Source organism: Scardinius erythrophthalmus, assembly GCF_964197995.2.
Source record: "Scardinius erythrophthalmus genome assembly, chromosome: 19".
Classification (NCBI taxonomy): domain Eukaryota; kingdom Metazoa; phylum Chordata; class Actinopteri; order Cypriniformes; family Leuciscidae; genus Scardinius; species Scardinius erythrophthalmus.
The window spans coordinates 35,320,385-35,589,169 of record NC_138239.1 but is presented as its reverse complement, the minus strand read 5'-3'; the positions used below and the strand labels follow the sequence as shown (position 1 = coordinate 35,589,169).

The 268,785-nt window shown below is 39.7% G+C and overlaps 5 protein-coding genes across 10 annotated transcripts; 3 read left to right on the top strand and 2 right to left on the bottom strand.

Moving 5' to 3' along the window:
- Positions 1–4,101: 4,101 nt before the first annotated feature.
- Positions 4,102–7,761, top strand: LOC308679977 (E3 SUMO-protein ligase ZBED1-like; the record flags this gene model as incomplete). The annotated part of the gene is made up of 2 exons (XM_081347851.1): positions 4,102–5,002; positions 6,731–7,761. 2 exons carry the CDS (start codon positions 4,102–4,104, stop codon positions 7,759–7,761), a joined length of 1,932 nt encoding a protein of 643 aa, XP_081203977.1.
- A 20,971-nt stretch (positions 7,762–28,732) lies between these two features.
- psen1 (presenilin 1) lies at positions 28,733–50,040 on the bottom strand. Of its 4 annotated transcripts, none has more exons than XM_081394513.1 (11): positions 49,947–50,040; positions 49,164–49,251; positions 44,646–44,902; positions 38,690–38,831; positions 38,536–38,603; positions 37,380–37,600; positions 35,728–35,826; positions 35,520–35,606; positions 34,251–34,418; positions 31,668–31,786; positions 28,733–29,992 (listed from the first exon to the last, which is right to left on the bottom strand). In XM_081394513.1, the coding sequence occupies exons 2-11, from the start codon at positions 49,200–49,202 to the stop codon at positions 29,837–29,839; spliced, it is 1,356 nt and encodes a 451-aa protein (XP_081250639.1). In that variant the 5' UTR covers positions 49,203–49,251; positions 49,947–50,040; the 3' UTR covers positions 28,733–29,836. The 4 variants fall into 4 exon arrangements, with proteins under 4 accessions (XP_081250639.1, XP_081250641.1, XP_081250640.1 ...); XM_081394515.1 differs by having other exon boundaries at positions 28,981–29,992; positions 49,164–49,244; XM_081394514.1 differs by having other exon boundaries at positions 28,981–29,992; positions 49,416–49,985.
- A 554-nt stretch (positions 50,041–50,594) lies between these two features.
- adi1 (acireductone dioxygenase 1) lies at positions 50,595–53,372 on the top strand. Its single transcript, XM_081347803.1, has 4 exons — positions 50,595–50,743; positions 51,417–51,536; positions 51,631–51,810; positions 51,884–53,372. The coding sequence occupies exons 1-4, from the start codon at positions 50,627–50,629 to the stop codon at positions 51,998–52,000; spliced, it is 534 nt and encodes a 177-aa protein (XP_081203929.1). The 5' UTR covers positions 50,595–50,626; the 3' UTR covers positions 52,001–53,372.
- A 9,863-nt stretch (positions 53,373–63,235) lies between these two features.
- trappc12 (trafficking protein particle complex subunit 12) lies at positions 63,236–104,529 on the bottom strand. Of its 3 annotated transcripts, none has more exons than XM_081394520.1 (13): positions 104,467–104,529; positions 102,879–103,141; positions 100,884–102,028; positions 93,792–93,908; positions 80,270–80,383; positions 78,033–78,171; positions 76,676–76,788; positions 76,493–76,565; positions 71,636–71,709; positions 68,206–68,304; positions 66,803–66,906; positions 65,956–66,043; positions 63,236–63,760 (listed from the first exon to the last, which is right to left on the bottom strand). In XM_081394520.1, the coding sequence occupies exons 3-13, from the start codon at positions 102,006–102,008 to the stop codon at positions 63,518–63,520; spliced, it is 2,289 nt and encodes a 762-aa protein (XP_081250646.1). In that variant the 5' UTR covers positions 102,009–102,028; positions 102,879–103,141; positions 104,467–104,529; the 3' UTR covers positions 63,236–63,517. The 3 variants fall into 3 exon arrangements, with proteins under 3 accessions (XP_081250646.1, XP_081250647.1, XP_081250648.1); XM_081394521.1 differs by having other exon boundaries at positions 102,879–103,367; positions 104,467–104,525; XM_081394522.1 differs by lacking the exon at positions 102,879–103,141 and having other exon boundaries at positions 104,467–104,508.
- Positions 104,530–104,613: 84 nt separating this feature from the next.
- eipr1 (EARP complex and GARP complex interacting protein 1) lies at positions 104,614–155,935 on the top strand. Its single transcript, XM_081347796.1, has 10 exons — positions 104,614–104,823; positions 105,500–105,583; positions 110,015–110,147; positions 119,648–119,804; positions 130,515–130,614; positions 140,067–140,203; positions 148,976–149,143; positions 152,059–152,226; positions 154,140–154,319; positions 154,826–155,935. Exons 1-9 carry the CDS (start codon positions 104,782–104,784, stop codon positions 154,312–154,314), a joined length of 1,164 nt encoding a protein of 387 aa, XP_081203922.1. The 5' UTR covers positions 104,614–104,781; the 3' UTR covers positions 154,315–154,319; positions 154,826–155,935.
- Positions 155,936–268,785: the final 112,850 nt, after the last annotated feature.

Below are 268,785 nucleotides of genomic sequence, written 5' to 3'. Positions count from 1 at the left end.
TCTCAGTGACGGCAGGGTGTCGTCGGACGTGGACAGGGAAGTCCGAAATTATTTTAATCATTCTATATGATCTATTATGTGTGTTGTGTTTAGCCCTTGGTGATTATTGCCTTCATGAACTGTATGTTGATTGCCTGTGCTGGTTATTCTATCTAGGCATGTGATTGGAGTTTCTAATTAAGTGTGCTTTGTCTGAGATATCACTATAGTTTGCTGTGAATTTGGAATGAGTACTTGGTTCCCTAACAAAATGTGTGTTCACGGTTTAATGAAATGAGATGACCAGTATATGTAATCAGGATATTTGAGTGAGCGAATGCCATACGGCTGCTATTGTTACTAATAAAAAGTGTATTCCTTTTGTAATCCCTGTTTTGGAGTGTGTTTGGTGTGCTCCCCCCGGACCAGACCGGGTTAGAAATTAAAGGTGGTGGCAGTATAGGTCTCAAGCCGCAAGAAGGCTTGCCAGTGGCCCCTAGTGGTGGCCAAAAATCATTACACTGGTAGCAGCGGTGGGATAGAATTGTAAAATACCCATAATTTTTTTTTTTTTTTTTTTTTTTTTTTTTGGGGGTGTTGGCGAGGAACCATATTTGGTAACTTAATCGCGCATTCAAACTGAGTCTCCCCTGCCTGTTTGCGTTGTCATATGAGCGCATAGATTTCTCCTAGCCAATCAGCGAAGATCAGGCTACGTCACTGATAGTCACATGATGGCATCTGACCAATCAGAAGTTGCGCGGAGCATTTCAAACTTCAGTGTCGTTCCGGATATTGGAAAGTGAGGTTATGCGCTACTACCTACTCCCACATCAGCGCTAATAACTTCAAAACAAAAAATTGTGAGTTGATGAAACTCACACATTCTATGGTTGAATAGTTGTGCAACATGTTGAGAGGTGTTGTTTGCATAGATTTCTTGAAAGTATTGACTTTTGTGGCATGAAAAATGGTGAGACCATATTTGATCATACGCCCTGTTCAGGTAAGATTAGCGAATGTCCATATTTAGACATACGCCCTATGCGTATAGAAAAGCCGTACTAGGGTATTTTTTCTACAAATAATGCATTATAACCACAGTCTATGATTATAACGTAGGACAATAGTATTTACTAGTGCATTGGATGTTGTCACAGGTTTGAATAACATTATAAAGTGATCCAGTGGGAAACGTAACACATTTATAGACATTTTATATTGCCATAGATATTGAAATATGTGTGGTTTTGGTCAGTTTTATGACCTTTATAACAGTTTTTAATACTTATAATGATATTTTGCACTTCTTATTATATATTTACCCTTTATGTGTAAGTTTTATGCCCTTGAAACAGTTTTTATCATAGTTAAATGCCATGTATTGGTGTTTTTTTTTTACTGTGAGACTTATTCCTGCTAAAATAAGTGCTACCACCAGTACTTGACCATACCAAAGATCAGTAGTACAGATCTTTTATAAATGTATACATTTATTTATAACATTTATAAATGCACAAATGTGCATTCATAAAATATGAATCATATTAGATGTTCTTAGGAGCACAAACCATAAATGAATACCCTATTCATTAATTTAATGAATGTTCCTAATAATAATTTAATTCAAAATGTTCCTAATAATAATTTAAAATGTTACTAAATAAATATTTTTATGTTTGTAACAAGTTTGTGTTTTTATTATATTTTTATATATACACTTTTTAAGGGAAAAACATTACCCTAGACTGGCGAGGAACCATATATGGTAACTTCATTGCCCTTGATTTCCAACCTAAAAAAATATATTTTTTAAAAAACTCACAAATGTTTAGAAGTCTTATAATATCCTCCAATAACACTCTATGGTTGAAATTTAGAATTTCCAAGTATTTCAATGAGTGCCCTATAAAGGGTTAAATTATTAAAATGGAGCACACTGAAAATGCACATTCTAGTCAGGAATTGTCTGCTGAAACAGCTATGGGTAGGACTGCTTCTGTTAGTAGTATAGTGAACCGTCCTGTGTTCATGCCAGAGACATTTACAGGTAATGGGCGTGATTGGTCTGATTGGTCCCAGCAATTTGAAATGGCTGCAGAGGTGAATAATTGGAACAGGGATTTAAAATTGAAGTTCATGTCACTTTTGTTGTCTGGCAGAGCAAGAGATGTGTTCTGTGGTTTGACCCTAGAAGATCGTAGTAGTTATGCTAAACTTAAAGAAGCGTTGAGTAAGTGTTTTGATCCTTGCGAAAGTGAGGATTGGAATCGTGCAAGTTTGTCAGCTAGGCGACGATTACCAGGGGAAAGTGCACGTGAGTTTGGTAACGCTTTGAGGCGATTAGTAGCCAAATCCTATCCAGTGGCTAACTGTGATACTCAAGATTTACTAGCACGTGAGCATTTTATTGCACATGTTGGAACCGGTGATCTACGAATACAGCTCCGTAGTGCTAGACCAGTTACATTAAAAGTATGTTGTTGGGAGTGCGGTTGTGATCGCCATTTGAGAAGAGAGTGTCCTTATGTACAGGGAAAATAGAGGGGGCGAGTAAAGAAGGTCAAATGCTCGCCCCCCCTCCCTGATTATACCACTGGCCTGCAAATTAGTGTTTCTTGTAGTGAACAGGGTGTTGGGGTGTTTTTATCAGCTAAAGTGGGAGGGGTAGCCTGTGAGTTGTTGTTAGATACCGGGGCTCAGGTGTCGGTAGTGTCTAAAGAATTCTGGCAAAAAGCAACAAATGGGGGCTCTGAATTAGTGCCATTTTCAGGGAAGGTGTCTGTAGCTGATGGGGGACAAATGAATATTGTGGGAAAATGGTCAACGGTGTGCCAGATAGAGGCGTTGGCTTTGGCCACAGACTTCTTAGTAGCTGATATACCTTTACAGGAGATCATTTTGGGCACCGACTTCTTGAGGAAGTTTGGTGCAGTAATTGACTTAAATGCACAGTGTTGTAACTTAATGGGGAAGAGCCTACCGCTACAATTGGGTAATGTGAACAACAAGACCAGGACTGTATCAGTGAGGCAGGATGTGATTGTGCCCCCAAGAACTGAGGTTATAATTCCGGGTAGTGTTGAAGGAGTGGGGCTAGAGTGTATGGAAGGAATGCTGGAACCTTCGGATAGATTAGTTACTGAAGTTCTGGTGGCCCGGGTGTTATGTAGGGTGGAAAAGGGAGTGCTGCCACTAAGGGTAATTAATGTGACAAGTGAGGAACTTGTATTAAGGAAAGGGATGACTATTGGGACTTTGTGTACCGATGTTCAGACGGGGGATAGTGCAGTCAATTCTCTAAGTTCAATGAAAGATGCAGTAGAGCAGCCATGGACAGCCGAAGTGCTGTTGCAAAATCTGGGGTTAAATAATAGAGGCCTGGAACCCCTACAGTTACAAGCTGTGCAAGAATTATTGAGTGACTATTTTTCTGTTTTTAGTAAAGGTGACACGGATTTAGGACGGACCCATAGGACTCTCCATCAAATTGACACAGGGGATGCAAAGCCCATTAAATTGGCTCCTCGTCGGGTACCACTTCATTTGCAGCAAGAGGTGGCAGATCATGTGAAGCAGATGCAGGAAAGTGGTATCATACGACCCTCCTGTAGTCCTTGGGCTGCTCCTGTTGTGCCGGTGAGAAAGAAAGATGGCACATTGAGGTTTTGTGTCGATTATCGTAAGTTAAATGATGTCACTAGAAAAGATGCATATCCCCTTCCACGTATTGACGACGCATTAGATAGCTTAACCCATGCACAGTGGTTTTCTACTTTAGACTTAGCTAGCGGTTACTGGCAGGTCGAAGTGGACCCTATTGATCGCCCTAAAACAGCCTTCATAACAAGACAGGGGCTCTTTGAATTTAATGTTCTTCCGTTTGGGCTGTCTAATAGTCCAAGTACATTTCAAAGGCTTATGGACTTGATTCTGGCAGATTTGCAGTGGTCCGTGTTAGGGCTGGGCGATATGACGAAATATATCGTCTGGACGATAGAAAATGTCTATCGTTTTATATAAGGCTCTATCGTTTACGCCACGATAAGGCGTTTACGGCAGAATTTTACGTCAAGATGCACCTCACGCTCACGGCATGCACGCTGCAATACATAAACAAACATGGAGGAAGACGGTAGTAGACGCGGTTCAGACCAGGGTAATTCGCAACAAGATGACCAGCCAACCCAAACCGAGGAGCTTGTACCTAAAAGAGGGGCGACTTCTGTTGCATGGACGTGGTTTGGCTATAAGAAGACCGACGTGGACCAGACAACAGTTGTTTGTAAAGTTTGCCGGCTCCCAGTGCCAACAACGGACTCCAACACTACTAATTTATTTTATCACCTGCGCAAGAACCACGAAAAAGAATACAGAGAGAGTCAACGAGCAAAAGCTGCAAAAGCAGTGTCGAGTGGTGACGTAAGCGCTCAAAACAAACTCCAGACACAGACACTGCAACAGGCTTTTACCCGTGGCACACCATATAGCCATAGCTCGCGCAGATGGAAGGAGATAACTTCTGCTGTTGCCAAGCATATCTGCAAAGATATGGTTCCAATCTACACGGTCGAGAAACGCGGGTTTTGTGAGTTGGTGCAAAAACTCGATCCGAGATACGAAATGCCCAGCCGTAAACACATTACTAAAGTTGTGTTACCTGATTTATATGATGCATGTCGGGCCAAAGTGGAGGCAGAGATTCACAAGGGGATGTTCTACGCTGCAACTACAGATATGTGGTCGAGCCGAACAACACATCCATATATGAGCCTGACGACACACTTTATCAACCAAGATTGGAACCTCTGCAGCCGCTGTTTACAGACAAGTTATTTCCCGGAAGACCACACTGGAGAAATGCTAGACAAAGGACTCAGAGAATCTCTTCAATTGTGGGGACTGCAAGAGGATCACCTTGTCTGTGTCACCACAGACAATGCCACCAACAACATCCTTGCCCTTCAGCTAAATGAAATGACACGCCTACAGTGTTTTGGCCACCGTCTTCATCTAGCTATAGGTGAGTGCTTAATCTCTAAATCGATATAAAAATAATACAAATATATTTCAGTACACAGTCAGTAATACCTGTCCTGAAGGCACCCCAACAATGCACATTTTCTTTGTCTCCCTAATCAAACACACCTGATTCAACTCATCAGCTCATTAACCCTTGTAATAATGAGCTGATGGAAGTGTCAAATCAGGAGTGTTTGATTAGGGAGACAAAGAAAATGTGCATTGTTGGGGTGCCTTCAGGAAAGGTTTGGGAACCACTGCCTTATAGCAATTTTTCTTAAAAGGTTCTTCCCTTCATTTTAAGCTAGAGGTTACTATCAGCAACAGAACTTGTCTAAAAATGTAATAAATCGTTCACAAATAAAGTATTCAATTAGGTTTATTACCCCAACATGTGTTTTGTTTTTTAAAATCAACAGAAATATAGTAAAAAAAACAAAACATATATAGCATAAGTCGCACTGGACTAAGTTGCATTTTTTTAGAAATGTATTTCACAAAAAAAAAAGTTACAGACAGTTCTCCGCTACGGACGTGAGCGCTCTAAAGCGGCACTAAAATAATGTTTTAAAACTTTCACTGAGACCTCAAACTGAAAGCACAAAGCCTGTCTTTAAATTTAATTTCGTTTTGTATTAATTGTATCTTAATTTTATTCGATGTTTCATCAACAAATTGTCTGGATTTAAGAAGTAGGCTAAATATAGGCTATTAAAATAGATAATCAGGACACGGAGGCGCTGGCGAACCTGGAGCTTAGTCTCATAATGAACCGAAACTCAGCGTAGGCCTATAGCCTATTGCCTCACAGACCTGAGACGTATAGATAGCTTAAAATTTCTACTTTTAAGCAGAACAATTCAAAACGAAAGAAAGCAGACTGCGCTGCTTATGCAATTCGTATGAAATGTGCATTTCTCTCTGACGCTGCGAAGATCGCGAGTCGTCAACTTCATCTGTCTAGCTGAAAGACACTGAAATAAAAATAAAAAAACTGTTTTATTAGTAAACAATTAAAATGTCTCCTGCTATATGTTACATATTGCCTGTTCGCTGTTCCTTAAAAACACTGACAGTGTTTTATTTTTTTTAATTTTTTTTTCAGTTGCGGACAAATTCTTTCGACACACACACAATTACATAACACTCTGCGCTTATGTTTTAAAAAGATAATTTAACATATAAATACCAATTTTTAAATAGCCCACTTAAAGTGTTTATTACAAATAAATGACTAAATGCTAAAAAATGTATACATTTTAATGAACAAACATATGCGTTGCATTTACAATTCTGTGAAAACACTTCCCGCGGCCCTGTAATATAGTGTCCTACTCTGCCACTCCTCATGCAGCTGTTTCTATAGGAAAATGCTGTGTCACTCGCACGAGTGCGCCCAAATATTTTTCACGTTTGCACGCCGAAATATTTACTTGCATGTGCGAGTGAAATGGGCGCACTGTAGAGCCCTGCATAACTGTAATAACTATAGGAAGATGAAATCAAAGTTATGTAATAAAAATGTCATAATCATAAGATACAATGTCTTTTTATGTGATAGAATTGCACGGTTTTAAAAAATTGTAACTGTGAGATGAAAATCCACATTATGCAATATATAAATAATTTATAAAATGTAATTAACTAATACATTTTACTAGTCCTGTACACTGTCATTTTAAAAAGTACACAATCATACATTTAGCCTACCTCTCCTTTATATACACAGAGAGGAGTGTGAAACTAAGGGAGGTGGAACGAGCAGTCGGCATCTGCAAGAAGATTGTGGCTGCCTTCTCCAATTCATGGAAAAGAAGGGAGTTGGCCAAGGCTCAAGCAGATCAAAATCCACCCTTGCCGCCTCATCAGCTAATCACAGAAACCCCTACGAGGTGGGGCTCTATGCAAGCAATGGTTGAAAGGGTGATCGAGCAGGAGAAAGCTCTCTCTCAAGTTCTCCGTGCCGACAAAAAAACACGTCACCTGGTCCCAACTTGGCAGGATATGGACGTTCTGGAATCCATGAACAAGGCACTGAGTCCTCTCAAAGAGTTTACAGATGCCTTGTCTGGGGAGCTTTACCCAAGTGTTTCCTACTTGAAACCCGTCCTCCATCTGTTCAACAACCAGATACTCAAGCTTCAGGATGGCGACACTGAGCTCACCACGACTATAAAAGAGGGCATACTAAAATACTTAAATGAAAAGTATGATGACCAGACAACCCAGGACCTCCTTGACATTGCTTCTCTTGTCGACCCTCGATTCAAAACGACATACATCAAACAAGAGAGGGTGGATTACATCAAAACAAGAGCTGCTGCAGAGCTACAGAAGCTGGTGGCTGAACAAACAGAGGCAGTCCCTCTATCAGCTCCATCAGTCACTGCCGTAGGTCAGGATGAGCAAGAGGAGGTTCCTGCTAAGAAGAAAAAGAAGAGTTTGAGCAGTTACTTTAAAACATCAGCAAAGCCAAGCCAAGTGGCTCCACTTTCAAGCAGAGAGTCAATTGAAAAGGAGCTAAGCCTCTATCTCCTAATGGAAGCAGGTCCAGACACAGAACCACTGGAATGGTGGAAGAGAAATGAGGTACATTTTCCCCTAGTGGCCAAGCTTGCAAGGAAATATTTATGTATCCCTGCCACAAGTTCCCCATCAGAGCGTGCTTTCAGTGCAAGTGGGAACATTGTGTCATGCCAGAGGTCAGCACTGAAACCAGCAAGAGTTGACCAGCTTGTATTCCTCGCACTCAACCTGTAGAAGCCTTAGATTTGGCTAATCTTTATGTTCTCAACTTCTCATAATTCATATCCATGATCCTACTTGAAGTTCTTTGGTTTACCTCTTAAATATTCTACTCATTGTGCAGCTACACTTTAAACTTAAAGGCTCCGTGTGTAGTATTTTGTAACCAACATTTATTTTAGGGGCTAGGACTGTAGGCCTGTATTATTTTTGTTTGCTGTTACCATTCAAAGTTGAAAGTTTTTTTTTTTCACTTGTTGGATTTTGCAAAATTATATTGAGGCTGATTTTGTTGCTGCATTTTAAACTTAAAAGGCTCCGTGTGTAGTATTTTATAACCAACATTTATTTTTAGGGGGGCTATGACAGCAGGCCTGTATTACTTTTGTTTGCTGCTACCATTCAAACTTGAAAGGTTTTTTTCACTTGTTGGATTTTGTAAAAAATATATTGAGGCTGATTTTGTGGCTGCACTTTAAACTTTGAAGTTTACGTTTGGTATTTTGCCCTGCACCATGCTCTTTAAACCTCAGAGGTTTTCAGTTTGTTACTTGTTTTATATCCAATAGGAATAGACAGGCCATTATCAATATTTGTGGTTGTTTTCTATTGCCTGCTCTAGAGAACAAAGAATACTACTTGGAAACATCTTAACATCTACATGATGCTACAAGAGAAGTCTGGGTGGTGTTACTGTTAAAAGTTGGCTGCTGCTATGTGTTGAAATATTTGAATGGCAGGTGTTAACATTACCAACAGTCTTGCTTGAAAAAAAAGTTCTAAATAAAATAAATATTTAGTCCCTACTACCTTTATTTGTTTTGTATATCATTTCAAACTGCATTTCCACATTACAATTTTATATAGACTATTCATGAACTGAATTAACAGAAAAATTGCTATATCGTTATGTATATCGTTATCGGGATATCAAATGAGCTATATCGGGATATGAAATTTTGGCCATATCGCCCAGCCCTAGTCCGTGTGTTTAGTGTACCTAGACGATATTATAGTTTTTGGGAAGAATTTTGGGGAACATCTTCAGCGGTTGGGTCAAGTGTTGTCCCAATTGCAGGCTGCCAATCTCAAAGTAAAACCATCTAAGTGTAATCTGTTTGCCACCAAAGTACAGTACCTTGGTCATGTTATTTCGGCTGAGGGGGTTATGGCTGATCCCAGCAAAGTGGAAGCTGTACAATCGTGGCCAACCCCTAAAAATCAGACTGAGGTACGAAGCTTTTTGGGCTTAGCCTCATATTATAGACGATTCGTGAAGGGCTTTGCTGAGTTGGCTAGACCGTTACATCGGCTAACAGAAAAGGGGAGGCGTTTTCAGTGGGATGATTGCTGTCAGACTGCTTTTGAGAAGTTGAAATTGTGCCTTACTACTGCTCCGGTTTTAGCCTATCCAGACCCCCAGCGCTCATTCATCCTGGATACAGATGCCAGTGATTCGGGGATTGGGGCTGTTTTGTCACAGGAAGTTGATGGGTTGGAGCGAGTGGTGGCGTATGCTAGTAGGACTTTGAGTAAACAAGAACGTAAATACGCCACCACAAAGAAGGAACTGCTTAGTGTGGTTACTTTTACCAAGTATTTCAAACATTTCCTTTTAGGGAAAGAGTTTTTGTTGCGAACGGACCACAATTCTCTTCGTTGGTTGCATAATTTTCAGGGTTTGGAAGGCCAGTTGGCCCGTTGGTTGGAACAATTGGCTGTCTTCCAATATAAAATTGTTCATCGACCAGGTAAAGACCACATTAATGCTGATGCGCTATCAAGATTACCATCTTATTCTGGAGAGGGTGTGGCTAGCTCTGTTAGTTATGTAGAGGTAAAATCTTCACCTCAGGGTGGTGCTTTGGAACAGGGAGAGTTCTCGAATCAAGAAATTAGGGGGGTGGAAGAAGGAGAGAATGATTTGACACGAGCTCAGCATAGGGACCCAGAGTTGAGTTTGATGTTAACATTGAAGACTCAGAAAGGTAATCGACAAGCAGTTATGAAGACCTACCCTTCCCTTAAGAAGTATGCCTTGGTCTGGGAGCAGATAGAGGTTAAGGGGCAGAGGTTGGTGAGGGTGTTGCCTTCAAAAATTGGTCTGAGGGCAAAAACTCAAGTTATTATTCCACAGTCTATGGTGCCAGACATTTTGAGGTTGCTGCATAATATAACCACGGGAGGCCATTTAGGAGTGCAAAAGCTACAAGAAAAGGTGAGGGGTCGTTTTTATTGGCCAGGATGGTATAAGGATGTGAAACGATGGTGTCAAGAATGTCCTGAATGTGCGGTTCATAAGGAAAACGGTCCGGTTCCCCGGGCCCCGCTTATTCCTTCTGTAACATCTCGTCCTTATGAACGAGTTGCACTTGATATATTAGGGCCCCTCCCTGAGACCCTCCTTAAAAACAAATATGTGTTGGTTGTGGGGGATTATTTTTCAAAGTGGACAGAAGCGTACCCACTCCCAAACCAGGAAACAAAGACCGTAGCCAGAGTACTTGTAGAAGAGTGGGTGTGTCGTTATGGAACCCCTAGAAGCCTGCATTCCGACCAAGGTCGAAATTTCGAATCAAATTTGTTTGGGGAATTGTGTCGGTTACTGGGCATTAATAAGACAAGGACATCTCCATATCAGCCGCAGTCAGACGGAATGATTGAGAGGTTTAATCGTACATTGCTGTCCATGTTGTCCTTTTATGTTGAGGATAATCAGCAGAATTGGGATGTCCTTTTGCCTTATGTAATGATGGCTTATAGAAGTAGTGTTCATTCTAGTACTGGCTTTACCCCATATAAAGTTTTATTTGGGCAGGAGATGGTTTTGCCTATTGATGTCATGATGGACGTAGATGGACAAGAGCGATTTGCAACTGTGAATGAGTATGTGAAGGGGGTAGCTGAAAGCCTTGCAACTGTAGTTGGGGCAGTGAAAAATCATCAGGCTAGAGCCTCGGAACATCAAAAGTTGCACTTTGACTTTAAAGCCAGGTTTCAGTATTATTCAGAGGGTGAGTTGGTGTGGCTAAAGAATAAGGCCAGGAAGAAGGGGGTGAGCCCAAAATTGCAGAAACGGTTTAAGGGCCCATATAAGGTGTTGGAAAAGGTATCTGAAGTGTTGTATCGGATACAACCGGAGGCAGGAGGTATAGGGTAAACGTACCTATTAAGCTCAAGTACCCATTAAGCACACTACCATCTTGGAGCTCAGATTATAAAAAGAAACAGCAATGTATTATCCTATTTGATGTATTAACCAATTGATGTGTTTGTTACTATATACCTCCTGTAATTTTAAACCAATCAGACCATTGCACACTGAGATATGTGTGTCCATGTGTTCACACTGTCTGGCGGCTATTTTCAAAGCTGTCTGAAAACTTTCACCAGAAGAGGAGCCCCTCAAATGTGCATTTTTTTATATGTTTAAGCCTTTATTTTGAAGAAGTACATCATCTTATTGCAAAATTAAGAGATTAATGTTTAGACTTTTGCATATTATAACCTGGAACCTGGATGTGGGAAATAATTACAGTTAGATCTAAAAGATAGTTTTAGCAACATAGCCCAGATGCTACGAACATAGCTAGCTTACTAGCTGTATAAGATTGTGTGCTACATTAATATATTACTTCACAGGAATTAATGGCTTGTACTTTTAAATCCATAATATTATAATTTTACATTTTATTGATAGTCTGTGGTTTTAAACTGCTGTAATTTTTAAAGAATTCATATTATTGTTAGGTGAGCTTAAAGGGTGCACTACTATGACAATCACACAGCTTCAGTGTGACATCAATTAGAAAAAGCATAATTTCATAGATATTGTCTATAATAGTTGTTCATATTAAAATTGGTATAAACTTAATACATTACCTAGATTATTAATTTAGCTAAATATTTTCCTTTAAATTTTAATTTAATATTTATTAATTAAAAAATGTTTTTGCTCCAATTAAGCACAGTGTGTGCTCCCTTTAAGCTCACCCACATTAAACGTCTATGTAGATACTTAATAATCAGAATTTAAATATTAACTGATGGTTGTCACTATGTTAATCTTCAAAAAAATGATTAATAAACTTATTTTCACAGTCTTAAGATGACAAAAGCTAGACGAAACTATAGTGTATGCCCAAAGATGAAAGAGGCATGTCATACAAAGAAGGAGCCATCAGAAACCTGTCGTATCTGTCCAAGAAGTTTGGAGTAGACAGGAAAGCTCTGACCCAGAGAGTTAAAGGGATACTCCACTTTTTTTGGAAATAGGCTCATTTTACAACTCCCCCAGAGTTAAACAGTTGAGTTTTGCCGTTTTCGAATCCATTCAGCCTATCTCCGGGTCTGGCGGTACCACTTTTAGCATAGCTTAGCATAATGAATTGAACCGGACAAGACCATTAGCATCTCTCTCAAAAAAATGACCAAAGAGTTTCGATATTTTTGCTATTTAAAACTCGACTCTTCTGTAGTTACATCGTGTACTAAGACCGACGGAAAATGAAAAGGTGCGATTTTGAGAGTATAGTTCCTAGCCATATCAGCCTAGAAAATTGAAACTTTACATTTTCCGTCTGTCTTATTACACAATGTAACTACAGAAGAGTCGAGTTTTAAATAGGAAAAATATCGAAACTCTTTGGTCATTTTTTTGAGAGAGATGCTAATGGTCTTGTCCGGTTCAATTCATTATGCTAAGCTATGCTAAAAGTGGTACCGCCAGACCCGGAGATCGGCTGAATGGATTCGAAAACGGTAAAACTCAACTGTTTAACTCTGGGGGAGTTGTAAAATGAGCCTATTTCCAAAAAAAGTGGAGTATCCCTTTAAGGAGCACATTGGTTTGTTTTGTTATTTGATTTTTCAATATGGGTTACACATAGCTGAACGTGGACTAGTCTAGATGTTGCAATGAGTTTGAATGACACGTCACTATGAATAGGATAGGCTACCTGATCAAATTGAATGCCTTGTTGCTTGATTTTAGTGTTCTGTTTTTTTGTGATTGACTCTGTACCTTCAAATAAAACTTTTTTCAATTATTCCTTAAAAAGGTTGTTTAAAATAAACAAGAATTTTTAATAAAACTTGTTGTGAGCTTATTGGGAACAGGGGTGTGCTTAAAGGGTACAAAACGTAGCCATTAAGCACAGCCAGACTTTTTATATTTAATGATGTACATCTTAATTGAAATACTTTTGTCATTTAAAATAAAATGAAATATTATAGTGTGAGAGATTAATATTTTATTTTAAAATAACTTCTTGTACTAAAACCAATATCTTGTGCACTAAAAATGTCTCAATGTAGATTTTGGTGAGCTTAATAGGTACGTTTACCCTAGATCATGTGGTGCATTTTAATCAGCTGAAACCTTATGTCCCTTCTATGGTTGCAGAGTCTGGGGGTGGCTATACAAAAGCCAAAGCTGACCAGGAGATTACATCTGCCCAGACTACGGGGAGGAAGGAAAGGGGTCCAGGCTTTGGGTCTACTTGGGTGTTTCGACGATCACGGCCACCTGATGTTCCTGTTGCTGTGGGGGACGTCCATTCATCTGCTTCTTCTGGTGTCGAGGACGGGTTTCAGTTGGCGATTTCACCTGCTGCTGGAGTACCTGCTTCACCTGGGCTGTCGGCTGCTATCGGGGGATCTCAAGCATCGCAGCTTTTTATTGAGGCTGAGCTGCCCTCGGCTTTGGCAGAAGCTCCAGTGGTGGACAGTGGTTGCCCCCCTGTGTCTCCGGCTACAGTGAGAGAGCCTCCCTTACCTGCTGGATCTACGGTTGCTGAGGGGGCTAGCAGGAGTGATCGGTTTGCGGCTGGGGGGAAATTGTCCACACCAACTATATTTATTACAGAGGGGGGCCGTCCCCTACGAATAAGAAAACCCCCTGTGTGGTTCAAGGATTATGATGGAGCTGTTTAGGGACTCGAGGACGAGTCCCAGTTTTCAAGAGGGGAAGTAGTGTAATGATTATGATTCGATGGATGGTGCGTGACGTCATTGTTACGGACAAACACGGAAGGATTTATGGTTTCTGGAACACCTGTGGACGATGAACGATAATTGGGGACTTTTAAAATGGGGGTTGTCGGACACTGAAGAGGGAAAGAGACTGATAAACTGTGTTTTTAACCTGCTGGGTTCACAAAGGGGATCTGTGGCGTTCGTGGTTGGCTAGCACCACCGGCGTGAAGAAAACCGGGGTCCCACTTATTGGCCTGGAGGTAGACAGTTGGGGGGAAAAAGAGAAAGATAGGGAAGTAAGTGTAGGTGGACCTGGCTGGTTTGAAGAGACCTTCCTACCATTAATGTGGCGAGGAAGGTTGAGTCCTCTCAGTGACGGCAGGGTGTCGTCGGACGTGGACAGGGAAGTCCGAAATTATTTTAATCATTCTATATGATCTATTATGTGTGTTGTGTTTAGCCCTTGGTGATTATTGCCTTCATGAACTGTATGTTGATTGCCTGTGCTGGTTATTCTATCTAGGCATGTGATTGGAGTTTCTAATTAAGTGTGCTTTGTCTGAGATATCACTATAGTTTGCTGTGAATTTGGAATGAGTACTTGGTTCCCTAACAAAATGTGTGTTCACGGTTTAATGAAATGAGATGACCAGTATATGTAATCAGGATATTTGAGTGAGCGAATGCCATACGGCTGCTATTGTTACTAATAAAAAGTGTATTCCTTTTGTAATCCCTGTTTTGGAGTGTGTTTGGTGTGCTCCCCCCGGACCAGACCGGGTTAGAAATTAAAGGTGGTGGCAGTATAGGTCTCAAGCCGCAAGAAGGCTTGCCAGTGGCCCCTAGTGGTGGCCAAAAATCATTACAGTATTATTGTAATTATAGAACAAAATTGGTTGACTGTATACTCGAGCTACAAGCACCAAACTCAGATCTTATGTGCTTCTAATTTAATAAAAAAAGTAGCTGCAAACGTTTTACAAAACACATATTGATCTGTGATCCAATGAAGTGAGCAATACTTCACGTTGTAGGCTACTACTACCAAATTATATGTAATAGCTAATTAATTGAACTTACACTGGAAAGTTTTCCTTTATATTGCACATCAATAATAGGCTACTTTCCTAAATTTACAACTCATCTTTACTTTTACAATTAGCTTGCAACAACATTTAACAAATATTTTGAGGGCATTTATGTTTTGCTGACTTATGATAAATGTCATGTCATGATTTATCATCATAATTTATTAGTCTGAATTAATTTTTATTAATGCAAAACTATTTTGCCATAACATATTTTGTTTTTAGATTTAAAGTGCCCCATTATGTTTGTCCGAATATTCACTTTCATGCAGTGTGTAATAGCTGTTTGTGAAACCTTATACAAAGTTAAATAAATATTATGCACAATAAATAAAGTTATTGTCTCCCAAATCGACAATGAACTGCCAACAAGAGTCGTTTTTCATTCGAATCCTGCTTTACGGTTTTTACGTCATCACCAGAAAATAAATTTGCATAATGCCCGCCTATGTTGTACATTGTCCGCCCGCGAACAATTTGACACGCCCACAAACACATGACTGCTTCTCAAATCTCGAACTTCAACCTATTTTTTACAGTCTATGACTTCAACGCAGGATTCGCAAAACGCTTGCTCTGAGATGGGTCGACCCAGTACCCAGTTTATTTGGACCAGCTTGCTGCTCAGAATCACAACATGCAAGTATGAATAATTACTGATGTATATTGTCTACCGGCTAACCTGCTAGCTCATAGCCTACTACTGTCTTACTGAAATACTAGTAAGAACGACAGACGATCTGTATTAATCAGATCGTCTGTCGTTCTAGCACATAGGTTTGTTTATGGACATACACTTGTTTAATGCTGATGGTGAGGAGTTGGGCTTGGGCGTCGTGACGTCATACTTGGCGTGGCGGCCATGTTGATGGCCTCGCAAATGTAAACCTACAGCAAGTCGAACGAGGAGAAGCAGAGTTGGGAGAAAGAAAAAAGATGTTAAAATCCCGAAAAGGATGTGGAATTTACGGGGATACGTTAAATAGGAAAACCAGGGACCAGTATGTGGACAAATTTTCCTGTAAAATATCACGTATTTTAATAACTTACTATCATAACATTAATGTTAGCCCTTCCATCGGACCTGTCAGTCTCTGTACTGTTGTCCTGTTGCTACCCCCTTGCCCTTCCAGAAAAACAGATGTTTTCAAAGCATCGTTTTGCTTACTTGAAGGCAACCTTAGCGTGATATTGGCCTTTTTTTAGATAACAGCATGGTTGTTGTGAGAGCACGATTTCACGCCAATCTGTAAGCAAAGTCACATTAGACCTAGAGGGATAGCAACAGAAAGATGAATGTTGAAATTGTAATTTTTCGGGATATTTTATAGGTAAATACTAAAACGGGAAGACAGCGGTAAAAGAGCTCAAATACGAGAGAAACCTGGAAAAAACGGGAGGGTTGACAGCTACTAACTACACTTTTTTTTGCCGATTTTGTCCACATACTGGTCCCTTGCTTCCCTATTTAACGCATCCCTGTAAATTCCACGTCCTTTTCGGGATTTTAACATCTTTTTTCTTTCTCCCAACTCTGCTTCTCCTCGTTGACTTGCTGTATGTTTACATTCGCGAGGCCATCAACATGGCCGCCACGCCAAGTATGACGTCACGACGCCCAAGCCCTATTGAAACGTCTCATAATGTACATCAAACTGAGTAGCGTATCACTGACAAAAATCATGCTCGAGTCGTTCTTGCGATGGAGGTTTGGGTTGAATAGTTCTTCCAATGTTTCATCATCGGTCTCGAGTTCGGATGGATATGGTAAAATATACGTCATCGTAACTGTCTTTACAGTGTGTCCAATCACTGAGGAGTAAGGAAGACTCTGGATGGAGCTGAAGTTCAGTTATGGTAATGGGAGTTAGCCTCCGACACATGCGCTGTAAGCGGTTGACCAATCACCACAGACTAGGTCATCTGACCAATCAGAGCAGAGTAGCTCGTGAAATGGAGGCATTTAGAGAGACTGATTCATCAGAGGAGTCATTTGATAATCATTCAACAATGTGGTGATCAATAAGTATTATGAGAAAATTAAAGTGATTTTTGACCTTTGATGCATTTGAACCTGTTGTAGGACACCTCTAGAACAAAATCAGGAGCCTTTAAAATAGCATAATAGGGGCACTTTAATGGCGGATGTCACTCCATTACAGCGTGTAAGTGCCTGTTGGTCCTCTTGGTCCCCAAACCCGTTCATTCAGACAGTATTCAAACCAGTACTGTTAAGGTGTACTCCCCGCTGGCCCCGAACTCACATTGCACTTAACCTTCCGTGCCGGAGCACGCTTACGTCATTTACAATGTGACTTTTTATTTTGAAGAAAACAGGAAGAAAAGCGCTTTTGCTAATAGACTGTCTAAAATATTTATCATTTATGCCACACAGCAGTTTTCACTGCATGTGCTGCATGTATCAGAAGATTGTTACGGAGGCCGCTGACGTTGATGGAGGAATTTGCAGCTTTACTCGCAAACTACAATTCCTATTCATCAATAAGATGAGAACCAGACCCGTTATAAACCTGAATACACTCGAATTAATGGAAAAGTGTAGTATCCAAGTAGTAATAGAAGATGTTTGCTGTGGTAATGATGACAGTAGCGCACACAAAAGTAGTAACTGTTCCTGGACCGGCGTGGTTAGCGATCACACTACATGTGTAACACGTCCAGGCCAAACTGAACCATGCTCTGGTCCACCTCTTCCAAGCGGGCCAGAGACGGTTAAATGTACTGCGCCCGGGCACGGTACGGACTACGGAGTGATCACACTAGTCAAACGAACCAGAATTTGGGGGTCAAACGTGCTTGGGCACGGTTCAGATCGCCTAGTGTGAGTACACCCTAAGACTTTTTCAGTGTCTCTTTCTGTAGTCACATTATTATTTCAGTAGGTGGCGACAAATTACTTTCTTTATGAGTGAGTCATTGAATCATTCACTCATGCTATTCATTAAAAAACACTGCAGCTAGGAATCTAGACGCACCCTAGCGGCAGTAAATTTTATTTTGAAGCCAGTGTCGTCTAGCCACTCTCCGTTGGCTTGCGAGCTGGAAAAAACAATCTCTAGTCAGGCCAATCACGGTGGGCGGTGGGCGGGCTTAAAGAGGCTACATGCGATTTTCTGAAATTTAAACTGACACCTGTGGCCAAAAAATGTAACTGCTCTTCCTTTCTGCTCGCTCTCGTAAGTGCACACTTCACAAGTCATCCGCTGCAAAGAAGTCAACATTATGTTTACCGAGGTAAGAACAGTCAAATACATATATTGTTTGAGAAACTAAGTTTGTTTGCTGACTAGCGATGGTGGCAGAGTGATCTGAAACGTTTAACATAAACACGCTTGACGCTTAATCTATCAACTAGTTCCGCTGGTGGGAAAACGCTCTGGTTGGTTGTAGCGCTGTCCTATTGTGTGCAGAGGGAATTTGAAAGACAACCGTTTATCCCGCCCCTCGGACTGAGCAAATGGTGTGTTCCCAGACCCAACATCTTGATGTGGGTCTGGCTTTTTAGGCTAGCTTTTGTGTGTTGCTCAAAGAGGACTGTGTTTTCATCCTGTTTTTGCAGTTTGAAGTCCACATGAAATCAAGATTGACCCTATTTACTCTGTTGTTAGTGCATTACTAATCTTGTGGTGAACAGAATCTGTGCAGATTAATCATCCTGTCTGTCTGACACAACATTTTATGCAATTTAAGAAGATGATTCAAAATGATTAAATACAACCTCCTCTCTTGTTTTCATTTTTGTTATACAGTTTTTAACACTTAAGAACAATTTAAAGTGGTTTTGGCTAGATATTTGTGGTTTTGAGTAAAAATAAAATCCCAGATGCTCTTGTTAAATATGATCAATATTCTAGTCTAGTTTTCAGTAATAGTTTAAACTATTTTATAACTTCCAATAATGGATATTTAACAAATAAACAATAGTTCTGAGGCACTCAAAAGGAATATAAGTTTAAAAAGCCTTTATTTAAACTTGGCTATTCATTAAAAAACATGCCAACATGTTTCGGCCTCTGTGGCCTTCTTCAGGGCAAATTCAAAATGGCAGTCCGTTGACTGCATACTATATATCTGCATGTGGTCACATGACCTAGAAGCACAGGTGCTCATCTGCACGTATCACCTGACTGCAAACAATTACAAGTCACATTTTCACATCAGAATAGTTTAAAATATCAATAGATACATAAAGCAAACGATTACTTTATATAAGACAAGTTACAGAAAAAAAGTCACTTTGTGAAAAAGATTTAGTTTCATTTCATGCTCTTATCAATATGTGCAGTCTCAGATATTAAACGATTTTACACTTTCTACATCAAGATACAATTTGAAATATCAATATAGATAGATATAGCAAAACATTGACATATGTATATAATCTGTTACAAAAAAGGAGAAAAATCTAATTCCAAGTTTAGACCAGGGTATTGATTAGCTTTTAAAGTATAAATCCAAAAGGATTCTCTTTGTAAAAGTTTTTTCAGTCTATCTCCCCCTCTTGGTGATGTTTTAACATGTTCTATCCCAAAGATTTTTAGAGTATCGCTACTTCCATGGTTCGCCTCTTTGTAATGTAGAGCCATAGGGTATTGATGGTTGCTTGTTCTTATCGCATATTTGTGTTCTGCTAATCTTTCTTTAAGCTTACGTTTGGTTCTCCCAATATAAAAACAGCCACAAGGACATTCAAGTCTATAGACGGCGAACGATGTATTGCAATTAATAAATGAGTGTATACTGTATTCACGATTTGATGTCACATCTGTAAAAATATTGGTCTTGACCATATTGTTACAATGATTACAGTTTCCACACTTATAGTTACCTCTTTTTATGCCTAGCCAGGTCTTATTCTGTACAAGAGGCATATAGCTTTTCACAAGACTATCTTTTAGAGTAGGAGCTCGTTTAAAGGTGATAGTAGGTACCTCCGGCAATACATCTCTCAAAACGGTATCACTTTTTATTATGTCCCAATTCTTCTTGATTATTTGCTTTATCTTATTGGCTTGACTACTGTATTGTGTAACAAAATAAACTTGATTTTGCTCTTGTTGACGCCTCTGTTTCTGAACCAACAGCTGTTCTCTATTAATTTCTTTAACTCTATTATAGGCTATGTCTAAGGTCTTGTGTTTATATCCTCTTTTCTTAAACCTTTGAACCATGTCTTGAGCATTTTTATCAAAAACATCTTCAGAATCACATATGCGTTTAATCCTTTGAAATTGGCCAAAAGGGATATTCTCTATTAACCAAGGTGGATGGTAGCTTTCTGCCCTCAGTATGGTATTCCGATCAGTGGGTTTTCTAAACACGGACGTGTGCAATTCACCATTGCAGGGCCGGCGCTCCGCACACGCACATCACGCACTGCGCGTAGGGCACCAAGTGCTTGGGGGGCACCAAAAAATCTGGGTCGTGAAAAAAAAAGAAGCGTTTTTTTTTTTTTTTTTTTTTTTGGTGGTGATTTTCGTTTTTTTGCAGAATCTGTTAGTTTTACAAGCCTCTGTATGTTTGAGATAGCAGTATTGGTATATTTAAAAGCGTACATTTTGATTTTGAAATCGGCTTGTTTTTCGGAGATTCTAGCACGCAGTAGGGGCGTGTCATTGTCGGTGTGTATTTCCACTGAATAAGCCGGCGTGGCTACTTATTATGCAGCGCTCTGGCCGGCTCTATCTGATTTCAAAATTCAATGACGATGGACGCAAATAACATTACGATGTCCAGCAATCGATTTAAATAGTAGGTTACATGGGGTTTAATTTGTCGTTTAATGAGATACAACAATAACGTGTATCTCAATGGTCCAGTGGTAGAGCTTTCGCCAGCCGTGTTAGAGGGTGTGGGTTCAAATCCGCTCTTGTATAGGTTTTTTTTTCTCGTATAGTTTTTTTTTCTCTCATCAAAACGATTAGGCTATATTCGCAAGTTGTTTTCACTCGACGCGCGCTTCAATCCGTTGCGTTGCGATTGAAGCGCGCGTCGAGTGAAAACAGTGCGGTGTGTGCGCGAGCCACGCGAGAAAACTCTGTATCCATAGTGCCACTGATCGCGGCGGCAACGAGCACTTGATTTAAAAAAACACATTTCAGCGCTAGTATCTTATTTAAAAAACGAACGAAATGAATGCTCTGTCAGTTAACTGGAGATTTATTTATTTGTAGAATTGGTCCATTCGTGTCGCGAGGGGGAGGGAGGGGGGGTACCACCAAGCATTTGTGCCTAGGGCACCCAAATGGCTAGCACCGGCCCTGCACCATTGTCATCTTTTGATATCTCCAGATCTAGGAAATGGATATTTGATAATGAGAACTCTAGACTCAGCTTCAAGTTAGGATTAGTGTTATTAAGATACGCATGAAACTGTAGCAGCTCTTGCTGTGACCCAGACCATATAAGAAGAACATCGTCGATATATCTACCCCACCATACAATCTTATTAGCATACTCATTTCGACTTGAATAGACAAATGTTTCTTTGACAAATATCCATAGACAAATGGATATTTAACCTTTGTTTAAACAAAGATGAAGGTGATCTAATAATTAATTTGAATTATTCTGTGAAATCAGGACTTTAAAGAAATACATTTGTCCGCTGAGGTAAAATAAGTAGCTGCGCCCTCTAGCTTCAAGAGCTGGTATTGACAGGATTTACCTTCATCATCTCATTTACACTGATGACAAACAGCTGAGGCACTGAGGCCGATAAGCACCAGCAAATCATCCATACACCATGCTTTAAAGTTAAAGGTGCTGTCTGTAAGAATGACAGCTAGTGGTGGAAATAGGTACTGCAGTCCAAAAAAAGTTTGTTTGCTCGTTTCCAAGGCTACGATACGCTGTGTTTCCTGGCAACTGGGATCCCTGCTAAAAACTATTGGTGAACCTGGAGTGGGCGGAGTCACACAGACCAAAACTAAAACCGACTGACAACACGGAACGTGTAAAATAATAAGTAAAATAACTGGCTGTAGAAGTGCAAACATATTATGGTATTTTTATGCTTTAGTAGAGTAAAAGTTACATACAGCACCTTTAACATGTTCCTTTGGGTTTTCCATGGTCTCATTACGGCTCATGAGGATTAGTGATATTTATTCTTTCACAATCTTTGGTGTGCCTTATTATAATTTTAGAGATGATCCTCTGATAAAGGTCGGGGTGTAATAACTTTTTATCCACTAGGAAACTACATTTCTGTCAATTTATACACATAGTCTGTTTTGTTTTTTTCAATGTAATGTTTTTAATCAGAGGACCTTTTTAAGTTTTATTGAAATGACAATTATACATGAACACACTAAACTTTAAACAGTGCTGAACATTTGAAATGTAAATAGGCTACATGTTTTCATGCAATGATATTTTTCACAACACTGCATAAACCAGCATATGCAGAGAATCAGCAGAGAAGCACTCTAGCATTAGAAATAATAACATACTGTGCATCACAACACTGGTCATAACATGGGAAGGTTTCTGTTCAACTGATTATCAATGACATTCTGGGTGGTATGCAAGTGTTTTCCCACAATGCTCTGCACGTCTCTACACTTTAGTGTAATTACTTCATCGGGATGGTACAGAGAGATTGGTGGTTTCAAAATAATTTCTGTATGGGCATATTAAGGTATGGGTCTTTGAAAATTAATGATCCAAAAGTGATATGATGAAATGATACACATTTTAATCTAAAATTATGATTCATTACAATATTTTACAAATTGCTGAATCAAATTAAAAAGGCATGTTTTTTGTGAAACCACAGTGCCACAGTAATTCAAGATGAAGTCGTTCAAAGCCATTTTGAAAATCCATGCAGATGGAAAAGCTTGATTTGGTCCTCTTTTAAAAAAAAAAACTATTACCTGGAATGGGATATTTTGGGATTTAATCTTCACAACTATACAGGGAACCAATTCCCATGTTGGCGCAATTTATAATGTAACCATTGCCCTTTAGGGCCAGAAAGAGTGTTTTTCCATGATGGCTTCAAAACCACTGACCTCGCACGCACAGTCTCCAGCAGGATTCAGCGAGTTCACATTCGGTTAGATAATCCTTTGTAGTCTGACCATGTGTTCAGGGTGATTTTACTTTGATAAATGACAGGGGTTCACTTAACAAAACGCTTCATCATTGTCACAGTTCCACAAATATCTTCACATCTAAAATACTGGCATCTAAGTAATCTAGTACCAAGGCTTCATTTTGACCCATGTCCCTTTTTCAACCATAATAACCTGCAGTTTTGTCCATCTTTAATTACATCAACGCCAAACATTTACAGGGTGAACAAGTACATTTAAATCAACATCAGTATTGGCATATTGGACATTGATTCACTCGTTGGTCTAAAACACCCCGGCAGACGACAATCATTACAAACGCATTTTCCACGTCCATGTAGTTTTCATCACTTTTTTGTAACAGGTCTCTGTAATTAACCATATTCCCAATAACAAACTACTAAACGGGTCACCAGTTCGATTTTCGTCCTTCAGAGTTGTCGGCTGAGCTTCTGGGCTTGCCTCTCCTTCGCGTCAAAAGCATACTTGGTGTCCTGCAACTGCTCGATGACTTCTTTGGCCTCCTTCATGTCCTGGGCCAGCTGGCTGTACTTCTCGGTGAGCTCCTGGTTCTCCCGGCGTAGCTCCACCACTAGCTGGCTCAGCTCCTCGCTCTGCCGGCCACAGTGCAGCTTCAGTTGCTCCATCTCCACGAGCGTAACCTCCATGCGCTTCACCAGGGCTTCCAGTTTTTCCTTCGACATGGTTGTGAGTAGAAGTTACAGAGTAGCAAATAAAGAGTGGCTGTGTCCTTGGTGCCTGCGGTGTGACTTGGTCCCAGCTAATCACTTATGGCCTAATCCCTCAGCGCTGGCTTGTTTTGTGTGCCATAGGACACTCCCTCACACTTCTGGTAATCCCCTTAGAGGAGCTATCCTTAGCCACATCTCCTGTAGTCTTGGTGGTGTAGGTGCTCCAGACTCACCTCCAGAGATTAGAGTGCCTTACAGCCTTGCATGGCCTCAAGTAAGCCATCTTAATTCATTACTAAGAAGTGAATGGACATACTGTCAAAAAAGTGATCACATTTAGCTCTGTTTCCTCACACTGGAATACATACATTTCTTTTAAAAGACCAAACTGAATTGAACCACCTACAAGTTATACAAGTTAAGGTATTCTGGGTGATTGCTTATTGGCCCAACTCAAAAGAGTCCATCCCCATATCTCTGTGATGTTCTGACATCTCATTTTATATTTTCAGATGCTTGCAGTGATTTACATTTCATTCGAAGTATACCGTACATCTTATCAGGTTCATGCATTCCCTGGGAATCAAGCCCACTATCTTAGGCTACATTTACACATCAACGATATGCTTAAAGCAACACTAAGGAACATTTTTTACCTTAAAATAATGTTTCCAAAATCATATCAGTGGTTCATCAAGCCGTAACAGGGTGAAAGGCACTTCTGGATTCGCTTTGCAGACCTATATCTGCTATAACCACACTATGCAAATTTGCCAAACCAGGTCGTGTTTCTGTAGTTCAAATGAGACATGAGAAAACTACAAATTTGACTTGCTTTACGTCAAGCGTTACAGCGTTATTTAGGTTTTCTTTGTTTCTGATGTCGCAATACATCATACTTTCATGAAATCATGCAACATACTGTACCTTGTCTGTGGACATTGTTCATTCCAAAGCCGGTGCTGGATAAACAGCGAGTGTGTGTGCGACGGTAGCTGCGGGCGGCGAAATTATTTAAGACAGCGGTAATGGACAATTCCGCTTCCAAACTGTAGGGCGACCGAAGAGGAAAAGTTCCTTAGTGTTGCTTTAAAGCAGAGAAGTTTTTCCTTTGAGTTTTCGGCGTATAGACGACAACATTGTTAAAACAATCGCCATTTACACGGATCAGCGAAAACGGCTAAAAACGCTGTATTCTGCTGCCAGGCCAGTAGATGACGATGAAACACTATAGACTGAACACGTAATAGAGATTCACGTTTTTGTCGTTTACACGGAGACCGTTTTCAAAAACTTGCACTTTGAAACCCGTTTTCAGAACTTTGTGTTTTCAGGCACCCAAAACGCTGTTGTCGTGTAAATGTGCGGCCAAAACACATGCAAAGTTTTACGTTTTTAGTTGAAAACGGTGTCGTATAAACAGCCCCTTACTCTTGCAAGAACCATGCCCCAACAGCCCCAACTCTACTGTAAGGTTCCTCAAATCCGACCCTGGAGGGAAATTGTCCTCTAAACAAATACTCCTGAGCAAGCTAATCAAAGTCCTAAGAGATACTAGAACATACAGGTAGATGAGTTTGCAGAGTTTATCTCTAGTCCCAATTAAACCTACATGATCCAGCTAATCAAGCGGTGCGTCCCAATTCACATACTATCCGTCCTAAATAGTTTTTGGAAATAGAATTAGTATGTCCCAAATCGTAGTATGTTGAAATGAGTATTAAAGATTCCCGGATGGTCTACTGTTTCCGGTCAGAATCCGAAGTGCAGATCCTTGCACACTATAATGGCTAATATTGCCCACAACCCATCGCGCGCTGGACGAGGATTCTACAAACTTCAAACACAAGTAAAAAGTGTTAAAAAAACTACAGACATGGAGGATGTTGTGTAGAGGTTTAGATAAAAGGGTTTGAGTGATTAATTATCAGTGTCTAACCTGACGAAAATTAATTTATTCAATGTTGTCCACATTATATTTCATCTGCAGCAGCATTGTGAACTTTTGTGAAGATACGTTTAACCATTAACTTTTAAATGCATCATTATATTCAAATTGCAAACACATGAGGAGAGTCTCCGCATTATAGATCCACGACTGGCAGATCAACGTGCTTCAACATTTCTCTCTGAAAAGGTAGGAAATTAAATTATATTGAATGGAGGATTTTAACTGTGACGATGATTGACAGGGCAGTTTACAGTGACAGGATGCACACAACAGAGCTGTCTGTTAAAGATGACGAAGTATTATGTCCCAAAGCTTGCCTACTCTTCTGCTACACACTCAATAGCATGTACTTTTTCTTCACAAAAAGAGTACATACTTTTAGGGCGTAGTATAAGTAGTCAAATTGGGATGCAGCAAAGGTCTTCAGGATCACTAGAAACTTCAAGGGAGATGTGTTGGAGCTAAACTCTGCAGGAAAGTGGCCCTCCAGGAGCAGGATTGGACACCCTGACCAATAGGAATATGTTTGGTTTAGGTCAGGGCCCTTCAGCTCCAACCCTGGAGGGCCAGCGTCCTTCTGAGTTTAGCTCTAACCCCAACCAAACACACCCAAACCAGCTAATCAAGAGCCCTGCTTATAGCTGCTATTAAGATGCGTTTTGGTCGATCGGATCACAATTGGACGAGGCTAAATACAGGTGTATTGGTGAGCTTGTCCACAGGTGAGCTTGTCCACTTTCAAGAACGCATTAGACCGGATTGCTTTCGTAGTGTAAACGCTCATGTGGTCGAATGTGTTCGAACAGCCAATAAAGACCGCCTGCTCTCCGCCTACTGACCTAACACGTAAACATTATGGGACTTACACACATTATCTAGCCAGACAAGATTTAAACTTTGTTCAGCAGGAGATCCAAGTTTGGTTTGAAGACGAAAATCTGCCAAGCACAATGAGTCTCATTCACTAAGCATGCGTACACACAAATTTGTGCATGAAATGTGCGTACGAATGATTTTAAGAACAAATCACGACTCACAAAAATGTTTTGCAATAAATTTATTCAAAATGTACAAAAAAAATTAGGAACAACTGAAACCACACGAATGCAAAAAGCAGTTAGCCTACTCTGTATGGCCTTATAATCGTGTTAAGAAGTTATATTTCATCCTAACACGACTATAATTATACTGAAGTATGTTGAATTATTGCATATATAAAATTATATAATAGAGTATTAAATAATACAATTTAATTTTCAAGACATTCCATCATATAGTACAGTTAAAGAGTAAGAAAAGCTGCGTTATAGCTTCAGCTGTGAGGTTTCTCTGAATAACTGATGCTAATGTCTGTAATCTGGGTCTGTATAAAAGATGTTTATTGGGAGAACTGGAGAGAATTGCACACTTTGCATTTCTCGAGGATAGAAAAAGACTGAATAAAAAGATTTGACTAGAAATCTGAGGTATATTTTTACAGACTGCTGAAAGCTATAGAGCAGAGAAGCAAATGGATCGCTGCAATTCATAGAAACAACTGGATCCAGGCAGAGAAAGGTGGATTTGCAGCCTTTCAAAATGCTAAATGTAGGGGTAAAATCATACCCTATAGATTGTAATGCTATATATTGTATTGTGCAATTATTAGTGAATGAGACCCAATGTTCTCTCATCATTCCTGATTTCTAAAACACGCTCTGATCTTGCGTCTGTCAGAGCAGAAACTAAAACTACTGCCCTGTGTGTTTTTCCATTGTCTCCGGTCACATTCATGAATTGCGTGAGCTTATTTTGTCCATTAGATCTAAAAATCTGAAAAAGCCCATACATTTACCCTCCCATAGACCCTGCCCTCGAAGAAATCAGGACAGAAGTGGTTGAAAGTGGATTAAAACACCAGGTGTAAATGGGAATGTGTCTCACTCGTCTACTTGAGATCCAATTGACCAAAACACATCTTAATACCAGGAGTAAACAGGGCCAAGATGTTGAGAACTAGCAAATTACAGACAGGTGGGTCAAACTGAGATTGGTACCCAAGTCTGACAGGCATTGGCCCTCCAGGACTGGATCTGAAGAGCTGAGCGCCTTCATTCCATGCAAATCAGCCATTTTATCGTCCACCAGGGAACACTCGCAAAGTCCGACAGCAGTTTGAGGCATCACATATGTTTTTAAGCAAAAACACATGGCGAGTTGTGCAATGGCATGAGCAATAGCGTTAGTGACCCTGGATGACGAAACCAGTCACGAGTCGCACAGGTATATTTGTGGCATTAGCCAACACAACAATACATTGTATGGGTCAAAATTATCATATTTTTCTTTTTGGCCAAAAATCATTAGGATATTCAGTAAAGATCATGTTCAATGAAGATATTTTGTAAATTTCCTACCGTAAATATATAAAACATTTATTTTTGTGAGTGAATGCAGCACAATCGCCAACATAAATGAACAACTTTAAAGGAGATTTTCTCAATGTTTAGATTTTTTGCACCCTCAGATTCCAGATATTCAAATAGTCGTATATTGGCCAAATATTATCCTATCCTAACATATCATACATCAATAGAAAGCTTATTTATTCAGCTTTCAGAAGATTGACCCATGGTTTGTGGTCCAGGGTAACATTAGTGATGCGTCATTACCCATTGTGTTTTTGCAAAATAATCTCTGTTGATTAGATGAACAAAAGAACTGTAGACTTCAGGTGGGACGTGAAGGCTCAGCTTGACGCTAATTGCCAAGGTCCAATCACAAAGGAGAGTGGCCATCCCAGCATGCCAGGCCAAGCGGTTCCCATGGAAACTACTGCTACCTCCAGGGTTTCAGGTAACATGCCAGTTCCAGAGGGTCAGGGAGCCGGTGAAGGGGGCGACGGTCCTATAATATTCAGGAAATTCTGAAACGTTCCCACCATTTCAGGCCCTTCGGCATCAGTGAGACTGAACAATAGGTCAAAAACAATGAGCCCCCACAGTGATCCACAATCACTTGAGATTAGGGGATAGTCAGTCACACGCACGACGTCCTCAGCATTGGAGAGTTCAGATTAACCTTACTTAACCTTACAGAATTACTACAGGTAAACTAATCTGTTAGGTAATATTGAAGTCTTTCATATAGCGTTGTACTGAATTGATGGCAACAAATTAACACAAGAATGGTTGTAAAAATGTTTCACAAATATGTTATATAGAGCAAACCTCTTCTAAAAGCAGTATGTACACAACTGAATGCTCATTGGTCAACAATTGGCGATGTGAGTGCATTGCAGGAATACTACATTTTCTTTTTGTGGCCTTGCCAAACGTGATGTGAGTAATTAGATCACAAAACGGTTTGGACCCCCAATGTACATGATATTTACTGTATACTCGTGTGTAATCAGGGCTGAAGATAAAAAAAAAATAAACTAATTTCTAAAACTCTTTTAATAGAATATAATACAGAAGACTGAAATTTGCTCAAAGGAGCAACCCCTTTATTTGTGAATCTTTCAAATTAGTTACAAAATCTTTCCTTAAAATGACAAGGTGTGGGTAGTATGAAAGTAAAAGTAACGCATAAATCATTTTGCAGGTGAATAAAAAAAAGAAGACAACAAAAAATTGAACAAACAAAACAGCTCCTGACATCTTGTCCAAACACGAAGGAAATTTAAAAGAGAAAGTTTATACATTCCAAAATTATGCTCCCATACTTTCCAGGAGAGCAAAACAGTAGCTTGGATGAGCACTTGATTTAATGCTAGAGTAAACCAGAACATGTGATGTTGTCTGAAATGGTCAAATGGACACTGTTGGTGATAAGAAAACACAAGGCATCAATCTTAAACTCAAAGTACCTACCTGTGTGCAAACAGTCATATCATTCAGAGGGCTCTGGGTTAATGTTCGCTAAATCAGAGCAGGAGTTAACATAATGCCTAGAGAGTGAATCCAAGATCTGGTGGACAAAGCAAGCTCTGGTCCCATTCCACACAACAGAGTCGATCCAACTCCAAATGAAGTCATCCACTAATGGTAATGCATTCATACATGTAAGATGACTTTAGATGGTCTCTGTGTTTTCTCCAAACAAATAAAGATGTTACCAAAGCAAATATCAGTCACTGGAGAGGCACTGCAATTAATAAAGAGTCATTCAATGCCAAAAACAGCGAATCCAGTCGTGTCCAGAGGAAGAGGAAAGGTGTGCTAGTCTACAGGGTTCACGCTCCCTGAAAGAGGGTTCTGGGAATACGCTGTAGAGTGGAGTGTGTGAGACGTGACCTCTCTAGATGTAGAACTGATGAACGGCCAGCTGATCCATGAAGGGCCGCACGAGGTTATCGGTGGCAAAGTAAAACACCAGGCCGAAGGTTATGGAGATGGGGAGAGCTGGGAGGGCCTTTTTGAAGATCGCCAGGAGGAGAAGAGTTAGGCATAAACCCTGAGAAGAATAAAAATAAAATAAATCAGACTATTGTAAAGAGCTAACAAATTGTGCATTTTTTATTGCAAAAGTAATTAAATTATTTGTATTCTTGATTAAAAAATACTCTAACATCATTTGCTTGGAGATGACCTGTGCTTTAAGTTGTCTAATGCTATTACACTGATAAACTTAATATGAAATGAAATGCACTTTCTTCTCGGTCCGACTGCAAACGAGCTCTGGGGCGTGAGGTGTGAAAGCCATCCGACCCAACGGACCAATGAGCCAAATGATATTATAATTCATATCGGGAAATGTGCTAAATAAATAGCAGTAGTGTCTGATTCTGTGAGCACCTCTTCATCTCAAAATGTTGTGTAATGGCGCTTCTCCGTGCGAGAATGCTGTCCCGATGAAGCCTTGATTCCTGCTCTAGCTGCATTATAACATTCCTGTTATACGTAATGCATTATAACCCCTTTTTTATTCACAAAAACATTTGTATTCTAGTGTTATTACTATTAATAAGTTATCATTATTATGATTCGTGCTCTAGCTGCATTATAACATTTGTGTTTGTGTGTGTCTTAACACTATTAACCACTAGACCAGTGGTTCCTAACCTTTTTTACTCCAAGGCCTCGCCAAATCAATACAGCAACCCCCTCCCCAGTTTTTTATTCACAAAAACATGTGACCCTGGACCACAAAACCAGTCACATGGGTAATTTTTTTTAAATTGAGATTTATACACCAATGGAAATCTTATTTATTCAGCTTTCAGATGATGTATGGTGTGTTTTGATAGGACAATATTTGGCCGAGATATTTGAAAATCTGGAATCTGAGGGTGCAAAAAAATCTAAACATTGAGAAAATCTCCTTTAAAGTTGTCCATTTATGTTGGCGATTGTGCTGCATTCACTCACAAAAATAAATGTTTTATATATTTACGGTAGGAAATTTACAAAATATCTTCATGGAATAAGTCCATACATACCCTTCTCGTCTCTGTGCGTGCCGTAACTCTGTAACGCACCCACCGCTAGCCTAGCTTAGCACAAAGACTGGAGGTAAACGGCTCCAGCTAGCATACTGCATTCGTTTAATGTTTACGTGTCTCGACAGTTACATATAAAGCCACGATAAGCTTATGGGGCGAACTTGTCAATCATCTTGATGGATGACGCAGAGGAATTTAGCATTTTGAAAGGCTGTAAATCCACCTTTCTCTGCCTGGATCCAGTCGTTTCTATGAATTGCAGCGATCCATTTGCTTCTCTGCTCTATAGCTTTCGGCAGTCTGTAAAAATATACCTCAGATTTCTAGTCAAATCTTTTTATTCAGTCTTTTTTCTATCCTCGAGAAATGCCACGTGTGCAATTCTCACCAATAAGAGGACAGTTGACCTCGCATGTGACTTGCGGGAACACATTTTGGTGCGCTCTGAAAGGTTGCCTTGTGAAAGCGAACCGAACCAAGGAGAAAATGCAACATTGTAACAAAATCGCTCTTTTTCCAGAACAAAACAAACGCCCTTATATGCCAAAACAAACCGAACTAAGGGGAAAATGAGCCAGGTTACAAAACAAGCCAGGTGTGAGACCGTGGCTTAGGTGTACTAATACATTTTGGGAGAGTAGTACCTGAAAAAAGCCTTATTCAGAGAGTTTTCTGTGGGATACTTACGATGAGAATGGCCACAAAGCAGGCTAGAGTCGTGTTCCAGTCTCCGCTGGCTGTAGCTGACGCTTTACCCACCAGCATACTGTAAAATATGAAATCTCCCAACCCCAGCTTCACACCCCCTGAAACACACACGTGCACAAAAGCAGTCAGGGTTTTGTTTGCAGTTATCAATATTATGCAACTTCAAAAACCACATTTTCAAAAAACATCCAAAATAATAGCCAACATAATTTAAACAATTAGTTAATTTTTCCCACATCACATGTAGGCACAGATACATAGTAAACATATATACTTCAGAGAGCAGGGCCTTGATTCTCTAATCCTATTTTGCAGCGTTTCCCATTAAATACCTAGATTCTGTTGGACTGACACAGTCTTATTTGTCCCTCCAGTTTCATAATGAACTGAAAATATTTTTAATTTCTCATTATAACATAAGATCACTAACGTTGTATTTTGAGCCATCACTTTGGCAAAGAGTCTGTCAATCAAACTAAAATCCAAAGCACAATATGGCCTAGTGCGCTTATCAAATCAAAAGGCTAATATTTAATTAAATAAGTAAATAGTTGCGTTTCAAAGCAAAGTGCAAAGTTTACTTTCGTGATCCAGCGTTTTCAGGGTCACGTAAAGGCCGAGTGTGGGTCTCTGCACTTTGGAGAAACACACTAACCAGGCATTGCTCATTTTACTCACAGTACACAGTAAGCATGACATAAATATGACTCGGGCACGGGGCTCTCAGCGCTGTTAAAATAAGAGTCCCGCTTATGACTAAATGTAATCGGCTGATGCGGATAATTAAAACACAGAATATTGACAGGCCATTATTTTAAACCAGTGTTCACTAGATCATTAGTGCTAGAAATGTACATAAAACAGCTGTGGCCCAACTCACACCAGGTATTAACATGCATCTCAGAATTTATGACTATATCCATCACTTGCTAATATAAGCGTGTCACGGCATGTTGAATCAGAACTATATTTGAATGTCATCACAGGACTAGGTGTGTGTGATACTGACAAAAATGATATCTCGATATTTTCATGTTTTGCTGAGTGTGTTGTTGTGTTTTGACTGGTTTAGGTCTGTTGTTGACAGCCGACTCCTGAAGCTTTTCATTTTCAACATATTCTGTGCAGTGAGTGGTGAGTGTACAGTTGGGACAGAAATAAACTAATTAATTAAGGGCAAATATTTGCCAACTTTATTGTTTTTCAGGGGCATTTTTAACTTTATAAGGGCATTTTTTTCTAACCTTATTATATGTATGCAATATCTTTGATGTCTTACGTTTAATAAATAAATTCCACTGGGATAATAAGACACTGTAGAATGTTACAAATAAAACCTAATGAGTATCAAGAAAAAGCATTTTTGCACTGCAGAAGCTGCTTCTAAATCAGCATTTAGATGTATTTCACTGCAAGTACAAATGCATAAACAATGCTATTAAAATAAATTAATGATTGAACTATATATAAAAAAAAAAATTATACTTTAAATTTGAATCTTAAACTGCAGATTAGTCTATGAGACAAATGAGTCAATCATTGAGTCATTCATTCAACTGATTCATTCAAGCATCTGATTAGTGACGGGTCATTCATGAACATTCATCGCGTCGAGTCTTTCGTTCATTTACGTTTCCTGTAAATTATCTTTGGCTGTATTATAATGATTTCTTAATTCAGAATATGATCACGATTAAATAGGTGGATGTGTTTGGGGAATTTGGCTGTTAAAAGTATAACATTTAAAGCCAGCTAAATGAAGAAAATGACACATTTTGACGAACGAGATCGAACGAGAGAGTCAGTAAAATGATCCGAACTTCCCATCACTACAGCAGATTAATTTAGGAACAAAGCAAGTCATCTTTATGAATGAATCTTTGAATGACTGATTCATTCAAAAACAGAAAATATTATGTCAAAAATTTAACAATATTAACTCCTTGTTTATTGAACTGTTGTATAAAGTCACTATCACATTTGCAGTCGTGCTGATATTCGGGAAAATATTGGTTAAAATTAAAATTAATGTCAAATTCTTACATTTAATAAATAAATTCCACTGGGATAATAAGACACTATAGAATGTCACAAATAAAATCAAATGAGTATCAAGAAAAAGGATTTTTGCACTGCAGAAGCTGCTTCTAAAACAGCATTTAGATGTATTTACACTGCAATTACAAATGCACAAATAATGCTATTAGTTTAATGTGTTGAAATCATTTAAAATTTTGAAATTAAAAATGAAATGATACTTTAAATATGAATATAAATCCCCCAATAGGTCGCAAATGAGTCAATCATAGAGTCATTCACTCAACCGAACAACAAATCAAGTCAGTCATCTTTATGAATGAACCTTTGAATGACTGATTCATTCAAAAACAGACAATACTGTGTGTAATATGTAACAATATTAACTCCTTGTTTCACAGCTGCAGTCGTGCTGATATTGGGGAAACCCTCACAATTGCTCGTGTGATATTGGTTAACTATATCATATGGAAATATCGCACTTCTCCCGGGATGTTTTGAGCTGATGGTGATGCTGATACTCACTCTCTTCGTCGTCTTCGGCGGGAGGTCGTGCGGAGGGCATCTCCTGGATCTCTCGTCTGGTCTCCTCTGTGGTCTCCATCGGGCCGAGCTGGTGCTGCTGATGATCCACCCACGCTGGCGTGAAACCCCCATCATCCTCCGGCTGAGCGGTGGGCGCCACTGCGACTGCTGGAGACAGAGACACGCCAGGTCATACTGACAGTGCTTTACAGCAGCGTTTAAGAGCTTAACCGAATAAAACCAATGAGAATGCAGCCAGAAATGCTCATGTGAGCAGCCTTTATTAACAATATCAGGAAGTAGGATTACTAATGACCAACAGCTAGAATGATTTCTGAAGGATCATGTGACACTGAAGTCTGGAGTAATGATGCTGAAAGTTCAGCTTTACATCATAGGAATAAATTACATTTTAAATTATATCACAAAAAGGTTATTTTAAATTGTAATATTTCAAAATATTACTGTAATACGCATGTGTTTACAGGTTTGTGCAGAGATAACTTTTTCCAATAGTTTTTCAAGACTTGCACCTATTTCAGGGTTTGCGTTCTCGAGCCACAGGCACTGTTCTCGTGCGGTTGAGCGGACCGGAGCGCGTTAAGGGTTTCCTGTTAGAACGGTGTCGTGTAAGCAGTTAATAACTAATGATCTTCGCAACGGAAGTGAATCAATCAAAACTAACTTTAGCTGGATAATAACTTTATTCTAGAGCTGCTGTGAAGCCAAACAATCTCTGTTACTGTAACCTCCTATTATCACTGTAAAGCTGTTTTGAAACTATCTATATTGTTAAAGCGCTGTATAAATGAAGATGACTTGACTTCCTCTGTTTACCACTTTCCTCTGACGTTCATCAGCGCTGCCCTGATTACAGCCAAGGCTTTCTCAGGAACTCTGGATCATGTCATCTGGCAGGAGAGGAACGGCGTCTCAGACCATGTTTAGAGTCAAGCCAACGAGAGCACCTCGAAAACGACACTTAACTGGCCTGAGATCAGAAAACCAAAAGCCAAAGCTATCTCCGTTACTTTAAGTTCCTTTTATCACTGTAAAGCTGCTTTCAAACAATCCATATTGTTAAAAGCGCGGTATAAATGAAGGGGACTTGACTTGACTAGTGTATATATTACTGGTCAGAGTTTCTCCTCACCAATGTAAAACATAGATCTGAAATGAACATTTCTTCTGTGAAGGAATCGGCTTCATGCACATTATCACCTGCGGTATGAATATAAGAGTGTGTGTGATTCTGCAGCAAACACTCACCCTGGTTCTCCTGCTGAGGAACTGGATGGCTGGCATTATTCCCGGTCTCTGCAACGTCCGCCATATTAAACAGCCACACCATGGTCGCTGACAGATCAAAGGAGCACACATGTAAATGCGACAGGAACAACTAAATACTAAACGTCAGGAACGACTGAAACACTGAAAAGGCTGAGAAGACAGAAGTGCTGAGAGGTGTTTTACTTACAGGAGTAGATGAGCGCTGGGAAAATGGGTTCATTCCTCTCTTGAGCCGTTTCTACGAGGATACGCAGAGGTCCTTTTGGGCACAACACTGCCAACAGATCTACAGAAGTGCAGGAAGACATACATCACTGCATTAGTTCACACAACAGCATAAAATATCATTTTGATTTATGATTAAAATAATCAATATTCAAATTTGGCAGTAATAACGGCACACACTCAAGCTCTTAGGATCTCGAAGTTCATTTTGAGTTAGACATGAACAGTTCAGAGAACCGGATCATTGAGTCAGTGAGTTGTTGACTCGAGAACAGCTGCAATCAGATCAGTCCAATTTGCAAATGAAACATTCAGAGTGATTTACGAACCAATTCAACAAAAAGTACGATATTATGTTTGGAATGTATAGAAGCAAGTTTACCAAAATAAAAATAATCCAATAAAGTACAGACACAAAAGTACAAAATACTGTATATTAGAGATGCACCGATATGAAAATTTTGTCCGATACCGATAACTCTTTATATTTGAATGCGGGTGACCAATATATTGGGCGATAAATCTAAATCCAAATTTTTCTATAATTTTTAAGAGCAAAATATATAACAATTTTATATCATTTCTGAGAGCTGGTTACAAAAACAAAAGTCTCACCATTAAAATCCATGTCTCAAGCACGCAATTTTAACGTTGTCATTATAATTTTATGTAGCCTATATGACAGATTTGTGCTGCATATGTTGCACTTTACTATATTTTCCTCAAAAAAAGAGAAAGAAAGTGATTTCAATCATATTTCAAGCAATTCAAAACCATCATGTTGAACAGTGCGCATCTGAAGTGTCTCAGCTGAAGGAAATAATACATTATTTATCGGATTTAATATATTGGCCAATCGGGCCGATAGCGATAAACATCAAAAATTAACATATATCAGCCGATACTGATATGATGGCCGATATATCGTGCATCCCTACAGTATATGAGTAAGGAATGAGGTACGAGAGGCTGTGCTGTATCGTGAATAAGTCACGGCTGAAGGGCGCTGTTAGGCACGACACGAAGCGGAGTGATTGGATCTTTCATGAAGTATAATCACTACAAGCCTTCCTTCCGCTGGAAAAAATAGTCCCTGACCGTAAACAGCAACAGAAGTTACATACATTATTTCTCCATTAGATGGCGTCAAAAACTGTCTTTATGAGTGAGTCTGTCAGTAGTGAAGACTTTTACATTGAAAGGACTCAAACTTGTGAACACAAAAAAGCAAGACCCAACTGACACGACTAGGGCTCGGGGAAACCCCCTAACTGTTAAAAGGACAAGATATCGCAGCGGACAGATTTTTTTATTATGCATGTAGGACTGACCTGAAAGAAAATGCTATGTCTACTGTCAATGCAGGAACACTCACCTACTCGATCTCTCACACACATTACTCTACTCTAGCTTCAATGAACTAAGCTATCAGTTAGATCACACGTGTTTACGTTGCTAAGAGTGGTTGCTAGGGGTGTTGTGTAGTGATATATATAACTGGTGGGTGAAGCGGTTTTATCCTGAATAAAACCCAGCTATTGACCAATCAGAATCAAGGATTTGGAACTAGCCGTTTTATAACTGTAAATATGAACCAGATGAACTTTCACTGACCGTAGACGGATATGGCAGCGAGGATGAGCCAGGCGGTCCACTCGGGGAGGTACTTGATGAAGACCAGGGCCATGAGGGCGCTGATCATGATCAGATACGCCTGCTGGAGCCGCAGAGGACCCTTCCAGTGGATGCAGATCATTCCCACCACACCGAAGTTCCAGATGATCAACGCCACCGTGAAGTAGTCCATGGCCACGTTGTACGTCTTGAACACTTCCCTGGTGTGAAGAAACACAGGGCATCTGACATCATACCATAAGATGAGCATCAGACACGGTCATTGGTAACTACTGTATTTTACACTGCCCGGCCAAAAAAAAGCCACAACATTTTAAAATATAATTGCGACTTTTTATCTCACAATTGCGAGTTTACATCTTCACAATCCTGACATCTTTTCTCAGAATTGTGAGATATAAAATCGCAATGGCGAGTTATAAAGTCCAATAAAATAAGACTGACTTTTTTTATATATCTCTCAATTCTTACTTTATAACACACAATTGCGACTTTATATCATGCGATTTTGAGATCAAAAGTCAGAATTGCAAGATGAAAAGCTTTTTAATTTTTTCTTCTGTGATGGACACAAGCTTCTAATCCATACAAATGCTTAAGAGTTTATGACTGCATCATTATTGAAGTGATTATTATGTTTCTAGCATGTTTTATGTTTGGTAACAGTTCTTCTAATGCTAATTGATGGAGTGTGTAGCTTTTCATTTCTTAAACCATCATGTAGGAAACACATCATGGCCATATTCCAGGATGACAATGTCAAGATTCATCAGGCTCAAACTGTAAAGTAATGGTTGTGAGGAGCATGAAGAATCATTTTCACTCATGAATTGGCACCTCTGAGTCCAGACCTTAAATTCATTGAAAGTCTTTGGGATGTGCTGGACTTTACAGAGTCTTGACTCTTGCATTGACAATACAAGATCTTGACCAAAAACGTATGCACCTCTTGATGGAAATGACGTCACAACATTTGGTGTGGTTGTTTAAGAAATGTAAAGCTAAACACTCCATCAATTAGGGTTAGAAGAACTGTTCCTAAACATATAACGTGCTAGAAACAAAATAATCACTTCAATAATAGCTTTCTCCCCGTTATTCACAGCCCAACGCTAGGACAAGAAACGGATCTCACCCCAAATAGATGAAGGAGAAAAAGAAGAGGAGGAGAAGGTTGGAGAAGAACAGCCAGGCTTGAATCACCTGCAAAAAACCCCAAAAACAAGTCATGAACCTGCAGCATGAGTGCACAAATCATGAGTGTGACACTAACACCAGCGTGAACAGACCTTGTAGCATCTGTACTTGTAGAGCATCACCAGCACAAGTGTCATGACCACGATCACACTGATCATGATGGTGGCGTTCAGCATGGAGTTCAGCGCGCGCTGACCCACCGTCTCCGTGTCCTCGCGAAACGGGGTGTAGATCCTGCGAACACACACACACACGTCATTCTCAAAACGGTCTATTGCCTGACACACTTCATTCTAAAGTAACTTTATATAAATAGAGGGAAACATTTCAACTATGAGAGATAATAGTGCTCTTTCATTTGAACACAGACGGGCGGCCTCCCGGATTAAGACATGATCAGGCCTTAATCTAGAATAGTTAATCATGGCATTCTGAAATACAGATTAAGTGCAGATTACTAACACCTGGACTATGAAGCCCTGAACTAAAATAAACAAGACTCGTTTAAAACCGAGTGTGCTAATCTGAATTAGCACGGCTAAAGTTGCCTATTAAACATGGAGTGAACCAAGAAAAGCTTAAACTTGAGAAACAAATCGAAGGAAAACAATGGCAGGAGAAAAAAAAGACTCCAATCAAAAACTTGAATTAAATGGAAATGAACACACCATCTACAAGGAAAACACAACTTAAGAATCATCAGCTTCATTTGGTGAAATCTGTGGGTTGACATTACAGTAGACAATACAGTTGTTGTGGATAAAATATAAAAAAAACATCAAAAATAAATGAACCCCAGCTGCGGACTCCCGATGAGAGACGTTTAAGAGCTGCTAATAAATATACTGAGCACTTCTTAGATGAATTCCTGAGAGCTTCGGAGAACATAACAGATGATGACCATGATTTCCAGGAGGAAGACCAGCGACTTCAGGACTAAACTGTCCTGGCTTACATTAACCCTTCCAAGAAGCAGGTTTAACTTCAGATTAATGTTGTGTTTTAAACACACACACACACACACACACACACACACACACACACACACACACACACACACACGTATGTACATTGCCGTTAAAAAGTTTGGCATCGGAAATATCTTTTTTATGTCTCTTCTGCTCACCAAGGCATTTATTTAATCACAAATACAGTAAAGCTGCTTTTATTCAACATTTATTATTATTATTATTATTATATCAATGTTGAAAACAGTAGTTTAGGTTTTTTAAGGATTCTGAAAGTTGAATAGAATCTTATAAAGATCAGCATATATGAAATAGAAAGTTTTTGTAACATGATAAATGTCTTTACTGTCACTTTTGATCAATTTAATTCATCCTTGCTGAATAAAAGTATTAATTTCTAACAAAAAAACCCTCTTACTGACCCCAAACCCTCAGAGTTCTAGTGTGTGTTGGGTTCTCTCTCAGACAGCGATGAGGGGTCAGTGGGACATTAGCGCAGTCTAGAGGACAGTCACTGTAACGGCATCACTGGACACTGACCAGCTTCAGACGATTCTTCTCTCATAAACCACTGAGGCACAGATGATTTAAACTACAGACGGTAAAATACGGCATGTGGTTTATTGCTACAAAATGATGCCAGAACAACTCGATCATTTCAGACAATCAGTCGAATTGAGAAACGAATGAACGAATGGTGTTTGCCTTGTAAAAAAGCTCTATTGTTCTCTTGCCTCAACATATGTCTCAGGCCCTCCTTCCATGCACATATATGGGAGTGTTTTTCACACATTTTATCATCAGCCAGACACAAATCTTAAGCCTGATCAACATAAAAATCTGCATGATTTTAAAATTTGAAGCTGGGATGAATAATGCACAGATATTTACCGTCTTTCACATTTGCTAAGACACATTACTTGTTGAAACGTTCACTTGTTTTCTCAAAACATTAAAAAAATCCAAATTTTAAAACTAAACTCACAAAACCTCTGAATCTTCTGGCAAAGTCAAACAATCGCATCAAAATAATTTCACCTGTGCTCAAAATCAAACAATGCTTTCAGATTCAGATCATACACACACACACACACACACACACACACACACACACACACACACACACACACACACGAGTCAATATTATAAACACTACAGATCATTCATTAGACACTACATCCAAAAATGGAGAACACAATCCAGAACATTACAGAAAAAAAATTATATTCTACACACTACACAGTAAACATTTTTTGCAATTGCATAAAGTATAGTAATTGCAACTGAGTAAGGTGAATATATTATACACTGTATGCACTGCAAGTACAGTATTGTACTGAATATTGAATAGCAGGCCTATTGAATGTCTGTATTATCTGGAAGCTTGTTTCCGCCACAGAATAAAAAAGGTAATTGCGACTTTTTATCCCACAATTCTGACTTTTTATCTCAGAATTGCGTAATATAAAGTCGCAATTGCGAGTTATAAAGTCAGAATTGTGTTATAAAGTCAGAATTATGAGATATAAACTCGCAATTCTGACTTTATAACATGCAATTGCGAGTTATTAAGTCAGTATTGTGGGATATAAACTCGCAAATCTGAGGAAAATAGTCACAATTATCTTTTAAAATGTTTTATTCTGTGGCAGAAACAAAGCTTCCATCGTAAATACTGCAAAAGACAAAAATGTCAAACAAAACTCTACATGAAAGCATGTTACAGTACACTCAAATACTGTAAGTAATGCAACTACAAAACCAAGGTCAATGAGAGATTTTATTCTGCTTCTCTGGCCTGAGGACTTTGTCCACATCACAGGCAATGTTGTCTCTCAGTCGACGGGAAAACCCTTCTCGCCTCGACAACACCTTCCTCATCCTCATCCTCTCCCTGTCAGATTGTTTCCATCTATTGTTTGTATCATCTTTCAGGGTCACATGTACACTGAATTGGCTCATATTTCATACAGCTGGTTTGATCACACCATTAAAAATAACCGTGAACAATTTTGAGTCATTGTGTGTAAACGATGACAACTGTGTTTCAGTTGTGTTTAACTCTCGCCTCTTGTGATCAGTGTTTTGCGACACAAATGAATCTCAGTGTAAAATGTGTTTTAATGAATGAGAATGTGTTCAGAGATTTGCAAACAGTGTCTTAACTGACTAAACTTTGCAGAAATAGTGATTTATTCGACATACTGGTTTGCCTATTGAGAATTTGGTTCAGAGAATGGAGTTTAGTGTCTTAGCAATTGTGAAAAACTGTAATATGGTGTTATGGGTTTGTTCAATTAAATCATTAATTCAACACTAACTTTAAGCTGAAGTGATAGTGATGTTTGTGATATTCAGAGCAGGGCTGTGATCATTCCTGCATTAAAGGGATAGTTCACCTAAAAATGAAAATTAGCCCATGATTTACTCACCCTGAAGTCATCCTAGGAATATATGACTTTCTTCTTTCAGACGAACACAATCTGAGTTATATTAAAAAATGTTCTGGCTCTTCCAAGCTTTATAATGGGAGTGAATGGGTTTTTGTTTTTGGAAGTCCATTAAAGGAGAACTCCGGTCAATTTTAACATTGAGCTCATTTTTTTGTAAATTTTGAGTGCTGTCAATACAGAGAACAACGACAAAAATAGGTGTTGCCTACACCGTGTTATCCTCTTTTTAAAATTTGCACCCTGTTGACTTGTTGACCGGAGTTGTCCTTTAAAGTGCATCTATCATGATTAAAGTGCTCGCCACAAGTGCTCTCCAGGGGTTAATAAAGGCCTTCTGAAGGGAAGCGATGCGTTTGTGTAAGAAAAATATCCATATTTAAAACTTTATCGACTAAAATAACTAGATTCCGGCAGACGGCCGTACGCATCGACTTACGCCAAAAGAGTAGCGCAATAAGCAAATATGAAATGACATTCACTTTAATTCATGCATGAACTTTTGAAACAACTGTTAACTCTTAACATGAACTTGACACACAACGTAATGACGAACGCGGTTGACCAGCCCTGTGTGTTTGAATTGATGTCAATTACCGCCATTACGTTGTGCGTCAAGTTCAAGTTAAGAACAGTTGTTTCAAAAGTTCATGCGTGAATTAAAGTGAATGTCATTTCATATTTGCTTATTGCGCTCGTTTGCGCCCTCATGTAGACATAGGAGACAATACAGTTAGGCCTGTCGCGATAGTCGATAAATCGCACGATAAAAAAAATGAGCTCGATAATTTTTTTCTCGATAACAGAGAAGTGCCTGTTATGGAATGTATCACTATTTATGCCTAATGACTAAAGCCTAATGTTTAATATTTTTTGAAGTGCAATTTTGTTTACATCCATTTTATTTATTAACATTTATTTTGTTAACAGACACTAAGAGTCCATTGCTTTTTGTCATCTTGTTTTTGGTTGTTTTGTTAATTTTTTTTTGGATATTTAAAATGTTTTCCGTTTTCAATGTTTAATATTCTTTAGAAATAAAAGTTTATAGATCGTTGAAAATGTGTACCTGCATTATTATGCCATTATAATTATATTAGATGAAAATGGTCTCAGAACGACAATATTATCGTTTATCGCAATAATTTCTTGGACAATTTATCGTCCAGCAAAATTTGTTATCGTGACAGGCCTAAATACAGTACTTTTTTCCTCTGACTTTAAAGGTGCCCTAGAATGTGAAATTCAATTTATCTTGGCATAGTTAAATAACAAGAGTTCAGTACATGGACATGACATACAGTGAGTCTCAAACACCATAGTTTTCTCTTTCTTATTTAAATCTCGTTTTTGAAAAACACCCCTGAAAAACAAGCGAATCTCCACATAACACCAACTGTGACGCAACAGTTGGGATCATTAATATGTACGCCTCTAAATATTTGCATAAGCCAGCCCATGCTCAGTGCCAGGCGAAACTGCACAGCCGAATCATCGGAAGTTCTGCAGGTGAAGAAACAAGCGAGGATCATAGAGAAAATGGCAGATCTATCTATAATCTATCTATAATCGGATACCGCTACAGTTTAATTCGAAGTTGTTAGTTGCTCTGCCCGTTTCACCACGGACTGTTTTTCTAACCTGGAACAATATCAAGCAGCCAGGCTTCTCTCGGCGTCTCAAACGGACGAAGGGGGCAATTTCAACTAACGTTATATTCCCGCAAGCGGTAAGTAGTGATTTTATTAACGATAATTTACACTGTGTTATCTAGATCCAGCGCGATATTGTTTTTTCCTCGAGAGACATCGTGGCTTGCAGACGAGCGAACGAAGCATGGCAGTTGTTCAGTGTTTGGATGTAACTACAAATGAACACAAAAATATTTGTTTAGCTCCTTCATCCGAGCCTCTGGAGAACCAGTGGGTTATGTGAATTTCTGATGTGTAATTGTTCAAGTCCAGAGAGATAATCTTTCTCTCAAAGTCGTTCAACACTGTTTATGCATCAGTAAATCGCGTTGCAGTGATAAGATCTTCATTCACGCGATCGACAGGCTGTCATCTGCTCAATGCTGGAATAGATCTAAATACTTAAAAAACTTATCATGATTCGTTAATCCCGATAGCTGTAATAGTAAAAACGTATAATCGTTGTAATAGTAAATGTTTTCCAGATAGCTCTACATGTAATGCCAGATATTTCATATGCAAGCATGTCAGCCAATCACAGCAGTGGGCGTTTACACTGAAGTCTCACAGCAGACACGCCCCTTCAAACAGAGTGTCCAGATCAGGGTATGAAATCAGGCTAGGAAATATGCCTTTTATTTCTAAATTATAACAAATTTTGATCTAATAAACATACTAACATTATAAGGGCACCCCAGGAAACATTATAAAATAATAAAATAATCCATTCTACGGCACCTTTAAGTATTGTCTTTAGAATTAGAATATAATTTGAATTTTGATAATATTCAAGAAGCTTTTGAGCCATTTTGACAGCCCTACAACAAATATGGGGAAAACATTCAAGCATGAAAACCTATTTTAGTGGAGCCCAAAAACAAAATCAAGCCTTTGTTAAAGTGCGTAATAGGAAGACTGGATTCCAGTGATGATACTCACAGCTGCTGTCCGTCCTTTTGCGTGTAGAAACTGACCGATTTGATGGTGGCCACAACCACCACCATACACAGCGTGACGGGAATGAACAGCATGATCACATGTTTAGCCCCATATTTGAGAGTCAGCTCCTCGTCCTCGTCCTCCTCGGCGTCGGTGAGCACCTGTGGGGGTCGAGCGCTGGGCGGCTGTCCATTCATCTCCACCTCGTTCCTGCCGGGAGTCTCCGTGTGCCGGACGATCTCCACTCCGTCATTAGACTACAGAGAGAGAGAGAAAGAAAGCAGAACGAGAGTGAATGAAAGGCTGTGCTTTACTCTACTGTTCAAAAGTTTAGGGTCTGTCCAATTTAAGAATGTTTTTAAAATAAGTCTCTTCTGCTTACCAAGACTGCATTTACATATCAAAATTACAGTAAAACAGTAAAATTGTGAAATATAATTACAATGAAAAATGACCATATATCTACCATATAACATTTACTTCTCCAATCCCATAATTAATACATAAGCAACTAATAGATAACAGTGTTTAAAATAGTCATCTAACATAAACGTTTGTAAATATATGATTGATGATGATGACTAGAGATTGCATTGTGTCAATGAATGTCCTCATAAAGATTGATGTACAAGAATGTGTGTGTGTGTGTACGTACATACATACATAACCAGTCAAAAGTTTGGAAACATTACTATTTTTAAAGTTTTTGAAAGAAGTCTCTTCTGCTCACCAAGGCTTCATTTATTTGATCAAAAATACAGTAAGAACAGCAATATCGTAGTATATTACAATTTAAAATAGTGGTTTTCTATTTTAATATACTGTAAAATGTAATTTATTCCTGTGATTAAAGCTGAATTTTCAGCATCATTACTCCAGTCTTCAGTGTCACATGATCCTTCAGAAATCACTCTAATGATGATGATTTGCTTCTCAAGAGACATTTATTATTATTCTCAATGTTGAAAACAGCTTTTGCTCTTCATATTTTTGTGGAAACATGATACATTTTTCTCAGGACTTCAAATGAACAGCATTTTTTTTTATTAAAATATTTTGTGTTATAAATGTCTTTACGTGGCGCGTGACGGTATCAGATTATCTGATCACGATAATTGCTGACGTGGACCTCTTTTGATAACTTATTACAACAAGAACTCTGAACCTTCAAATACAATAAAATAATACACAAGAATGTATACAGTAAACAAACGCTTCAAACAGATTAAAGTGCAAAAGAACAACTATCGAAGACAATAATTAAGTGTTTTAGTGTAAACAAATTAAAAAATAAATAGCCTATTATGTGTAAGTATGTGTTGCTGTGATGAATATGAAGATCTGAATGGCTGTTTGTTTCTGGTTTCCACTAGTAAGTGCCTCCAGCAAACCTCTTTCAGAGATGTAATGCCATGAACCTGAGGAAACGGACATTAACATCAAGAAAACCAACAACGTGTGTTATCTGATGAATCTGCGAGAGGGATTTCAACACGCGTGTCCAAGTTCAGCCTCATCCCGGCAGTGACGAGGAAACGAAAACATTGAAAAAGTGCCAGATTCCTCCAGCTGTGAAGACAGAGTCATATACGTGTCGCCTGAAGCTACAAACAGTGATAAATACCTCAAGCCCTCATAGCTTTATCTGACATGGGTGCGGTTCGCTCTTACACAACCTCCCTGAACACACCTCTTCTGATCTGCTCCACACACCAGTGTCATCATGGGAAATGATGATCCAAACTTTTCTCTACTATAAATAACACCCTTAAACCACTAACCTCTCACTCTGAAGCCACAGAGGAGCAATCATTGTGTCACTTTATTCAGAGAAAAAGTCGAGATTATCCACTCTCTCCTATCTAGCTCCCGACTGTTGATCCACACCGTTCTGTTGTTTATCTCACAGCGAGAGATTGAGGACATCATCGTCAGCTTGTGCCCTGGACCCTTTTCCCACAGCATTGCTGAACTCGAACCTCAGTGTCATAAGTCACATGATCACTGAGGTCCTCCAGCTACACTGAAAACTGCTGTCATCAGAACACTTCCCAGAAAACCCACGCTGGACCCAGAAGTTATTGCCAACTACAGGCCCGTCTCCAACCTTCCTTTTCTTTCCGAAGTGCTGGGAAAGGTAGTTGCTCCATTTAAAACAAAACCATTTGTAGTCTGGTTTTGGCTCTGGCCACAGACACCGCTCTGTCCCGTTGAGGACAGCAGACGCTTGCTCCTCATCTCGTCTCCTCCTTCTGGACTGCAGCGTTCGACACTGCGGATCATGACATTCTCCTCCATCGACTACATTCCACTACAGACCTTATTCACAGCAGCGCCATCTTTGATTTGAGGCTGTGAGGGACAGACATGCATCTCTTCAGTGGGCTGTACTGTTATTTAATGTGTTCTGCTCATGAAACACTGGGAAAATATCTAATTTCAGTTGACAAAAAACTCCCGACGATATAAGCTGTGGAAAACTGTAAGTAATCTAGGAGCTTTATCCAGCTTTTTACAGCGGATGCCACTGAAAACACGGCAAGTCTATAATCCCTCACAACCTCACTTCATACCTGTCGTGGCGCTGCTCTGAATAAGGTCTATTGGTTTATTCAAAATTCTCGATCTTTTACATCATTCAACATCCTTCAACAACCTGGGTGTTAAAATGGATGATTACAGCCAAGGCTTTCTCAGGAGCTCTGGATCATGTCATCTGGCAGGAGAGGAACGGCGTCTCAGACCATGTTTAGAGTCAAGCCAACGAGAGCACCTCGAAAACGACACTTAACTGGCCTGAGATCAGAAAACCAAAAGCCAAAGCTATCTCCGTTACTTTAAGTTCCTATTAGCACTGTAAAGCTGCTTTCAAACAATCAAAATGAGTACAAGGACTCTCTCCTCACACACAAGTGTACAGTACCAGTCAAAAGTTTGGAAACGTTACTATTTTTAATATTTTTGAAAGAAGTCTCTTATGCTCATCAAGCCTGCAGTTAAAAAAATAAAATAACATAATAATAATAATATTATGAAATATTATTACAATTTTCATCAGCAAGTACTCCAGTCTTTGGTGTCTTATGATCCTTCAGAAATCATTCTAATATGCTGATTTGATACTCAGTTATTATCAATGATGGAAACAGTTGTGCTGTTTAATATATTTTTTTGGAATACTTTTTTCAGGATTCATTGATGAGTAAAACATTAACAGCATTTATTCATAAAAACAGCATTTATTCAAAATAAAAACATTTCTAACAATATAAATCGTTACCATCACCTTTTATCAATTTAACGCATCCTTGTTAAATTAAAGTACTAATTTCTAAAAAAAAAAAAAAATATTGTTCCAAAACTTTTGAACGGTAGTGTATATTGTTACAAAAGATTTCTATTCTAAATAAATACAGTTCTTTTTAACTTTTTATTCATCAAATAATCCTGAAAAAAGTATCTCAGGTTATAAAAAAAAATATTAAGCAGCACAACTGTTTCCAACATTGATCATAAATCAGCATATTAGAATGATTTCTGAAGGATCATAAGAAAATTCAGCTTTGCATCACAAAAATAAATTACATTTTAAAGTATATTAAAAAAGAGAACCATTATTTTAAATTGTAATAATATTTCATAATATTACTGTTTTGTTTTTTACTGCAGGCTTGGTGAGCATAAGAGACTTCTTTCAAAAACATTAAAAATAGTAACGTTTCCAAACTTTTGACTGGTACTGTATGTATGATGACGCCCCCCCTTACCCTATATATATTATTATTCCTGTGATCAAAGCTGAATGTTCAGCATCATTACTCCAGTCTTCAGTGTCACATGATCCATTAGAAAACATTCTAATATGATGATTATTATCAATGTTGAAAACTGTTGTACTGCTTAATGTTTATTATAACCTTTGATACTTTTTCCAGGACTCTTTGATGAATCAAAAGTTAAAAAGAACAGCATTTATTCAAAATAGAAATCTTTTCTAACACTATAAATGTCTTTACACATCCTTGCTGAATAAAAGTATTAATTTCTTTAAAAAAGAGAAAAGAAAAACTATGGCTGACCCCAAACTTCTGAACGGTAAGTGTATATATTGTTAGAAAATATTGTTTTAAATAATTGCTGTTCTTTTTAATCAAAGAATCCTAAAATAGGCATCACAGGTTATAAAAAATATTAAACTGTTTCCAACATTGATAATAATCATCATATTATAATGATTTCTGAAGGATCATGTGACACTGAAGACTGGAGTAATGATGCTGGAAATTCAGCTTTGATCACAGGAATAAATTACATTTTAATGTATATTAAAATAGAAACCCGTTATTTTAAATTGTAATAATATTTAACAATATTACTGTTTTTACAAAAAACATCAAAATGTTTCCAAACTTTTGACCGGTACTCCACATACACACACTTTTATGTTAGAAGCTATAAATCGATTTGGCAGCACTAGTTTAAAACAATCACAATATAAGCCTCACAAATCAGACTTACCACATTATTGACCGCATTATTATCCACATGATCGGCCATCGATGCTGTGAAGAGACCCAGGGATCATAGAAACACCAGGACCTGTGGACTGAGAACACAATAACAGCTTCAGAAACTTTATGACTGAGGCGAATACACATCTCAGACTGATTACCTTACTGAGTTTAAGCCTAATAACTTTCATTATAGTACATAATATCAAGATATAATCTCTTTTCAGAAAAGCACTGTGGTTGCACCAGGGAAACTTACAGTAATGATATCAGATGGCAATATTATTGTACTTTAATATAAATACAACGACTAAGTTACCATCTTCTCAGAAGGTGTGGTATTTACATAACTCTCCAGTGGTAACGTGAAAGAACTTCAAAGAACACCATGGTAATACTTTAGTGTATCCTGAACCCATGGTTTTCCCCTGGTATTAGATTTAACCACACACAGCAGAAGAGCTTCCTCAAATCTGATTCTGCGAAACCGCTTCCTTTTCCACTTCAAATCGAGTAAAACCGATTTTTCTTTTTTTATTTCCGGTGAAGAACTTTTGAACTAAATAAACGAGCAACGCTTTATTTCATTATAGCTTCAGGCTAGTTAGCGCATCTCATAGCCGTCTGATTGTCTACTGTAACTCTAGATACATTACACGAATTAGGTGTAACGTTAAGTAAAAACTTCACAACCAAAAGGAGACAGCCATATAGTCGTACGCCAGTTTATGTAAAATTAAGAAACGGAACTGTTCAAATAATATAATTTCTAGATGAATGCCTGACCAACCTGGAGTCTGAATTCACAATGTTAAAAGCCCAATACTGTGAAGCGCGACACGGTCAGACAGAGGCGCAGCAAAGGTCAAAACAGTTCGTTTTTCAAAATAAAGGTCGCGTTCAACGAGATAAAATTATTGGTTTCCGACACGCTATTAAAATTCCTGGTAGGGTCACGCAAGTGTGACTTTTTTCCTCATAATTTCAAGATATAAACTCGCAATTGTGATAAAAAGTCAGAAATTCTGACTTTCAGAATTGTGAGTTTATATAACACAATTCTGAAAAAAATCTCAAAATTTTGAGATGAAAAGTCGCTATTACCTTTTTTATTCAGTGGTGGAAACTTAAGGAATTTTAACTATTATTATTTTTATTTATTTAATTGGTTTTTGTTTTAAAGGATTTTTCAAAGTCCCAGCTGGAATATCTGGTACCCTGGTTGGTAATCACTGATATAGCTTGAAATTAAAATATAAAGGAACATATACACAAGCAATATATGTGCATATATATATATATATATATATATATATATATATATATATATATATATATATATATATATATATATATATATATATATATATATATATATTATCATAAGTCACTTTTATTTTGAAAACCACAAATTCCTTTCAGTGCTTTGCATTCTGGGCTCCCGCATGTGGATTAATAAACTTGAGTGTGATGGAGGCATGGTACATGGATGAGTCCAGTGAGGACCAGAGACTCCCTCACAGACTGAGCCCGAACCAGCCCGTGACCCGCGAGCAGCTCCAGCACATCGGAGTTTATTACTGGAAGGTTCGGTCAGGAATCACTCAAGATTAATGTTGCACACATCACGTGATACCAGCAGAAACTCTGCGCTTTATGACGAACGCAAAACAGAACCATTTAGTTGTAGATTTTATTTGACTTGACATTTTTCATTGTCCATGAATGTTGCAGTACAAGTACATTTCTGAAATAAAACGACTGCAATAACTGACATGATCCATTATTATAATATGGGATGGCATTCAAGTACATTAAGGCGCTTTTTAGAATATTTTATTGTTTTGATGACTGTTATATAACATAATTTAGTTTTACTGCACTAACCCTTTACAATAAGTATCTTGGTACTAGCAAATATACCCTGGTATTCTTTTTCAGTTTCCATAGTATATATACAATATTACAATTTTACAAAATATTAAAATATTACAAAATTACAAAACAATATATATAAAAACTTATTTCATTTATATATAAAATTTTATTTCAGCTAGTTTCCAAGGCAAATTTTCTCAATTTCACATTTCAGTTTAAGTTGAAGTGCTAAAATAACTAATAATTAAAAATGTATAAAAAAATACTAAAGTGAAAAGAGAAAATATAAAAATTAAATGCTAAATCAAAATATTAACAATAACTATAATAGTATGTCAAGCATACTAAAATAACAAGATTTAATGGTTCTGCTCTTTTTCAGTTAAATGCAGATATTTATGAAAATGACCCAGAACTGCAGAAGATCCGTGAGGAAAGAGGTTATTCCTATATGGATATTATAACCATTCACCCGGATAAACTTCCTGATTATGGGAACAAAGTAGGTTATGCATATCCTCATTGATTTGGTATAAAATGAGAATAATTTCCAGCATGTACTGAAATGCCTCTGTGAATCTGATTCCTGCCTTCAGGTGAAGATGTTTTATGAAGAGCACCTCCATCTTGACGACGAGATCCGCTATATTCTGGACGGGTCGTCTTACTTTGATGTGAGGGACAAAGATGACCGCTGGATCCGATTGGCCGTGTCTAAAGGTGACCTCATCACGTTACCGGCGGGGATCTACCACAGATTCACCGTTGACGAAACCGTACGTGTCTTCATGATTCACTAAAGTATTTGCTTCCAGTCGCTGTTATCAGATGCAACGTTTTTCTCCTCAGAACTACACTAAAGCCATGCGTCTGTTCATCGGCGAGCCTGTCTGGAAGGCCTATAACCGTCCGGCTGATGACTTTGACATCCGGAAGACCTACGTCGACTCCCTGAGATCCTCCTGAGACGCCACATCTGATTGGTTTAGAGTTAGCGAAGGACCGAATTACAGGATTGCTGACGTGATCTTTATCAGAACGAAACTCTGTAGTGCCTTTAACAAACACTCTTGACAGGGGTTGCAATCATGAGTCGTAGATCTTACGTGTCATTGCTGATGATAAACACATAATACAGTATCATTTAGTAATTTTATAGTGATGACGATGAATTGTAGAGTTTAAAACTCACGTTTTGTTGCATTAATTCATTACTTTCTGTTAAAAGATGTTGTGTCTTCATGTTTCATGTTTCCATCCAAAGTTCAACTTATGCAAATTCAACTTTCAATGTGCAAAAACTGTTATACAACAAAATCATCACTTCCTGATAAACTAGTGCAAAATATCACTGAGAAAAATGGTTGAAAAAAAAAAAGGCGTTGGCGCTTCCATCGTGTTTTTTATGCGACATCCCGAATGCGCATAAACATAGGTGGATGGAAACATGATTTGCGTCATAAAATTTGAACACATTATTATATGGTAATACTGCGATGCAAAAACACTGCACAGAACAGAGTCATTATACCGAAGACAACATTATAAAAAGTAAATAAATAATTCTTGATGTTGGGTATATGAGAATGCTGTCTGTATATTTATATGCTTGCCGTTTGTTTTGTTATTCATATCGCAACACTAAATGAGAATCAATATAGAAATATTATGCTAAAAAATATTTTAAAAGAGATTTTTCTAAATTTTTCTAATTTTAATTGGAAACTATATTTAATCATGACTGGCATGTTGACAAATAGGTTTTCAATATTATTGGGGTCTATAGACGTTACTTGAACATTTACTGATCTATACACATTTCACAGATTTTATTATACATGAATTATATACAACAGTACATCACAGTTCAACATTATTAATTCAAACTGATTGACTAGGGTAGAAATTTAACTAGTAAATATCGCCACACTTCATCAGTTGATTGATTACATTAAAACAACTTTTGTTTTGCATGTTTTCTGAAATGCAGTGATTTAAATATGCAAATGAGACATTATCTAATTAAATGTCCACTCATTTGCATACACCTCCAGAACAGAAATCTGAACATCGGATAAAGCCGGATTTAAAAATGTTGTTTCATTTGGTTGACGTAGTTTTTGAATATCTCTTTTTATCACTCCATAAATCAGAAAACACTGTTATTGCAAACAATAAATGATGTATAAATCAGGCGAATGATATATGAACAAACCTCTCAGTAAAAGCCTTCAGAATATATAGATAGGAATGTAAAGTTTGGTGTACGTAAAGTGGAGATTTCTGGTTCAGTGAATGAGAAAAAAAAAAGATTCAATAAATAATATTTCCACGAGTCAAATAGCCTAAAATCTCAAACCTGACCAAAGCATGATTTGTTTTTATGTATTGTTGTGAGTAGTGTCTTGCATGAATATCTCTTATCCTGTGCGCTCAACCGTAGAATCACAGTTTTATTTATAAAGCACACAGAGCCGCCTTAACAATAGGTTACTGTTCGTAACCCCGGTTCTCTGAAACATCGAGTGGAGAGATCCACCTATGGGAAGGGCATCCGCACCTGATCTCTGCAGAAGCATCCAATTGCACCAAGTCTGACCTAACAGACAGAAGCGCGTGACCAATGCCCGCCCGGTAAGGGACCCGCCCCTTACCAAGCGTATAAAACCCTAGCACGCGCTATCTTACCTCAGTGAGCATATTCGCTTCTCGTGCAGCAAGCGGGGCAAGCTTGGTGGATCTCTCCACTCGATGTTTCAGAGAACCGGGGTTACGAACAGTAACCTATTGTTCTCTTTCATCATCTCGTTTCGAGATCCACCTATGGGAGATATAGACAACTCCCCGATTGCCCAATACACTACAGTGAGGCCCTGAAAGCCAGAGGACGGTCACCTGGAAGGCGGTGCATGACACGTCACAAGGTTAAACAGACACATAGCAACAAGAATAACGTGGTAACATGCATTCGTGAACAAACCTGCCCCCACTCATAATGGTGAATACCTGGTGCCAGGTGCAGGTTAGAACATGCTTAGTGACATCAAAGTGCTGGGCCAGGCACTTTGGGGGGAGGGGGGGGGGGGGCACGAAGAGCACGAAGCTACAAAGAGCCTACCCCCAGAACAGAATGAGCTACCGGAGTTCTCGTAACATCGAGCCGGTAGTATCTGACAAACGTATGGGGAGAAGCCCAGCTTGCAGCGGCACATATGTCCTGCAAAGAGACTCCCCTAAACAAAGCCCAAGAGGCAGCCATGCCCCTAGTGGAGTGAGCTCTGATACCCTCTGGAGGCTGCACTCCCTTAGACTCATATGCCAACGATATAGCTTCCACGAGCCAATGAGAAAGGCGTTGTTTAGAAATGGGGTTCCCTGAGTAAGGGGGGGCCCAAGAGATGAAAAGCTGGTCGCTCTTTCTAAACGAGCTGGTCCTGTCCAAGTACGCCCGCAGGGCACGTACAGGGCACAACGCGTTCAACCTCTGCTCCTCCGTGGAAGAGAAAGGAGCTGGGTGAAACGCGGAAAGCTCAATCACCTCACATGTAAACGCCGAGGAGCATTTTGGCATAAAGGCCGGGTTAGGCCTGAGAAAAACCTTATCTCCACTGAAAGAGAATTTAGTGCACGAGGGATGAACAGAGAGTGCATGCAGATCACTAACACGCTTGGCAGATGCCAGTGCCAGGATCAGAGCTGTCTTTAAAGACAATGTCTTAAGGGAAATGCTTTCCAGGGGCTCAAACGGCTGATGAGCCATCGCATCCAGCACCATGGAGAGGTCCCACTCAGGAACTACTCTCCTGGGTACCGGAAGAGCGCGGCGTGCGCCCTTCATAAACCTACGAATAAGGGGGTGTTGCCCCACCGTAGTGCTGTCAAATCCCACATGACATGCAGCGATAGCCGCTAAATAGACCTTAATCGTGGAAAAGGATCTTCCCTTATCCATAAGATCCTGTAAAAAGCATAAAATGTCAGTGGTAGAGCACAGATATGAAGTTAACTGTCGCCCTTCACACCACTCTTCGAACCCCCGCCACTTACAGTCGTACAGGGACCGTGTCGAAGATGCCCTGGCCCCCTGAATAGTGGCCACCACACGTGGGGGAAGCCCCAACGCGTTTAAGTTGGCCCTCTCACGGGCCAGGCCCAGAGGGCCACCCTCTCTGGGTGCGGGTGGTAAATTTCCCCGTTCGCCTGGGATAGCAGATCCGTGCGAAGTGGGAGGGGCCACGGTTGGGCATACAGCAGAGGGATAATCTCTGAGAGCCACGGTGCCTTGGGCCACCTGGGAGCTATCAGAATCATGGTCAAGCTCTGCTCCCTCACCCTGGCCAGAGACGGCGTTATGAGGCAAAGGGGAGGAAATGCATAGAGCAGCACGTGCGGCCACGGATGTGCCAGTGCGTCCACGCCGAGTGGGGCGTCCTCGTCCCGTAGCGAGAAGAACATAGGACAATGGGCATTTTCGTGCGAGGCGAAGAGATCTACGGTTGCCTGGCCGAACCTCCTCCACAGTAGATCCACTATCTGAGGATGGAGGCGCCAGTCCCCGTAGAGAGGGTTTCCGCTTGACAAGAGATCTGCGCCCCTGTTCAGTATGCCCGGGACATGTGTTGCCCGTAACGACAGAAAGTGCCGCCTGCTCCATACTAACAGCTTGAGAGCGAGGGCATGCAGCTTGGAGGAGCGCATCCCCCCCTGGCGGTTGATATATGCTACGGCTGTCGTGTTGTCGCAGCGCACCAGCACATGTTGGCCCTGCAAGCGGGGCAGAAAGTAATTCAGAGCTTTCCACACCGTGAGGAGCTCTAAATAATTTATATGGGCTGAGTGAAGTGTGCTTGGCCACACACCATTCACTGTTCTGCCCTCTTGCGTGGCTCCCCATCCTGTTAAGGATGCATCTGTCGTCACTACTTTCCGCAGCATAATCGCCCCGAGAGGGGTCCCATGCGGGTAAAACTCTGCATTCCTCCAGTGGCGCAGCGCTGCTGTGCACATGCGCGTCACTTTGACAGAGCGGCGGAGATCGCGTAAAGGGCTGAGGTGAAGGGACAAAACCCACTTCATAAATGCCCTCATTCTCAGCAGGCCCAAAGGCAGGACATGAATAGCCGCCGCCATAAGACCCTGTAACCTGAGGCATGCGCGATAATGCACTCTCGCTCCTTCCCTGAATTGTGTGAGGCAATTCATTAAGGAGAGAACGCGCTCTTGTGACAGACGCGCGCGCATCGTCCCCGAATTCAGCTCCAGCCCCAGAAAAATAACTCTCTGCGCGGGAGTGAAATTGCTCTTGCTCACATTCACTCTGAAGCCGAGCGCTGTGATGTGCGCAAGTACACGGGCAGTGTTTTGCATGACGATCTCTCTCGAATCGGCTATGATAAGCCAATCGTCTATGTAAGTCAGGATTTTGAGCCCCGCTATTCTCAACGGGGCTAACCCTGCCTCCACACACAGACAAAATGTTCTCGGGCTGAGAGCTAGGCCAAACGGAAGCACTGTGAACTCGTAACATATGCCTTGAAAGGCGAAACGAAGAAACTTCCTGTGTGAAGGATAAATGCTTATGTGGAAGAAAGCATCCTTCAGATCGATCGATGTGAACCAATCGTTGTGTTTTATTGCACGAGAGAGAACGTTGTGGGTTAACATTCTGAAATTGTATTTCCTTAAATGTTTGTTCAACACTCTGAGATCCAGAATAGGACGAAGAGAGCCGTCTTTCTTTGGGATCAGGAAATAACGGGAGTAAAAACCCTGATGACACTGATGCGGAGGCACTACACGCACCGCCCCTTTCTCGAGAAGAGAAGTTATCTCGTCTCTCAGAATGTGCGCGGAGCTCTCTTCTGTGTGAGAAAAGATAACCCCGTCGAAACGCGGAGGTTTCCTGGCAAACTGAAGCCTGTACCCCTTCATTATAGTGCGCATCACCCACTCTGGGGGCGACACAGACTGCCAGGCTGTCACGTGTGACATGAGGGAGCCCACACTCACCAGAGAATTGCTTAGGGCTGGCAATACAACCGGATTGTCCATTTGTGATACAATGGCGCCATCTAGTGGACAACCTAGGGGCGACATGTAGGGATTTTGAGGAACAACAGCACTGGGCAGAGCTTTCGCTCCCAGAGTTAGATAATTCTGTTGTTTTTTATTTTTTATTTTTGAAACACACACGGGGATAACCTTTATTGAATGTGTGAGAGGTTGATTGTGCAAACTGTGAAGAGACTGTGGTAGAGCACTTTTCAACAGTGTTAGGGCACTTTTTGACAGTGAATTTCCCCCTAGTTCTGCTCCTGGAAGCTGGGAGGGGAAATTTTGTATGGACCGCACCTGAACTTGTGACAAGTCCGTGTTGAACTGAGGTTGGGCACCTGAACGAGGGAAAAGGGGCCCTCGAGTTGAGAACTTCCTCTTTTTGGGTAAAGGGGGGGAAAAACTCAAACCTGTGTCCACTGGGCTGGCCGCCCGAAAACCTGGACAGAGAAGCCCCTGGGGCTGCGCATCAGGTATGCCTCTTCCTCTTCCCGTCCGACGGGGTAGAGTTATTGGGCTTTTTCGCTACGGCAGCAGCGAAAGACGCCTTACCCCAGGGCTTAGGAGGATGGTTGGGCTGCTGGCTGGGCTGCTGGCTGGGTGGCCTGTTGCGAGCCTTGGGTCTGGCCTGGTACGGTCGTACGGTGGCCGGGGCCTGAGGGGGCCGTGCGGGGGGCTGAAGCGGGGTGGCCTTTCTAGGCAGGCACAGTTTAAATGCCTCATCCTCCTTTTTCTTGTCATCGCACCGCTGTTGCATAAGGGCAACAGCAGGGCCGAAAAGAGCCTGGCCTGGTTCCACCGGCGCTCCTGCTATGCGGCGTTTCTCGCTGTCGGGCAGACCAGAGAGATTGAGCCAGAGGGCGCGTTCCCCCACGACGGATAAGGCCATAGAACGTCCGCCGGCTTGGACGGCCTGGCGGGCGTTGCGAAGGACCAGATCATTGACGGTGACGATCTCCTTCCACAGCGTCGGAGATTGCACGCCTTTCTCCAGGTGCGAGCTCATATCCTCCAGCAGCTCCGCCTGGTAGGCAGAGAGGAGGGAGGAAACATTGAGAGCCCGAACCGCGAGGGCCGAGGCCTTGTACGAGGCCTGGAAGACAGAAGCTGAGAAGCGGTCCATCTTACTGGGGAGAGCTGGCCTAGGGGGGGCCAGTAATCCTCCCTGCGAGGGGTTAAGGTGTCTGGCAATCGAGGGTTCGATGGTGGGAGGATCGCCCATACCACACGTTGCCATGTCCTTCACCTCTAGACCCGCTAAGCCGTGCTTAAGATCCAGCGGGTCTTTCCAGTAGTGGCGCATGTGCTTAGCGCACGCGGGGAGGACCGGCATGAGCTGCTTCCTAGGACCGGGAGGGGGCCCCAGGAGCTTGCCGTCATACACGTCCCTCTCTTGGTCAGTGGCATTCTGGGGGGCCGGCCACTCGATGCCGAGACGAGCGGCCGCTCGCTCACACACCTCGAGAAGGACCGCGTGCGGCAGTGTAGCCGAGCCGCTAACCGGGGCAGCTTGGGCGGACGGGGTGGTTACCTCGTCGTCCGAGCCCTCAAGTATAGCGGGGTCCTCGTCCTCGCCTGAGCCGGGCGGCTCATAGTCGAGCGAGGAAGCACCGGGAAGAAATTCCTCGAGTAAACACTCAGACTGGTCGGCCCAGCTGAGAGAAGGCAAGCTCTGGGAGGCCCCCGGAGCTGCAGCTTTTTCACCTACTCCCACATCAGAATCGTACTGATCATCCGCGCTTTGGGTGGACGCAACCTTAAGTCGGCGTCGGAGAAGCTTCCTAGGCAGGGCGAGGCAATGGCTGCAGTTTTCCGGAAGTGAAAGCGCCTCTTCAGCGTGCTTAAATCCAGTGCAAACCACGCAAAAGGGATGGGTGTCCCTCGCGGCGATGAGTGAACCGCAGGCGGCAGGACATGCGCGCGACTGCGGATCAGACGGGTTAGCAGGCCCGGAGGCCATACTAGCAGCTTGTTTGTGATCCATGGGAGAGGTGAAAGCTAAGACACAGGCGGGCAGCCTGAGCGAATCCAGGTAGCGAGCGTGGGTGGCTTGCCAGAAAACCAGAAAACAATCGCAACTGAACGTAACCGATTGACAATCACGCCAGGCGGAGGCTGATCAAAAAGATATATCCTCCTGTTGACTGTAGTGAAGTCAGCGAAACACGTTGAGCAGCGAAGCAAAGAGGTCGCGAGAAGCGAATAACAACTGAGGTAAGATAGCGCGTGCTAGGGTTTTATACGCTTGGTAAGGGGCGGGTCCCTTACCGGGCATTGGTCACGCGCTTCTGTCTGTTAGGTCAGACTTGGTGCAATTGGATGCTTCTGCAGAGGTCAGGTGCGGATGCCCTTCCCATAGGTGGATCTCGAAACGAGATGATGAAAGAGAACCTAATGTTAGGCCCCAGGGCTGAGAGGTTTTGTAGGCCCCCCATCCCCTCGATTTATAGAGTCTCATTTTAAAAAAGTGTAATATCTAGGTCATCTACATCACATAATGCATTAGTTTCTTTCGAGACCTACAACAGTGAGTTTTTTTTTTTTTTTAATATTGTTTTCAATTTTAATATTGTTATTAACATATCACTGAGCAAATAAACACAAGAAACTTTATTTAACAACCACACACAGCAACTAAATTTCAACTTTATGCAAATGAGAAGCGATTTTCGCGAGCGACAACCAATAGGGAAGAAGCCTTAAGTGGAGCTCAGCTCCCGTCACCGTCTCGAGTGCAGGAGAGTCAGAAGAGTTCGAGGGCGATTTCACTGTTTTATATGATTTGACAGTAACTAACCACAAACAGGGATATAATAAAATGATGCATGGAAAAGAAACTGTCGACAGTCAGTGAGTTTATTCTGGATTTAGTGCGTAAATCATTTTGTTTACAAATGAGATGCTTTGCAGTTGTTATATTGCCTACATGTTAAAGATTTTATTTTGGATGTGTTCATTGTGATTATATTGGCCGGGTTTATAAAAGTTTATAAAATTGAAAGGATCGCTTGGTGCATTTGGAAACAAAGCTTGTCTATTTCTAAATGTAATCGCGTGCATCGCCGATGATTATAGGCTACTGTGTGTTGAAAAAAACGTCGATTAAACACACTCGCAACAGACACCCCAAAGCGGAGACGTTAGTGGCACTGAGCGGACACGAACCGCAACGCCTCATTCGCGCCGCGGGACCTCTAGACGCGCGTAAACGCGTCTTTGCATAGACTTAAAGGTCCCGTTCTATGCCCCTTTTCACAATATGTAAAATAAGTCTCTGATGTCCCCAGAGTGTGTATGTGAAGTTTGAGCTCAAAATACCCAACAGATCATTTTTTACAGCATGTTTAAATCACTGATCTATATAATGTCATTCTATATAGATCAGTGGTTTAAATTGACATTTTTTGGGGCTCAGAAAAACGAGCCGTTTCAGTGTGTCCCCTTTAAATGCAAATGAGGTGCTGCTGGACGACCCAGGGGGCGGAGCTTCATGAGCTCGCGCTCAGTCTGTCAGGAAAAATTCATCTCACGGAATGATGATAATATCAGAAACTCTCAGTAACGGCGTTCATTTCGAGTCGGACAATAATGCCTACAGAGTCAGATTGCTGTATAGAGATGAAACAGGTATGGTTTAGTAGTTTAATTACGGTTATTATAACGTATTTGTCATCTGCTTGTAGGCTATGTATCCATTATTTATTAATAGCCTACACTGTAAAAAATGATTTTATGTCAAAGTAAATAAAACAGGAAAAATCATGTATCTTTTGCTAAGAATCATTTTGTAAAAATGAAAACTTTAGTATATTAAGTAAATCCTAATTATATACTCATTTTTTACTTGTAAATATTAGACATCCAACAGACAAGTGAAATTGACTTCTGACTCTCTGGCATATTTACATGCATTAATTAAGTACTTGAAGCAAATTAAAAAAAATCAAGTAAAATTTAGTCCTTGAAGAAAGGAATCTGCGCATGCGCGGAAAGAAGAAAACACGCGATGATTGAGGGATTTCCAATCTCCACTCCAACGGCTCTCGACAGGTAAGCAACAGTAAAAAACTGCATTATATTACGGATTTATAATGATTTCTTGATTAATTCAACGATTGTCTTGTCATCACTTCATTCTATACATTTGAAAAGTTTAGTGTTCTTAAGTTTAGAGATGTGCTCCAGAAAAAAAATCACGGAGACGGAGAGGCAGAGGCAGAAAGCACCCTGTTTATTTTCTTTCTTTTACAAAAGCACAATGTTTTATTTCGATTGAAAGTGGAAAAAGTAGACATGTAACAGTTTATTTTTTCATATTTCTTAAGTCTGTAATCTTGATAACCAAAAATGACGGAGTATTTTAAGTTTTGCTGCTATGTGGAAAAAAATCGAGCAAAACGCGCGGACGCTTTTGCCGACTCGAGGGTTAATGACGAGGTAGCTTTGTAAGACATTAGCCATATTTTTTTCTCAGTTTTAAACTTTACGTTTTACACGATTTATCAGTAATTACGCCTAAAAACCATGAATATGTCACTTAAATCATGATCTTTTTGTTTAATATTTGTTATTTTGTGTGCAATTTTTTTTTATAGATGACAAATATTGGCCACGAATTAACAATAGGCCTAAGTGAGAAGGTTCTCGTTCCCTCATCGTGCACAATATAATTCATTCCCTCATTCATTTGCTAAATCGTGCATACTATCTATTAAATGGTCCATGCTTTTACTAAATCGTGACCACGATGTAAATGACAATAATTCGTACTTCCAAATTCCTAATTCGTATCCTTGATATCTGCATGCTGTGTGTCACATGTTAGCATTAATGTGTGTAAATGACTATGAGAGTAAGGTCATGCAGGATATTTTTAATGATTTAGTATAAATGAAATGAATAATGTGAATGCAAATTAATTAACTGTTAATTTAAAAGTATTTGCTGTTTACTGATTATTGTTTTTCTCTCTCTCTTTTCTTAATTTCAGGATATTTCTCAAATGCATTCAGCCCTTTGTGCCTCCGTTGCTGTAAACCGGTTGAGAGGGACAAAGAGAGAGACCGAACACACTGAATTGTTATTATTGTCATTATAGGTTTCTGTATATGCTTATTTCTTAATAAATTACTCTTAACTGCACATTGTCACAGTATTATTTCGTCACATTATAAGAGTAACATTTAATTTAATTTAAAATAATTACCAGCACTGCATAAAACAAGTAAAATGTATTTAAAATATCAAGTGGTTTTACTTAATTATATTAATTATATCAGATTTGTGAGTAAAAATTACTCAATATAATTTAACAGGCCAAGTTATATGTACTTATTCACTTTGTGAATTTTACTCGGCTTAGTTAAGTAGATTTACTTAATTTCCATCAATGTGAAATTTACTTGAAAAACATTCGTGCAAAAACTTGCCTTATAAAAATTGAGTAAATTCTACTTATTGTTTTTCTCAGTGTACAAGTCTGCTGTCTGAATGATGATCAAACATATACTGATGAGTTTAATAAAGTTTATTGTACATCACACAAAAGATGAAGCGTCAGTTTTACTTCAGAAAATCACTGTAAGAGCTGAGTAAACACAGTAGGCTAAGTTATAAGAAGTGCGCAAGTAGCCAGTAGAGTTGAGGGAGCATTCCTGTGGGCGGAGGTTAGTCAAGAAACGGTTCTGGTGATGTCACTAATGCAGGATGTAGAGGGGTGTAGTCCAATCGAGCCGTTTTTTGTAGTCAACCTCTGTTAAATAAAATATCTCGCTTGGCATTGAACTTTGAGCTTTATAATTTTACAGATATTATTTATGCTCTAACAGCAACATTACACACTAACTAAAGTTTGAAACATGGAATCGCATGCAACGGGACCTTTAACATTAAAATCACTCGCGCCAGACGCTCTTTTCGCGTTTGGTGTGAACGCACCATAACAATAACATTAGAGCGACAGCACTACAAACGTCCACAAGCGACTAGCGACATACAACGACAAAATCTGACAAGTTAAAACAATATGACCTTTTCAGCTCATCATAAACCTGAACATGGGAGGCCCCTGAACTTGGGAGGCCCCTGGGCTTCAGCCCAGGTAAGCCCGTGCATTAAGGCGGCCTTGAAAGCACATCTCAACATCAGAACAGGTTTTCATACATTTATTCACAAGATTTCATTTTCTCATTTTCAGAAATACACAGTACAGTTGTAATTAGCTTACACTCGTTGAACACAATCATTTAATGTGCTCAAAAGCATTTCTCTTGATTCCTGAAACAGGGGTAAAAGTGTGTAACCCTTTTTTTTCTGTCCTGTGCGGAGCAAAATATCGACATCTCAAGTTAACTTTGGTCCTGTCTGTCCACCGTAAGACTTGTAAAAGCTTTATTTTCCACGCCGGCGCGCGAGTGCTGCGTTTGGTCCTCACACGAGCTTGAGGCACTGGGTGTTGAAGCTGTCTCCTTCCCGACAGGCCGTGGCCTCCAGCAGAGCCTGCTTCTTCTGCGTGCTGCGGGACGACTCCAGCTCGTACATGGTGGTGAGGTTGAACAGCACGCTCTCGTGCAGGTATAGCGCGGGGTCCTTGTGCACCAGGCTCTCCAGCTGGCCCAGGGACTCCTTCAGCCGGCCCAGATACAGGAGACACACCGCTGCATTGTTGTTCGCCTGAGGAAAGAAAGCTCAAGTTGTTAGAACTGGCACACGTCCGATGTTCATCAGCTGCTGTTTTTCTAGCGGTAAAGTCCCCATGAGATCAAAAATGACAGTGCTTGTTTTTTTTATGGAATATTACAGTATGATTTATCTGTGCACTCATTTTTAAATTAAGAATAACTATATATGAAGAGTTCAGATGCAAAAGCCTCTAAGTGCCATCTGAAATTTTCTTCTAGAACAGGGGTCGGGAACCTTTTTTGACCAAAGAGCCATTTTTTTTCATTTTTGGATAATGCATTTTTCCAAAAGAGCCACAGTAGGAAAAAAAAATGCCTATATATATATATATATATATATATATTATTAATTATTAATATATAATTATTATTAATTAATATTAATTATTAATATTATTAACAAATATTCAGCAAACAATAAATAAGTTGGAATATGGAATTAATTCTGCAGGGATTTCACTGTGAGGTTGAGTACCAAGTGATGAGCATATACCATTTTGTGTGCGTGTGAGAGAGAATGAATGCACACAGTACTATCTGCTGTGTTTACGTGAATACTCGACTTAGCATTTTGATATATTTCTGTGTTTATTTGGCCGTTTAGGCGCGCAACCGAAGACAAAGGCTGCTTGTCCGTGTTGCGCTCGGAGCGCGCGCACAGTATCCTGTCAGTTCTCTTTCGCGACTTATCGCGCTTTTAATATTTCTTTTCAATATAAAGCACATCCTGTTCTTTTCTTTCTCATTCATTCATGTTTTGTTTTTAATAACTTTAAACAGAATCGTCAACTGAAATCTGCGCGGATTATCAAAAATACGACACATTTATAGGACATAAAGGGTCTCTGCGGCAAAAGTGAAAGTAGCCTAAGTTACCAGCGGGTGAAATGTCTCTATGCGCAGCAAAGCACCCGTTTCAATAAAATGTTATATTAAAGTTTATAAAGTCTACTTTTACATTTTTTGCTGCTGTTCTAGAATGGTTTTCGCCAGCTTGAATCCAGTGCAGGAGCTGTAGGTTACCACAGAAACGTAAGCGGTTAGTTGATTGCTGTGGTGACTCGTGACACTCGCGAACAGCACTGAACACGCACTTTTGCCGGTACAACTTTAATATTATTATTATCATAAACTTTTCATTAACTTCAGTAGGCTGTACTACAACAAGGGAATTGTAATTGGTTGCTTTTTCTGCAGAGAGCCGATCTCTGTTGATGTGTTTTAATTGTTTTTCATCGATGGTTTGTTGGTAAAGGGTTAGAGACCTCGCGAGCCACATGATTTTTGCCAAAGAGCCAGATGTGGCTCGCGAGCCATAGGTTCCCGACCTCTGTTGTAGAATGATCATTTTTTATCAAGCTCGTATATTTAAGTTCAGTAATTTCACTTTAATGGCAATGAAAATTACCTATTAATTGTCATTTAAGTGAAATTACTGAACTTAAATATACGAGCTTTATAAAAATGATCATTCTAGGAGAAAATTTCAGATGGCACTTAGAGGCTTTTGCATCTGAACTCTTCATATATATATATTGATGGCATGTCCATTTTCTTTGGGGATGAGTAGAGTCCATCAAAACCAGTAGCACCTCAATGCAGTACACAAGATCCAAGGGGAGGAGTCGGATCTTATATAAGGGGTGGAGATTGGTAGGTTTAGGGGTGGAGATGGGTAGGTTTAGGGGTGGGTTTAGGGATCAGGGGGTGGAGATTGGTAGGTTTAGGTATGTAAGGTGGGAGGAGTTGGATTTTATCCGACTCCTCCCCCCGGATTTTATGCTCTGCAGTGAGGACCATCTCATCAAAACAGCCAATTCTTGTTCTTTATGGAATATTGCAGCATTTACTATGATTTATTAAATGCACATCTTTTTTTAATTCATGTGCCTGGTAATCTTGAATCAGAATATCTTTCCCTCCCTCTTGCAGCATCTCTTCTCTTCTCTGATGACGAGGGCGGGGCAACCTGTCACTCACATGAGATCAGCCAATAGCAAACCACAACCATCCAATCAATTCCCCACAGACAAAATCAAGCCCCGCCCACATTTGTTCTTGTTCCAGAAGCCGTTTCACTCGGATATACGGGACACTAGGGAAGAATCGACGAGCGCAACACCCGTTTCACGCCGACTTTATGCATCACTTGGTCATCAGTGTTCTGGAAAGAGGACGAGCACTCACCACTGGGTTCTTGGGATCAAGCTTCAAAACACTGGAGAAACACACGTGTGCGTCTGCGTAGTTATTCTGGCTCAGATAAACAAAAGCCCTGTTGACAACATCACATTCACGTTAAACAGAAGCACAGACTCTACACTACCGTTTAAGTACTACACTAAAAGTTTGGAGTAATTATGATTTTAATTTTATTTTTGTTGAAAGAAGTCTCTTTTGCTCACCAAGGCTGCACTTATTTGAATGTACTGCAGAAAAAACAATAATACTGTGAAATATTATTACCATTTAAAATATTTTCGCCATCATTACTCCAGTCTTCAATGTCACATGATTCATATTTTTGTGGAAACCGTGTAGTTTCAGATAAGATATACATACAGTAAATTATACTGTTATTCAGCAAGGACACATTAAATTGATGAATGTCACAAAATACTTTTTATTTGAACTTTCTATTGACCAAAGTATCACCGTTTTCAAAAAAATATGAAGCAGCACAACTGTTTTCAACACTGATGATAATAATAAATGTCTCTTGAGAAGCAAATCATCATATCAGAGTGATTTCTGAAGGATCATGTGACACTGAAGACTGGAGTAATGATGCTGAAATTCAGCTTTGATCACAGGAATAAATTACACTTTAAAATACAGCATATTCACATAGAAAACAGTTATTTTATACTATTTCACAGTATTGCAGTTTTTACTGTATTTTTGATTAAATTAGTGCATCCTCTGTGATCAGAAGAGACTTCTTTAAAAAACACAGAAAATTCCACATTTGAAAGCAGATTTCAAAAAGCGACGGACATCATGCTGCTGTTATCGAGCAGAAACCAGTGTTCACCTGTTCATCAGAACTGAGGTGTCTTCATTAGGTGTTTTTCCCTTTGATTGACAGGCCTTTTCCACATCCTGAAAATACTTCTCCGCAGTTCTTATGTCTCCAATCTAAAAATATGAACACACAGAACATTAATTACATTCTCTGTGTGAAGATAAGACATGAAGAGCAAAACAGACTCTTTGATTCTCTTCAAAAACAAGTAACTTGATAACAGTAATCACAGAAAACGGCTCAACAGCTGAGGCATTGCAAGTATCATTCATTTAAATGACTAAAGATAGGTTAAATAAAAGCTGCAATAAACAAGGTGCTTTGAAACAATAAACTGATGGTTCTGTTCAATGACTCTTCTCATAGATTCATTTCCTTGTTTCTGTTTCGGATCCATTCACTTTCCCTTTCCCCATGTACAGTATGTATGATTGTGTGTATGTGTTTGTTTAGATTAGTTATGCGTTCATGATTTAGTTAAATAAAACTTTTGTGCACATGCTTGTGTGTTGATTCACATCCCTTCAGAAATCATTCTAATATGCTGATTTTCTAGTCTGGCTATCACCAGATCAAGCTCAATCTTTTAAGATTGATCATTAGTCTGAGGAGTCTGCTCTGTATTTTCTACGGCACAAGAGGCGTGATCGACGGGCATAGTGCAAATGACGAAAATGAGTCTGTACGCAATTGGATAGTCCTTCAACCAATCAGACCAACGATCCGGGTGACGTCCTTTGCAGCGAAAAGTCCAGGCAGGACAAGTATCAACAAACATGTTGGTTTGGAGCATTGATTAGCGGTTTGCAGAAGCAATGGCATCCAGCGATTTTTGCAGGTTGTGCAAAAAACAAACAAACATGAAAGTGAGTGGTATTTACACCCACTCGAGCCATTTGTTTGCAAAACTAAAGAAACCATTGAGCATCGTCGAGAGGTTAAAAGGAATTAGATTGGATTAAACCCGCCAATAGCGTGCCAGGTGGATAAGCCAGTTTGTGATTGGTCCCCGCAGATTTGTAACGGAAACAGGATAAGAATGTACAGGTGTCCGGCCTGAGCTGCAGGGCGAAATCTAATCATTGGCAGATCGGGCTGGGTGTACCCAGTCTACCGCTTTTCAGGATTCTTTGATAAATAGAAAGTTCAAAAGAACAGCATTTATTTGAAATAGCATCTTTCGTAAAATGATTAATGGCTTTACTGTCATCTTTCATCAATTAAATGCATGAAAGTATTAATTTCTTTTAAAAACAATCTCACTGAACCAAAACTTGATTTACTGAACCCAAAACTAAACTTTGCTGTTTCCTTCAGAAACTGCAGCCCTGACCTCTGTTTGGCGTATGTCATGTGATTCAGTGTTTCCTCCTGACGTCAGGTGAGTATTGTTCAGTCTTGTTGTCTCTCACCTGTAGGAAAATACGTCCGATTCCACTCAGCAACTGCACGCTTTGCTCCGGCTCATACTCGATGATGGAGTGATATGTCTCCACCGCCAGAACATAGTCCTTAATGTGACAGGAAGGGGAAATCATTTCAATAAAATGAGCTTTTATTAAAGATACACTATGTAACTTTTGGTGCTCTAGCGGTTAATAAACAAAACTGCATGTGTCTTGTAGCCGGAGCTACTTCTCTCGGAGCTAACACTCTAGTTAGACCTAGAGAAGGACCTCTCTGGAAATTAACATTTGAACTAGCCCTCGTGCACCATCGAGAAGAAAGTCTCACCTCAGAGTCATCATAATCTACATCTCTTTCCCCTCTTTCTCATGCTCAGATCATCTGAATTCACCCATAAAAATGTATAGTTTAATGTGAATGATTAACATCGAGTATTATACGTATTTAGTATCATTTGAAATGTCTCATTGTGACTGGTACAAATGTCTCATTTCCAAATAAGTAAAACAAAAGGTAAGTTTAGGGATAACTGGCACACAAAGGAAGATGATCTCCTGGCAAATGGTCTCCCATCCCCAAGAGGTGTAACCTCTGAATGCAAATTTCTTTTGTTACTACATGTTTCCATGTGAAACAGGTCTGTCTATATAATGGAATGTAGCAAAGGGTTTTTCTGTACCTCAGATTCGCCCGTGAGGCTGGGAGTGAGACCTCTCAGCCTCATGTATTTCTTATTGTTGGGTTTGCATCTCTTCTCATTTTCCAGAGTATTTGATGTTTTGTATCAATTATCTTATGAAATTGGCATGATACATTTACCTGACATAATAAATTGTTACATTTGATTATTCTAACTGACTATTTGCATTAAAGAGTTAAAAAGAATAGTCAAACATTCGCTCACAATTAATGATCCACAGATATCATTAAAGGGATACTTCAGGATTTAGCATTAAGCTTTGTATTAGTAGAAAACCTGTAGTATTTTCGAATTACCGTGCTTTCCACCCTCATATCCCCCTGAGAGGAGAGATTTATGTATTTTTTGTCTGGAAAAAATCCTCCGATGACGCAAAAATCGTCATTTTGCGTCATCGGAGGATTTTCTGGCCAGAGGCTAAAGACTACAGCCAGTAGGAGGAGCTGTCCCGCATGTGTTTAGCCTGCCCATAGGAGGTGGGTTCTCACTCACAGAATGTACACACAGTCAGCCGTCTTTCTTTGGAAGCTAAGCTAACAGGCTCTTGTTCTGTGGAGAAAGCTGAGTAGTAGGGGTTACCATCCTCTTTTTCCCGGACATGTCCGGCCGTCGAGATCGTCCAAAATGTCCGGGATTCAGCTTTTGCGTTCTGCGGTCGCCATTCATTGTTTACATGCACACCTCTTGTTTCAATCTAACTGAATTCATTCCGATCGGTGAATCTGAATGTAGTGTTTACATGAACGCTAAACAAGTGATCGGTTGATGTGCGTTTTAACATTGCTAAGAAAATTCCCGCTCCTCCGTGAGAGATGCAAGACCGGCGCGTCTCAATAATGACGCCACCGGCCTCGCGCCGTTCTCCCGCGGCCGTCAGCCTCGTCCTGCTCGCCACAGTAAACATGATGAATGGCGACTGTAGAACGCAGAAGCCGAATCCCGGACATTTTGGGCGATCTCGAAATCCCAGGCAGACTCGTCACGGAGACTCACTGGGTAGCCTAACCTTGTTGTTTTCAACTGCGCTCTCTTACCGGTAGGCGTGGCCTCCTAGGGCAGCGAAGCAAGTGCATTCTGGGAGTTGTTGTCTTTCATCCACATAAGCCAAAAATACATTTTCTGGCTTTTCTCAGTCTAGAAAGCTCCAAATTAAAAAATTTCTTCACATTTCTTCTACATAAATGACCTATTTTAAATACACATTCATCTTTCCAGAGGTGAAGTATCCCTTTAAAACCTTTTCATTTATGGAGTCAGATGAAATAACGAGAGAATACATATTCAAATGTATTGCATGTCTTTTCCATTCAACAACAATTCATAATGACCATGTCTGTCAAGCTCCAAAAGAACACAAAAATCGCAACGAAAGTTCCATAGAAGACGCCGATACGACTATATTCTACTCTTTCTGAAGTCAGCTGACAGTGCTGTGTGAGGAACAGGCCGAATGCATCATGTCAGTTTGAACACGCGGGATGGAGAGTGAGATTCAAGAGGACGACTGTGTGAGCTAGTTCATCCAAACCATTTACGCCATTGACTTCCACAGTATGGAGAAGAAGACTATGGAGGTCAAAGTGGTGCGTCAACTGTTTGGTTACCCACATTCTTCAAAATATCTTCTTTTGTGTTCAGCAGAAGACATTCATGCAGGTTTGGAACAACATGAGGATGAGTAAATTATGACAGAATCATAAAAAGCATCAGTTGACTTCAGAAGTCTTCAAATATATAGCGCACAAGGTGTACTGAATCACTGTTAAGATACGTTTTTATGCATTTTTATCTTTGAGCTTGACAGATGTGGTCACTAAAAAGCATGCGTGAAGGTTCTTCACAAATTGTCCTTTTGAGTTACAAAGAAAAAATACAGCATATGGATCTTGAACAACAGCGGTGAGCAAATGGCTGTTAAGGAAGTACAGTGTCTATTAATAGGTGAACCTACAGTAACATCTTCAGCTAGTCAGCTTGAGATCCTTTTCATCTAAACTGGTTATATCTCTTAAGCCATATTCTTCCACACAGTCACGCAGAGACGAAGCACAACCGCTAGAGAGCCAAAAGTTACACAGTGTACCATTCATGTTAACTAATGTTAACAAAAGAAACCTTATTTTAAAGTGTTACCATATTACACTGTAACAAGGACACCTTAAAATAAAGTGTAACCAAGCATTTTCATTATAAGGTTTCTGAGCCAGTAGGACTCAAACTATTGAAACAGAAACATCTTAAACAGTTTTCACCTCACAAAACCCTCGTGTTGGCATTGCTAAAACTCTCAGGGAATCCATGTATGACATTTATACAATATATATATATTCATTACAACAATAATTCATATTTGTGATTGTGAGTTTCTTTGTTGTGTGTCTGCTAACCAATTTATTTGCGTGTCACTACAGTCTTTAGCCAGCAGATGGCACTCATTTAACATGATAACTTGCAAAAAATAAATATATATATATATTTCAGCTAATGACAATCTAAATCTAAGCATATACCATATAGGTATAGTATGTGTGCATAGACACGTTTTTACCAATAGAACAATGATCAGAAAACCTATTTTATCCCATTTCAATACTATCCAGTCGTCACCTGCTTGAAGGAAACCCTATGATTTATAACCCTAGATAGAGTGTGTTTGTATGCATACAGATATGATTCAGGTCAGATATAAATGTGTGACTGAGTATATGTGTGTGTATGTTTGTTCGCCCATGTACCTTCATCATTAGCAGACAGTTGGCCATGGAGTACATCACCCTGCTCAGACGTGACCTCCACAGCTGGATCGAGGCTGAAACACACACAGAGAGAGAGAGAAAGAGAGAGAGAGAGAGACTGAGCAAATGGACTGGAATTGGAAATTGCAGTCTTTCCATCCTTTTCCCGGCTTCAAACCATCAATTATTTGTCTGCTGGTGGGAATTATAGTGCAGGAGGAAAAGACAGAGTGACAATCACATTTATTTCCCCCCTCTGGCTCACTGTAGACCCCCATCAGCGAGCCGATCTGATCTCAGATCTGTGTGTGTGTGCGCATGAACAGACTGATGGGTGTGAGACCGCAACTGAACAGAAGAAAGAGAGCGACACTGCATCACGCCTGCCACATAAACACACAATGATAATATGATAATATTCCTGAAGGGCATACAAATTAAAAATAGGATTGTCAATCAATTAGAACTATATGAAAGAAAAATTGCTCATTTTATTGCTCATTTGAACCATGCTGATATTTATATGGACAAAAGATAAGATTAAATTCTGATAGTTTGCAATGTAAATCAATGAGATCTTTAAAACAGTATAGAAGATAATTACATACAATGCATATAAATATTAGTCATCACTCTATATCTACTAATAATGTGTTAGTTAGATGATATTTCAATGCTTAGTTTATGATCGAAGCTCTGTAGTTTTAAAAATTATAATGCAATGCAATACAATGATGATTGAGAGATGAACAAATAAACCTTCCTCAAAAGCCTGATGATCATATTTGATACACAAATTTGAATGAAAAAAATGATGTATGGATAATCAGGTAAACCTAAGATGCTTCAGTCCAGTAAGTGTTCATCCTGAAATATTACTAACAATATAAAAGTTATTCTTATGTTTACTTTATAAAAATCAGTAAAGATTTCACAGCAAAAAGACATGTGAAACACGAGCTGAGGGAGGATGTTTTTACAATTATACTAAAATAAAAGGCCTTTTACTGCTTATAGCTGAATTAAACTCATTTTATAATTGATGAAATTTACAGAATTTTTTAACTGAACTGAATAAACAGTGAACTAAATTGAGCTAAATAATGAAGCTATTTTCTTTTTCAGAGCTGCTTTAAAGCAGAAATGAATTCTGTTTGCATCCTTGATAATTATTTTCCAGTTTATTACTGTAAAGCTCCTTTGAAACAATCTGTATTGTATAAAGAGCGCTATATATATATATATATATATATATATATATATATATATAAATGTGACTTAAAAAGAAATTCAGAGCAAAAATCTGAATAATTTCTTTCTTATTTCTGTCACTTTGTTTTGGGGTGGCTTTTGCCTTTTTATCAGTATACTAAATGGAGGACAGAAAATGATATTGATTATATTGAAGATTATATTGCTTTGGACCTGAGCCACCCACAGCTCAGACAAAATGTGCACTTTCAACGCACATTATAGGATGTTTGTCTTCGAACTGAACCCTTCCTCCTCGGATTAACCTCTCATCCTCACCAAAAAATCCTCACACTGCCAGAGGCAAACTAGGGCAATGAACAGCCACACTAATCTCAGGGTGAGAGTAAAGGGGGTGCCAGCAGTCTGTCAGCACTTGGCAGCTCCCTCAGAGACATGTGCCCATGACGGAGGGAGTCCGTCCCGCTGAAACCACATCAGGCACACAGGCGGTGGGCCGGTGGGGGGCTTCTGAAATCACAGACTCTCCTCATAGCTATGCTGAAGCATGTATTTATCTCTGTCTTCACCAAAACAACACGCGAGCAAGTCAATCGAGCATGCAAGACTTATAGAACACGTCAGCTATCTGTTCTGATGGATCACTACCATCTACGGCTCTTTCTTGGGTTATTTGAGAGTGATTTCAAATTATAATCTCAAATTATAAAGGTGATGGTAGATGGTGATGTAGATTTTTTTTCCCTATACATTTCAAATGTTTTCTAAATAAATATATTTGTTGTGAACAGAATGTATGTGTATTTTTCACACTGAAAATAAATAAAATACATTACAAAATGTATTTCAAGGGGCAGAAAAATAATCCAGGTCAGAATCGACCTCTGTGACTGTGGTAGACACCCGCCGCCCCAGGGGAAGTGTGTGCAGCCCAGACACACAAAATGGTGGTAGCCATTACTGGAAGCACTGAGTAAAGGGGAAAGACCAGGATCACCAGACTTAAGACCATTGGGCTAGGGAGCGCTGAGACCAACAAAATTGAGACTATTGGGCTAGGGAGCGCTGAGACCAACAAAATTGAGACTATTGGGCTAGGGAGCGCTGAGACCAACAGACTTGAGACCACTGGGCTAGGGAGCGCTGAGACCAACAGACTTGAGAACACTGGGCTAGGGAGCACTGAGACCAACAGAGTTAAGACCACTGGGCTAGGGAGCACTGGGACCAACAGACTTGAGACCATTGGGCTAGGGAGCACTGAGACCAACAGACTTGAGACCATTGGGCTAGGGAGCACTGAGACCAACAGACTTGAGACCATTGGGCTAGGGAGCACTGAGACCAACAGAGTTGAGACCATTGGGCTAGGGAGCGCTGAGACCAACAGAGTTGAGACCACTGGGCTAGGGAGCACTGAGACCAACAAAATTGAGACCATTGGGCTAGGGAGCGCTGAGACCAACAGACTTGAGACCATTGGGCTAGGGAGCGCTGAGACCAACAGACTTGAGGCCACTGGGCTAGGGAGCACTGAGACCAACAGACTTGAGACTATTGGGCTAGGGAGCACTGAGACCAACAGACTTGAGGCCACTGGGCTAGGGAGCACTGAGACCAACAGACTTGAGGCCACTGGGCTAGGGAGCACTGAGACCAACAGACTTGAGACTATTGGGCTAGGGAGCACTGAGACCAACAGACTTGAGACTATTGGGCTAGGGAGCACTGAGACCAACAGAGTTGAGACCATTGGGCTAGGGAGCGCTGAGACCAACAGAGTTGAGACCACTGGGCTAGGGAGCGCTGAGACCAACAAAATTGAGACCATTGGGCTAGGGAGCGCTGAGACCAACAGACTTGAGACCATTGGGCTAGGGAGCGCTGAGACCAACAGACTTGAGACCATTGGGCTAGGGAGCACTGAGACCAACAGACTTGAGACCATTGGGCTAGGGAGCACTGAGACCAACAGACTTGAGACCACTGGGCTGGGGAGCGCAGAGACCAACAGAGTTGAGACCATTGGGCTAGGGAGCACTGAGACCAACAGACTTAAGACCATTGGGCTAGGGAGCGCTGAGACCAACAGACTTGAGGCCACTGGGCTAGGGAGCACTGAGACCAACTGACTTGAGACCACTGGGCTAGGGAGCACTGAGACCAACAGACTTGAGACCATTGGGCTAGGGAGCACTGAGACCAACAGACTTGAGACTATTGGGCTAGGGAGCGCTGAGACCAACAGACTTGAGACCATTGGGCTAGGGAGCGCTGAGACCAACAGAGTTGAGACCACTGGGCTAGGGAGCGCTGAGACCAACAGACTTGAGGCCACTGGGCTAGGGAGCACTGAGACCAACAGACTTGAGGCCACTGGGCTAGGGAGCGCTGAGACCAACAGACTTGAGGCCACTGGGCTAGGGAGCGCTGAGACCAACAGACTTGAGGCCACTGGGCTAGGGAGCACTGAGACCAACAGACTTGAGGCCACTGGGCTAGGGAGCGCTGAGACCAACAGACTTGAGGCCACTGGGCTAGGGAGCGCTGAGACCAACAGACTTGAGGCCACTGGGCTGGGGAGCGCTGAGACCAACAGACTTGAGGCCACTGGGCTGGGGAGCGCTGAGACCAACAGACTTGAGACCACTGGGTTGGGGAGCGCAGAGACCAACAGACTTGAGGCCACTGGGCTAGGGAGCGCTGAGACCAACAGACTTGAGGCCACTGGGCTAGGGAGCGCTGAGACCAACAGACTTGAGGCCACTGGGCTGGGGAGCGCTGAGACCAACAGACTTGAGACCACTGGGTTGGGGAGCGCAGAGACCAACAGACTTGAGGCCACTGGGCTGGGGAGCGCAGAGACCAACAGACTTGAGGCCACTGGGCTGGGGAGCGCAGAGACCAACAGACTTGAGGCCACTGGGCTAGGGAGCGCTGAGACCAACAGACTTGAGGCCACTGGGCTGGGGAGCGCTGAGACCAACAGACTTGAGACCACTGGGCTGGGGAGCGCAGAGACCAACAGACTTGAGACCACCGGGCTAGGGATGCCAGATGCTCGCACTGATATTAGTGGTGGATCCGCCACACTGGATGCCAGTCTTGTCCACCAGAGATGAATACAGTGGCCAGGTTGGTACAGGCCGATGGTGTATATAGCAGCCAAGCTCTGCGGCCACCATTGCAATAGGTGCATAACAACATAAATATATTTATATAGTTATATAAATATATTTACCAAATATATTAGTAATACACAAAAATGTATAGTATATTTTTGCCATATGGGTTTTTTTTGTTAAAAAACACCCCCAAACAGACATAATGAGCGCAGATTTCCTTCTTGTGTTAACTTTTTTTCCTATTTTGTTTGCATACTGAAGGGATTGTATAATTTAGAGAGCTTTTTATTGTACGAATATTTTGATATCAGTGATTGCAAGACGAGTCATCAAAAAGAGAAAGACTGCAAAGTCTACAAGTGTATATCTGGTAAAAGACTATAATGTAATTTAACATAACAGATACAGAAGCTTACAAATAACCAATTTGAAGGGTGGTGGAAATGACGATGAGTAAACGATGACAGATTTTGTATTTGACAAGCACTAGGTCTAGAGGAGAGATTTCAGTGGTCTGTACCGAGTCTGTTGTCCTGTGTGAGGTTCATCATACTCCCGTCCTCAGCTAAACCCTCCTGCAGGTTACTCAGAATCTGTGAAAGGACAAGAACAGAAGTTTTACAACCCCAATTACAGCTATGCTAATTAAATTTCAGAGCTCTGCGGAGCAGGTGCAGCCAGTGAGGTGTAAAGTTCAGCTCACCTTCTGACAGACGCTCTTTATTCTGTGGAGGCGGTCCAGAGTATCCTGAGGCTTCTGCAAATACTGAGGGAGCTCGGCGTGCAAAACACGCATGGAGAACGGCACCATCGAGCCTTGACCATCCAAGACACAGGCATATAAAACACATTTAGGGATATTAACATGCATAGGCTATTCTCTTCTCTATCCTATGCATAGGCTAATGCATAGTCTTTCTCTTCTGCAAAAACTAACAAGCACACATTTCCCATTCTTGCTTCTTTTTCTGTCAGTAAATACACTGACGAAACAGACTCCATGCTGGTGAAACAAGCTTTGATCACACCACTCTTTGATATCAGGATGGATCTTGTAACGTAGACCTGGGTCTGAAGATCTTCAAATTTCACCTGACCGACTGCAAAAAGTTTTTATTGGTATGACTGGAAATAAAGCTCTGTTGGGTAATGGGCTGATATTATGATGCATTTGAGAAGTAACTAATTGCTGGATTTGCCCAATTTTGCCAGGTTCGTGGCATCCTTTGAAAGATATTTACAGTCCCATTAAAAAGTTTGGGGTCTGTAAGATTTTTAAAAAGTCTCTTCTGCTCTCCAAGGATGAATTTATTTGTTCGAAAACACAGTAATACTATGAAATATTATTGCAATTTAAGATAATCGTGTTTATTCACAATATAATACAATAATTTATTTGGTGCCTTTGCTTTCTCATAGAACAAACACAAAACAAAGAACTACTGTGATAACTACAAAAACTAAAAACAAAACAACCTAGAACAGCTGAAGGACAAATGCATTCAAAGCAAAAATATCATTGTACAGGTAATGCTGTAACATAAAACATACTTGCATTTGTATAAATTAAATAACAATCAGACTTTTACTACCATTATAACACATGTTTATGTTATAACGGTAGTAAAAGTCTGATTGTTATTTAATTAACAATGATAATAAAAATTAAGAGGTACAAAAAAAGAGATAAAGTTTATTATCCTAAATATTGTCAGCCATCTAATAAGACTTTAGGCAGAGTATTAATTACACAATCAGTGATTACAGAAAGTCATCACTTAAAATTCAGCAGCAACAGATAATAATATTATTATAATAATAAGTTAAATAAATGATTTAATAATAACAATAATAATAATAACAACAACAGAAATAAAAATCTTTAATAACACTATAAATGTCTTTACTGTCACTTTTGATCAATTTAATGCGTCCTTGCTCAATAAAAGCATTAAATTCTTAAAAAAAAAAATTAATCTAACTGACTCCAAACCTGTGAACAGTAGTGTATGGAAATATTTCAGAATATCTCAAAATTGCCTCGATAAAACAACTTTTACCTCGTCTTCCAGGGTAAACCGTTGGGTAATATTCATAGTAGAGGTTTGGATGGTCAAGATTCCCAAAGGGCTCAAACTCCAGCTCAGCGTTCTGGAAAAGGTTGAGCTTCACCAGAAGAGCAAGACGCACAAACCACAGCTGCAGAGACAAAAGAGGAGTCTGTTTCAACATAACATTTCAACATTTTGTTCTTTCTGTAACTGAGTTGTGCAATGCTTTGTGATCTTCATGTATTCCAGACGAGCTCTTCTCTGCAGCAGTGCGTGTGGAGCCGGGTGAGGCCGCTCATCAAAGCGAGCGGGGGCTTTGACACGAGCCACGGGCCCGTCAGCGGGTTACTGTGGACTGAGTGGGAGTCGGGACGCCAGCTCAAACACCGACAGATCTGCTGCTTCACATGTATATCAGTGTGGGGAACTGAACACAACTCTAGGGCTGGGTATCGACACAAATGTCGATTTTGATTCACAAGCTTGCTATTCATTTAAATTCTGATCTTGATTCGAAATCAAGTTATATATCAGTATACAGTGAGGAAAATAAGTATTTGAACACCCTGATATTTTGCAAGTTCTCCCACTTAGGAATCATGGAGGGGTCTGAAATTGTCATCGTAGGTGCATGTCCACTGTGAGAGACATAATCTAAAAAAAAAAAATCCAGAAATCACAATATATGATTTTTTAACTATTTATTTGTGTGATACAGCTGCAAATAAGTATTTGAACACCTGTCTATCAGCTAGAATTCTGACCCTCAAAGACCTGTTAGTCTGCCTTTAAAATGTCCACCTCCACTCCATTTATTATCCTAAATTAGATGCACCTGTTTGAGGTCGTTAGCTGCATAAAGACACCTGTCCACCCCATACAATCAGTAAGAATCCAACTACTAACATGGCCAAGACCAAAGAGCTGTCCAAAGACACTAGAGACAAAATTGTACACCTCCACAAGGCTGGAAAGGGCTACGGGGAAATTTCCAAGCAGCTTGGTGAAAAAAGGTCCACTGTTTGAGCAATCATTAGAAAATGGAAGAAGCTAAACTGGATATTTTTCATACAAAAACACATGGCTTCGCTTCAGAAGGTCTTTATTAAAGGGTTAATTCACCCAAAAATGAAAATTCTGTCAGTAATTACTCACCCTCATATTGTTCCAACCACCGTAAGACTTTCGTTCATCTTCAGAACACAAATTAAGATATTTTTGATGAAATCTGAGAGCTGTCTCACTCCTCCATAGGCTTCTATGTAACTGAAACCTGCCGGCCCAGAAAGTTAGTAAAGACAATTTTTAAAATAGTCCAAGTGACTACAGTGGCTCAACCTTAAGTTTAACAAGCGACAAGAATACTTTTTGTGCGCAAAAAAACTAAAATAATGACTTTATTCAACTATTCATTTTCTTCTGTGTGGGTCTAAGTGAGTTCACGTAGTGTAACAGTGCAGCGCTTCTGGGTTGTACGTCAGAACGGAGGCTCACTATTGGACGACGTTGGTCATGTGTGTGATGCTGGCCAATAGTGAGCCTCCGTTCTGACGTACAACCCAGAAGCGCTGCACTGTTACACTACGTGAACTCACTTAGACCCACACAGAAGAAAATGAAGAGTGGAATAAAGTTATTTTAGTTTTTTATGCGCACAAAAAGTATTCTCGTCGCTTGATAAACTTAAGGTTGAGCCACTGTAGTCACTTGGACTATTTTAAAGATGTCTTTATTAACTTTTCTGGGCCGGCAGATATCGATTACCTAGCAGCCTATGGAGGAGTGAGACAGCTCTCAGATTTCATCAAAAATATCTTAATTTGTGTTAAAGTCCCCGTGAAATAAAAATTGACCCCATTAACTTTGTTAGCGCATATTACTAGTCTTGTGGTGAACAATTAATCCGTGCAAGTAAATATATATATAAAAAAAAATTTACCATGGTAATCTTTAATCAAAATCTGAAAAGTTACTTCCGGTCTGGAATGGCGTCTTTTTCTGATGACGTAGGTTTGACGGCTTGGGTTGAAAACGCTTAACCTCTCCCCTCAAACCGTTAGTCTGCTATGAGCAGAGATGGAGAGGAGGAGCGCTAAGTAAAACCCTGCCCTCTGTTCAATATTCTGTTTCACTTGGAAATACGTCACAACACTGGAGAAAAGTCGTTTGCAATTTCCGGTTCACGGGGACTTTAAGAAGATGAACGAAAGGGCCGCAGCCCTGTCGAGAGCACAGGTTGTGCTCACCTGTAAGGAGTCAGTGGTGTGTCCGGTGGGCTGGCCGCTCTTGCCGTAGCCCTGGCCGTGAGCCGTCAGCAGTCGTCCCGTCAGATCCACGGACGCCCTCCAGTTCTTAGTGCTCTGTGGGCCGAGAGAGAAGATGAAGACATTACACAAACAGCTGCTCACTCAGGAGGAGGCGCGAACGAGACGGCAAGGTCACTGCGAGCACTCGCTTTACATGACACTGGCATTAGTCACAGCAAGACTTTCGCTACAAAACTTGCATTTGTTGCAAAAAAAATCTAATTGACTGCAATACAAACTAGGGACGGACAAATTAATCTTGTTTACACCAAATTTTTGCTCACATATGGCGTACTGTAGATTTGTTTTTTGGGTGACAGGCACATTTCCCTGCAGTGGATCTGATCACTTTGCACATATATCCGATCTGATCTTCAGTGTCTGCAGTGTTATTTTGCATGGATGAAATTGTGATCCGTTTGTTCAGACAATATCAGTCAATATCCGGCCTACATCTCAGTCGGGCCAATGGTTAAATTTTTACTTGCCCTGCCATACTTTTCACTATTATTGTTTTTGACTCATTGTTTTAGACTCAACATTGTATACTATTAAATAGCTTATTATGACACCATATTTGTAGATCATTAAAAATTCACTATTCTGGAACCTAATTTTGATACCACAGCAAAAACTACTAGCCTGAAAAGTTATGAAACAATATAAAAGACAAGTGAAAGTGAAGTCAGTAATAAAAAAAAAAAAAAAAAAAAAAAATGTATTTGTATTTGTCCGTATTTGTCCTGAGTATTTTCTCCTTAAACTGCAGTGAATCAAAGACAGTCTCAAAAACACGCTTTAAAATCGCTGGTGTTTCTGACATCACAAACTACCTTGTAGCCAATCAGATCAACGTGTGATCATCAACCAGTGGATCTCTGAGATGTGTGAGTGGGTGGAGGCGGGGCTCATTTGCATATTCATGGATCCACATATACTAAATGAGGCAAGGGTGTAGAGTTGCTTTCAAGATATTTTAAGGCATGAAGAATTTTTTTTTTAAAATATGTAGCCATCAAAGATGAGTTTTAAGGGATACAATTATTGACTACAGGGGGACTTTAAAAATTAATCCTTAGGTTAATCGGTTACACTTTACTTTAAGGTAATGTAGTTACATTGTACTTAGTCATATAAGTACTGAATATTATTTAACTACATGTACTTATTATAGAGTTACGATTCGGATTAGAGTTTGATATAGGGTTATTTACAATAATTACAATACAAAATACAAAAAATATGCATCATTTACTGTTATTGCGTGCAACTACGTGCACTATACTCCAAGACTTCTGAAGCCATTTGATAGCTTAATGTGAGGTACTAATGAATATTTAAGTCATTAAGTTAAAGTAAATGGAAACTCATCTCTCCTCGGTCATTCTCCATTCAGCATTCAAACAGTGCGCCGCGTTCGGGTATGACAGTAACACGATGAAACTCATTTTAAGATCAATGTTCCCATTATTATACTGTATTTGTAGATTAAGGTCTACGGTTTTGCACTAAAGGACTTTATTTTGTTAATTGCTGTTTCTAAATCATGTCATCTTTCTATATATACAATATAATACACTATGCATCAACATCTCTTCCCTTTTTGCTTTGAATTTATCACTGCGAAGTGCTGCTTGCTGACTCCGTGTTGCTTCAAGCGCATCATTCTGCGCAGTTTTCATATCATAATACTTTTGCACAATAAAAGGTTATTAACAGCCTATCTTGTTCTGTCCAATCGTTCATATGTTGCTTCCTCATTAAAAAGCTGCACTATACATTTTCATATTAGATATATTATAGATGCAAAAGCCTCTAAGTGTCATCTAAAATTTTCCTCTAGAATGATCATTTTAATCAAGCTCGTATATTTAATTTCAGTAATTTCACTAAAATGGCAATGAAAATTACCTATTAATTGTCATTTAAGTGAAATTACCGAACTTAAATATACAAACTTGATAAAAATTATCATTCTAGAAGAAAATTTCAGATGACACTTAGAGGCTTTTGCATCTGAACTCTTCATATATATACACACAAACTACAGGGTGGGCCATTTATATGGATACACCGTAATAACATGGGAATGGTTGGTGATATTAAAGTCCTGTTTGTGGCACATTAGTATATGTGATGGTCACCACCCATCTTGAGGAGTTTGCCCCCTCACATACACTAATGTGCCACAAACAGGACTTTAATATCACCAACCATTCCCATGTTATTACGGTGTATCCATATAAATGGCCAACCCTGTATATTGCCAAATGTTTTGGGATGCCTGCCTTTACATGCACATGAACTTTAATGACATCCCATTCTTAATCCGTAGGGTTTAATATTGAGTTGGCCCACTCTTTGCAGCTATAACAGCTTCAACTCTTCTGGGAAGGCTTTCCGCAAGGTTTAGGAGTGTGTTTATGGGAATTTTTGACCATTCTTCTAGAAGTGCATTTGTGAGATCAGGCACTGAAGTTGGACGAGAAGGCCTGGCTCTCAGTCTCCGCTCTTATTCATCCCAAAGCTGTTCTATGGGGTTGAGGTCAGGACTCCCACTGTTGTTCCCAATTGCTTCCACTGTGTTATAATACCACTGACAGTTAACCGTGGAATATTTAGTAGTGAGGAAATTTCACGAATGGACTTATTGCACAGGTGTCAACCTATCACGGTCCCACGCTTGAATTCACTGAGCTCCTGAGAGCGACCCATCCTTTCACAAATGTTCGTAGAAGCGTCTGCATGCCTAGGTGCCTTTTTTTATTCAACTGTGGTCATGGAAGTGACTGGAACACATGAACTCAATGATTTGGAGGGGTGTCCCAATACTTTTGGCAATATAGTATATATGTGTGTGTAACAATACAAAAAGCAAGGTGGAACATTTTACAATTTATTTGTTCAACTCAATGTTTTTTTTTTTTTTTTTTCACTAACTGTTCAGATTTTATCAAATTATTGTGCAACTTATTATTAAGTGCAATTATTGTTATCAACTTATTCTGCTGTATTATCCTCTAACCTAATTTATAATATCATTTTTGCCATTTATGAATATAGCCTTCTCTTACTGTGGCAGATTAAATCTTTGGTTGGTTGTTTTAATTTTTCAATTCCTCAGAAAGTGGCCTGTGTGTGAGTACGTGTGATTCTTGGGTGGGGAATTAATTCAGATTCACAATTTGATCTTGTGCAATTTGCTGGTGACTGCATGTAATTTTGACACTTTTCTACCTTTGGATTTGAGGAGAACACTGTTTGTTGGCACTTTTTGCCCATGGTGTGGACATGTGCCTTAGATGGGATGCTGTTTATCAGTTTTGTTTTTCATTTGTGTTCATTTTCTCAGCCTGAGTTTAGTATCTCTTCTGTTTTCACAGGCATTAAAAATGCTTTCTCTTTCCTTCTGTGCAACTGCTTTCTCTCTTGCTCTTCTTTTAGAGATCCTAGAGCCTCTAAATCTTCATTAGAGGGGCAAATGAAGCTGAAAACCACTGGAAGGAAAACGGGCAAAAGCAGCAGCTGCCACTGAGATAAAACATAACAGAAGTCAATGACAGGGGAAACGAGGGTCCTTTCTGATGTACTGCACACTTGGGGACCCCAAACTCACACACACGACAAATCAGAGGTTCTGCTGTTTTGCAGTTCCCGGTCATCATTGGAACGCTTTCATAGTTTCTATAACTATTGGAAGAAGTACAGAATCTAACCCAGCACTATAGGAACTACCAGTGATGTAAGTGTGCGTTGATTGGCCGAACGCATGCAAATACACCTGTCATTATTATAAAAGCTGTGAAAACACAGTTTTTAGCCTATTCACTCCACAAATAAGCAAAACAGTTTTCTATTTATTAAACCAATCTCCTTTGTTGTATTACTTAAATGTTTTTATTTGAATGAACTCCAAATTTTAACTGTTAAACCAGCAATATTCTTTTTTACAGTGGCACTTCTCAACCTTTACACTAAGCAGGAAACCCAATGCGACTTTGAAGGGACCAGGCGAAAGATGATTATGTATTTCTGCTCAGCTAGCAACAACATGGCAAAATGCTACAATACTTTTTTGTGTACAGTTTACTTTCTTTGTTTAACAGTTCTATCTATTAAAGTATTATATAGGACTAACAGATCATAAACAAACTAATGAAGGCGGAGAATGGGAGCGCAGGTATTGGCGTTCTCAGAGCCAACAAAGTAAAAATCTGCCACACCTTCAAAATAAAAGTCCCGCACAACAACCAGAGCAGCAGGACGTTTGTGACGGCTTACGTCACTTCCTCAACAAGTCATTCAAAACCTCAGTAGAACTCAAAAGGATACATTTTTATTAATGTTCTAGCATGTGGTTCTTTTCCACACAATTACCGTACAATGACATTTTTAATATTGCTATTTAGGTTTAATTATTTTATTTTTTTAAGACTTTTTTCCTCCTCCATTTTACTGCTTCAACGTAAACATATTTCAGCTCATTACCAAGGAAACATTTCAAATATTAGTTTAGATTAAGTTTTTCAACTAATATTTTGTTTTTATTATTTTTAGTTAATAACCCTGATTCAAAAAGGACTCAAAATAAATTTAAGTTGTTATTCACTGATAATCTTACCTTTAAGCAAGCTTTAACTACCATCTGTTTTGTGAACTGGATGGATCCACCAATTCATTGAGAAATACCTTTAAGGATGTCAATATATGATGCAGTAGCTAAAACGCAATAGAAGAGAATTATTTAGATGTTATACCATGGTCTGTCTGAATACTCGATTCTGATTGGTTGGAAGGTGTGCAATAAAACAGTTTAATCCACAGCTAGTTCCCTGGATTTTTATTGATAAAACTGAATCACTACATCATATTTTTCAGCAACGATGAGGTAGCGTAGCCGTGGATTATCCCAAACATAAACCTAAAAAAAATGCTTTAAGACAAGTGCACACTGAAACCATATCAGTATGTTGAACACTTTCACCAAAGTCACTTCTGAAGCAAGACATTCATTGAAACTAGTTCTGTGTTCGCGCCATATCGTAATTACCATAACCGTTTACAGCTTTACAGTCAGACTTTCACTGATGCTATGAAGATTATGGAGAGAATATTCACATAAAATATGTAAACACCTAAATATGTAGCTACAGCCTTGTAAAACCATTATTCATTGTTACTAACCCAAAAGCTACAAAGATTCATCCAAAATGGGAATAAAAACATAACAGCTCTGTAAGCGAAACAACGAAACAAGAAGTGACAGTGAATCAAGAAAAAATAAGTAAATTAATACAAGGAACAGGTGAGGAATACACAAAAGCTGTATGGCAACAATTCAAATGGCTATTCACCAGGGAATCATACACCATTCAGAATTGAATTAAGAATGCCTTTTAAACACCAAAAAAAAAAAAAACCTACACAGACAACGAAAGCATGTAAATTAATTTCAATAAATACGTAATAATTTTTCATTAATTCTATACAGTGAAACAGTGATGAATTGGCTGCTATTCTCATAAAAATTGGATCTATGAGGCTAAGTTCTGTTTTTTATATCGTGACAGAGACAATAGCTCTGTTTCCTGATTTTGACCCAAACAGTTCCCTCATTTCTGTAGAAACAAGTAACACCAACAACAATTATCAGTTTCCTTGTTGGCTTTTCTGACCAAACAAAAGGGTCTGGCAGGAAAGCAAGCAGATCAGAGACTGAGGAAATATCACAAACTTAGTGTTGTACTGTAAAGAAGAAAGAATTCAGCAATGAGTTCAAACAACCTGCGTCACTAAAGAAGACTGCGGTAGACCCAGAGGTTAATTATTGAAAACTATGCTAACCCGCAAGCGTTTTCAACATGCTGCACAGCAAGATAATGCTGTTGTCGCATTGTTATCACCTCGGGAAGAAAAGGCATCTGTTAATGTTTCAAACAAATCTGCTAATATGAAAATAAATGTTGATGTAAGGTGGTAAACCATCAACCAAATATTCTACTTCCTCTGAAAGCCAAAGCTAATCTGAATGCAATGGAAGAACCAATTACCCAACAGGCAAGCATTAGTGCCAATGTGAGGCTGAATAATGGATTCATTCAGTGCAGATGGATTCAAAAGTCCAGTTTGGACTGATGAACCAACCAGCTGAAGCAACAGCAACAGTAACACAATTAATAACACGATAAATTAGTAACACGATATATGATCGCAAACTCGATTCAAACACCCACTCGATCTTGTTCCAAAATGGACAACAATCTGACTACGTCTATTAAACCAATGACAATTCGATCACAGAGATTCACAGAAATATTGTATCGATTACATCGTTACACCAGTAGGTGGCGACAAGTAACTGTTGAAAAATGTTTTTGTCATTGAAACATTCATTCAAAAAACACTGATTCATCCAGTAATTAAACAAGCAAACTCTTTATGAGTGAGTCATTGAATCATCATTTTAAACTATTTAATAGACTGTGGCAGTTAACACTTCGTTTGAACCTATCTGTAAATTACTTATTTTGTTTAGCTGTCTGTTCAGAATCGAGGGTGATTTGTGATTTTTTTTTTTTTATGTGATTCTCAATTTGTCCACAATCGGGCAGCTCGAGCATATTTTAAACAATCCAGTACAGTCAGTAAAATCATATTCATTTAGTTAATAAAGACAATGAGGCAAATTAGGTCAGTGACTTTCTTTGGATACTTTTAATGAAATTCTTACTCATTTCAGACATTCAGAAACCATGGTCTTGGTTTTCTCTGCTGTCTTTGACAGTTTGAGACAGTAAAAGAACATCAGTACGATGGTCTGACAAAAGGACGAGGCTCATTTAAATGTTTATGTAAACACCATCAGATATTTATGGAATCGTTATTAAAAATCAAGCAATATTAAAGTCAGTCTTTATCTTGAAAACGCCATATTTCACCTGCTAAGTAAAAAAAAAAAAAAATCACACAAGATCTGGTGAGATTTTAATGATTTTACTGTAGGTAATTATGCTTATACTTACAGTTACTTCAATAGATGGAGCTGAAAACCAGTTGTCGGTGAATGCTAGAGAAATGAATGCTAGATTTGTACATATTCATACAAATGATTTTTGTATCTGACACTGTTAAGAAAACATACAAAAATGGAAATGACAACCTTGGAGATGAAATCCAACAACCTTCAACTTTAAAACGGTTTTATTGTTAAAGGAATAGTTCATTTAAAAATGTAGTCATCCTTTACTCATCCTCAAGTTGTTTCAAACCTTTATGAATTTCTTTCTTCTGCTGAACACAAAAGAAGATATTTTGAAGAATGGCGGTAACCAAATAGTTGATGGACCCCATTGACTTCCACAATAGAGAATGGGGTCCATCAACTGTTCTTCAAAAAAATCTTCCAAATATCTTCTTTTGTGTTCAGCAGAAGAAAGAAATTCATACAGGTTTGAAACAACTTGAGGTGATTATCATTTTTAAGTGAACTATTCCTTTAAAGCTGTCTTTTGCAACTCTCTCACTCTCTACACTCACTGAATACTTATGGGCTGCACTGAGAGAGATTCAGTCCTTTGTGGCCAAGAAAATAAGATAGATAACAATATTATGAACAGCTGGAAAGGAAGTCAGGATGGTGCCGCGAGAAATAAGACCAAGATTAAGAGCCAAAAATAATCACTGGAACCCCGTATGGAGAAGACAAGAGCCAGACCAGAAGAAAAGAGAGAAATGAGCAGTCATGGGGAAACGAGGGTGGATGAGGCATCGTTCTTCTGTAGAATGAGGGATTTTCTATCAGGTTCAGATGAACGGCACATGTTGTGTTATATCATGTATGTAAGACTTTGCTCTCTGTCTGAGCAGATTTTACTCTGGGCATGACATATCTGGATCAGTATGTACTTCTGCACTAGTCCCAGTTCTAGACCATTTTAACAGCTGCACGATTATTTGAAATGAAACCGCATACGATTTGACAAAGGCTGCGATTATTTTATGTGCAGCTTGTCAGTGCAGCACGGCTCTGTGATCAGTAGTAAATACTGCTCCATCTGAAAGCCAGAGGGCGCTCTCGCGCAGACACTTGAAATATGCCCTGCAGAAGTTTGATAATGCACGCCATTCCAGAAAATCCCTATGGGCATCATACTATCGCTGTAGCTGAATAAACAGAAGATTGAAACGCTTTGATTGATTAAACATGACTAATACACATGACTACTACAATCTATGAGTTCTTCAAGCCTTCTCTGTTTTTTTCATGATAATAAAGTATATTTATACTTTAAAGGGCACCTATTATGACCCTTTTCACAAGATAAGTCTCTGATGTCCTCAGAAGTTGTATGTGAAGTTTTAGCTCAAAATACCCAACAGATAATTTTTTACAGCATGTTTAAATTGTCACTTTTTGGGGCTCAGAAAAACATGCCGTTTTAGAGTGTATCCCTTTAAATGCAAATGAGCAGCTGCTGCCGCACAGAGGGTGGAGCCTCACAAGCTCGCGCTTCAGAGCCAAGACAATCTCATCTCACGAAATGATAATATCAAAATAGAAACTCTCAGTAGCGGTGTTCATTTCGACCCGGAGTCGGACAATAATGCCCACAGAGCCAGAGAATATATGCTGTATGGAGATAGAACAAGTATAGTTTAGTTTAATTACGGTTATAACTTATTTTTCATCTTGCTTTTATCCACTATTAGTACAAGCCTGCTGTAGCGGACTAGGGTGGTTGTGTACACACATTGCCAACACACATTTATGTTCAAACACCATGTAAAAGTGAATTTTGCATAATAGGTGTCCTTTAATGCTAATCAACATAGCGTTTTTCACTTTAGAATACTAAGAAAAAATATGTTGTGTGCCTTAATCTGTGTAGGAAAAGTTCATTTGTCCCGTCTTGTCCTCTTTGTTATTTCGTCTTTGTGACTACTCTTTGGTAATGTTCCGTGAAAGAAGACAGGACCAAAGAACAAGGACTCAAATATATGGATTTGTCAGCAGTACAATTGCTCTGATTAGAACAGCAAGGCAGAGGCCTCAAGGACCACACTTAATTTCCCGACCGTTCATTGGAGGTATATTACCACTCCCAGCTTCAACTGTCCAATTTTGGTGAGCTCGTGCAAATTGTAGCCTCTTTTTCCTATTTGTAGTGGAGATGAGTGGTACCCGGTGGGGTCTTCTGCTGTTGTAGCCCATCCGCCTCAAGGTTGTGCGTGTTGTGGCTTCACAAATGCTTTGCTGCATACCTCGGTTGTAACGAGTGGTTATTTCAGTCAAAGTTGCTCTTCTATCAGCTTGAATCAGTCGGCCCATTCTCCTCTGACCTCTAGCATCAACAAGGCATTTTCGCCCACAGGACTGACGCATACTGGATGTTTTCCCTTTTCACACCATTCTTTGTAAACCCTAGAAATGGTTGTGCGTGAAAATCCCAGTAACTGAGCAGATTGTGAAATACTCAGACCGGCCTGTCTGGCACCAACAAACATGCCACGCTCAAAATTGCTTAAATCACCTTTCTTTCCCATTCTGACATTCAGTTTGGAGTTCAGGAGATTGTCTTGACCAGGACCACAACCCTAAATGCATTGAAGCAACTGCCATGTGATTGGTTGATTAGATAATTGCATTAATGATAAATTGAACAGGTGTTCCTAATAATCCTTTAGGTGAGTGTATACCTCAAATGCTAAATTCAGTCTACTAAACTTTCTCAGTTTATATACTATTGTATTGGAACCTAAATTAAACATTTAATAAATTTGTAATACAACAGAAGCAAAATTACTTAAGATATTAAGCTTTGTAAATTGAAAAGTATTACAATGAAGTAAGTTTATGTTTAAAACAAGAAAAGATACCTGTCAGTGGGGTAGGAAAAATAAACTTAATTCAGAGGGGAAAAAATATAATTTTTTCTTATCCTATTGGCAGATATTTGTCTTGTTTTTAGCATAAATTCACTTAATTTTGATGATTTGTTTTCAGACTTATGTAATTGTTTCTCAAGTAAATGTATCTTGATTTAAGAATGTTTAGATATTTATACTGGAAATCAAGGCAAATATACAGAGTAATAAAATCCTTTTTGCAGTATAATGACGGTATACCTTGAATGCAATGCTAGTCATAAGGATAAAAGCAAAATACATAAATGTATTTAAAACACATAGGATCTTTAAGAGTGATACAATGCAGTGTCTGTGAATGTCTCGCTATATACAGAGGACTAATCCTGTGTGTGTCTCAGTAAGCTTCACACATGTTTCTCTTCTTGATCTGGCCTGTGAAGTCCAGGATCTGGGGATTAGAGCTCATGCTTCCACACTACAGGCTGCCTCAGCACTAACGCTAGAGAAACACACACATACACACACACACACACACACAGGGTATCCTTGTCATTCAGTGAAGGACGTGGGCACAGCAGGCAAGGCTGTGCGTCTTAGGCCTGTCTGCATGTGTCTGACTCTTGTGTTGAGAGGTAAATCAGTGAGGCAGTAATTTTGGGCCCCTAGGGCTACAGCTGGCACTTCATGCTGCCTGATACAGCACTGCACACACACACACACACACACACACACACACACACACACACACACACACACACACACACACACACACACACACACACACACACACACACACACACACACACACACACACACACACACACACACACACACACACACACACACACGTATATGTGGTTTATGTGTAAATCTCCATAGGTGTACCCATCACAGAAAACTTTCTGCATTATTTTGAATAATAAAAAAAAAAAACAGTTTGGTATGTTTTGTTAAATTTGGCTTATGAGGACACATGAAGTCTCTCATATAGCCTACCATGTTTTCGTTGTAATATTCATGTCATTATACACATTTGTGTCCACATAAACCATATACACACACACACACACACACACACACACACACACACACACACACACACACACACACACACACACGTGAAACGTGTTTATTTGAAATGTGTTATGCTTTTGAAACAAGTCTCTTCAGAAATATGACAAGAAAAAACTGGTATTTTTGGTTTGTTTACATGTCTTTGGTCCGTGTTGTGTTCATATTTCATTCAAACTGTACCAGAGTTCGTTTGGAAGTGGATCGAAACCCATCCCCAAGCGGTCTCGGTCTGCTGGTTTGGTGGCACCAGGGTTCGGATGGCGTTCACACTAATTCACTGACAGAGCAATCGCACCAGAGTTTGTTTAAATCGAACCAAACATGCCAAATGTTAACACACCCTAAAATGTTCTAATAAAATTACTGTATATTGAGGTAAATATTAGGGGTGGGGAAAAAAACGATTCACATATGAATCTTCTTGATTCTATCTTCCGCCGATTCGAATCGATTCACAAATTTCAAAAAACGATTTTCTAAATGTTTAATAATGTGATGATGTAGTGTAAAAGGTGACAGTGCAGCACTGTGACAGTTTAGAGAGCGCACAGGCTTGCAACGGAGGAAGCATTATCACTGAAGATTCTACTTGACAACAGCAGTTCATATCAATATCTTAACAAATAGAAAATAGCCTTAAATAATGTTTAGTTTGGTTAGTCGAGCACACGTCAAGCTGTTCTTGCGATCTTTCCATGTAACAGGTAGGCTACTTCAGTTTTTACATACAAGAAACACGCTCAATGTGGAGCGAGTGCAAGCGGTTTAAATTAACTTAGTTATGAGGTGTTTATAATTTAAACAATTGTCCTTGATTGGGACTAACAGGAGCTGCTGTTCATTTCTCTGCTGTTCGATTCTCGAAATTTCAATTCGATATATGCATAGATTTGATTTTAGATTTGGTCATAGAAATTGAAATTGAATTGAAATTTTATTGAAAAATCGAGAATCCTTTTGAATCGAATCGTGGGATTCCCACCCCTTGTAAATATTGCTGTTTATTACTATGTGTTGGTATATTGGTTTATATAAATAAAAGGGAATAAATATAATTTTTCCTTGCATTAATTTAGTGAAAAAACATTGTGGAATGCAGGCCTTGATTATTTTAAACTAGATTTTACTTCTTGTTTCAATTTTTTTTTATCTTCATAGCTCCAGTGACTGTTGAGTTGAAATGATGCTTTGGATGAACCTTTTAAGTCATTTTAGAGTAAATAAATAGATTATAGATCTTATAAATAAAATATTGTCAAAAGGATACAAATATTAAGATATAATTGAACTACACTGTGAAAAGAAATGTTTTTGTAAACTGACATTTAAAAATAAAATAAAATTACTATTTCAGTATTTCAACTTCAAAATCTCCTGTTTAATTAAATGTGTTACTTGCTGTTTCTTTGTAATTTCTGAGTGAAAATGGTCAAATCCTACACCAGATATTTTCAGTATATATCACCAAGTTGTAATACAATATCAACAGTAAAATAGGTAAAAGCGTCTATAATGTGAGAGTCATCTACACAGCTGGGATTGCTTGATGATATCGTGGGAACGAGGAAAAGACATGTCTTGACTTCTATAATTTCAAGCAAGAACTTGTGTGAATGTCATGTGGATGTGGTCTGGAGTTTAGAAATCCAACACAGAGCAGGAAACTGTCACATAACTATGAGTTACTGTCACATTCTGGTCGTTACTGGAGGTGGAAATATTGGCCCATCAATTGCTTATTGTAAAAAGATTTAATTCAATAACTATAATTTATTATAGTTAGAACCAGTCACATGGGTCATTTTTTTTTTAAATTGAGATTCATACATAATCTGGAAGCTGAATAAATAAGCTTTCCATTGATGTATGGCTTGTTAGGTTAAGACAATATTTGGCCGAGATACAACTATTGAAAATCTGGAATCTGATGGTGCAAAAAATCGAAACATTGAGAAAATCTCCTTTAAAGTTCTCCATTTATGTTGCCGATTGTGCTGCATTCACTCACAAAAATAAATGTTTTATATATTTACGGTAGGAAATTTACTAAATATCTTCATGGAACATGATCTTTCCTTAATATCCTAATGATTTAGGGCATAAAAGAAAAATCAATAATTTTGACACATACAATGTATTGTTGGCTATTGCCACAAATATACCCGTGCGACGTGTGACTGGTTTTGTGATCCAGGGTCACAATATGGTGAGTGACTACAATAGTACTATATTTAGATCATGAAACACTGCCACTTTACCAATACATTACAGTACAAGATTTTAGCTCAGATTTTTACCCCGATTTCCAGTCCGGAGCAAATTGCCACAGGCCTTCTGCAGATTTTAAACAGTCATAAAACTAAAAAAAGAAATGGAGATGGTGAACAAGAACACAAAGTGGAGCTCCGCCATTAATGCTACTCACCTCCAACCCTCGTTTTAAAATGTGACATGTCTGTCTCGGCTGAAGTGATTCAGAAAATGGGAGCACGAGAAGGAACAATCATGATCTGCTACTCACTATTAGCCGCTTGAGTCCCAGGAAGTTCTGCTCCACTGAGTTGGCCGAGAGCACCTGTCTCTTCATCGCTGCCTGGTCACCCAGAAAACGCTGCATGAGATCTTTCACCGCGTCGCCCTGCAAATCACACAGATCCCTGTTTCAGAGCGTTCCCACACTGAGGACAACGAAACACAGACTGACAGAGACAATTATTCACTATGTCTTCACTTTTATTTACAGAAGTTTAAAGACCCTATGAAACGGACATACGCTAGTTTGGGGTTGGTAAGATTGTTTTTCGTGTGTTTTTGAAAGAAGTCGCTTCTGCTCACCAAGGATGCATTTATTTGATCAAAAATACAGTAAAAACAGTAATATTGCGAACATTGTTAAAATAACAGTTTTCTGTGAATATATTTTAAAATATAATTTATTCCTGTGATCAAAGCTGAATTTTCAGCATCATTACTCCAGTCTTCAGTGTCACATATGTAACTTGTATGTTTGGTTTTGATTTAGTTTCATTGTGTTTTGGTTCTGCTTTGCCTGTGTTCCCTTAGTTTCCTTGGTTGTTAATTACCGGTAGTTCTACACACCTGTTGTTTTTTCTTGATTACTCTCCCCATGTTTTTAAACCCTGTTTTTCCCTAGTTCTTTTGTCTGGCATAATCAGTGTTAAATGTGGTTGTGTTTATTGTTTCCTCCTGTGATCTCCTGAGTTTTCTGTGTGGACTTAATAAAGACTCCTTTTGCTGTGTGCTTAATGCAACAACCAACTGTGACAACATGGTCCTTCAGAAATCATTCTAATGTGCTGATTTGCAGCTTAAGGACCATTTCTGATTATTATCAGTGTTGAAAAAAGTTGTGCTGCATATATATATATATATATATATATATATTTTTTTTTAATTCAGGATTCTTTGATGAACCGAGAGTTCAAAAGAACAGCATTTATTTGAAATAATAATTTGTAATGTAATGTTATATGGTACAGTAAGGATAGGCGATATGGCAAAAATATCATATTACAATTTCTTTCAGGAAAATCACAATTTTATAAAAAAAAATGTATGTTGGTTTTACTATTTTGCAAGTGACTGCGCAGTGCAGCCAAACTAACTAATTATATAACCCCATTTTAAAAATGTAGCCTTACAATGTAACAAAATATAAAAGAAAAAAGAATGACTGATTTAAGAAAAAAATGATTTAGGTCGAAGTAGGGTAAAGTAAAATCTTTATTTCGTTATGTTATCTTTGTCATTACAAATAAGAACAAATATGTTTATTACAGATACATTATAATAAAAAAGTGAAATACACAGTGCTTTATTTTTTCACAGTAGGTGTATTCAAGCATTATTAGTAGTATTCAAGTACAAAATTTAATAAACAAATGTGAAAAAAAAAAAAAACCTAAATAGACTGAGTAATCATATATACACAGATTCTTATCAAAACTACTAAAATTATTCAGTGAGGAGCAGTAAGTGATTTTCTCTTTGTCTTTTGTCGTTTGATCAACATTAATGACAAGCGGCAGCAGGTTCATTGGGCTGCCGTCACTTAAGACCTCATGCACGGATCTAATATACAGACACGCATCCGGTTTTCTCCTGACTGATTACGTTCACTTAAGACATAACCAATTGCGTTTATGTAAACCTTGTGTGTATTTGACAGTTTAAGCGTGATAAGATGCAAACGATAATTTAGTTTAATACTCACAAGCTGTTTGACAGGATTTTAGTGTGTGCGCGTGATTCGGGTGTATGCGCTCAAAACAGCATGTGACTACAATGTTTAACAGGCAAGGCTTTAAAACGCATGCAAATAATAAACTTTTATGTTTGTAAATAACTGTAATGTCAAATGAATGTAACCCTATCTCTGCGTCAACATGTGATGTGAATGTAAGTCGCGTTGTACAGTATGTTGGGACGAAGGCGCCAGGACTGATAGAACGCACTGTAGCACGATACTACGATATTTCGCCTAAAGCAGATTGTGGAGACATTTGAATCGTTCACAATCAAAAATCGTGATTTTGCACTAGTTTTGTCAAAAGTACCAATACTGAAATTATGAAAGTGTGATGATACCTGCATTTCCCTCTAGCATTTTGAGCGCTGTTGAACAGATTCTTAAACACCTCTAATTGTCCATTGTGTTCCTGCGCTCAACATAGATGTCTCTGATTGGCCATTGTGTTCCTGCGCTCAACATAGATGTCTCTGATTGGCCATTGTGTTCACGTGCTTAACATATATGTCTCTGATTGGCCATTGTGTTCACGCTCTCAACATAGATGTCTCTGATTAGCCATTGTGTTCCTGCGCTCAACATATATGTCTCTGATTGGCCATTGTGTTGTTCACGTGCTTAACATATAGGTCTGTGATTAGCCATTGTGTTCACGCTCTCAACATATATGTCTCTGATTAGCCATTGTGTTCATGCGCTCAACATATATGTCTGTGATTGGCCATTGTGTTCCTGCGCTCAACATATATGTCTCTGATTGGCCATTGTGTTGTTCACGTGCTTAACATATAGGTCTGTGATTAGCCATTGTGTTCACGCTCTCAACATATATGTCTCTGATTAGCCATTGTGTTCACGCTCTCAACATATATGTCTCTGATTAGCCATTGTGTTCACGCTCTCAACATATATGTCTCTGATTAGCCATTGTGTTCACGCTCTCAACATATATGTCTCTGATTAGCCATTGTGTTCACGCTCTCAACATATATGTCTCTGATTAGCCATTGTGTTCACGCTCTCAACATATATGTCTCTGATTAGCCATTGTGTTCATGCGCTCAACATATATGTCTGTGATTGGCCATTGTGTTCCTGCGCTCAACATATACAGTGAGGAAAATAATTATTTGAACACCCTGCTATTTTGCAAGTTCTCCCACTTGGAAATCATGGAGGGGTCTGAAATTGTCATCGTAGGTGCATGTCAACTGTGAGAGACATAATCTGAAAAAAAAATCCAGAAATCACAATATATGATTTTTTAACTATTTATTTGTATGATACAGCTGCAAATAAGTATTTGAACACCTGTCTATCAGCTAGAATTCTGACCCTCAAAGACCTGGCAGTCTGCCTTTAAAATGTCCACCTCTACTCCATTTATTATCCTAAATTAGATGCACCTGTTTGAGGTCGTTAGCTGCATAAAGACACCTGTCCACCCCATACAATCAGTAAGAATCCAACTACTAACATGGCCAAGACCAAAGAGCTGTCCAAAGACACTAGAGACAAAATTGTACACCTCCACAAGGCTGGAAAGGGCTACGGGGAAATTGCCAAGCAGCTTGGTGAAAAAAGGTCCACTGTTTGAGCAATCATTAGAAAATGGAAGAAGCTAAACATGACTGTCAATCTCCCTCGGACTGGGGCTCCATGCAAGATTTCACCTCGTGGGGTCTCAATGATCCTAAGAAAGGTGAGAAATCAGCCCAGAACTACACGGGAGGAGCTGGTCAATGACCTGAAAAGAGCTGGGACCACCGTTTCCAAGGTTACTGTTGGTAATACACTAAGACGTCATGGTTTGAAATCATGCATGGCACGGAAGTTTCCCCTGCTTAAACCAGCACATGTCAAGGCCCGTCTTAAGTTTGCCAATGACCATTTGGATGATCCAGAGGAGTCATGGGAGAGAGTCATGTGGTCAGATGAGACCAAAATAGAACTTTTTGGTCATAATTCCACTAAACGTGTTTGGAGGAAGAAGAATGAGGAGTACCATCCCAAGAACACCATCCCTACTGTGAAGCATGGGGGTGGTAGCATCATGCTTTGGGGGTGTTTTTCTGCACATGGGACAGGGCGACTGCACTGTATTAAGGAGAGGATGACCGGGGCCATGTATTGCGAGATTTTGGGGAACAACCTCCTTTCCTCAGTTAGAGCATTGAAGATGGGTCGAGGCTGGGTCTTCCAACATGACAATGACCCGAAGCACACAGCCAGGATAACCAAGGAGTGGCTCTGTAAGAAGCATATCAAGGTTCTGGTGTGGCCTAGCCAGTCTCCAGACCTAAACCCAATAGAGAATCTTTGGAGGGAGCTCAAACTCCGTGTTTCTCAGTGACAGCCCAGAAACCTGACTGATCTAGAGAAGATCTGTGTGGAGGAGTGGGCCAAAATCCCTCCTGCAGTGTGTGCAAACCTGGTGAAAAACTTCAGGAAACGTTTGACCTCTGTAATTGCAAACAAAGGCTACTGTACCAAATATTAACATTGATTTTCTCAGGTGTTGAAATACTTATTTGCAGCTGTTTCATACAAATAAATAGTTAAAAAATCATACATTGTGATTACTGGATTTTTTTTTTAGATTATGTCTCTCACAGTGGACATGCACCTACGATGACAATTTCAGACCCCTCCATGATTTCCAAGTGGGAGAACTTGCAAAATAGCAGGGTGTTCAAATAATTATTTTCCTCACTGTATGTCTCTGAATGGCTATTGTGTTCCTGCACTCAACATATAGGTCTGTGATTGGCCATTGTGTTCATGCGGTCAACATATAGGTCTCTGATTGGCCATTGTGTTCCTGCACTCAACATATATGTCTCTGATTGGCCATTGTGTTCCTGCACTCAACATAGCTCTGTGATTGGCCATTGTGTTCATGCGCTCAACATATATGTCTCTGATTGGCCATTGTGTTCCTGCGCTCAACATAGGACTGTGATTGGCCATTGTGTTCACAGGCTCAACAATATAGGTCTGTGATTGGCCATTGTGTTCATGCGCTCAACATATAGGTCTCTGATTGGCCATTGTGTTCCTGCACTCAACATATATGTCTCTGATTGGCCATTGTGTTCATGCGCTCAACATAGGACTGTGATTGGCCATTGTGTTCACAGGCTCAACAATATAGGTCTGTGATTGGCCATTGTGTTCATGCGCTCAACATATAGGTCTCTGATTGGCCATTGTGTTCCTGCACTCAACATATATGTCTCTGATTGGCCATTGTGTTCATGTGCTCAACATATATGTCTCTGATTGGCCATTGTGTTCATGTGCTCAACATATATGTCTCTGATTGGCCATTGTGTTCATGCGCTCAACATATAGGTCTGTGATTGGCCATTGTGTTCATGCGCTCAACATATATGTCTGTGATTGGCCATTGTGTTCATGTGCTCAACATATATGTCTCTGATTGGCCATTGTGTTCATGCGCTCAACATATAGGTCTGTGATTGGCCATTGTGTTCATGCGCTCAACATATATGTCTGTGATTGGCCATTGTGTTCATGTGCTCAACATATATGTCTGTGATTGGCCATTGTGTTCATGTGCTCAACATATAGGTCTGCGATTGGCCATTGTGTTCACGCTCTCAACATAGGTCTCTGATTGGCCCTTGTGTTCATGCGCTCAACATATATGTCTCTGATTGGCCCTTGTGTTCATCCGCTCAACATATATGTCTGTGATTGGCCATTGTGTTCACGCTCTCAACATATATGTCTGTGATTGGCCATTGTGTTCATGCGCTCAACATATAGGTCTCTGATTGGCCATTGTGTTCAAACGCTCAACATATATGTCTGTGATTGGCCATTGTGTTCATGGACTCAATATGTCTGTGATTGGCCATTGTGTTCACAAGCTACATAGTACATAAAAAGTACATACTTTTGAGTGTGCAGCAGAAGAGTAGGCAAGCTTTGGGAAATACTACTTCGTCATCTTTAACGGACAGCTCTGTTGTGTGCATCCTGTCACCGAAAACTGCCCTGTCAATCATCTTGTCACATTTGATCCTCCATTCAATCTAATTTAATTTCCTACCATTTCGGAGAGAAAATTGAAGCACATTGATCTGCCAGTCGTGGGTCTTTAATGCGCATGTGTTTGCAATTTGAATATAATGATGCATTTAAAAGGTAATGGCTAAACATATCTTTACAAAAGCTCACAATGCTGCTGCAGATGAAATATAATGTGGACAACATCGAATAAATAAATTTTTCATCAGGTTAGACACTGATAATTAATCACTCAAACCCCTTTATCTAAACCTCTACACAACCACCGGACTCGTTCATCCTCCATGTCTGTAGTTTTTTAACACTTTTCACTCATGTTTGTAGTTCTAACCGAATCCTCGTCCAGCGCGCGATGGGTTGTGGGCAATATTAGCCGTTATAGAGCACACGGATCTGCACTTCAGATTCTGACCGGAAACAGTAGACCATCCGGGTCTCTTTGGAGCACTCATTTCAACATACTACGATTTAGGATGTACTAATTCTATCCTAATACTATTTAGGACGGATAGTATGCGAATTGGGACGCAGCGTGTGTTGGGCCATTGTGTTCATGCAATCAACATATGCCTCTGATTGGCTACAATGATCAACGCTTCAAAAATATGTTGTCTTCACTGAGCGCTTACGCCTGATACATACGGGAGCGTTTGAAAGCAGGCGTCTATCAGTGGATATATTAGGGATCGGCTGATAGACGCCTGCTTTCAAATGCTCCCAGCAATGGCCAATCACAGTCATATATGTTGAGCACTTGAACACAATGGCCAATCAGAGACATATATGATGAGAGCGTGAACACAATGGCCAATCACAGTCATATATGTTAAGCACGTGAACACAATGGCCAATCAGAGACATATATGATGAGCGCGTGAACACAATGGCCAATCAGAGGTGTTTAAGAATCAGTTCAACATTGCTCAAAATGCTAGAGGGAAATGCTGGTATTGTCACATTTGGTGCCGAAGTCGGTACTTTTGATAACATTATATCGCACACCCCTATGCTAGAGTAATCCTAAATGTAATTTGCCTATAATAAATATGGAATAAAAGGCACAAAACGCAACTTTTGAATGAATGTGGTCTTTAAATGAACACCTAGGCTAGGTTTAAAAAATGAATCTGTCATTATATAGGCTACTCTTATTTCACATCAAACCTGCACCCAGTTTTTGCTTTGAATAAAAAAAAAAAAAAAAATGTTCAAGAATCTTTATACACCACATTCCGTTTAGTTAGAAATTAGAAATCTGAAAATGCAATTTTGCGAAACTGCACTGACCTGTAGGTTGTCAAACTTGAGTCCGGGCATGGCCAGCTGCTCTCGGTCGATCTGCGCAGGGCTAATCTGCTGAGTGGCCACTGATATCAGAACCTTCCTGGTGTCGTCTGAGGGAAGCCAGGCGTCATAGCGCTTATCCAGATCGCTGGTGATCAGAGCGCTCGCGAAAGGGTCGTCGCAGCTTGAGAACACGGCCTGGAGTTTGTTCACGGGCTCCGCGGGACTTTCTTGCGGTTTCGCAGCGACCGGGGTGAAGTACGCACTGGTCGGCACAGCTTCCTGAGGCCCGGGGCCCGACGGAGAATCTGGAGTCTTGGCCGACTCTGCATTCGGGTTGCTGATCGATATGAAAGAGGTGGATGTGGTGAAGGAATCGAAGAAGTCCGAGGCGGGGTTGACCACGCAGTTATCCGTGAAGAACTTACTGAGGCTGGGACTGGGCTGGCACACTTGAGGGATGAGCTTGTTGGGGGTGTCTGTGTTGCCGATGGTAAAACTTGGAGATTTGACTAGCGTTGGCTGAAAGCCGTCAGGAATCAGGGCTTGTGTTTTGGGTTGCACAGCCTGGCTGAAGATAGTACACACCGGGACCGGCTCCTCTTTGGGGGACGTATCCGTATTCACCTCAAGTTCGGATTCCTGAACTTTGGGAGCCTCTGGGTTTGGGTCGTGCTGAGGAACAATTTCCCTTTTGTTATCCGCCTGTGTAATCTTCTCCTCTTCGTTCTCTTCTTCCAATAAAGGCTCTGATGTGTCCTCAGGTTTAGCAGTGTCATCCTCCTTTTGTTCTACTGTATCTTCATCCGGTGTTTTGGACAAAAGCGCTTCCTCATCTTCATTCTGCCCCAAAAGTGAGTCGATGGGAACGACGTCCTCTTCCTCGCTGTTAGGGGAGTCTGAGATCATCACGCTCTCCATCATCTGGTCATACAGCTTGTCTATTAAGCTCTCCGAGTGAATGCTGTCGTCCGGTGGGGAGACGAACGCTTCGGCGTCCAGGTCGATGCTCTCCTCTTGGAAAGACGCTTCTGTTGTGTCAGTCTGGGGTGTGACAGAGGCTTCAGGCGTCTCTGCATCTATATCCAGAGTAACAGGCCTCTGAGATGGACCTTCACTGCTGTCCATGACTCCAGCCTGGATGTTCCCTGTCATTCCCAGTCAAACAAAACACAGATCAATGAATAAGGCTAAATAGCTAAAAGAAAAATTATAGACACATAAACACCATTGTGAATAAGAACACTTGCATTCTTATTACAGATATAATATTTACTTATGTGTAAACTTAAATGTAATGTTCCCAGACACTTAGCCTAACTGCATGATATTATTTACCATTTAATGAAAATGAATTTGACATTTATTAAATGAAATTAGTGTCTTTACAAATTTATATGTAATTTCATATTTACTCCGTTCTGTCTTTAAAATAGTGCACAGCTGAATGTACTGAAAAGCAATTGTATGATAAACTAAAATATACTTTAATGTTATTCATTTTTAAAGTATGTCATGTATTTAAATATATTTTAAATTTTGTAATGGCACGTTTGTTGTTGCACTTTTATAACATTTATGTTTAGTTCGGGTCATTTTCTTTTTCTCGAAAATGTAAGTTAAAGGGTCATTTCACCCATTTGAACATTGTTTTTTATTTAAAGTGGGTCATATATGTAGTCGAAATGTAAAATAATTTTTGAATTTGGTGCCTTCGTGACCGAGAAAAGACAAAAAATAACTTCAGAACGCATTTGTATGAAAGACAACAACTCCCACAATGCACCACATTGCACAGCTCCGCAAGCCACTCCCACTAATCCAGAAAGCGCATATCTGCCTATAAGAGAAATCACTCTTCCGTCTACAAGGCTAGCTACTACCAGAGCTTGAAATTCATTTCACATTCACACAAAATGTCTAGTTAGTTGGCGAACTCATATAGTGCATTACTCCTCGTTTGTATTTCTTTCGAAAAGGTGAATTATTGCATGGTACCTGGATGTTCAGTCAGAACATATGCGGTGCGAAACAAGGATAGTTCTCAACACAAACGTCCGTGTCCTCGTCTGATTCAGAGATTTCGTCCAGGAGAAATTGTCATCGTTGAAATTCTTTGCCGCAGACGGACTCTATCTCTGTGTTCGTAGCTGCATTGTGAGATCACCGGCGCCACCAGTCCGCCCTAACCCGAGCCAGTCCGGGCTCCTCGTCCGCGGCAGGCAGGTCTTCTGCCTCGGCTGCTCTTCGCTATAATGCGGCTTGTAAAGGTAGCCACAAACACCTGATTCAAGCATCAGACTTCCAAAATCCTCTTCTATATCATATTGAGCACTCTCCTCCGCTATTGTCATAACTTTACATCTGTCTCCACAGCGCCTGTTAGCTTAGCTTCAAACAAGATGGAGGATATTGCTTTCAGTTTCAGAGAGTAAAGTCCCACCCACTGATCTGTAATAGGCCTGTAGCGTGAGCGGGTCCCGCCCCCTGGGAAAGATGAGAAACTAGTGTCTGTAGTCTTAACAGAAATCCCCCCCTCTAACACTTCCTCCTACAATGACGCAAAATGACGATTTTTGCGTCATTGTAGGAGGAAGTGTAAGAGGTAAATAACAGATTTCTCCTGTCTCAGGGGAAAATGAGAGAGTGTTGCACGACCATTCAATAGTATGACTGGGTTTCTAACAATGCAAAGCTTAATGCAAATGGGTGAAGTGTCCCTTTAATGGCACTGGAATAAAACGTGCTGACTTTGCTCACACTGGGTATAACCACTTCCCAATTTTTGGGGGGGGATTTTTATTTTTTATTTTTTTGAGATTTGAAAAAATAGCTTATAAATATCTTGTTATGCTTTATTTTCACCAAATTTTAATTTAAGCAGCCTATGTTAAGAAACAGTAATGGAAGTGTAGCCCACTAAGTTAGTTCTTCAGGAATTTCATTAATATTATATTATCTACAAGTACAGTTTGTACCAAAAAATAATAATAATACAAAATACAGATTTGAATTACAATACAAGCACAAATGATTGTTTACATTCAATACAATTAAGCACTTCTTTCTTGTTCACAAGGTCATTCTTACAGTGTTTCTCTGGTTTCTTCTCATATTCAAATAGCACAAGAGATGTTGCTCTATATCTATTCAATTGCTCGTTTTTCGCTGGAGTTTGTGAAATAATATTTAAGTAAACATTCATTTATCGCACTACTGATAATGTCAAAAGAATAAATAATAGAGAAATATGATTTGACAGATAAGTTTTAAGCCTTTTTCGTTTCCAAATAATACGAATTACAGAATGTCAAGTAAGCTCCATTGATTCATTATATAAATAATGATAGAAATCCAAACATTCTGGAGGAGAATTTGTAAAACATAATTATGATTAAAATGCAGTTTATCCATAATATAGGCTACTGGGTGCATGTCTGAAGAGCTCTGTAGCAACAACATGATGAATGTAGACTAACATACAACAACTGTTGACTTGACATTTAGGTGACCGTCATATTCATCACAATACTTACGCACAGAGAGAAAATTACATTATGATAAAACAGTAAAAACATGATTTTACCTTCAGTGAAATGAACGCTGTGATGACAGCAGTGTAAACACACGCATGCGCACTGACGTAAGAAGAGAACCCTACGGTGTGCGAAAGGTGTCAAACATCTGCGCTACGGTGGAGACTGGTATTCTCGAACACACTTGCGTTCGCAAAACACAAAGCACGAACTCTCAGAGAACAGTGTTACGTGACTTTCCGTACGCCGTTTTCGTAAGTTTCATTTTGCTCTCGCGGAACTGCTGTACATGTCATTAGTATTTGATAAACAGGAGAATGTTTTACTCCGAATTAAATCATAAATGAATAAATGAATGACTGAAGATGGAGGATGATGCACCGGTTATTTATGGCCTGGAGTTTCAGGTACTGTAGCTCTGTTTACCCTTTTCATTCTTCCACACAACAATCTCATATAGAAGATACATTATGAACTGGTACCTATGTTTCACTGTTGTAATATTTACGTTTAATATGGTTATTAAACATGTTTTTATATTAAACATGATAAATGGAGAGATATGTTCCGTTCCTAATATCTGTCACAAACAATGTATCTGCGTATATTTTTGTATAGCCTAAGTATGGAATCAGAAGGTAATAAACCACAAGCACTTACATACCCTACTATGAATGTCATATTATTATCATATATATATATATATATATATATATATATATATATATATATATATATATATATATATGATAATATGGCATTCATAGTAGGTAATGATAATATCAAAAGACTAAATAATAGAGAAATATGATTTGACAAATAAGTTAAGCCTTTTTTGTTTCCAAATCATACGAATTACAGAATGTCAAATGATAGATAGAAATATACATATACATGGCACATTGTTTTGGTAAATTTTTGTTTGTACGTGCTCAAGAAAACATGAGCCCATCTGTCCTATAATATCCAAAAATGCTGGTAGGTAGGCTAAGTAGCAGCTGTAGGCATTTTGTGTCACATATGTATTGTATTTTCTTGTATTTTGGCTGTGTATGATTAATGCATGGGCTGTCATGTTTTCAGGCGCGTGCTCTGGCAGCTCAGACAGCGGAGACAGATGCCATCAGGTTTCTCGTGGGCACACAGTCACTTAAATTTGATAACCAGGTGAGTGAATGTACATTCTTTTTCCCAGTCGTCTCAATGGCAAGAAGTGTCTATATTCACCCCTATATGCAGGACTCTTTAGAACAGGTTTCTGAATGAGTCCAGTTCATATTTATTGTTAATTTATGTCATAATTCACTAACTAGGACAATACCACAGAAATATAGCACAACATATTAAATTAATCTGTCATGGCAGGTTAGGACCAAATCACAGATTAACATGTAAGAGAAAGCGTTTATCACTTGTTGTTTTGTTACATCGGCCCTTGTTAGGACATGGTATTTTAGTGCATGTGTAATTCATGACTCTCCAACAACATTTCTGAAACTATATAAAACCTGTTGCGATTTTATTGTTGTTTATATCAGACTCTGATTTAATATTTGAAGAATGCACAGTTGCACACATATTTTTTGTTTTAATTTAGGCGGTAATTAGTTCAAACTACAAATGACTGTTTGCAAACAGATTTCGCAAACGTTCCCCCTGTTTGATTACGATTTTTAGACTTTTCTTTTTTGCTTTCAGATTATAGAGTTGTTCTTATCGTAAACTGTTTATATACTAATTGAATAATCTTTAAGATGTTTAGAATTTTTTTTAAATAAGAAGACAAAATAATAAATTAAGAAAATAATATATAAAAATAATAATATAAATAAAGTTATAAAATAAATTATTATTAAATATAACAAATAAAATATCAAGATATAAACAAGATAATGAAATGATAAACAATAAGATAACCAAAAAGATTAGTAAGATTAATAATAAATAAGATCATACATTAGACATTAAAAGCCAAAATCAATATATGTTATTTATTATATTAATTAAGATGAATTATAAATAATTAGATAAAAAATAATATAAAATACCGACAATACAATAATATATAATTGCCACATTCTGTTGGTGTTTAGTTTGCTTTTAATGGACGTTTCTCTTCAGTTACCTGTTCCCCAGTCATTAGTTACCATGGACATTCATTAACGAGCACACCTGTCTATTGTTAGTTCATCACCATGTCTAAGTTCCTCATTTCCTTATATTCCTTGTCTGGTATTGTTTGTGTTGCTTTGTTCACATGCTGGCACGTTACCTGCTCATCTGTGGATTCATTTGGTTTGTTTTTATATAATAAATTCCTTTTTGGAACCTTTTCATTTTCCTTGGGACTTAATGTTACAATAATAAAATAATAGGAAAAATAAAGATTAATAATAAATAAGATCATACATTATTTGCCCCAAAGGAATTGAATAACATACAGTATATTCTAGATAAAGTAGTAGCTGAAGTTACGCAGATGACCCTGCTCAAACATTTACATTACCTTGGTTATAAAAGAGAAAAAATTAAATATGGCAAAAATAAAAACAACATTATAATTTAGTCACTCATGTTTTTCCACATCAAAATCTGTTTGACTTTATTTTACTGTGGAACATAAAGGAAGATATTTTGATGTTTCAACTGTTTTTGTCCATATAATGGACCTCAGTGGGGTCCAAAACATCTCTGGAACCCATTGACTTTCATTCTTCAAGATGTCTTCTTTTGTGTTCCTTCTGTACAAACTTTTTGGGTGAACTAACTAATCATTTGATATTGTTTGTTGACTCCTGACTATTTGCAGCCCTTTATAGTCGTTACATATGAGTGCTGTAAACCTTGCACTTTCAGACCCGGAGGATATTTGTGGGCGGCTTCACTGGTCAGGACAAACCAGACCAGAGCTGTCATAAAAGAATATTAAGGAGGATATGTATGTCAACTGTTGAACTGCATCATTTCTGTAAATTTAGTCGTATTTTGTAAAGTATTTGTGAAATATCATAGCTTCATCTGGGCAGGGCTGCATTTTGATAAAAAAATAAAATAATTTATTGATATTTTTTTTCATCCTTATTTTAAAAATCGACAAGTATTTTACATATTTAGCATAAAACTTATGAGCACAACTGTGTCTTTAAGATGATATTTTCACTTGGCAGCTGCTAAATAGATAATTTTTTCTTGTTTTAAGCATATACAGTATCAAAATGATTAGTATGGTAAGGAAATGATTATTTGCTGTGATCAAAAAGACTTCGGCTTCATAAACTTACTCTTCAGCCGGTCATTTCCTTCAGCCCTCGAGCGACACACACCGAGGCCTGTGTGTCATTACTGATACGACCCTTCACCACTGTCCTGAGCATGAGTGAACCTAAAGTGCAGGCCATTCCCTACCTGAGCCCCTGACCCCTCCTTCACGTAATGACTACGGCAAGAGACGAGGCCCATGTGATAATTCACTCGCATTAGTACAGCACAGGCTGATAAATCACGAGCAAGTCTCTCCAACCCCAGCACTCATTACAGAACCTTCCAACGCCTCCAATTATCCTGTCCAGCCATTGGAATTTATTTGTATTGCTTCCCTCCATAAAATTATAACGTTGCCTAATAATTCTCCTTCAGTGCAGTCCAACCCAAGGTTAATGGCTTCCTTTCCAACTTTCAGCAGCCTGAGAGGCAGAGATGCCCTCACGTATGCATGCGCTCTCTCTTTCTCAGACTAACATGCTCACGCAAGTGGCCAGCAAGACTAATACCTTTTGGTCTAGTTTTGCATACAGCCAGTTAATATGCCATTCATATACTAAAATCAGTATAGGTGGAGAATCATTCTTACATCACCAATATTCTATTTCTATCATACACATCAAACACAAATACAATATAACAACTATATAACAATGACAAAATTCTTAGTAAAATAAGATGTGAGATTTATGCTTGAAATGTATACGTTTCAAAGTAACAGACATCTTGAAATTAGAAAGACTGTAAATTAGAGGTATGTTTTTCAGGAGAATTTGTAAAGCCGGTATTTAGAAAATGTATTTATTGCTTTCATTGAATGTATTTAGATATTTAAGTGTAAACCAGGTAAAATAAAATCACTAAATCAGTGAAGTCTTTAAATATAAGACTATAAGTATATGTGCCTAATTAAATTGACTAATTTTACATTTCCTGAATCAAGCAAATCTCGATTGTTAATCTTTATGTTGATGCATACTGTACTGCTTTAAAATCGTGCATATATAAAATGTCACTCAATTTCTTAAAAAAAAGAAAAGAAAATGTATCTAAATGATTTATCTAAGCTCAAGATTATAAATGTATTTATCCAAATAAAATATTCAAGATATCTATTTAGGACTTTGGCCTCCCCAGTGAATTTATCTTGTTTTAAGGATGTTTAGATATTTTTAGTGAAAAACAGGACAAAAACACAGATTGGAAGTATTTCTGATTTCGAAGAGGATTTTTGTGATGTGGACACAATTACACTTTGCACATGATGGAATTTACCTAAAGGTGCAATGTGTAAGATTTTTGTAGTAAAATATCCAAAAATCACTTGCACAGTGTGATATATTTCCTGCAGTTGTGCACATACAGTACAATATCCCAAAAGTTTCCAAAGATTTTTAATTTCAGAGAAATTCCGATTTTAAACAATGGCTCGTCCCTGTTCACTTGTCACCTGTCAATGACGTCATATCCGCGTTATCCCTGGTTTCCACTCGCACTGCCATAGTAACCATGGCGACAGACGTGGACAACTGCGTAACGTTTAGCGGCGCGCTCACACTGTTTTATATAGCTCAACATGATGATCAGTGATGTTATTCTAATGTTGATCTAGCTTACTGCTAGTCTCATACAGACAAACTAACACATAGAATAACATTATAACTTCAACACACTCATATGCAGTTTAGTGTGATAGTGTAGACCAAGTGAAACAGCGCAGCGTTACCTCATAAGTTTCATTCGTCTAATAAACTGACCTGTGTGAGTACTATTCAGCACTTGCGGGTAAGTTAGTTCGGTAGAATGAAATGTCCTTATTTCTTTATATCCGCAGGACTCGCGAGTGGCGCTGATACCTGTCTCTCATTAGCAATCGCGCCCTGCTTCACAACACAGTCATGTTAAAAACATCAAATAAACATTATTAGATCCATCGGCATGACGGCAAGTTCCATGATTCCGCTTATCACTGCGTCATCAATCTACACCTTTGTTATTGTAAGAGGTTAGCGACCCCTAGCGGTGAAAAAATTACATATTGTAGCTTTAATAGACTCACAGTGCACATGTGGTCTCTCAGTAAAATAATAACTCTTCACATGTGTGATGCTTTGCCTAACTTTTATGCATCTAACATAAGTTCAAAAGATGCAGTCTCTTCAAAGTTGAAATAAAAACCTGCGAAATCAGTGTCAAGAGTGTGTGAAGTTAAAAGGTGTTTGAGATTTCCTTTCCTGTCATATTAAAGTAAATATCTGCGAGTGAAGTCCCAGCTCTTTTACCTGCCGTGTCAGGACACTCTCCTCAAAGCTGTGTTTTTCTTTTTCTCTTCCGCAGATTCACATCATTGACTTTGATGATGAGAATAATATGATTAATAAGAGCGTGCTCCTGCACGATGCCGGTGAGATATGGCACATCAGCGGCAGCCCTGCAGACAAGGCGGTGCTGACCACCTGCTACAACAAGAGTGAGTCTTTCTCTTCCTCTCACAACACGTAGACACATAGTTTGTGTTTTAAGGCTGCCTATAGATGTTCACATTGAGCAACCGATCATAGAAATGACTACACTCAACTGACTACACTCTTAAAAATCAAGGTTATCGGCTTCATTATTATATCATTATTTGCATCTGTGGATTCATGAAGAAAGTTTTACATCCACGGATCCTTTCAAATGCTCAAAAGGTTCTTTATAGTTCTATAGATTATTAAAAGGTTATTCACTCTAAGAAAAACATGGTTATTTTAACAACTGCTCTCTGAAAGTTATTTTGAGGAACCAAAAATGTTTCTTCTATGGCATTTCTGTGAAAACACCCTTTTATAAACTTTTATTTTTTTTAAAGTGTAGGAAAACTTGCAAGAGACAGACATTTTTGTCTTTTTTTTTCATGTTTGAACTCCTAAAGAGGCCATATTTTGCCCTTCTACAAAGTCTTGATTTTGTTTTTGGGCTCCACTAGAACAGGTTTTCATGCTTGAATGGAAAAAACACACATTATTTTCCTCATATTCTCCATTGTTGCAGCTCCTCTCTTCACAGTCTGCCAGTAACGCTCTGTTTAGTCCTGTCTCTGTGAAGCTCCCCCCTCTAAAAAGCACACTGTGCTCTGATTGGTCGGCTGGATCAGTGTGTTGTGATTGGTCAAGCTCTTTGAGTGTGTTTGGGGAAATGTCCCGCCCCTTACCATAACCACCAGTTTAACACACTACTAACTAACTAAACCAGGCCCCGCCCCTTTATTCTGTGTTATTTAGATGAGGAATATTATGACGTGTTTGTTCCCGGAAAGAAACTCGTGTCAGAAACACTGATACTGATATAGAGAATAACTCCCGCTGGAGGGACTTTGTGCTTTGTAACTTTGCAGAGCTTTTTCATGATCAAACAGCAACATTACACACTAAAGAAAGATGAACGTGTAAAAAGCATAATAGGTCCTCTTTAAATTCAAAATGAACTGTATTCACATTTTTATTCTTTTGATCAAACATGCTATCTTATATGGCAGCTTAATTTTGCTGTCTATGGTTTAGAGCAGCCTTTTTATCACAAGCATGACTGTGATGTCTTTAACTGTAATGGTTTGATTTGGATTCTGTTGTTTCGGAAGTTGTGCACATAATGTTTCATTTACGATTCCACTGCTTTCTTCCGCTACAAGTGCTTTGTACTTAATTTTGCTTCGTGGGTGACAGTTCACAAAAGACTCTTTATATGTTTATATGTGCTGTATACGCTGTGAGTTCACTCACACAGTCATGTCACACAGGTTGTTAATGCAATATATGACACATTCTTGCACTCGCCTCGAGGCAATTAAAAATCGTACACAAACATGATGAAACAATTGAAAGTGAAAATTTTAATTAAATCCGTGTTTATAAGAGTGACGCCCGTGGCTGGTTACTGACAGTTCTCATAGGGGGGAACATTTCTTTCCTGAGTGAAAATGGGGACTTTTTTTTTTTTCATTTCTCCTTCGATCTTCATTATGATGAGGCCAATGTGCAAGATGTCATAGTGGAGTTCAAAAGAGGAATGTAATTACCGTGACATTCAAGCTAATGGAGTAGCCGGGCGGCACAGAGTCTGGCTCGATCATCACCCCCGCCCGCCACCTTATGCCGCGCTGAGCGCTGAATTATCTGATCTGAGAACCGCGCTGATATCGATGCGACCATATGCGTGTGCTCCACTACACCAGTGACAGGCATTTCAACAGCTTTACTAGGAAGAAAGAACTGCAGAATTAAATCTACCGAGCTTTATTAGTGGATTAGTGAATATTACACTATACATTAACTCTAACTGTAACTATTTACATACCAAAATGTAACTATTTTTCCAAAAAAAAAAAATTCTTTTTATTGCTGTTACAGTCATTTTAGAAAAGCAATAAGCTGTTTGTGGCTGTGCATTGCAGTGATTTTCATCACAGTTAAGCAGTGGTGGATGAAGTTCAATAATCCTGTAAATACTGAAGACAGATCTTCACTTCTTTTCATTTTGTATGTACAGTAAAACTGATCTTATGTGTATTATCTTCATAGAATGAGGCAGCACATAATTTATTTCAATATTTCAGTACTTCATTTTGTAATAACAGCAGGTTATATTTTTTTTTCTGCAGTGAAGTCAAAACTAAGATAAAATGCTTTAAATGTAGTGGAGTAAAAGTAAAAGTTTGCTCATAATTAAATATAGTATGTTTTGTCAAAAATAAAGTCATCAACTAATATGTTATTATAGTGTTTGTTCCAATGTAGGTTATATTCAAAGTAATGAATCCTTAACTTTGAAATATGTATGATAAAATGTATATTTTAGTTTTTACAAAGAAAGATTACACTTGAATTGTTGTTGTAATTGTAACCTTTTTAATAAAATAGCAAAAAATATATTTACAAGGTAGATGTAAGCAAAATATTAAAAGGTAAATATAAGCCTTTTCTTTAAATAATTTTTATTGTGTTTTATTAGTGACAAATTTGGGGAGAAGATACATATTCCAAAACTTTCTGAAAATACAGTATGAGAATTAACTGCACAATTACTAGACATGTTTACCTTGGATATTATACAATTTGCAAGCACAATTTGTGGAAAAATAAAAAAAAATTGAGATGCTTCCAAATGTGAACCAATTATATAGTATATATATATATTGCTCTTGCATTCTTTCTTGTGGCTCAGTGACACACCTGAATGAATGGCTCATTATGTATTTTTGCGGGCCATTGTCTTCTCAGGTGTGAACCACTCAATATTCATGATGGTGTTGGACTGTTCACGCCCCTGCACATATTGCCTTTCCAAACAAAAAGTGTCTTACAAAATTTAAATCAATGTATTGTTTTATGTGAATGATTAGGCAGGATGATTTTCAGATCATTTTGAAGAAAAAACTCTAGGCGACGACATCCATTATTCAGAAGTATTGTGGACACATATTTAGTATGTGTTTTGTGGCCTTATTTTAGAAACTTTAGTTTTTAGTTTTTTTTCAATAACCATGCATAAACATTATTCTCTCAAAAATACAAACATGTACATACATGTTGCTCATATATTATGGTAGCCCTGTTTGTGCTAAATAGAGTGTAATTACACCTTTCCATTAATATGTTTATAAGCAACTGAAAAAAGCACAAATGTCAGGGCATGTCAGAACATCTCAAGGACCCCAAAAACACCTTAGACCCCAGAGGGTTAAATACCCTGATAAGTTACAGAAATTTGTTCAGAAATCTTCTATTCTTTTCACTTAATTTTTTCTTATTATTTTTGCATGTACTTAACCCTCAGAGGTCGGAGATCACGCCGGCGTGATCTGCTCGCTTTTTTCCTTATGAGTTGAATTGAGACCCGAAATACTCTTTTGAATTTGATTTTACAAAACAAGTTTCATACATCAATCGATTCTGTTAAATGTGTATTATTTTTGTGTATACTCACAATAAAAACAAAGTGCTGTGCTTTTTGCCAAAAAAAGAAAAATAAACACGAAGCGAGTTCTGCCTTCTCTCTGCCAGTGTAGTCCATTCTGAAATGCGTCCGAAAATGAACAATAACTCAGCGAATACTCAGTCAAACAGGCATACAGTCACACAGGCATGAAGCTTGAATTCTCTTCTTTTTAATGAAGTAATTTATATAAAAAAACAAATATTCTCATCTTGTGAAATCTGTATTAAAAGAGAGCGATTCCAGTCGAGCTAATTACATCTAATTCAGATGTAATGTGACTCCGCCCACGGAGAGCGCACGCTATTCAAACGCAAATGACTGAGGCAATCCGCGCAAACCTGTGAACGCCCCCATATCAGCGCGAGAAAACACAAGTTTATTCAGATCATTACTTGTTTACACCGTCTTGCAGCTGTGAGGAATAATAATGGAAAATGTCCCCCAGAAGTGCGGGTATATCGAGGAGCGAGCTGAGGAATACTAGTAAGTTTTTTTCCTTCTCACGTGAATTTCTTCACGTGGGTTTCTGTTTATGAATGAATGAACGGCAGAGATGCGCGCTGTTTACCACAGCTGGCAAAGACAGTTTAAATTTAAATCGCGTGTGTGAATGAATGATGATGTTTCAGCAAACTGTATTGCTATACTGAGATGAGTAAAAATCGACTGAAATATGTTGAAATAAAATGTAGGCTATTTGTATAAGCAACGTATTAAACTGCAAATTAACAATATGCCCTAATATTTCATGAAAACAACGTTACAGTCAGGCGAAATATGAAAGTAATGAATACATAGATAAAATGTAGGCCTATAATCATTTTCTTTTTTTACAAAGAAAGAGTACACTTGAAATATTGTTGAAATTGTAATATTGTTGTAATTGTAACCTTTTTAATAAAATGGCAAAACATATTTACAAGATAGATGTAAGCAAAATCTTAAATGGTCAATATAAGTCTTCTTCTAAATATCCTTTGTCCTTGCATTGTGGCTCAGCCAGTTTCACACCTGTGTGAATAGCTCATCATTATGCAGAGTGGGTGTTCTAAGTTGTAAACCACTCCTCGTTCACGCCTCCTCGCATATTGGCTTTCCAAGCAAAACCTGTTTTACATCAATTTAAATCAATGTATGGTTTTATGTGAACGATAAAGCAAGACTATTTTCACATGATTTTGAAGAAAAAACACTAGGCGAGGACATCCATTATTCAAAAGTCTTATTGACACATATTTACTATGTGTTTTGTGGCCTTATTTCAGAAATTTTAGTTTTTAGTTTTTTCAATAACCATGCATAAACATTATTCTCTCAAAAATGAAAACATGTACATACACGTGGCTCACATATTATGGTAGCCCTGTTTGTGCTTTATAGAGTGAATTTACACCTTTGCCATTAATATGTTTATAAGCAACTGAAAAAAGCACAAATGTCAGGGCATGTCAGAACATCTCAAGGGCCCCAAAAACAGCTCAGACCCCAGAGGGTTAAGTAAGACTGATCTTATGTTGATTCGCTTCATATAGAACGAAGCGGTCCTGTGGATGCCATATGCCCCAAGAGCCTCTAAAACAGTTTCAGTGGAACCGCTGTCCTGCCGTTGAAGGAATGCAAGCAGTTCAGCACGGACTGAGCACGCTCGCTGGTGAAACGTGCTGTCATGTTGACCGAGTCCAACTCCATACCAAGAAAATAGATACCCTGCAGGGGGAGAGTTTGCTCTTTTCCCAGTTGACCCGTAGCCCCAGATGGCTGAGGTGTCTGAGTCCCTGTGCTCGCACAGCTGATCTCGCGAGTGGGCCAGGATGAGCCAGTCGCCGAGATAGTTGAGGATGCGAACACCCACCTTCTGTAGAGGGGCAAGGGTGCCAGGCTCCCAGACACAGAACAAGTGGGACCAGTGGGATCACAGACGTACCCACGGTGGGGCAGCGAGGTGGAGGACAGGGACCCGACCCGAAGCCATAGCGTCCCGGAGTGAGGTCTGAGTGTGCGATGCAACATGTACCTGCTCCGTGGTTTCTGTGAGGGAATGGCAGGAGACGTGTAAGAAGTCGTCGTGTCCTCGAAACTCGACTCCTGCCTGCTGGCGATAGAAGAGTGGGCTGAGAGTGGCGAGGCATAGCGTCGCTCACTGTTAGCCGCGCCCTCTTGGGACCCAGCGATTGAGGAAATTGCTCTTTTGTTGAATGTGTGGGTACCGTAGTGCTAGTGGCAGAACAAAAAAACAAACTCACCACAGGAGTCTTCACTCGGCCCGGTTCAGCCAGAGATTGCGCTCCTGGAACACAAGTGTGGACATCATCTGCCCAAGCGACAGCACATTTTCGGGCAGAAAAAGATGCCTTCCACGACTTTGTGGAACACACACGTTACAAGCACATGTTTATTTAGTGTCATGTATGTCATCCTGATGGTGTTTTGTCTTTGTGCACCATCTATATGTGAGACTGTTGGCCATGTTTTATCGACTGACCACTTAAAATGAACTCTGATTTATCATGTGGCTTTCTATTGTGCCACTTGTATTATCAGTACATATTAAAGTAAAAAGCAGAGTCACTCTCAGAAAATAAAGTACATAATTGTACCTTTAGGGGTACAATGGCTTGTCACTGGGGCTGTACCCTCAAGGGTACAATATTGTACCTTAACCTTTAAAAGAAACGGTACATATATGTACCTTTTAATGCTTTTTGACCCTCAAAAAGGTACATATATGTACCTTGAGGTCCAATAATAAGCCCTATGGGGTACGTTAGTGTAGATTGTACCTTGGGGGACAGAAATGGACTCCTACTGTACCCCTATTTCTGACAGTTCAGTTGATGAGCAGCTGTTGAGGTCGTTTCCAGTTTTAAATACTTGCGGGTACACATCAACAACGACCAAATCTAGCACACCAACTCTGTCGGCCTAATAAAGAAGGCCCATCAACAGCTGTGCTTCTTGAGGAGGCTCAAGCGGGCTGGCCTGCAAACAACAGTCCTCACATCATTTTACAGGTGTGGTGTGGAGAGCATCCTTACAGCACGTGTCTCTGCATGGTACGGAAACCGCTCTGTTGCAGACAGGATAGTGAAGTCTGCACAGAAGATCCCTGGCCGCCGTTTCCCAGCAGTGGAGGACGTCTACATCCGCAGATGCAGGAACAGTGCTGCCAGGATCATACTCTACCCACTCCTCCTCATGGACCGTTTACCCCCCTTCACTCAGGAAGAAGGCTCCAGAAGCTGTTAGACTGAGGCTGCATTTACATTTCATGGTTTAATTCTGATTTTTCTTCCTCCCATGTGGCACAGATTGGATATGACCCACAAATGTGTAAGCAGGGAAAAAGCTGAATGGGTTTGATACTCTCAGATTGGTTTCAGGCCTCATTCATATGTGGAATTAAATCTGATGTGAATCAGATATGTTCATTTGCATCTGCCATGTAAGCGGATAGATCGGATATTCCCTATACATGACTCTTTTCAATGGCGCAATGGAGGATGAAGGCTCAACCCAATGTTTTGCTGACCTTTAAAGATGGTGCAGAAAGCAAAAGCTTGAATTATAATTTTGTCTGCATCCATTGCAAATCACGCCGTTTTTATTTCCTTTTCGGCCCAAGCTTTTCCGGGTCAGTATGTAAACCTTGGGTTGCTTCACCATGTGTATAGTGTAAATGCAGATATCCAATATGAGTCACTTTCAAAAGCTGGTCATCAAAAAAATCAGATATAGTCAACAAATCGGAACTGGGCATTAAGGAATGCAACAGTAGACACACACTACAGACTCTTTTATCTTCATTATTTTCCCACACTAAATAGTTGTACAATAACACTTGAATATTTAAATATTCATATTTATATTAATTATTAACTTATGTAGTTTTTAGTTTTGCCTAATTTGAGATTTTATTGTGCTACTGTTTGTTTTTATTTGTTATTTTCTGCTATTTCTGCTTAGTCTTGATTTTAGTGGACCTCAGTATAGTTTGTTATTTTCATGTACGTCATGTCTCAGAATTACAATAATCCTCCCTTGAATCCTTGAGTATTATATCTCTAAATGAAATACAGTTATAAGTTGAAAAATACAGTTTTACTGTGAATTTATGGCAACAACAACTGCCAGGTATTTTTTGTTGGTTTGTTTTTTTATTTATTTATAGTGTGAGTTATAAACTTTTAAAAATACTTGAGAGAATACACAAACCATATGTTGTTGTAAATGTGTAAGTATTAGCTTAAGGTTTTATCAGTAACCCATAACTAGTAGTACACTTTTTGAATTTTCAATATTTCCAAATCTGTCATTTAGTGATCAGTGTTGGTAAGAACCTGATACCTGTCAAAAGTCTGGAAATATCTTTTTTTATATATATATATTTTGATAGAAGTCTCATCTGCTCACCAAGGCTGCATTTATTTTATCAAAAGAGCCTACGATAAAAACAGTAATATTGTGAAATATCATTGCAAATCAAAATAACTTTTCTATGTGAATATGTTAAACTGTAATTTATTCCTGTGATCAAAGCTGTATTTTCTGCATCATTACTCCAGTCTTTAGTGTCACATGATCCTTCAGAAATCACTCTAATATGCTGATTTTCTGCTCCGACAAGATTTATTATTATTGTCGAAAACAGTTGTGCTGCTTCATATTTTTGTGGATATGGTGATTCCCCCCCCCAGGATTCTTTTATGAATAGAAAATTCAAAAGAACAGCTTTTATTTGCATTTATTACATTTATTTATTACATTTATTAAAGCATTTATTAAATGGAAATCTTTTGTAACATTATAAATGAACAAAAATTGTATTTCTCTCTTTTTTTAATCTTACCACAAATGTTTGAATGGAACCGTTTCCACAAAAATGTTTAGCAACACAAAATGTTTTCAACATTGATAATAATAGTCACCATATTAGAATGATTTCTGAAGGATCATGTGTCACTGAAGACTGGAGTAATGATGCTGAAAATTCAGCTTTGATAACAGGAATAAATCACATTTCACAATATATTCACACAGAAAACAGCTGCATGACTGCTTTTACTGTATTTTTCTTAAATAAACGCTGCCATGGTGAGCAGAAGAGACTTCTTTCAGAAACATTAAGAAATTGTCATTTTCCCAACTTTTGACAGGAAATGTATTTATACTGATCTTCACCAATCTGAAAGATGAGTGTGTGAAATGAAAAGCGCTATGAGTGATCTGGCCTCCAGAGGCAGTGTACGCTTCTCAGAGAACAAAACTGCACATCAGGGTATATGTGCTGCTGGAAGACAATCCAGAGAGGCATTAGAAACAAACCATAAGCATTACCCAATAACCCTCCAAATTTATTCACATGATTTATATGTGATGGTGTGCATTATTATTATTATTTTTTGGAGTGTTCTTCAGATAACAATTGAGCTGAAGCTGTTGTGCATGTGTTTTTAAGCGTGTTTTGTGTATATGTATGCTTATGGCATATTATGGCTTATTATGCTTATGGCATGTGCTTCTGGAATTCAATCCAGAGAGGAAACAAACCATAATCATTACCCATACTTTAACCCTCCAATCTTCCAAATTTATTCACATGATTTATATGTGATGGTGTGCATTTTTTATTTCATTTTGGTTCTGCACTCAGTGTGCTTCAGATTACAATGAGCTGAAGCTGCTGTGCATGTGTTTTTAAGCGTGTTTTGTGTATATGCATGCTTATGGCATATTATGACTTATGACATGTGCTGCTGGAAGACAATCCAGAGAGGAACAATACATTAGAAATTACCCAATAGTGCATTAACCCTCCAATAATATGATCAAATTTATTCACATGATTTATATCGGTGACGGGTGTGCATTTTATTTTATTTTCAGATTACAATTGAGCTGAAGCTGTCGTGCATGTGTTTTTAAGCGTGTTTTGTGTATGTGCATGCTGATGTGAGACTCTGACAGTGTGTTGTGTGTGTGTCTCCTGTCGGGCAGCGTCTGAGAGTCGTGTGCTCACATGTGCGGCGGTGTGGAGGATGCCCCCGGAATGGGAATCAGGCAGCCACGAGTCCCCCGACGATTCATCAAACAACCCGCAGACCTTGGAGCTTCTCTGTCACCTTGACAACACGGCCCACGGCAGCGCGGCCTGGTACGCCACACGCCACACGCTATCGATTTAGCCCTGCAGCTTCCCCGTTCTCCTCCCTCTTTCCTAGCTTTGCTATCCTTCTCGTCATGGCTTTTATTTCCATTTCTCTCTCTCTCTGCCTCGCTTTGTCTCCGTCTCTTGCAGCATTTTGGCTCTGCCTCCCTTCAATCTATTGTTCTGTTCTTTTCTTGATGTTACAGAAATCTATTTGCACTGTATTTCATGCACCCATCCGTTCGGTTTTATTTTCAACCTCCGCCTATTTCTTTTGTCTCAGATCCGCACGCTTTATTTCATGCTCCGTAATTCAAAACACAGAATAAAGAAAAAAATCCTGCTTGTGTTTTGAAATGGCAGGCCATCATACTCGCATCCGTCAGATGAGGGAGTTGCACATACTAATGGAATTTTGCTTCATTCAAGCTAAAATATTCAACAAATTCAAATCTGCGCCTCGCTGTATTGCAACATAAAAGGCCAAGCATGTAAAAATGTAAATCATGTTTAAACCCATCAGACTTTCTTTCTTCCATGATGTGATAATGACCCAGCTGCTCTTTTCCATACCACCAAAATTGGCTTTTGTTTAAAACGGACAGAAAAATTCACAAGTCTCAATCAGTTTCAAGACATGTCAGAACTGATGTCTTTTGGGGCCAAACTCGGTGCAACATTTTGCAAGTTTGAATATGCATAAGCACGAATGAGGTTTGCAGCAGCCTTTTACTCCGGCCTCAAAAATGGCTTGATTGAAGATGTTCCTGGTAACCTCGTTTCCCCCATCATTCATCCGTCTGACAGGGGACAGTGGAGACCGCCCTGGGACCATCAACAGCAGTTGCCAGATTGATTAGACAAACTGCAATGAGTGAACTATAACAGAGACGCCTTATAAAAATGCAGTGTTTGATAAACAATAGCCTGCTGATGGATCAGTGTGCCAGAATCACAATAAAGCCTGAATAACCCACAAGTAGCTCTTCTAAAGTCAGACTGAAGTAATGATGGAACATTTCTTAGCCAAGGCTTTCATGACCATGAACAACATGGTAGGTTTTTTTTTTTTTTCATCTATTTCCTTATTCTTTATTCAACTTTCGAGCATTTGATATATTGTTTCCCCGGACTACATGTACTACATGCATGTAGGGGAGAGCGGGGCACAACCTGACACATTTTGACTTTCTCAGTTTGTGTAAATCCACTTGGGATTCAGAATATTTCTTTCTCCCCCCCCACATTAATTTCACAGATGTCTAGTACAATTATGTGGGCTTGTTTTCATTATTACAGTGTATACTTTTTACTTTATTTACCCCTAAAGAATGGAAGTGAAATGTGACAACATGCCCCATATGTGGGGAACTTTGTAACATAACCAAATGACTGCTTAAAATGTTATCTGATCCAGTAAAAAAAAAAAAAAAAAAGACAATTTAAAATAAAATCAACTTTTTCATATAAAATAATGGTGTTTTTAATAATTAAAGTAATTGAAAAGTTTGACAATGAACACACTGCAAAACACTGCATAGTTCAAAACTATGTAGGAAAATAGACAGAAGAAGAAACACATTCAGAAAAGCACAACCTTCCCCTTCCTCCACACATAGCTTTCACAGAACAGGACACAATAGATGAGCTAGAATGCTCCACATTTCTTAAAATAATAATATCTGAACATTGAACATTGACACTCAGTCTTTATTCTCAGCCTGTTTCTCATGGTTTCTCAATCCAATTTTTATGTTCTCACAAATTGCTAATGTCATAGAACAGCACAGTTCTAATAGCGGGCTCGTTGAAACACTGAGTTACAATGTGCCACGCTATCAAGACTCAACATTGTGATGTCTGTCATGGCATCGTCTATCAGCCCAACCCTCCTGAAAAAATGTGGACAGGGTTATTTTTGCGGCTGACCTTATTATATATGCATTTATAGGAGTTTCCCTCTTAGACACAACATTTATGGGAGGAGAGTATTTAAATGAATCATGCAAGGTGATTTACTAAGGGTTGCGCTCGTCAGTTTACTGGTATTTGCGCCATTATTTACTGGCCAAAAAAAAACATGTCTTAAACCAGACGCTAATTTGCGCTGCTCTTGGTAGATTGTGTTGGTCATTATGGAAATGATCCGGCTGCGTCTGTGTTCTTTAATTTGCGTGTCGTCAGTAGGTCACGCGCAGCACTTTTCACTCCCATCGGCACTATTTTGGAATTGCACTCTCAGGCTAATTTGAACTGTTTGGTAAATCTGGCCCTATGTGCAAGGAATAGGCTGTTGGTTGTAGGACAATTGAAATTAAATAATATAGAGACATCAGACTCTGAGAGGACAGAAGAAAGAAAGGTAGAGGTTTGTTGTTGATGTGTGGTGTACAGAACTGGTTGCTAATGGTCATTACCTTATCAGTGAAAAAATGTGGCTAAGTCATCAGCAGGCAGATAGTTAGTGGGAAGAGAGAGGAGAATAATGTGAAGAATTTGCGGGTGTCCAAAGTGCTAATAACCTTCTTTTGGTAGTAAGTGATTTTAACAGCAGAAACCTGGAGGAGAAGGGAGAGGAGGCATTGATACTGGCTCAGATTAGATGGATATTTTGCCATTACCTCTCTGCAGCACTGAGCTTGGTCCAATGATCACAAAGAGAATCAGCGAGCAAGGTGCTAGAGGGTGCCACATATTCTGTCCTGGAGGTAAAAAGGCAGATATTTTCAGCATTATATTGGAGTATGTATACTAGAATCATTCACATCAAGAAAGAAGTAGTAATTAGAGGAGGAAAGGGATGCAGACACCACAGAGAAGAAAGCATGTGGAGAAAGCACAAAGGTTACAATAAAATAAACTAGCTGTTTTCCTGCTTGGTGTGCATTTACATTTACATTAATCATTTAGCAGACTTTTATCCAAAGCAACTTACAAATGAGGAGAGCAGTAGAAGCATTTAAACTACCAATAGGACAACATGTAAGTGATGTGACCCTTCCCAGTTTAGTCTAACGCAGTCTACGTATTATAAAATAAAATAAAAAGATATAGAATAGAAGACAAAATGAAATAAAGTATTAGTATTAATGGATCAACTGTTGCCGAAAAAGATGCGTCTTCAGTCGTTTCTTGAAAATTGCTACGGACTCAGCAGTTCGGGTTGAGTTAGGCAGGTCATTCCTCCAGCAGGAACAGTCAAGGTGAAGGTCCGTGAAAGTGATTTTGTGCATCTTTGAAATGGCACCAAAGGCGACGTTCACTTGCAGAACGCAAGCTTCTGGTTGACACGTAAGTCTGGAGTAATGAGTTTAGGTAAAAGGGAGCAGAGCCAGTGGTGGTTCTGGAGGCAAGCGTCAGTGCCTTGAATTTGATGCGAGTGGCAATTGGCAACCAGTGCAAGTTTGTGAGGAGAGGAGTGACGTGTGCTCTCTTCGGGTCGTTAAAGACCACTCTAGCTGCAGTATTCTGGATCAGTTGCAGAGGTTTGACAGTGCATGCTGGAAGGCCTGCCGAGAGAGCATTACAAAAGTCCAGTCTGGATAGAACAAGCTTTTGGACAAGGAGTTTTGTAGCAATGCTTTGATAGGAAGGGCCTGTGTGTGCATAAAGCACCTTAAGTGTAATTTTCCCTTAAGTGCCCTTAAACCTAAGGGTGTTGCAGAAAAAAACCCTTAAGTGTTACTTAAGGGTTTCTTTAAAGGGGACCTATTATGCAAAATTCACTTTTGTATGGTGTTTGGACATAAATATGTGTTGGCAGTGTGTGTACACAACCACCCTACAGTGCTAAAAATCCACTCACTCCTTTTTTTTTAATCTCCATAAATCAAAAGCAGTCTCTCCAAACGACCTGTTTTCAGAATGTGGATTAGTGACATCACTAAAGCCACAGGCCCCGCCCACGAGTGTTGACTGACATACCGTTATATCTTAGACCCGCCCTGATCGAGTTCACTGCGAGTTGTACACATCAGCCATTGCTGCAGCAATGCACTCACGAGAAGCGTCGAAGCATCTCCCAAGCGTTGAAGGTGTTGTAGCTGGATGTATTCATTCACATAGCTCTCTCTATTTACTCTTGAAATCTGCCAGCCACTGAAGACGAGGTGGATTCATTTTGTTTTCAAAGAAAATGCTCCCTCAACTCTACAGAAATTTATGTAAGTTACTTATGCACTTCTTATACTGTTTACTCAGCTCTAACAGTGATTTTCTGAAGAAAAACTGATGCTTCATATTTTGTGTGACATAAACTTGTCATAAAGTTTAAACTATATTAAACTCATCAGTATATTTTGTGTCATCATTCAGACAATTAGATCGTCAGACGGAGTCCTACAGCAGGCTTGCATTAATAGTGTATACAAGCAATGCCAAATAGGTTATAATCGTAATTAAACTAAACTATACCTTTTCCAACTCCATACAGCATATATTCTCTGACTCTGTAGGCATTTTTATGGTCGAAATGAACACCATTACTGTGACTGTCTGTATTATTATTATCATCTCCCCTGTTCTAGCTCTGATCGCGGGATTTGTGGCTGCTTAGGCTCCGCCCCCTGTGCCGTGAACCAGCAGCTCATTAGCATTTAAAGGAGAAGCACTAAAACAGTGCGTTTTTCACAGACCCAAAAAATGATGATGATTTAAACGTGCTGTAAATAAAATTATGTTGGGTATTTTGAGCTAAAACTTCACATACACACTCTGGGGACATCAGAGAATTATTTTACATCTTGTGAAAAGGGGCATAATAGGTCCCCTTTAAGTGAGACTTTCTTTAACTGAATTTATGGAACCAGCTGAAGATCATTATGTGCCAAGAAGAATTTTTAGGGATAGGGAGAACCCTTTGGACCATCTTAGCAATGAAAAATTGTTGCAAGAATACCGATTTGATCGACGTGCAATATTTGACATCGGCGACCTTGACCATGTCACACATCGCAACCACTCTTTTCCTGCAGTGTTACAACTGCTTGTAGCACCGCCTTTTTTTGCAACTGGGAGTTTTCAGACGGTAGTGGGAGATGTTTTCCACGTGCATAAATCGTCTGTCAGCAGAGTGGTTCACCGGGTTGCGGGGGCTCTGCGAAATTGCTAGTGTTAGTGTTTTGCGTATCTATGGCAACAACAGGCTTTTATAACGTGAATCCAGGATCGCTGTCGTGAAACACTTAAATGTTTCCCTTACCTAAGAGAACCGTTTAAGAGATTATATGCAACACCCTTAAGTTATTCTCTTAGGTAAGGGGAAATCGCCCCTTAAGTATCATACTTAAGGGAAAAACTTAAGGTGCTTTATGCAACCGGGCACTGATCCTCCTAATGTTGTATAAGGGAAATCTGCTGGACCGGGCAGTTCTAGCAATGTGGTCTGTGAAGTTCAATTGCTCATCAATCACAACTCCAAGGTTCCTGGTTGACCTTGGTTGATTAATGGATGATGAAACATAGCTGAATGGAGAAGTTGTGGTGTAGTTTTTGATTGGCCGATACCACAAGCAACTTAACTTGACTTCACAAGGTTTAGTTGAAGGTGGTGGTCCTTCATCCAGCAAGAAATGTCTGTCAGGTAGGATGAGATGCACGCAGCTACCATTGGATCCTCTGGTTGGAATGAGAGGTGGAGTTGTGTGTCATCAGCATAACAGTGATAGGAAAAAGCATGTTTCTGAATGACAGATCCTAGTGATGACATGTAGATGGAGAGGAGAAGTGGTCCACGCACCGAGCCCTGAGGCACCCCGGTAGCTAGATGTTGCAACTTAGACACGTCACCCCTCCACGACACCCTAAAGGACCTACATGAGAGGTAAGACGCTGGCTGGCCTGGAGGAAAGGGGGCAGAAGTTGTCCAAGCACGATGTTAAAGTGGAGAAAAGAGTCTCGGTTGCACTGTTAGTACCTAAATATAAGGTACTGTAAGTGTGGATGAGACCAAAAAGGGTAGGCGAGAGGGTGAGTGTGAGCGTAGGTTTTGTAGAAAGGTGACCTGTGGTGGAGTGTGTGTTGTGTCCTGAGGCAGGTTGAGGTTAAGAGTGAGGAGAAAGTGATCTGAAGTGTGCAGTGTATGGTCAGTGGAGCAGTAGCATGTGTAAATAAGGTCCAATTAGTTACCTGATTTGTGAGTAGCCGCAGTAGATACTCGGTTGAGGTCGAATGAGGCCAGCAGAGTGTGGAAATCAGCAGCCTGAGGCTTTTCTAGGTGGATGTTGAAGTCTCCAAGAACTACGAGAGGAGTACCATCCTCAGGAAAGGATGAGAGTAACAACTCCTCCAAGAAACTGCCAAGCTGACCTGGGGGACAATAAACAATTACAAAATTAATTTTAATGTGATGGTTATAGTAATTGAACATGATTCAAATGAGCTTTTGGGACACAGAGATGAAGAGATAAAATTTCCTATCGTTGGAGATGAGCAGACCAGTACTTCCACCCCTAACAGTCAGGCGAGGGGTGTGTGAGAAAGTGAAGTGTGTGAGGACTTCACAAGAGGGCTGCCACGGTATACTACTTGATTTTATACTCACCTTAAATGTCGGAATTTAATACAGCTGGACACGCCTCACTACCGAAACTGTTTACCAACGTGAACAAACCCGAACAAATGAGACTTCACCAATGCGACTAAAATGTATTTTAACACTATTCCTCAGCTGTACAACAACAACCATTTGTTGTGTTCTCACATTTTTTCTAATGACTGCTTTCTGAACTATGCAGTTTGATGCATGTCAGCCTGTTAACAGATTTGTGTAAATCTATTCTTGTGATCCTGTAATAGAGCATGATAGGTGCCCTTTAAGAAAAGAGTGAATTATAAAGTGTTTTCAATAAGAAAACCTGTCTACCCACCTTGTCCAGTAGGACAAGGGGACTGTGTGTAAAAGTAATGGTCTTAATGGTTCTGCAGCAGCCTGAAGGCCACAACAGCAGTTCAGGCCACCTGCCACAAGCTGAAAGTTTGATTGAGAGCAGTCGACCAGTCACGTCTGCCTGGAAGGCACAAGGCCTGCATGGCATCCAAGGGAATTTTGACTGTTGTTGGCGTATGTGGTTGGGTTAGCAGGTTACTAGCTTTCACCAGAGCTATGAAGCTACGGTTGCCCTTAACATCTCTGGTGATTAAGGTAATGTACTACAAGGACGCCAGATACCAAAAGATACCCATGCTGAGTTGGGGGAGGCTGGAGCGTGCTTCCAAATTTTAAGGGGTCTGGTGAACAGCCAGGACCAGAAACCAAGTCCTTGCATCCGTACATGACTGGCAGGTCTCAATGGATGTGACTAAAGGACTTACGTTTATTCTTTGAAACCAGACATTCTTCTGGTCTTTGAAGCAAAGAAGAGCATCCTTCTTTTGGGTGGATCATTTGGAAGAAGCCCATGCTAGGAAAATATTCAAGGGGAAGATTTGGCCAGTGGCTGTTGAAAAAGGGCTTGCTGGCAAAAGTGTATGCTGATTTAGGTAAGTTTGTTTGGGATTTACACAACAGTTTTTTTTTTCAAGGCCCTCAGTGCATTGGCCATAATAGGAACTATGAGAAGGGAAAGTAATATCAAGCTGAAAACCCCTCAAGATTCAAACTTTACCTGGGTGAGGCTGAATGATGTTGATCAGAGCAGCGTGGCTGGGTTGTGTGGTGACAGTAATCGTTTGGCAGGATTTAATGACATTGCCTGAGAAAGTAATGGATTTAGGTCCAGTGTAGAGACCCAAATGTAATTGATGATCCAAAGGTTGGGTATAAGTCAATTTGGAGGCATTTTTATATGTGCTCAAAGCTCATGTGATTTGCACCAAACTAGTCATGAAGTAAAAGGAGCTGGACAAGCAGCTAAATAGATAATTGGTTGTAGAAGGACTTGATTTTCCTTGCACTGTAAACCATAAAGCAGAAGAACTATGCAGTTGCTGCAATATGGTCCACAAAGTTGATCATATTGAGGTTTATTTTATGGACCTTTATACTCACACTTAATGCATTTATATAGTCTGTACGGATTCAGGGGTCTGTCTCTTTGAGTGTAATGAGGGTCTCATATGTGTTTGCTGTTGTGAAATCTGCTGTTTAAGATGAATGACATGTCTTGCTTCCTCATATCCCTGATTCTCACATGGCTCTTGCTGAAAACAATAACACATTATCCTTGGTGTTTGCTTAGTCAGCCAAAGACAAATCCACGCATACCTGCCCTGATATGTCAGAAAAATAAACTATTGTCATTGTTGGTGTACATGTTGATCAAATAGTCAAGATTCTGACGACGTGAGACTAGTGTTAAAGTGCAGTGTAGGGAATGTTCATGTCTTTCACAAACTTTCTCTGTACTCTCTCTCAAATACACATGTGCCTGTTTTGAAAACATGCCAATTTAGGCTCCCCTGAAGAAAATAGACAAAATATCAATGAAAAATGTACGAAATTGTTGTCACCTCCTGTGTTTTATGTTTGTTTTTAGTTTTTCGTCTCACAGAATAGAATCGCTTCATTGTGAAAGCTGGTGGACGCCTCTTAATCAATGCCCATTGAGCACTTTGTGGCCAATGGAGCATTTGTGAGATTTTGTGCATAGGACGTGCTGAGCGAGCAGTGATGGCAGCGTGAGACAGGCTAATGGCTGTGTGATGGGTTATCAGAGCCACCGCTGCTAGATCAATTGGAGCCTGAGTAGAAACAAAAGCAAACTGTGTTATATAGGTCAGTCAATACTTTCAGTAATGATGAAGTAATCTCTGCGATGTTCGGAGGCCAGTCGATGCTTGCACACCTTTTATACTGTGGACATTTGCTACACATGGGTTCCCTGGCAACACCTCTCCTCCTACTTTGCTTTCTTCCCTCAGATCAAACTTGAATCATTTACCATTTACCCAAGCATCACATATACACTTATTCCTGGTTAGTTTTATACATGCAATGTGTTGACACAACACTTCTTGTTTTATTTTAATTAAACAACATACAAATATTTATAATTAAATTCATGTTGTCTTTATTCATTAAAATGCATAAAATCAGCGTCATATGCATACATGCTGTTACAATTCAAGTCTTATCATAACTGGTAAAACCTGAAAGTCAAAGAAAGAAAACATCTGTATTTTATACTGTATTCTAAGTTTCTCGTAAGAAAATGTGAGCATGTGAAAGTCTGTATATTTTTATTTTTGCAAAGGTCACTTTAGGAGCTCCGTATAGTTACTTGTCCAGTGATGAACTAAATATTTAGTTAAAATGTGTTTTTTGTTGTTTCATTAGTCGTGTTTAGCCCAAATGTACTGTATGTGTTCAACTTTGATGCAGTCACACTAATTGAGAGTCATTTCAAATATTATTAGCATAGCCTTTATAGGGACCAGCAGAGTTGAATCATTTAAAATTATTATGACTCTCTATGATATCTCTTTAATTAAAGTCCCCCTTAGTCAATAATTGTATCCCTTTATCCCACTCATCTTTGATCACCAAAATTATATATGTAATCTTTTTTTCCTTGGATTTTTTTCTTTTCTTCATGCCTTAAAATAGCTTGAAGTTAACTAGACACCCTTCCCTCATTTTGTGTATGCGGTTCTATGAATATGCAAATGAGCCCCGCCTCCACTCACTCACAGCAGCTCAGAGATCCACTCGTTGACGATCACACGTTGATCTGATTGGTTACAAGTTAGTTTGTGACGTCAGAAACACCAGCGATTTCAAACCGTGTTTTTGAGACTGTCTTTGGTTCACTGCAGTTTTAAGGAGAAAATACTCAGCAATTGTGTTGACACTAATGAATTTACACATGGTTTGTCTTAAAGGAACACACCGACTTTTTGGGACTTTAGCTTCTTCACCGTATCCCCCAGAGTTAGATAAGTCCTTACATACCCTTCTCATCTCTGTGCGTGCCGTAACTCTGTCTGACGCACCCACCGCTAGCCTAGCTTAGCACAAAGACTGGAGGTAAACGGCTCCAGCTAGCATACTGCTCCTAGTAAGTGACAAAATAACGCCAACATTTTCCTATTTACATGTTGTGATTTGTATAGTCACAGCGTGTACAAATAACAAGGTCACATGAGACACATACTGGGAACTATATTCTCAGAAGGCGAAGCACTGCTACTTCTGCGGAGTGATTTACTCCAACTCTGAGCGAACTCTCTGCTCCTCACCACGGGCTTCTCAGGCGCTGCGAGCAAATCACTCCGCCCAAGTAGCAGTGCTTCGCCTTCTGAGAATATACTGTAGATCCCAGCCCATGTATACGGTTAGAAGATGGCTGTGTCTCATGTGACCTTGTTATTTGTACACGCTGTGACTATACAAATAGTATACAGAAAATAGTAACTTCTACAGAAAGAAGCTATGTATGTAAATATATGCTACTGGTGTGTATGGAAAGTCTTATTATAGTAAATCCAATCTTAGTGATTTATATCCATATTAAATACTCTGATTGCAGATGACATTTTAACTTGTCTTTGCCAATTGTTTTCTCTCACACAGATGTTTTCAGTGTCTCGATGTACTGCATCTGATGTCTGGATAGCTAATGATAATAGATATGTAGACTGTGTAATTCGGTTAATTGCTCTACACCTCATAGCCTTATCAACATCATGCAAAGAGCACTATTCAATCAGTAACTTCTTTGAAATTGCTTTGAATTTGTGGTGAGCCATTGACAATGTCCTCTCTCATGTCTCCTGCAGTGTATTATGGGAGCCCATGGGTGACGGAAAGCGTGTCATATCGCTGGCTGAAAACCACGTGCTGCTCTGGGACCTTCAGGAGAGCTCCAGCAAGGCCACGGTGAGATTCATTATTTTCATAATTGCCGTGTTTCACAGCCCTTCTTTCAGTGCTGCAGCGATGACACTGGCACTGCATATCAATAAGAGTCATCATGCTCAGGTCCTGAACAGTGAAATTCATTCAAAGTTTGCATCTCTTTGACTTTTTTCTGTGGAACACACACACACACACACACACACACACACACACACACACACACACACACACACACACACACACAAAAGACATATTTCGAAGAATGTTTTTTTGTAATAAAATTAAAGCATGTGACCAGGGGCTGTCAAGCTCTGAAAAAAAAATAATAATAATAATCACACACTGTAAGACTTCTGGAGGGCAAACATTTTATAACAGTAGCTTTAAAACCATGCCAGTCTTTATCATTTTCGTCTGTGTTAGTGAAAAAAGTGAACACATGGCCATGAGAATGTTTTATGTTAAATAGCATTTGGGTTTGGAATGACAAATTTTGAATAGGTAAATGATAACACAATTTTATCAGAATTTTTACCTCAATTTTTAACTATTCATTTAAATTATGAGCACAAACCAGTTATTTTATGTTATTTTAGTGTCATTATACTATTATACTTTTTATTAATATTTTGAATTAGTTTTTATTTTTTATATTTTCCATTTTTATTTTAATTGTGGTTAAAGCTTTAGTAATTTTGTTGTGTTTTTGTCATTTTAATTAGATTTTATAGATCTCTTTAGGTTTATAGATAGACTTATCATTTTTATTTCAGTTTTAGTTTTAGTACATCAATTTAAACATGAAAATTATAAACAGATTTTTTTATATTTTATTTCAGTTAACAAATATATTTTTTATTTGTTTATGGTTGTAGTTTGTTAACTATAAAAACCCTGCCATGGACATACAAAGGTTGCAGACACTTAGGGGGTTCTTGTCAAAAAGAGAAAATTTATAAAATTAAGAATGAGACTTATGAAGAAAAATATTTAAAGAACTATCCCTCATTGTAAAGTAATGCATTTGATCTATTTGCAGTTTTTGTGCCTTTTATATAGGCTAAATGACTGTCCTAACCACAGTCTATAAACACACTTGTCAAAGCCACACATTTTTCTAGTGCAGGTTCAAGGATGATAAGTGAATTTACTGAAGGAAATTGTAGCTAGGAAATTGTAATGAAATTCATTAAATTCATCGCAATATGCACACATTCATTCTTAATCTTATGCCTATAATGCTGAAATTGGCTCCTGTTGAGTTGTTTACATCCCTAGACATTATCATTTCTTTTGTAATACAATTGCCAAATATTAAATGTTAAACTACTTAAAGGGACACTGTGGAGAATTTGTGTTTTTGTCGAACAGCGACCCCTAGAGTCGCTGTGGAATACTTGCACTGTCGTAAATACCCCTCCACCCCCCCCACCCTGTACACCGGTACCTGCGTCGGGCATGGAACAGGCACACAGACTCCGAAGACATGATTATTGAAATTTATCTAGTTTGCAAATTGTGCTCGTTTATTTACAACCTCTACGCTAGGCTTATTTATGTCCTGATATTTATGTGAGATATTGAAAACTGTTCTCATGATAATCGCAAGAATCAACGTCAACAGAGTCGTCTGATATCCCTCAGGACTATGTGATAAATACACCTCACAACACCTGAGTTCAGCTGGCAAACTAGTTTGTGAGGCAAGCTAGGCAATAAAACATAATGCAAAAAACACATAAGAGAACGAGTGTTTGTTAGCAAGTCTGTTACCAGCTCTGATAATCGAAAGCTAGCTAGACATATGTGGAAATTATTGGACTGGTCTAATTATCAGCAATGGATGAATGAACAGCATGTAAAAAAATGACATACTACAAGCAAGCGCAACAACATACAACAGAATGCAAACAAGTTTACAAATAAGAGATTTATTTACTGGCCACTTCATGCGTTTTCTCAGATCGGATAGCTATCAGATTTATCAAAACGATTCCATTTACGCCTGGTCACATAAATGTGTTTTTGCGAAACGGGTTTAAATCCGATCTTCAATTCTCGCACTATATGCGGATTTAACGGAGTGCACGTCACCGAAAGCAACATATATGAACTGCATTTTATTGATCATCTGCTAAAATTTCAAAATCAAAGACCGCAATAAGAGAGAGCAGTAACAGCCCTGGTAAGATCACTTCCTTTCTTTACTTTTAATGATGATGATGATTGTGTGTTAAGCGTCTGCGACTTACTTTCACTTTGATTTGCGATAGTTTGCACGTTGGCTTAATGAATAGATGCTCAGCTTCTCATCTGCGGTGATACGTGTTCCAGCGCGTCGTCATATCTGGCAATAACATATAGCCTATAACACACTCTCACACAGTTTTTTTATTATTTATTTTTTAGCATTTTTGGGAGGAGTACAATTTACATGTGGTTTCAACAACCAGATGCATTTACACTTGTCCAGTTTCGTCTGGAATGCGTCTCAGACCTCCTCCTGAAGTGGTTTGAGCGATCGGATTCAAATCTTTCTTGAATGCGTTTCGGAGGGCATTTACACCTGGTCTTTCACGATCGGATAGCTATCCGATCTGAGAAAACGCATGAAGTGGCCAGGTGTAAACAGCCCCCATGACAAAAACATACGCACGAAAGCCGAAAACAAGATAATTAAAATGGATGTCTAATCAATTGAATTTATACATCTTTAACAGTTAAATACTTCATTTTTTTTACAATAATAGTTAAAATATAATTAAAAAAAAATCAGAAGTTCTGTGTTTTATGATTCAATAGCAAAACGTACTCTGTTACTAACGTAACCTCGGTTCCCTGAGAGTAACTGTTCACTCATATACTGTGCTGGCTGTGTAGCTGCACTGCGTTTTAAAGGGGTCATATAATGCCATTTTTGTACAAGCTAATATGATTCTTTAGGGTCTAAATTAAAAGTTTGTAATATACTTTAATTAAAAATTCTCATTAGTATTGTAAGAAAACACTAATTTTACCTGGTCAAAAACAGCTCTGTTTTCAGCACGCCGTTTCAGTGCATGTGTCTTTAAATGATAATGAGCTTTGCTCACCCCGCCCCTCTGTTCTGTGCGTACACCGTTTCTACACACAATTACACAATAACCACGCGTTGTTCATTATAAACGTGGGATTATGAATTATATTGAGAACGTCGTACATAGAAAACATGCCGTAATGTACCCTGAGTGTAAACCTTAGATGCATTCATCGTGAAGCGTGCAACAAGGTTTGCAAATTTCGCAAAGATTAATATAAATACTAATATAAAGGTTAATAAAACATTACACTCACATCTTCTGGAGGTTCAGCAGGAACACGTTGGTACCGATCCGTTTTTTCTCGTTTGTGAAGCTGTCTGGTGTGAAATGATTTGCGCAAACATGAAAGCACATCCCCGTGAGGGAATCCCCGCGTCAATCCTTTGGGCATATCGCTTCAAAAACAAAACTCAGCCACTGCTTCTTCAACGGCTCGGATTTAGAAACATCCAAATGACTGCTGTGTTACCTATTACATCTAAGAACAGAACACCACAATCGCTTAGACGCCATTCTGCTCCAGCATATCAACAATGGCGGACTACTATGACGAAGGCTGTCACAGCTCGCTCAGGGCGGGTCTTGTGTTGAAACACGGCTGTCACTCAGCAATCGCGGGAGGGGCGTACGATCTTATGACGTCACAATATCGAACGGCTTGATTTCAGAGAGGGTCAAACATATAAGGAGATTAAAACAAAACCACTGGATGGATTTTTATCATGATAGGATGGTTGTGTACAGGCACTGCCAACAGACATTTCAGTGCAATCAAGTTGAACCAAACTTTTCATATTTCAATAGCAATACTTTATTTGTGGTTTAATATTCACACACACTTGTCCATATCATGATTTGATTAAGGCGAGACACGGCAGGCAAAAACATTGGGGGTTTTTTACTGGTCAATTTTGAGATTTTTGGATATTTGTCTTCAATAACATGTCTTCTTTCAGACTTGTGGTGAAAAAAAGTCAGAAATACACATTTAGGTCTTTATTTTACTACACTTTGTCTGTTTGCGTTTGTAGATTTCTCATGAATTCAACAAAAGTTGACGTTCTTAATCAACATGCTGCTCCTCGATCGCTGTCTGCTCCCTGTCATCACACGCACCGCTGGAAAGCTCTCTCTCTCTCCTGTACAATGCTGTCGGATCCAAATATGGTCATTTCCTTTTTATCAGCAACCAATCGTGAAAGTAAAACATTAAATTATAGAAAACATTTTTTTCTCATCTTAATGTAGGTAATCAACTGGGAAAGTTTCATGGTGATATCTGCTAGTTAAAAATGTTACCCTATTCACCTGTAGTGTCTCTGCTTTTGATTTATTCATCCAAATTCTGCCAAATTCCATGACATTCTTCATTATACAGTAAATTCCATTTTATGACTGGATTCCACAATGCACCTGATTGGAAATCATAGGCTCTAAAAGCCTGATAGTCTAAACTGAAGGAGGTTCAGCGAGTAAGAAACAGCTTTGCACCTAATGTTCATTAATAATCAGCTGCAGTCGTTACTAATTAATGGACTGCGATGTCACAGGCCTCTGCGAACATAACCTTGACTCGACATTTGACGAGCCGTCACGTGCGAAACACTCTCGCTCCCAACGGAGGCTGGAGAAAAGGCCCGTCGATGACATCACACTGAGCCGCTCCGTGAGGTCCCGCTAATGTCAGCTTTGCATGCAAAGCGAGGGGAGGTTATCGAGTGGCAAGGCCTGCTGAGTGCAGCGTGCCCATTAAAAACCAGAGACAGGGAAAAGAGGGGGAGGCAGAAAGAGAAAGAGAGAAAGAGGATGTTCGGAAAGCTCTCGGCACAGCTAGATTCCAGCGGTGTCGTGAAGAATGCTAATCTGCCTCATGCAAATCTTCCCTTATGCCGCCCCCATCCTCACACACACACACACACACACACACACACTCGTCAACCTCCCCCATCCGCTCATCCCTCAGTTCTTCAGAAAAGCTCAGGTTGATGTGTTTATCACCACGCTGCGTCTGCTAGTGCTGTTCTTATTCGGATATCGCTGAATAAAAGCGAGGCTCACGTTTTCTCCAAAGGAAAAAGCCTTCTCACAAATTGTGATTTCTGAGAAAATAATCAACGGTACAAAAATAAAACACAACAAATATTACAAAATATGAGATCAACTAGTGAGGCCCCTTTCACACTAAGAACTATAACTGTAAAGATTACTTTATCACTGTCCACACCAGCGGACGATATCGTTCTGTTTATTCTGTCACTTTAAACGAGTGATTAATTGGAGATTATGTTGCATCTCAAAAAGTTAAGGGACAAAAATGTTCACTAACAGAAATTCTTTCCCGTATCTTATTGAAACATATTCAATTTGAATTATTCAGTGCTTGCCAAACACACAAACTTCCTTTTTTTTACTTTTAACAGAAAAAATTGCCAAATTAGGCAATGGTAACAGAGAAACAGAGTTTGACGGTAACAGAATTGACCATTTTTCATTTTTAGTCAAAAACTCCACTTGCTAGCATAAATGCTAAGAGAACATGGCACTGAAATCACGATTAAAAGACTTTTAAACAACCCACTGTGTGATCAGTGATAAATTCTCTTTTCCTTTCGGGTATTGTGGTAACAATTTTGACGTTTTACAAAATAAGATTACATTTTTAGAGTAAAATATTTTCTCAGAGAGAGCTCACATTCCTTTCAGTGCTTCAGATCTTATCAGTGAGGTAAAGTGACATCATTTCCTGTGTCTTACATATTTATGGGAGATAATAATTCCACCAATTTAAAGGCAAAGTATGGTACGGTAACAGAATTGACACGAGATTTATGGACGCATTTTTATAAGATAAAAGCTATTTTTAAACAATTTAATGTTGCAGAATTAGGACCCTTTATTTATTTTATTTCGGGATTTTATTAATAAAATAAATGAAATATGACCAAAAGAAAAGTCAAAATAAATATTTTGATTACACAATGATTCATGATGGAAAAAATAAACTGACTAATTCGGACAACAAGAAATCATGATTTTCAGCTATAAGACGCTTTTTATTGAAAATATTATATTGTTATGGCCTGTAACATCTTGTGACTCATGACGATGAGTAACAAATTATTACATTTTTTTTTCTAATTGGCTGTCAATGTTTTTATAGTTCATCTGACCAAAAAAAAATCTTTCTGAAAGTGATTCCATCAATATCGTTCCTCAGTGCCTTTATCGTTGTAGTTGTGGTCTGGACTGCTTTTCTTTTATATTTATAACAATTTTTATATTTTCTTTATCGTTATCATTTTTGTCCTGGGTGCAAACAGGCTTTTAATCAGTATTTTTGTCTTGTTTTCCAGTACAAATATGTAATCATTCTCAAATCTCATTTTCTTGAGAAGCAAAACTACGAGATATTAAGGGTCGATTTACTAACAGCTGTAAACTACTGTCAGGATTTACTTAAAGGCATAGTTCACACAAAAATGAAAATTCTGTCATTATTTACTCACCATATGTTGAACCGACTGAATTTAGGTTTTTATTCACATATAAACATGAATCAACTCACACATCAGTGTTCGCGTGTTCGCTTGACGTGCGAGAACCAATGAGGTTCATTCTCGTGTTACGCAGCACGTTTGAGCTTCAGCAAGAGGTTTGTTCTTGCACGTCGAGCATGTTCGGTTAAGTTTCTGTTTATGTTCACTGATCAATGTTTATATGTAAATAAAAGACAATTCAATCCGTTCATCATATAAAGTGACTGTGTCTATCCAGACAATTTTGTACTAAACCACCAAATTCACAAATCTTTATGAACCTTTTGAAGAGTCAAAGTGGTAGTTGCGTAGCTGTCAACGGAGGGACAGAAAGCTCTCAGATTTCATCAAAAGGGTCTTGATTTGTGTTCCGAAAATGAACGAAAGTTTTGCGGGTTTGTAACGACATAAGGGTGAGTAATCAGTGACAGAATTTTCATTTTTGGTGAACTAACCCTTCAATGCATGCAGTGAAAAATTAGCGCTGAAAAGTCGTGGACGGTTATTTTTGCACCTGACCTTAATGGATATGTATTTGTAGGAGTTTACCTTTCAGAAATTTATAGGAGGTTTGCAGTAGTCAGTTTATGATATTTGCTGAATTATTTAATTGGCCAAAAAGCATGTCGTTCTAACCCATAAGTACCCATTAGTAAACCACAGTCACCTGATTATCATCACCTCTGCTTGTTTGTGACCTTACGTGAAGATTTGCCACTCTTGGTAGATTGCGTTGGTCATTATGGAAATGATACGCGTTTGTGTTCTTTAATGTGTGCATTGTCAGTCTATCAGCCGCAGAATTTTACACTCCCATCAGTTGAACTCGAACGCTGATTTACCCAGGTAATCTGGCCACAAGACTTGTTTTCTGGAAAATGTGTAATATTTTTGCTTAAAACAAGAAAAGAATATCTGCAAACAATAAGAAAAATAATTATTGAAAATGAAATTTTTCACATTGAGTGTGTTTAAAATGCTGTCGAGGTTGCCAGATGATCAAAAAGTGGATCAGTTGTTCAGTTGTTGTGTAATTGTTTAGTAGCTCAGGCTGCTGCTTGTGCTGTAATATTGAGTCTGTTTTCTCTGTGGTCAACTGAGCGACAAATCCTGAAAAATTAGCGGTAGAGGTTCAAAGAGCGGGAAAATCTGCTTCTCTTACAGCATTCACAACTGAGCACAAGTAACAAAGCAATCAATAAATCAATCAATCATCTGTGATTATTTATTAGATAAAGGACCAGTTTTGATTCATTTAGAGTTGTCAGTGTTTTCCATTGACATTTCAGATATTTGCGTCAAGTATATTCTGGTTTTATCTTAGCTCTCATCTTAAAACGTGCCTCTACCTACAGTATATTGTTGCAAAACTCCAAAATACATATGTACCCATACATGCACTTCACTGCAGTTTCCAGCTGAAAATAAACACTAAGGCACCAACAACGTTTTAAAATAAATTCTGATTATATTGGGAGATTATTGATTAATAAAGACTTTTTGTGTGGTACTATGTTATGACCTCAAAACACTTTTAACATTAGTGCATGAATTGCTTTGGCTTTTCTGATTAAGTAAACTTGCTCAACAAAGCACAGCATTGCATTTATGATGTGGAGCATCCGGGTACAAGTCCTGTGAAACACGAATCACGTTACAAGAGCTCATCAGTGGGTGGTGCATTATTTTCAAACGCGATACAGCTTTAAACCCTTTCACTCACTGGACATTTCGTTCTCGAACTGCCACAATACGCACAATGACCAACATTATAAAATGTTGCCAGATTCACCTTCAAACAAAACTGAACACGCCTTTAGCGTCACTCACTGGACATTTCACTTTCACTTTGTCATGAAAGGCTAGAAAAAAAAAGACGATCTAAAATATCATTTTGCAGAAATGTCGCCATATGCACATTTTTCAAATGCACCTGAGTTGCATTTGCTCCATATAGGAGAATTGATAAACAGACCTTTAAAGAGAGCAACAAGGTTGTTAATTGATGGTAAATGCTTTTATTTAAGCCATCACTTATTTTTTAGATTGTGGAATTCCTGGTGAAAACTACGTTCATCCCGTCCCCTCCCCCGATGTAAATTCGGGACTTTGTGCGTTCCTTCTCCTTTTCCCTCTTCTTTGCTATTTGTTCATTGGAACATCGTCTCTTTGGTTCTGTGTCGGCCATATCAAAATTCAAGAGAATATAATACTAACGTTAGTCATTGTCGTTGTCTAGGACATCTCTGCTCTAGCTAACTTCCCTCTTCATGCTTCTCTCTCCTCCACCCCCCACACCCCCCTTCATGTGCACGTGCACTAACCTCCCAACCCCCACCCCCAAATCATTCTTGTCGGTTATTGGCTGGAACACTGTGTGTTATGTTTCGTGGTCCAGGCTGGCCCAGTTTTTTTTTTTTCTTGCCGTTTATGGAGCCTGGGCTGTCTACAGAGACCGTGTTTGTTTACAGTGTGTTCAGGGGACAGGCAGCTAGCGGATAGTGAGGAGATGTTTGCTGTATGTGACAAAAAAAATTCAGCCTAAAAAAACGTTTGACATCGCTTAGAGCACCTTTAACACAATAAATAAATCAGAAACAAACAAGAACATCAAGTTTGCATTCTCTGATATAGTCAAACACCTTCATCAAAAACACCAATGGACTGTCATGAGTTGCAGATGTTTTCGTTTTCTCTGAAGGTTCTTCATTCTGAACGATCCAGAAAACAGCAAGGTCTTCCCAGGCCGAGGGCACCCTCTGCATTGAACTCCCAGTATAAACAGTGCACTAGATTGCTGGTGAATATGCAGCCATTGATTGAGATGTATTGAGATGGATCGATTCTCCTCCCGCAGATCTCGAGCAGCGCCACCCTGGAGGGAAAAGGGCAGCTGAAGTTCACCGCAGGCAAGTGGAGCCCACATCACAACAGCACCCAGCTGGCCACAGCCAATGACACCGCCATCCGGGGCTGGGACCTGCGGAGCATGAGGTGAGACGAGACGAGTGCTAAGCCTGGTTTATGCTTTCTCAGCGCGAGTCTCCCCAAAAAGACGAGGCGTTTATACTTGAAGCGCCCGCCATTGTACTATTATGTGAAACAACAGGGGGCGACTCGGAGTAATTGTCCTCTAAACCATCAGGAATCAGCGGTGAGAAGAAGTAAGGTACACACGTGAATGTTTATTTTAGTACACTTCACCAAAACCACACTACAAAAGAATCGTGTAAAGCTGTAAACATTGAGATTATTACTCGTGACATTAGAACAAAATAAATGGATATGAGAACGTAGCCTTTACAACTAAATTAACGATATCTTACATATTTTCTAATTTCACTAAACATTTTCATTTAGTTTTTGTTAACATTTTTATAAAACATGGACCTTTTGTTTTATGTCTGCTATTGTAGGCTCATTTAGGAAATGTAAACAACTAATTTAGACGCACAAACTGGGTGCCGGTGCAGTTAGACGTACATGCTCGGCCAGATTCGGCTTGAAGTCGTGCATCTGCGGATGCGGAGCTGTGCGGAAAGTAAAAAAATGTGAAATGGGGTCTCACACACTCAACGCGCACGACCGCCCACACCGCGATGACATCGCACCTTCGCGCTCGTGTGGACGCGGCGTGTATAAACCAAGCTTAATTTGGATAAACTGTGCATGGCTACTTGGGCTTGGTTTGTTTCAAAATCCCAATCATCAGAGCAAATATTCCAACTGCACAAACATAAAATATTGTACCAGACTGAATAGGAATGTGTTTTTGTTTACAACAGCGGTTGTGTGCATGCTTTTCTTTGAATATGTAAATTAAAGGGTTTGTTCACCCTAAAATAAAGTTGTTCCAAACCTGTATGAGTTTCTTTCTTCTGCAGAACACTAAAGAAGATATTTTGAGGAATAGTGGTAACCAGAAAGTTGACGTTAGTCATTGACTTCCATTGAATTTTTTTCCTACAGTGGAAGTCAATTGAGTCTGTCTACTGTCTGGTTACCAATATTGTTTAAATTATCTTGTTTTGTGTTCAGCAGAAGACAGACTCTCACACAGTTTTGAAACAACTTGAGGGTGAGCAAATGATGAGAAAATTTTATTTTTGGGTGAACTATCCCTTTAAGCTTGTGATGGAAAATGGGGTGAAGAAAAAAGTAAACTGCTAATGGAAGGCTGTCTTTTGCAATGACCCAGAACATCCTATCATTCACAACAAAACTACATTATACTATTGCTTTTAGATCTCTCTTCAACTGCCCAGCATGAAACTGAAGTTGCTACCATCTTTTCTTCCATATTGTGACGTATATTCATGTGAAACTTCTGGAACATGAAAAATGTGGGCGGGGCTTGATTTTGTCTGTGGGGAATTGATTGGATGGTTGTGGTTTGCTATTGGCTGATCTCATGTGAGTGACAGGTTGCTCCGCCCTTGTCATCAGAGAAGAGAAGAGATGCTGCAGGAGGGAGGGGAAGTTACTTTGATTAAATATTAAGGCACATGGATAAAAAAAATAATGTGCACACATTTATAATAAATACTGCAATATTAAAAATTGAAGAAAATCCATGAAATCCAACTGATCCATCAAATTCATGGTGACTTTATACCACACAAGACTCATAAACTTCATATCTCTTTAAAATTTCTCTGTTTGAAAGTTTAAAAGGCTAAAATATATTTTGTTTCTCCTTATAAAAATAAATTCTGTGGTGGTACTATGATACATTATTACCATGTATACCATAGATGGCCTTTAAAGTATAGTTTAAACTTTTGGGGTCGATAAAATTTAAATTTTTTGGAGAAAGAAAATTTATACTTTATTGAGCAAGGATGCTTAAAATTGATCAAAAGTGAGAATAAAGACATTTATAATGTTACAGAAGATTCTAATTGACATAAATGCTGTTCTTTTGAACATCTCAGTGAACATATTGGTATTTTGAACATGTCTTCCTCTTCTGCAGCTTCACTCCTCATCCTCAGTCTTCCCATCTACTTCTGCCTCTGCATTTCACTTTGCATGTGTGTTGTTCTCGTTTTCTGTACGTCGACACAAGCTCTGTTCTGTGCATCTCAGTCTTCATCTTCTGGTCTTCATTTCTCTCTTCTGCTTCTTCTCTCGCTCATCTCACCTCATCAGGTCAGACTGTTATCCCGGGATCAATAGCACTGTGATTATTATTCCTCAAGCAGAGCTCGCATGAACATTCATTTCACTCGGCACACACATTCTAGCTTCCCGCTCACACACGCCGGATCATGACAATCTGAACTCTACAAACATTGAGGAACAGATCACTTTGTCGAACTAAGAAACATTCCTTCAAAGTGTGATGTTTGAAAATGCATTATTAGTGTTGAGAAACATGTTCATCCTGATGTTCAGAGCATTCAGTGAAGCACATTATTTCTAAATAATCCAGCTGCAATCTCTCTAGAAAGATGAATGCAAAACTTACCATTGAAATACTATCACCATAATGTGTTTTTTTTTGTATCTTTTTTTTTTTTTTTTTACATTGACCATGGTTATAACATGGGTTTCAAAGTAACTTGGAGCTCCATAACATATGAATTACCACTTTTACTACCGTTCAAGAGTTTGGGACCTTTTTTTGAGAGAAGTCTCTTCTGCTCTCCAAGGCTGCATTTATTTGGTCAAAAATGCAGTAAAAACAGTAATATTGTGAAATATTATTATAATGTAAAATAACTGTTTTCTATGTGAATATTTTGTAAAATGTCATTTATTTCATTACTCCAGTCTTCAGTGTCACATGATCCTTCAGAAATCATTCTAATATGATGATTTTCTGCTCAAGAGATATTTGTTGAAAATGTTTTTTTCTTCTTTTTTTGTGTGGAAACTGTGATACATTCAAAAGTTTAGGGTAGGTAAGATTAAAATGAAATGATAATATTACTTTTATTCAGTAAGGACATTAAATGGATCAAAATTGACAGTAAAGACATTTTTATTATCTTACAAAAGATTCTATTTCAAATAAATAAACTTTCAATTCAAAGAATCCTGAAAAAAAGTATCAGTTTCCACAAAAATATCAAGGATATGTTTTCAACATTGATAATAATAAGGACCATTTTAATAACTGGTCACCAGTTTTAATTAACAGTAATTAAGGATCAAATCATCATATTAGAATGATTTCTGAAGGAGCATGTGTCACTGAAGACTGGAGTAATGATGCTGAAAATACAGCTTTGATCACAGGAATAATATTTCACAACATTACTGTTTTTACTGTATTTCTTCTGCCTTGGTGAGCAGAAGAGAATTGCTTTAACGACAGTACGATACAATGCATATTTAGAGTTTGCACATGCATGTTTAAGCATTAGTTAGTGCAGAATGTGCAGCTGAACATGCTTTAGTTCACGGAATTGATATTGATTCCATCATTACTTTTCCAGACCATGTACACATAAACATGCCGGTGACTCTGCATTTTTGTTATATTCAAAAAAATCACGTATTTCTCTGTAAATGATGAAAAGTTTCAGCATAAATGCTTTTTTTCTCAGAATAATGTTAAATATGCCCAAATTCATACTTTTCTCTTGACAGTGGTGAACATTGTCTTCTAGGTAAAGGTTTTAAAGGGTCATTAATTAATATATGCACTGCACATGATAGAAGCCAGGGGAAGCCAATAATACTGTAGCATCTGATATTTTTCATATTAGGTGAATGAACTTTTTTATTTTTTTTATTTTTATTTTTATTTACTTTATGTTGCTTTAACAACCAATATTGGGGTCAAACAAAAGAAAATCCATGGAACTGACTAATTTCATTATATTATATTGATTGACTGTGATTATTGACCAAACTGTTTGCCTACTTGAAACTACAGCTTGTAATTTATCTGTTTATCTGTGCTGCTGTAGCTAACACAAAATAATACTTTTATGAATAAATCATGCAAAATAATTAATGGATGAAAATTGAAAGTAAATTATTAAATTAAAATGAAAAGCATAATTTATTTTTATATATAATTTTTTTGTCACTTCCCTGTTTTTTGTTTTTTTTCATTGCTTTTTTCAGATCCTGCAAGCATAATGTCTATGTGTCTGGCTTCCGGTGTCATCCGCTTCTGCTTATTTTTAGCTGTACAAAACAGCTGATTATGCTGCTTAATATCTATCTCTAGCCATATTATTTTAATGTATTGTCATAACTATGAACACATTGTTTTTTTTAGCACAAACAGTTTTACTGTTTAATGCACTATTCTTCTCGTTATATCTATTGAATTGGAAGTCTCGCACATTCACAGAAAACAGTTCACTTCCGCATTGTAAGATAATGTGTGTATCAGGTGTTTGTGTGTGAGTCAGTGTTTTCCGCTGTCAGGCTGCATACATCCACACACTGTCTCCTGACCTTTTAACTTCCCTGCGGTCCGTCTAATAACCCATAGCTTTAGAAAGTGCCATTTCCTACAGAGCTGCTTGAAATCCGCATGCTTTTAAACGGTCTTCCTTGTGGACCGAGGCAGAAATCAGGCCTTCCATTCGGCATGTCTTAGATCTCCGTGATGTTGCCATGGAAACAACGGTCCGACTTGGTGAGCATTTGGGAAACGCAGCCCAAGCGGATCGCTCATGCAAGTCCATTTATTAGCCGTGCCGTGCGGAACAGGGGCTTCGTAATGACTTCTGTGACCAGGAAAAGGGCGCTGGGAAGGGGACGCGAATTGACCCGCACCGTGTCCGCAGGCTTACGGATCAGCTAATCTCTCTCCGATTTGGTGTGGCGTGTGCCGTGTGCTCACCGGATCCCAATTTCACATTTACAAGCATGAAGGACTCAGGAGCAGCGCCGCTAACCTCATTTCTTACTCCATTTCGGTGCTGGCTGTGTCTCCGGACGCTTCCCGGCTCCTTAAACGGGATGAAGTTCACAACCCCTCCGTCTGCTAGAGGTCACCTCTGTTGTGTCTGCTCGCTTTCAGAAGGCCAAGCTACAGATATGTGTCATGATTCCTGTCTTGTGTGGACTTATGTTATTTCCTGGTTTGCACAATGTTTTGTGTTCATCAACTGTACTGTATGCCAAGCCGGAAAAGTGTGAGTTTTCCTTCCTCAGTCCTGAAGGAGTGTCTATGGACGAGGGAAAGGTACGAGCGGTTTTAAATTGGCCTCAACCCACTACAGTAAAAAAGACTACAAAGGACTACAAAGCATGGCACAGAACAAGTCCACACAAGACAAGGGGAACACAAGACAGGAATCATGACGATATGACTATCTGCGTAAAGTCTGGTGCGTTTATCAAGAGCAGAGTAATCTGTAAAATTGCAATTTGGTTAGTTTTTAGCTGATGTTTATGGGACATTAAAGTCCTTGTGTTAAATGATTTCATTAAACTGCAGGTATGCTTTATAAACCGTCACAGGACAAATTATCAATAGGGATGCAATGCGAAACAATCGGCCAATTATAAAGGATAGTTCACCCCAAAAACTCACTTACTCACCCTCAAGTTGTTCCAAACCTGTATAAGTTTCTTTCGTCTATTCAACACAAAAGAAGACATTATAAAGAATGTTGATAACCAGTTGACAGTAGTCATTGACTTCCTTAGTAGGAGAAATAAATACTATGGAAGTTAATGGCTACTGTCAGTTGTTTTATTACCAACATTCTTCAAAATATCTTCTTTTGTGTTCAACAGAAGAAAGAAACTCGTGCAGGTTTGGAACAACATGAGGGTGAGTAAGTGATGACAGCATTTTCATGTTTGGGTCTGTCTCTTTAAAACAGGTGATGATCAGGGCCAGTTATGTCCTGTCAATCACAAGGAGGCGGACAACATGTCAGACTGCATCCCATAGTGTGTGCAAAGAAAATGTCTCTTGTGTTGAGTTTAGGGCTGTCTATGTGACAATAATGCATTAACAGTTAAAAATGTTATGTTAAAGCAGGCTGTATTTGAGCCTATGAATCACCTTTCAGCCAGGATTCTTGCCAGATCTACTGTTCTTCCCTACATCAATCATCATTTGTAGCGTCTCCCGTCCAATAATCACGAAGAGCTTTGTGCTCTGTTACGTCTGATAAGAAACAAAGTCTCAGCTTTCATATTATCTCCATTTTATCATGAAAGTCAAACAATAAGTGGTGTTTTGACACTGTTAAATGTGAGTCATCTCTTCCAATTTAATACAAGTTGTTACAGCAGAACATCAGAAGGTATGTTGAAAGAAACAGTACAACTTACTGAAATGTGTCATGTCTCATGTAATCGCTCAATCAGTGTCTCAACCGTTGAAAGACATCAATAAAACAGCTTGAGAACAATGTGTAACTTAACGTTGCATTTACAGCTATAAAAAAAAAACACTAGAGAAGAGCTTAGTTACTGTTAATGATATATGTATGTTCAAATACATTTGTCCATGAAGACAATGTGCAACTGAGTTGTATACAAGCATTTCATTTTTTTTATTTGAGTGTAATTATTAGCTGAAAAACAGCAGTTGAATGTAATAGTTTGGGCTCTGTTGTTACTTTAACCTCTAATATTATAGTTATGGACCAAATGAGAGGATTCCCTGTATAGTTTACAGCATTAATTTGAAGGGATTGTTTTACTAAAGAAAAGCAAATTATGTGTATTCTGTATAGTCGGCTATCGTATCGGCGGAAAATCTTTAATTATTAACACATTTTGTATTATTCTGAAGGATTCCTTTGATCATTATGTCACACTTATCCAAAAGAAAGTTTGTTTTTACTTTAATCAACTGATCATTTCATTTTTAATGACATGCTTTTAATTGTCAACGGAGGGAAAACACTTACATCTTTCTGTAAATTTCGACTCACTCAATAACACAAATTGTTTCTAAACTCTGTCACAATATTCTGACAAATATTTTTCCTTGTAGACAGAGAGTCTTGTGTTATTACTAGTGAGTCTCCCAAGTTATGTCTCAAGTCTATGACAGCTTTTCTGCTTTTCCAAAAAGTTAATTGCACATTTTTATCTCACAATTCTGACTTTTTACACAGTTGTGAGTTTATATCTCAGAATTGCAGGTTATAAATTTGGGATTCTGAGTTTGTATCTCGCAATTGTATTATTTTTTAGACACCTGACCGGACCACATGCACATGCAAAATTCTGAGGAAGAAAGTCTGAAATGTGAGATATAAACGTACAATTTTGATGAAAAAAAATCTTTTAATATTATTATTCTGTGGTGGAAACGAGCTTCCATACAAATCAGTTTGATTGTCAGTTGTCAAGTCAACTTTTAAGCACAAAACGATCTTTGTTCCTGGCTGACTGATCCAAACCTGTGCACCTCGATTCTGGAAACTTATTTTACAGTCTGATAAACAGTACCATTTTCACTGGTACTTTGCAGTTTTGTGTGCAAATTGCATTAGACAGCCAGAGTGAACAGACCGAGGCTGTGCTGAAAAATGCCTCTACATACAGTATTGCAATAAGAGGATCAAATTAAAGCTACAACAACTGATCTATAATGATAGTCAACAATAAATTGCATGACTAATTAGTAGGGTCTGTGTACTATTGCATAGAGAACCCTCACTAGTAATGAAAATAAACTCATTTCCGTTGGAAAAAAAACTCCTTAAAAAAAAGGCCATGAACAAGCAGATTTTTTTTCTTTAAATTAAGTTGTCTGAAACGTTTATAATAACTACATCAATGAGAGTAATAAACATAGTTTCATGAGGCTGTATTGTTGGTTATTGTTGGCCATATTGAGGCCAATTAATGTGTTTAATTTGTGATATCATAATGAGTTTTGCCATTACTGAATAGCATACTAGCATAGAAAAATATGAGAGAAAAATGACGAGTCATACGCCATGCTATTTTAAATTTAGCTGATAATAGAAAATGAGCAGAAATGTGGATTAAAGTTTGTTGTTGAGCAGTAAAATTACCATATTTAATGTAAAAAAAAAAACATAAAACAACCTACATAAAACAAAAAATATATATATATTTCTAAGGTGTAGAATAACAACATGTTTCTCATAAAATAAGGATATATATATATAGGCTGAAAAAGTCATAGTAATAACATATTTTTCATAAAATAAGGAAATTAAAATCTGACCACTGAAGATTTTTTAAAACCTATTGAAAGAAATAATAGTCAGATTAATCAAATAGTTGTTAGTTGCATCCCTAGATGGAATATTAGCATTGTCTGCTATTGATTTAATGTTCCCACTCCATAAAACAGGACTCTCAATGTTAATATCGCTCTCCAGCGGCTGTGTCAGACTCGACATGAATGGAGACTTAATTGAAGCTCAATGCACTCTCTCATGTCAAATATTTCACTTCCTGTTTTAATGAGATTTTTAATTAGCATGTTAATTGTCTAATGAGTGTGTGGCAAGATAGCCGGCTAATGGGAGTAGAGAAATCCAGACGTGATGGTGTAGTAATACGTCTGAACTGTGTTTAGTCCATACAGATGAGCCTGAGGTCGCCTAAAGCACACACACACACACACACACACAGAGCTTAGCAAGTCTTCACCTTGCGAAGGACGCGAGCAGCCTGTGCTTTATGGCTTGTCACACTTTTATACGACGCGTGATGGAGGTGTGACCTTCAGACCCAGACGCTCCATCCTTATCTCTCGCTTTCCCACTCTATCTTTTGTTCCCGTTCTCTTCTCTCCATCACTCAGTCTCTGAGTTCATTACATTGGTCTGTTGTTTTTGTTGTTCACAGTCAGATCTACTGCATTGAGAACGCTCACGGGCAGCTGGTGCGTGACTTGGACTTCAACCCGAACAAGCAGTATTACCTGGCCAGCTGTGGAGACGACTGTAAAGTCAAGTTCTGGGACGTGCGTCACATCAACGAGCCCGTCAAGAGTCTGGAGGAGCACTCGCACTGGTTAGACTCACAGAAACACACTCACACACACTACAACACTGCAACAGCAAGTCTGAAAATGTACACTTAATACTAGTCAGAAGTTTGGAAGAATTAAGATTAATTAAGAACTAATATATACATAGTTTAGAACTAATATATATATATAGTTTATTCCTGTGATCAAAGCTGAATGTTCAGCATCATTACTCCAGTCTTCAGTGTCACATGATCCTTCAGAAATCAGTCTAATATGATGATTTGTTGCCGATTTTTTTTTTTTTTTTTTTTTTGAAAACGTGATACTTTTTGTGGGGGGGGGGATTCTTTGATAGATAGTAAATTCGAAATAACTTCTTATTAAATGTTGAAAACAGTTTTTGCTCCTTAATATTTTTGTTTCTTGAGCACCAAATCAGCATTTAAGAATGATTTCTGAAAGAAAAAAAAAAAAATTATACATATATTTTCAGACTGTTTTTTTTTAAAAAGAAAAATTATATATATATTTATATAAAAAAAAATTAAGTCTGTGTAAGTCTGAAAATATATGTTTAAAAAAATATTTATTTATATATATATATATATATATATATATATATATATATATATATATATATATATATATATATATATATATATATATATATATATATATATATATATTTCTTATTAAATACATAAAGTACACTACCATTCAACAGTTTTGGGTCAGTCATTTCTTTTTTCTTTTTTTTTTTTTTTAAGAAAGAAGTTCATAGTTTTATTCAGCAAGGATGCATTCAACTGATAAAAATGTACAGTAAAGACATTTATAATATTACAAAATGTTTCTATTTCAAATAAATGCAGTTTTTTCAACTTTCTATTCATCAAAGAATCATGGTTGCCACAAAAATATTATAGTAACCAAATAAAAAAAATAAGCAGCACTAAATCATCATATTAGAGTGATTTCTGAAGGATCATGTGACACTGAAGAGTAATGATGCTGAAAATTCAGCTTTGATCACAGGAATAAATTATTAAAGAAAAAAGGAAATCTTACCTACCTCAAAATGGTAGTGTATTTATTTGATAAAAAAAAAACATATATATATATACACGTATATGAAATGTATTTTGTTTTATACACTACACAGAATCAAATCTGTCAACAAATGAGATTGTTCAGATTTATTGGTTGAAATGCCTCAGGCTGCTTTTAAAACTGGCATGTCAAGGTCTGTGTGTGAGATCTCTGTTAATTAGCTGTTGATCTATCTTATGTGACTTACCTTTGCAGCCACATTCATAACTGTATTTCAGTTACATCAAAGATAATCATCTTTTTCATCAGCTTTGAGGCTTGTGTTAGTACGATCTTCCACATCTCGCTTGAAACCGGCCACAGTCAAAGCCTGCCATCCTGTGCTGTTTTATCAGGTTTCAACATGGTTATCTTCAATGTAAAAGACAGTATTTTAATTAGAGTGTGTATATCTAAGCTCTTACATCTTGCTGATGCTGTAGTTGTGTGTTATAGTGCTCAAGGGTGTGTTAGCGTAGCTGGTTTTAGCTCACTGCGGATCTATTTCAGTGTGTGTGTGATTGTGCGAGAGTATCTGCTCGTAGGTGTGACTCACTGGATATAATTGCCTCAGAATCAAACGTATTGCTTTCTACACACACACTCACACACACACACACACACACACACACACACACACACACACACAAACACACACACATCAAGGCATGATAGCATGTCAGCCACAGGATGCTATCTCTTAAAGATAGAGGCATGGAATCAATCAGAGATGTTTTGATCCTATTTAGATAGGTAAGATCCACAACAACATCGTCCCGCATGTTCCTCATTTCTTGTGTTTGCCGCGACAGGGGTTCTGCTAAGCCTCGGGCTGGGAGGTATTAGGGAATATTTTGGGATCGGAGACAGATTAGTTAGGGAGAAGTCTTGACTGAGCCAGATTTTTACTGCTGACAGCTGAGTTATTCTCCCACAATCCCTGGCTATGAGGCTCGGATCCTCTTCTGAGCCCGAGGCTGATATAGACGGAGGAGGAGAAAAGAGAAGTAAGTCTGTGGGCCCTATCTTACAGCCGGTGCAATGCAGCACCAGGCGCGACGCAAGTGTTATCTGCTAGTTTCAGCCCGACGCAGTTTTCATTTTCACGTCCTGCGCCACGTTGTTTAAATAGCAAATGCATTAGTGTGTTCAGGCACATTGTTGGAGCGTTGCTATTTTGAGGAAGTGAAATAGACTGAGCCATTGAAACCTGGTCGAAAGTAAATGGCGCAATATTTTTTTTATTTAATGAGCGTGTTAGTAATGTGCGCCTATAGGCGGGGTCCACAACACGCGTATACTCTGCTTATTACACACACAGGGGCGCAAAGTAGCACACAAACATCCCAAATATTAAAAATAAAAGGATTACAATGTGAAAGATTATTATTGAATCCGGCTTGTCCCGTAGATGGTCTGCTAGCGCTTTAACCTCTCACACACACAGCTTTAACCTCGCGCACGAGCAGATCCGTTTCCTCTCTGGAGACACGTTCAGTTTTTCCGCTTGCAAATTCCGCCATGTAAATAGCGAATCCGCCGTGGCGCGAGCACAACTGGGATTTAAACGGAATGGGAGATGAGACTCTGATTGGTTTAACGCACGTATATCCCAAAACACACTCGTTACTCATTAAGAGAATAGGGACGACCCTTTTAGACCATGCGCCGGGAGCGCCAACCATTTTTCCCGTCGTTAAACTAGCAAAAGTGGATTCGGATGTCCTAAGTGCGCTTTAGACCATGCGCTTCGATAGTTAAAATAGGGCCCTTAGTGTCGTGGGTGAAGTGGAAACGCAGGGGAAGAAGCAGCCGTGTTTGAAGAGGAGTGTGTCACGCTGTGGTGTGTGCTGTGCTGGTGTTTCAGGGTGTGGAGTGTGAGGTATAATCACTCTCATGACCAGCTGTTGCTCACGGGCAGCAGTGACAGCAGAGTGATCCTGTCCAACATGGTGTCCATCTCCTCCGAGCCGTTCGGACACCTGGTGGACGACGACGACCTCAGCGACACCGAGGAGAGCCAGCAGGAGGACAAGTACTCTTCCCTTTCTCTTACTCTACCTTACACCTGATTTTTCTATACTGAATTGTATTTATGTAATTAATTCAATTAAATTCAGTTTATTTCAGCACACTTCTGTTCATTTCAATCCAGTTCAGTATTGGTCAGTTCAGTTGAATCTAGCTCAGTACAATTTCAGTCCAGTTTGATTCAGTTAAATTCCATGAAATTCATTTAGCTTTTCAATTGAGTTCAGTACAATTCAATTTTATTAATTTTAACCCAGATCAATATAGTTTACATCAGGTCAGTTGAATCTAACTCAGTATTTTTAAGATCAGTTTGATTCAGTTAAATTCCAGGAAATACATTTTTTTCTTTTGAATTGAGTTCAGCACAATTCTATTAAATTATGTTAATTTCACTCCAGTTCAGTACAATTTAGATCAGTTCAGTTCAGTTGAATCTAGAACAGTGTTTTTCAGTCCAGTTTGATTCAGTTAAATTCCAGGAAATACATTTGTTCTTTTGAATTGAGTTCAGTACAATTTTTCAGTACAATTCAGTTACACAAAATGCATTTGTTATTTTCGAATGAGTTTGGTACAATTTTATTAAATTCTATTCATGTCAATCCAGTTCAATATAGTTTAGTTCTGGGCAATTCAGTTCAGTCTAGCTCAGTAATTTTCAGTACAATTCAGTTAATTCTTTTCATTTCAGTCCAGTACAATACAATTCCAGTCCAGTTTGATTAAGTTAAATTCCATGAAATCCATTTGTTCTTTTTCAGTTGAGTTCAGACCAATTCTATTAATCTCAGTCCAGGTCAGTACAATATAGTTCAGGTAAGCTCAGTAGTTTTCAGTCCAGTTTGATTCAGTTAAATTCCCCAAAAATACATTTGTTCTTTTCATTTGAATTCTATTTAGTTCAGTTCATTTCAATAAAGTTTATTTCAAGTCAGTTCAGTATATTTTAGTCCAGTTTGGTTCATTTCAATTGAACAAAATGCATTTCTGTTCATTTCAGTTCAGTCAGTCCATTTAAATACAATTAAGTTCAATTCAGTCAATTCAACTTGCTAGTAACTAGCTCAATATATTTCAGTCCAGTTTGATTAAGTTAAATTCCATGAAATTCATTAGCTTTTCAACTGGGTTCAGTACAATTATGTTCTATTCATTTTAACCCAGTTCAGTATAGTTTAGATCAGGTCAGGTCAGTTGAGTCTATCTCTGTATTTTTCAGTCCAGTTAGATTCAGTTAAATTCCAATTAAATAATACATAATAAATAATAATTTAATCCATTAAATAATCCATTAAAAGCATTACATTTTATAGAATTTAATACTATTCACTACATTCCAATTCAGCTGAGTTCATTTCAATTGCATTCAGTTTGTGTGTCACGGCACAAGTACAGCAAAATGTTAACAGTATCAGTTTTTGATCTGATTTATTAGACAACAAAAAGTTAAATGCACTCATTTGTCAAGGATCACAATAAAGTTAAAAAGTTGTTTCCATTGCGGTCCTTGATGTAAAGCACAAACTTCACTCATAGTGGCAGGTTACTTTGGCATTGCATACTATTATAAATACAAAGCTACAATAGGTTTCCACATTTGCAAAGTTTACAATCACAATCAAACATCCACACAATACACTAATGCAAATTCATCTCTAAAACAACCTATCTAATAACCAACTTGTAACATTCACACTAAAACCAACCATATTAGAAATACTTTTGATATCAAGAGGCAACGAATTCCACAATTGAGCCCCTGAGTACTCAAAAGACCAATGACCATACGTAGTTTTAAAACGATATAATGTAATATCCATGAGACTTTGCCTAGTATTATAAAGATGTCTCTCATGTGTTCAAATATGTAGGATCTGTTTTATTGATTCCTCTGCTGATGTTTGTTGTGCGTAGGGGGAAAGAGCCCCTGCAGGACAGCATCATCTCCACATACGAGGAGCACGAGGACAGTGTGTATGCGGTGGAGTGGTCCGCTGCGGACCCCTGGCTCTTCGCCTCGCTCAGTTACGACGGCCGGCTGGTGATTAACAGAGTTCCTCGAGCCCTTAAATACCGAATCCTTCTGTAGAGCCGGTGAGTGACGAGTGCTTGAAAACAGGGACATTATTCACACTATTCAGTATGTGTAAGAAATAACAGCAAGACGTTTTGGTAACACTTTACAATAAGGTTAACTACTGTAGTTAACATGAACTAAGAATGAACAATACTTCTACAGCATTTATTAATCTTAGTTAATATTCATTTCAACATTTACTAATGTTATTTAAATCAAAGGTTGTATTTGTTAACATTAGTTAATGCACTGTGAACATAAGGTAACACTTTATTTGTTTATATGTTACATGTAAATTATGCATAGTTGCAACTAACCCTCAACCAAACCCTAACCCTATAGTAAGTACATGTAGTTGCTTAATATTACTCAGCACTTAAATATATAATTACACTGTAACAATGACACCTTAAAATAAAGTGTAATACATTAAGTAATGTTAACTAATGTCATCACGTTAACTAATGTTATAACGTCCTAATTGTGAAGTGTTACCAACGTTTTTTTCTCTTTCTTTTCCCAGAATGAACTCACATTCCCAGCTTCTGCACGAGTGAAACCCTGCTTTGACTTCATACTGGACTGTTTGAGTAAAATAACGTGAGACGTCGCTCTTTGCTGTATATCTGTGTCATGATTTCTATACACCTGATGATATACTGGGCTGGTTTACCGTGAATTAGTTGATATGAATGCAGATATGGCTGTTTTTGTGTGTACTGTTTGGTGCTGTGAGAAATCAGAACCTTGAAGATTAATTATGATTATGTGTCTTATCATGTACGCTGTAACAAAAGCAATGCTCTCAGGAGCTGTCAGAGAGAGCCTAATTACCCCTGTATGTTTCCCATAAAACAGCTGTAATTAAAGAGCAAGATTTGATGTCCTTCTCTCGTTCTTATCGGCGTGAGCGTTCATTAAAGCTCCTCCAGTGACAGCCTGTTTTAATTGCAGCTTGACTCTCCACATCTCGGGCTGTCAAGGGACGGCCCCGGTCCGATCCGTCAATACCAGGGCCGGGGAACGAGTCTCTGAATGCATAATGTCACGCCGGATCCTTTACGAACCGCCGTCTGTCGGCAGGGATGCTGGGAGGTTAAATGCGTTTGGAGTTTAGGGATTTTCACACTCTCGCTCTGAATGGGTCTGTCACAAGCCCTGCTGCCTCTGTTCTTCTGTGGACGTGTCGGATGTTAGTGCTCATGGAGGAGACATTCGACTGTCCCACCTAAAGGGCTGAATATGTCTTATGCATTCTCATCCTCCTGGAAAGTTCATATTTACTAGTTCAAAATTCCTAATAGAGCACAACTGTCAAGTTCTTGAAGTCAAATCTCATTAATTTTCCACACACAGAATTAAAAACAGTTATACACAGACCAGCTGTGTGCTCTGAGATCATTCAGTGATGATAAGGTACACTTCTGAATTTCTGAATTGCAGAATTCCTGGTGAAGAACTACACTACCCATAATCCCAAAGAGAAATCCACCAATCAGAGACGCCGCTGTTACTACGGAAGCAGAATTGAGACAAGAGCTCACCGGCATCCACTCAGTGCTATGAAAGTTGGTCATGTTGGTCTCCATACACTGTGAAATTGTCAGAAATTCACCAATAAAAATACAATGGGAAAAAATCAGCTTATAACCACCATACTAATACAGATGGCACAGTAGAAAGCCACATGATAAAGCAGAGATATTCATAAACCATGGCCAATACTCGTACTGTAGATAGACACAAACACAAAGACAAAACCATCAGGATAACACACATGATAATGCAATAAACATTAATAGAAATTGTAACACAAAACACCCTATTGAACATTACTGATAAGTAATATAAGAAGAAACAAAATTATTTAAATAAAATAAACATTTTATTTTAAATCTTTTACTGTTTTTAATGGCAAATTATATGGTAATAGTTTTTACATGTAAAAATCATACATTTTACAGTATTTCACAGAAAAATTACATATTATGTCTTGCTTAATAACTTACAATTTTTGACTCGTTCATCTTTAGTTTCACTTTCATGGATTTTCAGTTTGTTTTCATCCGTCAAGTCAAGTCAAGTATATTTGTATAGCGCTTTTCACAATACAGATTGTATCAAAGCAGCTTCACAGTATTAAATCAAAATAACACAACAAGGTTTGTTTCTAGTGGAAAAACGTCCACGTTTGGTAAGGCTGATCAGTAGTATTATTGATTGATTAAATTAAATTAAAAATCCCCAACTGAGCAAGCCAAAGGCAACAGTGGCAAGAACCGAAAAACTCCTAGTGACATAATGGAGACCTAAAACTCCATCAAGTGACCTAATGGAGACCTAAAACTCCATCAGGTGACCTAATGGTGACCCAAAACTCCATCAGGTGACCTAATGGTGACCTAAAACTCCATCAGGTGACCTAATGGAGACCTAAAACTCCATCAGGTGACCTAATGGAGACCTAAAACTCCATCAGGTGACCTAATGGTGACCCAAAACTCCATCAGGTGACCTAATGGTGACCCAAAACTCCATCAGGTGACCTAATGGAGACCTAAAACTCCATCAGGTGACCTAATGGTGACCCAAAACTCCATCAGGTGACCTAATGGTGACCTAATACTCCATCAAGTGACCTAATGGTGACCTAAAACTCCATCAGGTGACCTAATGGTGACCTAAAACCCCATCAGGTGACCTAATGGTGACCTAATGGTGACCTAAAACTCCATCAGGTGACCTAATGGTGACCTAAAACCCCATCAGGTGACCTAATGGTGACCTAATACTCCATCAAGTGACCTAATGGTGACCTAAAACTCCATCAGGTGACCTAATGGTGACCTAAAACTCCATCAGGTGACCTAATGGTGACCTAAAACTCCATCAGGTGACCTAATGGTGACCTAATACTCCATCAAGTGACCTAATGGTGACCTAAAACTCCATCAGGTGACCTAATGGTGACCTAAAACCCCATCAGGTGACCTAATGGTGACCTAATACTCCATCAAGTGACCTAATGGTGACCTAAAACTCCATCAGGTGACCTAATGGTGACCTAAAACTCCATCAGGTGACCTAATGGTGACCCAAAACTCCATCAGGTGACCTAATGGTGACCTAATACTCCATCAAGTGACCTAATGGTGACCTAAAACTCCATCAAGTGACCTAATGGTGACCTAAAACTCCATCAGGTGACCTAATGGTGACCTAAAACTCCATCAGGTGACCTAATGGTGACCTAAAACTCCATCAGGTGACCTAATGGTGACCTAAAACTCCATCAGGTGACCTAATGGAGAAAAAAAAACCTTGGGAGAACCCAGGCTCAGTCGGGGGCCAGTTCTCCTCTGGCGTTTATGAACTAGAGGCCGGATTTAACTGTAAGATTAAAAGTATTATATGAATGCCTGGCTGAAGAGATGCGTCTTTAATCTAGTTTTAAACTGGGAGAGCGAGTCTGAGCAACGAACAGTATCAGGAAGACTATTCCAGAGTTTTGGAGCTAAATGTGAAAATGCTCTCCCTCCTTTGGTGGATCTGGATATCCTAGGTATGACCAAACGCCTCGAATTTAGTGATCTTAAAGAGCGCGATGGATTATAGGGCGATAGGAGATCCGTTAAATACACGAAATGTCTCATCAGTTCCCATGAACACTAATCCTCCAGCACAGCTGCTCATCATTTAGTTGGTTATCTCTGTGTATTTAGTTCCTCAGTCTTTGGTTGCCGGATGGTGTTTGTGTATTGTAGTGTTTATGCTCCTGTACACACTGTTACTCCTGTCTGCCTTCTTGTATTTAAAAACCTGTTTATATTTGATAACCTCGTCTTCAGTCCGTCTTCATCATCTTCCTCATCTTGTGACAGATACATTTTTACAGTGTATTAACAAAATATATTAAATATAAATAAAAATACAAATTATTCAAATATATATATTAAAATATATGTTTTTTTTTTTTTACTTAAGCAATGACTGTAAGTCAATAGTTTTGCCATCGTTTTTCATTTGATACAGCAATGGTTCATGGGATGATTAGTTTATTCACTCATAAAGGAGATATTCCACCCAAAATACTAATACAGGGTATGACTTTCATTCTTCAGATTAACTCAAATAAAGATTTTGTGTAAAATTATCCATCCCTGTGAGCTGGTGCCCAAATGCCATCGTGACGATAATCCGCGACCCCAGTGGATGAATGCGTGTCTTCTGAAACCAAACGATAGGTGTGTGTGTAAGAAAAATACTCATTTATAAACCATTACAACCAGTCAACTCTCCAAAACGAACTTGAAAAGTGCTGCTGAAAAAGTATTCAGTCGCTCTTTTCTCTGCAGCTCAGTCTGCGTTCAGTGCAAAGATCTGTGTCACAATGCCATCTGCCATTCATCTGTGCGTTATTGTTCTGTGATATCATTATTCGAGTGCTATCTCTGTCTGTTTGGATCTCTCATGTATTTCCAGTGGTTTATATTGGTATCTGTCGTATTTAAATACTGTTAAATCTACTGAATACATTCAATATTAAAACCACGGGGTCACTGCAGTTCCCAGAGGGCCAAGCCAAAAATGGATTTCAGCCGCTCGCAAATGAATTAAATGAAATTAGATTTGATTTAATAATTTATTTCTGTCTCTTGTGAAGGAGAACGGCCCTTGGGAGCCCAGGTGATGATTACCTTCACAAGAGCTCTGATTAGCATTCAGAATAAACCCCAGCAAATGAAAAGAGCCCATAAACAGAGGGAATGATCGGAGCGATGGAAAAGGACTGGTTGGGAATGACCTTGGGAATGTTTCTGTTTGTGGAAACCTCATGGGGAAGAGTCTTTCATATAACTCTCGCTGCGTGGCTGCTTTTCTCAGCTTTTCAGATTATTTGCATTTCACATGTGTTGAATGTGTTTGAATCCATTGCACAAGTTGACACGTGTCCTACTGTGTTCGGATAATGGTTCTGGCTCAGAATCACTTAATGGCATTTTTCTAATATGTTGGACAGCTACACCAATTCAACAGTTTGGGGTCGGTAAGATTTGTGAAAGTCTCTGAAAGGCTGAATTTATTTGATTAAAAAATACATTGATATTGTGAAATATTATTACAATTTAAAGTAACTTTTTTTATTTTAATATATTTTAAAATGTAATTTATTTCTGTGATGCAAAGCTGAATTTTCTGCATCAGAAAGACTTTCAAAGAGAAATTGTTGCCATGGCCTATTTGAACGTTTTATACCCTATACTTCAACACAAATTATGAGTGTTCTTAAATCCATTGCATTTTTGTTTGTTTAAATGGTCAGCTGAACAAAAGCACGACACACACACACACACACACACACACACACACACACACACACACACACACACACACACACTGGCTGTCTATCTCTTCATGAGTGAAGGACAATCCAGCGCAGACGAGTCACTAGTGTCATTAAATCACTGTCTCGTGTCTCGTCGGTGCTTTCAGGCTAAAAGGAGGTGAAGCGCGAATTGTTTGTGAAATAACCTTCTCCAATCTGAGTTTCATGTGAGTTTGGGAAAGGACTATCTGTTTAACAGGGCCACAGGGAGTGGTTTGAGTGTTCTGGAAAACCAGTTTGGATTAAAATTGAATTATTTTTGCAATTCCATTTGGTGCCAATAGTGGAGCTGAAATGACTTTAAACGGGCTATATGAAAGAATTGTCATGTATTAATTTGTTTTTTTATTTACAATGTGTGAACAGCTTGTAATGAAACTTAAAATGAAAAACAAATTCCTAAGTTGTCTATGAAAGCCTGCAGACTGATTTTTATGTGAAGGACTCGGGTTGTTTTCACATGAAACAAACTCTTATACAACGAGCTATATTCTGTTCTGTAATGTCAGTGTGTCATGAAAAGAAAAGGGATTCATTGAAAAATATAGTCTCACATAGCCAGATCTATATAGTCTCAAATATATTTTATAATCATAACAGTGTAATGTTAATGAACTCATCTGTCGTCATGATGCTGGTGAATCTCAGAGCTGCTGCAAACATTTCCATGACTATGATCAGATGCTTTCTGAACTGCTCTTTTCTCACTGCTGTCATTTTTGTGTAGTTTTTTTTTTTTTTGATTGGGAGGAAAGTTTGCAGCATATGTTTACATATTCATCTTTATCACTACATAGGTATTTCCAACTTCTTTTTACTTCTAAGCGAAGAATGAAAAGAACGCCGCCGTAAGTACATTGGGTCATTGAATCGTGTTGAGTCTCTTGTGTATTACGTGTGCACTAGTGCTGCAGTTCACTTAACAGCCACCGGTGTCTCTAATAACAAGGGTTTCTGAATTCTGCATATAGTCCCTTTGGTGGAAGTAAATTATTTAGCATATTTGTATTCATACCAGTTCTGCAACTTTGGCTGTTTCTCTGCAGTAAATGTGGACAGCTTCTTTGAGTGACAAACGACACACAGATGTGGAGAGACTGCTGACGTAGACGCCACACGCTTCTGTGATAAAGCCTATCAAGTGTTAATCAGAACTCATGCTGCTTGGTCTATTACTCCATTGTTTCATGAAACCAACAGGTATTAAAATATGTGTGCTTTATACTTGGCACATTGTGGAGGGAAAATTCTTCATTGGAATAATGACTTGATGCCTGATGTTGCTGTTATGTTATTTTTGTACATTTGGATATACACTGTATGCTGAAATGTACAAGATTGATTGGAATATGGACTAATTATTTTGTGTTTTGGAGCTTCTGCTCTGGACTTTTGTTTTATATAAAGATATATATAAGATTCTACAAAGTATTTCCTCAATATATATATATATATATATATATATATATATATATATATATATATATATATATATATATATATATATATATATATATTAATTTAAAGGGCACCTATTATGCCCCTTTTTACAAGATGTAATATTGGTCTTGGGTGTCCCCAGAATGTATTTGTGAAGTTTCAGCACAAAATTCCCCACAGTTAATTTATTATAACCATTTGAAAATGTCATTTTTGGGGCCTGTTTTAAAAAGACCTGTTTTTTGGTCTATACCACCTTAAATGTAAATGAGCTGCATATCCCCGCCCTGCTGCTGGACCATGATGAAGAGACTCCGGCACAGAATAAACACGAATGAGAATGGACTAAACTTCTCGGAAAGGTTATTTGATACATTTATGTACTTATAGAGTTTTAATCACGTCCCCTTTGCAATTATGGATGTGCACACACACACACACACACACACACACACACACAAACAAATTGTGATAACTTTCGCGCAATTTTTTGAAACTAACTACACACGCTTATGTGGCAAATATGAGAAGATGGCTAACGTTACAGAACCAGAAAACAAATGCTGCAGGGAGATAGACGTTTATACTGTCTATGGAGATAGAGGTATTCATTTTACATTTTTTATTGCTGCAAAAAATAATGTACGTGACATAAAACTGTCTGACAGTTGTTGAGACATCCTATGACGACGACAATAAATAGCTTTAGACGCATTTGTTATTGAACTGGCTGACATGACATCGATTGAAATGACTATTTGCTCAAAAATGATAAAATACACTTACTTCTTCTGGAGGTGACGTTGGATCGCGAACAGTAGGCAACGATCCACACTCGAGGATTAACTTTGACCCTCGTTCACTAAACAGTCAGTCAGAAAATGATTCTTGTGTTTAGGAAGTTTAAGTGGTGCCTTTTCTTCATAAATAAAATCCATCCGCTGCGTTTTCAGTGGCTCTGATGTCAGTGAAGACTAGTATCTCCATTCTTACATCCCACAACAGAACACCTACACTTCTTATGAGACATTACCGGCTGTCGTTGAAACAATGGCGATGGTGTGCAGAACAGATCACCGAGGGCGGGGTCTATGCCAAAACCAGATGTCAATCAAACCGCGTCGGTGGGGCTTAGCTCATTTCTACGTCACACTGAGGAAAATCTAGAACAGGGTGTTCTGAGACAGTGCTTGTGATTTATTGGATTTTTATCATTCTAGGGTGGTTTTGCTCACACACTGCCAACACACATTTATGTTCAAACACCATGTAAAAGTGAATTTTACATAATAGGTGCCCTTTAAATAAAGAATCGGTTTCATATCGTTGCACCAGTCGTTCTTAAATTGGACTGTAGTCCATACTAGAGGCTTAGTAACTAGTTATAGCTACCAGCTACTCCGTAATCTGCTCTGCACCATTTCATCTTAAGGTCTGTGGTAGATTTGTCCCCTACGCACCTGACTTAGGTTGAACCGAGTGTCCTTGACACCTGAAAATATTATACTCAGTTGAGTTAACCTCTGAACGTGCGGGTTGACGCCTAGCTATTCTTACCGCATAAAGAAAATGCCTAAGAATTATAGTTACCTGAATCTAACCCCGCCTAAGAGTCTCACAGAGAGTCGAACGACGTCTCTGTCACATGTCTGTCCTGTCTTGTGCTGCACATGGGTGTTTGTTGTTTTGTGCCATGTGCTCTCCTGTCTATTGTCTAGCCCCTCCCATCTTGTTATGTGATTATTGGTTAATTTGTCCCACCTGACTGTCTCGTTACCCTCCTTTGTTTGTTCCCCTATTTAGCCTCCTTGTGTTTGTAGTCTTGTGCTGGTTCGTTGTCCGAGTTACCTGTCCTTGATGTTCCTGTCTGTTGGATACCTGAGTTCTGAGTTTTTGTACTTCGTCTGTGTTTGTTTATTAAATCTCCTCTGCACTTGAATCCTCGTCTCTCGTTTAGTGTTCCGTGACAGAACGAACCAGCCATATGTGGATTCAGCGGAGCGAGATTTTTTCTCCAGAGGATGATAAGGGAAACTCCATTTCCCTATTTGAGTATTTCTCCAGATGCGTTCAAAGGACTTTGGAGGAGGAGAGCACCATGTCAGACGGTGATCAGATCGGAGGAGGTGGTCCGGTGGTCCGGAAACGGAGGAGGAGAAGGAAGACCTCCTCTGTGACTATTCCGGTGGTCCCAGTTCCGGTGGTCCCAGTTCCGGTGGTCTCGAAACACAGGAGGAGGAGAAAGGTTCCCTCCGTAACTGTTCCGGTGGTCCCAGTGTTGGTGGTCCCGAGCCCGGGGGTCCCGAGCCCGGTGGTCCCAGTTCCAGTGGTCCCGAGTCCGGTGGTCCCAGTTTCGGTGGTCCCGAGTCCGGGGGTCCTGAGTCCGGTGGTCCCAGTTCCGGTGGTCTCACTCCAGTGGTCCGGAGACGGAAGGAGAGGGAAAAGGGCCTCTTCAACTGATTGTCGGTGGCTCCTAACACAGAGACCATCCCGGAGGTGACTGCCGTCCTTGACGCACCACCCAGGCATCTTGCTCTGCCCGCGCCGCCCAGGCGTCCTGCTCTGCCGGTCCCGCCCGAGCTGCTCGCCCTGCCGGCCCCACCCCAGCAATCCGTCATGTCTGCCCAGCCAGAGACTGTTCACGTCACGTCTGCCCAGCCAGAGACTGTTCACGTCACGTCTGCCCAGCCAGAGACTGTTCACGTCACGTCTGCCCAGCCAGAGACTGTTCACGTCACGTCTGCCCAGCCAGAGACTGTTCACGTCACGTCTGCCCAGCCAGAGACTGTTCCTGAGCCTATGTCTTCGGACAAGATGGTCGTCGCTGCCGCCGAGCCTGTTTACGTCACGCCTGCCGAGCCTGTGTCTTCGGACAAGATGGCCGCCGCCGAGCCAGTTCACGTAACGCCTGCCGAGCCTGTGTCCCCAGACAAGATGGCCGCCGTCGAGCCTGTGTCTGAGCCGGTGGTGTCTGTTCCTGAGCCTGAGCCGGTGGTGTCTGTTCCTGAGCCTGAGCCGGTGGTCTCTGTTCCTGAGCCTGAGCCGGTGGTCTCTGTTCCTGAGCCTGAGCCCTCAGTGACCGCGACACTGGCCATTATGGCCACAGCCATGTGGTGTGTGTGGGCTACGCACACACTTGAGCCGGTGGTGTCTGTTCCTGTTCCTGAGCCGGTGGTGTCTGTTCCTGTTCCTGAGCCGGTGATGTCTGTTCCTGTTCCTGAGCCGGTGATGTCTGTTCCTGTTCCTGAGCCGGTGATGTCTGTTCCTGTTCCTGGGCCGGTGGTGTCTGTTCCTGAGCCGTTGGTGCCAGTTCCAGTGCCTGAGCCGGTGGTGCCAGTTCCGGTGGTGCCAGTTCCAGTGCCTGAGCTGGTGGTGCCAGTTCCAGTGCCTGAGCCGGTGGTGCCTGAGCCGGTGGTGCCAGTTCCAGTGCCTGAGCCGGTGGTGCCAGTTCCAGTGCCTGAGCCGGTGGTGCCAGTTCCAGTGCCTGAGCCGGTGGTGCCAGTTCCAGTGCCTGAGCCGGTGGTGCCAGTTCCAGTGCCTGAGCCGGTGGTGCCAGTTCCAGTGCCCAAGCCGGTGGTGCCAGTTCCAGTGCCCGAGCCGGTGGTGCCAGTTCCAGTGCCCGAGCCGTGGCCGCCCGAGGGGTCGTCTCCGCCGTGGCCGCCCGAGGGGTCGTCTCCGCCGTGGCCGCCCGAGGGGTCGTCTCCGCCGTGGCCGCCCGAGGGGTCGTCTCCGCCGTGGCCGCCCGAGGGGTCGTCTCCGCCGTGGCCGCCCGAGGGGTCGTCTCCGCCCTGGCCGCCCGAGGGGTCGTCTCCGCCCTGGCCGCCCGAGGGGTCGTCTCCGCCCTGGCCGCCCGAGGGGTCGTCTCCGCCCTGGCCGCCCGAGGGGTCGTCTCCGCCCTGGACTCCCGAACTTTGTGTCCCGCCCTGGATTTCTGAACTGTCCATTCCCCTTGTCCCGCCCTGGTCTGTCCCTCCCGTCCCGCCCTGGTCTGTCCCTCCCGTCCCGCCCTGGTCTGTCCCTCCCGTCCCGCCCTGGTCTGTCCCTCCCGTCCCGCCCTGGTCTGTCCCTCCCGTCCCGTCCTGGTCTGTCCCTCCCGTCCCGTCCGAGTCTTGTGGAGCGTCTGGTAGCTGCTCCTTAAGGAGGGGGTAATGTCACATGTCTGTCCTGTCTTGTGCTGCACATGGGTGTTTGTTGTTTTGTGCCATGTGCTCTCCTGTCTATTGTCTAGCCCCTCCCATCTTGTTATGTGATTATTGGTTAATTTGTCCCACCTGTCTGTCTCGTTACCCTCCTTTGTTTGTTCCCCTATTTAGCCTCCTTGTGTTTGTAGTCTTGTGCTGGTTCGTTGTCCGAGTTACCTGTCCTTGATGTTCCTGTCTGTTGGATACCTGAGTTCTGAGTTTTTGTACTTCGTCTGTGTTTGTTTATTAAATCTCCTCTGCACTTGAATCCTCGTCTCTCGTTTAGTGTTCCGTGACAGTCTCGCCCCTTATCGACACTATCACGAGTCGGGAATAAGGTCTTTAGTGTCTCACTAACCTGTAACCTTGTAAATTGTTCCACCAAATATCAGAGAGAATCCCACCAGCAAAAAGAATACAACAGTTTTTATAGAATATGAGCATGGCAAAAGTGACATGATACATTACATAATTTCCCTACAATTTGATTGGTTCTTCATATGCAAACACTTCTGTAACTAGGTCGGAGGAAATTTAGATCTCAAATCATCAGAAAAATGGGAAAGGTTAGAAGTTCAGTTGATTACTCAACATGTCATGATTCTATTCTTGACAGTATATTTTTTTATATTGTCTGGTCAGCATCTCAGAATTTTCCATCGACACCAACATTTTTCAGAGTACATTTTGTTCTAGTGTTTAGAATGTTAGGCCCAAAAGAGAAGTAAGTTTAGATGTTAGAGTTATGATTAGTTAAACAATCCATCACAGGCTGGACGCTAGTAGGTCATAAGCTTTTCGTAAAGTAATGCATAGACGCATAAAATTACATTTATCTTCTAAATAAATACTGAAATTCTAATGAATACTGATTCAAAAAACATAAGAAATGGCATTTAGAAAACATTTAGTTTATACATACCATTACGTTGAACGGCACAATGCAAATATATTCAGTATTAGTATAACTTAGCGCCCCTTTACGCCACAATTAAGCAAAGTTGTTTTACAGTTTGTTTCTAATGCACATAATTTGCTCTTAAAGGGGTAGTTCACTTTAAAATGAAAATTAGTCCATGATTTATTCACCCTCAAATCATCCTAGGTGTATATGACATATATGACAATCTGAGTTATATTAATAAACACCCTGACGCTTCCGAGCTTTATAATGGCAGTGGATTGCAACCAACAGATTGAAGCTCAAAAAAGTGCATCCATCCATGAATAAAGTGCTCCACGCGTCTCCAGGGTTAATAAAGGCCTTCTGAAGTGAAGCCATGAGTTTGTCTTGATCTAGTAAGAACTCTAGCGGCTAACTGTAGCTTGTTTATTGAGGATGCAGGACAACCAGCTAATAAAGCATTACAGTAATCTAGTCTCGAGGTCATGAATGCATGAACTAACTTTTCTGCATCAGAAACTGATAGCATGTTACGTAGCTTAGCAATGTTTCTAAGGTGGAAAAAGGCTGTTTTTGTAACATATGAAATATGATTTTCAAAAGACAGGTTGCAGTCTAATATAACACCCAGGTCTTTTACAGTAGAGGATAAAGTAACAGGGCATCCTACTCAGGCCCGTCGCGACAAGACAGGCAAACCAAGCAATTGCTTGGGGCCCCGAGCTGGCCTGGGGCCCCAAGACAACGACTGGTTAAGAATAAAATGCAACGACAAACTGTGTGAGCGCCCCTTTGATAGTCAATGCAGTAAAGTGCAATGACACTGTTATCTGGATCCCCCTCAAGGGGGCCCCCCTCAGTAGTCGCTGACAGCAGCCAGCCAATCACGCGATCTCTGCTGCCGGCAAAATACAAAAACTCCTCGGCAGTCATCATGAAGCGGAATTATGCTTCAGGAAGCCAGAAAATAATGAAGATAAAGGAATAAGAGGATAAGAAAAAACAAGATAGTGGTAAGTAGGGGTGTAACGATACACGTATTCGTATTGAACCGTTCGGTACGAGGCTTTCGGTTCGGTGTTCGGTACGCGTTTTCAAACCGAACGGTTCGTTGGACTTGGATCATTTTTCCTGCCGACCAAAATTTCGTTATTTCAAATGTAGGCGCGTGGCAAGCGCGCTCATAATGTAGAGACGCCGGCGCGACCACAACATTGCCCAACATCAAATGGCAAACGTAATGTAAGCGGAACGAAACTGCTCGTTATTGTGTGGTTGAAGGACCGTTGTTTATCAGTTTGGACCAGTGCAGCGCGAGCCAATCATGATCATGCGACACTGTTACTATGTTACTACACAGCGCTAAGAGATACAGTAAAGAAAGCATTTGAATTCGCCACAGAAGTAATAACATCGCTGCGAGATCTAGTGAGAAACATTCTCATAGTTTGGCAGGAATAGTAGACTATAATGCCTTCAAGTAACATTACGTCGGTTTTACTTTGACATTATGAATACAATGCAAATGTTAATCTTAACTAAAATAAACATTTGTTTATAACTACTACAATACATAAATACAATTACATTTAATTTTTTCCAAGGAGCTGTTTTGTTTTATATGCTCCTAAGAAGAGTCAATTATAGCTCCAGAATTGCTCAAAGTAAAAATAAATCATATTTTATGATGCTAGTTTTAATTAAAAAAAAGAAGAAAAATAAATAAATCAAGGAAATTGGCATTTCTTTTTTTTTTGCTGTATCGAAAACATACCAAACCGTAACACATGAGTATCGTATTGAACCGAACTGTGAATTTTGTTCCACCCCTAAAGATAGTGGTAAGTGATAAATTCCACTGGATAAAATAGCTCCACTTGTCTTGTACAAATAGTGTAATTTTGCAGCAAGTAGGCTAGAAAAAATATGTTTATGTTAGCTACCTGCCTGACGGCAAATGCTGTTTGTAACAAACAGTTAGGCTAGTGCAACTCTTTTTTTCGAACGGACGGAATATGGTTACATATTATGATGTGTTTTTTTTTGGGGGGGGGGGGCTCCATGTCCATTTTGCTTGGGGCCCCCAAATTCCTTCAAACGGCCCTGATCCTACTATGTTAAAGTTGTATTGTGAGAGGTTTTGTGGGCGGTTTTTTGAACCGATAAGTATTACCTCTGTCTTGTCTTAATAAAGGAAAATTACGCGTCATCCAATCTTTTATATCTTTAACACACTCTGTCAGTTTAGATAATTTAGCGTTTTCATTCAACCGTGATGAAATATGTATGTTTGTATGTTTGTATGAAATATGTATGAAATATGTTTGAGTGTCATCAGCATAACAATGGAAACTAATTCCATGTTTCCTTATAATATTTCCAAGTGGCAACATATATATTGAGAATAATAGAGGGCCTAACACAGATCCTTGCGGCACTCCATAGTTTGTGTAAGAAAAATATCCAGATTTAACATGTTACAAAGTAAAATTATAGCATTGCCACTGCCATTATAAAGCTTGATGTTTATTAATATAACTCTAATTGTATTCGTCTGAAAGAAGAAAGTCATATACACCTAGGATGGCTTGAGGGTGAGTAAATCATGGGCTACTTTTCATTTTGTCATTGTCAAGTGAAACTCCTTTGATTGTATTAACCTAGTGCTAAAAAGTGAAAATGAAAAAGGAGAAAGAAATGTCTAATGCATTAATTTCATTCAATCTTGATTAAAGCAACTTCATCCGGAGCAGCATTTGTTGCAACTTTGTGTAACATCTTTCATGCTGTAGCAACAAAAGTGCACTTTGTGTTGCTCACTGTGACTTGTGGACACAACAAGCAAGAGTATGAACACGCCACATGCCTTTGTCTCACATGAACTTCATTGTGGCAATTAAAATGTATGAAGTGTGATATTATTTATGGGCTTTTGCCAACACATCAGACATATAATTGGTTCTGGAATGGCGTAATTGCGTTCATTCCTCATGTCCATTGTGGTCGGCGATATGCCCTCTGAGGAATGAGTTAGATCGAGAGCTCTTCTTCTGGGTTACAGCCATTGATTGCTTTCAAACAGAAGCCATTTCTGTCCTGACAGTGTCCAAAGTCGTCCCAGGCCTCAGCAGAAACATTCCTCATCTGGTAACCTCGAGGTCCAGTGTGTTCAGAGGTCTAATGAAGACAGCGGAGGCATTTCTCCTCGTTCTGTCCGTGTTGATGCTGAATGCTAAGAAAGATGAAGTTCTGCAATTTACCCATATTACACTGCAGATAGACTTCTGCACGTCATGTGTGACAAAAAACAGACCAACAGCAAATTACTTTCTTCTCTGGAGAGTCTGTCGAGTAAGGCTGAGCTTATGAAAAAGAAGTACTCTTTTGGCACACTTTTACAAAATAAATTTACTACGTAAATAATATAACGTAAAAGAAAGTACTTAATTGCGAGCAATTGTTATTTACAATGACATGAAAATATCTTATAGTTTAAATTTATATTAAATGCAGTTAGTTGAAATTTTGACCCAAAAAGTAACTTACTTACTGTAAGTAGGACTGTACTACAACTTTACTGTATATGTAATTTTTTTAATTACTCCTACTGTCTTTGAAATATTTTTTTAAATGCATTGCCGCACATTATTAAAGTGCACATTATTACAAAGTGCAAAGTTAGTTAATAATGTGTAATAATACACTTTGTAATAATTTGCACTTTGCACTTTGTTAATAGTGTTAATAAACATAGTCATGAGAGTGTACTTTCTTTAAAAACACTATAGTGGCCTTTTATTTTATTCATAATTTAATATCTACAAGTACTTTTTTAAAATATGCTTCTAAGATTTGAAGAACACTACAAGTGCACATTCATTACAATTAAGCACACGTCTGTCAATGTTTCAAGCTCATACTAGCAATGTTTCAAGTGTGGTCATAGTCTAGTTGAACTCTTATTTAACTGGGAGAATTCAAAGGGTAGAAATTGATGGGATACTCTCTGAGGAGACAATCATTAATAATGGAGTTCCCCAGGGAAGTGTCCTAGGCCTCCTTTTATTTCTCTTATACATAAATGACATGCAAGCTGTTTGTGACTGTAATTTGTTTGTATATGCTGATGACTCTGCTCTACTGGTTTAAGACAAGGATGTTTTCAAAATACAAGTGATATTAGGTGAGGAGCTTTGTAGAGTAAGAGACTGGCTCTCTGGTAAACTTGTATTGCATTGAGGTAAAACTGAATCCATATTATTTGGGACGAGAAGTAAACTGAACAAAGCTCATAACTTGTCTATAAGTCTAAGTTAGTGTTTTGGACAATGATTTAAGTGGTAAAAATTTTAGGGTAGTTAATGCTGGACAAAATTTCTTGCCAGATGTGTTAGTTTTTTGGATAAGCAAAAATTAAAAAATACGTGCTATGTCATATGTATGCATGCATTTCTTGGATGTCCGATTTGTCTCGTTTATGGCTGGTTAAGTTACAAAGATTTCAAACTAAATTGATAAGGTTGGTTTTAGGTTTGAATAGTATTACACATGTTGATGCTTCCCATTTTAGACATCTTAAGTGGTTACCTATAGAAAGCAGAGTTGTGCACTTTGAATTAAAGATGGTACACAAGATAATTAATAAAAGAGCTCCTTCATATTTTAATATGTATTATTCTAGGGTAAGTGAGAAACACTGTTGTAATACTATACAGAGTCTAATGGATATTACATCAAAACAATGTACGGTCGAAGGTCGTTTGAGGACTCAGGGGCCCATGAATGGAATAAGTTGCCTCTAGATGTAAAGAGTTTGTCAAATATAGTTGGCTTTAGTATAAAAGTTAAAAGTTGTCTATTAGACAAGTTGTTTTAGTGATTCATTTGCATTGATGTTTTTGGGTGGATGTTTAATTGTGATGTATATTTTGGAAACGTGTGTTCTTATTGTATTGTTGTAAGTATAACAGTATGCAGTGCCAAGATAACCTGTCTCTAGGAGTGAAGTTGTGCTTTACATCAAGGACCACAATGGAAATAAGTTTTGTTTAAACTTTATTGTGTTATCCTTGACAAATGAGTGTATTTTTCACCATTATTTTGTCTAATAAATCAAATCAAATCAAAATCTGTTTCACAAGTATGAGCCTTTGGTTCGTCTGTCTGGGGCTCTAAGAACATTACTGTATAACAGCTATAATGGCAACAAACTAACAAGTGTAGCAAAACAATAGCTCTCATTCACTAACTGTGCATAGACATGAATTTGTGCGTAAAAATCTGCATGCGAATGTTTTCACACAGAAATCTTGATTCACTTGTAAATTTGCACTTAAATTTATTCTAAATTTAGAAACAACTGAAACCACATGTGCCCAAAATTTACATATCCACAAACATATATACACATATACAGTATATAGACATACTGTGTGAATTTTAAATTTTTTGAATTAAGAAGACATTCTTAACATTATACATACATTTCATTTTTCTATTCTCTAAATGCATGTTATATACCGATTACCTGCACATGGTTGCTTATTTAGAATATTTGGAATTAACATTAGATCAAAGTTAATAACAAATTTATGTGTGTATGCATTGAATCTTACATACATTTTCAGTGAGTATTCTTCTGTGTATAATATATATATATATATATATATATATATATATATATATATATATATATATATATATTGTGAATGAATCCCAATGTCTGTACTGTACTTTTAATTTTACCTACACTATACTGTACTCACTTACTAGCATTTTATTTATTTATTTATTTATGTAGTTGTATTTCTAACAGTGCACATGTTATTGCTATTCTTTACTTTACAGCAATAGTGGACTGCATTATCCTTCTTCACTTTTGTCCATGTATTTTATCACTGGACACCAAAATACTATTATTTGGTCAAGAAGCTGAATTTAAGGATCAGTTTGCTCCCATGCAAGCTGCAAGTAATTTTTAAGCAATTATTACTGTTTTATGCACAGCAATTATTGGAATGTGTTTTCATGTTGTTGTTGTTGTTGTTGTTATTACCAGTCTTGGCAATGCAAATGTAATTGAACACTGTAATTATTCAAACACATCTACAGCCTGAGCAGTGTATGAATATTCCTCCCACTCTCACGATGTAGCGGAGAGGAGTTATTTCAGGGAGCGTGTGTGTCGCGGTAGACCATTTCCCAGTGGTGTTTTCAGCCTCCTCCTTCCTCTGGAGGAGAAAACATCCATCCTCTCTCAGTGGTTTGTTATTACCTCTATCTAAGCCACTGGGCCCATGATTTGAGAATAAGTAAGCCTGCTTTACAGGCTGAAGCTGTTTTATCTGCTGTGTGTTTGTGTGCTATAATAAGAATTTGTGCCTCTTCCTTTTTCCTGTGAGTTGGAGGAAGTGACCTACATAACCACCACCTCACTGTTTCAGGGCTGAATTTTGCATTCAGGAGAGGATGAAAAACACGACTGCTCGCCAAACACGATGCGATGTAATGCGGTTTAGTGGCGCTGTGGGAAACAAATGCTGAAGAGGATAGAAAGCTTCTTTCTGCTGTGGTTGTTTCTGTTTTTGTTCCTTTGTCAGGCTGCTAATGTTGAGAGAGATTTCAGCTGAATTCATTAATGTATGAGAAAATAAATACTTTTTTGGACTTGAAGGTATGGCTGGACAATCATAATAAACATTCACATAAGAGATACCAGCACTTATATCACAGTCTGTTTTTTAAGAGTCTCACAGCATGAGCACTGCATTTTTATAATGCCATGTCAAGTTAAAAATAGATTTCAGATAGGTATCTTGTACGGAGTCCCTAAAAACCATAGAGATGAAAAAAATTGAGATGGGAGGAAAAAATATATCAATGCTTTCGCAAATGTTTTGCGTTCCCCAGAGAAAATTCGCTATCACTCATTAAATGTTTCCAGTCCCCACGAGAAAATTCTGAGTTGTAAATGCAAAGTTTCTCTGGGGAACACTAAAGTTTTGTGTGCAAATGCAAATATTTTGAAATACAGTATATGGATTTTTACCCCACCACCATGTCCTTTTAGGTGCTCTGTAATATTGAGAGCCCTGCATTCTGGAGATAGACTTTTTTTATTTTTTTATTACAGACCAATTTCTCTGCTTTCCCAGCTCTCAATTTTTTTGAGAAATTATTTGTACACAGGCTTGGTAATTTCATAGATAAACAAAATGTATTGAGTGAACATCAATATGGCTTTAGAGCAAATTGGTCTGGTAGAAGAGATTTCCACTGCAGTGGATAGTAATCAATATGTATGTTCGTTCCTAGATAAAAAAAAAAATAAAAAAAAACTTTTGAAACTACTGATCACAGCTTATTAATGATGAAACTGAAGAGTATAAGAGCGAAAGCCTACTCTTGGTTAAGAAGTTGATGATAGATATACATTTTTTACAAATAAATAATTGTTAAGAGCCCCTGCTTGTTCTCTTGTTTTCTCTTCTTTTTCTGAGCATATTACCAATATGATGGGGGTGGAGCCTCATTATTCCTAACACCTGCGGCCTCTGCCAATTTAACTGCTGGCTCTTCACCTTGGCTTATCTCAGGAAACCCATTGTTGTTGGGTTTTACAGTTTGTTTTTCCTTTTCTTTTGTACAGGATTGTGAGTTTTGTTTGTTTAGTTATATTAGAATAGAGGGAAAGCATAGGTAAGTAAGCTGACCCGGAAGTCTGTAGTTTGGATTAGTTAGCTCACAAGTCCTGATTTGAGTTTTGTATGCTTTTATGTTCCTTTGTTTTGTTTTGTTACTTTTATTGCCAATAAATTGTATCTTTTTCTTGCACTGGCCATTGCGATTTGTTTGTAACTTTTTTTTTTGAATGGTTTTTATATTGGTCCCTAATCTGGTTTGTAACATAAATTGGGGGCTCGGCCGGGATTGATCTGGCCTACCTTTGTGTGTGTGAACTTGAGCTGTGATTGTGCGCTTTGGGATTTTTGTTATGCTTTTATTGTTTTTGTTTATTTTTATTTTGGGTTATCATCTTTGGTAGTATTTTTATTTTGGGTTATCATCTTTCTGTCACGTGATATACATCGTGCACACTTAATTCTGTTTTATTTGTTTAGACACACTAGATTTTTGGGACATGTGTTGTTTGTTGTAATTTTTGTTTTGATAGATAGAGCAGGGAAGGTCCGACGTCTTGGATGTTGAAGAATTTTCTTTCTGCATTTTTTTTCTTTTGTATTAGGTAAGTTTATTTGAAACGGGTTAGATTCTATTTGTTTTATTCTTTTCTTTGTGTTGGCACTGTCCAGTTTCCCTTTGTTCTCCCCAGGCCCTGTGTATCATAATTTTGTCGTTATGTATTTTCTTTTTGTAAATTATTTTGACTTGATTGTAAATAATAATTCTTTTTTTTTTCTTATATATATCTTGGTCGATCATTGCACGTAATGAATTTGTTTACATGTTCTTCTGCTTCTCGGTGGTCTTATTCATTCTCCCAGTATTTTAATGGTAATTGCTTAAGGGTGGCCTAATGTTCCCCTTTCATTTCAGACGGTCACGTTCGACGTACGTTGACGTATTGGGAACGCGTCAGAGAGCCCCAAACATCTTTGAGTGTAAACAGAACGAGCCAATACATATTGGCGTGCGAGATATGTATCTCGCGCTCCGCCCCGCAGCACGGGTATAAATAAAGCGGATACAAGCACCAGTTGTCTTTCGCTTCAGAGCCGAACAGATCCTTCTATATGCAGTCTCTGAGAGTGGTACTACAGTCAACGAGTGTGACAAGTGTTCTTCGGGAAGAAGCCTCTCCAGCAGTGTTGGTGTTACGGCGTGTTCAGCGGTGGCCGCGAGCTCACAGCTCTCAACTGCTGTTTTCAAAGTATTGGTTGGTTCAAAGGGTGTCTTCTACGAGTTAGTGCTTCACTGTGCGGGCAGCACCATCCCCTCCCAGTGTCGCAGTGGCCATTTCCCCTGTGTGCTTCAGCACTGAGAGTGCTAATTCCTGAAAGCGCTAACATAGGTGTGACTGCATCTTTTTCAAGATGTCATATCACCTGTCTGTTTCTGGATGCAATCCTTCCTTGGCGCAGACTGACTGTCACGAACACTGCATCACGTGTCTGGGCATTCAGCACGCTGAGGCAGCATTTGTGGATGACTTGTGTTCCCAATGCGGGAACATGACCATCTCATTGTAACAGACGAGACTCCTATTCCTCATACTCCTATTCCTCCTAGTCCCTTACCTATGCCTCGATCTAGTTCCTCTTTTGGCCAACCCCAAAAAAGAGCCAGGGTGACTTGAGAATCACAATGAGGGCTTCCCCGCCCCGGTAGCCAGTCCCTGTGGGCCCCTCACTCCTCTCAAACACCGCAAAATGTGGAACTTCCGATTGATCGCACTGGCTCATCTCATGACTGGTCAGCCGTTTCATTTGGAGCTCCCCTTGCCGACCAGATGTCGATTGCAGCATCGGAGGTTGAGCTTGAATCTGGAGATGAAGACTCGGCTGCGCTAAAATTTTTGTGCACGAATTCGGCTCCCTGCTGTGAATCGTGTCTTTCCCTTGGTAGAGTCCGCTCTGTTGTCTCTGACCAGTGTTGTCTCCCCCCGATATAGGCTGGAACCACCTCAGTCACATTCCATATGTGTAACTTCCACATGATACCTCCCTATGGGCAGGATATGGCTTCCACAGCATTCCTCTCTCCCGGGAAGGGCACGCTTTCCCAGTGTTATCCAAAAGTCTGACTGAATGGGTCATGCCGAACAGCAGGAAGACTTCCTCGGCGTAAGCCCTCTCCCATCTTCTGCCCCAAGGTGTGGATCGGGAAGTTCGTGCTGGGCTCTGGAAGGTGGCAGCAATAGGTGGCGTTTTACTTGGAATTCCAATACTTCGGTATGCCTACATACGTTGAACGTGACCGACTGAAAGGGAACGTCTTGTTTATGTATGTAATCCTCATTCCCTGTAAGAGGGAACAGAGACATAGGTCCCATACCCACAATTACTGGACCACCGCTGATGCCGGGCTCCTGCTCTGGTGCTTGTATCTGCTTCCTATTTATAACCACGCTGCAGGGTGGAGCGTGAGATGCATATCTCGCACACCAATGTGCACTGGCTCGTTATGTTTACACTCGAAGATGATAGGGGCTCTCTGACGCGATCCCAATACGTTGGTACATCTACATACGTCTCCGTTCCCTCCTTCATAGGTAACAGAGACGTTCTCACTCCCTAGACCTCTAAAAACCAGTGAAGGGTTGTAACAATTATATTAAATCGGATGAAAGTCACTTGTGGTGTAACAAGGTTTGGTATATAAATGTTATTTGTAAAGCGTTATTAAAAATATTTTAAAATGTTTGCTGATGACATGAATTTATATTGTTTGGGGGAAATTTGGAACCACTTCTGAATACAGTGGAAATTGAATTGATAAACAAAGTGGTTTCACTTTCTCTGAATTTAAGTTCATAATATTTAGTAATTGGAAAAGTAATAAAAACTAAAATTAGGATTAATAATGCGGAAATAGAAAGAGTGTATTGATCATAAATTATGCTGAACCTGTCACAGATTGCTCTGAGACTTAAGTAAGATCCAAGCACAGCATGATTGAAAAATCCAGAATTGTAATCATGCCAGGCAAAGGGTCAAAACACTTGCAAACAATCCACAAAAAATACAAGAGACAAGGGAGAGTGCTCAGACATGCAGTGTGACTATTATAAAACCTCAATGAGAAATGACAGAGAGAACATGGTATAAGTAGTGTGAGAAAAACAATGTAATGACAAACAGGTTAGTGCAATAATTTATGATGAGTCCGGGCAAAGGATTATGGGCCAAGTCCATGAAGGGGAAGGGGAACAGGAGACGAAGTCACATCTGGAGTCCCCGTCAGAGGACCATGGTGGTGACAGAGGGATGGACCAAGGAGGCTTAGGTTTTTCAGGAACCCGGGCCAGCAGATCAGAGAGCTTGACTGGTGCCAGCTGAGCAGGAAGCTTGAAGTGGGATCAGCAGATCAAGGGACTTGGAGTGGCATGATGTGAAGAAACTCAGGCTTGACAGGCATGAGGTGTAGAAACCCAGGCTTGACTGGCATGACGTGCAGAGTCTCTGGCTTGACAGACATCAAGGGCAGTGCCGGCAGGGCAAGGAGCACGGGACGGACTCTGGGAAGGGCTCTGGGATGGTCTCCAGGCTGGCAGTGGGCTCTGGGACAGCCTCCGGGTCGGCAGCGGACTCTGGGCCTTAAGAGACGGAGAAACCCTTCCACCTCCTCTTCCTCCGTTTGGAAGGGCAAGGCTGTGGCATGGCGGCTGGAAGCTCTGGCGTGGAGGCCATCTTGTCTGGAAGCTCTGGCGTGGCGGCCATCTTGGCTGAAGACTCAGGCTCGGCAGTCATTCTGGCTGGAGACTCTGGTATGGCGGCGGCTATCTTGGGACTAGGCTCTGGAATGGTGGTGGCCACCTTGGGACAAGGCTCTGGGAATGGAGGCGGCCACCTTGGGACGAGGCTCTGGAATGGCGGCGGCCATCTTGGGAATAGGCTCCACCGGACCAGGAGTAACAACTTGACTTCGATATTGAAGTCAATGAAGCCCCAAAAACCCAGAGTTTTAAGTTCCTCCACCTCCCACGGAGGCAATGGGTAGTCCAGGCATCCATTAAAAACAAATATTACTCCAGCCCCACAGCTAGGGACCAAAATAGCTGAGCAAATCCACCTACCCTGCACCCCTGCTGACGCAGGGCAGTCAGTGCTTGACGTCGTGCCCTCCGCTCCTTCTTAGTGGCTGTAGGAAGAATCCGAATTCTCATTCTGCTGGATCTGAGGTGATCAAGGTTTTTGTCACGGATTGCTCAGAGACAAGTTAGATCCAAGTGCAGTTTTATTGGAAAATCCAGAATCATAGTCATGCCAGGCAAAGGGTCAAAACTCTTGCAAACAATCCACAAAAAATAGAGACAAGGGAGAGTGCTCAGACATGCAGTGTGACAATTACAAAACCTCAATAAGAAATGACAGAGAGGACATGGTATAAGTAGTGTGAGACAAACAATGTAATGACATACAGGTGAATGGAATAATTCATGATAAGTCCGGGCAAAGGATTATGGGTACTGAAGTTCATGGTTGAGTAGCAAAGGTCAGAGAAGGAGTGCCCTCTAGTGGTCAACCTGGGCACACCAGCTGGTGACTGTGACAGAACCCACAAATAAATAATGTAAAAACAAAAATGTCTAAATCCATTGCAATATTATATAAAACAAAATACATTTTGAATCAAAACTCATTATATATTGTATTGTTCACTCATTGTACCATACATTACTTGTGTATGGTACAATGAGTGAGTATGGTACCTGTGTGGAGGTATGGGGTCACATATATAAAACCAACTTAAATCCAAAATACAGTATGTTACAGAAGAGAGCAATAAACATTGTAAATCAGGTTGACTATTACAAACCAACAAATTTATTTAGTAAATTGACCCTTCGCTAAGCCCCGCCCTCCTTAGTTACTGTTGCTACGCCTGTCAAGCTTTTGCGCCTGGCACGTCTATTACAGTATGAATGCACCGGTTTCAGACATTCCCAAGGAGATAATTATTCATTTGTGGCGAACAGGTGAAAATATGAGAGAGCAAAACAAAAGGGACTGCAGTATGCATAAAGCCCACTTTATACTTCTACGTCGAACTTACGCCGTAGCTACGTCGTAGGCTGTGTGTAGTGCGCGTACCCTTTGGCGTACCCTGACGTGCACCTCTCCAAAAATGTAACAACGCGTCAACTCTACGCGGATGCAAGCGCTGTGATTGGTCTGCTAGGACCGCTCCCTCGGGTTTCACATGCTCCCTCTGCGCGCGTGAACGCGGACAACGACGCAGAAGTATAAATGAAAACCAACGCGTTGCATACAGCGTAGAGGCTCCGACGCAGAAGTATAAATCAGCCTTTAGAAGGATATATCCACGACATAATATGCAAACGATTAGAGAATAATTTCATTAAAATTGAAGCTAAAGCCTGTAACGTTAGGTCCCAGGCAGCGCAAGCAGCAGCCGCCTCATACGCTGACCATTCAAATGGGAAACACACAAACTGAGGAACAGCTATGTGCATGCACAGCAGCGTAAGTGAAATTTGAAAATATTCTAATATTTATAAATCAAACAGCTTATCCATAAGTATTGTGGAATAAACACAAGACATTAGCCTGACCACTTTGCAATGAAAACATTCTCACGCTTATATTTTGAGTGCGCCAGGCTACTGCTCACACGTCGTGGGTCACATTAGTGACTATTGTTATGAACTGATTAAGTTTGCATACTAGCCTTTTCCTTGGAGATCTCCAGCAAGCCCCCTGATGTTCCCTCCTTTTACTAACTAACATTACCTTTTACTTTTACTAGAACTAACCCCGGGAGAGTCGCAATCGGATTGGGGTAATGTTATTAGTTTGGCCGTCGATTAACAAAATGCTGAAATATATTTTTAAGTAACGTTAAGTTATGTCAGTGAGCCTCCGTCTTGCCTTAAATCACACTGCTTGATCCACGAGCTGGACAATAACTTTATTCTAGAGCTTCTATAAAGCCAAAACACTTTACTTTAAATTTCCTATTATCAATGTAAAGCTGCTTTGGAACAATCTACATTGTTAAAAGCGCTATATAAATGAAGATGACGCCCAGCATTTCTCCCCTTGCCTTGGGTTTTTGGTTTCGGGAAGGGAACAAAATCCACCACCCCGTCTAAACTTTTAGGATACCGGGTATCAGATTTGCACAATCCATACGCACAACGCTTCGGCATGTTTCCCTCACTCGAAAGCTTGCCAGACCTCCCGCGCCTAGTTACGGTTGCTAAGCCACGATTGGCCTGTGGCGGTTTTCGGGCGTGGCTTAGCGAAGGGTCAATTGCATGGTTTAAAATTTGTTGATTTAGTTGACGTTACAAATGTATAAATCATTATAGTAATTATTTACTACCTAATTGTATTTGGAGGCTGTTTGAAATGAGAAAAAGTCAGTATAAACTAAGGCAAATGTACATGTTTAAAAAAATAAGGACAATAACTAATTAAAAAAAATAGATGTATGTCTGTCAATGGGGTTATTCTATGGAATAACTATGACAAGGAATAAAAAATGTGTAGTTCACTTTATAAATTCAAAAAACGTCTCACAATAATGTGGAAAATAGTTAACCAAAATGAATAATTTGTGTGTGATTTTTAAACTGTTGCATTAATGTTTGAAATGTGTACTTTTATAATTATGTATGCACATGATAATGTAAATCAGTGTTGCAGATTGTAGCTTTTTTTTAAATACAATAATGGCTCCTGAATGTGTGCAGCGAAGCCAATATTTGTATCTGTGCCAGTGGCAAAATGATTTGTATCTGTATTTGAATCAGTGTTATTTTAGTAACATTGACACTAAATTGATCGGCCACACTGCTTATTAAGATATAGGCATTAGCCATAAAAAAATCCATATCGGTCGACCACTAGAAGCGATGTATGAAGCACAGCTCACACAGAAATCTATTTGAACCCAAGCAGGTTTCTGTAGGTCAGTGTGTAAAAGAGCAAAATCTGCAAGGGAAACTTTTCAGCCTCATACGTGAAACTCCAGATCATGTGTTTTTCCATCGGCATGTCTAGATTAAGTATGCAATTAAGACAGTTGGTTCTGTTGGTCTCCAATCAAATCTGTTGGTCTAGCAGTCTGGTTAACTATTAATAAAGGGTTGTGTCCCTGCAAAACATATGAGGACTCTGCCAGCACACAAAGAAATCCCATAAACACAGCAAGGGCACTCGTCTAATCCTGTGTGTCCTAAACAACAGCCTGCTTTCCATAAATTGAGTGTCTCTTTATCCCTGTGAATGTATCTGCATATTGTAGGCATTTTCATACACACGTGTGCCGTGTTTAGCAATTGGCATCACTTTGCCGTGGATTAATAAGACTCAAGTTTTATGACGGGTTCTGTCGGGTAAATGAGCTTAGAGCTAAGCTAACTGAATAGGATTCATATGAATTTTAATAGGAGATCCGATAGTATGCGAAATGAGTGAAGGCTATAGTGTAGGCTGCACACAAGCAACCAAAAACCACCAGAGTCATTGTGTTAATTCCACATAATAAACAGGAAATCATGAAATATTCATGCGAATGTTTGTGGGTGAAAGCCATTCGTATTCCTCTCCCAACCACGCACTTTGAAGCGAAGGGCTTAATGGAATAATTTTTCAGATCTTTGACATGTACAGTACTGTCTCGCTTTATGTTTTCACATCAGTAGCAAATGAGCAGCAGCTCTGTAAATGGCTTTGGGACATCAGTGAAAAGTTTCAGTCATATAACACATCACCCAGAAACTTTCATGACACTGTACTCAATCACGCAAGTTTAAAAGGCAATACTCGTATTTGTAGCTGATTCCACATTGAGCATGTCTTTGATTTCTATTGAATGGCATATCAACTCAACCCAGGGGAAACATACTGTATGATCCGGGTTCAGGTGATTTTGTCAGTGTGTTTGTTCACAAGGCAAGAAACTACAGGAGAAAAGGGTAAAAAAATGAACTAACAGAAGCTTACCATACTTCCCCAGTTATAATCAAATTAAGACAAAAGACAAAAGGAGTCTTTAATAGTAAATTCCACTAGGAACACAAAGGGAAGAAGCTCAGGAAATAACCACGCTTCACATAAACAAAACCGGTTAATGAAACAAAGAAAACTGAGAGCTTAAATACAAGCAAGAGTAATCAACTGAACAGAAAGAGGTGCATAGAACTAATTAACAACCAAGAAGTTAAACTAGGGAACACAGGCAAACCAGAACAGGGAATACAGAACCAAAACACAATAAAACGAATCCAAAAAAGAACATACATATGTTATGATGTCAGATTAAATATGCACTTATTTGCATACATTTCCAGAACAGAAATCTGAACATTGGATAAAGCCAGGTTCAAAATTCTGGCTTCATTTTGTTGTTAAAGGCTTTTATATTTTGAATTTCTATTTTTATCACTCCATGAATACAAAAATAACAACATTTTTAGAAATAAAATCAGCTGAATGTTCTATGAACAGAACTATAACGTTTTGGTGTATGTAAGAGCTTCTAAATGAAATGATTTTGAGAAAATGGATTTAAAGATATGTATTGTTGTTGAAATCCTCGGATGGAAATAGATAAAGTGCAATAAAATAAACACTTAAATGTGTATTTTGGATATTTTCTTTCCACTACTCTGAAAGAAAACATGTTATGGAAGCTAAATAACCCCAAAATCTCGAGATGGACCAGTGCATGGAAAATAATGTAATGTCTTGCTTTAAACTTATTGCTTTAAGTGGCTGGACTTAGTGTAATTTAACGAACAGTTAGGATGCAGTGAAAGCAGTGATGTGGCTTTGATATTCAACATTATTGCAGCGCTTTCTCCAATCATATGGAAGTTGAATCTTGTGACTCTTGATTGTGTCAAATAACCATATAGCAATGCATTAACAAATAGTAAAATAAATAAAAAAAAAATCATCCCATCCCATTACTCATTATTTATGTTTACATGCACTGAATTTCATCAGGAATCCAATCCAATTTCAGAATCTGACATTTCCGATTCACATATTTGTGAATTACATGTATTCCAAACAAAACAAAATAATGTGTTTAACAAAAAATTTCCTGCCAGGCCTAGACTCTCAAAATCTAGATCTGTTATAATTTACTCACCTTCATGTCAGTACAAACCTGCAAGACTTTCCTCTGTGGAACATAAAAGGATCACTTTTGTATAATGTACTGAATGCTATATTCATGCAATTTCACAATATTAGGGCTTTTAAGCTTCAAAAAGGGGTCATTACAAGGGGGTTCATAAAAGTGGTCAATACAGCTTGTAGGACTTCTGAAGTCACCTGGCGTGCATGCTCGTGAGAATTCATGGCAGAAGTAAGTGAATCATATTGGGTTGGATCAATGAATTTGTATTTTTTTTGTGAATAACAACAGACATTTCAGTCTGTTTTCATTACACAAAGCTTTCATAGGGCTGATGACTCAAGAGAAAAATAGTCTTCAGAATTTCTCCTTTTGTGTTCAACAATGGAAAAGAATCATCAAGGTTTGGAGTAAACGCTAACAGAATTGTTTAATACTGTAGCTGTGATCTGCCCATGTTCTTCTAGCATATATATTTAACAGTACTGCAATGATTTAATGCAGAGAGGGGAACTGGAGGACAGAAGCATCTGTGTGTGGTCTCTGCAGGCCCTTCAGAGGATTTCAATTGTTTTATCTGACAGACTGCACTGAGGAGTGGACTAAACTTTGCGCCTGTAGTGCACATTTGGTCAGTGGAAAATCAGAATGTCCCTGAGGTGACCATATGTGTGAGAGATAACACAGCCATTCCAGACTGACTTTCACTGCTAGTTTGGCTGGCAAAAAAAAAAAAAAATAAAAAAAAAAAAAAATGAAAAAAATCTAAATAAAACACACATTAAAAGCCAGTTCACATCAAGGATGATACCTATAATAATAATGATAAAGATATAGTAAAAAAATTATAATAATAATCTACATTTAAAAGAATAGTCAGCAAACTACAACCTCTGCACAGAGAAATTATATAGTTGGAATAACATTCAGAACGATTTTTTTCCAACTCATGAATGATAAATCCATTGACAGCCAATCAGAATCCATCCAGCTTTAAAGAGCTCTAGCATTTAAAGCGGCATAGGACAAAACAGTTATCATTCTTGGAGTGAATGGGCCTTAAAAAGATTAAATGTTTTGTTATACTATTTGTTTACCTGCATGTTATTCATAAACCGTGAACATGCCAATGTGTTGTTCAATTATTGAAATATTATTAACAAGGGGCCACATCAAAAGGTTCAACAAACCTCACATACACAAAGTAGGGCCCGAAGTTTTCACCGCATTTCATTGAAAAATGCTGTATAGTGTGTGGGGTGCTTTTAAAAAAAATCTCAAACCAGTTAAGCATTTTTGTTGTACTCAGATCCAGCCGTGAATGCTTGAAGCCTGAACTTTAATGTGCGATTGATTTGACCAATAAAATGGGTTTTTCAGTAAATTCTTCTGAGAAAAGAATTATTGAATTGCATTTTTTTTTCAAGGTTCAAGGCATCACGATTCAAAAGAAAAAAAGTTTTGTAAGAAGCACAAATGGCTAGCTCTTGTTTTAATGTTTGCCAACAAATCCTTTGAGCGCATCTGCATATTGCGCTTTGAGCGACTCACTGAAATATTCAGTGTTTATTACTTCTGGATGGAGGGGAACAAAGTTTGTTGCAGAATAACTTACAATATGTGCCAGACTTTGTTCAAATGGTTAAATGTCTGGCTAGTAAGATAATGGGATATAACTCTGGAAGCCTTGTGGATTACTGGTTTACTCCAGGATATCTTTACATAGTTGCAACAGTGTGTTTCGAAACAAAACTATTGGAAATCATACACAGATTTGATGCTGCAAATCTCAGAAACTTTAGCAAATCCAGCAACTCTATATTTCTCGGAAGCATTCGTTGTTACAGCTTGTTACTATGACTTTGACTAAGGAAGCTCTTGCCATTTTTTGTGTGCAATATCAGAGGGTCCATACATGTGGTAGAATCATCAGCAGAACATTGAGATCTTCTGCAAGATGTATTTCAAAGCATTATGTTGATCAACACTCTTAAAAATAAACGTTCTTTATTGGCATTGATGGTTCCAGAACCTTACACATCCATGGAATCTTTCCATTCCACAAAAGTTTCTTCTTTATAGTGGAAAAGAAGTTCTTTAGATTATTAAAAAGTTCACACTAAGAAAAAAAAAGTGTTCTTTTAAGAACGGTTCCATTAAAAGATTCTTTGGGAAACTAAATGGTTTTTAATGGCACTGCTGCAAAAACACCCTTTGGGAACCTTTATTTTTAACAGTGAACCTTCATTTGGTGTCCCTAAGAATAACTTTCCGAATGCTAAAAACTTATGAGTGAAAGATATTTCTTTCATAAGGAGAAAGTAAGTTATCTGTCTTTCACCCATAGGGGACAGCTGGTAGCTCATGTAGACAAAGAGAAGAAGTGATTTGATAACAGAGTACAAGACAAACTAATCAGGATGAATCTACACATTTTTACAGATGTCTAAAGGGCCGTTCTGTCTCCTGCAGCTTATATAAGACTATCCCTCCAAACTGTGCCATCTATCACCCTGTACATTGTTTCTTTCCTATTCTCGTCTTCTCTGTTCTCTGCATTTCCTCAGGAGGGTGGCAGAATGGTCAATTATCACGGGACTCTTTCTTCAAGGTGCTAATAAACCAGCCCTTCTTTTCCTTCACCCCCCATGTTTCTCTTCTTCATTCCTTCCTTCTTTCCATCTCTCTCCGTCTGTCCTTTACTATTTCTACAGTTTCGCTTTCATCCTGCTGCTAGTGGACGCATGCTGCGCTCTCATTATAGCGGGTGATAATTACGCGAGAGACAAAAGCAAACTGAATGAGCCGCCCACTCAGAGCCGTCAGCCGCGGAGCAGGATAGAGTTCATTTCACACTTACAGCATGCTTTAATTAAAGAAAAAAGAAAGGTAAACACCCCTGTCATTGTGTGTGCGTGTGTTTGTGTCATAGCCTGTAAGGTGCATCTGTGTGCGCCAGATTTGTGCACGGGTATGTTACACTCCCTTAATCCTACTTTATTTTGAAGGCTCGATAATGGATTTGATTGTCATGCTCATTAGCAGTGTGCTGATATATTTGCTGTGGCTACAACTCTGTGTGGTTTAAAGTGAAAACTCTACATACAGTATCAGTAGCTATCAAGCTGTGTACCACATTGTAAATTAGCATCTTTTGTTATGGGCACTAATGGATACAGTCAAAAACCATTTAGCTATATGATTCGCAGATAAGTTTTGAAAAATTGGCTCTCGATTACTGATATGGGTTTGTTAATTAAGGCTAGAGACATTGTCTACACAAAAGCTGACGTGAAAGCATGATCGCACATAGCTAGCATGTGAATCATAGTCTTAAAAGTCACCATGAAATCAAAATTGGTAAGTCTTTTTAATGGAATATTGCTTATAAATGACTTATCCATTTATCCATTTATTTTGTTCTAAGAACGTTTTCCAAACATTTTTCTTAAAGAACAGTTTTCTTAAAGGTACACTGTGTAGGAAATTGTATTTTGCTTTCAAACGAATAGTGCTCTCTATCACCTCGCTTCTTCAAATACGTGTTGCAACTACGGTAGCCGTTATGTACCAAGAAGCTATGACAACATGTCTTCCAATAGCACTTCATTGAGTTTAACTATACATGTTCTACTGTTATGCTGCCTATATAATGAATTACACAACCAAGCAATGAAAAAAGCTTGCAATTTAGACCGTAACATTGACTTACCTTTTGAGAAGAAAGCAGGCAACTTCAGCGCCCCTTTCAAAGTCTTTCTCCTTCATTAGCTCTTTCCACCTGGGAAAGAAAAGCTATCCTGACATTTAACCTTGTTTTTTTAATTCGCCGGTCACATTTCCTTTTAAATTATTATTATTATTTTTGCTTTTTTGCCAACGAGGATTCCTTCTCCTGTGGCTCAGCATAAGTATGATCCTGCATTATAAAGTACCATGCAGTGCAGCCTTTCAAACTTACCGGGGCAGTGACAAGCGCATCTCACTGATCTCCTTGTCCGTTTCAGCTGGCTTCAGTCACGTGACGCTGGCTCTGAACGAAAACGCGTTGTGGAAACACGTTAAGGTAGGCTAGTGCTTTTTTTCCCTCTCTGCTATTATAGTTTTTCAAAATGGCGGAACAACATGGAAGCCTCCTTGGACTTACCCGTCCAATGTAAATAAAGATAAGGAATTCTTCTCTTACGAGGATAAGTCAGATCATTGGCAGAGGTAATTTTACACCAATGAGGACATATTTATGAATAAAGACATTGATTTTAGCTAATAAAATACTTTTTAAAAACTTATAAAAACTACACAGTGTACCTTTAACCCCCTGGGGTCAGCGGTATCGCCGGCAATACCAGCTCGCTTTTTTTTATCAGTGTAAAAGAGACTCAAAAATACTCTGTTGACTTTGATTTTCCATAGGAGTTTCATACATCAATCGATCCTGTTAAGTGTGTATTATTTTTGTGTATACTCACAATAAAAACAAAGTGTTGTGCTTTTTGCCAAATAAAGAAAAATAAACACGAAGCGAGTTCTGCCTTCTCTCTGTCAGTTAAGTCCATTCGAAAATGAACCATAACTCAGCGAATACTCAGTCAAACAGTCACACAGGCACACAGGCATGAAGCTTAAATTCTCTTCTTTTAAATGAAGTAATTTGTATAAAAAATAAATATTCTCAGTTTATGTAATATGAAGAAAAGAGAGAGATGTCAGTTGTTCTCATCTCAGCTCATTATGTTTTAATTTGACTCCGCCCACGGAGAGCACGCACTATTCAAACGCAAATGTGAGGTGATCCTGCAATCCTGTAAAACGCCCACATCAGCTGGATAACACACACTGCGAGTTCACTTTCAGACTCATGTACCTTACGACGCTGAGAGGGATAATACTATCTTGATAATAATCCTGGAAAATTTACCTTAGAAGTTCTGGAAGTTTCATTTCGAGGAGCAACGGATCCGGCTGAGGAATAGGTCAGTTCTATGCTTTGTTCTAATCGCAAGTGTTTGTACATGCAAAAAGACTGTTTAAATATGAATCGCGTTTCTGTGCGTGAATGAATGAATGCACAGATGTTGTGTAGCTACAACAGCTGGCACAAATACTGTTTCAAAATGAATCGCGTTTCTGTGTGTGAATAAATGAACAGCTTTTAGCAAACTCTATTGCTATACTAAGATGAGTAAAAATCGACTACAAAAATCGGATAGATTATAAAGTTTTTACTGTAAAATACTGCCACATCAAATAAGCTTATAATGTTGCCAATTTCTGCTCATGTGTTAAATATATATATATATATATATATATATATATATATATATATATATATATATATATATATGTTTTGTCAAAAATAATCAACTAAGATGTTATAGTGTTTGTTCCAATGTAGGCATTATTCAAACTAATGAATCCTTAACTTTGAAATACGTATGATAAAATTTATTTTTACAAAGAAAGATTACACTGGAAATATTGTTACAATTTTAATTGTTGTAATTGTATAACCTTTTTAATAAAATAGCTAAAATATATACAAGGATAGATGTAAACAAACACTTAAAAGGTCAATATAAGCCTTCTCTTTAAATAATTTTTTATTGTGTTTTATTAGTGACACATTTGGGTAGAGAATATATTCCAAAACTTTCTGAAAATACAGCATGAGAATTAACTGCACAATTACTATAAATGTTTACCTTGGATATTATACAATTTGCAAGCACAATTTGTGAAAAAAGGCGGAAAAAAAAGGCATACACACACACACACACACACACACACACACACACACACACACACACATATATATATATATATATATATATATATACACTCACCTAAAGGATTATTAGGAACACCTGTTCAATTTCTCATTAATGCAATTATCTAATCAACCAATCACATGGCAGTTGCTTCAATGCATTTAGGGGTGTGGTCCTGGTCAAGACAATCTCCTGAACTCCAAACTGAATGTCAGAATGAGAAAGAAAGTTGATTTAAGCAATTTTGAGCGTGGCATGGTTGTTGGTGCCAGACAGGCCGGTCTGAGTATTTCACAATCTGCTCAGTTACTGGGATTTTCACGCACAACCATTTCTAGGGTTTACAAAGAATGGTGTGAAAAGGGAAAAACATCCAGTATGCGGCAGTCCTGTGGGCGAAAATACCTTGTTGATGCTAGAGGTCAGAGGAGAATGGGCCGACTGATTCAAGCTGATAGAAGAGCAACTTTGACTGAAATAACCACTCGTTACAACCGAGGTATGCAGCAAAGCATTTGTGAAGCCACAACACGCACAACCTTGAGGCGGATGGGCTACAACAGCAGAAGACCCCACCGGGTACCACTCATCTCCACTACAAATAGGAAAAAGAGGCTACAATTTGCACAAGCTCACCAAAATTGGACAGTTGAAGACTGGAAAAATGTTGCCTGGTCTGATGAGTCTCGATTTCTGTTGAGACATTCAAATGGTAGAGTCAGAATTTGGCGTAAACAGAATGAGAACATGGATCCATCATGCCTTGTTACCACTGTGCAGGCTGGTGGTGGTGGTGTAATGGTGTGGGGGATGTTTTCTTGGCACACTTTAGGCCCCTTAGTGCCAATTGGGCATCGTTTAAATGCCACGGCCTACCTGAGCATTGTTTCTGACCATGTCCATCCCTTTATGACCACCATGTACCCATCCTCTGATGGCTACTTCCAGCAGGATAATGCACCATGTCACAAAGCTTGAATCATTTCAAATTGGTTTCTTGAACATGACAATGAGTTCACTGTACTAAAATGGCCCCCACAGTCACCAGATCTCAACCCAAAAGAGCATCTTTGGGATGGGGTGGAACGGGAGCTTCATGCCCTGGATGTGCATCCCACAAATCTCCATCAACTGCAAGATGCTATCCTATCAATATGGGCCAACATTTCTAAAGAATGCTTTCAGCACCTTGTTGAATCAATGCCACGTAGAATTAAGGCAGTTCTGAAGGCGAAAGGGGGTCAAACACAGTATTAGTAATATATATATATGTGACCCGTCACGGAAACCAGGGACACAAGTCGGCAGCTCAACTTTCAAGCAAAATGAGAAAGAAGCTTTTTTTTCAAAATTGGTGATTTTCGTTTTTTTTGCAGAATCTGTTAGTTGAGATCACGAAGAAGCCTCTGCATGTTTGAGATAGCAGTATTGGTATATTTAAAAGCGTACATTTTGATTTTGAAATCGGCTTGTTTTTCGGAGATTCTAGCACGCAGTAGGGGCGTGTCATTGTCTGTGTGTATTTCCATACTGAATAAGCCGGCTTGGCTACTTATTATGCAGCGCTCTGGCCGGCTCTATCTGATTTCAAAATTCAACGAAGATGGACGCCAATAACATTACGATGTCCAGCAATCGATTTAAATAGTAGGTTACATGGGGTTTAATTTGTCGTTTAATAACACCTAATAACATGTATCTTAATGGTCCAGTGGTAGAGCTTTTGCCAGCCGTGTCAGAGGGTCTGAGTTCAAACCCACCCTGGTATAGGTTTTTTTTTTTCGTATAGTTTTTTTCTCTCATCAAAACGATTATGTTCAGCAGTGGTTGTATATCAAGCAGGGACACGCAAACGTTTGCATTATGTTTTGTGATATTAAACAGAACGAATAGAGAGTATACGCAACGGATTGAAGCGCGCGTCGAGTGAAGACAATGGGGTGTGTGCGCAAGCCACACGAGAAAACACTGCATCTGCGCCACTGATCGCCGCGGCAAAGAGCACTTTGATCACTTGATTTAAAAAAACACATTTCAGCTAGTATCTTATTTAAAAAACGAACGAAATGAATGCTATAGCCTACTAATAGCCTACTCATACTATATATATACATATCACATAGCACATCCTGTTTTTGATTTGAACATTGTCTAGAGTTTATCTTATTTTTTATTCAGTGTTCACAAGAGTTGCCCATACAGTTTTATCGGTAGATGCTAAGAGACATTTATTTATATATTACCTGCAAACTTTATTTTTTATTTTTTATTTGATGGCACATTTTCCTGGCCTTTCTGCTCCCCCCGTGCTTATAGCTTTACAGGGGGGTATGGCTTATCTAAATGAGATGTAAATGAGCCCTATTGTCACTCCCAGCAGGAGAAAGGTGAGAATCTTCAGACGCTGTTTTCTCCCCTTTGTGCGTTTTTGAGTGCCTACCTTTAAATGGCCATAACTTCTCCAAATATTATCAGATTTCCTTGTGTTACACATCGTTGGAAAGCTTGGAGACTACACTTTCAGAATATGTGAATAACTCAAAATGCCCCAGAACCGACATGTGTCCCTACTTTCCGTGACTGGTCACATATAGTCCTTACATTCTTTCCTGTGGCTCAGTGACACACCTGAATGAAAGGCTCATTATGGGTGTGAACTTCTCAGGTGTGAACCACTAAATATGCATGATGGTGTTGGATCGTTTACGCCCCATCAGCATATTGCCTTTCCAAACTAAAAGTGTTTCACAAAATTTAAATCAATGTATCGTTTTATGTGAATGATTAGGCAGGATGATTTTCAAATCATTTTGAAGAAAAAACTCTAGGCGACGACATCCATTAGTCAAAAGTCTTATTGACACATATTTAGTATGTGTTTTGTGGCCTTATTTCAGAAACTTTCATTTTTAGTTTTTTCAATAACCATGCATAAACATTATTCTCTCAAAAATAAAAACATGTACATACATGTTGCTCACATATTATGGTAGCCCTGTTTCAAGTCAAGTCAAGTCAAGTCAAGCTTTATTATTAAGATCCCTTTAGGGGCAATTTGGTTGCAGCACAGGCAAACAGACAACAAACTGACACATACAGTACATAATGGTAATAAATAACAAACACATATTACGGATTACAGAGAAAAAAAAAAAAAAAAAAAAAGTCCTCCTCTGTTTGTGCTAAATAGAGTGTAATTACACCTTTGCCATTAAAATGTTTATAAGCAACTGAAAAAAGCACAAATGTCAGGGCATGTCAGAACATCTCAAGGACCCCAAAAACACCTCAGACCCCAGAGGGTTAATATTAATGGAAGGTTCCGGCTCTTCTGTTGGTGTTTATTTATGTTTCTCGTTTGTGTTCTTTGTAATGTTCCATGTCGAGGTCTTAAAGGTAGGGTAGGTAATCCTTTTCAGAAACATTTTTTTTTATACTGGGTGAAATGGTCATTCCATCCTGAGAGTAGTCAATACATTATGTGTTCAGAAAAAGGAATGAAAAAAATCTGACCTCTGTAGCAGCTGTAGGACAGTAAAAACTCTGAACAATCACTGCCATTCGGTGCGAATGTAAAGAACCAATCAGATGCCTTCATGTCTCGTGCCCGAGCACCACTGCGTGCACTCATCACGTCACCGTTCCCGGAAATATTCAGCTCACTACACCGAGTAAGCAGGAGTTTGCGGCACAATGGCTGAGAAAATTCAGCAAAAAGTACGAATGCCAGCTTTGCTACTTTGCTAAACTACTTCCTCGGACCCTGCCCGCACTCTTGAACGACCTCCTCTGCTTCGCCCTCGACCCGGAGTGGACCTGTCCTCGAACCGACGATACGGTACTTGTCACCGGAGTGTAACGTTAGTCCTCATCAGAGTCAACAATGTTTTCATCATGGAAACTCTTACATGTAAAACACCGTATATGTTATGACTCTTACAAGAAATTCACCTTCATCACAGTTTAACTGCTGGTAATGGAAAAACGTGTATCAATGCAACCTAGCTTTGCCTTATAAATATAGCTCGTTACCTATAGCCTAAATATAGCTCGTTACCGAATCAAACAAAATATATTTTAAACTTTACCAGTATCGATAAGCTAGCTTGATAGTGAGTACTAAAAGCCATCATATTTGTTTATATTCATAGTGATAAAGTTAGGTATTTTATTACATGTGATTCTGACATGATGTCACTGCATGCACTGTGCTCCTTCCTCTCCACTCGTCTCAGGTAAATAAATGCGTCTTCAGCTGAGCCTGAGCGTTTGGCGTCGCGCGTTCATGTGTTTTGGGGGCGTGGCTTTGGAAGGAGCCCAGAAGGGAGGGGGTGGAGTGAATGGAAATAATGAGCTGTGTTTACAACAGTCGTGAGAGGTCTACAGACACTCGATTTTTATACTTTCTTTTTCAGAGTACTTACATTTTAATTATGTATTGGTATATAAAGACAGTTTAAACAAATTTGGAATGTTTTTTTTTTTTTAGAAAAATCCTACCTACCCTATAGCTTTAAGTATAGCCGCACTGACCTAATCAGGATTGGTATACAATATAATACAGCTGTTACGAGAGCCTTCCAGGACGCTAATAACATCCCGGAGGATATAGCCAGACCATTGGGCGCTCTGTGGATTGTTATCGGCAGCAGCAGGCGACGAAGGCGGAGACGGGAGAGGAAGCAAAAGCGAGGATGCCGGTCGGGCCTGCTAACCCGGCTAAGGAAACTACCACACAGACCTCCGCTGCCAAGCTTTCTACTCACAAACGCAAGATCCATTGCGCACAAAATGGACGAGTTGGAACTCAGTATAGCAACTAACAATTACATACGGAACTGCTGCGTAATGATTATTACTGAAACCTGGCTGAACCCCCTCATTCCAGACGCTGCCGTGCAGCTAGCAGGCCGATCTAGCTACCGACAGGATCGAGACACGAACTCCGGTAAGATAAGAGGAGGAGGACTCTGTATTTTTGTGCATAATGAATGGTGTACAAACAGCAGGATCATTGCTCAGCACTGCTCACCTGATCTGGAAGCCCTTTCGGTAATATGTAGACCATTTTATTTACCAAGAGAGTACACCGTAGTGACTGTTACTGCTGTTTACCAGTGTTAATTTTGACAGCAAATTCTGATTTAGTCTTAGTCTTAGTCTTTTGAATAACACACCATTTAGTTTTAGTCACATTTTAGTCATCTGAAATCTTTTAGTCTTAGTCTAGTTTTAGTCGACTAAATATCATAAGAGTTTTAGTCTTAGTCTAGTCTTAAGTCTTTTAGTCTTAGTCTAGTTTTGTTTTAGTAGAACAAATATTAGCAGATTTTAGTCGACTAAATCTAGTCGACAGTTGACCTGACTAAATGTTTCCATCAGTCTGTTATGGAATGGTATTAAGGTTTGAATATGCAATAGGGCCTACATACACAGATTTAACGGCTGTAATACAAAACATGTATTTTATTTTATTCTTAATGTCAAAAACACTGACTGTAGCTTTTTCACAAAAGATAATCTCACATCAGTGTTAATTTTGACAGCAAATTTTGATTTAAAATATAATGGGTTTAAATTAAAATCCATTCATTTAGAATTGCTCTAAAATTTACAAACCCATATACTCCCGGAGAAAACATTAACCTGCTAATATGAATGATTTTAAAGTTTGAACGTGCAATACAGATACAGATTTAACTACTGTAACTTAAAAAAATTTCTTAAAATTAAATAAAACCACTTTTCCTAAACACAGTCTTCTTTTCAATGAATGATAACCTATAGCCTATGAATTCTTTATAACTTGCATATGTCACGGTGTGACAAATGAGGGCGGAACTAAAGTTCGCCGCAATTGTGTCCCCTCTGGTACAATAACAAGGAAACACTACCGTCATTATTTTCGTCAACGATATTTTTTCACAGACGAAAACGAGACGATAACTAAATAAAAACTAGTTTTGAATGACAAAAACTATGACGAAAATCTATTGACATTTTCGTCAACGAATAAAAACTAGACGAAAATGTTAGATAGTGACGATTTGGGAAGCGATCCAGTCAGAACTGATGTCCTGCATTTGTGGTAGATGCGCACATTTGTACTGTGACGTGCTGATCTTCCCAGCGGCACACGGGTTGCACATGTATGTTTTTGAAAATAATGAATAATGAATAATGACTACAAGGATACCAGGTGTGGGAAATTAATCTAGAGCCATGACGAAGCCATGTGGGCATTGAGAAGGATATAAAAAGCCAGTGAAGAGAGACTGTTGGTGTGGTTCTCTCCCGTGAGAAGTCGTTCTATTTTGAGTGTTGCAGAGAAGAATTGTGGTGTGCAAAGGGAAGTGCTGCTGGATGGGACTCGAGGAGTGTGGAAGAGTTGTGAAAACACACCGTTTGCCTGGAAGGGAGAGAGATAAGTAATTGACCATCATATCTCGTACCTGCATGTTTCAACACTGAATTTGAGGTGGATTGGAGTGCTTTGATTGTGCTATCTAAACGTCACTGAGTGAATTATATTGATTCATGTTCGATCTCTTACCCTCGTCCCCCGTGTTGGAACGGTGATGTGAATTCTGTCTATGTCTGTGGAGGAAAACCCCGAAACATCTTTTTCCCAACATTGAAGCTCGTTGCTTGTGGCACGGAGACCCCTGGGTGAGTGCTGGCCTTATCTGCACTTATTTGAAGTGGATTGCAGTGCCTAAATTGACGTTTCCCTCCCTCACATTGCATGTTTGGAGTGAAATTGCCGTGTGTGTGTGGAAGATTTATTCTCTCTTGCCGTGCACTCCCCTCGTGCCATGCTGGTCTACTGTCAGTAACTGGAGCTTCATAATGTCGATCGGTTCCATCTGTTGAGGACTAGAAGGAACAGCATCTGTAAGTCAAACTAACCTATCTGTTTGAAGTAGTGGTTCTGACTGTCTTAGAAGAAGCTCCGCTCAGCCTGTTGACTTGGAGTCTGCTGCAGCCCAAAGCCCACCTGTATGGTGTGAAGTTATCTGCCCCCTTCAACACACGTGAGAATTGTATACTGCTGTTGAAGTTGATTCTGTTTGTCTTCGTAGAAGCTCCACTCAGCCTGTTGATTGAGTCTGCTGCAGTCCTAAGCCCACCTGCACGGTGTGAAGTTATCTGTCTCCCGCAACACATATGAGAACTGTATACTGCTGTTGAAGTTGAGTCTGTCTGTTCTAGAGAAGCTCCGCTCAGCCCGTGACTTGGAGTCTGCTGCAGCCCTAAGCCTACCTGCATGGTGTGAAGTTATCTGTCCCCTGCAACACACGTGAGAACTGTATACTGCTGTCGAAGTGGATTCTGTCTGTTCTAGAGAAGCTCTGCTCAGCCTGCGACTTTGAGTCTGCTACGGCCCCAAGTCCATCTGTATGGTGTGAAGTTATCTGTTCCCGGCAACACACGTGAGAACTGTATACTGCTGTTGGAGTTGATTCTGTCTGTTCTAGAGAAGCTCCACTCAGCCTGCGACTTGAATCTGCTATAGCCCCAGGCCCATCTGCATGGTGTGAAGTTATCTGTCCCCTGCAACACACGTAAGAACTGTATACTGTGGTGAAGTTGATTTTGTCTGTCTTAGAGCAGCTCTGCTCAGCTGCGACTTTGAGTCTGCTACAATCCCAAGTCCATCTGCATGGTGCGAAGTTAGCTGTCCCCCGCAACACACGTGAGTTGTATATTGCTGTTGAAGTTGATTCTGTCTGTCCAGGAGAAGCTCCGCTCGGCCTGCGCCTTTGAGTCTGCTATAGCCCCCGGCCCATCTGCATGGTGTGAAGTCACCTGTCCCCGGCAACCCACGTGAGGCCTATATACTGCTGTTGAAGCTGACTCTGTCTGTCCTAACTGTCTGTCCTAGAGAAGCTCCGTTCAGCCTGTTGACTCGAGACTGCTGCAGCCCCAGAGTCCCAACTGTCTACTCACCTGTGGAAACTCACCTGTCCGTCGTAGGCCTCTGTGAACCCTACATCAGTGTGGGAAGAGGACCAGCCCTGACTGTATACTCACCTGTGGAAACTCACCTGTCTGTCGTCGGTCCCTGTGAACCCTGCATCAGTGTGGGAAGAGGAACAGCCCCGACTGTCTACTCACCTGTGGAGACTCACCTGTCCGTCGTAGGTCCCTGCGGACCCTGCATCAGTGTGGGAAGAGGAACAGCCCCGACCGCATACACATCTGTGGAAATCCATCAATCCATCTCAGGCCATTGTGAACCTTGTACCGGCGTGGGAGTGGGCCCCGGAGACTGCTGCATTGCCTCGATTCCGGGGAAGAGGAAAGGAAGATTTTAGCTTAGGTTATTCAAATTACTTTTAACTTTAATAAAAAGAACTGTTATTCCCTTGAATCCTGTTTCTGTCTCGTCTCTGACACGTTCCTCAGGGTGGTCCTGGTTCAGGGGTGGGCGCAGTCCGGCTTGGCCCATCCCGACCTGTGACACATACATCATTCTCTATTCTTTAAAACAGACATATTTATTTGTAGGGGTGTAAATCGGAGAGTTCATGACGATACGATATCGATTCTCTCAGCCAGCGATACGATATTTTTCGATACTTCAAAAAATTCCACGATTCGATTCAGGGCTATATCGATCGATTAATCGATATTTAGATATGTTCACACAACCAGTTACGTTTTTATTAACTCACAAATGCAACCAAAATATATAACATGAACGTTTAATTAAACTCTTTGAAAATTGCACACCCTCTCCCAATTGGGACATTTATAACAGAAGTGGTTATTTGCAAGTACTCATAAATCATGTTTTTTATTATTATTGTGCATTCCAAGTAATATCAATCAAACTGCAGCTGGGTTGTTTTGAATAATAATAATAACTTAAATACAGGTAAATTACAAAATTAAAGTTAATTGAAAGTATGCTTTAATGTTTTTTTTTTTTTTTTTTTTTAGCAGAGCAGAGCAGATACATTCACATTTCATCTTTCTTAGACAAACACAACCAAGTAATTGCTATGATAAATAATACAACACTCGGTTAATCTTCATAACGTTAATCTCCTCAGCTGACATATGCCTGCCAAACTTTGTTGTTGTGATTAACGTACGTACACGCAGTACAGAGAGCTTTTCCCTCACCGTTCCCTAAATGAGCTGCTTTAGTAAGGTTCCGTGAAAATGCTTCAGGTTTTATTTTCCTTTTACACCCTGAAGAAGATATCACGAGTTCATTGAAATGATCCATCCTCGATCACTTTTAGTCAGCTTTGACGAAACTCCTCTTAGCCAGCGCGCGTCTTTTCAAAGTGACATCTGACCTGAATATTGCACGCTGAGTCGCTAAAACGGACTTCTCGTGTTGTGTTCACCAACAAGGGTGCGAGTGCTTGTCTGTTTCTACTGTAAAACATGAACTTGCAATGCCTTGACAGCGGACAATACCGGCTTTTGTGAAAAAAAAAAACTTGTTCAGGGTTTAGTCAGTCTTGTCAGGCGTCTTTTTCAGATGAGGAGATTAACGTTACACACCGGCAGGCGGTTGGTGAGTAAACAAAAATGTGCGCTTTAGCGGAAGGATGTTACGTGTCGTGATAATGTGGAGAGTGTCAAAATAAATGTGCATATCGATATTTTAAGTGTGGAATCGATGCATCGTATCGTTAGACGTTATATCGATGCATCGATCCATATCGATGTATCGTTACACCCCTATTTATTTGTATGAATTAAATATAATTAATCTTCATTTTAATGCTATTAACGAGCAGTGAATGCTTTTCTCTTTTTCTTTTGTTGCTTGATCAATATTAAGGACACAGACCGCATTAGGTTTATTACCCACTGTCACTTTAAGACATTGGATCATTTCAGTCCAATGACATGCGGATCCAATTGCACTGATGCACATAATACATTCACAACTGTTTAAGACATAACCCACATTATTTACGTGAATACTCTCCAAAACGGACATTTAACGAAGACATAATGTTGTGTGTATTTTTCGATTCAGACACGAAAGAGAGCTCAATTCCATACTCGCGCGCTGGTGTCTGTGAATGGCTGCACGCTTCGGGTCGGGTGTGTGTGCACAGAAAACCGTACCGATTATATAGCTCTTTTTTGCGTCGTCACTCTTATTCAGATCTACATGTCTGCTCTACTCATTCTCCCAGACGTTTACATGTTTTAACGTTTGATGAGACATGCAGCGCATGTCAACCCGTGTGCCGCTGGGAAGATCAGCACGTCACAGTACAAATGTGCGCATCTACCACAAATGCAGGACATCAGTTCTGACTGGATCGCTTCCCAAATCGTCACTATCTAACATTTTCGTCTAGTTTTTATTCGTTGACGAAAATGTCAATAGATTTTCGTCATAGTTTTTGTCATTCAAAACTAGTTTTTATTTAGTTATCGTCTCGTTTTCGTCTGTGAAAAAATATCGTTGACGAAAATAATGACGAAAATTATTCGTCAACGAAATTAACACTGCTGTTTACATAGCCCCCGATGCTAATGTTAGCACAGGTTTGGCTCACCTGCTAACCATAGCAAACAAACTGCAGCGCGATCACCCAGAGGGAATACATGTTATAGCAGGGGACTTTAATAAGGCATCTTTAAAGACTGTAGGGGAAAACATTTTAGACCATGTATACTCTAACATCAAGAAAGCATACAAAACTGCTCCTCTCCCTCACCTTGGCCAGTCAGATCACTTACAACTGTTTTTAATACCTGCATACATCCCTGTCAGGAGGGCTATAAAGCCAAGTAGAATGACCATTAAAACCTGGCCTGACACCGGCCTATCCCAGCTCCAGGACTGCTTCCAACATACTGAATGGGACCTTTTCTTTAATGGCGACTTAGATGGTGACACAGAGGCTGCACTAAATTACATCACTTTTTGTATGGACAATGTTACGATCGAACGTTGCATCAGGACATATCCCTACCAGAAAGCCTGGATGACGAGAGAAGTTAAGAGACTCTTGAGGAAACGTAACATCGCCTTTAGGTCAGGGGATAAAGAACAGTACAGCTCTGCTAGAGCTGACCTGAAGAGGGGTATCAAGGTGGCAAAGCAGGCGTATAAGAGGAGGATGGAGGACCACCTAGTGAACAACGATCAGCGCACAGTGTGGCAGGGAATACAACAACTGACTAATTACAAAGGCAGCACTGTCAGTAGGACCACCAACACTGACACCTCACTGGCTGAGGAGATGAACCACTTCTTTACCAGGTTTGAGGTTGAAAGATCTGAAACAGATCTACTGTCTCTACCAGCCATCACCAGTCATACTCTCACTTTGCAGGAACATGAAGTGAGATGTTCACTAAAGACCATCAACCCACGAAAGGCTACTGGACCTGATGGAGTTCCGGGTAAAGTCCTCAACTCCTGTGCTGACCAGCTAGCAGGAGTCTTCACCAGAATTTTCAACAGCTCACTGTCAAAGGCCATCGTTCCAGCTTGTCTAAAATCAGCAATCATTATCCCCATGCCAAAAAAAACAGCTCCAGAGGACCTTAACAGCTACAGGCCAGTTGCACTGACACCAGTTATTATAAAATGCCTGTAGAAATTGGTTTTACGACACATTAAATCTAGCTTGCCAGCCTCTTTTGATCCACATCAGTTTGCATTGTTCTAATAGGGCCACAGAGGATGCTGTTGCCATAACAACACATGTGGCTTTGAACCATTTAGAACACCAAAACACCTACGTGAGGGTGCTCTTTGTGGATTTTACCTCTGCATTCAACACCATCATTCCGGGCATCCTCATCAACAAGCTGCTCCATCTGGGCCTCTCAACCCCCATCTGCACTTGGATAAGAGACTTCCTCACTAACCGCTCACAAGTTGTCCGACTGGGCCCCCACCTCTCCTCCACCATCAAACTCAGCACAGGGGCACCGCAAGGGTGCGTTCTCAGCCCTCTGCTATACTCTCTGTACACCAGTGACTGTTCCCCAGCTCATCCAACCAACACCATCATCAAATTTGCAGATGATATCACAGTTATCGGGCAAATTGTAAGGGGAGACGAGATGCATTATAGGGCTGAGATAGAGAGGTTAACAGGATGGTGCCATAACAACAACCTCAAGCTTAATACATTAAAGACCAAAGAACTGATCCTGGACTTTAGGAGAAAGCGACAGATGGACACACCGCCACTCCTCATAGCAGGGGTTAGTGTCGAGAGGGTCAACACCTTCAAATACCTTGGAGTTCATATCAACAATGATCTGTCCTGGTCCGTTAACACAACCACCATAATCAAAAGAGCACAGCAGCGTCTCTACTTCTTGAGACTGCTAAGGAGAAACAACTTAAGTGAGACGCTGCTGGTGGGCTTTTATCGCTCTGCCATAGAGAGCACACTGACGTTCTGCATCACAGTGTGGTATACATGAATGTCAGATGATGTCACCAACGTCTCCTCACTGACGTCACTCACTTCTAAAACTTGTCTACCGCCATCTTGAGTACCTGATTCGGCAAGATTGATATGTCAGTTGCAGAGGAACTAGCTAGCTATGCTTTCACAACACGGTAACATAAATATAACATAAATGTAACATAACATAAATCTGTAACGTTCGTTATTTTGAATAGAAATCATCACTCAAAAAGCATTTATTCACGTCTTCTCCGGTTTATTTGTGCTCAAATACATGCAATAGAGTATCCGCCAGGGCTATTAGTCCAATGGTAATCAGTGTTTGGTGTAGGCAATCAGTACAGTGATTGATATGACCAATGAAAACTTTAGAATCAGCTGCAGGGCGGGATTTCCGCTGAAGTGGTTTGGGGAAAAAATCACGCTTCTGTTCTGCCTGCGGTCCTGCATGACTTCATTCTGACATCCGTGATAACAAAGCTAAAGTAACATATCTTCACCTGAAACAAGAAGCTAATAAATGCACGGTTCGAAGTATATGTGATTTGTGTGTGATTTTCGTGCGATTGGGATATTTTCATATGAATGTTTACAGAGTATGCATGCTAGGCCATAGCTTCATATTAAATGTTAAATATAACATATTTCAAAAAATTTTTTGACTTGAAACCATTTTAAACCGCGACCGGAATATGATATAAATACTCGATGGTGTTTTAAAGTGAGTTAAAAGTAAAAGTGTAATATTAATCAATTAAATTGTGTCATGTAGCTTTATGCTACCTGTTCTGCTAATGCACCTGCTGCAGGAGCTATTCCATACAATAATTTTTTTTAAAGAATTCAAATAATGTTTCAAGAATAGTTATTTTTTTGTTTGTTTTCTAACAAGACTTGAGATAATAGGTTTGTCAGTACCATAGACAGTACTCGGTAGGTACTCAAGATGGCGGCAGTCACCTGGAAAAAGAGCGGATGACGTAAGAGGTCACGTGACTGATATTCATGTATACAAGCTGCACTGTGGCACAGAAAAAATCCCTTCAGAGGGTTATCCATTTTGCGGAAAAAATCATTGGCTGCTCTCTACCCACATTGGACAGTATTGCCTCATCACGTTACCTCAGCAGAGCAAAAAATATAATCAACGACTCCACCCACCCAGGCCACGAACACTTTCAATTACTCCACTCCGGAAGGTGTTACTGGTCGGTCAGAACACGCACATCCAGATTCAGAGACAGTTTTTTCCCCACAGCCATCACAACTTTAAATACTCACTTACTGAAATAGGACTATTTCATGATGAATGATTGTATTATTTATTTGCACTGCATTTGCACTTTCTACCATGTGACCTGTCTTATGATGTGTATGTGTTGGTATGATTCTGTGTGAGAGTATGACTTGAGGAAGTGTATGAATGTATTTTTTATATATGCACCAGGAGTAGCACTTTTAATTTCGTTGTAACAACGTTTTTACAATGTTTTTTACGATGACAATAAATAAATGATGATGATGATTTTGACATGGTATGATTAAAATGGGTGAAAGAGCCCTATTAAAATAGATTGTGCAACCCAACAATTCAGAGGAAAAGATTCTTGTTTTCACTGTTGCTACAATAAATCACATGGGCCAGACATGACCACAGATTTAATTATTTTAAATTTTATATATATATATATATATATATATATATATACATATATATATATATATATATATATATATATATATATATATATATATATATATATATATATATATATATATATATTTTACACTCTGCAAGAAAGTGTCTGTGTTCGAAATCACCCCCTATACCCCCTTCACTATTCCATACCGTGGAAGAATACACATATGGGATCACAACATATGGGACCCAGCCTAGCACAGGTTCCACCAATGCATATGAGTGTTAGGCCTGGCATCAGATGCTTCGCCACGTTCGGCTAAAGAGGAACTTTACTGGAGCAAGAATGGCGTACTTATCCAGTCCATAGGAGGGGAATGGCGCAGCAATCCAACACTTCAAGCACGGCTTACAGTGTTGACTGGCTTCTATGTGAAAAGAGCACACGTGAAGCTACCGGCTCGATACGAAGGCTATAGAATCTAGCGAATGTGTTTGGTGTCGCCCAACCCGCAGCGCTAAAACTATCTGTCAGCGAGGCACCCTGTGCCAGCACCCAGGAGGAAGCTACACTCCAAGTGGAGTGGGCTCACAACCCGGGGGGGCATGGTGCGTCTTGGGATTGATATGCCAAGACGATGGCATCCACTATCCAGTGGGCCAATCTCTGCTTGGAGACAGCCTTTCCCTTCTGCTGGCCTCCGTAACAGACGAAGACCTGATCTGAGGTCCTGAGGCTTTGTGTTCTGTCCACATACAGGCGCAGAGCGCGGATGGGACAAAGAAAAGCCAGTGCTCGGTCTGCCTCCTCCGGGCGGCAGTACTTGCAGGTTCACCACCTGGTCCCGAAAGGGAGTGGTAGGAACCTTGGGCACAATTCCAGCCACGATTCGTCGACCGAAAATGCGCGCAGGTGCCCTACCCTCTTGATGGAAGCCAAAGCAAGGAGGAGAACTGTTTTTATAGACAGGACTATTAACTCTGCTGCCTGGAATGATTCAGTCTCCTCGCGCCCCTCAGAAACCTGACGATCAGTTCGTGCTTCCCCACGGATCTTCCATCAACTGCATCGTGATGTGAGGCAATAGAGGCAACATACACTTTGAGGGTGGAGGGAGACAGCCCTCGCTCCAATCCATCTAGCAGGAAGGAAAGCACAGTACCGATCGAACATCTTTGGGGGTCTTCTCGGTGAGAACACCACTCAATGTACAGGTTCCACTTTAGGGCGTAAGCATGCCTCGTAGAGGGTGCTCTCGCAAAAGTGATGGTTTCTACGACAGCTTGTGGTAGATCACGTAGAACCTCCGCGTCCCGACACCATCACTTCTGTGAGAGCACCCTCTATGAGGGGTGCCATACTGTGCCCCCTGTCTGAGAGAGGAGGTCCTCCCTGGGAGGAATCGGCCAGGGAGGGGCTGTCAAGAGGAGCATCAGTTCGGGCAACCAGGTCCGGTTGGGCCAATAAGGGGCAACTAGCAAGACCTTTTCCTCTTCCTCCCTGACTTTACACAGTGTCCATGCGAGAAGGCTCACTGGGAAACGCATACTTGCGGAGGTCCCGCGGCCAGCTGTGTGCCAGTGCATCTGTGTTGAGGGTCCCCTCTGTCAGGGAGTAAAACAACTGGCATTGGGAGAGGCAAACAGATCTGTCTGTGTGGCCCCGAAGTGGTCCCAAATCAGCTGGACCGCCTGGGGATGGAGTCTTCACTCTCCCTGGGCCACAGTCAGTCGTTGAGAGCTCGTCGGCGGCACGATTGAGCAGGCCGGGGATACAAGTGGCACGAAGCGACCTCAGATGCTTCTGACTCCATAGGAGGAGATGGCGGGCGAGTTGCGACATGCAAGGGGAGCGTAGACCACCTTGATGGTTGATGTACGCAATGGTCGCAATGTTGTCCATACGGACCAGCACATGCTTGCCGAGCAGCTGCATTTTGAGGCGTCTCAGAGCAAGATGTACTGCTAGCAACTCGAGGCATTTGATGTTCCAATGCAGTTGGGGGCCCGTCCAGACGCCCGCTACTGCATGCCCATTGTACGTGGCCCCCCAGCTGGTGTTTGAGGCAACTGTGAAGACCACAGCATACCTGGACACTTGTTCTAGGGGCACTCCGACCCAGAGAAATGAAGGGTCTGACCACGGGCTGAGGGTTTGGCGACAGGCCGGGGGGATTGTCACACAGAGCATGCCGCTCTGCCACACCTATCTCGGGACTCGGCCGTGAAGCCAGTGCTGAAGCGGTCTCATATGAAGCAAACCCAGCAGCGTTACTGCAGCTGCGGATGCCATATGCCCCAGGAGCCTCTGAAAAGGTCTCAGTAGGACCACTATTCTGGTCTTGACAGTATTCAAGCAGTTCAGCACTGACCAGACACGTTCCTCTGTGAGGCGTGCCGTCTAGTGGACCGAGTCCAGCTCCATTCCGAGAAAAGAGATCCTCTGCATGGGGGAGAGTTTGCTCTTTTCCCAATTGACCCGAAGTTGAACTGACTGATATGCTGGAGCAGCAAGTCTCTGTGCTCGCACAACTGCTGCCGAGACTGAGCCAGTATCAGCCAGTATCTGTGACCTTCGTAAAGACAGGGGGGACAGGGCCAGTCCGAAGGTAGGACTTTGTACTGATATGCTCGACCCTTGAACACAAAGCTTAGGAATGGCCTGTGTCACGGGAGGATGGAGACATGAAAGTACGCGTCCTTCAGGTTGATCGCTGCAAACCAATCTTGAAAATGCGTTTCTGCTTTAGCATCTTGAACGGAAGCTTGTAAAAGGCCCGATTCAAGACTCGCAGGTCCAAGATTGGCCGTAACCCACCGCCTTTCTTGGGTACAAGGAAGCCCGTCTTCATATCAGGTGGAAGGACCGGCTCTATCGCATCCTTCGCCAGTAGGACTGCGATCTCCACGCGCATGACGGACACGTTCACTCAACATCGAAATGCAACGAACACCACTGAACTTGGGTGGACGCTGGCCGAACTGAATAGTATAGCCGAGTCTGATGGTGCGGAGTAGCCAGCTGAACCGGTTGGGAAGCACTTTCCAGGCTTCCACAAACCGGGCCAGGGGGACCAGAGGCACCACAGACGTACCCGGGGTGGGGGAACGAGGTGAATGACAGGGACCCAATTTGGAAGGCCCTGGGGCGGCACGAACAGGGGCCTGAGTGTGCAGTGCAACACTTACCTGTCTCCACAGGTCGGCAAGGGGTGTGTGAGAAGGCGTAATCGGGTCCTTGAACCGCACCTGGCTGCCGGCTGGCAATATAAGAGGGGCCTGAGGGTGGCAAGGCATTACAGGGTCGCACACCGCCAGTCTGGCTCTCTTGAGACCCAGGAACAGAGGAATTTGCTCTTCCTTTGAAAATATGAGTGCCGCTGAACTCCAGGGAGCCAGCGGTGGAACAGAAACAGAATCAAAACAAATATTCTCTTTGTTAAACTTTAGAAGTGATTAATGAATCAGGCCACTTCATGATGATGTCACTATTAAATACAGGCAACATCATCTAATGTTATTCTCTCACCTTACTAAAAGTGTTTTCTAAACAACCTTATTTTTAAAAAAAAATCAGAAATGTATTAATAAATCAGTTTATTCCGCAAGGATACATTAAATTGATAAGAAGTGACAGTAAACACAATTACATTGTTACAAAAGATTCTATTTCAAATAAATGTTGTTCTTTTGAAATTTTGTATTCATCAAAGAATCCTGTCTAAGTGTACTGCCAAAAGATGTGGCCAGGAGATCCAAATGCAAGCTTTGAGTGTAATCCTTAATCATAATTAATTGAATATGTATAAAGTCAGAACCACAGGACAAACAATCCAGATAACCACAAAAGGTCCAAGGCACAGGCAAACAGGGAAATCCAAGGAGACAGGCAGAGAATCAAGACCATGACAAGGAACAGAGATGACATCCCAAAATGCAGTGAAACACTAACATTAAGGAAGTCTGACAAAACACACAGGGCTTAAATAGTCAAGTTAAGTCAAGACACCTTTATTTATATAGCACTTTTTACAAATACAGGTTGTTTCAATGCAGATTTACAATGATAATAGGAAAATAATGCAATTATGTTTTTGCTGTACAGCGCATATAGAAGAAAATAGCATCATAGTCCAGCTTAGGTAAGTTCAGTGATGGTTAATTTTTGTTGTAAAAAAAGTAATTATTTTAGTTAATTTATATATATATATATAGCCGCTCTGAAGAAAACAGTGATGTCATTGTCCAGCTCAGTTCAGTTCTCATAGAATGGTGTCAATGCAGGCAGATCAATAATATTGTTGAATATTAAGTGTCCCCAACTAAGCAAGCTAAAAGCCAAAGGCGACAGTGACAGGAACTGAAACTCCACCAGGTTACAGACTGGAGAATAAAAAACCTTGTGAGAAACCAGGCTCAGTCGGGGGGCCAGTTCTCCTCTGGCCAACGAACAAACAGTGTATGATTATGATTCAGGCAGCATTACAGGTCAGATTGGATCAGAACATTCAGAATATTTATCCAGTTCATCACACCGGTATGGAGACGAGTTTGTTGAGGATCAGTGCCGATGGCTGTTGTGTCAATGAGGCCTTCACAGGAGAGAGTCTAGTTGACACAATCTCTGCTGATACTTCAGGGATGCGTTGTGGTCATGTCTAGGCGCAGGTCCTTCATCTGATCTGGATACGGCCCGGATCCAGCTGACTACATCATGCGTTGTGGTTGTGTTTTGGCACAGGTCCTTCATCTGATCTGGATATGGCCTGGATCCGGCTGACTACATCATGCGTTGTGATTGTGTCTAGGCGCAGGTCCACATCTGATCTGGATACGGCCCAGATCCGGCTGACTACATCATGCATTGTGGTCGTGTCTAGGCGCAGGTCCACATCTGATCTGGATATGGCCCAGATCCGGCTGACTACAGTAAACCTCGGAATAAACAGAAAGACTAACATTAGTGTAGATGCCATTCTTCTTATGATGTAACGAGTACATCGGGTGTTATAGGAAGTGTTCCCGGTACTGGCTGACCTAGTTTATGCAGCCTAACGATCTTTTGACTGATTTAAATAATAGAAATGTATAATGTTCTATGTGTATGCCAGGTTAAAGAGATGTGTTTTTAGCCTAGATTTAAACTGACAGAGTGTATCTGCTTCTCGAACAATGCTATGATGACTATTCCAAAGTTTAGGTACTAAATAGGAAAAGGATCTACCGCCTGCTGTTGATTTCGATATTCTAGGCAAACATGGATAAGATGGTGGCAGGTGGCAGGAATCAGAATATAATGAGTCCAGGCAATGAATCATGGGAAATGCAATTAATAATAATAATAATACATTTTATTTATATTGCGCTTTTCTTATACCCAAAGCGCTACAACAAGTACAATACAAAAGTAGATCCATAAAAAAAAAAAAAAAAAAAATGCAACAACAGGTGGAATACAATATACATCCAGTGTCTTAAAAATATGGGTTTTTAACTGTTTCTTAAAACTACTTAATGTTGAGGCATTCCTAACAGTTAAAGGAAGTGCATTCTACAACCTAGGGTCTACCACAGAGAAGGCTCTTTCATCCATAGTTTTTAGTCTGCAAGAAGGCTGTTAAAGGAGAAAAGAGTTGGTGGAGCGGAGGGATCGAGAGGGCAAATATAGTGTTATTAAATCACATATATATGATGGTGCAGTTCCTTGTAAAGCTTTATAGGTTAAAATAAGATGCAGGCATGGACCGGAAGCCAATGCAGGTTCCTAAGCACCCCAGAGATATGCTGACGAGAAGGAGTATGTGTAAGAACACGTGCAGCTGAGTTCTGTATGTGTTGCAGGCGCTTAATAGACTTTGCAGGGTAGGCCAAGATAAAGGGCATTACAATAATCAACCCTAGAGGTAACGAGTGCATGGACAAGCCTTTCTGCAGCAGGCAATGAAAGAAAAGGCCTAATCCTAGTAATATTCCTGAGATGAAAAAATGCAGATTTTGAAATGCTCTTGATATGTGCTTCAAGTGTCAAATAAGAGTCAAAAATAACACCAAGATTGCGAACTTGAGATGATGGGAATACTACATTGTTTTCAAGGTGTAAACTGAAATCTCTACAATTACAGGCAGCTGCAAGCGTACCAACTAAAAGGATCTCTGACTTTGTACCATTTAATTTAAGAAAATTGTGGTACATCCATAATTTAATTTCCTGCAGACAGTCAGAGACTTGCTATACCTGTGATATTAGATTTCGTGCTAATATAAATTTGGATATCATCAGCATAAAAGTGGAACCCCAATCCATGCTTTCTAATAATCTGCCCTAAAGGAAGCATGTAAATATTAAAAAGTATTGGGCCACGGACAGACCCCTGAGGAACACCATGACATACCTGTCCGACGTTAGATTTATTGTTTTCTGAAACAACAAAATGTGTACGATCAGTAAGGTAAGGGTAAAGGACAATTTAAGGGATGAATCTCAGAAAGTGCACAAACAGAGACAGAAGTAATAGACTGATAAATATTCTAAATTTTTTTCAGCAAAGAATCTCAGAAACTTATTGCACTGCTGCACATAGGAACAAATAAGTGAATTGGTAGGTTTAAAGAGTTTGTTGATTACCTTAAACATCTTATTTGGATTTGCAGTACCATCATTAATGACTTGAGAGTAGTACTCAGTTCTTGCTATTTTTAGGGCATCGCTGTACTGAACCAAATGCTCATCGTACATAAGTTTATGGACAGTGAGACCTGATTTTTTATATTGTCATTCCAGCTGCCTGTTCTAAGCTTTAAGATCCCTAAGCCCAATAATAAACCTGGGTGATGATTTCATAAATTAAACAATACGTTCCTTCCTGGGGGTCAGCACATCTAAAGTTGATGATAAAATTAAGTTATATGGATCAGTGTTGAATAGTATTACCTGTAGGAATATTGATCATTCATGAAAACTGATTGAGATCAGTATTTTTAAGATTTCTAAAACTAATAACCCTCTTTTGTACAGTAGTTTTTGTAAAGGAACAGATAAATTAAAACTCAAGAGCTGATGGTCACTAATACACAAATCTTTGCCTTCAAGCTGATTAATATCAGCACCAGCTGTACACACCAAATCAAGGGTATGACCTTTTCTATGTATAGGAAAGTTGACATGTTGTATCAGGTTAAAACAATCCAGAATCTCCATAAAATTGGCAGTATGATTACAACTAGGATTATCAACATGAATGTTAATATCTCCAATAAAAATCATAGATGGACAAAGGGAATTTACAAATGCAAGTAGCTCTGTGAGTTCATCAAAAAACAGAGGGTTATGTTTCGGTGATCGATAAATAAACAAGATCAGAACAGGAGAAACACCACTAACTTTAAAAACAATACTCTCAAATGATAAAACAGAAGGAACAGCAATTTCAGTAACAGAGATCTCTGTACTGTACACAACGGCAAGGCCACCCCCTTTACCGTTTGCTCTGGGTTTGTCAAGATATGTAAATCCCAGTGGAATACACAGATTGAGATTTAAAAAGTAATTTTGTTGGTGCCAAGTTTCAGAAATACAGAAGACATCAAGTTTTTTTGTCCAAGATGATGTCATAGAGTAAATCAGTCTTTTTGTTTAATGAACGTACATTAAGGTGCGCAAACCTGATGAATTCAGGACACACTTTGTCAGGGTGTATAATAGACACTTGTGGATAGCATAAGTTCGCAGGGCAAACACCATGAGAGATATTTTGTTTAATATCAGTACAGGTGGGACGGGAACATGAGACCTTAATATCAGTCCCTGTGATGTTAAAGTTCTGCTGTGATCCCCTATGAACATATTTAGATCGGCGTAGAAGGTGAAGTGATCGCAAAGTTTCACGGACACGTATGTTGAGCAACAAATGGTGTTTCTGTGAAAGCAGTTCAGGCAGAGAATACCTTATCTTGACATGGTCCAGGTGTTCGAGGATCCGCTCTCCACAGCGTTATGATAAAACAGAACTTCTGGTACAGGAACACGGAGAGCACAAGGGAGTGAGAAATCCAGGCACACCACTAGAGTACACAGGCACAGCAAAGAGTGTTGTCCGATCCCAGTCCATGAATGTAGAAGCACGGCCAAATAACAAGGAATCCAACAATAACGTATAGTAGTAAATAATAGAGAATTAAAAATACCGAGTGAAGAAGCGGCAGCCAAACGTGCCAGCGTTCTTTCCACCGGACGTAATTGTTTTGGGTGATCAATCCATGATACGATCAAGGAGACAGGAGGAATGCCCTCTGGTGGCTATCATCTACACTTAAGCTGACAGCCATGACATCCCCAGCACCACAGGAGAGCGGACTGGTCTGAAGATCACTAAAAATCCCAGGATGTCCTTTGAAAAAAGAGTAGGGGTGTAACCCCAGTATCCTGGCCAAATTCCTTCCATTTGCCCTTTACCAATCATGGCCTCCAAATAATCCCCATGCATTGAATTGGTTCGATCACTCTCTCTCCTCTCCACCTATAGCTGGTGTGTAGCACATGCGCCGTTGTTCTGTGGCTGCCGTCGCATCATTTAAGTGGATGCTGCACACTGGTGGTGATTGAGGGCAGACCTCTGACATGATGGTAAAGTGCTTTGGGTGTACAGCAGTACATAGAAAATGCACTATACAAATACCTCATTTATTCCTTCATCCCTTCATTCAAGATCCTAGGCGTAGCTGAGGACCACGACTGTGGAATAGATGGGACTGGGAACCACCAAGGCTTAGTAGACGGAACTGGAACAAAAAGCACAAAGAGGTTAGGGTTGGCCCCTGGAGCTGTGACAAGACATGCAGAGAGTTCAGTAGTAGCCTCCGTGACCATAACAGGTTAGGCAGCACATCCAGGAACATGGTCTATGACAAGGTGAGCAGAGTGTTTGATTGTGGTTTTCTTGGACTAGATTTGGGAACTTAGAACGGCCTCTCTGGCCAAGACGAGAAAGGAAGTTCAAGGGTAACCTCCATGGTCATATCTAGGGAGACAAGAAGCTCAGAGCAGACATGAAACTCAGGGGCGACAGGGAGTGTAACAGAACAGACAGGAATTTCACTGATGGATGGAGAAAAAGAGTTTATCTGTGGTTTTCTTGACCATGACAGGACATACAGAGGGTTCAGGAACAGTAAATGCCGCCTCAGACAAAACTAGATCAGATGCTGCCATTTCGGGAGCAACTGGAAAAACGTACGTGGCCCAGACATAGAATGGCCATTGTCATGACAGCTGAAGACTCTGGCGTGGCGGCCATCTTGTGACGAGGCTCTAGCGGGTATGACATGACAACTGAGGACTTGGGATTACTGGACTCGGCAGCGTTGTGAGCATAGGGCTTGAAATCATTAGACTAGGGCAGCGTCCAAAATCGCATACTCTCTTGAGTAGGTACCTATTTTGAATAAGAAATTACTCTACAACCGCTAAAAAAAGGTTAGTTAGTTACGTCGCTTCACAACCATTCACAAATCAATGGTATATAAAATTGTACAAATGTAAAATGAAAAGTATTACAGTCCCAGACCACAAAGACTTACACCTTCAGTAATCTTTAAAATAATTTAAAAATAATTTTATTGCTTTCTGCATGCACTCTTTTTATTCTGCATTTAAAAAGGGAAACAGTGCTAAAACAAGAATCAATTTCACACCACTGAGTTTCTCCTTTGATTGAGATGCAGGTGTCTTTAGTTAATTTATTTAGAGCTTATCTTATCATGTGGTAATTACATTTAATGTTTGCTGATGATGCATCACATGATGCATCACAGAACAAGCACCCAGTTCTGTTAACGATCAACAATCAAACGGCATTCTTTAATTATAGGTTATAATTCATTTGGAGCGGGGTGAAATAGACAATGATTTAATAAGATGTATGTGCATCATAATCTTTACCAACTATTTATTTGTGATATTCTAATACTCTTGCTTTTTATAGACATGGGTTGGTGTAGGCCTGCAATCAATACAAAATACATTTTGCATTTCCATGACAACCTTCAGTTGGCCTCCATTCATTCTTCAACACCATAGGATTTATTAGCTATTATTATTATAATAATTAGGGTGCTTAAGCATCCACAGAAATGTCCGAGCACCCACAGAAAATCCCGATATATTCTCCATTCATTGTAACCAATCAAAATATCAGGATTCGGGGAACCTCTCTGACTGATGGATCTCACATCAGGTCCCGACTATATATATACAGTAATAGCCTATGTGTTGTCAAAAAGACAACTAAAAACGAACACCAAGTTGCCTTGACATAAGTGTGGCATAGACATAATTTGCAGGTGGGACAAGTGAGACATGTCCCCACCACTTTTTGCCTGAATCTATCTTGTCCCCACCACTTTTTTAAACATCTAGCGGCACAGATGTACCTAATACAAAGGAAACATCTCCAGTTGACTAGAGTATTAATTTCGTTAATTTGTGATAAATAAGAGTCAATCTGGTGCTGGAATGTGTTTTTGAAATCATGCAGAGTGCTTGTTGCCAGGGCAAGATTAAAAGATTAAGATATAGATTCATGTAGGGTGCTGTATGTAACTTTTTACTCTACTAAAGCATAAAAATACCATAATATGTTTGCAGATATTTAGGAAACATGCTGAGTTCACATACTCTTTTCTCTGAAAAACACTTCTACAGCCAGTTATGTTGGAATGTCTGTTTTTGTTTTGGTCTCTGTGATCTCGCCCACTGCCAGTTCACCCAATAGTATTTCGACACCCCGGGATGCCAGTTGGCAGGAAACACAGCATATTGCAGCCAGCAAACAAACTGGGTCAGAGATTGCAGATTCTACCCAACCTAAAAAGCCTTGGTATCCATCTAAAAATCGATATGAACGAGAGCATATTAAAACACGGATAAATCAACTCATCAACTTACAGTGTTGTAAGTCTCCATGGCTTTCATTGTCAATTTGACTGTTCGCAAAGACCCGCCCCCTTTTGTTACTGTTGCTATGTCTGACAAGCCATTCCGCTCTCACGCCACACCATGTTCTCACGCAGTGAAAAATACATTGCGGAGCAGAGAGGACACTGACAACGCGATAACAGACAGGACACAACAGGTTACTTTTGATATGAAACAAAGTCTCAACTGTCAAATTTGGCCATTTTTTTAAGAAATTTAAATTTGTGGCTCTTTAATGTGTCGTGACAGATTGCTGTAAAGCCTCAGTTAAAGCTGCTTGTGAACCGATCATCTCTTCCATCTAGTTAATTTATAGCATCAAATAAACATGAATGAACATCACAAGGAATGTTGTTTCAACCGCGGAAAGACGTCAGTACACACTGTTTTTCAAGTTCAAGTCCACCGACGTAATCTACTAACTCTCCTGACTGCTTTGTCGGACAAAAAATGCGGATGGCTGATTACAATTAGTCAGATCGACTGTCAACCAAACTCCCTGCAAAGGGTGAATTGCGCTCGTTCCTGTTGCGTGTCCTCAAACTGGCAACCTGCGTAAGCTTCGAGTCTGAGGAGGAGGGGGCGGGGGAAACAACGATCTCTGATATTTTGAATTTGGACTGCAGTGCCTATTTCAACCACTAGCTGTCATTCTTACAGACTACACCTTTAACACACAGGCTTCCATGGGATGAAGCCCAGGGGCCTTCACTGGGGAGGAGCATAATGGCTTCACGGAAATTATAAATTTCAAATAATTAGTTGTATAGGAGTTTGAAAGCAGTGACAACAGCATTGTGTAAACAAACTCACACACTTGTACATTTTCAGGACTCGCAACTGCATTTTCTGTGAAGCCCCGCTGTGAATCAGCTCAGAGTTTCCTGTTCCACCACTGATCCCACCCAGCTCTGAGTTTCCTATGCCCCCACCCAGCTCAGAGTTTAAGTTTCCAATGAAGTGCACGATCACAAGGAACAGAACAAAAAATGCCTTTAATCATAATCCAAATATGGAACATGCAGGAGATAACCAGGGTATAATTCAGATCAAAAAGATAATGACACAGAACACAGAACCGAGGAAACTAAGAACAAAAATACTCAGATAGAGAAATCAAGGTAAAACAGTACAGGTGTAGAGCTAATTAACAACCAAGGAGACTAACTAGGAACACAGACTGCCAGCCAGACAGACAGGAAAAACCAAAACCAAAAGACAGAACATACACGTTACAAGTTATAATTAAAGATGCACTTTTTAAGTCCTGCTTAAAGGCTGCTTGTGTCAGTGTTTTAGTCGCTGACTTTAGCTAGCTTCTTTGCACGAAGAACAACATAGTGATGAAACGCGTTTGTCTGTTTAGGGCCACTGTAGAAACATGTCGATGTAAGGGGCCCCGCGGTGCATGTAGATAGAAATGGCTCATTCTAAGGTAATAAAAACAAAACGATTCATTATGTAAGTTCCCTTTCAGTCGCTCACGTTTGACGTAGGGAGCCTGTCATCTTCGAGTATTGTTAAAACGAGCCAATGCAGATTGGCGTGCATGAATTGCATCTCGCGCTCCACCCCGCAGCACGGATATAAATACGGAAGCGGATGCACGCACCATTTGTCTTTCGCTTCGGAGTCGATCTGTGTCGATGTCTCTGACGAGTGTTGTTGTTTACAACGAGTGAGTGTGTTGGTGTTCTTCTAGGAAAACTATCTCAGTGCTGGTGGTTCTACAGCGCGAGTGCAGTAGTGATCGCAAGCTTTGAGCTCTCAACTTCTGTTTTAACAGCATCAAATTTCTGTGTTTATTGACGGCTGATTAGAGGGTGCAAAAGTGAGTGCTTCACTGTTTCAATTCACTGTTCAGTGTTGCCACGGTCATTCCCCTGTGTGCTCCGGCACTGGTGATGGGCCCCATTTCCTGAAAGAGCAACAGGGTTCGTTTGTATCTTACAAAAAAAAAGAAAAAAAGATGCCATTCTACCCGTGCGTTTCTGGATGCGATCGTTCCCTGTCCCCCCAAATGGACGGTCACAATGGTTGTATCACGTGTTTGTGTAATATATGTATGTGTATGTGTATGTGTGTGTGTGTATGTGTGTGTGTATACAGCACGTTGAGGCAGGTTTTGTGGATAGTTCATATTCTCATTGCGAGAATATGACTATTGCGGTGTTGAGATCAAGACTCGCCTTTATGCGTGAAGGTGGAGTCCTCATTACCACGCCCTACTACGGTGCCATGGGATGGGAGATCAGAGGATCACAGTGACTGTGCGTTCACACCGGACGTGAATAGCACGTCAAATTCGCGCCTGCCGCATCTAGTTATACGCTTGACCACTTTGTGTGCATTCGCGCGTCAAGAGCGAAACTGACGCGCGTAAAATCAAAAGTTTGAGGCGAAATTTACGCGCGTCAGAGGCGAAAGTTTCGAAACCTGTTGACGGCCATCTTTTTTTAGATGTTTATCGAGCATTAGCATTAGCATTAATCGAGAGAGTCACCGCTCGTATATGCTCTGGAGAGCAGAAACAGCTGCGTAGGGGACATCGTCGCTGTACTCGGGTCCACCAAACCCTCCGGAGGGTTTCAGGAGTTTCACAATTTGCTCCAGGAGGTAGGTTTGGTGGACCTAACGGTGAGGACGCTGACGAGGACAGCGTAGGCCGTATAAGCTTCGGCCTCGAGTGGTGGTCGCTGCCTGACGAGCCCGCGCTGTACAGCCCGGCGCGAGGTTCACCCTCGCCCACACCCACCTAATCTGTCATTTATTTTTGTTTTGATAATAAATGGAGCCAGCCTCCAAAAGTGAAACCTGTCCTGTGATTTTTTTTAAAAAGTTTTTATACACTAAATTGTGTTTGTTGTCTTTACATTAGATTAATAAAGTTTCATATAATCTAGAATAGATATGGAATAAATAGCATTCAATAAAAAATGAGTATTTCTCATATTGAAATCGAGTTTTTATGTGAAAGATTTGCTTTGTTGTGTATTTTAGTCATATTACAAAATAATTTTTTGAGGCCAAACATAAAATAACATTATAAATAGTCAGTTCACCACGTGACAGCAGCAAGCAGGCTCCTGATTGGTTAACGCGGCGCGAATTGCCGCAGAAGTTCAGATTTTTCAACTCGGGCGGCAGACGCGTATTCGCGTCAAACGCGTGAATGCACAAAAAGCATTAATAAAATCATTCGCGCGTAACGCGCTTAACGCGCTTAACGCGCCAGACGCTCAATTCGCGCCATTCGCGCTAACTTGACACGCGAATGAGTCGAATTGAGCGTCTACCGCGCCGCGCTAAACGCCTCATTTGCGGCGCAGGAATTTTTTACGCGCGTAACGCGTCTTTGCATTGACTTAACATTGAAATCACTCGCGCCTGACGCGCTATTCGCATCCGGTGTGAACGCACCATGAGGCTTACCCCCCTGTAACAAATCCCTTTAGGTCCCTCACTCCTCTATCACATCGCAGCCGGTGGAGCCCCCCCGTTGAGCGCGCTGGTCCCTCTGTAATGGACCGACCATCCGTTTCTTGCTGACCTCTGGAAATGATAACTTGGCTGCGTTATCTCCCACTGCGAGTGTAACGTTGCCCGAGCCAGATCCAGAAACATCAGCTATTCTGAAACGGGCCGCCGAGGCTGTCGGGCTCGAGTGGAATCCTCCACCGTGTCCCGAAAAGTCTTGGTTGGATGATTGGTATCTCGGGACAGGCCGCGCTGGTTCTCAGCTTGCCTCCCCACAGTGCCTTACATCTGTTGCCTCTGTATTGATGCACATCATGATGCAGTGGATTCAAATCATCAGGTTCCTGAGGGGAGCAAGGAGACATGAATCCCCCTTGCGTCCTGGCTTTACCCTCTTGGGACTTATCTCTGGTGCTACTGCACTGCAGAGACCTCCCTTTTCGGTCAACGAATCGTACCTGGAATTCGGGCCGGCTAACTCTCATGAGATCTAAGACCCTGGCCTGGATATGTGCCGAAGGTTCCTACCTCTCCTACGGGACCAGATGGTGAGCCTGCAAGCGTTGTCCCGGAGGAGGTAGACCCAGCCCTGGCTTCTCTCTGTCCGTCCGCTCCATTGCGGTTATAAGTCCGGTTTGAAGTGTCGGCTTGCTGTGCCATTCTCCTCCTATGGACTGGATAAGTGCACAATTCTTGCTCCAGTAGAGTTCCTCTTATTAGCCGAACCCTGTCGAGTTCCTCCATACCCCTTGGCAATGGACGTGGCGGAACGTCCGAAGCTAGGCCTATCACTCATATGCACTGGTGGAACCTGTGTAGGCTGAGTCCATATGTTGTGATCCCTACAGCAATCCCATACGGTACGGCTCCCTGCGGCGAGCCCATGTCTTCCCTTTGCAGAGCCTGCTATGCCGTCACTGTCCGGTTGAGTCTCCCCCTGTCATAGGCTCGAGCCACCCCAGTGACATTCCATATGTTGTACTGCCCAGTCATCCACCCAGTCCATATATGTATTCTCCACATGTTACCTCCCTTCGGGGAGGATGTGGCTTCCGAAGCGTCCCTTCCTTCCATTGATAGGGCACGCTTCCCAGTGGTCCTATGGAACAGTAGTGACTCCCCTGGCCTAAGCCCTGTCCCATCTCTGCCTCAAAAGACTGCGGGGCGATCAGGAGGCTTCTATCTAGGCGCTGGAAGGTGGCAGCACTAGTGGCGTTTTAATAGGGGTCCCAATCAGTCGACATGCCGACCACGTCGAACGTCAGCAATTGAAAGGGAATGTCTTGGTTACGTATGTAACCCTCGTTCACTGAAGGATGGAACGGAGACATAGTCCCGTCGCCACTATTGCTAGACCACCGCTTACTCCGGGCTCTGCTCAGCTCCTCAGTAAAAAACAAGTGGTGCGTGCATTCGCTTGCGTATTTATATCCGCGCTGCGGGGCAGAGCACAAGATGCAATTCACGCACGCCAATCTGCATTGGCTCGTTTTAACAATACTCGAAGATGACAAGCTCCCTAAGCGTGATCCCAATCAGTCGCACCTTTAAGTGGGTCAAAAAAACAAGTTCAACTAACTGCATTTAATATAAATGTAAAATATAATACATTTTTATTTAATTGCAAAAAACATGCCAAAATGTCCGCAAACATTACATTGAGACACTTTTTTTTTTTAAAGTATATTATTTCTTTTTTAAAAGTATGCAGAAGTTTACTTTTCCGAATGGGGTAGTATGATTAATTTGTTAAGTTTGTTGTCTGTGTCTATCACATTCTGAATTACATCCACAATCTGTTGTAAAATGTATGATTTGTCTCATTCTTTCCAAGGGCAAACTTTGCTGAAATACAAAATATATTTCATTAGAATGTAATGCATTTTGTTTTGTTTTGGAAAGTGTCAAGTGTATGCCGTGCTGAAACAGATACATTTCATATACAGTTAGGTCCCACTGTTTGGACACAGAATTTTCATACTTCTGTCTCTGTATGCCACCAGAATAAATTTAATGAAACAATCAAGATGAATTTGAAGTGCAGTCTTTCAGCTTTAATTTAAAGGGTTGAACAAAAATATCAAGTAAATATTTTAGGAACTGCAACCATTTTTATACACAGTCCCCTCCTTTTCAGGGGCTCAAATGTAATTGGACAAATTAATATAATCATAAATAAAATGTTCATTTTTAATATTTTGTTGAGAATCCTTTGCTGGCAATTTCTACCTGAATTCTGGAATCCATGGACATCACCAAAGACTGGATTTCCTGCTTTGTGATGCTTTGCCAGGCTTTAACTGCAGCTGTCTTCAGTTGTTGTTTGTTCATGGGTCTTTCTGCCTTTAGTTATGCCCTCAGCAAGAGAAATGCATGCTCAATCGGGTTGAGATCAGGTGATTGACTTGGCCATTGCAGAATATTCCACTTCTTTTCCTTAAAAAACTCCTGGGTTGCTTTTGCAGTGTGTTTTGGATCATTGTCCATCTGTACCGTGAAGCGCCGTCCAATCAACTTTGCTACATTCGGCTTAATCTGGGCAGACAGTATATTCCTATACACGTCAGAATCCATCCGGCTGCTTCTGTCTTCTGTCACATCATCAAAAAACACCAGTTATCCAGTGCCACTGGAAGCCATGCATGCCCATGCCATCACACTGCCTCCACCATGTTTTACAGATGACGTACTGAATCGCTGATCGCTGAATCACTGATTGATTGCTCCTGTCTGCCTCGCTGCCTGCTGTGAGTGTGTTTGTGTGCTTCGGTGCGGTAAGCTCCATCTTAGCCTTATATTTCTTTGTTCTGAACCATCATTTTACTACTATTTCTAGTTGTTTATACTACTACATTTTACCCAACATCTGAGATTAACCTGACATCGCTAGCTTTTGTTATTAGTACTACTAGCACAAAACGCTAGTAATTCGCTAGCCTGTTAACGCGCCACCCGTGCGCTCAGCTATTTTATTTATTTATTTTTCTCTCGCGCGTCCGCGCCTTTGAGTTCATAAAAAGCTCAGGTGAGTAAGAATCAGTCAACAAACACGGTGAGTAATGTCTTGTCCTGTTATTGTCACTTGCACTTCATGTCACATGTTTAGTATAGCCTTCTCTGTCGACAATATAGGATTTATATGTGATAAATGTAAGGAGACAGTTAGGTTGACAGAGAAGATTTCAGAATTAGAAACACGCATCCAAACTTTAATTGAGGATAGTAAGAGTGCTAGTGCTTTAGATGTTTTGGATGCGCATAGAATAGTGAACACTTTACATGGCGTGGTTCCAGCTGAATTAGTGCCTGTGCAGCCGGGCAAATGGGTGACAGTGAGGGATCGCTCTAGTCGCGGATCTAAAAACCACTCTTCCGTTCCGATTACCATAACAAATCGATTTGCCCCACTCAGTGAAACACCCACTGAGAATGATTGTGCCCTAGTTATTGGCGATTCTATTACACGGAACGTGAAAATAGAGACACCAACCACCATAGTCACATGTTTGCTGGGAGCCAGAGCGCCTGACATCAAAGCAAATTTAAAAGTGCTGGCTAATACTAATCGTAAATTCTCTAAGATCATTATTCATGTCGGCACTAATGATGTTCGACTCCGCCAGTCGGAGATCACCAAAATTAATATTAAAGAGGTGTGTCAACTTGCAAGTACGATGTCAAGGACTGTAATTTGCTCTGGCCCCCTTTCTGTTCGCAGGAGTGATGAGATAGTTAGTAGATTATGTTCGCTTAACGGTTGGCTGTCTCGGTGGTGTCCGCTTAATAATATAGAATTCATAGACAATTGGAAAAGTTTTTGGGGCAAACCTGACCTGTTGAAAAGAGATGGTATTCATCCCTCCTGGGATGGTGCTGCTCTTCTCTCTAGTAATATGGCTCATAGTCTTAGAGCTCAAACATGACAATCTGGGGCTCAGGTCAGGAAGCAGACAGACTGGCTTAACCGACTGTCTGCCAGCGGCCTCGCGTCACCAAGGTCAGATAAATCCTATCACATAGAGCCTCTTTCACCTAGCTATCATCATATAGAGACTGTGTCTGTTCCCCGAATTTGGAAATCCAAAAAACGTTTAAACCCATCTAAGGTTAAACATTTAATTGATATTCAACAAATAAAAAACAGCTATAATACAGATGAGCAAATGCTAAAGCTTGGGTTGCTGAATATTCGATCGCTTACTTCAAAAGCACTCGTTGTTAACGATATGATTTCAGATAATAACCTAGATGTGCTGTGTTTGACAGAAACCTGGCTAAAACCAAATGATTACATTACTTTAAATGAGTCCACCCCGCAAGATTACTGTTATAAACATGAGCCTCGTCTGAAACGCAAAGAGGGTGGTGTTGCTGTAATTTATAGTAATAGTTTCAAAACCACTAAGAAATCAAGTTTTAAATATAATTCTTTTGAAGCATTGGTGCTTAATGTAAAAATATATAGTGTAAACGATAAATCACGTTTGAGATTTGTGCTGGCTACTGTATACAGGCCACCAGGGCACCATAAAGACTTTATCAAAGAATTTGCGGACTTTCTATCAGAATTAATATTGATTGCAGATAAAGTACTAATTGTTGGTGATTTTAATATACACATCGATAATGAAAAAGATGCATTGGGATTGGCATTTAAAGACATTGTAAATTCAATTGGAGTTAGACAACACGTGTCAGGACCTACTCATCGTCGTAATCATACTCTAGATCTAATATTATCACACGGAATAGATGTGGATGCCGTTGAAATTCTGCAGCAGAGCGATGACATCTCAGATCATTACCTAGTCTCGTGTAATTTCCATTTAGCCAAGGCTGCAAAGCCGACTCCGTGTTACAAATATGTGAGACCTATCACTTCTGCTACTAAAGATTGCTTTATTAATAATCTTCCTAATCAGTTTCAGCATCTCAGATAGCTTAGAAGAACTAGATATTACAACAGAAACGTTTAACTCTCTCTTTTCCAGCACTTTAGACACAGTTGCTCCGTTGCGCTTAAAGAAGATTAAAGAAAATAGTCCAACGCCGTGGTACAACGAGCACACTCGGGCCCTTAAGAGAGCAGCCAGAAAAATGGAGCGCAACTGGAAGAAGACAAAACTAGAGGTATTTCGCATTTCATGGAAAGAGAGCTCAATTACTTACAGAGAGGCTTTAAAAGCTGCTAGATCTGCTTATTTTTCAACCCTATTAGAAGAAAATAAACATAATCCTAGGTATTTATTTGAAACGGTGGCTAAACTAACGAAAAATAAAGCTTCAAGCACCGAAGTTTCCAAGCAACACAGCAGTAATGACTTTATGAACTTCTTCACTTGTAAGATTGATAATATCAGGGACAAAATTATAACTATGCAACCGTCTACTACAGTATCACATCAGACAGTGCATTGTAGTCTCCCTGAGGAAAAATTTGATTCATTCGTTGCTATAGGAGAGGAAGAATTTACTAAACTCATTAAATCATCTAAATCTACAACATGTATGTTAGACCCTATACCGACTAAGCTACTGAAAGAGATGCTTCCAGAGGTCATAGATCCTCTTCTTAATATCATTAATTCATCTTTGTCATCAGGATACGTACCAAAAAACTTTAAGCTGGCTATGATTAAACCGCTTGTTAAAAAAACGCAACTTGATCCTTCAGAATTAGTCAATTACAGGCCGATCTCGAATCTACCTTTTCTGTCAAAGATATTAGAAAAGGCAGTATCCTCACAATTGTGTTCCTTTCTTGAAAGAAATGATATCTGCGAGGATTTCCAGTCAGGATTTAGACCGTACCATAGTACCGAAACAGCTCTCGTTAGAGTCACAAATGATTTGCTCTTATCATCCGATTGTGGTTGTATCTCGCTATTAGTGTTACTCGATCTTAGTGCTGCATTTGACACCATCGACCACAACGTTCTTTTAAATAGATTAGAACATTATGTTGGCATTACGGGAAATGCACTAGCATGATTTAAATCATACTTATCTGACCGTTATCAATTTGTAGCAGTAAATGATGAGATGTCTCATCGATCACAAGTTCAGTATGGCGTACCACAAGGCTCAGTACTAGGACCGCTGCTGTTCACTCTGTACATGCTACCCTTAGGAGATATCATTAGGAAACATGGCATTAGCTTTCACTGTTATGCCGATGATACTCAGCTCTATATTTCTTCAAAACCTAACGAAACTTATCAATTCACAAAATTAACGGAATGCATAGCGGATATAAAAAATTGGATGACTTGTAATTTCCTACTTCTAAATTCTGAAAAAACAGAGTTTCTAATTATTGGACAAAAAACTTCCTCACGTAATAATCTAGAATACTGTCTAACACTTGATGGCTGCTCTGTTAAGTCTTCGTCGTCGGTTAGGAACCTGGGTGTGCTCTTTGATACCAATCTTTCATTTGAAAGTCACGTGTCTAGTATCTGTAAAACTGCATTTTTCCATCTTAAAAATATATCTAAATTACGCCATATGCTCTCATTGACAAATGCGGAACAATTGGTTCATGCGTTCATGACCTCAAGGCTAGATTATTGTAATGCTCTACTGGGTGGTTGCCCTGCACGCTTAATAAACAAACTACAGCTAGTTCAAAACGCAGCAGCTCGAGTTCTTACCAGAACCAGGAAGTATGACCATATTAGCCCAGTTCTGTCAAAACTGCATTGGCTCCCTATTAAACATCGCATCAATTTTAAAATATTGCTGATTACTTACAAAGCACTGAATGGTTTAGCTCCGCAGTACTTGAGCGAGCTCTTAACGCATTATAGTCCGTCACGTCTATTACGATCTCAAAATTCCGGCCAGTTGATAATACCTAGAATATCAAAATCGACTGCTGGCGGTAGATCCTTTTCCTATTTAGCACCAAAACTCTGGAACAGTCTTCCTACCATTGTCCGGGAAGCAGACACACTCTGTCAGTTCAAAGCCAGATTAAAGACACATCTCTTTGACCTAGCTTTCACATAATACATTATAGACTTCTATAATTTAATGTTAGGCTGCATATAGTAGGTCAGCCGGAACCGGGAACACTTCCCAAAAATCCTGATGTACTCGTTACATCATGAGAAGAATGGCATCTACGCTAATTTTAGTGTCTGTGTTTATCCCGAGGTTTTCCTGCAGCCTGCCGGATCCAGGCCGTATCCAGATCTGACGAAGGACCTTCGCCTGGACCGATGACAACGCAGTGCTGAAGTGCCAACTAGTCTCTCCCTATGGAGGATCCCACTACCACTCTACAGATAAGGCGTTGTCGGGAAAATTCGTCTTGTGGTCCTACCCCAAAGCAACAAATAAAATAAAATTCCTTATCAAAATTTATAAGGAAAGACAAGTATTTTGTTTAGGCTTGGCTTGTAGGGAATTCCAAACCTGCGTATATTCAAACGCACATAACTATAGAACCCATTCTAAATGCGCATGTGAACGCCATCAGCGTTTCTCACAGGTTCGCGTTTAAAGTCTGTGTAGAGAGAATGGTGTCGTCTTAGCGGCCCCTAATTTAATAACAAATGATCATTGCGACGGAAGCAAATCAATTAAAACTAACTTTAGATGGAAATAACTTAACTCTGCTGTAAAGCCGAAACAATCTCTGTTACCTTAAATTATACGCTTATCTCTGTAAAGCTGCTTTGAGACAATCTACATTGTTAAAAGCGCTATATAAATGAAGATGACTTGACTTGACTTGACGTACTGTATATACTTTGGATCATGAGCTGTTCCAAGCCTTCTCCATACTTTTTCCTTCCTGTCATTTTGGTACAGGTTGATCTTAGTTTCATCTGTTCAAACAATGCTTTTCCAGAACTGGTCAGGCTTTTTTAGATGTTTTTTTTTGGCAAAGTCTAATCTGGCCTTTCTATTCTTGATGCTGATGAATCGTTTGCACCTGTGGTGAACCCTCTGTATTTGCTCTCATGAAGTCTTCTCTTGATTGTAAGCTTTGACAATAGCACACCTACCTCCTGGAGAGTCTTCTTCACTTGGCTGGATGTTGTGAATGGGTTTTTCTTTACCATGGATCCTTCTTGCGATCATCTACCACTGTTGTCTTCGGTGGATGTCCAAGCCTTTTTATGTTGCTGAGCTCACCAGTGCATTATTTTTTCTCTGAATGCACTAAACTGTTGATTTGGCCACTCCTAATGTTCCTGCTATCTCTTGGATGGATTTGTTTTGTTTTTGAAGCCTAATGATGGCCTGTTTGACTTGCATGGAGAGCTCCTTTGAACGCATGATGAAGGTTCACAGCAATAGATTCAAAATGCAAATACCGCATAAATACTTGGAATCAACTCCAGACCTTTTACATGTTTAATTGAAAAAGAAATTACGAAGGAATAGCCCACACCTGTCCATGAAACAGCTTTTGATTAAATTGTCGAATTGCAAATTCCCTTGAAAAAAAAAGGGGGGGGGGGTAGCTACTCTCAAGAGCTGTAATTTTGAAACCCTTCTTCCAATTGTGATGTAAATACCCTCAAATTAAACCTGAGAGTGTGCACTTTCAGCCCATATCCATTAAATAAATATAGCTTGAACATGTTTTGGTAAAAACCTGAAAAAATCTAAAATTGTGCCTGTGTCCAAATATATATGGACCTAACTGTAGATAACCATAATAATGTTTTATGCTATGCTTGAAACATAGGTACAGAAGAGCTGTGTTCTGCCTGAGAGAAAATACATTAAAAAAATGATTATGCTTTTATTGACAAAGTGTGATGGCGTAATATGCTACCTTTGCTTCAAGTTATTATTGATAAATGTTGGCAAATACATGGCAAAACATTTTGACTGGAGGCATTTGTCATTTCACTCCCCAACAGAATAGAAGAACTGGACCATTTGTGCAGAGTATGTAACCTGTTGAGAACAGCTAATATAATATAATATAATATAATATAATATAATATAATATAATATAATATAATATAATATAATATAATATCTGTTCTGGTAAAAATACAGTTCATATAATAAACTTTCTGCTATTTACAGTATAATTTATGATGATTTTAAGTCAATATGACTCATTTATGGAACTATTTAGGTTGTGTTTCTCCACTAAAGTCTGTTTTATGAAGTTGTGTAGAGCCTATTGGGATGGTGATGTGAAGCAGCACGGACTGATGGGTAAAACAGCATGCTGAGCTGTAGCAGGAGCGCACTGATGTAGCGTGGGAGGAGGCAAGAAACTGCAGTATTGCCTGAGATGCAAAAGGCCAAAGGGTCACTGCCGACAGAATTAATTTTTAAAGACCTCAGATGGAGGGAGAGTTGGGGAGAGCGTGGATAGTAGAGGAGAGTCAGACCAGCAGCATGAATTCACTGGACACCTAATATATAATGTGTGTGTCTTCAAATTTTTATTTAATATTGTGTGCGCTTAAATTAAAAAAGGTAATGCATATTTCAATAGTAATGTCAAAATATTTCATCAGCAAAAAATGGCTTCTTGATCGCAGTCTCTATAAAATGGTTTTAATTTTTTTGATCAACTGAGAAAAAACAAGAAAATTAATTCACAAGGGTAGACACTACCAATAGTAAGACCATGACAAGCATACTATATTAGGTGATTTTTTAAATTATTTCCAACACAAATGCATGCATGAGCTGAGGTCATCAATCAAAACCATCATGTGTATGTTGGATGCATGAAAGCAGAAAACTTCTGCAAATTAGACGACTGATTTGCCAGTGTCACGGTTGCTGGTCAGCAGTCATGGAGACAAAGGAGATTCAACAGATTTTATTAACTATACCAAATACTCAGGAGAGCACAGGATAAACGGAAACCAAACAATACCTTAACAAGAAGCAACAGAGAACTGAACAGAACCAGGGGTATAAATACACAGAAGCTAACAAGAGAACTCAATTAGACATTTGGAATAAAGCAGTGTTTCCATCTCATGTGTACAAGAGAACAAAATTGTCACTTCCTGGGAAAGTGGCACAAAATATCACATGGAAGTTGCCATATTTGGGGAAGAAACTATTGATATTTTTTCTACGTCAGAAATTACTTGCATTTCAAAGAGTGTGGACAAAACGCAATAAACACTGTCATGTTATCTTGCATTCGGGTGCTGGTGTTTGGGAATGCAATCATGTGCGAGTTCTTGGAGGGAATTAAACCAAAGGCCTCAGTGCCTGAGGGCCGAGGTGGAGCCGGAGGGAAGGCGTAGCCAGACGGAGAGCAGCGGATGGCTTGGAAGTCCGTGGTGCAGGCAGGGCAAGGTCTCACTAAGGCTGAGCCGGAGAGACGTGTGAGCCTGTTGCAGCCGTAAGGACGATGGTCTCTGGTGGAGCCAAGGGATCGAGGAGCCAGGGTGGAGCCGACAGGTCGACGGACTGAGGTGGAGGTATGGGATTGGCTGGAGGTGGAGCCAGGGGATCCACTTGCCTAGGTGATGCTGGAGGACTGAAGACTTGTGGCAAATCTACACAATGGAGTGATGTCAGAGGAGGAGCCAAGGGGCTGAAGTGAACCAGTGGAAGCAGGGCTGATGGACTGGCTGAGTTTAAAAGAGGAGGCGGGAGATGGAGGCTGGGCAGGAGTTTAGGAAACACAGGATACTTTGTGCTGGACTGGACCATTGGGGGCACAGGAGACTTTGTGCTGGACCAGCGGGAACGAGAGAAACAGGAAATGATTCTCTTTAAAATCAAAATATTTCCCAGAGGCCAGGCATAACACATCCACAGCAGTGGGGGTGTGGGTGGGGCTTCCATACATACCCTTGAACTCCACAAAAAAATAACTCACAGAGACGGACAATGTAGCCGGCTCACGCACGCGGTCAGACGTTTCGCAAGGCTCAGGCTCCAGGGTTATGGTTGGCTCGGCCCTCCTTTGAGGCTTCAGCTCGTGCATCACGGCAGACTCAAGCCCTCTGTCTGCGGTGGGCTCTGGCATTCACTCCATGTAGCGGGGTGATGGCTGGCTGGGCTCTGGATCTGGAGTCCTCCTCGGTGGGGCAGATGGTGTTCAGGGACCAGCACCCGCTCCACAAACTCACCGAAAGTTCCGCAAGGACAACACCCAGAAGGGTTCAAGCTGGCATAAAAGAATGCGCACAATGAGCAGTCGGCGGGTTTGGTTTGGCTCACCAGATGGAGAAATCTGCAGGTGTGGACCTCGAAGCACTGCTCTTCCAGCTAAAGGCAAAGCAGCTGGACTGTAGGTAAGTCGTTTCTTATTACTCAATTTTGAGGGTATGATATTCTGTAATGACGTGGGTGTTGTGAATGCGCAAAATGAAGGAATGGAAATCAAAATAGTCTTTAATTACTCTAAACAGAACACTCAGAAAAAAAAAATAAATAAATAAAATAAAATAAATAAATAAACAGAACTACAAACTGAGTTTCAACTAAATCTAAACAGATTTATAAATATAATTATATCAATGTGAACGACTTCAGATGCACTGTAAAAAAAAATTCAAAGTAAATAAATAAAACAAATAAAATACAACAAAGATTGAGAACATCTTTCAAGAAATACTACTTCAGTCCTTTTACTTCAAAATTTCACATTTAATTAAATGTGTTACTTGCCATTTCTTTGTAATATTTGTGAAATTATAATTTGTGAAATTATAAATATAAAACAGTTATACAGTGAGATAAGGGGCCCTATCTTGCACCCAGCACAACTGACTTTGTACACCGACGCATGTATCATTCCTATTTTGCACCCGCGCACAGCAGACTTTTCCCTCCACAGACACACGTCGGTAAACTAGGGAATGAACTTGTGCTCCCGGGGGGCGGTTCAGCGAAAAGAGGAGGCGTGTTCCGACGCAAACGTTCCCTGGTGCTATTTTGCATTTCCAGAAAACAATTCCGCCACAGACCAGGAAAAAACCTTGTCTAAAGTCAGTGGCGCATTTTCAGTGGCGCGTTGAGATGCTATTTTAAGGGTGCATGCTTGGCCATAATGTAGCGTGTGCACAACGCACATACAACTTGCTTCTCTCATCTACACAGACGCAGGAGTTGACATTTTTGCAAACCATGCATAATTACAAGGAAAAATATTCCACACGAGGGTAATCATTGTGATGTCCATGAAGATGTGAATATAAATAGGCATAAATCTAGCTTACACATTTACCCAAATTATTATACGTCTGTTTAACCGAAGCTAATTTGGGTGGGTTTCTCCCATCCCCATACAATTTCACTTCTCTGTCTTTTACGGCCCTGACGAGAACGTCGGTCTCCTCGGCTGTGAACCGCTCCTAGCGTGCGTCTGGCAAATCCGCCGTTATAATAGCAATGATAAAAATCCACCCAGTGTTTTTTTTTTTCAATCTCAATAAATCATAAGCACTGTCTCAGAATTAGCTGTTCTCAGATTTGGTGCAATGTGACATAGAATTGCACAGGCCCCTCCCACGACGGTTGATTGACACTTCAGTTTGAGCATAGACCCGCCCTGAGTGAGCTGGACACAGAGTCTGCCATTGTTCGACGCTTGAGCAGCTGTAGACATGAATGCCTCAGCGATTGAAGTGTGTTGTTGTTGGATGTAGTGTTAGAATAAACATAGCAGTCTTCATTTACTCTCGTTGTTACTCGAGGATGGATCTGTACTGTTCGTGATCCAGCTTACGGTCTTCGGAGCGACAGGCCTAACTTTACTGACCACGGCAGAAATGACAGTGAGAGCGCGCACTTTATGACAGATCATCGAGTCATTTTACGGATATACAGTGTACCAGATTATTTAGCACCCACTGAAAAGGTGTGTATATATTTGTTTACTGTTAGCTGTAACGAGTGTTTTGTGTAGGCTACTTCGCTGTGTATGTTGATGATAATGAAAGGGAGAGAGAGAGAGTTTATGGATAAGACTTTAATGCTCACTTCTTATACTGTGTTTATTCAGCTCTTACTGTGATTCTCTGGAGTAAAACTAACACTCATCTTTTGTGTGATGTACAATAAACGTCACTGAACTCATATTTTGGTCATCATTCGGACTGGGTTTGCTACAGCAGACTTGTATTAATAGTGGATAAAAGCAGATGACAAATAAATTATAACCATAATTAAACTAAACTATACCTGTTCTATCTCTATACAGCATATATTCTCTGGCTCTGTGGGCATTATTGTCCGACTCCGAGTCGAAATGAACACCGCTACTGAGAGTTTCTGTTGAGATTGTCCTTCTGGTTCTTCTGAGCGCGAGCTCGTGAGGCTCCGCCCCCTGGGCCGCAGCAGTTAATTTGCATTTAAAGGGATACACACTAAAACAGCACGTTTTTCTGAGCCCCAAAAAATGACAATTTAAACATGCTGTAAAAAATTATCTGTTAGGTATTTTGAGCTAAAACTTCACATACATACTCTGGGGACATCAGAGACTTATTTTACATATTGTGAAAAGAGTCATAATAGGTGCCCTTTAATAGCAACAGCGCCAAAGATCCGCCCACAAAGTTACTTGCATTTCTCGTTTGATACTTGCGTTTCAGATCGTTAAAATAGGGCCCAAGGTGTGTTTGTAGGTGCTGAAAACAAGATCTATTGAATCATTCCAGTGGTTCAATCCATGATGCAAGCAGCTGGAATGGTTTCAGAGTCTGGCATTTCAGCAGCCAATGTTCACTAAGAATGTATTAATGTGAGACGTGAGGATATACAGAGGACGTAAAAAGTCTGATAAAATTGCAGCTTTTTGAGGTGCAGAAAAACAAATTAATCCAAAGAAACATCACGCAAGATCTTTTTCCTCCTCTAATGCAATATTAAAACAAACAAAATTCAAGTAACAAACTGAAACTTATTTTATTATGGAATACTGCAGTATTTACTATAAAAGATTTACCCGTGCTCATAATAAAAAATAAATAAATAATCATGTGTCTCGTAATCTTGATCAGAATAACTTTCCCTCCCTCTTGCAGTGACATCTCTTCACTTCTCTGATGACATGTTTAGCGTGAGGGTGGGGCAACCTGTCAGCAAACCACAAGTTCTTGTTCAAGAAGCCATTTCACTTGGATATCCAGTACGTCACAACAAGGAAGAAAAGACTATCACAACTTCCGTTTCTTGCCGACTTTCAGAAAAAAACAAGAACATTTAAAGACATAACCTGGTTCAATTAGTTTGCATCCCCTTTTATAATGGTGCATGTTGTGTTTTGAATTAACCAATCACATTCAAATTCTAACTCAAAAGTAATTTGTATCCCCCACTCATATGATTCTGATTAAGCACAAATAACAAGATGTTTCCATAGAAAAAAATAAAGGGGTGTGTTTGCCTTAAATCCACTGGATGTTAATCCTTTTCACACTCTTCTAGCTATGGTCTGATTTGTTCATCCTGTCAGCAGTGAGCCACGGTCAGGCATCTCCTCCTCATGAGACAACCACTGGCAGCGGAAATATATACACGCTTGTAGTTTCAAAGAATGCTTCACTTTTTGAGTCAGATTTACCAATTAGCACACACTATGTCCTGGGTTTCTCAGTCTCTCTTCCTCAGCAACGTCCTACATGAAAATCTAAAGGAAAACACTTTCATCCATAATCACTAAAGTCACTTAAAAAAAAAAAAGCAGTCTGGTTTATGTGTTTATTAGCCAGTACAGCACATAAACAAAATTCCTTAATGGTCACTCCATATTCAGAAGTAATATAATTTAAACAGGCATTTAAAGTAGGACAAATTTATCTGCCCACACAATTTTAAAAGGATGTAGTAAAAATCCTTAAAATAACACTAAGAAGGACACAACACTAAGGTAACGCACTGACAAACAAAATACATTTTTGGATGAACTATTCTTTTTACTCTACATGCTTACAACAATGTACAAAATCAGTTTAAAAGTTGTAATGTACTGTAAAGAAACTGCTAAAATTAACATACTGTAGCACTGTTACATACAGATGTGTATTGGTGATGATAATCATTAAGTGTTTGTGTTGACAGTCTATCTTTCATTATCAACAGGTTGATCGCTGCAGTTATTTTTATTTTTTTTACTTGCTAACTAAAATAAGCATAAGCAATACTTTTCAGTATGTTACTGTAGACTCTTGAGTAGATGATTACCTCCTTTCAAAAACTAAATACCTTTTGTCACCATGAATTTTCATTTTAATCATCACCTTCATCACCATCATTATCATAATTATCACCATCATAATAATGGTAATTATAGGTAGAGATAATGGTACATGAAGAGATTTCAAAGCTTGTACCAAATAATTTTTTTCTATCAAAAAGAAAATTCTAAATTCTAAACTCTGCACATCCAAGAAACAAGTCAAGACAAATTTAGTTGTATAGCACATTTTCACAATACACATTGTGTCAAAGCAGCTTAATTGTCACATGTAGTTCTGTTTTGGTTTTGTTTCTGTGTTCTGTTCCTGTGTTCCATTTGCTACTTTGTTTCCATGGTAATTCATTCATTCATCATCACCTGTCTATATAAGCCCTGAGTCCACTCGAGTTCTTTGTCCTGTATCATCAATGTTAGTTTGTTTAGAGTTACTTTGGTTAGAGTTTCCTCAGCCTCACCTCCGCTGGGTCTTCAAGTCTTCAGCTCCGCCCGGTCAAGGGGTTTCCTCGGCTCCTCTTCCAGCCTTGGCCTGTCACCCTGGCTCCTCCCTCACTCGGCTCCACCTGGGACCATCGTCCTTGCGGCTCCACCAGGACTCCGGCTCCTCCTTGTTTGGACGTTGCCTTGACTGCACCACAGACTTGCAAGCTGTCTGTTGTGCTCTGCCTCTCCACCCCTACTATTGTGCCTGGCTCCACCCCTCCCTCTCTCTCCTCTGCCCTTAGTCTCTCCAGCTCCAGCTCCCTCAGTCCTCTGGTATTCTGGTTCTACCTCAGGGGCTTGTCACTTTGGCTCCGTCGTGGGCTCTGAGGCCTGCGGTGTCGTGCTAGTCCACTTGCTCTCCCTCTGCGCTCTGCGTCCACCGTCTCCCTCTCCATCCGTCTTCCTCATGCCATTGTTGAGGAAATCTCCAGCATGGATCCTCCCTCCCTTGACTCCACCATTGGGCATCATCCTGGCTGGACTCTGGGTCACCATCTGGATCGTCCTGCTCCTGTCTCCGCCCAGGCTCCTCCCACCTTCTTCGGCATTAAAAGGCACAGCTTCTGCCAATCTCATGTTAATATTGAGTACCTGTAGAGTAGTATTGCATCCTTCATATCAATTTATAAAAGACAGATACGCTGTACCAATTCTTTTTGAAAACAGCTGAGCTCCTGGGCGGAGCTAAAGAGTCACGCACTATCCCTGGATAACTTTTGATTCACTATACGTTCATGTTGTTTACATTATATGCACTTGCGCACCAATTTCCAACAAAACAGACATTTGATATTACTTACCGCCTGCAATTCCAAGTCATAACCGGGATATTTTATTGCTGGGACCGCTCCATCTTTCAATTTCAAACGATCTGCAAATCCAGCGTGGAACTGGGCCTTGTTTATAAAACATTCGTCACCAAAATGCCGGGAACAATCAAACACACTTGCACAACTCTGTTGCTGCCCCAGAGAAACTATCCACTATTGCCCTAACACTGGGTTCTTTGGGAAGCAGAACAAGGTTATCTTTCCCTCACAACCAAAAAGACACTTCTTTGGTGACATTGTTGATTTCGTGGTCTAAAAATATAATGACAGCACTGCCGACGGCTCCTGTAACCTGAACGAAGTATGTTGATGGGGGATGCTCTCGCTCTGGTTGATGTGTTTGCACGTGGTCTTCCGGGAGAAGTGCCCATATAAGGAATTCTGCCCTTTATGATGTCATACAGGGCCATACTCAACAAAAAAAAAACTTTCCGAAACTTACACGAGTCCTGAAGAAGTGTATTTGGCACAGAAATACTTCGTCATCTGTCCATCTCCTTTTTTTAAACTTTGGCCTTGTTCAGCACGAGAATCCAACTATTTAACCGTGTAAATAAGTCAGAATGCATGAAATAGCATTAGACATCCCCTTTATTCCTCTGAATCTCCAGCACTGTGCGATCTATACAGCAAGACCGATACATTCATAATGTTATTGTTTATAAATTCTTATAGTTGCATTTAGCAGATTAGACCTGTGTAATAATATAGTTACATTTTGTGACATATATTGCTCTATGTGAGTATGTGTGTGCAGATAAAGATACATACTTGTATATCCTGGTGACAGTATAGTTTACATTTTGCGACGATGTGATCAACAGACTTTGTATTTGCTGTCAACTCCCTTGATTTGTTTTTTTGTCCAGTTTGCCTGCATGAGGAGGTGTTCTCCAGGACGGGCAGTACCCCTGGCTGGCAGTAAATGAGAGGCTGAGGAAAGAAACTGGCCTAGCTTTGACTGCCCTTGTGAGTGTGTGTGTGTGGAGCTCGGGGTTCATTAGAGGGCTTCCTTCAGCAGATGCTGCGAGGCAGGGGTCAGTGAGGCGTGCCACACATCCCAGCGCTGCGGCCGTTTCGAGGACACACTGGGGGTTCTGGGTAGTCAACATCTGAGTGGCAACATCAGCCCAAAGTACAGGGTTGATTATTTACTTTCACTAAAATCATGTTTTTTCTTTTTCTTTCCTTCTGCTGAATGTGAGTACGGTGCAAAATGCAGTCCTTCAAAACATGAAAGTGTCTTGCAGCGCCGTGTGCATGAAGAATCCAGGCTGTTACACCCATCTACTGCAACCATCCATTTTCCTGTTCTGGCTGATGAAACGCTTTAATTGGACGATGCTGAGAGCCTGCAAAATGCTGTTTGTTTACTCAGCTGCATCAGAGCAAACAAACAAACACGGGCCAGCCGAAGAACATGGCAATCTAAAACAGACAGATTTATTTGCACAACCTTTCTATATGTGCTATATTACTGACTTTCTAAAGTGCTAATTTATCACCTTGCTTGATGTTGCTAATGATTATCAGCTAGTTTTACAAAGCATTAGGTCTACTTCTTGTAGAAACTTGTATCAACAATTGTATTATGATTCCCACAAAAATATAAAGCAGCACAACATTTTTTTGTAACACTGATCTGATCATCAAATCTGATTTGATGCTCAAGAAACATTTCTGATTATTATCAGTGTAGATATTTTTTTTATCTCTCTGCGCCCAAGTAGCAGTGCTTCGCCTAAGCAGCAGTGATTCGCCTGTGCTTCCCCCTAATAAAGTCCCAAGTCAATATCTGCCTAGGAAATCGCCTAGTGTTAATCTGCATCGCTATTTGTACTTGTTGTGAATACGCAGGCCACAAGAAGTAATTAGGTGGGTTTTAAAAAAAAATTGTATCACTTTTACTCAGGACATGCTAGCTGGCAACAAAGGATTCCATTCATTGTGGTAAGCTAAGCTAGCTAAAATGCATTTGCCCACCTATCTAAATGTAGGAAAGAAGGTGAATAAGCCCTATTTCAAAAAACGGTGGAGTGTTCCTTTAAAAGGAAATTTAAATTAGGTGGGTTTTAAAAAATTTTTTTATCACTTTTTCTCAGGACATGCTAGCTGGCAACAAAGGATTCCATTCATTGTGGTAAGGTAAGCTAGCTAAAATGCATTTGCCCACCTATCTAAAAGTAGGAAAGAAGGTGAATAAGCCCTATTTAAAAAAACGGTGGAGTGTTCCTTTAAAAGGAAATTTAAAAGTGTAAAAGCATCAACAAGGTACTTTCAACAGACCAAATAACCCCAAGAGCACGAGTCTTTCCACAGCAATAACGGACGGGTTAAATATCACTGTAGTTATATCTATATTATGTAACTTATGTTGCCTTAATAAAAAATGTTCATTAACTTCAGCATTATGAGATACTATTTCAAAGTGATTTCTTTTTCATAGTTTTCCTTTTTCATACTTTTACAGCGGATTGCAAAGGGGGAAAAAAAGAAAATAATCACGAGGAAAAGAAAGCAGCAACTGAAAAGAGCATAGATATTCTTGTTATAACATGTCACGTTAAAATACCAAGTATAACGTTATTCTCATGATGTCTGAAAATAAATCATGAAGGAAAATTGACAGCTCATCCAGTCAAACTGACGATCAGCTTTATTTGTAGGGCAACCTTATGAAACGTACTCGGTTGCTAAAGTAACCTCGGTTCTCTCTAGAAGAGGGAACGAGTACTGCGTAATACTTTACGCTAGAGGAAAATCTCTTTTCCGCAAGATATTGAAGCCAAAAAATATCCTTAATTTTGTAATAATGCAAAAGCATTGCGGCAGCATGTAGACATAGGCGAGACAGCTCGCACGCCCATTGGCTGCCCGGCGAGGAATGGAATTGAGAAACACTGCGCTAGGGGAACACAATGCAGAAAGCCGTGCGTGCTGAGTTCCAACACCAAAGTCCCAAGGGCAGGTGCCCGGGGCTCATATAGTACATGATCACCAGGGACTCGCAGAGAGTCCGGGAAAGAGGGGCTAGAACAGCATCATTTCCGTAATAAGTAGCGTCCTATTAGGAGGCAATTATATCAAGTGTTCCACACAGTCAGGGCGAAAACTCGGCCTGAACTGAACTGATGAATAATAAGGGTCTTATTAGACCGAAAACAGCTTAGCCTGCAAGGTGGGAACTTCTAGGTTATAGAACCTAATAAATGTAGACAGGGAGGCCCAGCCCGCCGCCGTACAGATATCTTGCAAGGCAATCCCGCTAGACCAAGCCAACGACGAGGCCATGCCTCTCGTGGAGTGCGCTCTGACACCTAATGGGCACTGTAGGCCCTTAGAAGTGTAAGCCAGCACTATAGCATCAACTATCCATCTGGATAGGCTCTGTTTCGACACAGCTAGTCCCTTAGATCGTCCGCTGAACGAGACAAAGAGCTGCTCCGTCTGTCTGAAAACAGACGAGCGAGATACATAAGCCCTTAAAGCCCGGACAGGGCAAAGGAAGCTCGCGTCCTTTTCCTCATTAGAGACCGGCAAGGCTGACAGGGAAATCACCTGAGCTCTAAATGGTGTGTTGAGGGATTTAGGAACATACCGTGCCTTGGTTTAAGTATGACTTTCGAGTCATAAGAGTTCCAAACTCTATACACGTTGCGCTCACTGAGAGCGCTTGCAGGTCCCCTATACGCTTTACCGAAGCGAGAGCCAAAAGTAACACCGTCTTGAGCGACAGGTGTTTGATATCTATCGATTGGATTGGCTCGAATGGGGCACCTTTCATGGCTTCCAGAACCGTAGAAAGGTCCCACATGGGGACTGAGTGAGGTCTGGGAGGATTTAACCTCTTAGCTCCTCTAAGGAAGCGGATGACCAGATCGTTCCTTCCCAGTGACTGGCTAAGCGTCGGTTTAGTAAACACTGCTATGGCTGCCACATAGACCTTGAGCGTGGATGGGGTTCTGCCCTTATCCAGTAGCTCTTGCAGGAAAGAGAGAACCTCCGTCACCCCACAGTCAGGGGGTGATATGCCACGAGCTGTGCACCAGCTAGAGAACACAGACCACTTCGAGGAATAGAGCCGTCTGGTAGACGGGGCCCTAGCCTGTATGATCGTGTTTAGCACTCCCTCCGGGAGGTTAGCTGGTACCTGTTGATGGCCCACACATGTAGGGACCATAGCTCTGGGCGAGGATGCCAGATTGTGCCCTTGGCTTGAGAGAGGAGGTCCCTCCTCACTGGTATTGGCCATGGGGCAGTGCTCATCAGCTGCATCAGAGCTGGAAACCAAGCCTGGTTCTTTCATAACGGAGCCACCAGTAGCACTGAGCATCCGCTTTCCCTGATCCGCTCTAGTACCTGAGGCAAGAGCATGACGGGGGGAAAGGCATAGAGCGGGCAGCGGGGCCAGACATGGGCCAGCGCATCCCTGCTCTTGGAAAAAAACTCCGGACAGTGAGCGTTTTCTTGAGACGCAAACAGGTGTACCTTCGCTCTGCCGAATGTCTTCCACAGCAGTTGGACTGTCCGCGGGTGTAGGGACCATTCCCCTGCCGGAACATTGTTCCTGGACAGTCTGTCTGGTCCTACATTCAGGTGGCCTGGCACGTGCGCTGCTCTCAGCGAGCGCAGGTTGTGCTGAGCCCAGACCAGGAGCCACTGCGTCGGCCTGTAAAGGTTTTGGGACCTGATACCTCCTTGGCGATTTATGTAGGCCACCACCGACATGTTGTCCAAATGGACCAAGACGTGGTGACCTCTTATCTGGGGACAAAAGCGCCTCAGCGTGTTGTCGACTGCCATCATCTACAGGCAGTTGATGTGTAGAAGCTTTTCCCGTTCTGACCACTGGCCGAAGAATGGTCTGCCCTCGAGCAGCGCTCCCCATCCTGAGGTGGAGTCGTCCGTAGACACCACCTTCACACTCAAGGAAGTCCCCAGGTTTACACCTGACCGGTACCAGTCGGTCGCTTTCCAAGGTTTCAGAGCTGAGACGCATTTCTGATCGACCTTGAGGCGAAAAAGACCGGAGGTCCACGCTCGACGCGGTACTCGCGCTTTTAGCCAGAACTGCAGTGGGCGCATGAGAAGCAGACCCAGCTGGAGTACTGATGATGCTGAGGCCATGAGACCCAGCATCCTCTGAAACTTTTTGAGCGGGACTACAGTGCCGCAACGGAAGGTTTTCGTCATGCGCTGAATATCCAGTCTGCGCTGCGGTGATAGCTGTGCTGTCATAGACAGCGAGTCCAGTTCTGTGCCCAGAAAAGATATTCTCTGACTGGGAGACAGTGAACTCTTCGCCCAATTGACTTTGAGACCCAGATCCTCGAGATGTTCGAGTAATATGGTCCTGTGTTCTATGAGCTCTGAGTGTGATCGAGCTAGAACCAGCCAATCGTCCAAGTAATTCAAAACTCGCATTCCCCGGAGTTTTAGGGGTGTGAGCGCCGCGTCCATGCACATCGTGAATGTACGGGGTGCTAGGGACAGGCCAAACGGCAGGACTTTGTATTGATATGCCTGGCCCTCGAAGGTGAATCTCAAAAATCGCCTGTGACGTGACGCTATTTGTATTTGAAAATACGCGTCCTTCAGATCTATTGACATAAAGCAGTCCCCATGGCGAATTTGCAAGAGGATTTTCCTGGTTGTGAGCATTTTGAACCGGCGCTTTGAAAGCACTTTGTTCAGCTGTCTTGGATCCAGAATGGGTCTGAGACCCCTGTCTTTTTTCGGTACCAGAAAATATCTGCTGTATAGACCCCCTTCGTTCTAAGCTTGAAATAAAGGCTCTATGGCCCCTTTGCTCAACAGTTTCGCTATTTCGGCTCGAAGTAGATGTGCTACTTCCATTTTCACCGTAGTTTCGGTGCGCGCCGCGTAACGGCGGGGACGTCGAGCGAACTGTAGCGAATAGCCCCTTTTTATAATGTTCAGCACCCATTCTGATACCCCGGGGAGTTTTGCCCACGCATCTGCATGAATAGCTAGGGGTTGAATGAGATCTGGGCTCTGGTCGCGACATGGTGGCGACCGGAGAGCTCCAGTATTCTGTAACAGAGACGCCGCGCTCGACTCTCCGATGGCGGCTTGCTAAGGGAGAGCGAGCGGAGCGAGCCCCGCGGGGCTTGTCATGTCTGTGAGTGAATGTGGGCGCGGGACAGCGGGCACATTTACTACACTGAAAACACCGTCTGCATGAGCAGACTGAATGTGTGTTGGTTTCGTTTTTACAGAAACCGTGAGACATGTAGCATGTAGTGTTTGTGGGCACTGGGTCGTGGGCTGTGCTTGTGTGTAGGGATGAACACTGAACTGTGGGCATTTTTACTACACTCATAGCACCATCGGCTGTGGCCGCAATACCAGAAAATACACTCTTTATGAGATTTATCTGGGTCGCCATAAAAACGGCGTTTGTGTGCAGGCAAACGGGCTGTAGTACCGGCTTGTTTTCTGCAAAATACACTGGAACAGTCGCATTTTCTGGAACTGAATGAGCGAGAAGTTTTGGTGGAAGTCTGGCCGCCGCGGGACTTGAATACCGTCGTTTTCCTAGGCGGGCTAGGAAGACTTTGAGGCCTCGGGCTTTATTTCGATCTTAGGCCAGGGCCCACAGGGAGGGGGGCGGCGGCCAGCAGAGCGAGAGCGCGGTCTCGGGTCCCAGGCTTGTCGACACTGCACTACGGCTGCGGCTGTGAGCTTCGAGCAGACGGCTGTTTTGAGCGACCTGCAGAGGAGCTGGAGCGCTTAGGCAGAAAGTGTTTCATGGCTTGTGATGTTTTCTGCACCTCAGCAAATCTATTCGCGAAATCTTTGACGGATGATCCAAAGAGTCCGGCAGAGGAGATGGGGGCGTCGAGGAACGCAGCGCGCTCTGAGTCCGACATCTCGGAGAGTGTAAACCATAAATGTCTCTCAGCCACGGTGAGAGAGGCCATGCTCCGCCCTATGGCCTGTGCAGCGGACTTGGTGGCGCGAAGAGCTAGGTCCGTAGCACTCCTTAGGTCCGGCACGCTGATAGCTTCCGGTCCTTCCTCGTCCAGTTTATGGAGAAGGTCGGCTTGGAAGATCTGCAGGATGGCCATAGAGTGTAATGCAGATACAGCTTGCCAAGCGCGACCGTGCATGGCTGAAGTCGTGCGGCAAGCTTTTGATGGTAGTGCCATCTTAGCACGCTGTCTAGCAGAGGGCGGGCAAAGATGGGCCGCTACAGCTTCTTCCACAGGGGGAAGAGAATGGTATCCTCTGTCTTTAGCACCGTCCACCGTGGAGAATGCTGCTGAGACAGAGGTACGCATTCTGGCTGAAAAGGGGGCGTTCCAGGACTTAGCGACTTCTTCATAAAGCTCAGGAAGAAAGGGCGCTGGTCTTGAGGACGGCGAAGCACGGTTCCCTTGCAGGAAACATCCATCCAGCCGGTTGTGCGCAGGCTCCTTGGGCGCAGACCACTCAAGGCCGAGGCTCGCCACGGCCTGCGCGAGCAGACGCATGAGCTCTGCCTCAATGCTGGCTCTTTTTCCAGAAGGCTGGTAAACAGGGAAGGCTAGATCCACAGATCTCGACCAATCCTCACTGCCCGATGCCAGAAGAGAGCAGCTGTCATCCTCCACAAACACAGCTTCTTCGTCATCATCCATGGCGGAAGCGGCAGTAAGAGACTCAGGTGAAGCTGGCGGCGAAGCTGGCGGGTGAACCGACGAGCTTTTGCGGGTTGGAGGAGGTTCCGCGACCCGCTGAGCACGCCGCTTTTTACGGCTCGGCACCGCAGTGGGCGGAGGTGTAGTCTCAGCAAAAGATGCCAGACGAGTCCTCAGAGTCACCATGGGCATTAGCTCACAGTGAGGGCAGCCGCCGTCGGGCGAGCGCAAGAGCTGCATGATCCTCACCCAGGTAGGAAACGCAGATGACATGGCAGTCCCCGTCGCTGAGTGGGGCTTGGCACGAGCCACAGAAGGAACGAGACATCTTTACAAAGACGCTCGGCTCTTTTAGTAGGGAGTGTGAGTCACGGGGGCGAACACACACTTAGAGAGAAAAAGGATATAGACGCCGGATAGCGTAGCAGGAACGGCGACTGAAGGCGGCGAGTTGAGGCCAGACCGGAAGTGCCACCCATAATTCAAAACGCAGTAAGGTCGTGTATAGTATTATACACACATATAATGTATTTTTGTATGACTGAGGGTTTTCTCAATATTAGATACAAAAAGCTTTGCATATGGCTTTCTACACAACTAAGAATATATGTATTTTTTTCATTGTTATTTGATGTTGATACTTACTATTGTTGGAATGCTTTATATAGTTCCTTTAATAATTTGTTCAATAAGACATGCAATTTATGGTTTTATATCAGGAGTAACACATTCACTGCAGCCTTTTGGTTGGTCGACACAATAAAAGGCACCTATATGAAATATTTTATCTCCAGGAAAATTTTTGAATACACTTTTTTAGGCTTTTCAGTCTATTTGTTTCATTCTTCTTCTCATTCATCTGGAGTTGAGGCTCGCAGCTTCTGAAAGCAGTGTTAGGCTTGTAAACAGCCGTCGTTCTGCCTTCATCACCTGATGTGCTCTTCTCCAGAAACAGCTTGAGAAGACATCCATCTTGTCTCCCCCAGGGTTAGTCAGCCAGTGTTGAGGAATGTTGAATCTTCTTCTCCAGCTGATTCTCACCTATACCTGCAATCAAGCTAAATACTTCAAATAACAAACACAGCACAACCAGTGTAGTGCAATTCACAAACATATGAATTATTAAATTATGTGATTTGCATTAAAAAAAGCAAATAAATAAATAAAATGTAAGCACTGCCACAATACTCCATCATTCATCTTGTATTTGGCAGAGACCTGGTAGAGGAAAAGATAGCGTATAAGTAGAAAAAAAAACTATAAGAGGAACATAGAAAGGCTTGGCTGTTTTATATTTTAAAGGTCTTCTGTTTTTTTTTCTCTCTTTTATCATATATTTTTCTCTATGACATCGTCTTTTTTCTGTTTGTTTAAATGCCGTACAGGCTCGTATGCAGCTGTAATGTAACATTCGGTGTAAGTATCCAGTGTGAGCGCATCCTATCAGCTGTGCTGGCAGACACATCAGGGAGCACTGCATTATGGGTATTTATCCCTCTCTTTATTCTTCCCTCAATAGAAGAGTGAATGCATTATTTACAGGAGCGGTTAAATATGACACAGAAGCGTTCATGGATGCCCATCTGGGGGTGTTTTCTCACACGTCTTACACACTGTCATTTACTAGCATTCTTAGGTTGCACATTATTGATGTATGGAAAATAATTGCTGGCCCTGAAAAGGAGAGAGAGATCTATATTCTGTCTATCCATCCATCCATCCATCCATCCATCCATCCATCCATCTTGCATAAGAAAAAATAATCTTTTTTGCATGACCATGTATATTCACAACTATTTTTACTTTATTTTTTGAAATTCTCATTTTTCATTAATCATTATTTAAAAAAAAAAGAAAAAAGAAAAGAAAAAATAGACATGGAGAAAGAGGCAAAATTGTGCTTCTAAAAGTAATCTTTATTTTCTTTATACAAAAATATGCATATAATTAAATGATATATGTATAAAACATGCAATATTCCTTTTATCTGATTTTCATTTTACTTGACGATTATGTGAGAATCACCTAAAAACCCGTCAGTACTATTGAGACTGTTGTTCTGTTTTCTCCATGTGTTTTTCTCACACTATTCGAATGCTTGTGTTTTGCATTTTTCTTTCATCCTATCTCGGTCTCTTCCTGCAGTGCGTCCTCTTTGACTGTAGTTTGTTTCTGTACTATTCTTCAGACTTTCTCTCGTCACTTTTCTAAACCATTTGTGATTCCTCATGCCTGACTGTCAAACATCCCACAGTAAATCATTTGTTCTCCCCTTCATTGCCCACTCTGTCCCAGTGTCTGAGCCAGGCTGTAATGGTGCAGGTTAGGTAATGTAATGCTGGAGACAGACTGGCAGACATATGCGTCACTCCATCAGCCTCATCAGCAAATCGCTGATTCATCCCACAGGAAGTGATGAGAGGACTGGGCACGACATAAGAGCGTGAGCAGGTAGGGGGCAGTAGGGACTTGCTTATTGCATTAATCCTAGGAAGGAATTGATGGGAATCATATATGATTCATTATATATGGTTATATTTCATTAACATTGAAATGAACTACACTGCTACTATTAACTAATGAACCTAAGGGAGCGGACTGTTCACTAGCTACAGTTAGTTCACTCATTCAAACACTTGAATACACTGATGTTTGAGTGTCATACATTAAAGTGAGAAAACAGAAACACTTTATCAGAAGTTGTTGTTCTGTGAGGTAGTTCTTCATAATGAGTTTATGGTAACACTTAAGGTTCATTTAGTTAATGTATTAACTAACATGAACTTACAATGAGCAGTGCATTTGTATATTAGTTCATGTTTGTTAACGTTAATTAGTTAATAAAAATACAGCTGTTCATTGTTTGTTCATGTTAGTGCATTAACTACTGTTAACAAGATTTTAATAAAGTATTAGTAAATGTTGAAATGAACATTAACAAAGATTAACAAATGCTGTATAAATGCAGTTCATTATTAGTTAATGTTAACTAATGTAGTTAACTAATGTTAATAAACCTTATTGTAAAGTGTTACAGTTTATTAATCAGTCAGTTCAATATTGGAGCTTCATGAGTATTATACATTTTTTTTTTAAATCAGCTAGTCATATTATCATAAGTACATGTTATTCTAAAGTTTTAAAAATTGTATTCATACTACAATTTTACAGCAAAAAAAAAAAAAAAAAAAAAAACGCATTTGTTTCATAATTGATTAATTGTTCAACATCAAGGGCCAGAAAAGAACACAGACGCAGCCGGATCATTTCCATAATGACCAACACAATCTACCAAGAGCATCTGGTTTAAGACATTTTTGGCGGTTAAATAATGGCACAAATACAGTAAAGTGACGAGCCCAAACCGTAGTAAATCACCTTGCATGATTAAATAAATACTGCGTCTGAAAGGGAAACTCCATATGCAATAAGATCAGCTGCAAAAATAACCCAGTCCACGTCTTTTCAGCGCTCATTTTTCACTGCGTGTCTAAATCCTGACAGTAGTTTTTAAGTTTGTTGAAATCTGGCCTTAAAACTCTTATTTTCCTATTTATTCATGTGAAGCTGCTTTATAAATAAATATGACTCGGCTTGATTAGACAAGATGTTTTATGTCTGAACTAAAAGTGAAGCGTCAGAAGTACCGTGGTAAACTTGCGAGGGTTTCCCCGGCTTAGGCTTTGATTAGCAGGACTGACAACCTTATTATGCGCCGTACTTGTTATTGATATTACTCTGGGCTCCGTTGCCATGACCACCGCACAAGAGACATTTAATTTTCTCTCCTCCATCATCATTATCTATGAGACCATCTGTTGTGCAAAATGAATTCAGCCTCATTTGCATGACTGATAAGCGCATTCTTTATCTATTTAACAGAAGGTCATATGCCACGGGTTTGGAGGCAGCAAAGGAGAGAGACAGAGAGGTTGTGCTCGCGTGTTTGTTTAGGGGGCTGGACGAGTAGGTGTGTGAAACATTATTAGCACAGATGTTTATTTTGGGGAGTTCACACTCACAGTATGTCGCTGTGCTTTGGAACAGTCTGCATGCTTTATTATACCGTCATCTAACAACGGTTAGCAAGAGGGCTAAACGGGGGCCTTCATCCTAGTAAAATATGTTGTAAAAACATTTGGCTAACGTTCCCATTAAGTTATGAAAACATTATTTCTGAATGTTCTTGTCTTGCTTTTATCGTAGTTTCGTATTCACAGACTTTGTATATCATTTGTTTCCTGGTTTCCTTTGATTTTCCCGCCACTCCTTTGTTACCATGGTTACTGATATGATTAGTTCTTTTAGTTCAGCTGTGTATCATTAATTAACCTTGTTTGTAACACTACTTAAGTTCGTTTGGTTTCTCAGTTCATTGTCAGTTGTTGTTTGTGTTGGACACACTGTTATTCTGTGCGGATTACATCATTAAATTACATCGTTTTTGGACTCGTCTTCATCTTTGGAAGTGTGACAGTTCAGAACGTTCAAAGCATCCAGTTTTATAAAATATTTTTATATTAGTTGAAGATATTTCACAAAGGAAGATATTTTGAAGAATGTTGGTAACCAAACAGTTGATGGACCTCATTGACTTCCATAGTTTGTTTTTTCCTACTATGGAAGTCAATGGGGTCCATCAGCTGTCTGTTGCCAACATTCTTCAAAATATCTTCTGTGTTCAGCAGAAGAACGAAATTCATACAGGTTTGAAACAACTTAAGGGTGAGTAAATGAAGACAGAATTTTCATTTTGAAGTGAACTCTTCCTTTAAGGGAACATTTTGAATATTTTCTAAATATTCTGAAACATGAAGTAACAATGAAAAAAAAAAAAGTCCAACTAAAATATTCCAGAGAAAAAGTCTATAAATAACGTTCTGAGAACATTATTAAAGACCAGACTTAACGCCACTGAAATAATGATTGTTCGTAACATTGAGAGAACCTTGCCAGACCACGAGCCAAAGTTAGCTGCATTTCACTATAGAAACACATTCTTGTTTCAGAAACCTGGTGTGTGCATGAAACTCTCAGTCTGTATCAAATCAGCCATGCTTGCATGAAAAGCATTGAATTTAAATACATTTGTATTATTTAATCTCGAAATAGAATGCTGAAGGAAACGCTTGCATGCTCGCTTGTAATGCAAAAGTCAAAACAAGGGAATTATTCTGGATTTCTGATTGCCAGTCTTGAAATTAACTGCTTGTTATTTCAGTACTTTGCATCCCCCAGTTACTGTGAGCATGAAATCATTTAATCATCTTTGCTATGGTGAATTTACGTTCCGAATCCGGTAACGTTCGATTCACTAATCTTTGGCAGGCGTATTTGATTTCAGCTGTAAGTGGTACGAATGTCATGTGAACTAAATGTCTATTTTTGCTCGCTGTCTGTTGTGTGGCACGCTATAAAACCTGACCTAGTTCCTAAAATATTAGTGTGCTGTAGCTGTACAGCCCCCCTCATTTCAAAGCCAGAATTCCCCGCTCCTTCAAAACACAAACCTATTTACAGTCATCTCCTCTATTTCTCACAATCTCCAACTTCCAGCTGTGCTTCAGTTATTTTTCAGCGTAATATTGGTGATAAGATGTAAGAACATGGGCTGATGTTCCTTCACCCAGGGCTGCTCCTCTCACAGCTCTGGGTTGTAGTTGCTGTCCAAGCCACGGACCTCTGCATGCAGAAACAACTGGCGTCAATGCAAAAGGATGTGAGAAGAATGAAAGTGACAGTTTTTTAACCACTATTTTATTTTTGGCAAAATGCGGATGTGCATGTGTACTGTATGTAGTCGGTGTAACAACTTAAATTCTGTGAGAGAACTTATGGAAATATATATGCTTTTAGAAAATAGGAAAATGCTTATTGTCAGTGTTTAGCATTAGTGTTGCTACTAGAAACAAAGATATTACTGTACTTAAATTACAATTTGCTGTAGGAGTGCTGGCATTGCTATTTATTAAATCATGTAGCAGAGCAATGTTGAATATAATGCTATATATATATATATATATATATATATATATATATATATATATATATATATATATATATATATATATATATATATATACATACATACATATATACACACATATATACACACACACATATACATACATATTCACACACACTTTAAGTATACCTTGCTAGTACTGGGTTGGACCCGCTTTGCCTCCAACGCTTCAGCCTTCAGATCTGTCTTAATTCTTCATAGCATGGATTCAGCAAGGTCCTGGAAACATTCCTCAGAGATTGTGGTCCATATTGACATGATAATATCACACAGTCGCTGCAGATTTGTCGGCTGAACATTCATGATGCGAATCTCCCGTTCCAGCACATCCACCACATTTGAGATTTGAGTAATGGTGAGTTCTCCTGCTGGAAGGACCCATCAGAAGATGGTACAGTGGTCATGAAGGGATGGACATGGTCAGCAACAATACTCAGGTAGGCTGTGGCGTTTCAACGATGCTCAGTACTAAGGGGTCATAAACTTGCCAAGAAAATATCCAATACACCATTAAACCACCAACACCAGCAGCCTGAACCGTTGATACAAGGCAGAATGGACCCATGCTTTCATGTTGTTTACGTCAGATTCTGAGCCTACCATCTGAACGTCGCGGCAGACATCGAGACTCGAGTTACTGTTGCCTTTCTATCAGCTCGAACCAGTCCGGCCATTCTCCTTGGCTTTATAGTCCACAACGTTTGAACAGTAGTATCATTTATTCAATATAGAACTGTTAATAAAAAATTATCAAATGTTATTTTACAAGATATTTGAGAATGTTTTGTATTTTCATGCTTACAATATCACTAACAAAGTCACAGGAACAAAAAAAAAACACTCAGAAACCAAACGTAACCCTGACAGTACTCCTCCTCCCACACGGCATGTCCTAATGACGTACACTTTGTTCCTGTGACTTTGTTACTTGAGTTTCATTTCAGTTTGACCTTATTACTCTGTTAGTCGCTTTAGTTTTCAATTAGCTCCACATGTCTCATTTCATCTATCTATCTATCTATCTATCTATCTATCTATCTATCTATCTATCTATCTATCTATCTATCTATCTATCTATCTATCTATCTATCTATCTATCTATCTATCTATCTATCTATCTATCTATCTATCTATCTATCTATCTATCTATCTATCTATCTATCTATCTATCTATCTATCTATCTATCTATCTATCTATCTATCTGGTTTGGGGTGAAAAAACACGCGTCACGATCACATTATTAGCTTAGCAATATTTAATGATATATATTACTGAATCCATTCTCAAAACCTCTAAATCTGATGTTTAGAAAAAAAGAGCATGCTCACATACTGTTGTGAATGCATTCTTGTGTCAGTAAGACACGGGGAATGTTTGCCGTCTTCTGACTGATGAGCAGAGCTCATGCACACGTGTTTCACAGTTTCCACACAACTTACTGTCAGGAAGACGAACAGCTCAGTGATCATCCACGCACAACCACTCCATCTCACGCAAAACCAAGCACTTTATCTTTAATCACTTCCCTGTCATTTTATGTCATGTGTTTACGGATATCATATTTTCTAATCACCTTCTAATCTCATTTAATCATTTTTCTTTTCAGCATCAGTTGATTAAAGATAAATAAACTGCATTGTCGGAAGCAAAAATAAATTCTTAAATTGAACAAAGGCATTTAAAGCATTGATAATTGAAACTTGATCACTTAAAACAAATGACAAAAAACTGAGAATAGAATGGCAATTTTGTGACAATTAAAACATGTAAAAGCTAATACAAAGCATGCTGAATATCAGGTACAATAGTAAACTTTTCAATAAAAGTTCAATTACAAATAAATTGCACATCTGTTCAAAAGTTTAATGGTTTTGAAAGAAGGCTGCCTTTTTTTAGTCAAACATACAGTACAATTATGATATATTATTAGAATTTAAATAGCTGTTTTTTTATATGAATATATTTTAAAGTGTAATTTATTGATCAAAGCTGAATTTTCAGCATCATTACTCCAGTCTTCAGTGTCACATGATCCTTCAGAAATCATTCTGATATGATGATTTAATTTGCTGCTCAGAAAACATTTATGATTATCAATGTTGAAAATAGTTGTGAAAGTTCAAAAGAACAGCATTTATTTGAAATAAAATAATTTGAAACATTATAAATGTCACTTTTGATCAATTTAATGCATCCTGGTTAAATAATTATTTAAAAAAATCTTATTGAGCCTGAACTTTTGAACGGTAGTAAAGAGTTTGCAGTTGTCAATCCTCTTATATTATCCACCATCTTTTTTTTTTTTTTTACATAGAATACATGCAGGCTTTAGAATTTGGCCAAAACAGAGAAATGAGAAAGGTTTTTATTAGCTATAAAGGAAATAGCGGAAATAACAGTAGAATTGAAATTAGAATTGAATTGAATGAAAATATTCATATATTTGTGTAATAATATTCATTATAGCATAGTCTTTAGTTTACATGTAGCAGACAAGTGCCACACATGCTGAAAATCTGATTTGTGTATCACTAAAACATATTATTTAATTTTTTACCAAAAACAAAATTCTTATATTTGCAAACAAATTTCTCTTGATGCTGTCATGAAATAAGAGTTACAGTGCAATCCTTTCCTGTAGTAAACCACTGTCTTTTCCTCTGCCCTCCTTTAAAATGTAGAATGGCCTCAAATTAAATTAGCAGCATCCCAGCTAACAGGGAACGTTCTCAGAACGTTCTGGCAAGGTTCTCTCAAAGTTATAAACAAACTTTCTTCCAAAAATCAAAAAAGATATCTGGTCTCAAAACGTTAGCACAAAAGCATTCAAGGAAAGCTGTTTTTTTCCTGAAAGTTTATCTGGACGCTTGTCTACCGTTTTTAAAAACCTTTTGTTTCAAAACATTCAGAGAACGTTCAAAAGAAACATTCTCGTAACTTTTGCGAAATCACAAAATGAAACATTCCCTTAATGTTTTCGCTATCGTTTGCATAAATAAGCAATTTAAACATTTTGAATGATCAGAGAACATTCAGAAATACTATTGCATTACTTAATGGGAACGTTATCATAACATTTTTCGAGCATGTTTTTGTTAGCTGGGATATCACTTACCAGCCGAACACATGGACTCGTGGTGAATGTGCGTGGAGCGGATGCATGGATAGCATGGCTTTTGTCTGGGAGGAGACAGATATATCTGCCGGAGCAGAGGACGTTGGCTGGCGGTGTGAATTGGCTGCTTCTTAAGCCAGTTATCTTCGCGCTCCACACTGCTGGTGCTCTGCCAGCGCTCACAGTCCTGAGTGAGGAGGACATTAATGAGTCGTGGAGGGCTGAGACACCGTGCCACTCTCTCTCTCTCTTCTGCAGGAAAAATGATGTGTTTTTGAGATTCCCTGATACTAGTCCAAATAAAGCATGAACCCAGCTAACAAAAACATGTTCCAAGAACCTTCTGCCAATGTTCTTATTAAGTTATATTAAAGGAATTAAAATAATAATAACATTCATTCAGTCGTTAATTACTCCTCCCTCATGTCGTTTCAAACCCGTAAGACTTTCGTTCATCTTCAGAACACAAATGAAGATCTTGTCGATGAAATCTGAGAGATTTCTGTCCCTCCATTTACAGATACACAACTGACACAAGTTCATGAAGAGATTGCAAAACTAATCCATATGAATTGAGAGATTTAGTCCAAATTTTCTGAAGAGACTCGATCGCTTTATATGATGAATAGATTTAATAGGCTTTTATTCACATTTAAACATTCATCAATTCACACATCAGTTGTGGTAAACAGAAGTTCAAGTTTGCTTGACGTGCGAGAACCAATGAGGTTCATTCTCGTGTTACGCAGCATGTTTGAGCTTCAGAAAGAGGTTTGGTTGAGCTTCTGTTTATGTCCGTTGATCAATGTTTATATGTTAAAGCAGCGTATGTTTTGTACAGCTAAAAATAACTGGAAGTGACAGCAGAAGCCAGACACATTAAAGTCCCCCTGTAGTCAATAAGTGTATCCCTTAAAACTCATCTTTGATCACCAAAAGAATTTCCATTTCTTCATGCCTTAAAATATCTTGAATGTAACTCTACACTCTTGCCTCATTTACGAATGAATATGCAAATGAGCCCCGCCTCCACTCACTCACACAGCTCAGAGATCCACTGGTTGACAATCACAGGTTGATCAGGGATGCGTTTCCCGAAAGCATCGTTAGCCAACTATGGTCGCAAGTTCCGTCGTTATCAGCATAGTTCAACGAGTCGGTTTTTCCTGAAACCATCGTTATAACGAACATTCGCAAACAGCATCGCAAAGTTGTGTGGTTGGAACGACAGCTCTCGACCTGTGTTAGAAGCAGAGTTTCTTGTTTTTATAACATGTAGGCTTAATAAATCATTATCTTGAGCCAAATAAGCAAGCTGACATTTAGTACAATCTGTATCTTTTATTTATAAGACATACAAATGTCCTTTACGCCTCTCAGTTTGTCAATAGATTTAAAGCACCGTTTTTGAAGAGTGCGCATGAGCGAACGTGCTCTAGTGCGTAAGAACGGGACTATGATTGAATCTGGAAATAAAGCAAATAACAGAAAAATATAAGATAGTTCTCAGTCCGTAATTTATAGCAAAACATCTAGCATTAATTCGATCTCAAACAGATTCATTAAAAGGAGTTATTACTCCACCACGTGTGTGACATCATTAACCAACGTGGTTGAACTACCAATTTGCGACAGTACGGTTTCTGGAAACAGTCGTGACTAGCAAGTTGATTTCTTCAACAATGCATTGTTGAATGTGAAGTCTGATACTGCTCCATTGAGCTTTGATTATGGGGCGTGTCTCAACCGAACCAGGAAAAAAAAAAACTCTGCACTCAATTGGATAGACCTACAACCAATCAGAGCAACGGAGTAAATGACGTATGTTCTTCATTCATATTTTCAACCAACAAAATGTTGCGGCTCTCTGTTCCTCTTTTAAAATGAATGCGCTGTCGATATCTTCTATAACAGACGCGATGGCGGAATCTACACATGATGTTTCATAAACAAAGTTCGGGAGGAGCACGTACAAATAATCAATCCAATATCAACTTGTCATCAAACAATACCATGTCTAACGTTACCCCTATCTATCAGCATGAGGAAGCATAATCACTCTGTCAACTTACCTAACACTCCTTGACAGTTTTTCAGCATCCCTCCACCACCCCGAATCCTCACTCTTGTCTTGGCTTGTTCTCTCACAACCAGGAACACGGGGGGAGTATGGCTACCGAGCCCACAGCCCTCTCCTCGGACAGCACGTCATATACGCATTTATCTGACTTATTTGTGTGAACTCGTTAAATCTCATATACGCATTTATTCTATCTGACTTATTTGTAAGTGTGAAATCTCAATTCTCCAGCGGCAGTCATCTTTATTGTAAACTAATTCAACCCAACCGCTCTTTGATGACGTGGGTGATTACGTAACCGCAGATCATCTGTCCATCATAGATTAAAGCCCGCCCTGGCAATTTGATTGGCTCGGCCTTTTGGGAGCCGAGCATAATTACTCCTCAATGGATCGAGTCCAGACCGAACTTCCCGACCAAAAAATTTTGTGGGCGGGGTTCGGGCTGGCACCCAGGCTATTGTACTACAGCCGTTCTCATACCCAAGACGTCACTTTCAAACATGCTGCAATATCTGACGCTCAAAGCACCCTTTAGCGTCCATATGAGACGCATAACCCTACCACAGACCTAAACCTACCCATAACCGAAGCATCACATATGGACGCTAAAGGGTGCTTTGAGCGTCAGATATTGAAGCATGGTTGAAAGTGACAAAAAGTGACGTCTTGGGTATGAGAATGTGTTGTGTACTATGGTAGTGAAGCAGCGAGTTACTTCGTTGTACGGAAACGCAACCCTGATTGGCTACAAGGTAGTTTGTGACGTCAGAAACACCAGCGATTTCAAAGCGTGTTTTTGAGACTGTCTTTGGTTCACTGCAGTTTTAAGGAGAAAATACTCAGCAATGGTGTTGACTAATGAATTTACACATGGTTTGTCTTAAAACATATTAAAAACACGACATAAACAACATTAAAAGCTTGGACTTTAGGATTTTAACAAAAGGCCGAGTTCACTCTTAGCCTAGCCTACATTAAAAATAAGCTGGGTAATGTTTACAAAATGAAAACGGAATGCTCCTTTACCGTTTGTATAACTGAAAAAAAAAAAAAAAAAAAAAAAAAAAAAACGTTTAGAGAACAATAATTAACGGTTTCTTGACCATTAGCAAAACATTCTTAGAGCATATTTGTGTTAGCTTGGAAGAGCACAAGACCTATGGGAGGCAATGATGCTCGAGAATACAGTCTGCGGCTCGACACACACACACACACACACACACACAGAGCGAGGAAGAGAGACAATTCAGTCCACGAGACGCATCCGAAACGCTCTCATTCGCGCAGCCTCCAATCTTTTTCTCTCTCTCTCTCACACTCACATACAAACGCGCGTGTTCTGCTACCAGGAGGCTCGCGCTGTATTGTTTCGGCGGATAGGTGGAAGAGTATACACACACACACACACACACAGAGCTGAGGATACAGGCATCACGCTGAGGGTAAGCGCTCCACATCTCGACTCTGACTCACACACAGCTGATTTTTTCTCTCTTCCTTTCTCTATGGCGGCATCCTTTCGCTCCTCCTCATTGGTGCTACCCCCCCATCTCTCTCTCTCTCTCTCTCTCACTCTCTCTCTCTCTCCCTCTCTCTCTCGAGCTCTCTCTCGAGCTCCAGGCCAATTGGTTGCCTGCCTTCAATTGCTCTCTTCCTTCTCCTTCTGTCTGTCTGTCTCTCCTCTTCCTCCGTCTTCCTTCATCGTGTGAAGAATGATTAGCATACAGGAGGCGAGAGGAACTTTCCAGCGCGAGTGAACAGGAGAACAAGTGAGCGAAGGGAAGATCGTGGGAACATACATTCAGGAGCGATTGGAAAGTTTGAGCGAAGGCAGCATTTCCATACTGGTGGGTCACTCGTGCTTTTATCTTTCTGGCTGGGTTGAGCTCGTACACTGTGTGTTTCATTTCAAGTTTTATTTACTGTGCACGTGTTACCGCCAGGAGCTATTTAGGCTATTATAGGCTACTGGATCTTAAGATAATTAGCCTATAATAATATAATTATTCTAAAAACAAAGAGAGAGAAACATGTCGTGCGTTGTTAGATTAACAAAATGTAATCAGGTTGATTTAGTCATAATTCATTAAAAAAACACACCTATATAACACCTTTTAACTTGATAATTTAGATGTTTAGGATAGGACAAAACATTTTTACAGTGTAATGATTTTCTTACTCAGTATTTTTGTCTTGTATTCCAGTACAAAAATCTAACAATTCTTAAGTCAAGAAGATACATTTACTTGAGAAGCAAAATTACATATCAAGTCTTCTTTTCTGAGAAATGTCAAATTTAAGTGATATATATATATATATATATATATATATATATATATATATATATATATATATATATATATATGCCAACAGGGTACGGATCATAATTTAGTTTTTCTTTGAATCCCATTTATTTTTCTTACCCTTTATTTTTGTTAACTTGATACATTTTGAAACAGGACTTAATATCTTATGTCATTTTGCTTTTCATGTAAATGTATAAATGTTTATATATTTCTACTGGAAAACAAGACCTAAATATTGAGTAAGAAAATATTTGTTTTCTTGCAGTATAGAAGTAATATAATGTAAGATACGGTTAAATGAGCACATTTGAATGAGTGAAGTTCAGTTCAGAAGATAATTTTTCCTAATGCACTGCAGTTGATTTGCTCACTACTGTCTGTGTGTGTGTTGGACGTCTCTCTGCACATGCTGGAATATCTGTGGCTAATGTGAGTGGATGTTGTGAGTGAGAGGTAAACATGTCTCTCAGGTCACGAGCTGTTGGGCTTTTTCTCCAGAAGCTTCTGTGGGCTAAGGCTTGGTTTCTTGTTGAAATGGCTCTACTGTATAATCTATATGCTTCTGGGTTGGACTTACTGTAAGGCTTGACTATTCGACTTCCTCATGAGAGTTGTAGAGATAACTGTGCGCTGCTGGGAAACTTCTGTTTTCTTGAGATGACTGCAGATAAGCTGTATTACAAGATGAATGCACAGATATGCCTTCAGAAGAAAGTGATTTTAAATGCAGTATCCATTTTTCCTTCATTAAACATCAGTTGTATATGAGCGTTCCCCAACCCTGCCTATATATTTTGAGTTGCATATTTGGTTTTCATATTTTTGTTTCTTCATCTTAATCATGTGTCAAAATCAAACTCTGAAATAACATTAGTTGATCCTGATATTTATAAGAAACTGCGGTAACACTTTATTTTAGTGTCCATGTTACACGTTACATGTAGTTACTGTATAAATTATGCATAATTACATGCAACTAACCCCAAACCAAACCCAAATCCTAATCCTAACCCTATAGTTAGTACATGTAGTTAATTATTATTACAAGTGCTATAATGCATAATTACACTGTAACACGGAAACCTTCAAATAAAGTGTAACCGAAACTGCACATGAGAAGGGCAGTAAATGTAACAACCCAGCCAACACAAAAATGGGTAACACTTTATTTTACAGTGTCCTTATTACATATGTTACATGTACTTACCATAGTAATAACAGTAAATTATGCATAATTACATGCAACTAACCCTCAGCCAAATCCTAAGTATTAAGTACATGTAGTTGCTTAATATTACTCAGCACTTAAATATATAATTACACTGTAACAATGACACCTTAAAATAAAGTGTAACCCAAAAATGTTTCAGAGCGTTTTTCTATTGTTCCAATTAAGTTATGAAAACGTTTCTGAATGTTCTCTGTTATTCAAATGTTTTAAAGCATATGTTTCATGGTTAGGCCTATACGAACATTAAGGAAACATTGAACATTCTTCAAACATTTTGGGAATGTTACTTTTGAATGTTCTCTGAATGTTCTGAAACAAGTAGTAAGAAAATATTAGAAGAGCATCCAACTAAAACATTTAAGAAAAAACGCTTAATTAACAATGTATAATTAATGTTTTTATGTTAATGTTTTGAGAACCTTGCCAGAACATTAGCTAAAGTTCTGAGAAAGTAATATCATCATCACTCCGTGTTTATGAATCAGGGGAATCTTTTTTATAATGTTACTTAAAGACAAACTAAATAGTAGCTAAAAATGTTTTTCAAATTAGCAGCAATCTAAAAAACAGTCCATCTACTTTAGGTTATGTGAAGCAAACTCTCTTTTTCGTTGCATGTACACAGACTATTCTCAGCACTATACAGTAGTGTAGAACTGAGACAAAGTGCACTTTATTTTGTGTTAATTAATGATCTATATTGTAAGACCCACACATTCTACGCTTTGAATGAAAGCCCAATGTGTCTGATGTACTAATATAGAAATAGTGGAATTTAACACACATTGCTTTCTTGTATAGACATAGACATGCATATTCTATTCTATATTGAACATTCTATTCTATATTGAACATTCTATTCTATATTGAGCCAATTAAGAATTCAATTCACCCTTAACAATTTCATAACTGTGTCCATAATTGAGTTTGCTGTATATCTATATTATTGAATACTCAATAACTTGGAAGAATATTTTAACTATATATTATATTATATTATATTATATTATATTATATTATATTATATTATATTATATTATATTATATTATATTATATTATATTATATTATATTAGAATATATTGTATTATATCATATTATATTATTGACCAAATTCCTTCCCATGTCAGGTTTTAGATACTTCTGTTCAAAGAAAGTAGTAATTTCTTCTATTATGATAAACAATCTTCAATTTGTGATTCTGACCACAATAAAATTAATCAATCTGTTAATCAGTAATTACAGCCATGTTCAGACACCAGTTTTACACACTTTTTTTTTTTTTTACATATGTTCTTCATTGTTGAGAAGAGCGTATCTGCAGTCGTCTGTGTTTATGGAAATTCTAAATAAATGTGATAATTAAGGCCAATAATAAATTATCTACGAATGACCAGAGCATGTTTACATATTGTACAGTATACTTTGATATGACAGTCAAAGCTGAAAATTATTGAAATCGAGTCTTACGTCATGCATGTGCAGTGTCTCTGGTAGGATAGAGATTACTGTATACTGTAAATAGCACATCCATTATATGTGTCCAAGTATAGATTTTGTGTAAGGCAGAGAGAGCATGAGGCGTGTGCATAATACAACTCAGTGTGTGAACTGTGATTGAATTGAAGAAAGAGCCTTCATCTGATTCCCATTATGCTTTGTATGAAAACTGTTTTAATTGCTGCAGGTGATCAGTTCATACATTTCAGCGAGAATATGAAACGTTCACTCCTATGTAAATTCTGGCATTATTTGCGCACCCTCTTATCGTTTCACACCCAGATGCTGTTCAATTTTCAAAGGAATATTAAAGTATTTGTGCAATTCAGTTTCACACAGTATTTGGAGCGACAGATCATCAATGCGTAATGACTTAAATATCAGTCTACTGCTCACTTAAATCTATCTACAAAGATTGATGAATCAACTACACTGTTATGGTGTTTTCATTGACAGTTGTGGTCACTATGAACCACCACTTAAACACTTCAGTATGTCTTAAAGATCTCAAATAACAATCCCCATAGAAGTTTAAATGGTATTTTCATTGTGTGCAGAACACATGCAGACTTGCTTTACTGACTACATATTATTGTGGGTTTTTTTTGTACATAAAAGAAAATATGATGCATATTTTAAAAAGACTTCCCAATAAACATTAAGGTCTCTTCGGTGGTGGTGTAAAGTATTTGAGTAAATGTAATCAGTTACTATACTCACGTAGTGAAAATTACTTTTTGGCTACTTTGTAGTTATACTGAGTATCAAAGATATTACCAACTTTTACTCTCTATTGACTACATTTTTTGAATAACAATATGTACTCTTTACTCCAATACATTTGTTATGAGTAATGCAATTGCTCATTACATTTTGCATGGCACCTAACTTTTTCTGCAGCAGTTTATTCCTGCTAGAAAAGAAGGGATATGGCCATCTTCAGGGGATTGAAGGTCATGATTTGGCCGTCTGAGACAAATTTTGCAAATCCTAAAAGATTCCTCTGATCCTAGGTGAAAATCTGAAGTCTTTGATCGTTAGTTTGACATGTTCACTGTTTCAATAACATTTTACCTCCGACGAAATTCTGGCAGTGTCAGAAGATTTGACTCTCAGTCCTGCAGTGTGACTTCTACGACGACCGTCAAATTGTTTAATTTTTCAAAACAAGCCATGACTTGTCTCAAAATTAACTTTAGAGATTTCTTTGTAGCCACCATTTCAATCTCTCATGTAATGCAGCTCACTGTCACACAACGTGTTATTGATGATGTAAAACTCAGGACGAGTTTTCTTGCGTTTGGCGTTTGGATTGATCTTGACTGTCATAGAGTCTGGCATTAATGACAACTGAGATCTTACAGTAGGCGTGTTTCCATTACAGATTTGCGCAAAACTTTTGTGATTTTCTTCTAAATGTCGACAAAAAAACTGTTGCGAAATGACGGCGTTTCCATTAACCGATGTTATGCGACTAAAACGTCATTTTTTTCCCTCGCGATAAGTCCTTCCAAAAATCATGGCAATGGATGTTGGTAGGTTTACGTATATCCCAGCCACGCACTAGCCATTATTATTAATCGAAGGAGACGTATGTGTGTTATCCAAGCATTAATGGTAAGGAAAGACCTTTATACTTGGAGCTTCTGGTGTTTCTGGGTGTTTCTCCCTCATTTCTGCTTCGAGGTCTTGATCGTGGCATTTCTTTGAGGTTTAGAATCCAGTATTCCTGTAATTCTTTTGTCTTTTATGAATTTAATAAAGAGCTCTGTCTCGTACTCTGTCCAAACACACCGCGTCATCTACGTCAGCTGATCTGCAAATGCGTAAAAACTGTTTCCATTGCAGTTTTGCGAAATATTTCTCTTTCGAATTGCCTGAAAAACCTCCTCATGCGAGCGTAAAAACTTTTTTTGCGATAAATGGGAGTTTTTGTGAAATTGACGTGTTTCTATTGGGCGCATTTTCAATTCGCAATTTCAATTTGCGCAATTTGAAGGGTAATGGAAACGCGGCTAGTGTGACATGGCTTACAGCAAGAATCATGTTCGTACAGTCTGACAAGCAGCAATCGTTAAGGAAATGTGCATATAAATGTGCATCTGGCTTTACTCACCCAAACTTATGCACAAGGCTACTTTACTTGAATGTGAGTGCATTAGCAGGCAGGAGGTGTTTCATATATGAGATGAGGACATGAGGACAAACCAGCATGACTATTGAATTTTATCAACATTATTTAATTTATCCGTCATATTGAAGAGACCTTTCTGGCTATTGAAAGGTAGAGGCAGACTGTGATAAAATAGATTCATTTCACACTGTTATTGAACTGAACTGAATAAATACACTATTGTCTTTTTACAGCTGCTTTGCAGAATTTGAATTTGTCTCATACTTGAAGTTTGCATTATTGATCATTATAATCCTGTTTATTACTGTGAAGCTGCTTTGAAACAATCCGCATCGTATAAGATGCTTATAAATAAAGGTGTCTTGACTTGAATAACGTCACCATTTACGGTATTTACTGTTCTGCTGACGGACCGATGGCTGATCTTTATTAGGCGTGAAGGCCACATAAGTAATTTGGATCATGATTGATACGTGTGATGCTCATGCGTTCTGTGCGAGAAAGAGCCTTCCCCATCATCATCCATATCAAAGCATGATCTATATCTAAACAGTGAGGCCAATTAAAAACCCATCTCGACTGGAGCGAGTCTGTAACCGAGAGTGTGACGCAGACGAGTGATTGATACCGTCGCTCACCTACAGACACAACATTCATCTCCTCACCTGATGGCACCACAGTCCCAGCGTGTCAGAAACACAGGGATCTGCATGAGTTATGTGCTCTGCAGCCGTAGGGTTAGTCATCGCTGTTCTCCGGAAGAGGAAGAGGAGGAGGAGGAGGAGGATTACCGCTGCCTGTCTTTGAGGACTCCAGCGTCTTTTGACCAGGATTAGTGGTGCACTGCTTTAAGAGAGGATGCTTTCTGTGCATCCTGATGTTATTCTCTTCTGTGTGAGAATTGTGTCCGAGTTGGAACTGAAAGCATTGTGAATGTGAGCGGGGCGTCATTTGGTTTGATTTCACTTGAACGATGAGGTGAGACAATTAACTAAAGCTAGGGATCTTTTAAACAGTTTAGATATATGATATTAAACAATATGGATCTACTTGGAATGACATTAGAAACCAAACAGCAAGAAAGACACTTCTTTTATTTAATATACTGTACATTTACATTTGACACTTGGCTGAAATATGTTGATCCAGGAACATGTCTTACTTGTCAAAATCACTGTTGATGATGGATGGATGGATGGATGGATGGATGGACTGATGGATGGATGGACTGATGGATGGATGGATTGATGGACTGATGGATGGAATGGATGGATGGATGGATAGATAGATAAAAAAAAAATGATTCAGATTCCATGTGGATTGTGCTGTTCACAAAAAAGTCACATATGACCAAAATAATGGGATTTGGGCCACTTTTGCCTGCAGTCTGAATGTCATATACTGCTGTAACCTAAACACCCGCTATAGTACGGAATAAACATGACTGTTCAGCACAAAGATGAACACAATTTAATATGTGTAACGTTATAAATTATAATGAAGTTCAACACTGAACCGTTTCAACCCGTTGACATGTTTGATGATGTTTCTTGAGCATCAAATCATCATATTAGAATGATTTCTGAAGGATCATGTGACACTGAAGACTGGAGTAATGATGCTGAACATTCAGCTTTGATCACACAGGAATAAATTACATTTTAATATAATATGAAAATATATTAAAATAGAAAACAGTTTTTTAAAATGTTTTATAATAGTTCACAATATTACAGTTGTTACTGTATTTGTGATATAATGCAGCCTTGAGCAGATTTAGTTTTTTTCTAAATCTTCATTATTGCAAACTTTTGACTGGTAGTTTGCTACATACAGCATACATTAACTCGTTTGCAATAGCTGATTCTTTACAGTTTGTGGGTAGTCATACCCATAATTAATGTCATGGCCGGTATGAATGTGGCTGTGTTTACACTTGGCATTAACATCAGAAAGGACACGGCGCGTTTACATTTGTTCACATCAAGTGGCCTCTGTATCTGAATAACTGGATTTCTGTTTCCTGCGGGATATTTGAATTAGGTCTGTAATAGGCCTTTACCACGGACGCAGAAGCTTCAAATGACCTGGTAGCAGAATACTACTTTCATTTAGACTCTTATCAATGGCAGTGCCCGGGATTTTTGTGGTTTATTCATGTAAAATCGATCACAAATAGGGTATTTAATCTACCAATTTAAGTTTCCCAACATTAATCTTGTATGATGAGACAAAGAAACATTTTATTCCGACGCATTTCATGATTGAAAAGAGAGCGCGCAAGCATTTATATAGTCTACTGTATGTGTAGTATGCAGAAAACGTCACAATAAAGAGCATTATATTAGAACTAAACAAGGGTAGACTAGACGACACAAAACCTTATTGGTAAAGATGGTACAAATGAAACAATGCTCTCAATGCTTTCATTCGCTAACTTTACTTTCTGAGACAGACTTAGATCAAATTGATTGAAGGAATATTTGATTATTTAAAAATAACTGATCATGTTAAACGAGTCATATCATCCGGGTTTAAGTGCAAAGATTATAGTGTGCAAAGAATAGGCTATATTGCAGACAAGCATGGGAGATTATTAATAATAAACATGCTGAAACAATAAAAACATATTATATATATATATAAAAAAAAAAAAAATTATAGTGTATTTGTCTGTCAGTCAGTAACCTGAGCAGCGTGTAGCTCTTCATTTAAATCTCACGACTCTGCCTTCAGTCGCCTCGTTCAGATAATGTTGCACAATTAAAATGAAACACACAGGGAATACCAAGTAACTCTAAATAAACAGTTTTAAATGTTGACGTTTACTGTCAAGTTTAAATATATGACGCAGACGGCTGGATTGCATTTACTTTACACTGAGATCCACTCACAATGCATTCTCAACTCCGGACAGGATGACATTTCGATCAGAAATGCATTTATGCTCATCTTTTTAGTGTGTATGTGGACAGCATCTGGATACAGGTTGCATGTTAATGCAAAGGTAGATCTTTGGCCAATAAGGCTTTGGCTCAGTTGAAATGAGCTGCTCATGCAGGGGTTTGAGCTATAGAGATGTTGGCAGCATGTGATCCTGCATAGTGCCATGAATATCACTAACACCACGGGTGTCAAGCCGTCAACAACTCTCTTACTGTTGCCATTACACGCTGTGACAGCTTCCTGGGAAGTTTTCCTTTAGTAAGCTTCATTAAGACACGAGATTATTTGGGATATAATGCCCAAGGATATTAATATTTTCATGTTTGTGATCCATCCGTCCATCCATCCGCCAATGCCATTCTGTGGGGTTGTAGGATTGGAAAATCAGTCTGGAAATCCTTGGAAATGCTAATTCAAGACTTTCCGCTGAATTTTTAACCTCTGCCTTTGAATCTCAATGACATTCAGTGTGCATGTCTGCCAATGAACAGGAACGTTCCAGATGAAACGTTATGGAGGCAAAAATAGTCCTCCCCGCACAGGGCTAAGAAGAGCAGAGCGATATTGAAAAATGATTACAAAACACCCATCCATAATTCATCAAGCATATTGTTGAGGGCGCGGGACTCTTATTATGGCTGCTCTTTAAATCAGATTTGTCGGTTTTGATCAATGTAAAGTCTTCTAGTGACACGACTGAAATATTTGGCAAATATTACTCTGTCTAATGGATAATGGATTAAGACAAGTGATGCCACTGGGGATGAATGTGTAATAGCTGAAGGTAAGAGTACAATCATTTGAAGCAGATTTTCTCACCTCATTCTTGCAGAAATTGTTGGATATGACTTAGAAGAAATACACAGAGCAAACTCATCAAAGATGATTATTAGAAGTTATTGTCATCATTAAGGAACAATGCTTTTAATTTATTTTGAAAGTAAGAGAAATGTATTTACATGGGTTAACAAATGGGTTTAACAATTATTAACCATACCATATTGATCCCAATCCTAAATGTGTGGTTACCAATAGCTATTTATCTTTACAAATCCTAAAGCACAGTGATTTTGGAATCACAAAGTGATCATTTATGGTATCACTCAGTGCACATTATAATTTAAATGTTCGTTTAATAACCCATGACTTCTGCTGCTTTGGTAGCTAATATCATTCAATCGCCCAACATTTCAGTCAACATTCTTGTGCTGAATGTCTATTGCTGCAAAGTTGAACTCTCTGAGGCCAATGTAATTGTGAACATCTATAATACCGATTGAGACTGTAAGAGAAATGTACTTTGTCAAAATAATGATGTCCCTTTTAGTTCAAACTATTATTTTGAACTGGAAAAATGTCAAAGCATGAACCGAAAGTGCAACTTTATATTTTAACTTCTGACAATGGCTTATGTAAAACTAAGAATCATTAAGAGATCCAAATGTGATAAACATGGTGATATGATTATAATGACCAATGTCCAAAACCCAACTTTTTGGACTTTGAGTCATGAAAATGTTGAAATACTGTGCTTTGTATAAAAACACTATGACAGACTAATATTCTTTTAAGTGAGGCTGTCAGAGAAAAACCGTCATACCATTTTCACTATTCAGGAGAATGAAAAGCTAAAATGGTGAGATCTGTCAGCCAACAAATGAAGATCACTTACTGTTGATTGCATCTCTTTCCATTGTACGAAAACTTTTTTGTGTGTTGAAATTACACATTTAGCTACAAGCACGGTTACTTTTAGCTATTGATTTCTTTCACCTCTGCTCTTTAGGCTTTCACAATGCCTAGATCGCTAATTTTGACATTCATACAATCAATCAAATGGACTGCCTGTACTGTTCGCTGTTCAAGCATGAGGTTGAGCCTCAAATAAAACTCTTTAGACTTCCAGAAAAAGCGCTGAAAAGAAGACGGCCATCTCAAAACATGTCGACCAATATTGAAGGGTCTTTTTTTATAGACATTCAATATTGGAATACTGTACATGCAACAAAAACTGTCTTTGCGCTTTATTGGTTGCATGCTTTAGGCTAGAAACTCTGACTTAGAGATGCAAATGCTTGGCCGATGCATTCGTAAGCTTGTTGTGCTGTACTTGGTTCTCAATCATAGCTATAAACATGGCGACAAACTTACTCAGCCAAGTGTACGTTTCCCGTACGTAACGGACGTAACTCGCTGCTTTACTACCGTAGTACGATGCATCGTTGAAGAAATCAACTAGCTAGTCATCATGACCGTTTCCCGAAACCATATTGTCGCATATTGGTAGTTCAACCACATTGATTAATGATGTCACGCACTTTGTGGAGTAATAACTCCTTTTAATGAATCTGTTTGAGATCGAATTAATGCTAGATGTTTTGCTATAAATTACGGACATGTCATCTGAGGACTATCTCTTATATTTCTCAGTTATTTAGCTTAATTCCCGATTCAATATAGGCTCGTTCTTACGCACTAGAGCACGTTCGCACATGCGCACTCTTCAAAAATGGTGCTTAAAATCTCTTGACAAACTAAAAGACGTAAATTACATTTGTATGTATTCTAAGTAAAAGATATAGATTGTACTGAATGTCAGCTTGCTTATTTGGCTCAATATAAGGATTTATTGAGTCCACATGTTATAAAAAAAAGAAACTCTGCTTCTAACACAGATCGAGAGCTGTCGTTCCAACCACACAACTCTGCGATGCTGTTTGCGAATGTTCATTATAATGATGGTTTCGGGAAACACAGACTCGTTGAATTATGCTGATAACGACGGAACTTACGACCATAGTTGGCTAACGATTTCTTTGGGAAACGCACATCAGATTGATATTTGGTTTGGTTCAAACCTTAAATGTTGATTTAATATTAATTATTAATAATATTTATTTCCCCAAAGACAAAACCGTTAATACAAAGTAACATAATAATTATATTAGAAAGACACTACTTTGTAGTATACATTAAATTGTCAGCCAATGTGAATTCAGTTACTATAAGTAAAAGCAACTTAGAAAGACCTTAATGTTTATTCTGATGTCTTTTTAAAATCCTATTTGCATCGTATTTTCTGTTATGTACTAATAAATAACACCAGAAAAATGAATTAAACCCACTATAATTTCTGCAAGTTAATATAGTGCTGCAGTGATTACTTATTTTTGTTGGTCAGCCTGTAAGTTCACATCACCTTTGTTCCCTCGACAAAAACCCAACAGGATTTTTCCACTGGCTTTTGGATTGTTGCAGAAACTACACCACAGTCACATGACTTCAACGTCACCACCAACTTTTTCAGTCTTTAATTAAAAACATTTTCTCTGAAAGTTGGAGTTATAATAGTTTGCAAGAGCGCGATTATAAATATGAGGCTGTGAAAGTGACTAGATGAGTTTACTGGTTCGGTGTGATGATGTTTAATGTAGTGTCATTTAGACACTTGTTAGCAAACGCCCTTTTCAAGACAAGTAAAAACTGTATAAAAAAATCACAAGGGGATCTACTGATCTCTTTAGAAGAATAAAACATGAAAATATCTTGAGCTTGTGTTCACCACAGACCTTATTTCAAGCATTTAATAAAATAAAAAAAACCTTCAAAAACCCCCATTGACTTAGCTTGTTTTGCCCTGCAAAAATATGCCATCCCTGTGTCTGAATAATACGTTGGTCATTGTAAATCAAGGTATCTTACTAACAATAATTTTTGCCCTCTGGTGATTGGGATACTCAGGCGGCCATTCGAACAGTTCTGGTGGCCATTCAGTGGAAGATTACGAAACAATCACACACTCAAAACCCGTTTAACTTTGCATGCCCAAACCATAATCATACATTCAGCAAATACTAAGGCAAGTACATAGAAAGATGTGGAGAGAATTGTAAGACTAAGAGACAAAAGTGTGTCCCAGGGGCGCCTTTGTCAGCGGTTTTTGGGAAGAGGTGAATGAGACCCCCAGGTGCATGCTGGAATTGCCCTACTTCCAAAAGCTACATCTGCCTATTGTTCGTCCTGGATTTACTAAGAACTAAGCCAACAACACTCACAAATCTTTCTGTATTCTGTTGGTCTAACATGGTGGTATATAACTGGCAATGCAGCTATAGCTTCTAGATATTCATTTGTAGGGTCTTTTAGTCTCGGTTTACTGTAAATAAAACCATTCATGAGGCATTCGAAAATCCAGATAACACTGCATGCATGGTCTGTTTGGAAGCAGAGGAAGGTGCTGCCCGAGTCTTGCTCTGACCTATTTTCCCCAGCCCTGCCCAACACTTGAGGTATGGAGCTCTGAAATAGCTCAGTAAGAAAAGTGGTGCAAGCATTTCCATCTTGCATAACAGGCTGATGGTTCTTTTGGCCAGCCAAGGCACTGAGAAGCAGTGCAGTGTACACTGAGAGTAACACAAGCAGGCGGATAATTGCGTCAGGGAGTTTTCAGACTGTTGTAGTGCCACATTTTCGCAAAGTGCTGTGAGGTTGGCAGGCTTTTTCGGCAAACGCTTTTTTTTTTTTTTTTTTTATATTCTAAGCAATGCTTATGCAAGCAATGCTTGACACTACATGCGTGTGAAATCAGCAGCACTGTTTGAGGGAGTGACTAGCAGGCTACTGTAGCTTTTTGTTGAGTCGCTTTGTAGAGTATAGCAAAGCGTAAAAAATGTTAAACAGTCATTTAAGGTTCTGTGTTTATGCAACACGCTATCATGAGCGAATGCTGTTCTACCAAAACAACATCATTTTGCTGATGTTTTCACCTCATTTTAGAGGATTCTGTAAAGCATGTTTCTGTGGATTTCATAGCTTTTAAGTATCTTTTCCAGATGAAGATTTTTATCATGTTATCCTGGCATATTCTGCCACATACTCTATCACACAAACTAATGTAATTCATTCAGTACTGTAACCAGAATATCTACATAATGAAGGTCTTTGGACACCCATATTCTGCATCATCCAAACTAGGTGTGGGAAGCATAACCAAAATGTTATATTGCAGTATATGTAATTTACACTACACTAGTACTTACACTACTTGGGTGTCGGTATTATTTTTTAATGTCTCTTTTGCTCACCAAGGCTGCTTTATTGCATTATTGAAATTTAAAATAGCTGTTTTCTATTGTAATGTTTTGAAACGCAATTTATTCCTGTGATCATAGCTACATTTTCAGCATCATTACTCCAGTCTTCAGTGTCACATGATCCTTCAGAAATCATTCTAATATGATGATTTGCTGCTCAAGAAACATTTCAGATTATCAGTACTAAAGCAGTTGTGCTGCTTCAAACTTCCTGACTGTATATCCATGTATTAATGGCTATTTTGGGGTAATCTGGTGAATTAAATACTTTAAATACCCCTCAGTTGATTATTTTCCTTTTGTATTGGTAAATTGATGGATGAAAAACAAAATATGTCATATTTGAAGTCTTGTACATGGACTGGATGGAGAATTGCAGTGTGACAAAGCTGGTTCATATCCTGATAAATGTTCATTTCCATGTTTTCTCTCTTGCTCATAGATGAATCATTCATAAAGCTATCGCCAATGAGAGCATTCTGCATTAGGGCTGTTTTCTTACTCCTCCACTTTATTCTCTTTTATGTAACATGAGATAGCACTATTTAGACTGGATTCAGTTTCTAAACTCTGTCATTTTATGCACTGATTGGGACTTGATTGTACTCTGGTCATGTGTTCTGGATGAGTGCTTCACCAAACCCACTGAAATAACCAAGACTTATGAATGTGGTTTAGTTTTATATAATGTATATGATTTAAAATGATAATTACGTATTCCTGTCTCCAGCAGTCAGTCAATAAGGACAACTAGATTTTTGTATTTGTATTTTACGTCAAATGGGATGCCAGAAGCAGGAGAAGTTTAACCTTACTTTTGACCAACTAAAAATAAAATAAAAAATACAACCAAATGTATTATAGATTTATTATATGTATGGCTTGGTTCAATACTTAAATTTTGATTGAATATTAATGAAAAATATTTCTCTTCCCAGTCAAAAACATTCATACAAAGTAAAAA

Coding starts and splice junctions, on each gene's coding strand:
- psen1 (XM_081394513.1), bottom strand. CDS start 49,202: ATGGCCGATCATGTGGATAATAATGCGGTCAATAATGTG. Junction 44,903..49,163: donor ATAATGCGGTCAATAATGTG/GTAAGTCTGATT, acceptor CTCTCTCTGTAG/TCTAATGACGGAGTGGAGAT. Junction 31,787..34,250: donor CGCCGAAGACGACGAAGAGA/GTGAGTATCAGC, acceptor TGTGTGTTTCAG/GGGGTGTGAAGCTGGGGTTG.
- adi1 (XM_081347803.1), top strand. CDS start 50,627: ATGGAGGCATGGTACATGGATGAGTCCAGTGAGGACCAGAGACTCCCT. Junction 50,744..51,416: donor TCGGAGTTTATTACTGGAAG/GTTCGGTCAGGA, acceptor GCTCTTTTTCAG/TTAAATGCAGATATTTATGA. Junction 51,811..51,883: donor GATTCACCGTTGACGAAACC/GTACGTGTCTTC, acceptor TTTTCTCCTCAG/AACTACACTAAAGCCATGCG.
- trappc12 (XM_081394520.1), bottom strand. CDS start 102,008: ATGGACAGCAGTGAAGGTCCATCTCAGAGGCCTGTTACTCTGGATATA. Junction 68,305..71,635: donor ACTGTCTGCTAATGATGAAG/GTACATGGGCGA, acceptor TGTCACATTAAG/GACTATGTTCTGGCGGTGGA. Junction 66,907..68,205: donor TCGGACGTATTTTCCTACAG/GTGAGAGACAAC, acceptor TCATATTTTTAG/ATTGGAGACATAAGAACTGC.
- eipr1 (XM_081347796.1), top strand. CDS start 104,782: ATGGAGGATGATGCACCGGTTATTTATGGCCTGGAGTTTCAG. Junction 149,144..152,058: donor CTGGAGGAGCACTCGCACTG/GTTAGACTCACA, acceptor CTGGTGTTTCAG/GGTGTGGAGTGTGAGGTATA. Junction 152,227..154,139: donor GAGAGCCAGCAGGAGGACAA/GTACTCTTCCCT, acceptor TGTTGTGCGTAG/GGGGAAAGAGCCCCTGCAGG.